At 37.7% G+C, this 249,360-nt stretch overlaps 7 protein-coding genes, 1 long non-coding RNA gene and 1 pseudogene across 16 annotated transcripts; 4 read left to right on the plus strand and 5 right to left on the minus strand.

The window, feature by feature from the left end:
* Positions 1 to 226: 226 nt before the first annotated feature.
* Positions 227 to 12,236, plus strand: LOC104590486 (uncharacterized). Of its 5 annotated transcripts, none has more exons than XM_010249174.3 (7): positions 239 to 435; positions 546 to 608; positions 4,840 to 5,302; positions 8,942 to 9,006; positions 9,162 to 10,911; positions 11,001 to 11,205; positions 11,690 to 12,236. In XM_010249174.3, exons 3-7 carry the CDS (start codon positions 4,912 to 4,914, stop codon positions 11,946 to 11,948), a joined length of 2,670 nt encoding a protein of 889 aa, XP_010247476.1. In that variant the 5' UTR covers positions 239 to 435; positions 546 to 608; positions 4,840 to 4,911; the 3' UTR covers positions 11,949 to 12,236. The 5 variants fall into 5 exon arrangements, with proteins under 5 accessions (XP_010247484.1, XP_010247476.1, XP_010247496.1 ...); XM_010249194.3 differs by having other exon boundaries at positions 240 to 435; positions 9,645 to 10,911; XM_010249187.3 differs by lacking the exon at positions 4,840 to 5,302 and adding an exon at positions 5,887 to 5,957 and having other exon boundaries at positions 241 to 435.
* A 4,090-nt stretch (positions 12,237 to 16,326) lies between these two features.
* On the minus strand, positions 16,327 to 17,196 carry LOC148790633 (uncharacterized). The gene is made up of 2 exons (XR_016077053.1): positions 16,716 to 17,196; positions 16,327 to 16,612 (listed from the first exon to the last, which is right to left on the minus strand). It is a non-coding gene; the product is annotated as an uncharacterized LOC148790633 (long non-coding RNA).
* A 13,802-nt stretch (positions 17,197 to 30,998) lies between these two features.
* LOC104591358 (ABC transporter B family member 9-like) lies at positions 30,999 to 36,464 on the plus strand (annotated as a pseudogene).
* Positions 36,465 to 37,519: 1,055 nt separating this feature from the next.
* Positions 37,520 to 39,297, minus strand: LOC104590514 (uncharacterized). Its single transcript, XM_010249212.3, has one exon. It carries the CDS (start codon positions 39,164 to 39,166, stop codon positions 37,814 to 37,816), a length of 1,353 nt encoding a protein of 450 aa, XP_010247514.1. The 5' UTR covers positions 39,167 to 39,297; the 3' UTR covers positions 37,520 to 37,813.
* Positions 39,298 to 53,253: 13,956 nt separating this feature from the next.
* Positions 53,254 to 131,053, plus strand: LOC104590533 (Tetratricopeptide repeat (TPR)-like superfamily protein). 2 transcript variants are annotated; one of them, XM_010249246.3, is made up of 28 exons: positions 53,254 to 53,597; positions 53,690 to 53,784; positions 54,484 to 54,583; positions 55,110 to 55,214; positions 55,351 to 55,513; positions 67,039 to 67,159; positions 67,279 to 67,341; positions 67,474 to 67,554; positions 67,686 to 67,780; positions 67,884 to 68,034; positions 78,569 to 78,655; positions 91,220 to 91,339; positions 91,436 to 91,567; positions 91,664 to 91,761; positions 92,147 to 92,270; positions 95,547 to 95,654; positions 105,643 to 105,784; positions 106,768 to 106,878; positions 106,960 to 107,044; positions 107,141 to 107,216; positions 108,919 to 109,104; positions 116,682 to 116,792; positions 116,960 to 117,145; positions 117,228 to 117,386; positions 118,996 to 119,223; positions 119,463 to 119,633; positions 130,035 to 130,156; positions 130,263 to 131,053. In XM_010249246.3, exons 1-28 carry the CDS (start codon positions 53,408 to 53,410, stop codon positions 130,816 to 130,818), a joined length of 3,966 nt encoding a protein of 1,321 aa, XP_010247548.1. In that variant the 5' UTR covers positions 53,254 to 53,407; the 3' UTR covers positions 130,819 to 131,053. The 2 variants fall into 2 exon arrangements, with proteins under 2 accessions (XP_010247548.1, XP_010247554.1); XM_010249252.3 differs by having other exon boundaries at positions 116,960 to 117,124.
* An 11,468-nt stretch (positions 131,054 to 142,521) lies between these two features.
* LOC104590547 (syntaxin-125) lies at positions 142,522 to 144,565 on the plus strand. Its single transcript, XM_010249265.3, has one exon. It carries the CDS (start codon positions 143,311 to 143,313, stop codon positions 144,319 to 144,321), a length of 1,011 nt encoding a protein of 336 aa, XP_010247567.1. The 5' UTR covers positions 142,522 to 143,310; the 3' UTR covers positions 144,322 to 144,565.
* Positions 144,566 to 150,607: 6,042 nt separating this feature from the next.
* Positions 150,608 to 189,325, minus strand: LOC104590555 (serine/threonine-protein phosphatase BSL3-like). The gene is made up of 21 exons (XM_010249272.3): positions 188,400 to 189,325; positions 188,044 to 188,104; positions 187,844 to 187,922; positions 187,634 to 187,713; positions 187,458 to 187,552; positions 187,243 to 187,342; positions 178,342 to 178,411; positions 171,733 to 171,834; positions 171,523 to 171,604; positions 165,812 to 165,991; positions 163,587 to 163,860; positions 163,242 to 163,485; positions 162,956 to 163,126; positions 159,701 to 159,939; positions 158,388 to 158,472; positions 158,199 to 158,297; positions 157,886 to 158,085; positions 157,720 to 157,795; positions 151,693 to 151,828; positions 151,476 to 151,615; positions 150,608 to 151,335 (listed from the first exon to the last, which is right to left on the minus strand). The coding sequence occupies exons 1-21, from the start codon at positions 188,866 to 188,868 to the stop codon at positions 151,252 to 151,254; spliced, it is 3,066 nt and encodes a 1,021-aa protein (XP_010247574.1). The 5' UTR covers positions 188,869 to 189,325; the 3' UTR covers positions 150,608 to 151,251.
* A 20,067-nt stretch (positions 189,326 to 209,392) lies between these two features.
* On the minus strand, positions 209,393 to 235,675 carry LOC104590565 (phenylalanyl-tRNA synthetase class IIc family protein). 2 transcript variants are annotated; one of them, XM_010249281.3, is made up of 10 exons: positions 235,273 to 235,675; positions 234,679 to 234,869; positions 222,395 to 222,601; positions 221,869 to 221,986; positions 221,660 to 221,736; positions 218,164 to 218,343; positions 217,965 to 218,009; positions 217,393 to 217,497; positions 209,750 to 209,863; positions 209,393 to 209,657 (listed from the first exon to the last, which is right to left on the minus strand). In XM_010249281.3, exons 1-10 carry the CDS (start codon positions 235,472 to 235,474, stop codon positions 209,607 to 209,609), a joined length of 1,290 nt encoding a protein of 429 aa, XP_010247583.1. In that variant the 5' UTR covers positions 235,475 to 235,675; the 3' UTR covers positions 209,393 to 209,606. The 2 variants fall into 2 exon arrangements, with proteins under 2 accessions (XP_010247583.1, XP_019052056.1); XM_019196511.2 differs by having other exon boundaries at positions 234,679 to 234,876; positions 235,273 to 235,412.
* Positions 235,676 to 238,537: 2,862 nt separating this feature from the next.
* On the minus strand, positions 238,538 to 246,758 carry LOC104590574 (uncharacterized). 3 transcript variants are annotated; one of them, XM_010249294.3, is made up of 5 exons: positions 246,581 to 246,758; positions 239,446 to 239,857; positions 239,223 to 239,339; positions 239,000 to 239,038; positions 238,538 to 238,778 (listed from the first exon to the last, which is right to left on the minus strand). In XM_010249294.3, exons 2-4 carry the CDS (start codon positions 239,818 to 239,820, stop codon positions 239,012 to 239,014), a joined length of 519 nt encoding a protein of 172 aa, XP_010247596.1. In that variant the 5' UTR covers positions 239,821 to 239,857; positions 246,581 to 246,758; the 3' UTR covers positions 238,538 to 238,778; positions 239,000 to 239,011. The 3 variants fall into 3 exon arrangements, with proteins under 3 accessions (XP_010247596.1, XP_010247591.1, XP_088745383.1); XM_010249289.3 differs by lacking the exon at positions 239,000 to 239,038 and having other exon boundaries at positions 246,581 to 246,755; XM_088889257.1 differs by lacking the exons at positions 239,000 to 239,038; positions 246,581 to 246,758 and adding an exon at positions 246,131 to 246,506.
* Between the last annotated feature and the right edge of the window lie 2,602 nt (positions 246,759 to 249,360).

Here is a 249,360-nt window from a genome sequence, read left to right on the forward strand (position 1 = left end):
CAAATCTCGAATATTTTGTAAGAAAGAACGTGCGGGACCCACTCCAACCGAGACAGTATTTCAGATACGTGGTTTACGATGCATTTCTAAAGTCCAAAGAAAAAAAATATCGTATCCTTGGCATTGCTCTTCCCGGAAAATTTATGTAACAAAATGACGTTACGCGATGTTGACTAGCCCGAGATACGAAACGATACGGCGCAAGTGACAAATCACACACTATTGAGCATTTGGGCTCTCGGTCAAATAAGGGAAACGAGAGAGAGAAAGAGATAAAAAAACGATAAATCAAGAAACGGTACATCACGACTTTTAGGGTTTCTATCGTTTCCTCTTTTTTCCGATACTCCACCCCGTTCTTCACAAACAACGGCCGAGACGATAAACGACGGCTTCTGTCGCCGATTACTCCGATACCTACATTTCGATCGAAAGGTACTGTTTTAAGTTCAAACCGTGAAACCGGATGAATCTGATCGAGGCTTTGCCGTTTATCTCATCTTGATTTTGTGTTCTGTGTTGATACCGTGTTTGATGGATCTCAGGTTCAGTGTTGCGGTCTGTGTTTCGGCTTGTCCGTCATTGTGTGTCGGAGGCAGCTTATACGAGTAACTACGAGTTCTTTTTTTTCTCCCTTTTTCAACGTTTTGTATTTGTTGTTTTTATGGAGAATTTCTGAGACTCTGCTTTTCCCTTTTCTTGGATGGGTAGCAAGTTCTGTTTTTTCTCCCTTTTAAGCATCGTTCTCATCATTCTTTTAGATGGGTAATTAAGTGTAAATGAGGTTCGCCACTTCACAGGACTGCTGAAAAATGTTCTTCTCTTCCTCGTTTTGTCAGTAAGCTGATTGTTGGTATACTAGGCATTGAGTGACAGAGAAGCTCCAAGCTTGAGAAATTGAGAAAATGTTTCTGATGAAGTCAAAAAATGATAATTGAATTATTGAGTTTTGTTGCCGTTGTGAAAATGCTTGTTGAGTTGCATTTTTTTTCCGTGGATCTACTGTGTGCAAGAAATTTTTGGCATGACCCTAGAGCTGGAATAGGAAGTTGTTTCTCAGTTTAATCTGACTTATTGAGTTTGACTCAGCTTGCTGTGGGGTCTTTGATAAAAGATTCAGAGGATTAATGTATGGTTTGAGGTTTGATTTAGGTCTGTTAGAAAGGATTGCAACAAGAGCGCTCTGGCTTTGTTTTACATGTGGAGCTTAGGGCCTGATTAAAGTGCCCAAATGTGGGGACTGCAAAGAGGGCATTTAACAAGCCCAACTAGAAAAATGGGATGTTTGTGTAAGAACCTATGTGGTTAACGAGCTTCTGGGAATCATGGCTAGGACAATGGAGAGTAAGCATATTCTGAAATGTTAATGCAAGGAAGATATGGAAAATAAAGTAATAAAAAGGACAATTTGTTTTTAGGTCATTGAATCATCACCTCAAGGAGGAGCTCATAATTTAAAGTTGTTGATTTGGGATTCTGGTAACGTTAAATTTCTCTGGCTTTATGTCTGACCCACCCAAAACATCAGCTCATTTCTCTGGCTTAATCAAGATAGAATTATGCCACAAAGCCCTCATCTTGTTAGTTCTATACTTAACCTAAATTTAACAATCAATAGTGCACAGATAAAATATGGGGCAGTTTGTAAAATTGATAAATACGAGGGAAGTAAGGAAACAGGTCTAATAGCCTAATAGAGGTGTAAAGAGGATAGGAAATGTATCCTACAAGTTAGGCCATGGATGAACAATTTGGAAGGGCCAGTTAAGAGACAAGGTCATAGGATTTGAAACAATGAGGAAGTCTCTAGACTCTCTGCTAGTCTGAGCTGAGAGCTATATAAGCTTAGGGCAGAAGCAATGAAGACAAGAAAGAACAATATATTAAGAGAATAAAGGGGAGCTAAAGAGAACTAGGGGGATTGGTTTGTAATGGAGAAAAGGATAAGACTAAAATGATATTAGAAGACTTAATTTGATATTAATAACAAAGATATGCAAGTAGGGTGCAGTGAATAGACAGAGTACCTGTTATTATCATAAAGATAGAGCCCAAAGGAATCAGCACTATTAGGTTTCTTTAGGAGTAAGCACCTAGAGATGAAGAAATCACCACCTTCATAAGTTGGGAATCAACACCAAACATTTCAATAGGGAAAACTCGTCATTTATTCATTCAATCAATGCTTAAGAGAGTGTTTACATGGGTTTATATAGAGATCTATGTATATATTTATTTTCTTAAACAATGAAACTAAAGAAGAAATACTTGCTAGAAAATGAATCTTCTAAATCCCCCCAAATATTTATCAAATCTTGAGTGTCTAATCAAATCATGAAAAGATTTGACTATGAGAATCTTGAGAAGATTGTTTACCGATCAAAAAAAAATCTTGAGAGGATCGGTTATGATTTAATCCTTTGCAAATTGTGTTGGTCCACTTGAGTTTTGTTCTTGATCAGTGGGGTCCATCTGAGTTGGCAAGCTCTTTAGGCTTGCTGGAGTAGACTCATATTGCAGGCCTTTGAATCAACTCAGCAATTTATTGGGCCTGGGCTTACTAGGGAATACTTTTAGGCCCATGGAATTGAATCAGGCTCACTTGAATTTTTAGGCTCATCATGAGAGCCATTGGAAGGTCCATACAGATCTAGAGGAAGTAATTGCATTTTTCAATAACAAGAGAGAAATTTTATTGCGAAGGAAAAGGTTGCATCCAGATAGATGAAGAGTTTTACCAAGAAGCAGAAAACAAACAAAAGAAAACAAAAAGTGCCAAAGGTATTACACTACAAATAATTTTTGCTTTCTTGTTACCTGTTATCCTCAGCCAAGATGGGAAGATTTCTTCTGGCTACCTGGAATAAAATATTTGCACGTTGAAGATGTCAAAGAAGAAAACCCCAAATTATTTCTATCCATTGATGAAGAAGTACTTGGCATCCTCCTCCTTATTTTTATACATCACAATGGCAACTGAAAATCTCTAGCCTTCAAATAATCATAAGTTAAAATGCTGTCAAGTGTGACAAACCATGCAAATGCCTCAACTCTAGGTGGAATGAGGTTACCCCAAATTGCCATCTGATCTGATTTCACTTCTTGGTTCCTCACAATGGCTTCTTAATAGGACTTCACTGTAAACTTTCCTTTCTACCATCCAATATCAACCTCATCAGATCAATGTTCGAAGCTTCCAACCTAGAGACCATCATAATAAATTCTTCCCATTTTCTGTCCAGCATTGCCTCCTGAAAATCAGACACACAAACCACCTGATCCCGTTGCTTTACAAAACATTAACTATGATGTCTTTAGTGTTTAGCCTGTAAAGTCTAGGACATAAGTTTTCATCTCCCCAAAATTGTGCTCTACTTGCTTTCCTAAGTAAAAGTTGTGTCTATCTTGCATATGCTGCCTAGAATATCCCTTTCCAAACACTAACCCCATATGAGGCTGAAACCTCATTAGAATCCCACTTAAATCTAGTCACCCTGTACTTGCACACCACCACCCTCCACAACACATTTATCTTAATCCCAAACCTCCAAAGTCATTTTCCTAACAAGGCTTTATTCATTTCCTTAATCCTTCTTATTGCCAACCCGTCCCACTTCAACCTACATACTTTCTCCCATTTTACCAAATTAAATTTCTTCCTAGAGGAAGGAATTAATTTCATTTGCCTCTTATCAACCTTTGGTAATATGGAACCTACAAAAAAGGACTTCATATTTGGTAATACACATCAACAGGAAAAATAGTTCATATTTTTTTAATTTCTAACATTATAAACCTACAAAAGAAGAGTTTAGAATGTTGTCTTTGTTCCTAATTAATCTTTTTTAGCAAATATGACACTCATCTTGTACACTAGCTGTTCATTTATGTCAACTATACTAGGAGAAGAAAAGAAAATGTTTCTAAGAAGTGTCCCTCAAGAATCCGTGGAGTGTCAAAATTTGACACATGTCCTGCAGACACATCATCCATATGGGAAAAGTCCAAACAACACTGGCAGCATCCCATCTTCTCTTACACTTACTTTGACGTTGAAACTTTAATTACCTCTCTGCCATTTTTGAACTAAAGGCAGAAAATGGTAATTGGAAAAAGGCCAATTAAAGACAACAGTAGAAATCCATTCTTCTATTGATCCATTTCATAAATACAACACCTTGCCGCTCTGCCTTTTCTCTCAAATAAGTATGGCATCATGCTTGTCTGTATGGTGCATGTATCTTATTGGATTTCTGTTTAATTCTTTTCTATATGTCTTTTTCTTCTCTTACCTTAGTTATTTTTCTCTAGATTTCATGTATTTTTCATATCCTTGCATTGTGAATGTTTTATCATCTAGTAATGTGTTTTTCTTTTCTTATGCTCTTTTGCTTTGGTTTTCTTTTTTATTTTGATAATTTTGCTTTGGTAATTTATGTATGCTTATTCTTGTTACTGCGCATGTTTTTTGGGTTTATTTTGATATATGCAATGCAATGTCTATGCTTTGTATATATATTATTTGTTACCCACTCTTTCTATTACCACACAAGGTAATGAAAGTGCCCTGATTTAACCATTTGTACTTACAGATGTTTTAACTATAATATTGTGTCCAATAAAAAATATATTGCTAAAATGTGGAGATCTGTTTCTATCACTCACTTCACTGTGTATGTGTTAGATCTAGTTTATGTGAAAAATTAAGAGGAGAAGAATTATTTCTTCATCTACTTCTTGAAATAATATGCAATTTATGCCTTAAAATAATGTTGCATTTTATATGCATTTAAGTGTTATTCTTTGCACACTTTATGTTTTGCTTTTTATTGTATGCAGTATTGTGGATTTCGGCTTGCATAAATTGGGATTACAATTGCATATTGGGGGTTCTGGAATTTGCTTAATAAAATGCCACGCCCCAGAGACATAGGATGGCAACATGGAAAAATGGTTGGAGGACATAGGCACCATGTACAATGTAACTATTGCCATAGGACCATGATTGGAGGTGTTACTCGCTTCAAAAAACATTTAGCAAGTAAAAAGGGGGAAATTAGGGGGTGTGAGGCAGTGCCAAAAGAAGTAAGAGATCTAATTAGAAAGCACCTAGCTGCAGTAAAATTGAGAAAAACAACAGAAAAGAAACAAAAGAAAGTAGATGGAGAAGATTTGGATGAGCCGTCATCTGAGGATAAGGACACAGAGTCAGATGATTCAGATCGAGAGATGGCAGCTGCTAGACTGGAGAGTCTGCGTACCCTGCATGAAGCAGAAGAATCCCACCAACAGATGACTAATGGTTAATCACCTTCTTCTATTCTTATAATTATTTTATATATTTCTGTACAAAGCTCTTATTACATCTGCAACATTTATTACTAAATTTTTAGCTATTAGCTTCATAAAGAGGACAATTTATAACACAAGTTACAAGATCACTAGACATGTTGAGCAGAAATGAAGTTATGCTTAGATTGTAATCAAAATATAAAAGAAAATAGATGTATTTATGTTGTAAATATAATATTTGATATTCTTTATGGCATTTATGGCTCTTTTTTATCGAAAGGTCTTTCATTTAAATGCCTATACCATTTTTTTCAGCTATATAGTATCAAATAACCTCAAGTGCACTGCACTTGGTGTACTGTGTCAACTTATTTTAGATGACCTAGGCACTTTCTGATATTCTCACCATCCCTTTTTAATATACTTGAGGGGAGAAACACTAATGCCATAAATGCCTGCTAGATTAGCATATTCTTTCTTGCTAATGAGAATTATTATGAACTACAAATCATAGATGATCATACAAAAAATAGTTTATGTATTATGTTTTTTGTAGGAATGCTAACAGTCAGGTTCTTTTCTCTTTTGTACCAGTTACAAGTGCATCTTAGACCACACCTGAAACATTGGGCAAGATCAAGCGGGTCCCCTGTATGTCAAACCAGGTAGGCCCTCAACAATGTTTCAGATGTGTGGTATAAGAATCTCTTGGACACAATGCTCAACTCAATAAAGCCTTATCCCAACCATATGGTGCTACCCATTTCCATGCTCTGCAAGAAAAGAGAAAATATCACTAGTTTGTGCATTCTTTAACATGTCAAAAGAAACTGTATATGGTTGAGGTATTGTATTAAACAAGCAGACTCCCTTGACAGGGCTGAATTATTTATCTGAACTTCTGAAGGCATCCATTTGTAGATTTAGGGAAAGCCATTTTGTTGTTTTTGTGACAATCCAGAAACTGCTTAAAAGGTAACTTATTGGATTTGATATGAACTAATGACTCTATCAATCCAAAGGACTAATCATTGTCAACATCTATCACATTAGTCCTTTGTATTCCTGTTTGTTAGACTATCAAACAGCTGGGCTCTCTTTCCTTTCTATCACCATTAGTAGAATTTTTATTTGGTTATATACACACAACATTTAAGTTTTGTTAATTAGTATTAGTATTAGTCTGTTGAAATTTTCAGTAGTTATCCCCTCTCCGACTTTGTTCAGCTTGTGGAGTCAAACTGAAGAATGTCTTTTGTTTAACGTCAAGCAAACACCTAAAGGTTCTTGATCATTCAATGGTGAAACTGAATTAAATCCCATTAAACTTGAGACTATCATTTTATATGTCTTCTTGTTAGAATTTCAAGGAATTCTAGAAACTCTAGAGAGTTATTTGTAGAATTTTCATGCGCCAAGGCTACTGGAATACCCATCTACATCTCAAAAGAGCCAGATACATGTGCAGGTATATGTGTTGCATGTGTTTCTTTAAAGTTGTGGAGGTTATCCTTCATAATCTTATATTGATGAGAAGAGAAAGTTTATATGCATCCTCTAGACATCTTTAGTTTTGGCCCCACTTTCAAATGCGAATAGAGGCAGAACCTTTTTGGTGTTTTGCATCTGATTTATTTTTTTGATCAATATGTTTTGCATCTGATTACTGCACATTTGTTAAATGAAATTTAATGGAAAATATTAGAATCAACAAAAGTAATACTTTTTTCATTCACATCAATGAAGCATATCCTCCTGTATCACAACTGGAGATTTTATTCACTAGGCTAAAACCCATTTGTTTTTTCAATTAGTTGGCAAGTTGTTGGTTGTAGCACCTCAGTAAGTTGCTTTTGGTTTGAATGCCAACTTTTGGATGGAAAGCGTTGTATGTTGTAATTATGGTGACCTAAATGACTTATCACTTACTTTTTCTTGATCAGGAAAGGGAATTTTATTGTACTAAATTTGATCATGAACAGTACAAACAAATGTTGAAAGAACTTACACAAGCCCTTGTTTTAAACAGAGTAGGTCAATTACAACTTCGCCCAAAACAATTGTTGCCTATAAACCCCCCTGCTTTGCTAATGAATCTGCCATCTTATCTGCAATCCTCCTAACCCATTTTAAGGTAGTGCCTATCTCCTTAGCTTAGCAGCCTATTTCCTTTAGGGTATGCCTGTACACCCAAGCACTTGGAGTATTAGATCTTGTCCATCATATAACTAACTTGGAGTCCCCTTCCACCTCCACCTGTTGAAGCCCAAGTTACTTCTTTATTATACAGAAAAAAGTTACTCCATTATCCATAGTCCTTGCAGCAGTGCAAATAATTCAGCTCTCAAAGAATCCCCAAAATCCATCAGTCCTGAGTACATGGCTACAACCTTACCTAAAGAATCTCTAAATCAATGTTTTAAAATGCGAAGGCGTGACATGAGGCATTCCACTACCTAAAGGCGTGAGGCGTAATTCAGAACGCAAGAGGTGTAAGCCTCCCGAACAGGCGAACACAAGGAGGCTGGGGGTTAGGAGGAGGATGAAGAGGAAGGGGGGATCTCATTTTTCCTTTATTTTTAATAAATCTTTTATATTAAGAAGAAGAAAGATGCATAACATTAGTTGAAAGGGGGGGGGTCTTGTCAAAGCGGAGGCGAGCGAGCAAAGCGAGCTCCCAGACGTGACATGAGGCATTCCACTACCTAAAGGCGTGAGGCGTAATTCAGAACGCAAGAGGTGTAAGCCTCCCGAACAGGTGAACACAAGGAGGCTGGGGGTTAGGAGGAGGATGAGAGGAAGGGGGGATCTCATTTTTCCTTTATTTTTAATAAATCTTTTATATTAAGAAGAAGAAAGATGCATAACATTAGTTGAAAGGGGGGGGGGTCTTGTCAAAGCGGAGGCGAGCGAGCAAAGCGAGCTCCCAGCCGAAGGGGAATGGGGCAAACCACTTTCTTTCCCCTTATCTTTTCTTCCCTTTTATTTTCTTTCCTTTTCTCTTTTTTTCTTCTCTTTCTTTTTCTTTCCCTTCCCTTTCTTTTCCTTTTTTTTTTCTTTTTTTCTGTCTTTTTATATAAGATGTGCATGAAGCGCATAAGGCGTACACCTCTAGCATGCCTCATGAAAAAAGCGCAAGAGGCGTACGCCTCAGAGGTGTCAGCGCCTCTAGCATACGCCTCAGGGCGTTTTGGGAGCGCCTCCAGGCGTACACCTCCCACACCTTTTAAAACATTGCTCTAAATACATTCACAATTCCTGCTGGGTCCAGATTGCCCAAAGAGCTTTCATCAACATCATCCACCAAAAATATTTGAATGGCCTCCAATGTTTTTATCCAATGTACCACTTTGACTTCTATGTTGTCCATGAGTTCTTCTTTGGATTTTCTTTTCTTGCTGAAGATCCTCCGGTTCCTTTCATCCCAAACAGTCCATTCCACTGCTGCCCTAACTGCCTTCCACATGATTTTTCACTTTCCTTTTACGCCATGAAGAAGTATCTTCTTCCATTAAAATAGTATATTTGAGAAGAGGAATTTTAAATCATTAATGAAATTTGTTCTTCAACTAATTGCAAAAACAGGAAATTTTTGCGAAGTTTGTTTTTCATCTGATTTTCTGTTATTTGTTTGTTGGTCCTTGATCAGAACATCAACAAATGGTGGGGACACGGGAGTTCTTTGATGCGTTTTCTACAGTAAAGGAAGACCAAGTGCGTAAATATCATAAGTGCATTTATTATTATCATCCGGTGTTTACTTCATTCAATTGTTTCTCTTATATAGTTATCCTTCTAATATGCATAATTTCTATTATTTCTCACATATGTACTTTGTACTTTCTCTTTCAATTTTCAATTCATTAAAGGGATTGGCACCTCCCAGAGCTACTGATCTTGGCTGGGCCCATGGAATGATGGTAAATGGGGATCGACAAAAGATTAAATGCAGATATTGCCATAAGGTTATCCTTGGGGGTGGAATTTCTAGACTGAAGCAACATTTAGCCGGGGAAAGGGGAAATATAGCTCCCTGTGAGAAAGTTCCCGATGACGTTAAAGCTCAAATGCAGCAGCATTTAGGTTTTAAGGTCTTGGAAAAGCTAAAGAGGCAAAAAGAATCACAAACTATCAAGACACCCTTGATCTCCTATATTCATGATAGGGAGGAAGGAAATTATGATGAAGGCCAGAGGAGCCCTAAGGGAACTTCTGCACGAGGAAGTATTGGCAGGAAAAGGGGAAAAGAGGGTGAGGAGGGGACTTCTGGTAGAAGAAAAAGGCACAAGAAGCAATTAACTCCTACTACTGCACCTGCTCAACCTCTTATGCACCTGAATTTTGCTTCACAGGAAAGCATGGACCAAGCAGACATGGCCGTTGCAAAATTCATGTATGATGCTGGGATACCATTCAGCGCAGCAAATTCATTCTACTTCCAATTGATGGCAGATGCAATTGCTGCAGTAGGCCCTGGATATAAAATGCCATCTTATCATTCTTTGAGAGGTAAGCTGCTGAACAAAACTGTCCAAGAGACAGGAGAACTATGCCAAGAACTAAAAAGGTCATGGGAAGTGACTGGGTGCTCTGTCTTGGTTGACAGATGGACAGATAGAACTGATCGTACGGTTCTAAATTTTTTTGCTTATTGTCCCAAGGGTACCATGTTCCTAAGATCTGTTGATGCAACAGAAACTACAAAATCTTCAGAGGCACTTCTGGATCTATTTGACAGCATTGTTCAAGACGTGGGACCCAAGAATATTGTACATTTTGTTACGGATACTACACCAAATTATAAAGCTGCAGGAAAAGCATTGATGAACAAATACAAGACATTTTTCTGGAGTGCCTGTGCAGCACACTGTATTGATCTAATGCTTGAGGAATTTGGAAAAATGGACCAGGTAAAAGAAGTTTTGGCAAGGGCAAAAAGAATAAGTCAGTTCATATATAACCATGCATGGGTCCTCAATTTAATGAGGAAAAAAACTGGTGGAAGAGATATTGTTAGGCCTGCCATTACAAGATTTGCAACTAACTTCTTAGCACTGCAAAGCATTGTGTCTTTGAAAGACCCTCTCCATGAAATGTTTACCAGTACCAGTTGGATGCAATCGGCTTTCTCTAAGCAAAGGGCAGGGATTGAAGTGGCGGAAACTGTTGTGGACCCTTCATTCTGGTCCCTCTGTGCTGAAATTTTGAAGGTTACTAAACCCCTACTTACTGTCTTGCACCTCATTGATACTGAAGAAAGGCCTTCCATGGGTTACATATACGATGCAATGGAAAAGGCAAGGAAAGGCATTATTGTGGCATTCAACAACAAAGAATCTGAATACTATCCATACCTGAAAATAATTGATCAAATCTGGGAAGAGGAACTCCATAGTCCTCTTCATGCGGCTGCTTACTATCTTAATCCATCTATATTTTATAACCCTAGCTTCTCCACCAATAAAGTGATCCAAAAGGGCCTACTTGATTGCATTGAGACTTTAGAACCTAACCTAACTGCACAAGAAATGATTACGAGACACATTACTTTCTATGAGGATGCTGTTGGGGATTTCAGTCGACCTGTGGCAGTAAGGGGTCGTGAATCCTTGGCCCCAGGTCAGCACCATTTTATCTAGTATTTTCCAAATTGTTCATTCTTATTGCATGTTTGTATGATAATTAATGCTTATTGTCTTACTCTACAGCTACATGGTGGTCTCTATATGCAGCAGACTATCCAGATCTGCAACGCTTTGCTATTAGAATTTCAAGTCAAACATGCAGTGGGACCCGATGTGAGCGGAATTGGAGCATGTTTGAGCGTATCCATTCAAAGAAGAGAAACCGGTTGGAGCATGAGAGGTTGAATGACCTTATATTTGTTCACTATAACCTGCGCCTTCAGGAGAGGTAACATTTTCTCTCCCCCTCCCTTTTTCCTACAGTAAATCCATCAGGTTAATCGTATGCAAAGAAGCTGCCCTCTCTGCATCTTCCTTGTATATACCTGTGAACCAGTCATTCAACAGAACTGCAAAGTAAATATCCTAGTCCACAATGAGGCTTTTGGTGATCCCAACCATCTATCTTCCATATTCTTTTGGACTGGAGAAAAAAGAAGCAAAAAAGGGGGCCAGAACTGTTTATAGATCATATTTTTCTTTTTCTAAAATTTTGCATATGAATCATTTTCTTTTCTTTTTCATTAGAGCGAGATTGAACCAACATCCCTGCATGGCTGCATATGTTAACATGCAGTTGATAGAGAGAGGCAGGGAGGATGATTTTCCATCCTACCCTTGAAACAGTGGCAAGAGACGGTCTATTTCCTTGAAAGTAATACCTTGTGGATTAACAGCTTATGAACTTAAGATCTGTTTCTGAATTTGACCAGGCAATCAAAACTAAATAAACCAATGGCAAGAGGAGCTTATGATCCCATATGCTTGGAGGGGATGGGTATTGATGCAGGAGATTGGGTTGACAATCCTGGAGTCCTCGAGGGGGAGGATCTTGGTTGGATGGATGTGGCAGTACCCAGTGATTCACTTAATGCAAGTGCAAAGTTAAGGAATGTTAATGATTATGATGATAGTTTAGATGACAGAGGCAGTGATGATACCAAAGGCAATGATGGAAGTCTTGATGTGTAAATTCTTGGTTATCTGGTTCATTGTACCAAATCTATGTAGTTGTAAAATTAGCAGCATCTATATGTTCACAAAATCTGTTGTTATAGTGTTTGTAAGCATAATTTTGTTTTGCTTTTTTGTGTAAATATCATAGGATTTTATGTGCTTTTGCAGTCGAAGGCATAGGTGATATGGTGAAGAACTTTTGAGAAAGACTGAAACATGATAAAGATGTATAAGATAATAGGAACTTGTAACTTCTACAATTAGCTTAATGAAGAGTGTCTCCTTCCCCCTTGTTAGCATAAATGAGAAATGTTGTAAAAAATTCAAAATCGAAAGTTATGAAATTTCTCTCCAAAATGCATCGAGAGCATTAAGGCAGCCGGATGTATCGGCCGATATGTATCATGTTGGTGGCTTCCCGATATGCCCCTACAGGGTTGTATCGGGTCAGCCACTGGTTCAGAGGGCAGCCGGAGCCTTAAACCGGTGCCTCTGAACCGATTCGAAAAAAATAAGTAAAACATTAAAAAAAAAAAAAAGAACTGACACAGACCGATATGCTGGTACTTATCGGCCCGTGTCAATATTTAGAACCCAGGTACGACATTTGTCGTCGCGTTATTGTTTTTAATAGTTTATTAGCAACCGCGAACTCTGAACTCTAAAACTTGCTGCATTTCTAAGGCTAGTGGTTGTTCGGTTAAACATCTAAATGCACCTTTGAATTCTAAAAGTTCCATTTTAAGTTTTAGAGATCGACTCATCTCCAAGTAAATTTAGCACTAAACCATTTAGAGTTCATAGGGGTTAATGAGAAAATAGCATTTAATGATAGGCAAATTTTAAATTGAAACAGATTTAAAAATTCCATGGTCGGTCCTATATGTTCATAGTATCGGCCCGTATCTGGTCTGTATTGACTGATATCGATACATGCCAATATAGGTGGAATCTGTTCCATTCCAATCATGCCACGTGTCAGTGAAAACAAGGAATTTCTTAATCAAACCGAAATTGATGTCTTAATAATTCTTAAGGATGTATTTGGAAACAATGCAAATAAGTGTGAATGCAAATATGTACAGTGTAAAACGGTTCATATAAATTGCAAATTTGAGTTAGTTTTGCACTGATAAATTTACCTTCTTTCCAATGGACTTTTAATTGTAATGGATGCAAATATGAATTCCAATAAAGCATATGTTTTTTTTTTATCAAAAGCCCACTTAAATACAAATTTATTTCTTTTTTGTTGATGTACTTTTACATCTTATTATCAATGTAAATATGCATTGGTCTGTCATTTGTCAATGCATAAATGTGATGTTGCCAAATACAGGCAAAAGTGAGTCAGTGCAAATTTACCCTGAACTGGGATTTGCACTCCATTTGCATTGTTTCCAAATGCAACCTAAAGGAAACAAACATCAAAGGAAGTAATTTTATTTTTCACTCATATTGCATTTCTTATAAACAATATTATATTCTCGAATGTTTTGTAAACAAAAAAATTTATTTTTATAATAATAAATATATTGTTATTTAGTGTAAATTAAAATGTTAATTAATAATTTATAAAGTTGTATAAAAATTTCAAGATACATGTCATGTACAAATTTATAAATTTTAAGTAATAAAATAATTATTTTATTATTAATACTTTTATTTGTATAAATTCTTGAAAGTAAAAATCATTTTTATAAAAATGTGGATTTGATAGGTTATTTAATCCATTAATAATTATAAAATACTAATGTTGAATATTATTCCTTTTAATTTTATATTAAAATTATTGAACGTAAACATATGACATTTGTTTAGATAGCATGTTAACATAAAAGTTATTTTACTTCTTTTATTATCACAAGCTATAAGCTAGCTTTGTGGCTTAAGATTGCTCAAGAAAAGGCTCTAAGCCACCAGCAAACTTAGGTTTAAATCACGCAAATTGCAATTTTTTAAGGTGTATTGTGTCAATACGCACAACTCAATGGATACATTGTAAGTCAGCGGTATCGTGTCAATATTTAAGTCCTTAGTAATAACCAATCAAGTGGTATTTATTAAAATTCAGCCAGGGGTTGATTGGTCAAAACTCTTCTAGTATCATGTATTTCTAGCATCATAGATTTTCTTTAAAAAGTATTTAATTTTTATGAATTTAGCCAAGACATCCCTAAGAAGGGTATTGTCCTTCAAAAGTGGCCAGATGTCCAAATTCCCTGTATTGGTCAATATGCACCAGTACATTTTGATATTTTGAACCTTGATCTAAACTACCAACTCGAACACTTAGTATTTTTTGGTAAAAGAAAAACTCAAAACACTTTATTATAACTAGCAAGGAAACCCATGCAATGGGTTGGCAAATCTGGGTTTTGACATCAGTGTGGTTCTTGGCCAAGGTTCATGTTTAGGGTTAGTCTTGACCCAACCTATCTAATATATACTAATGGGTTCAAAGATATTTAAGAGGAAATAAGGGACTTAATGAAGGACAAGAGATATTATAAACATTGACTATTGGAGAATGAGAGTAAGTGAGTGATTTTATTATAAGGAGTAATGATAGATTTTAATAGAAAATAAAAAAAATAAGAGGTTTTTATTGTGATTTCTTACATTTTTAATAAGTTCATGTAAAAATAAATAACCATGTGTAATAAATGAGAGGAGGAGATCCATGTGAGCATTGACGTGAGATGTCAAATTTGGTTAATTCTAAGTTGGCAAATTTGGGTTTTGTCATCAGCAAGCTCTTGCTAGGGTCCAAGTCTAGGGTTGGTCTTGCGTTAATAGGGCTGTTCATTAAATGAAATAAACCAAATCGGATTTACTCGACCCAAAGTGGTCCGTTTTCAAATAAAATTGGTTGATTTCGGTTTGATAAATATTAAAAACTAATGAATTGGTTGAGGGTTATGCCCCTGTAAACCATGTCAGCCCTAACATGTAACATCCTCTCTCTCTCTCTCGTTGTCTTTTCCACTGACCATCGATTGTATAATTGACCAGTATTTTCGGTATTTTGTTCGATTAACCGATTGATTAATGCGAAAAGAAATCAAAATCGGTTTTATGCTATTAGTAGTCGGTTTCGATTGGCCCCGTAACCAATCCGACTGTGCCGGTTTGATTAGGCCTTGAGACTGAACCAACCTATCTAATTTATACCCTTATACATTAAGAGTGAAAAGTGGTCAAAGGACATTTAAGAGGAAAGAATTGATTTAATAGAGGAAGGGAGATATTACAAGCACCAACTATTAATTGGAGAGAGTGTGTTTTAAAAATGAAGTAATGATAGAATTTATTAGAGAAAATCAGAAAATTAAGACATAGGAGGGTTTTATTGTGACTTATAATATATACTTTTTATAACTCTGTTTGAAAGTAAACCATGAGTTGGAATGTATCTCTCAAATTTGCATTTCTAATACTCTTGTGGTATTTTGAATTTTGCCTATGATACAAAATTGACGAGGAGTTGAGTGAATAAGGTTGGTATATAGGGCCATGGTTTGGTTAATTGAACCTTGGGCTCAATAGAATTTGTATTATTTTTGTTTATATAGAAAATAAAAAAGAAATAGAAAGTTGAGGGGAACTCCGTAAGTCTCTGTTTGTTTTTAGTTCAAAACTGAACTAGATGCAAATTTTGCACCTCATTCACTTGTTATCCATTTGTTTGTAATGATTATTTGAACTCAAATTTGTACTCTTTGACAGTGCAAATTTTGCATCTCAAAAACTGATGCAAGATTCGCATCATCTTCCTCCTACCTAAAGTCTCTCCCATATAAAGTGGGAACCACATCATCTGGCTTCGAATTCCAATGCTAAACAAATAACGATCCTCCTACCCGCTCTCTTTTGTATGAGACCGAATCAGCCCCTCACAATGTCCCACAGCACATCCCCACCATGTATTGGGAACATCTCTCAATGATGACATTCATCATTCTTGGTATTATCATCGGGAGATGTTCCCAATATACGGTAGGGATGTGCTGTGAGACATTGTTGTGGGGAGCTGATTTGAACTCCTTTTGTATAAGGTGGGGTCACATCACATTTTACTTCTTACAATCAAATCAAAAGCAAAAGTTACACTCAATCTATTTGCAATCCCATGCATTGGTTTACCCTAATGCAAAAGAAATTTGCACAGCAAACAAATTAAGGCTATAAAAGGTTTTCAGTTTTCTGTCTCTCTTATTTTATTTTCTATCAAACTAGATGAACCAAGTTTGGGTCTTGATATAATTGGTTCAATCCCTAGGCTTTGGATGAATTGCACAGAGCACATACACAAGCTATTTATTTTTATTATTATAATGAAGAGAAATAAAAAATGAAGGAAAAAGGAATAATTGATGCAACACATCCAACCTTTTACCATTCTGAATCTAGTGATCTTAATCCTATATTAAAATATCAAATAGAACAGTCCATACATTTGTTCATAAAAGCAATTTCAGTTTAGCTAGAGCTAGAATTTGCTTTCAATACAAAGTTCAAACCACATAGAAAGTGAAGAAAGAGATGAAATCTAAGGTGATGGGCGAATAGACCGGATGTAATCTTCAAGGGCTTGGACTTGTTCGTTTGAGGGAGGTGTCTGATTGTTCTTGATGGATCTGTGCACGTCATAGGTCGTCGAAGCCAAGAAGAAAAGCCTGTAAATTAGAAGAAGAAGAAGAAGAAACAGATTGATCGATTAAAGAAATGAAAATAAAAAGGGCACAGAATAAGACAGTAGTCGGAATCGGAAGCACTTGCCCAGATGCCGCAAGTACGATTTGTCGGGGAAATATGTGTTTGCCGAAGAGCCTCATGGCCGTAATCTCAAAACTCTCCTTCTTCACCTCTTCTTCAAGGTGCTCGTGGCTTTATACCAGCCTCTAACACCACTGCCACTGCCACTGCCACTGCCAGCCGCTGCTGTTTATAAACCTGGAATGCTATCTCAAAACACACAATATGGAAAAATCTATGATGCCGTAAAGGCTTTTGATCCATCAAAACCCACCTGATTCGTTACCACTTTTGTGATGCCGATTTTTTTTAAGCCATAAGGTAGAATTCATGTACTTTTGGCATCAGTCTATGTGATGGGTTAAAAATGCTTGCATTAGCTCCCCAAAGAATGCATCTCACAGCACATCCTAACTGTGCATAAAAAATATTTCCACTTTCCAGTATTTGTCATTGGAAAATGTTTCTAATGCACGGTTGGGTTATGCTGTGGGAAGATGTTTCAAATGCATAGTTAGGATGTGTTGTGGGGAGTCAATCCAAATTCAGGCTTCTAAAGTGAGATGGGCTTCAGTCAGTACAAGATCCGACTCAACAGTTCTTATAGACAAAACGGAATCCGATTTCCTTTAAAGCTAATGAAGACAAAGACAAAGAGATTGATTGAGTACTCAAGAGGCAACGTGTAATTTCGAGGCTTAAGCCTCAAAATATACACATGATATGTATCTGCAATATTCACATTAATTATATAGTGTAAATAAAAGTAATTTGTCATTTTATACGTAAGGTTCAAAATTTCACACAATGTAAAAAATGTATTGAGCATATCATATTGTATTGGCAAGCCCCCGAAACTCTAAATACATGGGTTTTGAGGTTTTTACCCCTTTAACACCTTATATGAAAGTTCGTGCCTCAACTGTACCCATACTTGCCTTGCTCATGTCTATACTCTATACATACAATAGATTATATAAAGAAAAAATTATAATAAATATATTTGTTTATTATAATTTTCTACAATGGATTAGAATTTGTTTTTCATATATTCAATTTATATATTTTCTTTATATATATATATATATATATATATATATATAAAGTGGACACTAAAAGTTAAATAAATGAATTACATCCTACAAGGTTTGTCCTGAACATGCGCATAGCAAAGGGGGACAACCCTTGAAAGTAAGTGTACCTTAGAACCTTGGATTTCAAAATCCATCATTAATTTGGCCCAATCACAGAGCACTGGGCCCAAGACTCTTAACCACTTTATACCCAAAACTATATCAGCTCCAGTGGGTAAAGACTAAACATCAATTGGAAACGTTATGCGCTAACAAAAGGCCTGTAGGGCTTGAAGGGAGATCTAAATTGATTTAGGTACCGGGTCCTAAGTGGGTTCTGTGTCCATCGGTACTGGACTCAGGTCATCTATCACCTCAAGAGGATCAAGCCTGTCTGTTTGTAGCATGAAAGCCTGTTGGACCTTTCATTTACGGCCCAGTCCAAATTAAGCATAACCCACGCTTTCATCAGGGTAATTTACCTAGAATACCCTCAGCCCTAGACTCCTAGTCAGTTGATTTGGTTTAATTTAAAGACCGGTCCATAACCTCAAGTCACTCACCGGAATCGATCAAGTTTTTCTTCACGTTATCTTGCTAAGCCTAAGCCTACGACGGCCAAGACTGTAGAAAGTTGGGAGGCTTTTACCTCCCGACGTATCTCGTCCTTCAGGCCGCCGATGAAGCATCCAATGAGCACTTTCTCCGACCAGTCATGCACCCACGTGGCCAAGCGCTCAAACTGGATGTAGTAGTCCCTTACAGACCCCATTTGCTTCAATCGTCACAAGGCCTCATTGACCAAGTCTGCCTCAACCTTGAGTTTTTGTTGGGAAGCATCCATGGAAAGAATAAATACAATGTGATCTTTTTTGAAAGAATCCCAGAAGTTGTTTATCTCCTTATTGGTGTGCTCTTTGTAATGTTGATGATGAGACTAGTAATCACTTATTATTCTTTTGCTTTTTCACTAAATGTATTTGGGAATGATTTACTTCTTTTGTATTTTTTTTTTTTTGGTAGAAACTAGCAAGATAAAGTGCATTAAAATAAAAAGCATTTTACAAAACAACTTCGTAAGCTAAGGTCTATTTGGGATTACTTCTTTTGTTTGGGTGCATATGGACTCCCCCTTTGAATGTGCAAAGTTTGTTTAACTCTTATTTTTAGTTGGCTATAGAATAGAAGGAGGATAATGGAGTCCGCGTTATGTGCACCCATGGGTGCACTAGACGCATGAACCTACTAATAAAAATGTTACACGTCATCATTTCAAATTGATCCTAAAGTTAATGGGATTTCATCCGTTAGCAACTCAAACCCAGTCGAATTGGACACAAAAGGAATAACTTCTTTCAGGGGATTTCATTCAAACTCCCTTTCATTTCCTCCTTTCCTTCGAGCCCTAATAATGTAAAATCCACTAGCCAGCAAGAGAGCTGGTAGTAAGCAAAAAAAATGTACTCTCACTCTTACTTATGAACTTCCTCATCTTCCAATCTTCTTCTTTCAACCTCCGTAATAAGTTTCCACATCATAGTTTCTGCAATAAGTTTTAGAGTCAACTTGTGTTGGCTGTGATGATGGATCGACTGAATTTTTACTTGCTTTAGGTTGTGGTGGGTCAGACTTCGATGGTTTTATAGGCTCAGGGGTATTTTTTGACGGTGGTCGTATAGGTTCTACAACTAGGGCTAGTTCATCTGGTGATGAAATTGCTATTTCATTGGGCTTTACAGCCTTGGGTGGAGGATCTGTTGGCAGGTGGGTTAGTCTCGGTTGGCTTCTTAGTCGCTATTTCAATCTTGACTGCATCCACTATTGTTGCCTCTGTAAAGGCAGGTGCTTCAACCTTTGGTAGCGGTTTTGGTCTTTCATAGGCGCTACGGGTAGTTGGAACTCAGAGAAACTTCTCATTTTCCCAATTCTCGTTTTCTATGTTTGATTTTACAACTCTATTTAAATGTTTAACACCAAAATGGACTCTCTTCCTTGCGTTGTATATTTCCCCTCATGCAAGGCAGAAATCACATCCTTTTGTGTGTTGTCTTCTAGTTGGTTGTACTGAAGAATAAGAAGAAGAGGAATTCTTACCGTCAGAATTCTTTCTACCGCTGGTGGGTGGTGAGTGGCCGATGGGATGCTTCTCTATGTTAGGGCTCGGAGGAGAGGAAGAAATGGGAGAGAGTTCAAATGAAATCCCTTGAAAGAAATCATTCTATGTGTTTTTTGTCATTTTGTAGGTGGTTCAACCGGACTTCTTCAGCGAACGGCTAAACATCTATTAAGTTATGAGAGTTTCGAAATGCTAACGTGTAACATTTTTATTGGTGGGTTCTAATAACTCTGTATTTTGATGCCTTAAGGGCATTATTTCATGGGTATTTTAGGCCTTAGAATAGTCAAAATGTGTCATTTTCCCAATTGAATTCAATATTGTGACCTATGAGGGTCCATGCGCAAATCCTGGGGAAAATTGGGGAAGTTTCAGGGCTGAAATGCAGTTTTTGAGAAACTTGTGTGAATTCCAACTGAGAGAGGGGTGTTTCTATGAAAAACTAAGCACAGGAGGGCGCCTCCTATCTACCAAACCCAGATAGGCACCCCTCCTACTGTATTAGTATACTCCTCTCTCCTTAGCAAACCTTAGGGCACCTCCCCACTCATTCTCTTCACTTCTAACAAACCCTAGCCGCCCTAGGCTATCAAATCTCCACCCTCCACTCTCTCCTAACCTCTAATCTCAACCATCCAAGTCTTAGCAGCCCCTCATACCCTTAGATCTCTCCCTATACAACATCCTAGCCTTACACCTCAATCCTTAAACCTAAACCAATCACTTTAGGGTGCCACATCACACCAACCAATCACATTTCTCCAACTCTAGGCGCCCAAATTTGCTCCCTCCATTCTGGGTGCCCAAATTTCAGCCCTACATAATATTGGGAGCCCTCTCATTCTCTTCTCAGCCTTAGGATCAACTTAGAACAATCCTAACCCTTCATTCTCAACCCTAGCGCACCCATATCTCTGCAAAAACCCAGTTGTCGCCCCTCTCTTCCTCTCTAGTTCCAGTTTCCACCCTTCTCTATAAAAAAAAAAACCCAAGGACCCTAGAGAGGGGTTGGTCAATTAACCTAGTTCACAAGGCTAAGGTTTCTTGAGGAGTTCAAGGGTTATAGAAAGGAAGGACGCTCAGATCTTGTTAGGAGGGGTTCTTGCAAATAGTCCAACCAACTTACAACTACTGCCACTGGATTTGATCAACCATCCATTTCTTTTCTTTATTTTCTTTTATGTTATTTTTATTCTAACAATCTTTTAGATTTAATTTCGGTTGGATTTTGCCCCCAAGTAAGACGGAAGGTTGTTCTTGAGAAGTTTAAGGGTAGAGGAAGAGGACAACACCTAGGCAAGAGGAGGGGTTCCTGCTTACAGTTCGCCTAGCCACTACTGCCACCTCTGGATCCGAATCCCAACCAATTTCCCATAGTTTTAAATTTACTTTTTATGCGTGAATTTATTTTACGTTCTTTAATTTCCAATTTTTATTTTATTTCTACAATTTATTTTTATCAAATTTAATTTTTGTCTTCCTTTTTGTAGATCTAAAATTCGGCCAGGTAAGATGGAAGGCCCAGCTCGAGGAGTTCAAGGATCAAAGGATAGATCCGGAGACTGCTACCTCTGACCGAATTGTAGATTTTTTATTTATGTTATTTATTTACTTTTCTGCAATTTTTACTTTCAGCATTGTTATAATTTTATTTTAATGGATTCTAGTTTAGTTAATTAAATTTTGTGTTTCTGCAATCTCAAGTCTTGTTATTTTATCCGGATTGAAGTACATAACATTTTTTCCCTCGCTTCCCTGTGGATACAACCCCTTTCTCACCACTAACTGCATTTTGTAGTTATTTTGAGAATCGAAAAATTTATAAATATTGAAACTGGTGTTCCAAAGTGGTTAACAACACGCTTTTGGACACACCAGGTTCACGCATCCAGTGCACCCATGGGTGCACAGAACACAAACTCAGGATAATGTGGCGATGTGTAAAGGCTGTTGTGTGCTAGACCATCTAGGAAGAAAGAAACTCAATAATCTTTTCAGGCAAGGAGAGAAGACTGGAGGCGATCTACATTAGGGTGGTATAATGGATTAAATCCTTAGATCTATTCAAAGATCTTACGGTGGATGATCTACAAAGAAAGTGGACTGACATTGAAAATTCTGCCCTGCCTAAGAAGGCCTCAATATCTATTTGGACTCTCCATCCTAATGGCTTCTTAGCTTCGTAAAATTGAATTTTGATGACAGTAGTGTTGGGAACCCAGGGCTTGCCTTGTAATCAATTATAGCAAAACAATGATTCTGTTGTAAGTATATATATATATATATATATATATATATATATATATAGAGAGAGAGAGAGAGAGAGAGAGAGAGAGGGAGAGAGAGAGAGAGAGAGAGAGAGAGATAGATAGATAGATAGATAGATAGATAGATAGATAGATAGATAGATAGATAGATAGATAGATAGATACGTAAAGCACACTATTACATACATTAGAAGGGGAGGAAAAGACAAGAATTCCATAGTCTTCTCTCTCACTCTCATTAGGAGGTTAGACACCTTAAATTGTCTTTGAGTTAGGAAGTTACCTAACAACTATAGTATCAAAGCATGCCCATGACTAGAGCTTCAACCATGGATGGCCAAGTTTATAGAGTCGAGGTTGAGCTCCACAAGGTGGTGAATCACAGGTAAGAAATCAAGGAAGCCATAGCAACGGTTACGGCTTGATGTGATCAGATGAACCAAGAATAGGGAAAAGAAGGTGATGAAGAAGGATCAAGCCACGGTAGCAATTAGAGGATGAGGGCTTACAACTAGGAATTGAAGAAACTTGACTTTCCATCGTATGTTGGGGAAGACCCAATCCCTTGGATCTTCAAGGCAGAATGTTATTTTGAGATCCAAGAGATGTTGTAGGCTGGCGATTGCAGCCATCTACCTTGAAGGGGAGGCCATCTAGTGGTACCAATGGTACCAAGGGTAACATCCCCAACCAATTTGGGTAGATTTCACCGAAGTTCTATATATTCGCTTTGCTTCATCAATCTTTGAGGATTTCGGTGAGGTCTTATCCTGATTAAGGGTGTCAATGGATTGGTTTTGGAATAGATGGATTGGACAGAGCAATAAGACATATTAGATTTGACCAATCCGGTCCAAAATATTTATTAGATTGAATTGGACCCGATCCGTCTGTAATAAATTTATATTGGATTGGATTGGACTAAGGCCCTGTTTGATGAATAAGTACTTGTAAAAGAATTAGAAGTACTTATTTTAACAACCACTTAAGGTTGTTTGGTCGCCTACATTTCACTTCACTTATTATGTTTTTAAGCACTTACTGGAGTGGGGATGTTTGGTAAACTGCTTTCCCCATAAGTGCTTATATTGACACAAATGACAATTTTAACCCAGGATAGTAGCCACCAACCCTTTGTCCCCGAACCCAGTTCACTACTACGAAATGTACCATATTAAACTATGAACAGAGAAAGCCAAGTTTGGGAGTTCTTACCAATGAGGAGATGGAGGAAAACTCTAAAGATTGAAGCAAAGACTTTCGTGATGGAGGAAGCTTGGACTCGGGAACATTGACTCGAAGATAGTGGAGCTGAGACGAGCCTCCCTTATTCTTTCTAGACGAGCAATTTTGTGGTTCAAAGGAGTGCTAGAAAGGGCAAAAAACGTGACACAAAAAAGAGGAGGGAAGAATTATTACACTGAAGTAGGAAGAAAGTATGCTGCAGAGACAAGAGAAAACAAGAAGGGCAGGTATATTGGAATTTATGAGCATTATGGCGAGGGTTTAGGGATGCCTTTTCACCTTTGGACCTTGGAAATATTTACAAGAGTTGCAAAAACTTTGCGGAGGAGAACTGGAGGCCTTCAACGTCAATAACCTGAGAGCAGCTATTATTCATGTGGCAGGAGCAAAACAAGAGCTAATCCCTCGAGTTTTAGAAGTATATACTGGTGGGGTAGAATACAAAGCTTAGATTGCAACCTCCATGGAAGCTCAGTGGTGGGAGGAAGGACGTCCTGGGGAAGACGACAATGATGTGGCAGGAAATCGACAGAGAGAAATATGGAGAGCAAGAAGTTTCACCGTTGAGGAAACTCTAAAACTAGGAGAGGAAAAGATAAAGTAGCACAATAGAATTCCTTTTTTATCAACAAATCGGATTCATGATTTCAAACTTCAACGGCCAACCTCAAATCTTTTGCCCAAGTGGTAGCGTCTAATTGGGGTGGGGATGTTCGATCTTTGTGGGCTCTAGTCCATGTTTCTAGGTTTTTCAGGAGCTCTTCAATGGCCGGTGGACCTGCAACCAAATGCCGCCGCTGCCTATTGTTGTAGGGTTTCGAATGGAAGGAGAATATGATAAACTCGAGTGGGGGTAGTTTTGTCATTAAAGAAAAAAACATGGACAGATTTGTCCCATTCGAACGAAGAAGCACTTCTTCAAAAAGTGCTGAAAAAACAAAAGTCACATTCATGTCACTTTTTTAAGGAGTACTTTTTTTAATAATAAGTACTTCTTACCCTCTTTTTTACCAAACACTCATAAGTACTTAAAAACCACTTAATGTGTAGTCCCATGTCTTAAAAGAAGTACTTGTTTAAATAAGTACTTCTTTTAAGTGTTCTCAAACACTACCTAAGCCAATATCTGGTCCATTGGTATAAGATAAGAATATAGGTGTCAATGAATCGAGTTTGGGTTGAAATCAATCTAAACCAAAACGAATTTGAACAGATGGGACAGTCCAAACATTGAATTGGAACAGTCCAAAAAAATCATTAGATTGGATTGGACCTGGTCCATTTATAATGGACTCACATTGGACTGAATCGGATTGGACCAGATCTAGTCCAATTGACACCCCCACTCCCAATCCTAGGTGGAATGAGTTTACCCCAAACTTCTTTAACAGGAAAAAACATACTAAAGTTAGCAGACAATTGAATTAAGGCTTTGAAAAATGAGGCACAAAAAAAATGATCATTCTTTATAGGGTCCAAGAATAGCCCATCAAGAATGATCAAAAGTGTCATAGTATTATTTAACTCAATGTCCCTAATGACCCTTCTAAGACCTAGATTCCAACCAGACCCAGAACTCGAGTTTGAAAGTACCAAGAAAGTGAAAATTGGCTCATTCTTAAAGTTAGAAATGACAAACAAAGAAGGGAAACCCTTCTCTTATATATTTTTGTGCTAGACAGCATTAAACCCTCCTTGTTCATCATTGTTTCCTTCATCGATAGGCCCCCAATTGATCTCCAACTTCAAATGCTATCATCACCAGATTTGTTGAAGTGCAAGCCCTACCTATCCTCAAGTTCCTCAGATTGCTTTACCTTCATACCATCCTCCGGTATACTTGCAAGTGCTACCCCCTTAAATGAATTGAAAACCAACCAATTCATCTACTTGGTGGCACTGGCAACTATGGATGTTGGAAAATGGGGTCACTGTAACTTTGGAGGAGAAGCTCTGAGGCGCATTTGAAGACACTGTCTTTAAAACGTTATTTTCCCCCACTCAGTTTCACTGAGTTTGCTATTGGGTTATAGGCAAATCCGTTCCCAAGATACAACAGAGCCTTGGGCGAGAATCTACAACCAGCAAAGTTGAAGAATCTCCGGAGAAACCTTCTGTGAAACTGTAGCAAACCGGACTGAGAAAGAAAGAGAGAGAATGGATTTCGAAAAATGTGTGTTTTTGAAGTCTGATTCATGCTCCTTAAATAGTTTATGAAGATGTATGAAGAAAAGGTAAGTGTTGGTTCAGAGAAGGCACCTTGAACCTGTTTAAAAAGTAGTTAATAGTTAATGACTGTTAACTTTGAATTGTGCCTCTTGATCACACCCGATCAAATCATGATCGTTGATCTCATCAACGGTAAACAACGATCAGCATCGCACCAAAACCAAAGCCACCCTTCGCGCCAAGCAAAGTGCGCCTCTAAAGCACCTCAATGCGCCACACACACGCGTATGCGCGCGTTGCGCGGTATCAAACCCCCATACTCTCCTCTACTATTTCTAAGGAGTGTAAATCAGGTCCTATTAAAATACTAAAAACAAAGCATATAATTTTCCAATGTGGGACAAGTTCAAAACTGGGTTTTGTAAGAGAAAAGTTAATTTTTCAATCAAGTGTGCAGATGCAATTTCTCATATAATTGACCAATCAAACCCACTGGATTTAATCTCTTATGAGATTAAAATCCAACAATGGATAGCTTTTCAACCTTAAACAATTTGACTCATGTCATAAAACAACATCATAAATAAATTAAAAATGGAAAAGTAGAGGGAAGGTAAAACAGTATCAAAAATGAAAATAAAAATAAACCATTACAAAATTTAAAAAAAAAATTGTTTTGAAGCAAGGACACAGTTGGGCATACAGAAATTACACTAAAAGTTGGCCACCTAGGACAACTCTGCTTGCTTCCTTTTAATCAACAGGACTCTCTTGGATCTGGTGGCACAAACCAGTAGGTCTAGTCTGGGCACCTTAGCAAGACCCCACCCCCACCCCACATGGGCACACATATAGGGGCAGCACTACACTGAACCAAGGTTTAAAGTATCAACACGTATCAGCCAATACGCCCCTACAGTGGGTGTATCGGAGGTCTGACCGGTTTAGGGGGTAGAGGAGACCTAAACTGACCCCACTAAACTGGTTATGAAAAAAAATTAAAAAAAAACAATAAAAATGTGTATCGATTTGCCCGATACACTTCTACCGACGTATCAAACGTATTGATATTTTGAACGAGCATGCTCAAATGACTCATTCGTTTTGGCAAAACAAAGAAAAAAAACCATTATTTATTTGCCTATTATCGTTTCATAAATAATGAAATAATATAGTATTATGCTTATTTTGAATGGTAGTACCATGGGAGCCCCACTCGTGATATAGGCTATTCTAATTTCTAAGGCACCTCAAAACTCCATGTGGTGTTAATATTAACAAACCAAGTTCTAATAGATGGTAATCCAATTAGTTAGTTTCACCAACCAAATCAGCTTCTTCACCATTTTTATTTTTTCGGTTGCTAAAAATTACATATGACCTAATAATATAGAGAAAGATACAGAGAGACAATTTTACTATAGGTCTAATTGACTCCATGTCATAATTATGCTAAGATTGCTACATTTATGAATAAGAAAAATTGTACCTGAAAATAACATGTCAGTCTGTAGCCTAAAAGGAACAGAAAAAGAAAGAATTCCCTCCTTAATTTTCTGCCCATCAAATTCAATGGCCAAATCATTATTTTTGAAAAGAAAATATAAGGAATTTTCTTTGGTAGGTTGCCGGGTTCTAGATAATTTGGATATTTATTTATCCATTGCCTTACGGTGTATGAGATATAGCTGCACTTCTTGAGAGCTTTAAGGCTGCATTTGGCATTTCTTATTTTAAGGATTTATCTTGTTTTTATGGTTAAAAATTCAGTTTTCTTATGGACATTTTAACAGCCAAAAGGAGGTGAATCCTTAAAATAAGGAATGTCAAATGCAGACTTAGTTTGGTTTGAGTACCTCCCAAGACCTTGAGACTTGAGAGAGTTTCTAGCTAGCTGGTGTTCCATGGGGTCAAGTAAAAAATGCCAAGCTATTGTGGGGTCTGATTCCTGCAATGGTGGTGTGGACTACTTGGATTGAAAGGAACAAGAGAATCTTCAAAGGCAAGCTTCAGCAGGTCTATTGAAGATTGGGTTCCTGGGTTGCAACTAAAGGGGACCTTGCTCAACAGCCAATCTTTGGTTATCTGCCGTTGTAAACCTGTGGTGTAATTAGGGGTGTCAATTTGACTGGATTTGGTCCAATCCGATCCAGTTTAATGTGAAAATGGACCGGGTCTAATTCAATCCAATTAATATCTTGGACCCATCCAATTCAATGTTTGGACCATCTAATCTGTTCAAATTTGTTTTAATTTAGATTAGTTCCAACTTAAATCTGGTCCATTGACACTTATATTCTTTTTTCCTGTCAATGGACCTGGTATTGGTTCAGTCCAACCCAATCCAATATAAATTCATTACTGATGGATCAGGTCCAATTTAATCCAATAAATACGGGTCCAGTGCAATTTGTCCAATCCATCCAAATTAATTTTGGTTTGAGTGGGGTCAAACCCAAAACTGATCCATTGACACCCCTAGACGTAATTGAGTTGTCGGCTTTGCTGGGGCTGAGTTCAATTGGTTGAGCCTATCCTTTTATGTATCAAATTTGTTATTCCTAATAAAATTATCATTTTCCACACCCAAAAAAAAAAAAACCATAGCAAATTGGGCCATCCCCCAAAAGGATTAGCTTTTTTCTGTTTAAACACATGACTTTTATCCCCTGAATCCTTTGCATTTATCGAGTTTTCTCCCCACCATAATAAGATTACTGAAGTACCATTTAGGCAACAAAGAGGTCTTAAATGGATTGGTTCAATTGATGTTTCTAGCAGACTAGAACCACTAAGCTTTCTTTGCATGCAATGGTATATAATGAAAAATATTTGAGAAGTAACCGGGCGATGCAGTTTTTGTAATAAATATAACCCTTTTCTCCAGCCAATCTATCTGTTAATACAGAACCATTAAGTTAGGTTTCTTTGTTATTAGGATAGGTGAAGCTCATCTACATTTCATCCATGCATATGTTCCAATCCACTAATTAAGCTGCTTCATAAACTCCAAAGAGCAAAAAAGAAGACCAACATGAGAATTTTCAATCTAAAGAAGATATTCTCAGCAATTTCCTAGTTTTTCCTTGCACCAAATGCAAAAATTTTTTTAACAAGCCTTGTCATCTTATGAGTTTCTCCACCATCAGAGATAACTGTTACACTTGTGTCATGCATTGGTATCAATCTCTTATGGAGTCATTTACATCACACCCAGACTCAACTGGCCTGTGATGAAGGTTAACTTTCCTTTTTCGGGAGAGTGGAATTTCATGATTTCATATCATATATCATCCAATTTGAACAGACTAGAAGAGCTAGGGTAAGGCCAAACACAAGAAAGAATATGGTTTTTTGTTTTGGTTTTAAGTAAATAATATTTTCCAAACCAATTGTTGGACTTAATTTTCAGACTTTGCAACAAAGAAAACAATTCAGGTTGGAGAGTACCCCCTTAACCATAATAAACCCATATTACCCATGCACTTTTAAACTTCTACTGTGGGGACCTTCCTTACTTTCATTTTGTAGCTTCGTTAACTTTATGAATCCCTCATCTTACAAATACACCGATTTTCTGAATTTCTCTACTTTTTTTTTGTAGTTCCTAAGGCCCTAATTGGCAACGTTCTGTGAGAACATTTCGTGAGTTCTCGATATTCTCACGGAGTAAAACGCATTTGGTACAAAAAAACAAGGTGTTCTCGTGTGAGAACACCCAGAGAATATGTTCTTTAGTAGGTGTGAAAAATTGGTGCTCCCAAAGAACGTGTTCCCAATGAACGTGCGGTTCCCACAACATTAACCCCTATTAAAAAACACGTGTTAACGATTCCCACATGAGAGAATGGGTATTTTAGGTATTTCACACCAAATAATAGAAATAAACCCTACCAAACATTTTCGTTCGACAATGAACTCCTCCAACTTGCCGCTGCAAATCTCAGAGGAATGAGGGATTTCCTTGGCTCCAACCGGATGGCGAGCAAACGCTAGAAAGCACCGACGACATTTCCGGCTAGGAACGCATCAACAAGTATGTTGTCTCATCACCACACCTGATTTTGTATCGTGTGCTCTGTTTTAAACTCACCTTTTCTCCATCCAAATTCACCTGAAATTGTTTTTTCTCCCACCGCAAAGATGAGTTTTAAACAATCTCTAACCAGTGCGATCTAAAATCATTTTTCTTATATTATTTTGTTTGCATTTGTTATATGTTTGGCCGAATGGATATAGTTTCTTCTCTAATCCCATTGATGATTATATGTTATGCCGAATGGGTGTAGTTTCTTCTCTAATCCCATCGATATATGAAGACATCACTATGACAATGACACATGTTTTTTATGATTAATTTTAGGCTTAATGTGGGTAGATTTGCAAAACTGATGTTAAAAAATAGTTTCATTATCCTAACACTATTTTTGTTCCTGTAGAACAAAAATTCGTTCTCGAAGAACAATTTGCCAAACGTATCTATTACTTTTAAAGTGCAAAAAATAAAATTCTTTTTCTGAAACAGAAATTTCTAAAAGAACAGAAACAAGTGGGAACATTGCCAAACAGGGCCTAAGACTTGAAAGTTTGTGTTCCCAACATGTTCTTCCTTCAATGACCCCTGAAAAATAACTTAAACTTCTTAATCTCTCCATTCTTAAACTCTTTGATCTTTGCTTTTGATGAATTTAACACGATCTAGATCTTTTATTTTTCCTCCTTGTCTTTGCAAGTTTGTATATGTTATTTTTCCTTCCATTTGTAGACCTCCGAGAAGTGTAAGAAAATAGAATGTGGCCAATCATGGTTGATGAATGATGGTAATGTAATTGCCACCCAGTTGAAATTAAGGTGAGTCAACTACTTCACATGGGATGTCACATAATATGATGCCTCTAATTTATGTGCATACCCTCTCTCTCCTACTCCCCATACAACTATTTCCAACTTTGCTATTGCCACTCATCCTTATCTCAGCAATGTTGTCATGACACTCTCCCTATGTAGTCGAGAAATCTTTAACAAATGACAGATTTTGCAAAAGAAAAAATTCATCAGGAATATTTCTTAAATTCCAAAATAGAAATAACAATGCAATTTCCTACCATGAACAACAGTCAGTGGACAAATACAAATACAAAACAAGACATGAAACAGTAACCAACGAATTCCAATAAATGTAAAGATAATCCTACCGGAGTAGATTGAATAAGAACACAAAAATACATAAAACTAAAGTTAATCTCCTGGTTATTAATTTCAGACGATTCATCCAATATGTTCAAACAGTAAACTTTCACCAATGAACCCATGGATGCCGTATTATGAACTTGATTTTATTAACCAGTTCTGCACCATTAAGCACAAAACAATTTAATTAGGTGTATTTCTTTTGTTCTGTTTTTCCCTTTAACGAAAACAGCAATACTTCACAAATATGGTAAAGTGGGATCCTTGGGAAATTGCAAACGTATCAGAATTAATGCTGAGAAAGATCCTACAGAAGGAAATTCAATTTGAACAAATGCTGATGTCATTAACTCTCCATAATCAGGTTAATATGAGCTAGACAATCTATCAACTAGGCTACTAATAACCAAAAAGAACTGAAGGATAAAATAAGCTCGTTTATGTTGTTGAAACATGCAGTTAAATCAAGAAAAAAAAAACTACAATCAGGCCCCTTTGTGGTTTAGCACCTGATTTTTTTTTATAGGAAATGGTAACTTTCATTAAGTTATTAACATAGAGGCTGTAGCCTTGTATTTTGAAGTACTACATCGGCAAAACTATTTGAATTTTAAACATCAGAGACACAAACTGCAATGTAGAAAATTACCTCTCCAACAATAAATTTAATGTCATTTCATCGAAACATAGCAACAACCCAGCCAGGTTGCAGGTTGCACCCCACAATATGAGATCCAGAAGCCTCCAACCAAATCACTTCCTCTGTACAGGGCATATACAATAAATTAAACCCAGGCTAGCTACCTATTTATTAGTGAAGCTCGGAAATGGTACCGAGTCCTTGGGAAACAAGGTGGCTTTGTTGGTTGGTATCAAACCAAGACGAAAATCATCTTTGAAATTGATAGAATTCATTGTATATCGGATACTGACACATCATATCTCCTTATCCTCAACCCCTTGATACATATATCATATAATAATCAAATAAAAGATTGACAAAAATAGAAGTATACACAGTGGTGTACCAGCAAAACATTTGCAATCATAACGAAATTACAGGTCCTGTCTTCTTAACATGGATACTAGTAAGTTTACAACCGACTAAAAACGTTTTCTTTCTTCCCACTGGTAAAGTCATCTAGAAGATTACAAACAGCTAACAACATACCACCATTTTGACTCCAACACCAAATATCACCAACCATGGTGCACAATACAGTCCATCTATTATAAACATCCCAAAAAACGAAAGACATGCAATATTACCAAGCTGATAACAGATCACCTCCACAAAAATAGGACAAACACAATAGCAGCTAAAAGCTGGAAAAGATACTAAATCCTAATTATTTATTCTAATAAAATTTTATTTGCTGATAAAAAATTCTGGGAGTTTCTTTGCAGTCCATATAATCCAGAACACAGCAAACAGAACACATTATTCAAAATTGCACTTATCAAACAAAATATCTAAAGACTGAATTTGCACTTGGTGGAGCACAAGATTAATAGAAACACGGCAAAAGCAGCATCAATAAGAATAATGGAAACTCATAGAAATATTGCAAAATTTTATAAACCCTTGAAAAAGAACAAACTAAGATCAAACTAATAAACATAGAGAAGCATTTGATTTCAGATTCCAGATAGATAGAACTGGTATTCTAAAGTAATAACCCGGAGATTAACTTTAATTTACTGTTTAGGCATATTGGATCAATCGCCTGAAATTAATAATCTCTAGCCTTTATAATGGAAAATGGGAAGAAATCTAAAGTAAAAGATGGGCTTCGAACAGAAGCTGCCTCAAGTGTAGCTAAAACTTCCAATCCAAACCAAATGCTGATTGAGAGAGAACCGAAGAGAAGAGAAACCAAACCCTAACTGAAGCAAAGAGGAAAAAAATCACCCCTCACAAGAGCTCAACCCAATCCAACAGAAAAAATGAGCAACAAAAACCAAAGTCTAAAATACACCATGCAAGCAAGAGAAATCAGACCCTCAAAAAACCCTCAAGTGAAAATGGGAACATACCAGGCTTGCCTTTGCTGTTACAATACATCAGTTTTGGCAGCTTTAATTCATACAAGTCATTTCAGGAAATGGAAAATGGGAAGAAATCTAAGTAAAAGATGGGCTTCAAACAGAAGCTATTTCAAGTGTAGCTAAAACTTCCAATCAAAACCTAACACTGATTGAGATAGAACCGAACTGAAGAGAAACCAAACCCTAACTGAAGCAAAGAGAAAAAAAACCACCCTTACTGGAGTTCAACCCAAAGTTGGCTATGAGAAAATCTACAAGCAGAGGTTCTAGAAGTTCTTCTAGTGGTAGGCATCCCTTCTCACTTACATTTGGTGTCCCAGGTCCCATAGGCCTTCATGAGACTGAAATTGGAGGGGAAGACATTAATGACCAAGATGATGATAATGATGATGAGAAAGAAGAAGCACGTCACAATGTGTCCATCAAACATTTAGCCTACCTGAATAAGCCTGAGGTGCCAGTTCTACTGCTAGGATCTATTGTTGCAGCAGTACATGGCATAACCTTTCCAGTTTTTGGACTACTGTTCTCAACAGCCATCAAAATTTTCTATGAACCTACTCATGAACTTCAAAAAGATTCCAAGTTTTGGGCTTTGGTGTATATAGATCTAGGTTGCATTGCTCTAATTTCTGTACCGATGCAACAATATTTATTAGGTGTTGCTGGAGGTAAATTGATACAATGTATTCAATCTATGACATTTGAGAAGGTGGTACACCAGGAAATTAGTTGGTTAGATAACCTGCATATTGAAGGTAGATTAACCAATTTCTAGCCAACACCCTAAGTTCCCTCTATACATAAATTTTCCAATATGTTATTAAGACATGAAATTTCTGGTTCCATTTCAGTGGGACTATTGGTGCAAGGTTATCTGCTGATGCTTTAAATGCGTGGAGCCTTGTAGGTGATGCCTTGGCTTTGATGGTTCAGATCATATCAGCACTCATAGCAGGGCTTATTATAGCATTTTTGGCTAATTGTAAATTGGCACTTGTTGTTTTGGTTTTGTTACCATATGTAGGTCTGCAAGGATATGCTCAAATGAAGTTTCTGGAGGGATTTAGTGCAGATACCAAGGCTATTTCCATTACTCTATTGTATAAATTGATACATTGAAGGAATTTAGATGATGGGGATGCAATAAAACACACATACTAATTTTGATTAACACTAATTATAGATTTTAGCAGCAATAGTTGTAATGATTATCAAATAATATACATTGCAAAAAATTGCTGGGCTGCTAAGAAAGTTATAAAATCTCTTGCAGTAATGTATGAAGAAGCAAGTCAAGTTGCAAATGATGCAGTAGGTAGTATTAAAACAGTTGCTTCATTTTGTGCAGAACAAAAGGTAATGGGTCTAAACCATAAAAAATGAGATGCTCCAATGAAACACAGAATCCAGCTTGGAGTCACAAGCAGTGGAGGATATGGTTGCTCCTTCATTGTGCTTTTTTGCACTAGAGCTGCATGTTTCTACTTTGGAGCTATTCTTGTGCAACATGGCCAAGCAACATTGGGACAAGTTTTCAAGGTAATGGAACTTTGGTGATTTGTTTGCTTGTTCCTATTTCATGGTGGCGTTTGTTTTGGTTTCTAATGGCCTGACTTTTGCAGGTTTTTGACAATATCAGCATGTGGAATTTCACAAACTAGTGCAATGGCTCCAGATTCCAACAAGACTAAAGATTCAACTTCTATTCTCAACATTCTAGACAGCAAAACAAAGATTGATTCAAGCAGTGAAGAAGGTATGCCCCTAGCTAGTATCAAAAGTGATATTGACCTCAAACCTAAGTTTTAACAGTGCAAGGCACCAAAAAAAAAAGGTGTAAAAGCCATATTGCACCCGAGGTGCACGCCTTTTTGAAGCAAGGCATAAAATTAAAAAAAAAATCAAAATTTGCAAAACAATGTAAAAAAAAAATGATTTTTACAACCCAACAAAATCTTTATTTCTTTCCCAATTGCATTATTTCAAATAGTTAATGTGATGCTACACCTTTCATTCCTAATTCTACAACCCATCTTTATACCAAGCTCCTTGAGGCAAGCCCAAACAAGTCCATGTTAGGATCTTAAAAATTCTTAATCCCTAAAAATAATTTTATAATTTAATTATCTTTTAAAAGTATCTTTTATTAGGATGAATGAATGAACCATTGAACCCCCTATTTTCTAATGTTGTTCATGCATTCATCCTAATAAAAGATATTTTTAAAAGATAATTAAAATTATAAAATCATTTTTTAGGGATTAAGAATTTTAAGAACCTAACATGGACATCTTTGGTGAGCTTGCCTCAAGGGGCTTGGTTGAGGGTGCGGGCCCAACCACCATGCTTAAAAAACACCAAATAGCGCAAAAAACAAAAAAAAAAAAGGCACATGCCTAGGTTGAGGTGCAAGGCGCACGCCTTTTGAAAGTGGTGCACCTGGGACCTAGGCCATGTGCCTCACCTGTGCACCTAGGCGTGCATTTTTAAATCATTGCCTCAAACATGATAGCTTCGGATACCTAACACATCCAGATGTGCAGATCTACAGAGATTTGTGTCTAAGCATCCCATATGGAAAGGTACTTACCACCTCTCTCACCTGTATTATCATTGTCAACATCTTCAGAGACTTGAAGTTTCTTCTCAAATTAATACTAATGTTCTTTACTATTTGTTGACAGTTGCTTTGGTTGGAGAGAGTGGTAGTGGGAAATCAACTGTTATCAGCTTGCTAGAAAGATTTTATGATCCTAATTCAGGTCAAATATTGTTTGAGGGAATAGAAACTCAAAAGTTCAAGCTAAGCTGGCTAAGGCAACAAATGGGATTGGTAAGCCAAGAACCAGTACTATTCAATGAAACAATTTGTAACGGCATGCTTATGGAAAGCAAGGAGGTGCATTTGAAGATGAGATTATTACAGCTACAAAAAACAGCAAATGTTCAGAACTTTGTAGCAGGACTTCCAGAAGGCTATGATACCTCCATTGGGGAGAGAGTACAATTGTCTGGTGGACAAAAGCAGCGAATAGCCATTTCTAGAGCAATATTGAAGGATCCAAAGATCCTTTTGCTCAATGAGGCCACAAGTACACTGGATGCAGAATCAGAGTGTGTGGTGCAAGAAGCATTAGAGAGAGTGATGGTGAACAGAAGCATCATGAGGTGCTCATCAGCTTATGATGATACTAGATTTGCCTATGCTTCTCTAGTAGCACTCCACATGAGCTCCTCAACATAGGCAAAATAGGAGACAAGAGTTTGTAGTAGGCCTATAGTCTATTGTGTCTCAGAGATTCTTTGTGGCCAATGGGTTCCTCTGGCAAGAAGTCTTAATATATCTTCTTTTGATTCCTTGTTCTTTCTTTCATTCAGCTAAAAAAAAGGTTCATCTGATCAATAATGCTGAAATGCACATAGATGTTTCTCATGTTCAATTAAAAAGTGTGAAAACATGAAATGAAAAAAGAACTTTCACTATGCAGTTAAAGCAGAAAACAATATAGACCATATGTTTTTCTCTCCTAGTATCTCTCCTTGTTTATCCCAGGAATTATGAAATGATTTGTAGAGAAGAAAAGCTCTCTAGAGAATCTTCACCATAGAATATCTGAGACTGATTCACAGTGGAAACATGGTTCAAAAGGAAATGAAAAAAAAAACGCACATTTAGAGTTTTTAAGAATGGATAGTCTGTTTTTCTTATTTTTTTCAGTTTGGTTAATTCACATATACATGGATTAGAATAGACATTACTGTTTAAACCCATTTAACAGCCCTAACTCTCAGCAGTAGGATTCATTGCAATATTTTGAACCTGGTGCAGAAATGATGTTCAATTGCAATTTACCTCTAATTGAAATTGAAGAGCCAGTGAGAGGGCTTGACATTCATAAAGAAGCCGCCCCATGTGCCACAACTTTTCTATTGAGGACATACATAGAAACTAGAATGGGATGGCTGGCCTTTAAACCACAAGAAATATTACATCAGTTCAACGGAGACCTCCTAGAGAACAGGTCATAAGGCTGAACTTTGATAGGTTCCATATTGGTAATCAGGGCCCATCAGGGATCAGGGGAGTCTTTAGAGGTTCCTACCAAGCCATAGATGACAGCATCTAATAGAATTTTTTTATCTTCAGGATTCCTACTGTTTCATCCGTTCTTAACGGTATACCTGCTTGTCTTTCTAGAAATTTCCCAAACCCATTTATAACAGTTCCCTCCCTGTGTAACTTGCACTCTCTGCCACTTTTTGAAACATAACATAGTCCAAGCTTAATAACTCTACATCTAGAAAATTTAACTTGTCCTTTGTAAGCCATTTTCTAAAGACAGCAGTCAGAACCATGAATACCATCTTTAATGGTACTTGTGTTTCCAATATTGTTGTGGTAGGATAGCCTCCTCTCTTAGGAGTAGTTAACTTCTTGAAAGAGCAGGCAGTGAATTCTTCATATCCTCATTTTCCTATTGAGGCTCGGACAATGAGTTACTGCAATTGTAAAAGCAGCCAACACTAACAGCTTCATGGTAGAATTTCCAGAGGACATTGGGAAACAAAAAAAAAAAAAAAACAAAGAGATGCACCAGAATAACACCTTAAAAATAAACAAGTTCTTGTACTAGAAATTTCTCAAGAAATATCAAATTGAATCGATAGCATTTTCTACAATAACCAAAGACATAACAGAAATTTAGTCCAAGAGTGTAAGAAATTAAGAAAACCAATTAATTTCCCATCCATAAGAAAGAAAGTTATAAAGGATATGCTCTGCAACAAAGATGAATCTGCCAAAAATTGAGGGACTTTAAAATACAAGTTTACTTGAAATACAAAGCCCAAGAAATGGTAAAGCTAAAAGCTCACTTCTAAAAGGTAAAAACATGCATACTTGACTACAAGAAGCCCTACAAGTTGAGAAATTCCTCCATGGAGTCCATCACAAAGTTCAAGCTTACAAGACCATCCAACCATGGAAAGAAATAATTCCTTCAAAATTAATCACTCTGTTGCTTGCATTTTCTTACTCTTCTTAACCTTAATTTTCATTTTACCTATCCCGGACTTTCCAAGCTTATTTTTCTCCTTCTTCTTCTTCTTCTCCACAGAAATGTCGCCGGTTGGTTCATCAACTACTTTTTCTCCAAGTTCTAAAGAAAAGTCGCCCTTTTTCATTTTAGCTGGTTTCTTCTGCTGTTTCTTGCCACTTATTTCATTCAAAACCTCTTGTTTGTTCAATGTGTCTCCCTTCTTTACCTTTTCTAATTTACTTGGTTGCTTCTCGCCATTTAACTCATTGAGAACCCCTTCCTTCTTGATCTCTCCCTTCTTCCGCTTTTTACCAGTCAATTCAGCTGTTTCCGACTTGCTATCTTCATTGGCTTCCTCATCATTATCCAATTTATCATCATCCAAAAACTCATCAAAATCATCATCCATGTACCTAACCTCATGAATCCTCCCCTTCTTCGAAACCTTCTTCTTCTCCAACTTCTTCTCCTTCTTTTCCACATTACCTTTCTCCCCAGATTCTACCCCTGAGCCAAGTTCCTCCTTACTCGCCTCCTCTTTCTTCTTAATCCCCTCGATTTTCATCCCCATTTGGGGCACAGTCTGATATAACGGCAAAGCCAGAGACTCCAACAGCTTCAAATGAAATGAACGAACATTCGCCCACTTCTTCGGGACAATCTCTCCAACTCCATTAATGGCAGCAACTACATTTTCGACAATCCCATCGCGGCCCATAGAAATCCGAGCGACCTTCAAAACACAACAGGTACCGGTCCTCAAGTACAGAAGGGCCGACCCAGATGCGAACTCAATCTGCTCCTTCCAGTTCTTGTGGGTCAAATCGACGGGTACCGGAATCTTCTTCCTCTTAAAGAATTGCTTCCCCAAGAGCCTGGGAAGCAGGGGAATGATCCGCTTATCTGCGAAGAAAATGTCGAACGAGTTGCAGAGCTGGCGCTTCTTCTCAAAGTTACGGTAGTCGGATCTGAGCTGGGACAGCCTGAGAACAAGATTGACGGGGATGTTATCGGCTTCAACCTTTTTAGTAGCAGCGTCGAAGGTGAGACGGGATTTGGGGCGGTCGTCAATGATGAGGCAAATTTCCTCTTCGGAGGTGTCATGGAGAGGGTGGGGAAGTGAGATCTTGTAAGGATTGGTGCGGCCTTGTTCTGGGATCTTCTTGAGGGTTAGGATGAGATAAACGAAATCGTCCTCCTCGAACAGTTGCGCGTTTTGCTGCTTTTTCTTGGCATTAATCCATTTCAGCAGAGCGTCTACAGCTTTTCCAACAGTTTCCGAGCTAACCCTAGACGACGGAGCAGAAGGGTTGTTTGAAGTCATGGAAGGTCAGCGAAGAAGATATCGATGGCTCTCAGCAAGAAACGAGGACAGAGTTGGAGGTTTTGCTTACTCTGGTGGTCTTGGCTGGTCTAAAACCCTAACAAGTTGGATGTTTTTGCTAGGGGTTAATTACAGAAATAAATAGGGAAAAGACTAAACCTCCCTCGAATTTTCACATAAATACGGAAACCTCCCCTCTACTAAAACCTTTCCTGTTAGTTAATATCATTGTAAAAAACCTTTCCTGTTTGTTAAGATTTACACGCCTGTTATATTAAAATTTTTCAAAAATCCATTTTTGCCCTTTTTATGTTGAAGCAAGAAAAAATATCAAAACAATATGATATCCTTATTTTTCTAATATTTCCGATGGATGTTGAAACCATTGAAAGATTAGATGATGCAAACAAGACTCAATCCCTTGCAAAATTGGAATTTAGGTGTTTTACAAATGGATCTTTAAACATGTAAAGATCAACTTGGACAATCTAAGATTATAACATTTCATATGAACATAAGAAAACCAATATTAGATTGTTAATGTCAAACTTGTCATCTATCAACAAATTGTGAAAATCAATTGAAAGAGAACATTTGACAAAATGGGTTCAACGGTTTAAATCTAAATTGGGTTTGAGTTTCCATGAGCATTAATTACAAATCTTTTATATTCTCAAGGAAGTGGCAGAGCCAAACTTTCCTGCAACCGCTAGATCTGAAATATGAAAAAAAAAAAAACAAATTAGAAAAATTCTCTAAAAACTTTCCAAGATCAATAAACTTGTCCTAAAGTATTGAGAAAATTGCAATAGATCCCAACATATACCTAAAACCAAGGTTCAAAAAATTGACATGTATTGGCTGATATGTATCGTATTGAGAGCACTCTAATACGTCTTTACAGAGGGTGTATCGGGGTTCTGACTGGTTCAGGGAATGGAGGAGCCTTAAATCGCCCCTTGAACCGGTTTTGAAAAATAAAATAAAATAAAAGTAAAGAAAAAACCATTACGCCCCTACATGGATAGAGTTGCCCGGTTTCAATTATCATAGCTTGAAATAGGATAGAAATTTGAAGTAGAAAGGGGAACTTTCTTTTTACTGTTTTCGAACGATTCCCATGTTTTGAAAATTTAATGATTTAATAAGGAAAAAAGAGACTTTTTAATGATTTGGTTGGATATAATTAAGGCAATGGAGTTATTAGTCCATTTTAAAAAGTGAGGGGATGTTTCATTATTTAAGAGAATTTTGAAGGGAGGTTTAAGTCTTTTACCCAAATAAATATATGCCCTTAAGTTTTACTAAGGTGGCGTTTGATAATACTTTTCAAACCTCTAAAGTCTGAAAATGTTGCTTTTCAGATGCCAGAAGTGTATCTAAAAATTATTTTTAAATTTGAAATAATAAGACATAGGCCAGGCATTGAGCGCGTTCAAATGCATTTCAAACCTAGTGAAAAGTCCAAAATACCCTTTAATTAAAGACATGCTTGTATTTCTCCCACCCCTCATTCATCTTCTCCACTTGACGTAGTGACAAACTAGCAGCGACGAGTGATTCCTCTCTCTCTCTCTCTCTCTCTTTCTCCCCTTCTTCTTCTTCTATGGTCCCACGGCTTCCATCCTTTGTTTTTTCATTTTCGATCGCCGCTTCAACTCTCAACAGCGAAGACAAAGTGGGATCGTGGGCAAGCAAAATCGGAATCATCTCATTCAACTTTCATAGTAGTAGTTTGAGGGAGTACTGACGACTATTGAGAATCCCTCTTCATTGCTGTTGTAGTTATGTTGTTCATTGTATTCATCTTTCTTCTTCATTGGACAGATTGTATTTGTATTAATTATTTTAATTTTTATTAATTATTAAATATTTTAATAGTTTTAAGATATTATTTTTCTAATTATTAAATATTTTTTTCATTGATTCATGGAATTTATTACTATTTTCATTATTATTTTAACTTTTAATATTTTATTTTTAATTTATAATTTTATATGTATTTTCAATTTTTTTCTTTTTTTAATAAATTATTTTTTATTTTTATATATTTTTTAGTATTATTTTTATGAAATAGTACAAATTGAACTCAAAATTACCAAATAGTATAATTTAGAGGTAAAATAGTAAAATTAATGAATTTCAGATGATGAAGGTTTGATCCAACACAAACAACCTTCTTTATTCAGAGCCTCAAAAAAGTCGAAAAGCAATTGTGTCTCTTTTAAGATTTCGAATACTTTTAATATCTTTTTAACTTTTCAGATTTGTCTAAATTAAACCTTTCAATTGTTAAGGATGACGGAAATATTAATAGGATAAAATGGCCCTTGGTTATTGTTTAAATTTTCAAAATTTTATATATTTGTACCAAACCAAAAAGTGAACTTCTTTTGGCTAACGAGACAGAGAAACGAGATTGAAGTATTGAGGAACCTGTCTTGGAGATGATCGAAGCAGAATTGAAAATTGAGCATCGCATAGCAATAGCATTAGTTGGAACAGAAAATAGAAGTCAAGAAAACCAAAAGTCGAGCAAACCCAATAAGACCAAGTCAAAGGCGGAGCTAGAACCGCTAAGCTCCATGTCTGATACTACTCTTGAAGAGTAAGAAGGAGTCAATGACGGAACTTGTATCGGTAAGCCATTTGTGCTTCTCAATTCTCACTCACCTAGTCAAGCCGAATTGGTGAATAGCCATTTGTGCTTCTTTAGGTTGGACGATGCAACTTTTCGATGCTTCCTCTATAGTGCAGGAATTTAAGGGTGGGCAATTTGGTAAAAAAATATCCTTTTATTTTGCTCATTGTTTTTACAATTTGTTTATAGGCTCAATTTGAAAAGAGTACAAAAGCAAATATGTACAATACAAATACATGCAAAATATAAGGATTTGCACTCTATATATTTGTATTTGTACTCCTTCCAAACTGAGCCAAATGTATCTCATTTTATCAATATATCAAATATGTTAATTTTTTGGGGGAAATTATAGTCAAAGCCGGCTGTACATTTAAATTTATATTGTAGGTTGGTACAAAAACTAGCAAAACTCTAATAGGCAGCTATACATTTCAAATTATAAAAAAACCTCCGCCATGTCATCGGAGGCTTATGTAGTTGTTGCTAACATGCAACTCTTAATCCATGTTTGACACAGCTTTATACCAAAATCAAAACACCTATCTTTCAATCTCATGCTCCCTCTGCCTCTCAATCTCCCACTCTCTTTGTCTCTCTCGCTCCCCTGTCTCTCAATCTCCCACTCTCTTTACCTCTCATACTCCCTTTGCCTCTCGATCTCCTACTCCCTTTGTCTCTCCCACTCTCTTAGCTTTGGTCTACAACCAAATCTCTCTCTCTCTCTCTCTCTCTCTCTCTCTCTCTCTCTCTCTCTCTCTCTCTCTCTCTCTCTCTATCTATCTATCTATATATATATATCTCATTCTCCCTCAGTCTTTCTCCTGCTTCCTCCCTCGTTTTTTTTTTTTTCATAAAACACTTATACGGTATTAATCAGACCGTATAAGTTATAAGTTAGTCAAGGGACCAACAACTTATACAATCAAGTTATAAATTTCTATCAAGTTGGTGTAAGTTTCATAGCCAAGTTTATTGTGAATTTTATCAAATTAGACTAAGGGAGTTAGAACCATACCAAGTTGGTCTTATGTTCTTTAATACAATCTACTAATACCATATAAGTGTGTAAGAAACTCAAAAAAAAAAAGAACAAAAGAGGGAACAGGAAAGAAACTGAGAGAATGATAGAGATTAAGGGAGAATGAGAGATCGATCGAGAGAGAGAGAGTGAAAGATCGACCAAGAGAGAAAATGAGGGAGAAAGAGAGATTAAATGAGAAATAGAATGAGAGATTGAGGGAGAACGATTAATTGACGGAGATGGAGAGAACGAGAAAGATTGACTAAGAGAATGTAAAACCTTTCATGATAGTTGAAGTGGTCCTTGTCTGAAGTACTGTTTTCTTGGACCGCATGGATACTGTGTGTAGCTCTGGTAACAGTAGTCCTTTCTCATTTATAAAACAGAAATCTACAGATCCAAGAGAAACAAGCTAAACTCACTTTATCTCAAGTTATTCAAAAGAAAAAAGAACATACAGTGATAAGAGAAAACTCACATCCAGTGGAGTCCAAGGTGACATTAATGTGGAAGGAGGTCATGGTTGCCGGAATTTGAGGACTTGCTTGGGAGCAAGACTTCTCCCATGACACAGCATACACAGACAGTGATTCTTACCCGATTTACAGAAGGGGACAAAGAGTAATATTGGATTTTAAAAAATTCATAGTTCACATGATGTCACATGTATACGGATTTTGACAGAACATTAAGGGATGCTAATGCTAGGGGTAAAGTCAGTCAATTGTTAGAAATAGCCAAATAGTTTAAAACAATAATTAAACAGTGAAGGTACAATTTGTCACTAGGAATAATTTAAAAAAATTGCCCATATTTAAACAAGCAAATAGTCTAATAAATTCCCCGTGCATATACAAACTATCATTTGTATGAGAAATGATAGGGTTAGTATTATTTATTGAACCAAACCATAAAACTAGAGATGATCAGGGGGATGGCCCACAATTTTGATGGCCTATCCCAGATTGTCAGGATGTCAGAGCATTTGATCATATTCCAACTGAATTCTTGCACTCGAGTTCGAATAACCTGTCAACAAAATACGTTCCAACATGAGATGTGTGGTGCCAGATAAAGTTGGTGCTTGGTAGGGCGTCAAAACATTTTTTATTGGTAGCGGATCCCAATTCGTATTTCAGCAACAAAAAGGAGAGGTTGCTTTATAATTAGATGACTGAATTCTTGCACCTCTCTCTCTCTGCCTGGAAAGCTTTCTCAGACTCTCAGTAATGGCTAACGTCATCCTGCCTCTCCTCTTGACACAGACCTTCCTACACCCACGAACCGCCATTGCTGCAGTGGCTTCCCCTACGCCATTTTCACCCAAAATGTCGTCCACTTGACAGCAACTCAACAACATCGTCAAAGCTCTAATCGGCACCGACAATTTTGGTGATTGGGTGGGAGTCCTCTCCACCACTGACCCTTCAACCATCACAATGACAGCAACTCAACAACATCGTCGAAGCTCTAATCGGCACCGACAATTTTGGTGATTGGGTGGGAGTCCTCTCCACCACTGACCCTTCAACCATCACAATGACAGCAACCCTCTTCATCCCCAGCGACGAAGCCCTCTCTCGCTCCCCAACTCTCTTCCTCACGACTTTTAAACACGAATGCTTCTCTACCACATCGTACCACGACAACTAAGCTTCTCAGACCTTCAACGCTTGATCATCGGGTCACGACTTTTAACACTCTTGTCCGGCAATTCGATTCTCGTCACCAACAACTCATAATCGAATTACACTATCGACGACAACCGGATCACCCACCCCAACTTGTATGCCAATGGCGCAATCTCTGTTCATGAAATCCACTCGCTTCTCAACTACTCTATCTAGGCGGCTCCAGGCTTTTCAAATACCAATTTGCAAGGTCGCCACAAGAAAGTCCGGAGCCGAGGGAGCCACTAGAAGCGTCTCATCTGCATCATTTTCCAGTTGTAGAGAATTAGGTGTTAGAACTTATAGCTTGAGATGAATCAGCAACTGGACGTAGTAATGTCTAGACCTAACTGTTGAAACGGCAAGCTATTCTAAAAGCCCACCTAAGGCTCCCACTAAGAGAGGGAGTACATGGTTTTATTTCCAATGGTTTGTAAACACAGAGGTTGATGGAGCCTCTGGTTTTACAGTTCCTTAACCATGAAGGAAAGCCCCTCTCTAGGCGGTTCGGGCTCTACATGTAGACACACTAGCCATCCATCGGTTGAGAGCAACCGTGACTAGAGAGAAGAGTCCCCATTATACTCTGTTTTTCAGATATTGCAGTTCAGCAAGGAGCAAAGTGTTTTCTAGTTCATTTTCTTACAAAGAGAGAGAGTGAGTGAGAGTGAGAGAGAGAGAAAAAAAAATAACAAAACTGCAAAAGGTGTTTCTGAAGGTCTCTACTATCGGAGTAGAGCCATGGATGCCAACTTCACATCAACAACTCAAGTTCGGTTTTACTTATTTTAGTCCATTTCTAGAGCAAATAATGCTTCTATAGTCATCATTATATCTAACATCTAGGTCATTGTCATTCTGATACGCTGTGCTCATGTACTGAATTCCCAACTATTCTTTCAGTTATCTGTGCTACACTTGTATTCAATATTCATAGGAAACCCTCTTTCCCGTTGATGAATTAATGGGTTTTTCTGGGAGACGATGAAAAGAGCTACTCGTTCGAAGAAAACTACCAGAGATGAATCTTGGATGCTCAACTTTTTTTCTTGTCTGATCATCTTTGTCTCTGTTGCCACTATATCTTGATGTTTTTTTTTTTGTTTGTTTGTTCAGTTTTTCTTGTTAGATTCTTTCCTATTTGGAAATTTCTATTGATTCTCTTTTCTTTTTTTTTTTGCATGTAATCAAGCTTTTCGATTCAAGAATGAGAGAAAAGTGAGTTATTTCTTTTCTTTCTCCGTGTTATATTCTATTCAATTGATTGAACTATGTTAGTTTTCTCCTGTTGTTCGTAAGTGGATATAGGGTTTCTAGCAGATAAGGATTCGTGTTATATATAGGGTTTATAGCAGATAAGGGCAACTTTTTTCCCTGAATATCAATAAATGATAACATTTTTATAAAATAACTAAAATAAAGTAACTTTTTTCAAAAATATCATGGAAGGGCAATGATATTGTTCATTGTCTTCCTCTGCCCTTTGTTCTTTGCTCTTTCAGTCTCTTGCACTCAAAAACCCAAACAAAAAAGAGAACAAAAAACTGGAAATCAATAACGGCAAACTAGAAATGGATGAAATAATTGTTTGACCAACCTTCTGTTTGGCGTGAGTTGTGCCGGACTGAGACAAAGCCACTAATAGTAGTGTTGCCCCTTCGTGGCTTACCATGGTTCGGTAAACCAAGTTATCCTCACAGATCTGCAAAAGAACAGTCGTCGCGACTTCTTTCTATCTCTGTGTCCTACCTCCACGATCTCTACCAATACGGGGATGCCGCCTTCATCGACCAAAGCGGTTTTCGCATCCGGTACAGAAACCAGGATGCTCAACACAAAAGCCACTTTATCTACCATACTGGATTCGAGACCTGCCATTAATTCAACAAGCGGTTTTCATGATCCCTGCTTGAATAGTTCTTAGACTTTGTTCTCCTTCACCGAACACAATGAATAAAGAGTCGTTAATGCGTTCTTTTTCCCGTGAGAACCACCGTCCTCCAATAGGTATACTAGAAGTGGGACGGTGCCATTTCACGCGAGAACCACCATTAATGCGTCCTTCAGTAAGGTTTCAAATCCTATGTATTCGGATGAATACAGAGGCAGAGGAAGGCAATGAACAATGTCATTGCCCTTCCTTGATGCCCTTATCTGCTAGAAACCCTTTGATTTAGCCAACAGTAGATCTACACTCCCAAAAAAGACTGTAAATTGTAAATTTTAAATATCTAATAAAAGCATTTATAACCATGAAAACTATTTTCGAAAATATTTGAATTCTCTAAAATAAATGACCAAGTTTGGTCATTTTACAAAATAAATTATATTTTTAAAATAATAACAACAATGAACGGGAAAGAATTTTTTAATTTTATCCTTTACCCTCAACTGAAAGATTCGGGACTTTTCCCTCTCCTCCTTCTTTACTTTCTTGGCATCTCTCTTCTATTAAGCCAAAGAATCATCCGAACACTTTTCACCTTTTTCTACCTTCCAATACCAAACCAGGCACAACGACGACCATCTTCTCTCCAATCTGTTCTCTCTCTCTCACCCACACGCACCTTTTCTCTTTCTCTTTCCTTTCCCTTCTTTTTTCTTCCCTCCTCTTCCTCTTTCTTTTTCTTTCTTCTCCTTCCTCATTGAGGTCAGAGGAAGACTTACCCCGCTGGGTATTAGGAGGAAGACAATGGACAATAACTACAATCATCTCAGATTTAAAGGGGGCAATTTAGTCAAAGAAAAAGATTTTATTGCCCCACTTACTATTTTTGTTATTATTATAACTAATTTTGTCAAATGACCCAACTTGGTCATTTATTTTGTAAAAAGTCCTCTAAAACATCTTGTTATATTTACTAATAGGGCCATTCGACATGATTTATTAAGAAAAATTCAAATAAAAGAAGTCCTATATGACTTTCATTAATTGTGTGGAATTGGTTAAAGTTCAACTCAATCATTGTTTTTATATGGACTATGTCTAATTAGTTAATTACAATCCGAATTGAACCCTAATGCGCGTGGTCAAGCTTTATATTAATTTTTATTTTAAATAGAGCATAAATGAACTTTGAATTTGTAAAAATCTATTCTATGTATCTCAAACGCAATTGTCCATGTATGCATTTCCCTCTCCCCTCTTCATCATATTTTTTTTTATAAAATACCAATGCAATATGGCTTGACCCAATTAAGAATATCATAAGACCACTTTTGCGTTAATTTATTAACTTAATTAACCTTAACATAGATTAGTTTAATTAGTATTATTAATTTATTAGATAATTAGCTAATTAACTCAAGTTAAATAAGTTAAACTAACTAATTAGCCTACTTGTGTTATGTTAATTAGTTAATAAGTAAGGCTACATATTATATTTTAAATAATTAAGGTTAATTAATTGTGCTAGGTTTATTTATGTTAACTTAAGTTAATTAAATAATGTTATATCTATTTAAGGCATACAACAAAGTTGAGTGGGACTTCTTACTATGGAGCCTTCACAAGAGGGGCTTCTTACTATGGGCTTCTTAAAGGTGCATTTGGCATTCCTTAATTTAGTCATGCATTTCAACTACTTCCTTCTCAATCTTGTTGAATGGTGATATTAGCATTTCATTCACACCTTGGAGATGACTTAGCCAGGGATGCCCCCTCTCCCCTTATCTTTTTATTCTCTACATGGGCATTATGTCTTGGCTCTTTTAGAGCTGATGAGGGCGAATTTGGCCCTCCAATGACATTATGACACCTGGCAGTCTCTTGACAATTAAGGGCAGCTTCTTGACAATTAAGTGCAGCCTCTTGATAGCTAGGCAGCTCGCCACAGGTAGCTCACGCTCATGTAGCTTGGCACCTCAGAACAACTAGGTGACACCGTGATCACTTTGGCAACAACTTGCCTTTGCTAAGATGATGGTGTCCCACAGGCACGGCCCTGGCACGACCTGGCGGCCTAGCCCAGGCACCGACCTGGCGGCCTAACACAGGCGCCAACCTGACAACCTCAAGGAGCTCACCACCATACCCCACATTTTACGGGATTGTGACTTATAACGGCTATATTAGCTCACCCACTTCCTGGTTTTGATGAGAAGGGACAGTTTTACCGTTTGATGGCATTTCACCCACCTAACACGCAAGCCAGTCCCATCACAGCTGGGATCCAAGAACTGCTTCACCTAACCCATGAGGACTCCAGTATATAAAGACCTCACCCCTAGGGGCGAAGGTAGGATGCGAAAAGGGACGGGTAACCTCTGCTCTCTAGCTTTCTCATTCTCTTATCATCTTCAAGCTCTCTACTACTATACTACGCTAACTTAGCCATCAGAGTGACCTCATCGGGTAAACACCCCCGGGTTCTCTGATTTAGTTCTCGCAGGTCCCTCAGCTCCCGCCGCTTACAAAGATGAGCAGATCATCGCCAGCAGGGAGTAGCCAGTTCAGTTCCCGTTGTTACTAGTAGCCAGATCACCTCTTGCCGGTAGCAATCGGGTTGCACTACACTAGGGAGCTCGTCATCAAGGTAGCTCACCTCCAGGCAGCTCATCAAGGTAGCTCACCTCCAAGTAGCTCATCAAAGTAGCTCATCTCCTAGCAGCTCATCAGGGTAGTTCACCACCAGGTAGTTCGCCACCAGGGAGCTCCGCTTCAGCCTCCGAGTCACAGGCCACTTGGAAGCAAACGAGATGACGATGTACTTAGCCAAAAAATTGACACATCACGAAAAAATGATATGTGACCGAAAATGATTACATCAAGAGCCATTCGGAGAGTGACTCTCTTGTGGGGTTCACATTGGCTAAGAACTGCCCTAAAATTAATCACCTTATATTTATTGATGACATTCTCATTTTTGGCATGAGCTCGGAAACTGAACTTTCACATATTAAGGACCTAATAGTGGCTTTCAACAAGTATTTGAGGCAGGAAATGAATCTCTCCAAGTCCTCTATTAACTTTAGCAATAATGTCTAATGAAGGAATAGAAAGGAATTAGCAAATCTATTCGATGTGCGGCTCATGAACGGCACAGAATTCTATTTGGGATCCCCTCTTCTCGTCATGGGAAAGACAAAAAACTGGCAATTCATTTTTGATAAATGCAAAAACAAACTCAATAGTTGGAAAGCTCATTGCTTATCACATATAGGTATGAAGGCTCTTACCAAATCCACGGATTTTTGGTGAGGATTCACTTCAGGACAGCCTCATTTATACTTGTACGTGTGGAACAAATATCTTCTATAATATAAAGAGGAATGTTGGAGGGCCAAGGCCTCTCACCACAACTCTCACATGTAGGCCTCATTGTATCTCCTTTTTACCCCTCTTTTCCCATTTGGTACACTTTGCTTAATTAGGCTCTGCTTAATATTAGTAACGGTTGCATGGTAGCTTTTAATAATCTCTTAAGAGGTCGTTTTGGTAGGTTTTAAAAATCCCTAAGAGGTCGATTTACTGATTTTCGTTTGCTCAACTCAGGTAGATTCACTCAAAATACAACACTTCCTTTCATAACCCACCTCTCTCTTCTCATTTTTTTTCAAAATTTTCTATGTATTTATTGTTTTTTAGTTGAAAAATATTGTCTTATGGGAGAGATGTTTCATTTCTCTATATCTTTGGCTTTGCAGGTTTGGATTAAACCCAATTGTTTGGTTTTCATTTTTTTGGCATGTCCTCTCTCTCTCTCTCTTCACGTCAGTTTGCCTCTCCTCTTTCTAAACCCTCTTGCTAGCTTTGTTAGAGTGTGCTGATGCACTTGCTTCCTTTCGGTTAACCGAACTGAACTGTGGGGCATTTTTCGGAACCGAATCAATCTACCGATTTTTGGAAAACCGGTAATCAGAACCAAACCAAAACCAGTCGGTTAATCAGTTGACCAATTTGGTTAACCGTCTGTTTGCTTTTTTAATTTTTACAATATATATTATAAAAAATATAAATATATAATAAAAAATTATAAATATATAAAATATTATATTTTAAATAATATATAATATATTATAAACATATATTTATATATAATGCATATTTATTAATTTATAATATATAAAAAATAAAATATATATAATATAATATACATAAATGTATATAAAAAAATATAGAAATATACGTATACCGGTCGGTTTGGTTAACCGTCGGTTTTCTATATTGGTTAATCGAAACTGAATCGGTACCTTCGGCTTTTTAAAAATACCAAACCGAAACCGGACCGACTGGTCCGGTTAACCGATTTTTTGGTTCGTTTTTTTATTTTTTTGCTCACCCCTACTTTCAAGTGTTATTGCTTTTGCTTTTGGTTTTCCTAATTTCCATACTCTTGTAATCATTTATTTTTTTTCTATCTTTGTAAGGATTTATTGATTTCACTATTTTGTTGGAGTTAAAGTTCACTGATTGTAGGAGAGGGGTGTTTCTTTTGTCCAAGTTTAACAAAATTTTTAATTTATATTTTGTGATTCAGGTCTAACAATTTTATTTCCCTACTTCTGTAGATGCTCCACCGGTGAAGGTTTCCCTTCTCTTTCTCTTTGGGGCAGGGATTGCATCTCCAACACCATACTTTCTATTTTTTTTTTTGGGTTTTCAGCTTTGGTTGATATTTCATTTTATCTATCTACATTTGCATTGTTTTATCTATTTAAGATTACTAATTTATTTTAAGAAGTAGCTTCATCAAGTGCAGTTCTTTTGCTCTTTTGGTTCTTCTTCATTTTTTTTATATCTAGGTTTAAGTTGAGGCAAGATCTCTAGAATAAAAATAATATATTAAAAAAAATACTCTCTAGGTGTATTGAAGAAGATGGTCCCTGTGAGTCAATTTACTTTTATACCAGATTTGATGTGGCATAATCCGGCTGGTCCCTGCTGGATATGATCTGGTTGCCAGCAACGATGATAACTGGGTTCTTGAAAGAAATGAGTCAGAAATCCCGGGGTGGCTCACCCGGCGAGGATACTTTGATGACTAAGTTAGAGCACAGTGATGATAGAGAGCTTGAAGACGATAACAGTGAAAGAGTTTGAGAGTGAAGATTACAACACAACAATAATAATAGAACATACCTCGCCCCTGGGGGGCGGAGTCTTTATATACTGGGGTCCATGTGGGTTGGTGGAATAGTCACTGGATCCTAGCTGTGACGGGACTTGCTTGCGTGTTAGGTGGGCGAAACGTTGTCAAACGGTAATATTGTCCCTTTATGTCAGAACTGGGGAGTTGGTGAACTAATGTGACCGTTACGAGGTATGACCCTATAGGATACAGAGTATTGTGGTGTGCTCCTTGAGGTTGCCACTCGGAGGTCTGAACGGTAGGCGAGTTGCCTGTAGGACATTGAGTTGTTCGATGGCGAGCTGACCGGTAGCGAGCTCCTCGAGCTCGTGCTCCTTAGGTCCGCCCCGACACGAATGCCAAAGTGCCCTTGGACCAAGGTGATCCGTCTATCCGGGCACGATCTGTAACAAAATTGGTTTCGTTTGTCGCGATCTGTTACCAAGACTATCTTAGCTCGAGGTGACCTTAGTTCAGAGTACCAGCTTACCCGGGCTTGCTTTGTAGCAAGCTGATTTATGCTGAGCTGTCACTTGTGTTGAGTCACGTCCATGTGTCGATCTAATTACGTCGAATTGTCACTTACGCTAAGTTACGTCCACGTGTCCCCCTGTCACGAGGTCGGGCCAAAATCTCCTTCATCAAGATTTATCTCTATCGATGTTAGATCATAATTGCTAATCACAATTTTCTTAGAAATTGGAAATATGACTATTTAGTGTTTTAGAATTTTGGACATTAAATGGGGTTTCCATCTACTAAAGGATTATTATAGGTCTTATATAATTTGTGCCATTTTATATGGGTTTTGGTTGTTTGAAGTGAATATATGCTGGAATGGTGGAACTTGGCAATAGGCTTTCATTACATCAATCCTTGTTGCACAAAGCTTACAGACAAGGTAGTAAAAACCTAAACTTTATGTATGATTTCAAACTTTTATATGATAGGTATTGGTGCTATTGGTTTAGCTTTCCAAGTAAGTTCAAGTTATCATTTTTAGACATAGCTATCTATATATTATTTTTTATTTGTTTTAGGGTTCATTGATCTCTCTCTATTGCAGTTATTAGATTGAAGTGTAATTTTCTTTTATTAAAAATAAATTATTATGAAAATGTGGTCTTAATTTCCATAAACTTCTTGGACATGTCTCCTGAACCTTTAGCAAATGCTAAAAAATAGATGTAAACAATAAAGGTTTTACACTCTACATATTTACATTTATACTCCTCCCAAACTGAGTCCAAGAAATATATAGGGCATGAGGCCCGGGTCTTGACTATGTGGAGATAGATAGATGTAAATCGAATGGAATTAAACTATATTGGATCGGATGGGGGTAGATCCATTTTTTGTTCATATTATATCATATTTATAAATTGATAATAAAATGGATCCAACTTTGGCTGTTTAGAAAACAGCTCAGGCTGTTTTGTATGATAATATTAATTTGTCTACACTCATTATGACATATCATTTACAGCAACTTCGGAAACAGCGCAGGCTGCCAAAGTTTTTCCTGTCCGTCCTACATGCTGTACGACCATTGGGGGTAAAATGAAAGAGTAGAGAAGGCGGTGAAGCTGGCAAAGCCCTGAAGAAAAAAGGATAGCCAGGCCGTGAATCTGGCAAAGCCCTGAAGCTGCCAAAGTCCTGTTGTCCTCCACGTTTGATACTGTGTACAAACTCAGTCTCAGTCCACAAAATATATAATTCTTTTAGGTTCGGGCGAGCGAGCGAGCGAGCGAGCTAGATCCGAGTAAAATATAATATAATTAAGAAACATCGCCATTAGAGCAAGTAACGAAGGTAATCGTCGTTGCAGACCTGAGAATGATGCTGGCACCATCTGAGACCAGGATGGTGGATCCGGCGAAGACTTTTCTGGGGAAAATGTTATTGGAGGAGATAACTCCCGTGGTGATGGTGCTTCGAACTCCCCTAGTCGAAGAAGCTTGTCTTAAGAATGGCTTCAACTTCGTTGAGATGCTTCACCCCTTTTGTCTCTTCAAGAACATCGACGGTTAGAATCAATCAAACTCTCTCTTTTTTTTCTTTATCTTTTTTGATTTGGTGGAAAATTAAGCTTTGATAATCTGATCTGGTTTGTTTCAGTACCTGTACGTACTGCGAGCGACCAACCCTACAGGCTGCACAAGTTCAAATTGCGCTTATTTTATGCTTCTGACGTTCGACAACCAAACGTGGAGGTACCGGACAATTTCAATGAAAAAATAAGAGAGAAAGGAAGAAGAAACTAATATATATGTGATGCTGTTCATAATTATCAAATCCTAAATCACTTGTTTTGTGCTTTTAGTCCACACTCGACACACATTTTTCTTTCTGTTTGGTGTTTTAATTTTTTCCGAATTAGTCCATTGTTTGATTGCAACATGTTGGCTTTGGGTAAATGGAAGAGCGGCAAGGGCAATGCGGAAGAAAAGAGAAAGAATAAAAACTATATTTACTGGAGAACTAAAGGAAGACAGATTTTAAGCTCCTTCTCTCTTATTAACCAGAACTCTTAGTTTCCTAGATTCCAAGCCATTGAGAACTGAAAACCTGTTCAACTGGACAATCTTTGAACACCAGAAAGACTGTGCAGATACTGTTTTCATTTAATCTCCAAATCAAAAGGGCAGGGCAGCCCTGTGCACGAGGCTCCTACCAATGCAGGGTCTGGGGAGGGACAGACATACCCAACCTTACCACCGCAGATACACAGAGAGGCTGTTTTTTCAATCTCCAAATCAAAAGAGTTGAAGAATCTATTGGGTGCACATGGAAAATTTAAAGAATTAGCTTCGTTGTAATCAACAATGTTTATCCACACGAGAATTCTTTTCATAGTGTTATGCTTATGTTTTTTTTTCCCAATTTGTTTATTTTTATCCGTTTTTTACTAGGCTGCGGAAGAACAGTTGAAACAGGTTGTTGTCCATGCTGCTGAGAGAGATGTATCTGATTTACACTCAGATCCACCTGAACTTGAAAGTGTACTTAACCGTAAGTTATAACCCTTTACCTGAATGAATTCCAATAATAGTTGTATTTCAGTTCCTTAAAAAATAGGAAAAATCTCTTCATTTGTGGACCATTTACTGATTTCAAACTTAAGAAAGCCTTATTCCAACCATTTGTGTTTGCTTTGAAATTCCTTTTATGCCATACTCTATTTGGTTTATGGGGGTTCAACTTGGGCAGGCCTGGGCTGAACATTTATTAAATTTTGAAAGGGCCTGAGCCCAATACAGTGGAAAACTTTAAATTGGGTACACAATATTTGTTTACCTAACACTACTTTTACAAAATGTGATCAGTGTGGAAATTCATCTTCTTTAACTTCATCTATTGCATTCTTAAGCATTTAATGGTAAAACTGCTTGGTTGACCTGGCTATGATTTTTCATCTTTTGCATTCTTGTCTCTATAAATAACTATTTTGATACAGGTCTTTTGTAATTTGATCTGTTTGTTGAGATGCTGGTGCTGGAGTTGCTTTGGTTTGCTAAATGATGTTTTTTCTATGCAGAAACTAAGCCAGAAGCTTTGCCGTCATGGTTTAAAATCTTCAATAAAGAACTCATACGCACATTGGCCTTCTCGGAACATGAGGCCTTTGACCATCCTGTAGCATGTAAGATTTGAATTAAATTTAGACGTTGTAATCCATTTTCACTTGTGATTAATTTTTAAGAGCCCTAGCTATGAAATTTCTCAAGATATCATTGAGGAGAATCTTATTAGTTTTCTCTTTGCAAATTGACATGCAGGTCTTTTAGTTGTTTCCTCAAAAGATGAACAACCTATCAACAAATTCGTTGACCTTTTTAATACCAATCAGCTCCCGTCTCTCCTTAATGATGGTGCAATGGATCCAAAGATTTTGAAGTATTATTTACTAGTGCATGATAATCAAGATGGCACTTCAGAGATGTAATTGAAGGACCCCTTATCATTACATTGTGTTCATTCCTTCCTTTTACACCAAAACAATTTCTGAACATGAAATTTGTTCCTTGCTGTATACTACTCCTAATCTCTTTTGCATGTTCTAAATTTAGAAGAGATCCATTGGTAATGCGAATTGTCATGCAATTGACTAATAATTTGATACTCGCCCTAGTTGATTGAGGATCGTTAGAGCAATAATCTATAGTAGGCTTTTTGTGTGGTTTATAAAAACCAAATTGGATAAATAGTCATAAGGAATGAGATTGGAACAAAGTAGGGATTTCAACTTCAAGATCATGGGATCATAAACATCTTATCCATGAAAAAACTCAAATAGTTTAGACAATGTAATCTAAAAGAAATCCCCATAAGGAGTGAATAAAAAATCAATTGTATTGGGGGATTGGCTCCAAGATAAGAGAATGTAACATGTGTTTGAGGCTATACATTTGGTTATATGTATTGGTGGCAGGGTAATTTTTTTTGTCCTTTACATCATGTAAACAGGGGTAGTTTTATAATTTTATTTCACACTATATTATTAATAAAGATGGGCAACAGTTGGAGATGTAGTTCTGTTTGATCTCCTCTGCTTTCAGCCCTAATTTCTCATTCCCTCTCTTATCTTTTTCTTCTATCTTATCTTCTTTCTGTCCAGTATAATTTTGGACTTGTTTCTATCTCTTTTTTTTTTTTTTTAATTATTTTCTGATCTGTTCAAGGCTGTTCACATGGTATGAGAGCACCTGTCATTGCCTGGACAGGTTTGGATTGTTACAACCATACATAGGAGATTTCTTTTCCTACATCTGGGAGAATTAAAAAGGGATCAAAGAGGACTGATCACATCTAGAAAGGAGGCTTTCATGCCTCAGTTTTGTTGGATTGTGTTAGTTTAGTGGTGTGTTAAGTTCTCTCTATTCAGCAGTTCGAAGAGAAGTTGGAGAATGTTTAGGTTAGTTGTTTCAGCCTTTGAAGAATGTAGCAATTGTTGTGTTTGGGTGATAGTATGTGGTGTGGCTGAAAGAGTTTTTGGTGTTCCTAAGATTAGCTATTATCACAAGAAGATTCAGGACTGTTTTTGTGTTGAAATTACTGCGGCAAGTTGGTGTTACAGCCACATTTCATGGCCATACAGATGACTTCAATGAAACTCAATGGCACCAATTATCTACCGGATGGGTGAAGTTTGTTGAGGTATTTCTAATAAAAAAAAGGAAAACTGAAGGACATTAAGGGTGCAGAACCAGGGATTGGGATTGATGGCTATAATGATTGGGTGCAAGAGAATGCACGACAATGACGTGGCTTTGGAATAGTATGGAGGCTCATAATGGTGTTAATCTCATGTTCCTGGACACTGCTAAGGCAATTTGGGAAAATGCGAAACAGTTGTGTTCAGGCCAAGATAACATGACAAAGATTTATCAGTTATATCAGGATTGCTTCCTTATTCAACAAGGAGGCAAGGGTGTTGAAGAATACTATTCAGTTCTTAAGAACCTGTGATAAAAACGGATTGAATGTTTATCAGCCTTTGTCAACTGATCTGAAGGTGTAGCAACAACAGACTGAGCACTTAGGTGTAACATGTTTTCTTTCAGGTTTGAGATTACCAACCTGTGCACAAATTCTGGGTAGTAGTGATGTTCCTACTTTATCTAAAGTATTCTCAAGGGTTAAGAGAGTTTCAAATCCATAGAATGAGAATACTTCCATGTTTGAGAAGTCTACCTTGACTCACTTGCTAAACAGGGTGTCTCTCGGGATTTTTTATTTTGGGGCTACCTTGTAATTATGTTCATCTGATTTTGTAATGCTGTGATCAATCTTAAAGGAAAGGTTGCATTTCATGCCTCTACTTGGGTTGCCTGTAACTCTTATTTTCTGATTAATAAAATACTTACTCATTTATCAAAAAAAAAAGTACGAAAAACTTCATTGTCTTCTTCTTCTTCTAGTAACATACACTTGCTAAGATAGGTGTAGCTTGCCTCACTTCTCACTCTAAGCCTTCCACCTTAGATTAAGATTTTTGGAGCCTCAAGCCATATGATTAGGTCTTCAGATTTGTTTACCCCTCTATCTTCTCCATTGTCTATTACCCTAGTTGATGGTACTACACCCTCAATCGTATTAGTAATGTGACCTTCACCCATGTCTTAATTTTCCCTTTGTTTTCTATGTTCCTAAGTTTCTCTTTGGTCTTATTTCTGTAAGTAAATTAACAAAGACCTTCAATTGTTTGTCTCATTTTTTCCTTTTGAATTTTTCAGGATGTCAAGATGTTGTTAAAATCTTATGATTTTAAATTATTTAATGAAAGAGTTTTCAAAGTTGTTTACTTTTGTCTTTCATTCTATGCTGAAATTCAAAATCAATTTCATGTTTCTATTAAAGTGTTTTGCTCTAATAATGTAAAGGAATACTTCCAAGGCCATTTTCAATCATATTCTGATTCTCGTGGGATTGTTCATCAGTCTTCTTCTTTATACATACCACAACAAAACAGTGTGGTTGAATAGAAGAATTGACATTTACTTGATACAACTCGAACTCTATTAATCTAGATGTTAGTTTCCAAAGTTTATTGGAGTGATGCTGTTCTTACCTCTTGTTTTCTTATATATCATATGCCTTCATCTATGTTGAGGGCCCGAGAATAGGATCTCGTCACGGGTCGGTCCACGGGGAAAACCTCCTGTTTTCCCTTGTTCCTTCCTGTTCGTGATGAACCTATCTTGACGCCTTTGGTGATTTGTCCAAGAGATCACCAACTCTCCTAACTCACTCGTTGACTGAATAATTTGATCATTTCATTCAATAAGGGTGTCTCCTTAAATAGGAGATTACAAGAGTCCTAATTTGAGGGAGTCTCCTTGTTGAATAGGGAGACTTCCAGTTCTATCTTGCTAAGGATAAGATAAGCTAATCCTAATCTGATAACTTACTAACAAGATAAGATAAGAGCAATAGAATAAGATAAGAACAAGCAAGATAAGCTAATCTAATCTGGATGAGACTGCTGCTGCTGTACTGGGTAGACTGAGAATCACTGAATCATTATTGCTGCCGGCGGTGGGTCAGGTTCCTGCTGCTGCCGGCGGCGATGGTATGTCTTCCCGAGGAATGCGTCCATAACAATCTACCCTTAGAAGCAAGCCTCACTTTTTGCTTTTTCTTCCCACGCCTTTGTTTTTTCTCCCTCATCTTTTTTGGTTGTGTATGTTTTATCCCTAGACTTGGTCCTGTGTTGGATAAACTTGATCATTAGGTCCTCAAGTGTGTATTTTTGAATTACTTTCGAACTCAAAAGGGTTACAAATGTCATAGTCCTACACTTTGTAAGTCCTTTGTTCTTCTTGTGTTTCCTTCTTTGAAAATGTACCCTTTTTTCTTTTAGTAGATTCTTCTTCCTTTCCTTTTCCTCTTTCTACTGCAAAGGAGTCCTTGTAGCTTCCCACTGTTGAGGAGATTGTATGACCATCTTTTCTAGAGTGTACTCCAAGTGACCACGAGAACTAGTTGATCCAACCCTAGCTTCTATTACATCATCATCACTCTTATTGTTGATGGGTGCACCTGACCATGATCTTCCTATTGCGTTTAGAAAGTTAAATGTGCTTGTACTAGTTCCTTCTCGTTATGTCTCTTTCACTCATTTGTCTCCTTTCTATCAAAAATTTGTGTCTCTACTTTGTACCTCATTTTGTCCATGAACTCATTTGATTAGAAGAGGGTGGTGGATAAAAAATTTCATGCTCTTGAATCCAACCACACCTGTGGTCACAGTTCCTTGCCTCCAAGGAAGCAATAGGTTGTATCTGGGTTTGCATAGTTCAAGTTTTAACATCAAGCTGAAACAAAGGCCAATCAAAGTGGGTTGCCAAGGGAATAAACTAAATAATTACCTGTACAAAACCCATCTTGGCAACCAGAGAGAAAGCGTCAGTGTAGTTAATGCCATATGTCTGTGTGTACCTCTTTGCAATCAATCATGCTTATACCCCTTCAACACTACCATCTGGCTAATGTTTTACACTTGCTATTTCCAAATCCAATGAGTATTGCAAACCAATTGGAAAAAGGTGTTGTTTTGTCTTTTGGGGCAGGTGTTGTTGTTTGTTGTAATGGAGTTGGGGTTTGTTGGGTGTTTTGTTTTTTCCCCTTAGGGCGATTCCTTATCTCTTTTACTTTACCTTTTCTTTTAATAAATTTTATATTTACTATAAAAAAGAAGAAATATAATAAACATCCTATAAGAAGATAGCGATGTCCTCACACTAAGATAAAGAGGAGCCCGTGTTGAACAGTAGAGGTTTTGAGGATCATCTATATCAATATTATGTGAGCTATGTACTGGCTCCCAAACCCTCACTTTTTATGTTGCAACTTTGAATGTCAACTACCAATTGAACCATCAAGAAGATTCCTTCACAAGATGACCAGAATATTCCAGAAAGTGCACTGGCTTTTAGTACTCACTTAATGCATTTTCCCCTCCCTTGATTTTAAGCATTTCTTTGAAGCAGTAGAGCCTTTGTCATGGTGTGGCAATGATTTGGTAAATTGTATTCCCCTTTAATTTGAAACCTTCAATCATCATTGGGGATAACCATGTGCAGTAATGATAATTGCTTTTTGATATATACATTAATGATTATTCAAAAACAACATTTTTTTGGTTGGTAACTGAAAACTTTTTTTTTTATCAGAAAATAAGACTTTTATTAAGATCAGAAATATATTGAATTACATGAGTTTGGTTTCAGCATTGCAATGACCCAAGCTACAAACACATACAAGCAGTTACAGTTCTGCCCAGAACAAGATAGATCTATTTGCCCCCTGTTTTGCTAGGGTATCCACCAAACCATTTGCAATCCTTTTTACCCAACCAAATAGAGAGTTGAACCTCCTTGCAAATATGTCAATTTCCCTATATATAAATTTGAGCTTCCAAGGTGCTGATGTGATTTGTTTAGCCCAAGAAATGACCAGTAATGTGTCTCCTTCAATTTCTAAATCTGTTGCTCCAATCTGCTCAGCCAGCTCTAATCCTTGTAGGAGACCCAGAGATTCAGCCTGAATTGAGTCACTGATACCTATTGGTCCTGAGAAAAGTGCCACAACTTCTCCTTGATTTCTAAGCACACCCCCTATACCTGCCCTTCCCGGGTTGCCAAAGGAACTCCCATCAAAGTTTAGTTTTAGTTTATTTAATGCAGGTGGCTTCCACTCCACTCTCACAATTTCATTGGGTACATCTGTTTCTGCCACTTCAGTCCAGTTCCTTAGAATGTCATTCGTGGAGAGGTTTTTGAATAGTTCCATGGTCATCACCCAATGTGCAGTTCTGATTTTTATGGCTTCAATGACTTCCTCCTTTGATTTGGTTTTTTCAAAGAAGATTCTTTGGTTTCTTTCCTCCCATATAGTCCATACCGCAACAGCTCTTGCTGCCTTTCATAAGCACTTTCCTCTTTTCTTCTGCTGCCTCAGGAAAGAGGGGCTGAATAGACTTACTACATCTTGTGGGGGAGTCAATCTGCATCCAAAGAGAGAACAAACAATTTCCCAAATACACACATGATGACATGTGTGTATTTGGGGTAGGGCTTCACCACAAGCCTTACAAAGAACACACACATGATGACATGAAGAGAGAGGCATTTGTTTGGCCTTCTTTTTTGTAGCACATCATAGGTGTTTACCTTCCCTAGAAATACTTCCCAACAGAAAGCTTGTACTTCAGGAGGGATTGGTTTGCACCAGATTTCTCTCACCGGGAAATTCACCCCCAAAAATTCAGAATGAGTAGACTGAAGAAAGAGGCACAAGAGAATAAGTTGTTAGAGGTTGGGGACCAGATTCTGCTATCAGCTGTATTTTGGTCTAAGTGAACCATCTCTAAGGTCGAGATCAAGAGCAATAAGGAAGCACATTCATTTTCCCTCATACCCCTTCTGAAGCCAAAGTCCCAAGAGATACCCGAGTTTGAAAGCACGCCAACCCTAACAACAGGTTTGTTTTTAAGGTTTGACAAGGAGTATAGGTAAGGGAATTCAACACTAAAGGGCAAATCCCCTACCCACAGGTCTTCCCAGAATAACACTTTATTGCCACACCCACCATCAAAGTGGATAAAGTGAAGAAAGGTTGGTAGTACCGCAAAGATTGCCCTCTAGGGGGAGTTTGGAGCTGCATTGGAGGCTAGTTTTGCATCCCAGACGTTTTCTGCTTCACCATGAATGCTTTTAATGACCTTGTGCCACAACCTATCTTCTTCACAAGGGAATCTCCACAGCCATTTCCCTAGGAGGGCTGTATTTTTCTTTAAGATGTTCCCTATACCTAGGCTACCTTGCTCCTTAGGTTTGTAGACTTGTTCCCACTTCACTAAATGATCCTCTTTTCATCACCGGGTTCCCATAAAAAATCCCTCATTATCTTTTCTAACTTCCTGGCTATTTTCACCGGGATCCTAAAGGTGGAGAGGAAATAAGTGGGCAAATTTGCTAGGGTAGATTTTATCAAGGTTATTCTTCCCCCCATGGAAATATAACTTCTCTTCCACATTGCCAACTTCTTAGTGAACCTCTCTAAAACTGGTTTCCAGAAGCTTTCAGCTTTCGGGTTTCCCACCAAGGGCATACCTAGGTATTCTAGAGGCCAGCTTTTTACTTCAGGACCTAGGAAATTTGCTATCGCTTGGATGCCACCCTCTTCTAAGTTTAATCCAGCTACAAAGCTTTTTCCCCAATTCACTTTTAGTTTTGAGGCTTGCTGAAACTTATCCACCAAAATTTTCAGATTCCTCAAACTAGGTTCATCACAACTCTTACAGAAAATGATAGTATCATCTGCAAATTGCAAGTGAGACACCATCACCTCTGATGTGCCAATCCTCCAACCTTTAAACTGATTTTCTTGGTCAGCCTTGATGATTTGTCTACTCAAAACCTCAGCAACAAAGGTAAACAAGAAGGGGGATAAGGGGTCACCTTGTCTCAGTCCTCTTTTGGCCGGTAAGAAGTCCTTTGCTACCCCATAAAGGACAGAGAAATGTGCTGAGCTAATACATCCTTTAATCCATAGCCTCCATCTTTCACCCAAACCCATCTTTTCCATGAGATTCATTAGGAAAGACCAATCCACCATATCATGGGATTTCTCTAGATCCAATTTACAAATCAAGCCTTTGCCACCTTGTTTTTTCTTAGTTGCCACACATTCATTTGCCACTAAGATTTGATCCACTATTTGTCTCCCCTCTACAAAAGCTCCTTGGTTCTGAGAAGTGACAAAGGGCAAGATAGTCTTTAGTCAACCAGCCAGAACTTTTGCAATGATCTTATACATGCTACCCACAAGACTTATCGGTTTGTAGTCCTTAAGGGTTTTGGCCTCTTTCCTTTTAGGCATTAGAGCAATAAAAGTTGCATTTGCTCTTGGAGAGATTTCCCCTTTTTGATGGAACTCAACAAAGGCATCCATTAAGTCATCTTTTATGATTTCCCAACAATTTTGGTAGAAAGCCATTGAGAAACCATCCAGACCCGGACCTTTGGATCTATCCATTGAGAAAATTGCTTCATGGACCTCCTCTACATTGAAGACTCTTTCTAACAGGGCAGCTTTGGATTCTGACACTCTATCCCAATGTAATTCTTCCAATTCCAAATTGCTTTCAACTGAGGAGGCAAGGATTGATTTGAAATGATTCACAAAGCACCTTTCAATTTCCTCCTTTGAGTTTCTTAGTCTTCCCTCCACCTCAATGCTAAAGATCTGATTTTTTCTTCTTCTCCCATTTGCTAGTGAATGGAAAACTTTGGTGTTTCCATCCCCCTCTAGAAGCCATTTACACCTTGATTTTTGTCTCCAAGAAGTTTCTTCCTTCCTCAGGATTTCCTCTAGTTGCACTTTTAAATTCCATCTTTCTGATCTATCCTCTGGCCCACACTCTTTACAGGCTTCCTTTTGGTCCAATTGATCAATTCCTCTATTTTCCTGGGCCTCCTGGCTAATTCCTCCTTTATGACCTCGAGTTTTCCAAATTCTTCTCTGTTCCACTCCTTAACCTTTTCCTTCACTCTTTCCAACTTGTTTGTGAATCTCACCCCTTTCTCTCTAGCCCTTATTCCACCTTCTGACCACCAACTTTTTGCAAAATGTTTGGGACTTTCAGCCACATATTCTCAAATCTAAAGGGTGTAGGGCCTAGGGGTGCTCACGGTTTGGTTAACCGAACCGAGGGCTAATTTTTGAAACCGAACCGGGGTTATTGGTAACAGAAACCGAATCGAAGCCAATCAGTTAACCGGTTCAGTTCTTTGTTTTTTTGGTTTTTTATTATTTACAATATTTATTATAGAAAAATATATAAATATATAATAAAATAGTAGAAATATATATAATATTATATTTTAAATAATAAATAATATATTATATATTATAAAAATATATATTTATATATAATGCATATTTATTAATTTATCATGTATAGAAAATATAAAATATATAATATAAATATACATAATATATATATATATATATATATATATGTATACCGGTCGGTTCGGTTAATTGTCGGTTTTCTATTTTGGTTAACCGAAACTGAACTGGTACTGTTGTTTTTTTTTTCAAATATTGAACCGAAACCGAACCAATCGGTTTGGTTAACCGAATTTTCGGTTCGGTTTTGATCGGTTTTTCAGTTGGTTCAGTTTTTCGGTTTTTTTTGCTCACCCCTAGTAAGACCTCTAATAAGGTTTTCTTGGAAAAGACTTAGGGGGTAGTGATCTGAGGTTACTCTAGGAAGGGCCTTCAATGTTAAGTTTCCCCACAACTCCTCCCAATCAATGGAGAAAAGGAACCTGTCCAACTTTGAGCACACTTGACTTTTTTGAAGATTTGACCAGGTGAAAGAGGCTTGTAACAAGGTGGGTTCTCTTAGTTCTTGGGGCTCAATCAAGGAGTTGAAGTGTCTCATACTTGTTGTTATGGACTGGTTGGGGTTGTTTGTCTCGCTTGTGTACCTTATCACATTAAAGTCCCCTCCCAAAGGCCCCTAATTGCGACAAGCTCTTCCCAGAAGGTATCCCTTTCTTTATACGAGTTAGGGCCATACACATTGGTCAGCATCCATTCCCTTCCATCACTCATCCTCTTGGCTTTTATTGATACCGAGTATTGTCCTATCAACTCCTCATAACAATCTACTTCCTTGTTCTTCCAAATTGTAAGGATACCACCCGAGGTGCCCCAAGATGGGGCAAAAGACCAACTTAGACCCCTACTACTCCAAATACTTCTTATCCATCTTCCATCCAAATCCAAAAGTTTTGTTTCCTGAAGCATGGCTACTTTTTTTGATAAATAAATTATCTTCCGTTAATTCAAAAATTGGTTACATGAAAATCCCTTTAGAGAGGTGCGAGGTGCCAACTCTCGAAACAGCAAATACATAAACTACAACATATATTACAAGAAAGTTAATGTTAAATCAGAGTTACAGTTGCGCCTAGAACAATGTTTCCCTATTTGTCCCTTGTTTTGCCAATACATCGGCAAAAGCATTAGCTGATCTCCCAACCCACTGTATCTTTATAGACATATTTCTTGTCAGCCACTTGAATTTCTTTAACTCATTTTTGTAGCCCCAAGTGACATCCTCCGGATTATTTAACCAATCCACCACTGTCTTAGAATCCCCTTCAATCAGAAGCTGCTCCACACCCACTTCTTTTGCAAGAAGTATTCCTGAAGAATGACTATTACTGGTCTCTCTGTTTATATCACATTCCTGATGATTCTCCTCTTCTTTGCACTCCCTAACCCTCTTACATTCCAACAAAGAATCTTCATTCCACTCTTTTGTCTAGACCCTTTCCTATTCCCAAGTCCTATTCTCCTCTGTTTTTCTCCCTCTTCCTGTTAACTATCTTCTCATAGGACACTTCGCAGGCTAGCATTTCCACCTCATTCATTTTCCTTTTTCTTTTTTTATCATCTCCAGCCTCCTTTCTAAGATAGACCTTTCCATTAGATTCTTTTTGTTCCTGCCCTTTCAAATTGGGTGGTTCTCTACACCCACCTTCTTTCCCATCTAATAGGCTGAGTTCCTTTGTGCCTACTGCAGTTCCATTTCCCCCATTTTCCTTCTCAGATTTCTCAGCTTGTTCTATCAAGGTGGCAAGGTTTTCTAGGACCATATTCAAGATTACTTCTCCCTCCCTGTCTTTTTCTTGACCCCCTTCTTTTCTTGCCACACAAGGGTCATTATCCGCAAGCAGTGAGGTTTCAACAGCTGGATCTACAAAAACCAAAACCCGAGGATTACTACAAGGAACAAGATCAACTGAGTTTTGAAAGGAAAGAGGGGAAGAAGAGTGGATGGGAATGAGGGGAAGGGGGGAAGAAACTCCCTGGTCCTGGTTCCTATCGATCGCTCCAGGTACAGTCTCTGATGGTTTGAGGTCAAGTTCAGTAACCACCCATGCAGCTGGGGTAGCTGTTCCTCAAGTGAATCCATGTTCGGTTTGAGGTGGTGACCCATCTCCTCAAAACCGCTACCCTGCCCTTGTTCTCGATTTGTTTCTACTTTCTCCTCTCTCTGAGAATCATCTAAAGGCTTCCCACTTTCTGCAGTAGAGTCACCATCCCCCGATTCCTGTTGTTCCAGAAATTCTGTATCAGCATCTTCACTAAAGAGGAGTGCAGTTCCAAAGAACTCGAGGCCTGTGAAATTACAGGCCTTTGTTGAGTCGAGGCTACCAATACTTGAAGGCTGATTCACTTCGTCCTCTTCCACATCTCTCAGATCCTCCCAGTCTGAGTCATCTTCAGAGTCCCCTTGCGAGTCCCTATTGTAAATGAATTAAGTACTATATACAAGGTACACTTTGTCACCCATGGTAGTTTAGTAACACTACCTCACCCTTCTTTTTCTTTGTTTAGATATGTATATACATTTTCATTAATCCCCCCTAGGTATGATCCCCAGAAGTATTTGTATTCTGCTGATTATAAGCTGGCTGAATCAAGAGGATAAGGTTCCGTGGTATTACAGAAATGAGCTCAGAAAATTCCCAAGATTCTCAAAAGATATGCTGGTGGTTATGCAGTGGGTCCTTAGATCAGCAAACTGCATTGCTGATTATTTGGCCAAGCAAGGGGTTAATAGAGGGAATTGCTTTTGAGCTTCTTTGTAAGATAAGAATTTTTTTCTGAGTTGTTCTGGGGTAGCCGAGGCTACTCATGATGTTGTAAATTTATCCTCTAATTAATAAATCTATGCTTTCTGTTGCTGATAAAAAAGCAATTGTATTCTGCTGATCCCTTGCTTGGCAAGACTGTCGGCCAAACAGTTATTTTCTCTTAGAACCTAGTTGAAGCTTGCTCACATTTCACTGGAAAGGTTGCTGATTTCTTTCATTATGTGTTGATATTGTCAAGGTCTGTTGCATTTGTTTTTCAGCCAGTCTTTAATTATCTATTTGCAGGGCATCTAATATTTTGACAGAAATGAGAGGTACATTTGGTTCAAACGACTGTAGATTGCTGTGCATTAACTCTGGAAAAGATGGATCGGAAGAAAAGCAAGATAACCCTTGGAGTGCTTATGTAAGTCTGCATTTGGGAAATCTGTTTTCTATAAAAGATGGTTGTTTTGATTTAGAATGTTTTTAATATTTGTTAAAAATCCTGAATGTTAAGGTTGTCTTTTTTTTTTCTTTTGGCAGAAAAATGATGTGCCACTTAGTGAAGATCTTGGTTGTTTGCTTAATGTAAATGATCTTAATGAGGTATTGTCTTATCCTTCATTGGCTGCATTGCCTCAAAACCAGTCAAGGCCTTATTTATTAGTAATAATCTTTTCAAACAATTATATAGATAGGATTCTGACAAAAATGTTAGTTTGCAAAAATTGAAAATAGATAAAGGACCTCATGCAAGATCTGTCTTCCAAACATATCATTCCTCACATGGAACAAAAGATACGCATGCTTAATCAGCAGGTACTTCTTTCTAGATCATTGGTTCTTGAGTTAAGATATGAAGGATGTAATGCTTTTTCCAGTGTTGTAGTGATTCAACCTATTTTATTTTGTCCTTGGTTCTCAACAATCTAATGTTGCATTTCTGTTAGGTTTCTGCTACAAGAAAGGGCTTTAGGAACCAAATAAGAAATTTATGGTGGAGAAAGGGAAAAGAAGATACACCTGATGCTGCGAGTGGTGCTATGTAAAATTCTATTCAATTATGTTATTTATATATATCATTATTCAATTCTTGTTCCACTGCCTTGACTATTATTCTAATCCAGACATTATAACCATTACTGAAGGTATACGTTCAGCTCAGTTGAGTCTCAGATAAGAGTCTTGGGTGACTATGCTTTCATGTTGCGGGATTATGAGCTTGCATTGTCCAATTATCGACTGCTTTCAACAGATTACAAGCTTGACAAAGCCTGGAAACGCTATGCTGGCATTCAGGTAGCTTCAATTGCTTGATATTATCCTTCCATCTGTAGGTTATGGTGGTTATTTGATGGTAAACTTGTTTACTTCTGATTATTCATTTTGATCAGTAACATTTATTTACTTCTCACTTTCTTTTGCTATTTGAATGCTTTAAGTGTCATGTTGATAAAATTTGTATCATTGTATTTGTATATCTTAATCCTTGTTAAGCTTCATGTCTCTCTACCTTTGCTTAATTCTTGCAACGATTTTCTTTTATAATTTTTTTAGAAAAAGGTAACATATAATGTATTAGATGTCAATACGTACATACATATAATGTACTAGATGTCAATACGTACATGCATATAATGTACTAGATGTCAATACATACATACATATTTTTTTTGAAGATAAATAAAAATTTATTGAAACAGGAAAAAACAGGATACAAGGAAAGGTGATAAGCAATCACCCGACTGAAATGAAAAACCCAAAGAACAACCTACTAAAGCTTAACACCTTTGTATGCCAATCCCCCCAAAATCCAATCACCCCAACAACCTAACCCCAAAACAAGCAAAAGCACCAACATGACACAGCAAAGAAACCCGGGCAAGAAAACCATACAGCACCCAAAACAAAACAGAACCCCCGCCTAAGACCAAAGCTTCCAACAGGTATCTCTTGTATGTTTAGGTTTCTTACAGTAGTCACAAATCAGATCCTTGTCCTCCATTCTTTGGGGTTTACTTAATGCCTTTGGCAAGTGAACTGCCTCATGCCGTTCCTTGCATCTGAAAGTACAAGAAGGGATAGTGCAGGCCGCATAGGTGACTAGGTGGTTTTACAGTGTCGCCTCGCCCAAACGCCTATAGTTTTGTATACTAGGCGACCGCGGGCGCCTAAATCCAGCTTCAGTGCTCTTTTTTTTTTTTTTTTTCGAAAAAACAGGGGCTTCTTCTTTTGCAGCCCAGCTTCAGTTCTTTTTTCTTCGAAAAAACAGGGGCTCTGCCCCTATACTCCTCCTCCTCCTCCTTCTTCTTCTTCTTCTTCCAGCCCAAATTCAATGCTTTTTTTTTTCCCGAAAAACAGGGGCTCCGCCCCTATTCTCCTCCCTCCTCCTCATCCTTCTTCCTGCACTTATTATTTTTAGCAGCCAAACCTACTCCCTTCCTAGTTCCTAAACTTATAAAATAGTTTAGGTCAGATTCCATCACTTAGGTACCTGGGCGCCCCATGGTCGCCTAGCCTCACCTAGTCGCCTTGGCAACTATGGCAGGCCGTTCCTATGCCTCTTTCTTTAAAGCCCTAACACAACCTTCTTTTGCTGGACTGTCCTTTCCTATTAAAGAGGTGTGGTGTCAACCTATACCTCCCAAGGTTGGGAAGCCTTCCTAGAAAGAGTTAATACATGTGATTTACTTCAAAGAAAAAGATCTAATAGCTGTTTGTCTCTTCACTGGTGTGTCCTCTGTAAATCTGATGGTGAGTTTGGATACCATTTACTAATTTCCTGTTAGTTTGCTAAAGTCATTTGGGAATGGTTTACTTCTCTGTTTGGGTGCAGGTGGACTCCCCCTTTGAATGTGAAAAGCTTATTCACTTCCATGCCTAACTGGTCAACAAAAAGGGCTAAGACTATATGGAGATGTGTTTGGGCTGCAGTTTGTTGGACTGTTTGGGAGGAGAGAAATTCACAGATTTTTTCAGATAAGGAGAGAAGCTTGGAAGTAATTTTGGAGGTTATTCATATTAGGGTGATACATTGGTTGAAAACTTTAGACTTGTTTGCAGATTTCTCAGTTGATGAGATGCTAAGGAATTGGAAGGAGATTGCAGAATCAGCTTGAGCTAAAAAGGCTTCAAGTTCCTGCTGGACCCCTCCACCTCATGGTTTTACTAAACTGAATTTCGATGGCAGCAGTATGGTCAATCCAAGGCCCTCTGGAATAGAGGGAGCAATAAGAGATGAAAAAGGGAATCTGTTAGCTATGTATTCTGGTCCAATTGGGGTGGGAGATTCTTTGAGGGCTGAGATACTAGCAGCCCTTGAAGGGTACAAAGGGTCAAGGACATGAATATTAATAAATTGATCATAGAAGGAGATTTTGAAATTGTGGTGAACTGGCTAAAAGAGGACAATTCTAGGCTCTGGAATTACAGCAATGAAAAGAGGAAACTTAAGTGGCTGACCTAGGACATTGAAATTCAATGTACATGGGTAAAGAGAAGTGCAAATTCCATGGCAGATGGTCTAGCTAGGCAAGGGGTGAACAGAAACTCTATGTTTTGGGCTGTGCTGTAATTGCTTTACATTTTGGGTGTACATTGGTTGTATTTGGGAGTTAAGATTGTTTAGCTCCTTTGCTATGTAATTTTCAATACTTTAATAAAATTCACTGTTATTGATAAAAAAATACTAGAAGGGATAGATAAACAACAAAAAAAATACTAGAAGGGATAAATAAACAGTAGAAAAGTGCAAAAGTTCTGTTTTGATATAAAATCTGTGTAAGAGAAAGAAAGAAAGAAAAGAGAAGGTTTGTGCAGAGAAGAAAAAGAGGAGAGAAGTTGAAGAGAATGGGAGAAGCCAAAATTAGGTTTGTCTGCCCTTTTCATTAGCTTATATACTCATAAATAAAAACTGAATACAAAAACAAGTATGCACTTAGTAAGTCGGCTACTTGTAAAAACTAAGTAAACACTCCTAGCTTAAACATAAACTAATGGGCCTTGGGCCCAAAACTCTTGAACTATGCTTTGTAAATAAAAACAAATGTTATCAGCCCAAAACTCAACATAAACAATAAAAAAATACTAGAAGGGATAAATAGACATGAGCTATATGGGTTTACCCACCTCTGTCCAACAACTTACCCATTGTTGTCAAGGCATTACCTGGGCGACTTGGTGCTCTGTATGGCATGGCTTATATCAAAAAGGTGTCTGTCTGGGTGACTAGATGTCTGCTTAGGTAGCAGAATCACAATGTGTACACCTTATTGTAATATTATTACTATAGCTGCACCTAATTAGTTTAATGTCACCTCATAAAATGATTGGGCATTCAGAACTTATCCATTGTAGGGGACTCTGCTAATACTATCAAATGGCTGAAGGACAAGGAGGGGGCCCTTGGAGGTTGAGCCATTATCTGGCTGAGGCAAGAGACTCATTGGAAAATATAAATGCAAACTTGCTGTGGATACCGAGGGAGTTGAATCATATTGCAGATGGCTTAGCTAAAATAGGAGCAAGACTAGAAAATCTGTACAGCAATAGGCTTCCCCCCTTGTAATTTTTCTCTTTAGCTGTTTGGGTTTTCTTTCTTCTGTGCAGTAAATCTGCTCATGTACTTCATGCTGTTTTAATGAAATCTGGTTAACCTTTTCTCAAAAAAAAAAAAAAACCATTCCTTCTCTCTTTAATTTCTCATATAGTTACTTCCTATAACCTTTATAATTACCTCCTGTTTTTCTCTCTAATAACTCCAATAATTACTCCCTCTCTTTCAATAACTCCTATATTTAATATGGAGGTCCTAGGTTGTCAAACTAGTGGTTGGCCTTTGAAATACCTTGCTTTGCCTCTAGAGTGCAACCCAAGGAGTGTGAATTTTTGGACCAGTTGTAGAAAGGTTTGAAAAAAGGCTAGCAGCTTGGAAGCAGAATTGTTTCTCATTAGGAGGTAGGTTAACCTTGATCAAATTTACTTTGGCAAACCTCCTGGTATATTAGCTCTCTATTTTTAAGATACCCAAAAAAGTCGGTACTTTGTTGGAAAAACTAATGACGGATTTTGTCTGGGAACTTGGAGAAGGAAAGAAGGATCACCTGGTGAAGTTGGAAAAAGTAAGAGAGAAGGCAGGTTAGGGGTGGAGAATGTGACTTGTAAAAATCAAGCATTTCCAAGGAAATGGTTGTGGAGATTCCCTCTGGAAAGTGAGAAATTGTGGCATAAGGTGATAGCAAGTTTACATGGACAATTGCAAAATGGTTGGGATACTGATGTCTCAGACAAAGCTACTTTGGCCTCTCCTTGGAAAGCTATTCATGCGGTAGTTCCCTTTTTCCTTGATCTAGTCAGCTATGGTTCTTATTCAGGGTCTAAAATTTGGTTTTAGGAGGACCTCTTGGTGGGTGACTCTACTCTTAAAGATGCTTTCCCCTCTCTTTACTCCTTATCTTTGCTTAAAAATGAACCTATTTCTTCCTTTTATTCTATTTCCAAGGGAGCGGCGTGGAACTTGGTTCTTAGAACAGGGTTAAGAGAGGCTGAGTGCTCCGTCATAATCAAGCTGTTGTATATCCTTGACTCAGTTTCTGTAGATCCTTCTTTTCCTGATGAAAAAAATCTGGATTCCTGACCCCAAAGGTTCCTTCGCTTATGCCTCCTTCCTTCAGTCTTTTGTTGTTCATGCTTCCAATGGGTCTTCCTTTCCAGTGAGTGAGGTGTGGTGCAAACCAGTTCCCTTAAAAATATAGACATTCTGTTGGGAGGTCTTTCTTGGAAAAATCAACACTCTAGACTTGCTACAAAAGAGAAGGAACAATATTTGTTTATCCTCTAACTGATGCTCATTTTCTAAAGCAAGTGGTGAGGCTGCTTGTCACATTCTAATTTCTTGCTCTGTTGTTACCTCTATCTGGCAGTGGTTCTTTGACCTCTTTGGGTGTAGGTAGAGTCTACCTACAAGCTTAGCTAGTTTGTTTGTAGGTGGAACTTTCAGGTGGCCAAGGAAAATAGGAAGAATCTTGTGGAGATGCACTAGGGTGCCTAGTGTTGCCTAGGCGACTGGGCGGTTTTCATGGGTTGCTTTGCCCAAACGCTAAATGATTTTCCTATTAAGCGCTCGCTTAGGTAATTAGGTACATGCCTAGGCGAGTAGGAGGGTGCTTAGATTGCCTACTATTCAGATGGTTGGCCCACACCTTGTTACATGTTATAACTTTTTTATTATGAGAATTATAATAAAACAAAAGTAAGAAAGTTTCTAGTCTTTGTCTAGGGCTTAAGCTTTGAACTGATTAGAGAAGAGACGACTGAGAAGTCTCCATTGTTTCAGTCCAAGTCGTCCTGGACCTCCAGGTAAGTCAAATCAAACGTTCTTCTACTTCTTCTTAAACAGTCAAAGTCATCCTGTTATCCCTATATTTTGTTTTCTTATATTTCTTAAGAAATATTTTTGGGAATGCAACAGGGGCTCCACCCCCTTATTTCTTCTTCTTCTTCTTCTTCTTAAATTGCCAAGTCGTCCTGTTATCCCTGTATTTTATTTTCTTATTTTTTTAAGAAATATTTTTGGTAATGAAACAGGGGTTTTGCCCCCTTATTTCTTCTTCTTCTCCATCTTTCTAAAACTCTTCCTCTATTTTTTGCATTCTTTTTAATAATGTTTTTTTGAATGAAAAAGGGGCTCTGCCCCTTCTCTCTCTCTCTCCCTCTCCCCGCTGCATTACTCCATTCTTCTTCTTCTTCTCCTCTTGGCTTTGGCTAGTGATTAGTTGCTTTTTATTTGCTTTATTGAATTGTTAGTTAAAAATTGGAATTAATATATTTAAATGATGAATATATGATGGCAGTTTATGTTTTTACATGAAATTTATACTTGAATGATTTTGTTGCTGATAGTTAATGTACAGGTTTGTTGGTTGGTATACAAAACTAATAAACCAACTTAGGAGGGATAGGGATCTATAGATTTTATGTTTTCAAATTCCATTGCCTAGGCACCTTGACAACCATGCTGCCGTGTTATGGACAGTCTAGGAAGAAAGAAATGCAAGACTATTCAAAGAAGAGAAGAGATCTGTGGAAGCATTCTTAGAATGTATTCTCTTAAGAGTGATTCATTGGGTCAAATCGTTGGACTTGTTCTTACCCTCTTCCTTTGATGATATAAGATGGAATTGGAGGGAAGTGGCTTTTTCATCTACAAGAACTAGAACAGTTCAGGTTTGGGAACCACATTCTGAGAGTTTTATAAAACTCAATATTAATGGCTGTCTCGGTAACTCAGGCCCTTCTGGTATAGGAGAGGTTTTTAGGGACAAAGATGGTACTATTTTAGCTTTATTCTAGGGCTCTATTGCTCAAGGAGATTCCACTAGAGCTGAATTATCCACTGTTCTGTGTGGGGCACAGATAGCAGAAAAACTAAACTTGAGAAGGCTGTTGGTTGAAGGGGATTTTCAAGTGGTGGTAAGCTGGCTAAAGAATGAAAAGAAAGCAGCCTGTACCTATTGAGAAGTGGTGAAGATAATCAAGTGTTTTTTAAGGGGAATGACAGGTAAGGTAAGGGGTTGTTAGGAAGCAATTATTTTGGGTTCAGTTGTATTAACCTTTTTTAGGGGTATTCATACCATATCTGTTCCTCACTGTACATTTTTGTTTATAATGATATCTGTTACCTATAAAAAAAATCAAAATCAAATTTGAATTTAAAGCATGCCAGTAAATATGCCTTAAAGCCTTAAACTAACTATAAAAAGTAGCAAGTAGGAGAATTTGAATCCTGGTTATTAGTGTGTGATGACCACAAGTCCACTGTTAAGCCAGCCATACTATAGTTGCTTGTCATAGATGTATGCATTTTGCTTCTTAAGTAAATTTTCTATTCTTAGGGGATTTTTGGCAATAAATGCTAAAATTAATTATTAAAATTTATATTCTAATAAATATTAACACGTTATTCTGATTTTATGAAAATTAAGACACACACACAGATATATATATATATATATATATAGAGCTAAAAGGTAATAGATTTCATTAATAGAGAAGTGTACATGAGAAAATGTACAAAGGAGACACTAGAAAGGACACACACACAGATTACAAGGGCATGACTCTCTCACTGTGTAAAAAGTCCCTATGAGTTCCAGCTTTAGCCAAGCTATCTGCTACAGAATTTAACTCTCTGGGAATCCAAAGCAAGAATGCATTTAAGGATTCCAGGATATCTCTAGCCTCATCCAAATAATGAGCTAATCTCCATGGTCCTCCACTCTTCTTCCCTAGCTATCTGATGGTGTTGATTGAGTCCCCTTTGGTAATTAGGGAAGAGATCCAAGATCTCTTGCGATCCGGAGCCCTGTTAGCACTGCTAAAACTTCAGCCTGTGTAGAATCTGCCAACCCTGTTGGACCACTATAAGTCCGCAGTAGATTTCCATTCTTTCCCTTAAAGAAACCTCCAATCCCTGCTAGGCCAGGATTCCCAAGGGCACTTCCATCGAAATTCAAGGTCACCTCCTCTTCTAAGCTTGAATGAAGGTTTCCTATTGCTTTTAGCGAGGAAGGAGAGGAGTAAATGATCTCTGCAGTGTTTCTTTGGAGGTCATTAAATGAAATGCCTTTGAAATCCTTTGAATTCAGAACCCATGAGTTGCACAACTGGAGTATGTGGGATAGCAGCTCACCCATAGTTGATAGTTCTAGTTTTGTTGTTGAATATTCAATTACATATAAATTTTAGTTCTTCCATCATTCTTTAATGGTTATTAATTGTTTCCCAGTATCACACAATTTATATAAACTATTAAAGTATGATTTTTTTTTATGTTTAAATAACTCATTTGTAGTTATATAAGACATATATATTGTTATTAATATATTTTTTTAAGATTCATTTGAGTTTCCTAGCATATCCATGCATATCTTGATTTTTCGCTCATATCCATGTGTGGCTAAAGCGTATCCTAATATGTCTCTTAAAATTGCCTTATCAATACATCTTGCGTTTCTGATACTTTGAACCTTGATTGGTACTCTTTTTGTAAACAGCAATCTGGTGTTTTTTTTTAATAGATTAATTTAATGCAATACCTTATTTTTTGAAAAGAAAAAGTATATGTATCGATCAAAAAAAAAGAAGAAAAAAGTATATGTGATGACACATCCTAAATATATTCTTTATTCTTTGTTTTGAGATTTTGCCTTTGAAACATAGAAGATCCAAGGGCTTTGATAAGAGAAAAAGAAAGAGAGGGATAAAAGTGGTTTCTACCTTTTTCTACAATTACTCTATTTCTCTTACATTAAATAGAAAATGGCTCTAACATGTGTTATTTTTCCATTTTCATTACTCCCTTAAATTTTTATTAGCACTAAATTATAGCCTTCTTTACAACATATCCAAAAAATGAATATGATAGAAATGCATATACTGAGATGGATTAGTGGAAAAACCAGAAAGGATAGGGTTAGAGAGGAAGTCATATGAAAGAGCTTAGGAGTAGCTCTAATAGGTGATAAAATGAGATAAAGTACCAGGAGAGGAGAAGAGGGACCATAGGGTAGGTTGGGAGGTGGTAACTAGATGCAAGAAGCTAGGTGGTTTTGGGATTGAGAATATCAAGAAAAGAAAAATGGCTTTATTGGGGAAGTGGCTATGGAGTTTTCCATTGGAAAAGGAAAAATTGTGGACAAAGATAGTGGCTAGCATTCATGGGCTGGAGGACAATGGCTGGGATCCTGGAATTCTAGCAATGACTATAGGTGCTTCTCCATGGAAAGCCATCCATGATCTTCTTCCAGTCTTCTCCCCTTGGATCAGGTATGGTTTGAATTCAGGTAACCTTATAAAGTTTTGGGGAGTAAGCTTGGGTTGGGGATTCCCCCTTGATGAAGAATGAATCCATCTCTTCTTTCCTTGTGCCTTTAGACTCATCTTTTGGGTTTGGGTGGAACTTGGGCCTGAGAAGGGCTGTTAGGGACACAAATCTCGGATGTACTTTGAATTTGTTAACCATTCTTGAAAATGTTTTCTTGGATCCCACTAAGGAAGACATTGGATTTTTGACCCCATCCTCCTCTGGTACCTTCTCTTGTGCCTCTTTCTTTGAAACCTTATCTCAGCTTCCTGCTTTTAGTGGTCTGTCTTTCCCTGTTAAAGAGGTTTGGAGCAAGCTCATTCCTCCTCGGGTTGGTAGTCTTTGTTGGGAGACATTCCTGGAAAGAATTAACATAAGCGACCTGCTTCAAAGAAAGAGACCCAATTCTTGTTTATCCCCGCATAGGTGTAATCTCTGTAAAGTTGATGGGGAAACTGGTTACCACCTATTGATTTCTTGCTTGTTTGCTAGAACTATTTGGGAGTGGGTATTCTCCCCTTTTGGGTGTAGTTGGACCCCCCCCTCTGAATGTGTAAAGCCTATTCCTATTCTCTCCTTACTTTAGCTGGCCAATGAAAAGTGGAAGGGTTATGTGGAGATGTATCAGGGCAGCAGTTTGTTGGTCTTTATGGGAAGAAAGGAACTCATGAATTTTCAGAAAAGGAGAGAACCATTGAGAATTTAATAGAATTGATACACTTAAGGGTGTCACATTGGTTGAAATCCCTAGACCTATTCATAGATTTCTCCATGAATGACTTGCGGAGAAATTGGAAAGAGATAGCTAACTCTGTCCAGGCTAAAAGGGTTCCTAGTCACTCTTGGACCTCTCCCCCCTCTGGTTTCATAAAACTGAATTTTGATGGCAGTAGCTTAAGAAACCCAAGGCTATCTGGTATAGGAGGAGTGTTCAGGAACGAGGAAGGGCTTATTCTAGCCATGTTCTCAGGCCCTATTGGGGGAGGAGACTCTCTTAGGGCTGAGATCTTTGCGGCTTTGGAAGGTGCCCAAAGAGCAAGAGGGTTGAACATCAAAAGGTTGGTTCTTGAAGGTGACTTGGAGGTGGTGGTGAGATGGCTAAAGGAAGACACCACTGGTTTGTGGAATTACAGCAATGAAAGGAAAAAAATTAAATGGCTGACTGGGGACATTGAGGTGAAATACAGTTGGGTAAAGAGAACTGCTAACTCACTTGCCGATGGGTTAGCCAAGCAAGGGGTGAATAGGGATTCTTTGTTTTGGGCTCATTTCTAATCTTGTTTCCTTTGTAATTTTCTGGTGGGGGAGTTAAGACAGTTTACGTCCCCCCTCTCTTGTAATTAAAGTTTAATAGTCTTAATAAAATTTACTATTATTGATCAAAAAAAAAAAACAGAGAGAAAGTAGGCTAAGATGGTTTAGTCACATTCATAGAAGACCATCTACAGCACCCATAAAAAGAAGCTATCAGTTACAAGTTGAAGGGGCTAGAAGGGCTAGGGCCAGACCAAAAAGAGGTGGTTGAAGTAGTAAGAAATGATTTAAGTGCTAATGTTATGAGTAAAGCACGTTGTTATTTGCTCAATTTATATTCATGCTGATTGATATATAAAATTAGACAACTAACCTAGAATTTAGGTTTTTTTCTTGGTACAATTCTGTCACCTAGGCAACTGCATGCTTCATTATTGCCTAAAATGAGCCTCACTTGTATAAGTTTGTTTCAAAATGTTGTAATCTTGCTTTTTACTTGTCATGATTGGCAGATTTTCTGATGTGTTGCCTAAAACGACCTACAAGAACATTGCTTTAATGACTTTTTTTTTTTTTGTTTTTAAAGTTTACTTGCTTATTACTGCTATGAACAATGAGACTAGCTTTTACTGTTAAAATGATGCTTCTGCAGATCTGTGTTGAAATTTTCCTACAAACAAATACAATATTCTTGATTTGTATCATTCTGGTTTGCAGGAAATGATGGGTCTTGCCTACTTTATGCTGGATCAATCAAGAAAAGATGCAGAGTATTGCATGGAAACTGCTTTTAGTACCTACTTGGTATGGTAGTTCTTTTATGATAACTAAAAAATATGGATATGTAAAATGCTGCAATACACAGCAGTCCCTAGGCAGCCCTGCAGTACACAGAATTGATCTTTCAATTCCCTTGCTAATTGCCACACTTCTGACTCCCCTTAGAACTAGCAAATGTGCACGTGATGATGGTGATAGTATTTCTGTGTATGAAAATAAATTTTTTGATACTTTTTTTTGATAATTGATATTCATCAATTATCACACTTATTTTTGTTTAATATGATGAATATATATTTTTTTTGATAATTGTTGAATATATAATATTAGAGATGTGCCCAAATGTTTATGACAAAAGTTATTTACTTTGTTTTGCTTTTTGTATTTTATCTCTCTTTTTTTTTTTAATTTTTATTATTTAATTATAGCATCAAGGGTTGACACATTTGATCCAAAAGGTTGAACTGTTGACCCATCACCAAATAGGAAAACAATTTCATTTTTGGGTCAGTTTTAAATTTTGTATTTCATTTTCATTAATTATTGTTTATCACACTTATTTTTCAAGTATTGGATATAGATCAAGTAATGGAACTTACTTTTGATAAAAAATATTAAAAAATATGGGCTTTATACTATTAACAGTATTGGATATAGATCTAGTTAATAAAATTTATTGGTGAGAAAATACCAAGTCCTACTTCCTCCCCAGGTTTACAAGGTAACCAAGGTAACTGTGTGAATTCACTTTTGGTTACTAATGATGCTAGTGATGTCTCTGCATATGCTACAGCAGGAAGCCATTGTCAAAGAGAGCCCAAGGTTGGTGAAGGTACCCAGGATGGAGAGGCAGGAAGTGTAGCTTTAGGGGGGGGGGTAGAAGAGAATGGTATTTCAGGGGAAAATAAAGAATCTATTGGGGAAAGAGGGCAGAAGCAGGTGGAGCAAATGAGGTAGAGGTGTCAAGTCCAAAGGAGGGTGAATCTGATGATGAAGTTCCGTTGTCGAAATGGGCAGAGAGGATGGGCTTAAAAATATCCAAGCTGGGTTTGGAAAGACTCAAAAGAAGAATGAGGTTGGCGGGGGAAGAGTATGTAAGAGGAAGGGCAGGGAGGTAGAAAAACTCAGAGATGGGTGGGGAAAGAGGGTGAAGGAAGGGGAGAAGAGCGGAAGGAAAGGTAGAAAGTACAAAAGGTAAGGTAGGGGCTAAGCGGTGTGGTGTTGTAATGAAGATTGTAAGTTGGAATGTAAGAGGATTAGGGAGAGCAGCAAAAAGAAGGCTCATAAAGGAAGTATTAAGGGCAGGGAGGTAGAAAAACTCAGAGATGGGTGGGGAAAGAGGGTGAAGGAAGGGGAGAAGAGTGGAAGGAAAGGTAGAAAGTACAAAAGGTAAGGTAGGGGCTAAGCGGTGTGGTGTTGTAATGAAGATTGTAAGTTGGAATGTAAGAGGATTAGGGAGAGCAGCAAAAAGAAGGCTCATAAAGGAAGTATCAAGGAGAGAAAAGCCAGATGTGGTGCTGTTACAAGAATGAAAGGCACAAAACATTGATAGGAGGTGGGTAAGAATTGTTTGGGGAGGTAGAGGTATTGGATGGGCCATGGCTCTATCTTGTGGTGCTTCAAGAGGGATAGTTACTCTATGGAACGAGGAGATCGTGGAATGTGTGGAGGATTTAATAGGAAGATTCTTAGTGTCTGTGAAACTACGAAGTGTAAGTGACAATTTTAGTTGGGTGCTAAAAATGTATATGGGCCTAACTCGTACAGGGAAAGGAATGAGATGCAGGAAGAATTGGCAGATGTGAGAGGACTATGGCAAGGCCTGTGGTTCTTGGGGGGTGATTTTAATGTGATAAGACATGTTGCTGAATCAAATAATCCAAGGCAATGGGTGACTACCGGTATGAGGAGATTAAATAATTTTATAGAAACTTTTGAGTTGAAGGAAATTGAAACTGGACAAAATAGGTACACTTGGAATAATTGCCAAGAGAATCCGTTATGCTCAAAGTTGGATAGATTTCTTGTTTCTCAAGACTAGGAGCATTGGATTGATTTGGTAGGTAGAATGTTACCCATGATCACCTTGGATCACTGGTCGACATGTCTCGGACAAGGGACAAAAGCCCTTTAGATTCGAGAACATGTGGCTTACGGTCTCGGAGTTTGTGCAAAAAATCAAGAAGTGGTGGGAGGAAGATGATCCTCAGGTTGAGTGGGAAGGACTTAGATTCCATAGGAAGCTTCGGAACCTAAAAGAGAAAATCAAGGAGTGGATCTTAATAAGTTTGGGAGATTAGAAGAGAGGAAGATAATTTTGATAAGTAGATTTGAAGAAATAAATAAAAAGGAGGAATTAGGGTTGGTGGAAGCAAGGGATAAGGAAGAGAGATTTAATTTGAGAAGAGAGTTAGAAACTACACTCCTAAGAGACAAAATGATGTGGAAGCAGAAATCAAGAGTGCGTTGCATCAAAGAAGGGGATGGGAACACAAAGTACTTTCACATGATTGCGAATGGAAGGAAAAGGAAGAATCTGATCTCTCTATTAGAATTGGAAGATGGCACATTAATTAATCAAGATGAAATTGTAAAGGCCTTGGTGGATCATTTTAAATTGATTTTCAGAAGGCCTCTATTAGGAAGATGGAAGTTAGAAGGATTAGACTGGCCAGTTTTAGAAGGTACATAGGTAGGTACTTGGAAAAAGAAGTCTGGTGCTTGCCATCCCAAGGATTCTCTATGGCTTTCTACCAGGGCCTAATGGATTCTCTATGGCTTTCTACCAGGACTGTTGGGAGTGGATTAAGGGTGATCTTATGCGTGTCTTTGAGGAATTTTATCATAGAGGGATGTTAGCAAGGGGTAAATGCTACTTTTATCGCATTGATCCCAAAGAAGTCTGGTGCTTGCCATCCCAAGGATTTCAGTCCAATTAGCTTGGTAACAAGTTAGTACAAAATCATAGCCAAGGTTCTCTCTCTTTGGTTAAAAAACGCCCTCCCGTCAATGATCTCTCAATTCCAAGGGGCTTTCATCCAAGATAGACAAATTTCAAACCAAATACTCATTGCTAATGACTATGTGGAGGATTTCAAGAAAATGGATAAGAAGGGCATTGTGTGCAAGTTGGATCTAGAAAAAGCCTATGATTTTGTGGGTTGGGAGTTCCTGATTGAGGCATTGAGAAAGTGCGGATTTGGAGTAAGATGGTGCAAATGGATTAAGGGTTGTCTAAAATTCTGCCACTTCTCAATTCTAGTAAATGGTGTAGTCAAGGATTTCTTTGTGGCCCAAAGAGGAGTGAGACAAGGGGATCCACTTTCTCCCTTCCTTTTCACAATTCTAGTAGAGGTGCTTGGTAGACTGATTTCGAGGGCGGATGAGAGGGGTCTTTTAAAAGGGTGGATAATAGGATGGGAGAGAGTGGTGGTAACTCACCTACAATTTGCGGATGACATCATTATCTTTTGTGAGAGTGGAGGCGAGTTAGATGCAAGAAACTTAAAGATGCTAGTGAATCTATTTGAAAAAGTGACAAATCTAAAGATGAACCTCAATAAAAGTGTGGTGGTGGGGATCAAGTTAGCTCAAGAGGAGATTAACTTGTGAGTTGGGGAGCTAGGCTGTTTACGGAGTGACTGGCCGCTGAGGTATCTAGGTCTTCCCCTTGGGGCAAATCCTAGAAATCTAGAGTTTTGGAACCTAGTTGTGGAAAGGTTTGAAAGGAAGTTGGTGGTGTGGAAGAGGAACTACATTTCTTTGGGGGATCGTATTACTCTCATTAAGTCAACCTTAGCAAATCTTCCGGTGTATTACCTCTCGGTGTATTGCATGCCTCAAGCTCTTGGAAAGAAGTTGGAGAGGGTAATGAGGGACTTCTTGTGGGAACCGGGTGATAAGAAGAAAGATCATTTAGTAAAATGGGAACTAGTGAATAGGAGGGAGTTTGGAGGCTTGGGATTAGGGAGAATGAAGGGAAGAAATAAGGCTTTACTAGGAAAATGGTTATGGAGATTCCCTTGCGAGACGGATAGGTTGTGGCTAGCATACATGGGCTCTCAGAGAATGGTTGGGATGTTGGAGTATCTTGTAGAGCTTCTAGCGCATAACCATGGAAAGCAATTCACAAACTCCTTCCACTGCTGCTCCATGTCAGGTTTGATCTCAATTCAGGTAACAAAATTAACTTTTGGAAAGATGTGTGGGTGGGTAACTTTCCTTTGAAGACACTGTTCCCCTCAGTTTATGCCCTTTCCTCTCTTAAGAACAAATCGGTTGCTGATTTCTTAATCCCTTCTCCCTCCCAGTCTGGTTTTGCTTGGAATTTGGGGTTTCGTAGAAATGTGAGAGATTCTGAGATGGGTTTGGTGTCCTCTCTCCTTCAGCTGCTAGATGGGGTGTTTCTTGATACCTTCAAACAAGATACTAGGCTTTGGACCCCTCACCCCTCCGGAGCCTTCAGTTGTGCTTCCTTCTTCAAAACCTTGTCCACTTCTGCTCAACCTGGGGTACTGTTTCCAGTCCATGAAGTTTGGTGTCACCCCATTCCCCTATAAGTGAGTGCTTTTTTGTTGGGAGGTCTACCATGGTGCAATTAATACCTGTGATCTGATGCTGAGGAAGAGGTCTGGCTGGTGCCTTTCTCCTAATTGATGTTGTTTGTGCGAGTCAAGTGGCAAAACTGCTTTTCATATTTTTGTCTCCTGTGCTGTTGCTAGCTGTATTTGGAACTGGTTTTTCTCTCTCTTTAGATGTAGGTGGTATACCCCAATGAGTTTGGAAAGGCTATTTGAATACTCCACTTTCAGATGGCCAAAAAGAGGTAGAATGCTATGGAGATGCACTCGGGCAGCAGTGTTTTGGGTGATATGGGAGGAAAGAAATCTGAGAATCTTTGAAGAAAAGAAAAGATGCAAGGAAGTGCTGATAGAAGGGATCATGATAAAGGTGATTTCGTGGGTAAAATCTGTGGGATTGTTCTCAGATTTTACTGTGAATGCTATCTTCAGAAATTGGCGGATAGTAGCTTCCTCTTCATCAACTAAAAGAAGGTCTTAAGAGAGTGGGATCCCCCTGATTCTGGCTTCCTCAAATTAAACTTTGATGGAAGTAGTTTTGGCAACCCAGGAATATCTGGAATTGGAGGGGTGATAAGAAATGACAAAGGGGCTGTGGTGGGGTTGTTCTCAGGCCCTATTGGAAGGGGAGACTCCACTACAGCTGAACTAAAGGCAGTGGTTTTTGGGATACAAAAGGCTATGGAGTTGGGAGTGAGAAAACTGGTTGTGGAAGGCGATTCCAAAGTGGTTATAAGCTGGTTAAAGCAAAATGAAAAGACTCCCTGGCTCTATAGAAATGAAATTAAGAAGTTTAAATGCTTTTCCAAGGACATGCAGTTGTTAATACAGTGGACTCCAAGAGCGGCAAATGGCTTTGCAGATCAGCTAGCAAAACAAGGGGTTAACAGGGAACATTGTTTCTGGGCTCAGTTATAAGGCTGGATAATTAAAAGTCAATAGTTGGCAAACTCTAAATTCTAGTGGGGTAGCTGAGGCTACTCATTTCTGTAATCTTTCTAAATTTATAATGAAATCTCTTTTACTGATAAAAAAAGAAAATACCTTATTTATAGGATTTATTGAGTTAGAATGAATTATAAAAAATGAGTTAGAATTGGAGTTAATACCTTAAATATATGATTTAATGAGAGAGAATTGAATGAGGTGAAAAGTGGTTTCAAATTACATTTTCTACCCTCACAATTAGAGAGGGACCAAATTCAAAAATAGGGGTATTTTAGTGGAAAACGTTCCACACCCTCATTCATACTTTTAATAGTAGCATAGATATGTCTAAACTTCCATGGACCATGCATTTTTCTTTTTAGTCACCCACCACAACAAGGGAATCAACTTCCACCGCTATATCCTTGAAATTCAATAATCTCCCCAATTTGAGCCCTTGTTACAAGGAAAGTAACTCTGCCTTTGTTGACTTTCCTTGTCCTATAGGTCCCAAATAGAGTGCTAGGGTCATCCTGCTGCTATATCCATTATACCTGATGCTCATGGATTCCCCACACTGCTTCTTCCATCAAGATTCAGCTTGATTTGCTGCTGCAATGGGTGTGCCCAAGTGCAACAGAGAATTAAACTTGCTTAGATGGAGTTCAAAATGATTCATCATAAAAAAGGTGGAGTTTGAAATGTGCAACCAACCCCTCAATATATCTTCTATAGGAAAATGTGCAAACATGGTTAGAACCATAACCGAATGAGCTACCTTGATCATAATATTCTCGATAATTGCTTCTTTGATACATGCTTATTCCATGAAGATCTTGCTTTCCTTCCAAATACACTGCAGGCCTACAGCTCTGGCACACCTCCAAAGTACCTTAGCCCTCTTTTTGGTTGGATTGAAGGACTCTTGGAATACCCATTCCATATTGTCAGGAGGCTTCTACTTACAATCAAATAGAGAAAGTACATATTCCCAAATACTGGAAGAAAAAAGATGGGAGAATAATAAGTTGAGAGTGTAGTTTCACCATTCACTCTACAAAGAATAAACATTTGGGGGGAGAGTTACTAGTTAAGTCTCCTCATTTGCAAAACCTTGCAAGTATTGATTTTTAGGCGACCAACCTTTGAACAAAAGGCTTTTATCTTGGGCAAAATCAGACCCTTCTAAATGGCCTTTGGGGGGAAAATTGAAGATAGAGAGATAGAAGAGAATGAAAGAAGGAAGTATAAGAGAAGCAACCAAGGGAATTCAAGGTCCAAACTCTCTCATTCAAGATAGACAAATCTACAAGCACACCTAGTATAATCTCATCTTCAAACTTTTTTTAATCCTAGGTCCCAAGACAGACCAACCTCAGAGACACAAGCCCATACGTAGCAAAGTCTCAACCTCCCTTAAACCTCTTTTGAATCCTATGGTCCCAAGATAGGCCCAAAAAAATAATATGGCCCTTTGGAAGGAAATTCTGTTGAATAGAAAGGAAGACCTAGAGAGGGATAAGGTGCTTAACGCTTTGGCAAGCAAAAAAACAGAGATCGGAGAATTTTGGTGGTTCATCATGAAATACAATTACAAGGAGATCAAATCGATTGAATTAGAAGGGGGTGGCAAGAAAGAAAATTGGGAAGACCAAGAGAAATCGATAAAAGACCCAAGTGAGGGAGAAAAGATAATAGAAATTGTAGAGGTGGATGATGACTCCAAGTGATATGAAGTTTCTTTCGACATGATGGTTTAAGAGTTGGGAGCAGAGCAAGAATTAATTAACATGATTATAGCAACTCACTAAGACTTTGGGGCGGTTGGGATTACAGTAGAGGTAAAGTTAGATGCACACAACTGTTGAGGAGGGAGAGAACATCCTATCATGAATGAGGAAGGGTGGGGACAAAATAGATGATGAAGATCCAAAGAGGTGTGCAGGTATAGGTGGAGCTTTCAGGGATGAAGAAGGTCAAATTATTGTCATGTATTCGGGGCCTATTGGATGGGGGGATTCTCAGAGGGCTGAAATACTGGCAGTCTTGGAAGGGATTAAAAGAGCACAGCAACTGAATATCAGAAAACTGGTGGTGGAAGGTGACTCTAGCTTGGTTATTAGGTGGCTACAGAAGGAAGACTTCAGTTTGTGGAAATACTTAAATGAGAAAAAGAAAATTAAACATTTGACTCAAAACATGGAAGTTCAGTTTCAGTGGACTAAAAGGTGTGCCAATTCCTTGGCAGACTCTTTGGCTAAGCAAGGGGTGAGAAGAGCTATTCTTTTCTGGGCAGCTTTGTAATATGAAGTAAACTTTCAGGGAGGGTTAAGAGATTTTACCCCTCCGTCCTGTTGTATCCTCCTTTTTAATCTCTTTATTAATAAAAGTTTCTGTTATCTATCAAAAAAAAAAAAGATCCAAAGAGGTGTGGGACAGCAGGTCAGGAAGTGGGGGGGATTTTTTTTGATCAATAACAGAATCAATTTCATTAATTAGAAACAAGTACAATGGGTGAAAAAGGGAGAGAGAAACTGTCTTAGCCCTCCCTAACAGAAATTTCAGCTACAACATAGTTCAAAATAAACTGTTCCTTCCCACACCTTGTTTGGCAAGTGTGTCAGCAAAAGCATCGGCATCTCTTCTCACCCATTTGAAGTTCACTTCTCCCCCCGTAACAACTTCGTGATTTTCCTCTTCTCATAGATATAACACCACCACCCAACCTCCTCTTCCTCCTGAGGCCACTTTATCACGAGCTTTGAGTCACTCTCTACTAAAAGCATCATGATGTTCAACTCTTTAGCCTTTTGACTGCCTTCCAAAACAGCCACAATTTTTGTCCTCAATGAATCTCCTATTCCAATTGGACTTGAATAGATCACAATGACCTTTCCTTCCTCATCCCTGAAGAATCCTCCAATGCCAGATGGACCTGGGATTTCCTTCACTGCTGCTGTCAAAGTTGAGCTTAATAAAACCACCAGAAGGAGAGGACCAAGAAGGGCTAACAACCTCTTTGATAGAAGAAGAAGATGCAACCTCCCTCCAATTCCTCATCAAACCATCTGCAGAGATATTCTTAAAAATATCCAATGTCTTCGATGATAGCATCCCTACTCCTTTTTTTATCAAGAAAAATTCTCTATTTCCTCTTGTCCTATATTGTCCTACAGACTGCTGCCCTTGTACATTTCCATAATATTCTTCCCCTCTTCAATGGCTAGCTAGAAAAGATAGAGGCAAACGGGCTGTGTACATTAGGAGGATTTTTCCACCTATATTGAAACAAAGAAAGAAACCATTCCCAAATTGAAGAAGAAAAAGGGCAGGAGATTAATAAGTGATACCAATTCTCACCTTTGGCCCTACATAGAGAACACCAGTGTTGGGAAAGACACCAATTAGGTCTTTTTCTTTGCAATAAATCACAAGTATTAATTCTTTCTTGGAACACTTCCCAACACAAACCACCCGCTTATGTGAAATAGGTTTACTCTACACCTCCTTGATCGGGAAAGACAACCCTTGACTATCACTCAGCTGAACAAGGGATGAGAAGAAGGAAGAACAAGTGAAAGAATTGGAGGGAGACAAAGTCCATATCCTCCTATCTCTCTTTTTCGTATCTAGACACACCCTCTCAAGGTTTGAATCAAACTCATGACACTTGATAATTTTACACTCATGTAGTCCTCTTCTAAACCCCGAGTCCCAGTCATACCCAATACTTTAGTTAGATGGGATCAAAAGAGAATAGATGGGTTCCTCCTTACGGTTGGAAATGGCATAGAGAGAGGGTAATTGTGTTTTGATAGGAGAATTGTCCACCCAAACATGACCCCAAAACTTAACAAGAGATCCGAACCTTGGAATTATCTGATAGAAAGGCAAGAAAAATGGAAGAATATCACAAATGGACTTCCAAGGAGAAGCTCTTGTAGCCCTAGTCGAAATTCCAATGTCCCAGCCATCAGCCACAAGCCCGTGAATACTAATAATCACCTTTGTCTACAACTTATCCCTGTCAAGAGGCATTCTCCACAACCATTTCCCCAACAAAGCAATGTTCCTCTTCTGTATATTACTGAGGCCGAATCCTCCAAACTTCCTACTTCTATGCACCACTTCCCACCTTACTCTATGATCGTGATCCTTCTTCTCCTCCCCTGGCTCCCGTAAAAAAATTCCTCATCAATTTCTCTAGCCTTTACTTACCCCATCCGAAATCTTAAGGACTAACAAAAAATAAATAGGCAGGTTGGCTAAAGTAGATTTAGTCAGAGTGATTTTTCCTCATAGGGACAAATAACTATTCTTCCACGAGGCCAATCTCTTAGTGAAGCGGTCAAGCACGAGGTTCCATAAGTTACTATTTACCTCATGAGGCCAATCTCACTGAGAAACCATACAACCCTATATTTCTGCACTTTCAGTAATCTCCCTTTCCTCCATATTCAATCCCGCCATGCAACTCTTATCAAAATTAGTTTTCAGATAGGACATTTTCTCAAATAGTTGCACAACCATCTTTAAATTCCTCACCCATCCAAGATCGCCCCCTTTCACAAAAAAAAAGGAATGTATCATCAGCAAACTGCAGGTGGGTAATCGGTACCTCTTCTCTTCCCACCCACCACCCCCTTATTAATCTTCTAGAATCCACACTATCAATGAGTCTCCCAAGTCCCAAATGCATCTGCAATCAGATCAGGATTAATGAGTAATCAAAGCATTTGAAGATTTTTAGGAAGAATTCTTTTGCAGTGAGAAGATATGGAAATCAGAGAAAACACCAAAATGTTTTGGTCTCAAAGTTTTTGTTAGATTGAAAAGGAGGTCTATTTGGAATTTATGGGTTTCTGTTTGTTTTCTCAGTGGGGTCAGTTTCATGTTTGTGAGTATTTGTTCTATGGAAGTTGATGTTTTGTGGTTGGTTGGGTTTGGTTGTTTTCTTTGGTTAGAGAGTTTGACGTTTGTTGGTTTGTTTTTCTCTTGTATGGTTGGTTTTATTGGTTTGGAGTTGTGTTTGGAAGATGTATTGTTCTTCTCTAGGGTGACTTCTGGTTACTTTCCTTGCACTCTTCTTTTTTCTTAATAATTTTTTTTTATTTTATTACAAAAAATTGTTCTTATTTAATGATATGACATAGGGAGCTCAATACTTGTACTTAAAAGGAGCTTCATCCAATTAAAGATCTTCCCAAAATTTTGCTTTGTTTCCTGAGGATGCATCGAATCTTGTGTGAGCTAAGAATAGAGGGTAAAGACAGCTGATAGATTTCCCAGGAGAAACAAGAAATGATTGTGCAGATAGGCTGGCATTCCTGCCATTAGCTTCTAAACCATGTATGCTTCTAATCACTGAATGCCAAAGTTTGTCTATGTCGAAAGCACCCAAGCTATTTCTCTGACAAAGAGATATTGTGAGCGATTAGCTTTCCCCAGGTTTCCTTAAAAAAATTCCTCATTAAAGCCTCCAATCTTTTTGCCACTTTCACTGGAATCATGAAGACTGATAGGAAGTAAACTAGATGGTTAACCAAGGTTAATTTAATAAGGGTGATACTACATCCTAGCGAATGTATCTTTTTTTTTTTGAAGAATAAAAAGGAAATTCATTAAATTGAAAAAGATGCAGTACATCTCAAAGTACTGGTTGTCTGGATGACGAACCATCTGCTTAACAGAATTACTCTGAAAATGAATCAAAATTACATGGATTCAATTCCAAAGTATTCCAGAAGTTCTCTAACAGATCTTCCTTTTGTACAACTTCCTAGCAAACTTATTTAAAACAGGGCCCCAAAAGCTCAAGTCCTAGGTTTTCCACCTAAAAGTAGGTCCAGATAGTTTAAAGGCCAGGAAGATATTGAGCAGTCCAAATACCATCATATCCATCCACCACATTCACATCCATTTTATTCCACTAGACAGCTTTTTCCAAGGTTGATTCTAAGATTTGAAATTCAAACATTTGATGAGTTGATGAAAATTCTGGACTGCTATCCCATTATCTTCAAAGAATCTGATGTTATTATTAGCCATTTGCAATTGAGTTACTCCGACCTCCTCCCTTGCCACTTTAATTCTCTTAATTAATTCCCATGAATTGGCTCTTGGGATGAGACAGCTAAGTACATCAGCCACTAGGATGAACAAGAAGGGGGAGAGAGGGTCTTCCTGTTGAAGTCTCTTCATGGCAGGAAAGAAGTCCTCAACTGATTCATTTACTAGAATGGAATAGTGGCAAGACTGCAAAAATCCTTTGGTCCATTTCCTCCATGTTACACTGAAGCCACACTTCTCCAAGACAAAATCCAGGATTGTATGCTTTTTCCAAGTCTAATGTGCACACCTAACACTTACCACTACCTTTCCAAAGATGTTGGAGACATTCATTGGCAGTGATGATCTGGCCTGCTATTTTTTTTTTGATCAACAAATAGAAGATTTATTATTATAAAAGGGAAATGAGATTAGAACACATAAAGGCAGGATTTCCAGTCCAAAAGACTAAACCCCAGATTACATAGCAGCCTAAAACTGTTGCTGTCTCATTACCCCTTGCTTAGCCAGTGAATCAGCCAAGCCATTTGCAGTCCTTGTCACCCATTTAAAGTCAGCATTAATATCCTTGTTTATCCAGTGATTTGGCCTGTTATTTGCCTATCCTGAATAAAAGCTCCTTGATGCTTGGAGGTGGTAGAAAGAAAAACTTCTCTAAGCCTAAGAGAAAATCCTTATTATTTTATAGATGCTACCTACCAAGCTGATTGGTATGATATTCTTCATTGATAGATCATAAGCGCCCCATCTTATTTTGGCTTTGAACCATGGTGTGTTTTCAAGTAACTATTCATTCCCATTGAAAAGTTTAACTCCTTCCACTAAATACATACTTTATCATTTTATGAAAGAGAGCTAGGTTTGGATAGTTTTTCATTTTATGAATTGGATTACACAATTTATGCACATGGAGTCACAAGTTTGTTAAATTACTTGTCATTTATGCATTGATTTTATGGTTACTTTTTGCATTTTATACTTAATCATATTAGAATGAATGTTATCTATGCAGAAAATAGGGTCATCTGGTCAGCGAAATGCTACAAGGTGTGGTCTTTGGTGGGCAGAAATGCTCAAGGCCAGGGATCAACATAAAGAGGCTGCTAGTGTCTACTTTCGCATTTCCAATGAGGCAATCCCTAATTCCCTGTAACTGAATCTCTGAAACACAAGCATGTTGTTTTGTGCTTTTGACATTCTTTACCTTCTGCCCTCTTCTCTTTCTTAGGAACCTTCATTACATGCTGCAGTGATGCTTGAGCAGGCATCTTACTGCTACTTGTTTTCCAATCCCCCCATGTTACGCAAGTATGGATTTCATCTTGTTCTTGCGGGTAACCGGTACTATTTATCTGACCAGGTACCTGCATTTCTACAATGAAAATTTTGTTTTTCCATATAGAAAATTTTATCAGTATTTTGAAGTAAGTTTATTTCCCGGTCTTTTTCATTCCAGAGAAAACATGCAATTCGGACATACAGAAGTTCTCTTTCTGTTTACAAGGGAAATTCGTGGAACTATATCAAAGATCATGTTCATTATCATGTTGGAAGGTAAGGTATCTGCAATCCATAGTGTTAAATTTGCATGAACCTTGTCACTGAACCACTCATTCCACTAGGTTCTGAGATATGCTAATTTGGTGGCCAGTAGACCTTCTGGGCATGGGATTTGGAGGCTTTGTATAGAGCCTTTTCTTAACCAGCATAAGAGTTAAGGGTTGTATCACTTTATGTTTAGAATTTTGATCATATTCGTTTATTCTATTGCTTCCCCCTTCTCTTGTGTGGGATTCTTTTGGGTCCCTTTTAAGCGGCCCCTGCTTTTTATCATTCTTTTTTTTTTTTCTCATTTAATGAACTCCTTTGATCTGTTGTCTCTTGAAAGAATCTTCAATTCTGATTTTCACTTCTAAATGAACTTTTCCATTTGATTCAGGTGGTATGCTATTCTTGGGATGTCTGATGTGGCAGTCAAGCATATGTTGGAAGTCCTGGCATGTAGCCATGAGTCCATCTCAACACAAGAGTTATTCCTACGGGACTTTCTTCAAATTGTCCAGGTACTCACCAGTGGGGAACTTATCTTGTCTTTCTTTTTTCTTTTCTTCTTTTGTTAAATAATTGTAAATTTATAAATTATAACAGCTAAAGTAAAAGTAGAGCGTTAGGGATGATAGTTCCTTTTTATAGGTTAGTTCAATACATCCTCAGTTGGTCATGTTATGGGATTCTAACTTTTGGAGGTGTCAGGTATGGGAGAATGGCAAATTAGAGCCACCATGACTATTCATGTGGAGAATGATGCATACAGATGTCTGTTACCCACAGTCACTTGAAGTCTTAGCAATGATGTTTTTAGTCTCTCCTTTCATCTCAAGCAACATCTGCTGTGATTTTTGTGAGTTTTTAGACTTAACAAAATGGCTTAAACTTGTTTCATTTTACTCCACATCACCTATTTCGTAGGGGTGACTTTCAAAATCAAGCCCTTGTCTTTACTGTTGGCAATTTCTGGCCCAAGCCGATCATTTACCCGGTTGATTGGTTCAGTTAACCGCTAGTTCGGTTCGTCAGTTTTTTGGTTTCCAATTTTTATAAAATATATTATAAATAAATATATAAGTATATAATAAAAATTTTAGAAATGCATATAAGTGTTATATTATAAATAATAAATAACATATTACATATTATAAATATATATTAATGCATATATATTCATTTACAATATATAGATAATATAAAATATATATAACATACACACACACACTGGTCAGTTTGGTTAACCATTGGTTTTTTAGATTGGTTAATCGAAACCGAATCAGTACCTTTGGTTTCATCGATTCGGTTCAGTTTTTTGGTTTTTCTTGATCACCCCTACATCCAACCCATCCATTGCTAACCCACCCATTTAAGGTGTGGGTTGAATTACCGATTGGGTCAAATAAAAAGGGTTGGGTTAGGTTTGATTATGGGTATCCATTTGGGTCAACAACGTGAAAGAAATTCAGTATGCTATTCTCTCCTCATTGTTACTCTCTCTCTCTCTCTCTCCCCCCAAAATTCTCTCTTCTTTTTCATCTCTCGCCTCTCTTTTCTCTCTCTTCATTATTATCCATCCTTTTTCTTTTCTCTCCTACATGTTATTTGATTATTTGTCTCTTTTCTCTCCTTACTCGTATAAATTCTCTCTTTCACTTGGGTCTATTACTAGGGGTGTCAACGGTATTCGAAAATCCAAATTCGAATTTGATATCTGATGTAATTGGTTCAAATTCGAATATTTTGAATGATGCAAACAATCGAATTCGAATATATGCTTTGTACCGATTAAATAATCGAAACGAATTCAAATACATGTCGATTCGATTTGATAATTATCCGAATTTGATTATTATAATGATATAATATAAAAGAAAGATATCTCTTAAAAGTTAGAACCTCGGTCAAGTGTCTTTAACTTTTTATATTATATTATTATATACTCTTATTTTAATATGAAAAATAAAAAAAAAGAACTAATTGCTTCTTCCATGATAAGACCACTCGGTTCAGACTTATATTTTCATTAGTTGACAGGTGATAAAAGTGCATTAATTACTTCAACCTGCTCCGTCTCATCTCCCCCATTTCCCTCCCTTGTATCTCTCATTTTTTCATTCCCCTGCATTGACTTCCTCCCTGGCATCTGGTTTTGTTGATTTTTATGGAAGAGATTTCAAAAAAAAAAAAAAAGAATAGCACATATTGAATGCAAAGATCATGTATTAATGAAACAAAAGAGAGTTTCACAGTAAATGAATAGCACAGTTGCGGCTGTCATCCATTTATTTTATGGTAAACAAAAAAATGTTGCAGTCTCTCCCTCTTCTCCTCTTTCTCTCCCTCCCTTCCTCTCTTGCTTTCTCCTTGTTCTTTGTCCATCTTCTTCGTTGTTTGTTCCAGATTTTATTAGGTTTTTTGTTTTTCTTTTCTATTTTTCCCTTGTTCGTTCGTTTTCTTCATTTACAGAAACAGTGTATATCTTTTGTTTGTTCAAAGAAAACAAGTTAAGACTTTCTCCATAATTCATTCAAAGGGAACAAGAGGGCTCATTCTTGGATTTCAAGAATTAGGATGTAATCCATCGATTTTGAATTAATCGAATATTTGATTATTCGATTATCTAGTCGAATTCGAATTCAGTTTTTAATTTTTAATATCCGTTGAATTTGAATTCGAATAATCAGTTTTATGATCGAATTTGAATTCGAATAATCAGTTTTATAATCGAATTCGAATACGACGTGATTCAATTCGAATTCGCTCTGTTACAGGCCTATCTATTACTTCTCTATTTTCTTTTTCTTTATAACTTTTTTATGAAGTCCAGTTTTCTTGTTAGAGTTGAATCAATAAGGTAGGGACATGTGTCACTATAGGAGAAACCCAAAGATTTGTTTTTTTTTTTTCCCTCAAAAGTGTTGATTGACAGTTTTAAATATTCAAATGGGTCAAGATGGATGGTTTAGGTTGGGTTGCAACCCATGTACATATTAGAAATGTGAGTTGTAAATGGGTGTGGGTAATTGATGGATGGGTTGGTCAACCTGTTGTAAGAGGATAGGGTAGTGTTGTTCTGTGAGTTTCTGAAGGATGGACAAGAATGCCTGTTCTGAAAGCTTTAAGTTAGTGGAATAACCACCTAAGGAAAAGGTCTGGTAATCTGAATGTCTGAGAGGTCTAAAGTCTCCAAAAGTGCCTGAGAAGGAGGCCAGGTTCTCTAAAGGGTGGCAATGCAGCTTGTGTACAACATCGGATTGAATTCTTGACTCTTCTTTTTGGGAATGGTTCCCAAGTTAGTTATGCCAGCTCATCATGGGCGGTACTGACTTGTGCAGTACAATTTTCTTATTCACTTTGCAATGAATAAGAAAATGGTTGATGCTATAGCATTCTGTCTTTCTTGTGACACATTGAACTTGTCCATTTGTCCTTCAGCAATTGGGTTTAGGGTTATTTTATATTCTTTGAGCTCTTGCAAGGTGGCAACTAGTTGGTTGGTAAGGCCTTCTTCTGGTTTTAGTGGAGGCTTGGTCCTGCCTGCACCAGGGTTGGGGGATGGGCTGCTCCCCATTGTGAAGCCCCATGGACCAAAAAGAAAAAAAAACAGAAGAGAGCTCTAACCTCCCTTTACACATGTTCATGCCTATAGTTGTTTTATAACATAAATACATTTTATATTAATTTCCAGATAAAGAAAATATTAACTCCATGATTTCTATTATTATTTTTTGCTATCAAACTAGTTCTTTAAAAAGTTAACATTCTTTCTTTGGTTCTTATGTCTAACTTAGAAAATGGGGAAAGAATTTGAGGTATTCAGACTTCAATTACCTATTACCAATATGCCTTCTCTGAAGATTATATTTGAAGACCATCGGACTTATGCATCTTCTACAGCTGTAAGTTGCCTTGTTATTTGCTTCTTGAGTGTCTTGATGCTTTCTGCAGTTGGATCATATACCTGATCTCTGACACGTTATAATATAATTCCACTATCTCATTAGGTGATCCTAATTCAGGAATTTGTACTATGCATTATATTGCTGCACAAAGCAATGCTGTTATCATGTAGTTTTGTCTATATCATTTCCTTATAATTTACAGCTTCACTGTATTTTCCCTTCAATACATCTTTCGTTATTACTTGATTATGCATGTATATTCTTTCTTGTAGAGGAAAAAACTACAAAAGCTCTTACTCCTTATTACTCCAGGCGAGATTGCACAAATAGGAAATAACAAAAAACAGAACCCCCTTACACATGGTTATGAAAAAAAAAGAAAAAGAAAAAGAAAACAGAGCCTCATACTATTTGTAAAGGATAATAGTTAAGTTATTGAGCATAATAACTCTTTGTTTTTCATAAGACCTTCAGAGAGCTGGAACTTTGTTTGGATTATTGGAGCCCTTGGTGGGAGATGAGGAGTTATGAGAAAAATTCTTCATATAAGTCTCTGGTACTGCATCCTAAACTGCCTTTGCTGACTTAAGGGAAAAAAGCCACTATTAATATTAATATGGTTATGTTGAGTTCAACAACAAAGACATGATCATTAATTTACTTGCCTTCCAGTTGTCATGTGTCAGTTCATCCTCATCAGGATCAGGTTCCTCGGTCTTTCTCATGAAATAGTTAAGTTTTCCTTTACCTCCAACGAACATCCTAACTAATTGGGACCAATGTAAGTAACTGGTTCTATCTTGTTTTGCACTAATAAGCTGCACTCCAATGTTCTCCAAAGTGGAAGACAGAGTGCTAACACTTGTGTGATATATCTCTACTAGAACCAGCATTGGAATTCCTACTTGATGTCATATTTTCTCAACACAACCAGCATTTGAATTCTTACTTGATGTCGTAATAACTCAACACAAAAGAAGACAACAACAGCCAATAGTCAATCCAACCACTGGTACCTCCAAGTATGCAAAGGACATAAATGGTGTCCAAAGCATAAGACAAAAGAGAGATAGGACACTTTAACTAAAAGGATCAGAGTAATCTCTCTCATGACCATGGTTGGTAAAATCTCCCAAAAATCTTTCTATTTTTCATTTGTAGACTATACATTTAAGTTTTAAAATTTTAGAATATTATTTGAAACTTTCCAATATTTATCAACATAGTTATTAAAAATCTTTCCCTGAAAGAACAAATGGGGATTTGGTGCTTGATTGTATCTTGATGGGATTTTTTTGGAAAGGTAAGGTGATTTTATTGAAACAGAAAACAGATACAACAGGGCCCTCACCAAAAGAGAACTGGCCCAGAAATAAAACAGAACACAGACTCCGCAGAGACCAACTCAAATTACAGACTCCATAGGGATTGAGAACTAAGAAGCTGAGGCACATTTAGGTGCTTAAATTCAGGATTAGCAGCCACCCAAGAGATCTGCTTACTCACAGCCCTTTGCGCTAACTCATTTGTGCTTTTAAACTTGTTACAGAAGACTCTGTTGTTTCTTTCAGACCAGATGGACTAGATAACAGCTGCTGGAATAGTTTTCCACACCAACTTTCCCTTCTTCTTGAGATCCCTCACCTTCCAACAACACATCAATGCTTTAATCATACTTGGCATAACCCAACAGATTCCTGCAGCTTGGGTTGGGAACGCTCCTCTTAAGGACAGTTTCCCGGTTATGTACTCTCTTTTGTTAAAAAAATTGAAGGTCATTTCCTCTGTTTGTGTGAGTGAGGGTTCTTGGGATCTGGGACTAAGGAGAGGGTTGAGAGACTCAGAGGTGGCCTCCGCAGATGAGCTGTTTTCTCTTTTGGGTGCAGTTTTCCTAGACCAGTCTTGCCCAGATACTAGAATTTGGTCAGAGTTCCCCTCAGGGCTTTTCTCTTGCTCTTCTTTTTTCAATGCTTTAGTTCTGATGTTGTGCCTACCCCTTTCCTTGCAAAACAAGTGTGGGTTACTCCTATTCCACCAAAGGTTAGGGCTTTCTTCTAGGAAGTGGTTCTCTAAAAGGTCAATACTTTGGATGTACTTCAAAGAAAAAGGAAAGGCTGGTGCCTTTCCCCTCATGTCTGTTGCCTTTGCCTGCAGAATGGAGAGACAGTGGCTCATCTATTTATTTCCTGTCCTTTTACTTCTTGTATTTGGGGATTGGTTTTCTTCTCTCTTTGGTTGTAGGTGGACTCCTTTATTTGTGCAGAACCTTTTCGACTCTAGCTTCTTCCTGTTACCAAAGAAGAGAGGCAGGGTGATGTGGAAAACAACAAGAGCAGTTGTATTATGGTCAGTGTGGGAGGAGAGAAATAATAGGCCTTTCCAAGGACAGGAAAGAACCAAGGAAACACTTATAGAGGGCATCACTACCAGGATCATACATTGGCTGAAAGCTTTGGAGCTTTTTAAAGACTTTTCTTTCACTGACTTCACTAGAGGATGAAGTGTCATAGTTGGTTCCTCATCATTCTCCCTATCAGTTAAGGAAAGTTGGACCCCACCACCTTGTTTTAAAGTGAAACTAAATTTTGATGGAAGCTCTATAGGCAACCCGAGCCCCTCGGGATTAGGGGGTGTTTTCAGAGATGAGAGAGGTAGAGTGCTGGCCCTATAGGGGTGGGAGACTCCCTAAAAGCAGAAGTTTTTGCTTTACTCCAAGGTCTCAGGTTGGCAAAGCATTGCGGATTGCAACAAATAGAAGTGGAGGGAGACTCCAAATTGGTAATAGGCTGGCTGCAATCTAGAAGCTTGGGCACATGGCTTTTCAGACATCAGCTAAGGGAAATCTCAAGCTTAGCAAGGGAGATTGGGGTGAGATTTATTTGGGCAAGAAGAACAGCAAATGGTATGGCCGATGCTTTAGCAAAGCAAGGAGTCAATAGGCAAGAGTTGTTTTGGGCCTGTTTTTGAGACAGTTTGTATCAAAGGGTTCTCCATCCGGCCTCGCAGATGTAATTTTTATCCATTATTATTAATGAAAGTTACCATTTCCCATAAAAAAAAGACTATGATGATCTGTAGAATCCGGCTGAGACCCACAAAGCTCGCAAGAGATATCCGGAAGCTGAAGAACTCTTCTTTCCAGATTAGATCTAGAGAGGCACTTATCTAGAGCCATTGTCCAAACCAGAAAATTAGATTTTGAAGGACTGATCAGTTTCCAGATCTGACTGAAAGGGAAGCTTGTAGAATCTGAACTGCTAAGCTTGAGGGCCAAAAATTTGATTGAGAAGCAGCCATCACCATTCCACTTCCAGCTCCACTCGCCCTCGAAGTTAGTATTTATCCCCTGCCCTTGTAAGAGCTCCAACAACTCCATAATCTTATCCAATTCCCAGTCAAACAGGTTCCTTCTAAATTGAGGGGGTCCAGGTCATCCCATTTTCAGAAACAGTGTAGGAGTCAACCACCGAAGCATCATGACTAGCAGAACATTAGAACAGGAGGGGGAATGCCTCAGCCAAGGGACCATCGTCCTTCCAAAAATTAATTCTCTCCTTTACCCACCTTAAAGCTTACTCCTTCCAAAACAATAGGCAGATTTTTCATTATGCCTTTCCACAAGGAGCAGCCCCGATTTGAAGGGGGATCTCAAGACCTCCAATTACCCCACTCCACCCCGAACTTTGCAGCTAATAGATTTCTCCACCATGCAGTTCTTTCTAAGGCAAATCTCCAGCTCCATTTGCTGAGAAGGGAAGAATTGAACAATTTCAGCTTCCTAATACCCAATCCACCTTCCTCACTAGAGAGGCATACTTGGTCCCAATTGACTAGATGAATTTTCTGCTCTTCTTCCTAACCTTTCCACAGAAAATGTCTCTGCAATTGTTCCAATCTTTTTGCCTTTTTAGTTGGGATGGGAAAGAGAGACATAAAGTATGTTGAAAGGTTGGAGAGTGTGCTTTTAATTAGTGTCACTCTACCCCCAACTGGGAGATATTTTTCTTTCCAAGAAGACTTTTTCTCCATCCTTTCTATGAATGGAAACCAAAGAGCTGAAAAGGAACATTTTTCCCCGAGAGGTAAGCCCAAGTATTTAACAGGGAGGAAGTCAATCTGGCAAGCCAACATCCTCGCACACTCCTCCAAATTAGACACTTAGCCCATTGGAATAATCAGACTTTTACTCAAATTTACTTTTAGCTCAGAGGCAACTTCAAACCAGCTCAGAATCCCCAGAAGGAACTCCAACTGATCAGGGGAGTCGTCCACAAAACAAAGAGTATCATCAGCAAATTGAAGGATGTTCACCTTTTCCTTCCCTGGAGCAATCACAAAGCCTTCCCAACAACCAGAAAGAGCAGCCCTCTTACTAAACAGCGAAAGAATTACCATGATACAGATGAACAATAGGGGAGAGAGAGGGTCTCCTTGTCTTAACCCCCCTAGAACTTTCAAAGAAACCTGCAGACTGCCCATTTGTCAACATAGAAAATTTGGGGGAAGATATGCATACTTTGATCCAATTCCTCCACTTTTGACCAAAGTTCATTTTCTCAAGCACAAAATCCAAACACCTCCAGTTTACATGATCATAAACTTTCTCAATGTTCAATTTGCACACCAAACCAAGACTTCCCTCTCTCCTTCTAGAGTCAATAAGTTCATTAGCTATAAGAACAGAGTCAAGCATTTGCCTCCCTGGAACAAAGGCAAACTGATTGTCAGAGATTACACTGCTTATCACCCCTTTCAACCTTTCAGCCAGCACTTTTGCCAAGATCTTATAGAAGCTGTTCAGGAGACTTGTAGGCCTCAAATCTTTGATGTTAACAGCCCCTTCAATTTTTGGGATGAGAGTGATAAAGGTGGCGTTCAAATTTCTTTGAAAGGAAGCGTTGGAATGGAAAGACTGAAATACATTTACGAAGTCTTGCATTGCTTTATAAAATCCCAGCACTTCACATAGAAGAGATTGGTTAAACCATTCTGGCCCAGGGGATTTGTCCCCTTCCAAGTTCCAACTTACAAATTGCTGCCTTGATCTCCTCCTCCGAGAAAGGCCTCTCAAGGAGCAACTTCTGATTCTCATTTAACTGCTTGAAAGGTAAGTCCACTGGAAGAGGTCTACAGGCCCAACTCTCCTTATAAAGATGAGAGTGATAAAGGTAAGTCCACAAAATGGCAATCAGCTTGATTTCAGTAACTGAATCCCCAACTCTGCCTTCCCATTCCAGCTTGCTAATTGAAGAAGCTCTACTCCTCGCATTTGCCATTTTGTGGAAAAATGTGTATTTCTGTCCCCCTCCTTCAGCCAAGTGGTTTTAGCTCTCTGGCTCCATTTTATCTCTTCCTTGACTGCCAACTTATCATACAAAATTTTGAGATCTTTTCAGCTTTAGAGCATCTGATAAAGGACCTAATTCTTCCGCTCTATCAATATCTTCAATTACACTAAGATAGGTTCTTTTCTCAGTTTACAATGTCAAGCTATTTTCTAGCCTTCAGAGTTTTGTTTTGTCCTTGATTGCTCCCAGCTTCTTCGCCAGAATAAAAGAGCTGGTTCCCTCCACATGGAAATCACACCAAACTGCCTTCAATAAAGGGATAAAATGGTCTTCTTCAAACCAAGCATTCTCAAATTTAAAAGGATCCTTTGCTTTCTCCTGGTTTCCACATATTAGTTGAATTGGAGTATGGTCTGAAATCAGCCTAGGGAGAGTAATCTGCCTGAATTCAGGGAAACTATCATCCCAGTTCGCAAAAACAAGAAATCTGTCGAACCTTACCAAAGTAGGAGTATCCTGGTTATTAGTCCAGGTATAATGGGCACCCACTAGAGGAAGGTCAGACAGATGATGTAACGTTGAAATCACCACCTATAACCCACAGATAGGTGAGAGAGCCTCTCAAATCTTCCAGTTCCCCCCAAAAGGCATTCTGCAGGCTTGAGTTTGTTGGACCATAAACATTTGTTACTTGGATAATATTCCCATTGACAAGCCCATAAGTAGAGATATTGAGAATTGGTCAGTTCTGGGACACTACTCTATAGACCGAAGGGTCCCACATAATCACCAAACCTCCAGCTTTTCCAATAGCCGTTTTTTCTCTCCATCGAACCTGACCTTCTCCACAAACACTATGGACCATAAAAGCATCAAGCACTTCCAATTTTGTTTCTTGCAACAAAATGATTTTTGAATTGGAACGCTTAAGAACATCACACGCCACCAATCTTCTCCTACCCGATCCTAAACCTCTGACTTTCCATGATAAAATTTTTAAATTCATTTCACTATTGACACAAAAGGAATTCTCGCCCACTTCTTACAACTTCTTTAATCCACTCACTACTCCCCACCTTATCGTTGAATTCCCAAGTGAGTCTCATCATCTCTCTGTTCTTTTTCTAAGAGGTCCCCCCATTCCTGGCTGCTAATTTCCCTCTTTCCATAAGTATTTTTTGCTCAACAAGAACACACATTTGACTTTACCTCTCTGATCCACCAAAGCAATAGACTTGCCTTTGCTGTTCGCTGGCGGAATATTCTTGCTAGAGGATAAGACAACTTCAGTTCTTGGTCCCGAGAGAATAGGCGAGCTATTCTCTTTCTGGTTGTCAATTTGAACAACTCCTTGCACTTCGTTGCCTACCACTGCAATAGGCGAAATCTCCAGCAGATCTTCCTCTAGTTGCACCAGAGGGAGTTGCTGGATCTCCATCTACAAGGGCTCCCGAGTCGATGTCGTCAATTAAAGGGGAGGGGGAGGGGACTGGACTGAGCCGCTGTTGCAGTGGCCCCTTTCCTCTATTGCCGATTGGACCCAAGTGGACTTTGAGGGTTGGCTCAAGGCACGAGCCCTTGGTTTGCTTTGAGGGTTGGCTGAGCCAAGCTGGACCCAAGTGGATGGGGCTGTTGATAACTAATCTGTGCAAGAGAGTTCTGGGCTCAATGGAAACCTTTTGAAATTGCTCAGATTGCTGATTTGAAGTCGAGTTGGGTTTCTTCACTTGCATATCCTGGATCTGATTCAATGGATCCAGGTTCAATAAAGATCCAGATCCTGTCACCTGCCCTGCCTCATTTAAATCATTCAACGGAAATTCCGCCATGGGAGCCACTTGTAATTCACGAATGCACTCCTTAATGTTTTCAACTCTTCAATACCCGAGCTTCCCCTAATAGACCAAATTTGAAATTATGTCCCCTCTCCTTGGTAACTCCCCTTGGTCTCTCATCTTGACCCTCCAAGCTCTTTAAGATTGAATGGCCTAGAGGCCTTCTATCCATCCCCTCCTTCTTGCCTCCTCTTACCACTGGCAAAGACGAATCCTTCGATAGGAACCTTTGAGACGACAGAAAGTTAGGTGAGGCACTCCTCTGAGAGCCTTTGGAGAGGCGACTGTTCCCTTCGTCTTCTATTAATACTGTTTTTAAGATGTCCGGTCCAGAAACCCCTAGCTTTTGGATCCACTCTCCAGCCCCCTTGACCTTCATCTGCTAACTGAAGGCAAGAATTCAAGCTAGAGGCGACGTTTCAATAAAGCCACTACATAAATCTCCAATGGACTTCATAACACTCGGACACTAGAGAAGTAACGGGAGGATGAAGACTCTCATCCAGAGTGAATCGTCTTGAACAATATCCTCCTTCGACTCAGGGTAGCACCCTGGACTTGTGCCCCACCAGTCTACAAGGAGGGGGTTTCTCCCCATCTGCCAAGGTCCATTTCTAAGCACCCACTCCGCTTCAGCTCTTGAAGAGAAGATAAACAGGAAGAGGTCATCATCCAACTTCTTCACTTTGACTCCCCTTACCATTCCAGTTCTCTGCTTCCTGACCCCTATCTCCCAGCGAAACCCCACTAAGCAATTTCATAGGAAATCCCTTCTCATTTCCAACCCTTGGAGTTCTGCGACAAGAACCAACTTGTGCTCAACCTTCCTCATCTCAGTGTTCCCAAACTCCGGCCAAGCCCCAACCGCCGCAGCTTTACTATAGGAAAAATTAGGTCTCGTCCTCGCATCGACCCCTGCCCTATTGTACCAGTTTTCCACCTCCCACCTCCTCTTCCAACAAAAGATCTACGAAAGACACCCCTGTGATACATTTGGTGCATCCTAGGGATGGACCACAAACGCTCCCCTTTAGTTACAAGTTCCAGACTCACTAAGTCGCTATAATTCAAAAGAAAAAGGCACCACAGAAGAAGATTCTCAATCTAATCAAGATGTATAATAAGAAAGATTCCCCTCCCTGGAAAACAATGTTTGATGGGGATGACTGATCGATGGCCACAATTTTGGGGGATGACTGATCAGTGGAAGTGGAGTTACAAGGCACACTTAATTAGTGCTTGAAGCGTGTAAGAACTAATTAAGTTAATGATTTCTTCACTTAAAACAAGTATCATTAAAACTATCCTATCTAAATTGTTTTTAGCATTTAGAACTTCATTTTTTAGATCTTTATTCATCTACTATTATCGCTACTCCACTTTTACTATTGATTTCTTTCCTATCTAAATACAAGACTGGTAAGAAAGTAAAGATATCACCTAAATCTTTTTTTTTTTTTTTTGCACTTGGTTACTTCCATTTGCATCTGTCATCAGTAAAACTCATACTCAAGTTTTGAAGTACTTGAGATTAAATCTTTTCTTGGAATATTGGCGTATTTTGGATCTGAAACATCTTTCCCATTAAATTACTCAAATTAATTCACTTCTTTTTAGCTTCTTCCACAATATTATTCTATTACAGGGAACATAAATGCTGATGTAAAGTTGTAAACCAATGTTTTCTATAATCAGGTTGGAAGTCATATTACATCTATGATCTATGACAATTTAAAAAAAAAAGGAACAATATAACTTTCTATTCTATGATAGTGGTACCATTTCTGCTGTCTCAAGTGGTATGTGTTTGCTAGAGAGCAGTTGCAGAAGAGGAAGAAGAAGAGAGAACAGATCTGAGAATGGGCGGCAATAATGTCTCAGCCGGCCCTAGAAGCTAATATAAATATTTACAATAAGAAGATACATGAAAGGACTAGATTGCCCCTGATTAGTGATGGGACACCTAGACATAATAAAGATAAATAAAACATAAAACAGGTTTAGGCCCATTAACAAAGGCCCATAAAAGACTAAGAAACTTAAACATAAGAGTTAAACTAAGCCCATTAACACTTAACCACTCGAACCAACAATATGATCATCTGTGATGTTAGTTTGGAACCTAAGGCAATGTTGCAACATGGCTACAAGCTTTGGGTCAGTGTTGTAGCTCAGGTTTTAGAACTTGTAAAAGATCAAAGCTCTTACTGTGAGATTCCAATCCTCTGGTTAAGGGCTCATAAACCAGAGAATAGGAGAGTTGGAATCTCACCACATGGAAGAAGAATGTCTCTTTTCTAAACAAACTAATTGTAGATATCAATTCTCAAATATTTCCTTAAATTGGTAAATGTGAGGCAGCACCATTTATAGGCAAGGCTAGGAAAGAAAACCCTAGCTTGCATAGTATGCTTTCTACAAACAGGCAAAATTATACAAATACCTTTCTAGAATATTCTTCTGGAGTATTCCTTTTCTGGGCATGGGGTTACTAGAGTGAGCTTCATATCTTGGACAGAGGCCAAAGATTTGGTTGTGGGTTATGGACCTTCTGTATCATGAACTGGCAGAGGAATGACAAAATTGGGTTTCTTTCCTTTCCTTTAATATAAGGGCCTTCATATGTTTGTGGGCCAAGGGAAACTTTGTGGTGTTATGTGTACATGGATCTGCTAAAGGGCTTAAGCCCATCCTGACTGCAACATCATGTAAACATAGTCTATACTTATTATGTACTTGAGTTTTTAGTCTTTCAAGCAATTGTCATTGATGATATGAGGCATTCCTTTCTTGGACAACTGTTTTAACTTGTTGCAATATATTATTAAATCTGTGATTTATGCTATTTATTCCAAAACTCAGGTTAGTGTTAGAGAAAGCTTGTGGCAGTCTTTGGAGGAGAACATGGTTCCATCCTTACCTACCTCTAGGACTAATTGGCTGGAATCTCAACCAAAGTATTCTTCAAAGAAATATAAAGACTCCAGCATTTGTGTTGCCGGAGGTATGCACTATTTTTGTATCAATTAAAGCCATATTATCTTAAGGAAATGTAAAGATTCAGATTGAACTGGTTATTCTGCTTCAACAAAAATACAATTCCTCACATTGTACTTGAAGGTAGTTGTCTATAGGTTCTATCAACCTATTTGTTGGTCATTATCTACTTGCTTCGGATTGTTTGTACAAATACAAAATCATTGCATCTTACTCATGCCTGTTTGTATGGAGAATTTATAGCATACACCATTTATTAAACAAATGGAAGTGATTGGCAAAATATATAGGTTTCCTTCACAGCTTGTTCTCCTCAACTTGAATACTATCAATCCATGGACACTTTTTGGAAATGGACTGTCATCTTTCTCATATTGTATATAAATGTCTGGCGGACATCCAGCCCAAAAACAGTGGAGATAGAGGTCTGATATACATCTTAGAACTTTCTTCCCTGAAACTTTGTTTGATTTGTCAGAAAACACGATCTAGAAAGCAGTTGCATTTCTTAGATGGTGGCTCCAAGAAAGCACTTATTTGCAGTGGTAAAAAACAACAAGAATTTAAGAAAAAGAAGGAGAAACAGGAGAAAGTTACAAAATTTCTTTCATTCATTATACAAATTATCCCCCAAACCCATCTGGTGAAGGAGTCTGCCAATTCCCGGTCTGGGCTTCCTATGGAATTAGGTTTCACACCCCATGGTCTTAGGCATTTTTATCCTGTTAGCTTGCTACACTCTTTGGTTGAGATTCAGAACAGTAATTTATAGAACTACTTTCACTGTTTAGATTGCAAGAAACATTGTGGGGGAACAGACAATTTCATCTATCTATCCTTGTTAATTTATACAAAATTCTTTCAGCTCACTTCTAGAAGATAAAAAGCAAAATTTGTCCAATGTAATTCAGAAGTTTGGTCAGGGAAAATCTATGCCACATTATTCTGTTGATAAAATTTCCTAACAATTTATGTTTTATTTGCTTGCAGAGGCAATAAAGGTGGGTATTGAGTTTAGAAACCCTCTTCAAATTCCCATTTCAGTTTCTGGTGCTTCTCTTATTTGTGAGCTCTCTGCTAGATCTGAAGCAGCAGCTTCAGGTAAGCAAGTTCGTTTGTTTTTGCGTTTTCATATGCTTCTTATTTGTCAGTCCATGATTTATGTGCTTTGAATTTCATCAGAGATAGGTGGTCAATATAGAGATTCACTTGTATCTGTTTCAAGGCAACAGAATGATACAGAATTCAGAAAGTTGGTCAGCAGTTGGTACGTCTGTCTACTTTTTCTCGGATTCATTTCTTACTCAAAACATCTTTTATTTTGTTATTCACTCTAAAGGGAGTGGTGACTTCATTACTGCAGGGAACAGAATTCCAGCAATTCTTTGTTTACATTATCAGAAGTTAATTTTTCGTTGGGGGGAGGTGAGACAATCATGGTGAGTTTTAGTGCAGAAACAAACTCTGTATGAAATTTTTTGTCCTTCCACATCCTACTATAAGACATAAGTTCTAGTGTTTCATCTAGATTAGCCATATATTTAAATGAGTGGAGGTAATCTACTTTCCTATAATAAAGCTTCTTTATATTTTGATTTTTGTACTTGGAGCTTATGCAATTTATCAATGCTTATTGACAAAATCATTTCAATTGTTTGGTGTCCAAATATCTGAGGGAAATGAAAAGACTTTTTTCCCATTCTGTGGGTCTATTTAATTTCTTTCCTAGAACTCAGGTGGAAACAAACATCCTGGCCTGCCAGGTGCAAATCCAGCTGTACACCCAGTGAAGTCTAGACAGAGCTGGACTAAGCATAAGTATGTATGTAGGTATTTAAATATGTATTTGTGTATGTAGAGGTTCTAATTGGGTCAAGTAGGAAATTCCCCACACAACCCTGTCGTATTTTTGCCACGTGGAGGAATGTAGTGGCAGATCAAGACTGTCCACACATAGGGGCCCCTCTGGATTAGCCAGGTTTTCAATCCTCAATTCTACATTATCCATATATGACTATACCCAACTTGAATTGGTTTGTTTCTTTAAAAATATTAGAAGTTCAAAGTTATTTTTCTTTAATACATGTCCATCTAGGCTTTCGCCTTGACAATTATGATCCAAGGGCTTGATTCATTGCCCCCCTCCATCCACCCAATTATTTTTGAGATTTTAATCTGTTGAATTAGCGGTGTGTGTGTGTGTGTGGGGGGGGGGGTACAGGTTTAATTTAATCTTGAATTAAATTATATCACTTTTTTAACGTTGTCAGTGTAAATCTTGAATTTCCTACTTGGTTTTGATATACTATCTTTCCATGATTCTTCAGGAGTGAAACTACCTTCTTGGATAAATTTTTGTTTGGACAACTAGCCTCTGTTTAAATCCTTTTGTCTCCATTTCTACCAGTCAAGACCATGATTCCCACTTTCAATATGATGGACATTTTGTCATGTAGAGGTGGGGAAATTTCTGGGATATTTTGCTATTTTCTCTAAGATATTTGGAAAATCTAATAAAATCAAGGAAATTTTCTAAAACATGGAATTTGTTAATAAACCTTAAAGGAAATGTTAGAGGAAGTATAAATGCTTATTGAAGGCTAAAATACCATAGTAAACAACTGTATGAATCAAATATAGAAGATTAAGAGACTTAAATAGGTCTGTCTCCCTTTTAGTCTTTTATCTATCTTCTCTTTATTGCGTATGTTGTTTACTTTCCATTTTAGGTTTGTCTTTTTTGTCTCTATATGATTTCCTCTGTTGTAGTTGTGTTCTTTTTCTTTTGAACCATACCAATTTACTATGTCAATCGTAACAAAATAGTAAACCATTCATTCAATCACTGAATCCCCATTTGTTCTTTTAGGAAAAGACTTTAAAAACTATGATCATTTAATGAAATATCAGAAAGTTTCTAATCATATTCTAAAAGTTTAAACCTTAAATTTATAGTCAATCAATGACTTTTGAAATATTTCCGACATATCAATGATAAACATGGTCAAGACCATAGCTAAACCTTATCCATTGCTCAAGCATTTTCCCCCTTGAAATTTATTCATGCTTTTGATGTTACTTGTTTTATTAGTTACTAATATCATCAAGAATTCTCTGAACCATTGACTTTTCCATTTTCAGGTACAACTATCTGTTACTCCCAAAGTGGAAGGTGTACTAAAAATAGTTGGGATGAGGTGGAAATTGTCAGGTACTGTAGTTAGTTATCAAAATTTTGACTCTGATGATGCAAAGAGAAAAAATGTTAAGGGAAGAAGGAAAGGAAAGCAATCTTCAAGCAAGAACCTGGAGTTCGTTGTGATAAAGGTTTTACTCTTTGATCTTTACAATTTTCCTCTATTTCCTCTTTTCTTGTTGCATGTGCAATCCATTGAGGAGGTAGAAAAAAATGAAGGGCTATAAGTGGAGAGTGAGAGTAGGGAAAGGGTAGACAACAGGGATAAAGGTTGGAAAGAGAGATGGGGATATTATTGGAAATATGAATAATGAAAAAAAGTTTTGTAAGTGGAAATCAAAAGTTTGAGACTTGACAGAAGGGGGCAAGTGAAACTCTCTATTATATATAGATGCATAACGTTAGTTAGCTTTTCCTAATATTAAAGAGCTAAAAGGCTGTAAGTGGAGAATGGTAGAAGGGAAAGGGTTGACAATAGGGATAAAGGGTAGAAAGAGAGATGGGGAAATAAGAGAGGGTTCAGACTGGAAGAAAGGATCGAGTGGTTTGGGCAGTGATGACAATGACCTTGGCTTCTTTCTTCTCTTGATCTCTTCTTCAGAAAGGAAAAAAATTCCAAAAAGAGCTGAAGAGTGAAGGAAGAGGGAGAACGAGTTGAAGGAAGCATGGGAGAGGAGAGAAAATTCAAGCCGGCGGGGAAATGGCGATTGGAGATTATCATTGAAGCCAAAGACTTCCTGTTCGAGCAGGGAAGGACAAAGGGGAAGGTTCACCTGAAAATCAGAGAAGGTAGTAGGGCGACGATTCTTCTACCAGAGGAGGCGTGTTTGTGGTTGAAAGGTTTTGTTGACGGAACTGTTAACACCTTACGGGAAGAAGGATGGAGAAACTCGATGATCTGTGGGGGTAAGAGATTCGAATCAGTTCTAAAGAGGAATGGAAATGGGTGGTTTATCATGGTAACAGAGCATTTTGGCAATAACAAAAGGCAAGTGTTGTGTATGCCGGAAGGCCAGAAGCGGAGAGGGTGGGCTTCTTTTGCTTTTAATCTTCAGGCTTTTCTCTTGAAGGTCGAAGGGAGAGTGGCAGAAGAACCTGATAGGAGCTCTAAGGAATGTAACCCAGCCATTCTGTGCGCCCCGGAGCCTTGCAAAGTGCAAAGCCCTGAAGGTATGGTATCTAGTTCAACTGAACATCGGAGAATAGCTCTTGAAGAAGGGAGAGGTAGCTGGGAGAATAGGATGGTTTTAATGGCAGACAGGGCGATAGAAGACTGGACGAAGGTCTTAGAAGCAGTTGCAGAGAGACTGGGCCTAGAAGAAGATGCAGTCTTATTGCCCTTCGCTGAAAAGAAAGCTATTTTAGATATTAGCGACAAGAAACTGAATTTCAGCACAGTCCAATCAGAGGGAAGAATGATACAGGTTCAGAACTGGGTTCCAGTTTGCAACGAAGTAGAGCCAAGAAATGGCAGCTTCTTGATCAAACTTCTAGAACTTCCATTCAATCTCTGGAACGAACAAACCTTAAGGACAATCGTCAGAGCTCTGGGTGGAGTTCTGCTGGAGGTTAACATGAGAAACCTGCAAGCCGTGGAACTTAAGGTTGCAGGGATTAAGCCAGAAAACCTGCCGCGAGCTTTCGAAGTTCACTCAGAAGATGCCTGGTACAAGGTCTGGTTAGCCTAAGCTGAGGCATCGCTCTGGGGAAGACGAACAGAGGTTGAAAAGGCATCGCGTTGGTGTACACGTGGCCTTCAGGACTGGCTGGAAAGCCAGTAGCGCGTGGAAAAGTGAAAACAGTCGCAGTTCGCAGGGGTGCTCCAAGTCTCGAAGCCTTCCTAGGCTATTAATTCAAATTTTTTTGAAGTAGGGATGTGCAAAGAGGGTGGCCCGTTCTATGTTGACGTGGCTAGAAGGGGAAAGGCTCGGGCGATCTCTCTTAATAAGACCTTGTCTGAACCGGCCATAAGGAAGACCGAGCCGGCTGGTTTATCGGGTGAGCAAATAAGGGCACCGGGTGGTTTTTTAAGAGGCCCACGTGACAACTTAAGTCATCACGTGGGGCGGGGAAGGGTTAGGCCAATGATATATGAAATTTCTCATCTATCATCGTCTAAATCTCGCATGGCCGACTGTGAAGGGTTTCAGAAGGCGAGAACGGCAGGGGGAAACTGACCTCTGAGCTGGGTAAGACGGCTGGCTGGTGACGAACAGAAATGACACGATTCTGATCACCCGAACCCGCGCTACTTGAGAAACAGAACTGAAGAGAGGAAAGAGGCTGACCAAGGATGGATAAGCTGCGGCTCAGAGTCTGATTGCGATGAAAACTCGGAAGGTTGTGAGAGTTTAGGCAGTGCGGCAGATGAAGATCTTTCAGAAGATTAGAACAGGGATATGTTCAACCTGGAACACCTGTTCATTGGGGATATGGTGGGGGAACAAAAGGAGGAGGGGGAGGTGCGGGTGAATGAAACTTCTTTTTGTAACAGAGGAGATGTTAACCGAAAATCGGATGAGCCCCTCCCAAGTTCTAGTGCTTTGCAAGAGGCCGAAAAGGAGTTAGCTCGGGCTTTCTCAGAGCTGAACAAGAGTACAACACAGAGAGGTACACACTTGGGTATAGGAAGAGGTCTTTGTGTAGATCTAGTGACAAGGAATAATTTCCCCTAAACCGGGGAGACAGTGTGCTCCAAGTCCTCAAAAAAGGAAGTGACAACCAATTATTCTCTTTTGCTTACTCCTCACAACCCTCAGTTGGCCTCAGGTAAATCCCTCAACTCTGTCAATTCAGTTTTTGATACTGATGAGTGCTCTGTGTCCCTTGTTCCAGATTCTCCCCTCAACCAAGTGTCGGAGGCCCATGGTCAGAGAGCTACAGTGAGTCTACAAGGGGAGGAAGTGGTTGAGAAAACTTGTAGAGAGACAAAGATTTGGGAAATCATTGAGAGTTTAATGGGTGAAGCGGAGGGGAAGGAACTGCAGAGAGGGATTATAGAGGGGATAGAAAGGGCTATTGGTGGAGGTAATGAAAAAAGGAATGAGAAGATTCTTAGGAGCGAGAAGAGTGGAACAATAGAGAAAGAGGAAACTAGTGGGGAAGAGTCAGTTGCAGAGTTTGTGAAAAAGTTGGGGTGCAAGCTGAAGAATCCAAATGACTTAAAAGCCTATATGCAAAAAAAAAGAGGACAGCAAGCTCAAGAAGAGAAAGTTGTGTGAAGTGGAGAGATTGAAAAGAGATATTGAGGGGGACAAGAAGTTTGAGGTGAGAGGGGATAGAAGGAAAGGGTTTAAATAGATTTTGGAGGAGTTAGGGTTGAGGTTAAGAAGTTAAAATGAGAATCCTAAGTTGGAATGTGAGGGGTTTGGGCAGTATTAGGAAGAGAGCAACAATTAAAGAGGTGATTAAGAAGTTTAATCCGGATGTGGTAATGCTTCAGGAGTCCAAAAGAATGGTTTTTGATTGCAGATGGGCAAGGAGTGTGTGGAGATCTAGGGGGATAAAGTGGGTGGCTGCTCCCTCGTGGGGATCCTTAGGTGGGATTGTAACATTGTGGAAAGAAGAATTACTATTAGGTGTGGAGGAGTTAATAGGAGATCATTCTGTTTCCCTAAAGTTCAGACAGGTGGATGATGGGTGTGAATGGGTACTAACAAATGTATATGGCCCCAATGACTATAGGCAGAGGGAGAAATTATGGGAAGAATTGAGATATTAGAGGCCTCTGGGAAGGACCTTGGTGTGTGGGAGGGGATTTTAATGTAGCGCGATTTATAGAGGAAACTAACAACCCTAGACAGAGAGTGACAACAAGTATGAGGACCAACCTTCAATCTAGGCCAATATGCTCTAAGATGGACAGATTTTTGTACTCAACAGATTGGGAGGAACATTGGGGTAATCTAACTTCTAGGGCTCTTCCAAGACTTACTTCAGACCATTGTCCTATAGTGTTGGGTAAGGAGGAATTGAGAGGTGATGGACCTACCCCATTCAAGTTTGAAAACATGTGGTTGACTCATCCGGTTTCATTGAGAAGATTAGAGAGTGGTGGGAACAATCTAATCCGATAGTAGAATGGGAGGGAATGAGGTTCCACAAGAAACTTCAATTCCTAAAATCACAAATAAAGGAGTGGAATAGGTTGGAGTTTGGAAGAATAGAAGAGAGAAAACAAGTTTTGATGGAGTAGATTGAGGAATTGGACCTGAAGGAAGAGAGAGGTTCCTTTGGAGAGGAAGAAAGGAAGATGAGATGGGATTTTAGGAGGCAGATGGAGGATATCCTAGTTAAGGAGGAAATTAGTTGGAGGCAAAAATCCAGGTGTAAGTGGCTAAAGGAGGGAGATAGAAACATCGAGTTTTTCCATTCAGTGGCAAATGGGAGGAGAAAAAAGAATTTCATCTCTAAATTAGAAGTTGAAGGAGTAGTTTTGTCCCACCCGGTAGAAATTGCTGAGGTCCTAGTAAACCATTTCAAATCTATATTTAGAAGGCCTTTGAATGGGAGGGTGTGGTTGGAGGGATTGGAATGGCCGACTCTAAGTGCAGAGAAGAGAGAGTGATTAGAAAAGAGTTTTGATCTGGAGGAGATAAAGGAAGTAGTATTCTCAATGGATAGGACAAAAGCTCTGGGTCCAAATGACTTCACAATGGCTTTCTATCAGGATTGTTGGGATGTTTTGGAGAATGATCTTAGATAAGTTTTTGAGTTCCACAGAAGGGGAATAATAAATCCGGGTTTGAACTCAACTTTCATTGCTTTGGTCCCAAAGAAGAAAGAGGCATTACAACCAAAGGATTTTAGACCTATTAGTCTGGTGACTAGCTTGTACAAATTTATTGCAAAAGTGTTGTCTCTTAGGATAAAGAGGGTGCTTCCCTCTATTATTGCACCCAACCAAGGTGCTTTTGTGGAGGGAAGATAGATCATTGATCAGATCCTCATTGCAAATGAGAGCTTGGAGAGCTTTAGGAAATCGAAGTAGAAGGGAGTGGTTTGCAAATTGGATTTGGAGAAGGCATATGACCTAGTTGATTGGTCCTTCTTGTTGGAGGTTTTGAGAAGTTTTGGCTTTGGAGACAGGTGGTGTAATTGGATTTGGGGCTGTGTCAGGACTTGTCATTATTCTGTTTTAGTGAACGGAACTGTGGTTGACTTCTTTCCTGCTTTGAGAGGTCTAAGACAAGGAGATCCACTCTCCCCTTTTCTTTTCACCTTGATTGCTGATGTACTTGGGAGATTGATCCATAGAGCATACTCGAGGAATCTGATAAAAGGGTGGAGAGTAGGAAGGGAGGAAGTTCGTTTGACACATCTACAGTTTGCAGATGACACAATCTTGTTCTGTGAAGGAGGGGACATTAATTGGATCTGAAATTTAAAGTTGGCAATACAACTGTTTGAGCAGATATCTAACCTCAAGGTGAACTTTGGTAAGAGTTGTGTGGTGGGAGTGAATGTGGATGAAAGGGAGCTAAGGGAATTTGTAGGAGAGCTAGGTTGTGCAATCTCGGATTGGCCCTTGACATACTTGGGCTTCCCTTTAGGAGATAATCCTAAGAATGTAAGCTTCTGGAATCCAGTAGTGGAGAGGTTTGAGAAGAGGCTGGCGGCTTAGAAGAGAAATTATCTTTCTTTAGGTGGGAGAGTCACTCTGATTAGGTCTACCCTAGCTAACCTACTTGTCTACTATCTGTCAATGTTTAAGATCCCTTCTAAGGTCTCCAATCTCTTGGAAAAATTAATAAGGAATTTTTTGTGGGAGCCTGGAGAGGAGAAGAGAGATCATAGGGTGAGTTGAGAGGTGGTAACTAGGTGTAAAAAACTAGGAAGTCTTGAGATTGGTAACATCAAGAAAAGGAATATGTCTTTGCTGGGAAAATGGTTGTGGAGGTTTACAATTTTAAGGGATAAATTGTGGACTGAGGTTGTGGCTAGCATACATGGGCTGGAAGACAATGGCTGGGATCCTGGAATCATGGCAAGGGCTACAACCGCTTCTCCTTGGAAATCGATTCACAATCTGCTTCTAGTTTTTTCCCCTTGGATCAGGTATGGTCTAAACTCTGGTAATCGAATAAAATTCTAGGAACAACTTTGGGTCGGGGATTCACCTCTGAAGGATCAGTTTCCCTCCCTGTATGCTCTGTCTGACTTGAAAAATGAACCTATTTCTTCTTTCTTGGTTCCTTTAGACTCCACTTCTGGTTTTGGGTGAAACCTAGGCCTGCGTAGGTCAATTAGGGATATAGACTTGGACAACATGTTACCTTTGCTAGCCATCCTTGAGAATGTCTTCCTAAATCCTGATAAGGAATACACCAGATTTTGGACCTCTTCCACCTCTGGTACTTTCTCTTGTGCTTCGTTATTTGAAACCTTAACTCAGCCTTCTGTCCCTATTGGGTTGCCCTTTCCGGTTAAGGAAATATGGAGCAAGCCTATTCCTCCTCGAGTTGGCTTTTTTTTTGTTGGGAAATTTTCTTGGAAAGAATAAACACAATTGACTTACTTCAGAGAAAGAGACCCAACTATTGTCTACTTCCTAATAGATGTTCTCTTTGTAAAGCTGATGGGGAATCCGACTACCACCTCATGGTCTCTTGTAAGGTCACTGAAACTGTATGGGAGTGGGTTTTTTCCCGCTTTGGGTGTTCTTGGAATCCTCCTGAGAGTGTCCAAAGTTTGTTTTCTCCTTTTTTTTTTAGATGGCCTAAGAAGCGAGGGAAGATTATGTGGAGGAGTATTAGGGCAGCTGTGTGCTGGTCACTATGGGAAGAAAGAAATTCACATATTTTTTTAGACAAGGAAAGAACCTTGGAAGAACTGTTAGACCTAATTCTATTAAGGGCTGTTCACTAGCTAAAATCTTTGGAGTTGTTTTCAGACTTTCCTGTGGATGACTTGCTAAGAAATTGGAAAGAGGTTGCTACTACTTCTCGGTGCAAGAGAACTCTTACTCCCTCTCGGTCCCCTCCCCGCTCTGGATTCATAAAATTGAATTTTGATGGTAGTAGTGTAAGGAATCCAGGGCCCTCTGGGACTGGAGGAGTTTTCAGGAATAAGGAAGGGATTGTTATTGCTTTGTTCTCTGGCCCTATTGGAGAAGGTGACTCTCTTGGGGCTGAGATCCTTGCAGCACTGGAAGGAATTCGAAGAGCAAAGGAATTAAATATCAGCCGGTTGATCCTGGAAGGTGATTCAAAGGTGGTGGTTAGCTGGTTGAAGAAAGAGGACAGTGGATTGTGGAGCTATAACAATGAAAAGAAATAGTTCTTATGGTTGTGTAGGGACATTGAGATACAATACAACTGGGTGAAGAGGAGTGCCAACTCATTTGCGGATGGGTTGGCCAAGCAAGGGGTGAATAGGGAGTCGATCTTTTGGGCTAATTTTTTAATTTTTTCTCTTTGTATTCTGTTAATGGGGAGCTGAGATATTTTATCTCCCCTTGTATCCATAGTATCACTTTTCTCTTATTATTAATAAAGATGTTGTTATTGATAAAAAACATGGAAATAAGAAAAATGAAAAAAAAAGTGTTGTGAGTGGAAATCAAAAGTTTGAGACTTGACAAAAGGGGAAAGTGAAACTCTCTATTATATATGGTAATAGATGCAGAATGCTAGTTAGTTTTTTCTAATATTAAAAATTTAATTTCTCTTTCCTGTTCATTTTCTAATATTACATCTTTGATGTCCAGAGTCTACCCAAGCTTGGGGGCTGTATTCATCACCTACCTAAAAGAGTATATGCAGGGGATCTGCGCCGTCTTGTATTGGAGTTGACAAATGACTCTGAATCGTCTGTGAAGGTGAAATCATTTAACTGTCATTGTAACAGCTAGATTTCACTGAGAGCTATGAAATTATACAAATTTGTACATACAAATTATATGCTTGCACTTTTTAATGTGCACCATGAATTTCCATTATGTTTGTTTGTTTGATCAATAATGTATTTCTGACATGTTACCGACAGACTCTGAAGATGAAGATCAGTCATCCAAGATTTCTAATCCCAGGGAGTCTGGAAGACATGAATGTAGAATTTCCTTCTTGTCTAGAAAGGCAGGCAAATTGTCGAAACAGTCACGTTCAAGCTAATACTGTTAAAGGGTCCAACAGCTGTTTCTCATTTCCAGAGGTCTGTACACAACATGTTTTGGTAGGGCATGTCCTGTTGCAATTGACATCAATTTGGAAATTCACCATATTCTCATATAATGTTATTTCTTTTCTGTTTGCAGGATGTAGACATTCAAGGAGGAAAGACCTTGTTGTGGCCACTTTGGCTTCATGCTGCAGTTCCTGGAAGCATTTGCTTATATATAACAATATATTATGAAATGGAAAATGTATTGAGTGAGATGAAATACCGTACTCTTCGCATGCACTACGATCTGGAGGTAGGCAATCATTTTAGAAGCAATAATCAGAAACTTCATTAATGCAGCAATGGTAGTATTGCCCCAACATTCTAAAATGTTTTGCAATGATGGGACATGGGACCAGTACAACAAGATACATCATGGCCTTTCAGATTAGCCCCTGGACCTGATGCCTCCAAAACTAGGATCATTCCTTGTCACCTCTTGCAGCTAGAGCATTTGCAAGACTATTTACTATTTTCCAACCTTGGGGTCTTCCTCAACAAGTAGTTCAGGCTAGCTGACAAAGATTTTGCTTCTCTACTATAAAATCTGAGGGACCAAGGGCTGTATAGTCTTAAAGAAAGCCAACCAACCATTACTTACGTACAAATCCCCTTCTGCTATCAGTTGGTTCCAGTCTGAAGAGTATTCCAGTTTTAATTCTTAAGGAGGGTAAGCAATTTGACCCTTTGATATATTCCTTCACCAGCTGATAAATAGCTAAGCATGATATTTACAGTCCGATATCTAAAGATATCTCCTACCCCTTGGGAGTCTGGATTGCCCAGGCAGCATCCAAACTTGTCTTACCTGTTATCTTATAGGAGTAAAATCAGCTAAGCACCTAGCCACAAGGATGAAGAGAAGTTCTGATTATATTTTCTGACAGCATGAATTTGAAATATTTTCAGTTATAACAGAATATAATCTAAGAAAAATGTGCTCCAGGTTGGACTTTGATGTCCTTTGGTCCAACTTCCGTTTATATTTGGAGTAATCTATCATAAATGCTGCAGCCCTGCAGGTATAAACTTTTAAGGCCCATAAGCATACACATCTTTGGCAATCTTCTTAGAGCAAGGAGTGCATGATTGACTTGTGTTAAAATGAATATCCAGAAAGTAATTTGTTAATGGAAGGTGTACTTTATTAAACTAATGTTGCATTAATTTCAAATTTGCATTCAGTCACTTGTTACAAGCTTTAGCATCTGACAAACATGGTGTTTCAGATTCCTGTTGAATAGGACGATAGACTCACCGGTATATTTTAATAAGATGGATATTGTTTTCATATATTATATATTAGCAACTAATGGGATGTTCAACAGAAATATAAAAATGTTATTGTTGTCATCATCATCATCATCATCATCATTATTATTATTATTATTATTATTATTATTATTATTATTATTATTATTATTATTATTAGTGTCAAAATAGAAAATATGTAGATCGGTACATTCATTTAAAAATCCATGCAATATAGCTACTGAATATAATTCCTTTTGGACTCTTTTATAGCCAGACCTCATGGTGATTCATAGAACCATAGTTTTTTCCTATATATGTAACAAAGATGGTTCATAAAAAGTCAACCTTTATATCTTCTTGATGAGAAATTAGGTTGTACATCTGCTTATAATATCATAAATTTTATTCAGACTGGTTCAACTTCGCTTGGTCCTAGTTAGCTCAGTCTGCTGTTTGACAATCATCACAATCTTTTCATTAGTTTTTGGTTTGTAGGTTTTAATTAATACTAGCATGTTGATTTGATCATATCATTACTTCTTTCTCACTAACTTATCAGTGGGAACTGTAATGCAATCACTGGAGTGGCTTAATTTATCCTTTAACAGGTGCTACCATCATTGGAAATGTCGGTCCAAATCAGCCCCTGTCCATCAAAACTGCAAGAGTTCCTGGTGCGCATGGATGTTGTCAACAAGACCAGTTCAGAGAATTTGCAACTTCATCAATTGTCATCTGTTGGATGGGAAATTTCATCATTAGAACCTGATGGCACCATTTGTCCCTCAGAATTGTTAATGGATGGTCAAGCATTATCTTTCTTTTTTAAGCTCAAGGTTTGTTCATGAAAATCCTATTTTCAACAACAATTGCATGTTTAACTTTTGTTTAATATTAGAAAGGGGCAGAAAACATTTGTTCTAATCTCTACTAGGGCTATTGCCTACAGTGCAGGTGCAGCACCCCATGCACTAAGTGCTGGTTATATTGAAATTTATTAAAATTTAATTTTCCATTTGAAGTTCTGAGTTAATTAAGTTATTCTTCAAGCTCATGAAAGTTTTTATACTTCTAGAATTGTAGGAAACCATTGACAGAAGGCTCGATTACTTCTGCCCGCCTTCTCCAGGGAAGTGATGTAAGCTTGGATCCTCAAGGAAGCAATGAAGTGTTGTTTGATATATCTAGTTCAGTTTTGGAAGATTTCTACCATTATGAGAGATTGCACCTTGGAAAGTCAATTCAGGTTGACCCATTTCTTTCTTTATCTGATTATGAACATTATGCGCATGGATCCTGCATTGTCATTTTGTGTTTTGTGCTCGAACAGAATGGAATAGAAAAACAGGATTCAAGTCACCGGGTCCATATAGTTGGGACAAGGCTTAGATGATGATGATGTATTGAAATACCATATATGACACACAATTTTTGTCCAAATCTCATCCTAATTCAGGATCATTTGTAAACCCATCATTTCCATATCTGGATTATCTGCTAATGCAGACAACCACACACCAAAACAAATATAAAATACATGTACACATATATGGGATAAATTTGCAAATCCTTAAATAGACAAGATTTTTTATACAATTTCCAATTTGTTATCCCTCAACTCTGTACCCCAGGAGATTTGGCTTGCCTGGTAAGTTGTCCATAATGTTATCCAGACAAATCTAGGGTGGCAGCCCAGGAAGGCTGTCAAAACACATAAATAAACCTTGCTATTCATGTAACATGTTTAGGCTAATAGCCACTTGTCACATGCCAAAAGAAAGCCTTTTTGTTAGCACTTTAAGGAAGCTTAGTATAATTTGCAGTTCAGATTGGCTACATTATTGCACATGTTGCTGAAATAGGAAATATTGATTAGTGATTTTTTTTGTTCTTTAAGGAAGAAATGCACACTAAAAAGGCTTTTCTAGAAAACAACTTGATGAGAACAGCTCACTGGTTAGTAAAATATGGCTACTTCTACATAAAGAGCAGAACAATCCATTCTATTGGTTCCCTTCATACTTGCACCAAGTAAAACTAAGTTTTAATGGGTGCAGTCTGATTAACCCAGGGAATTTAGTCATAGGTGGAGCCTTCAGGGATCGTAATAGACTGATTATGGCATTATAGTATTATACCCTGGACCTATTGGCCAATGAGACTCAATGGGGTCTGAATTGCTAGCATTAAATCATTGGATTGAAGTTGAGAAGTTGTTAACTATAGAAAAATCACGGTGAAAGAAGTTCTTGAGTTGTAGTGGGCTTATAAGTAGTGACCCAGGTTCATGGCAGTACATAGATATATATTGAAATAAGTGTGACAATTGGTACATGAATTTATGTAGGCACAAAGATCAGCTAACAGTTTGGTGGATGCATTGGTCAAATAAGGGGTACAGGGACCAATTGTATTGGTGGATGACTACCACAGAATCTGATCTTGTGTTGTAGATAAAATTATGGGGATTGGTGGGTATGGGAGCAGATGCTACCTAGGGATAATAGGGACTGATTGTATTGGAGGATGATTGCTATGGAATATGATCCTTAGTGTTGTACATAGAATTATGGGGATTGATGGGTAAGTTGGTAGAGGCTACCTGGGGAAAATATGAGTGATTGACACATCTTCCTTGTATATAGATTTTATTCTGTTTCTTTTTTCTTTTTTTTTTTCAGTTGTGTGTACAACTTTTATCATTAGTTAACAAAAGTTGATTTTTTTTTTTTTCTGGATTAGTTATCGATTAGAAACCTTTATTAATTGAAGAGAATGAATCAGTGGAAGTAAAGAGAGAAAAGGGCACATCAAGTGAGGCCTGCCCCCTCCTATACTTGAATCAGTGCAACTCAATTCAGCCTTAATCCCAACTATTTGGTTGGCTACATGAATAGTGTCTTGCCTTAATCCCAACTATTTTTTTATTTGTCAGGGTTCAATCAACATACATGTTGGTGTTTGCTGATTGTGGCAAGAGTGCCAAACACGACACTCTTTTTTATTACATTCTTAATTATAAAAGTCCAAGGATTTCATGTTCTCATGAGGTAAGTTCTAACCTTATAGACCCTTGCTAGTGGCAAGAGAAAACCTCCATGGTGCTCTGAAATCTGAGTCCAATGGAGAGAGGCCGAAGTGTAGGATTGTTTCAGAAGGTAAACAGGTGGAAATCTGAGTTGAAGGTAGAGGCCAACCGATTTTTGTTTGATCTTGGAAGGGCTGGAGGTAGAAACCAGCTGAAAATTAGAGAAGACAGAAGGGCGACAGTAATTCTAAATGATGCAGCAGTTCTTGGTTGAAAGGTTTTATTAGATGGAGTTACTTATTCTGTAAGGAAGGTTGGAGGAACTCCCTAGAAATCCATAGGAAGAGATTTGAAGTAGAACTGAGAAGGAATGGAAAAGGCTGGTTAATTAGTGTCACTGAACTCTTTGATAAAAGGAGACAGTTGGTGTGCTTTCCAGAAGGGAAGGAGGGACAGGGCTGGTTGGAGGTTGCTAATAACAGGAATTTTTGTTGCATACTACTGATGGACTGTTAAAGGTGCAGGATGCAATTTTGGAGGTGTCCAGTGAGCATAAGCCCAAGACTCAGATAACAGTGGACAGAAATGAGGGAGTACTAGAAGTTCCAAAACAGAGGTCATCCTCTGGTGGAGAGATATTCGGCAGTTCGATGGAGGTTAAAAGATTCCTGTTTGAGGCGGAGAAAACTATTTGGGAGAGGAGAATGGTAATATCAGCTACAAAAGAGGTGAAGAACTGGAGGAAACTGCTGGACACAGTGGCCTGTAACTTAGGCACTTCGGCTAATTTAGCTTTGAAGCCATTCTCTGACAGGAAAGCTGTAATTGATGTTGGTGAAGAAGATTGGGACTTCACTATCTTTGAATCCGAACTGGGTTTGCTTCAGTTCCAGAAGTGGAAACCGTTCTGTAATGAAATGGAACAGCACTCGGGAAGCCTTTCACTTAAGTTATTTGGCCTTCCATTTCACTTGTGGAGTGAGCAAACTTGAAGAAACTGGTTACGTTGCTGGGAGGAACTGTGGTGGAGTTTAACCTTCAAGATCTTGTAGCTGCCGAGGTCAAGGTTGCGGGAGTGAAACCAGAAATGATACCCAGATCTGTTGAAGTGTTTTCAGAAGGTTGCTGGTATCAGGTGTGGCTAGTTTTGGAAGTGGAAGCGTCTCTTTGGGGAAGAGGTTCCAAGGTTGTAGATGCTGATGTGGCGGGCTGGTACACACGTGGCGTACACTCGGTGGTGAATAACAGGGGTGCGCAGAGAAGTCCCCATGGGGAAGCTGAAAAGTTAACTAAGGAAAACCAAATGTCAAGTAATCTTATTAAGGAAAAACTTTCAAAAAATTTCAAATTAACTGGTGAGAAGGTGGGCCGGTTTTCCTTTGCTGACGTGGCCAAAAGAAGGGGTGGGTCGGTCAATTAAAAGGGGTGCATGGGTGACTCCGAACCAAACAAGGTTAGACCCGGTTCTTTTGTGAAGGTTATAGCCGGCCCACGTGACTATTTAAGTGATCACGTGGGTAGGGGCTTGTCTCGTGTGACACTTGACCGAAAGAATGGTCTAGCTTCTTCCCTATCGAAGCCTGTTAGGGCTGGTTTTGACTAGACGTTGAAGATTGGCTCCAGATGCCAGTTGCAGTGGTCCGTGCGCTCAGAGGATGTTTTGCAAGGTGAAGAGCATTCTGTCTCAGGCTGGCGAACTCCAAGGAGTGCTCAAGCTAGTGCGTTTGCTGGGAAGGAAGCGGTTTTTGATCGGGTGGCTTGCAGTGTGGAGGGGGTTGATGAAGAAGATGAATTGGATGGCTCTACCAGTCTAGATAGTGTAAGGAAAGAGATCTGGCAGCTAGAAGAAGTGGAAGACACACTATACCTAGGGCGCCTCTTTTCGGAAGAAGCTCGAAATGAAGTCCTTGGTGAGAAGCCCCTAACCGTTGGAGAAGAGGAGGTCAAGTTAGCAGATTGAAAACAAGTGCATGGGGAAGGAAATCTGCTCTCAAAGACAGAAGCGCCTTTGCCGAACCAGTTTGCTAGGCAGGATGTATGTAAGGAAGGAATTGAGGCTTCCCAGTGGCAAAACAGGAATGCTTCAGCAAGGAGTAAACGGTTGGGTACAGAGAGTAGTCCATGTGATTTACAACAGAGAGGAAATTTACCAGCCCAGTTCCATTTCGAGGGTTTAGGACACACTCACAAACCAATACAGGGAGTGCCGAATTCCACTCTCAAACCCTGTAATACAGTTGTGTTACTAATGACTGTCTCTTGTTTGTAGTGCCAGATTCCATTCCCATTCCAGAGGATGAAGCTCGTGGTGGAGTAGAGGAAACAAAGGAGAGGAGTAGAAGTGGTGAGGGTAGGGGTAAAGGTGAAGGGGCAGAGGAAGGTAGAGATAGAGATACAAGACTTTGGGAAATTTTTAGGAGGTTGGTGGATAAGCTTGGGGAAAATAACACACGAAAGGAGAGGGCAGAAGTTTTAATTTCTGGGGTAGGAGGAGGTAAAGAAATAAATGAGGATGGGGGCTCTGAAGGGCGAGAGGTTACGAAGGTGGATAGTGAGGATACTGTGACAAATTTTGTGCGGAAATTGGGGTGCAAATTAAAAGACCGAAATGATCTCAAATTTATTTTGGAAAAAAAGGAGGGGGGTAAGGTGAGGAAGAAAAAATTGAATGAGGTTGAAAAATTGATGAGAGATTTTGGAGGGGACAAGAATGTTGGTATCAAGGGGGATAGAAGGAAAGGGGCAAAGTGTTGAGGCTTTGGGTTTGAAGGGAAAAGAATAACTCAGTAAAATGAAAATTGTCAGCTGGAATGTTAGAGGGTTGGGTAGTGCTTGGAAGAGGGCAGTAATTAAAGATGCAATAAAAAAGGTTAACCTGGATATAATTATGATTCAGGAGTCCAAGAGAGCAGAGTTTGATGCTAGGTGGGCTAGGAGTATATGGAGAACTAGGGGGGTTAGTTGGGCTATGGCACCTTCATGGGGATCTGCTGGGGGAATAATAACTTTATGGAAGAGTGAGGTGTGTATAGCAATGGAGGAATTAATAGGCCAATTCTCAGCTTTGAAATTTAAGCAGGTGGAGGATGGATATGAATGGGTGTTAACAAATGTCTATGGACCTAATGATTATAGAGAGAGGAGGAATCTTTGGGAAGAATTGGGGGATGTAAGGGGATTGTGGGATGGTCCGTGGTGTTTAGGAGGCGATTTTAATGTAATTAGGTTTTCGGAAGAAACAAATAATCCTTGACTAAGGGTGACCACAAGCATGAGGAAGTTTAATCAAATTGTGGAAAGCTTTGAACTTAAAGAAATCCTTTTGGCCCATAGTAGTTACACTTGGTCCAACTTACAAGTGAATCCCATTTGCTCTAAGTTGGATAGGTTCCTTTTTTCGGTGGATTGGGAGGAACATTGGGTAGCTTGGCCTCTAGAGCACTTCCAAGAGTAACTTCAGACCATTGGCCATCATGATTGGTGTGGAAGAGATGGGAAGCACAAGGCTTGCACCTTTCAGATTTGAGAATATGTGGCTTCTTCACCCGGATTTTATTAATAAAATCAAGGAGTGGTGGTTAGAGAGTGACCCTGTAGTCAAATGGAAAGGAATGAGGTTCCATAAGAAATTACAACTATTGAAGGGTAAAATCAAGGAATGGAACAACATAGAATTTGGGCGGTTGGAAGAGAGAAAGCAAACGGTAATTGATCAATTGGAAGATTTGGATGGGAAGGAGGGGAGGGGAGAGCTAACACAGGAGGACAAAGAACAGAGGTGGAATCTGCGGAAACAACTGGAGGATGAATTGTTCAAGGAGGAAATCAGTTAGAAACAAAAGCCAAAGGTGTAGATGGTTGAAGGAGGAAGATAGGAATACAAAATTTTTTCATTGTTTGGCAAGTGGGAGAAGGAAGAATTTTATTTCAAACTTGGAAATAGAGGGGATAGCCTTATCTGATTAGGGGGAGATTGCTATGGAGTTTGCTAACCACTTTAGGTCTATATACAGAAAACCCTTAAGTAATAGGGTTTGGATTGAGGGGATGGAATGGCCGAGGTTGTGATCAGAAGATAAGGAGTGGTTGGAGAGAAAATTTGAGGTGGAGAAGGTCAAGGAGGCATTATTCTCCATGGATAGATCAAATGCTCCGGGCCCAGATGGTTTTACAATGGCATTTTACTAGGATTGTTGGGAGGTCTTGAGGGAAGAGCTAATGTTAGTATTTGAAGAGTTCCACAGAAGAGGAGTGATTAACCCAGGGTTGAATTCCACATTTATTGCTTTGGTTCCCAAGAAGAGAGAGGCAACACATCCAAGGGATTATAGACCTATTAGCCTAGTGAACAGTCTATATAAGATCATTGTGAAGGTGTTGTCCCTTAGGATTAGACAGGTGCTCATTACCATCATCTCAAATAACCAAGGAGCTTTTGTGAGGGGCAGGCGAATCACTGATCAAATTCTTGTAGCAAATGAGAGTGTGGAGGACTTCAAGAGATGTAAGAAGAAGGGGGTAGTCTGTAAGCTAGATTTGGAAAAAGCTTATGACTTGGTAGACTAGTCCTTTTTGTTGGAGGTGATGACTAATTTTGGGTTCGGTGATAGATGGTGCAGATGGGTGTTGGGGTGTATTAGGTCTTGCCACTACTCTATTTTGGTGAACGGAACGGTGGTAGACTTCTTCCCAGCATTCAGGGGAATAAGACAATGAGACCCCCTTTCTCCTTTCTTGTTCACCTTGATTGCGGAAGTATTAGGGAGTCTAATCTCAAGGCAGATTCTAGAGGGCTAATTAAGGGTTGGAGAGTTGGCAAGGAGAGTATACCACTAACACACTTGTAGTTTGCAGATGATACGATTTTGTTTTGTGAGGGGGGGACATGAATTGGATTAGAAATGTGAAACTTACATTTCAACTATTTGAGCAAATGTCCAATCTGAAAGTTAATTTTGATAAAAGTTGTGTTGTAGGTGTGAATATGGGGGAAGTGAGATCCTTGAGTGTGCAAATATTTTGGGTTGTGGACTTTCGAATTGGCCTTTGATTTACCTCGGTCTTCCTCTAGGAGATAATCCTCAAAAAGGAAGTTTTTGGACTCCTGTAGTGGAGAGGTTTGAAAAGAGACTTGCTTCTTGGAAGAAAAACTACCTATCTCTTGGGGGAAGAATTACCTTAATCAGTTCTACCCTAGCTAATCTGCCCATCTATTATCTCTCAGTCTTTAAGGTACCTGCAGGGGTTGCTAGTAAGTTGGAAAAATTAATGAGGAACTTCTTGTGGGAACCGGGGGAAGAATAAAAGGATCATAGGGTTAGATGGGAGATGGTGTGTAGGAATAAGCAGGATGGAGGGCTAGGCATTGGGAATATTAGGAAGAGGAATTGGCTTTGCTAGGGAAATGGCTGTGGAGGTTTTCTATGGAGAGGGAGAAACTGTGGACGAAGATAATTTGTAGTATTCATGGGCTTGCAGAGAATGGTTGGGACTTTGGGATTCTAGCTATAGCTACAAGAGCATCACCTTGGAAATCCATCCAAGATGTTTTGCCTCTCTTCTCTCCTTGGATCAGGTATGATTTACACTCGGGTAATCTCATAAAGTTCTGGGAACATGTTTGGGTTGGGGAGACCCCTTTGAAAGAACAATTTCCGGCTCTATTTGCAATCTCCACCCTCAAAAATGAACCAATTTCCAGTTTCCTCGTTTCCTCAAACCCAAATTCCGAGTTTGCTTGGAACTTGGGTTTGAGAAGAGCACTCAGGGACACAGAACTGGTTAATCTTTCATCTCTTTTGTCCATTCTTGAGGGGATCTTCTTGGAACCCACAAAGACAGATAGTAAGATCTGGTCTTTGTCTCCCTTTGGATCCTTCACTTGTGCATCCTTCGTTAAAGTCCTGATACAGCCAGAAATTCCTTTTGGTCTGTCATTCTCTGTCAAGGAAGTGTGGTGTAAACCTATACCTCCGAGGGTTAGGAGCTTTTGTTGGGAAGTTTTCCTTGAAAGAATCAACGCAGGTGACCTACTTCAAGAAAAAGACCCAATAGCTGTTTATCTCCACACTGGTGTGTTTTATGCAAAGCTGCTGGTGAGTCTGGGTATCACTTACTAATATCTTGTGTTTTGGCAAAAAATATTTGGGATTGGTTTGCTTCTTTATTTGGGTGCAGGTGGACACCTCCAAATAGTCTGCAAAGCTTGTTTTCCTCTTCACCAATTGAATGCTCAACGAAAACATCAAGAATTATGTGGAGATGCGTGAGAGCTGCTGTTTGTTGGACACTATGGGAGGAAAGAAATGGAAGAATCTTCTTGGAAAAGGAGAGAGGCTTGGAAACTTTGGTAGAGTTTATTCATATAAGAGTAATACACTGGCTGAAGACAATGAAGGAGTTTACAGATTTTTCAACAAATGATATGCTAAGAAAGTGGAAAGAAGTTGCTAGCTAGGAAGAAGACTTTGAATCTCATGTGGAACCCTCCACCTCATGGTTTTGTCAAACTAAATTTTGATGGCAGTAGCATGGGGAATCCAGGGCCTTCGGGTATTGGGGGGGTCCCAAGGGATGAGAGAGGTAATGTAATAGCTATGTTCTCATGTCCAATTGGAGTGGGAGACTCCTTGAGGGCTGAGGTGTTAGCAGTGTTGGAAGGGGTACAAAGGGCCAAAGAAATTCAAGTCAAGAAACTGCTTATAGAAGGAGATTCTGTGATTGTTGTGAATTGGCTGAAAGAAGACACTTCCAAGATGTGGAGCTACAGCAATGAGAAAAGAAAATTCAAGTGGCTGATTAAGGATATGGAAGTCCAATGTACTTGGGTTAGGAGAAATGCTAACTCCTTTGCTGATGGATTGGCTAGGCAAGGAGTTTTTAGAAATTCTGGGTTTTGGGCTCAATTGTGAGGGTCTGAGTGTTTAAATCAGTTATACTTCTTTTCTGGGGAGTTAAGTATCTTAAGCTCCCCTTCCCTGTAACTTTTTTTCCTATTTTAATGAATTATGTGGTTATTGATCAAAAAAAAAGAGAGAGAGAAAACCTCCATGGTTTATCAAGAATTTAGGTGTCGTTTGGCAATTCTTTTTAGGAAGATCTTCCAACAGATTAGATGGCTAAAAGATGAATGAGCAAGGTTTTAAAAACTGACCTGGAAATGGAACTGTTTTGGCGGTCGGTTTCCGGGTCAGCAGTTCAACTGTCCGGGTCAAATGGTTCAAACGTTTTAACAATATATTTCATGCTACCCTTTGGATTGGAATATTAGGCTAAGATGGTAGATGAATATAAATGATGTTATGAGAAGGGGGATGAGAATGAAAGTGGGGAGAGAGCTCTGTCAGCTCAGAGAAGGAAAAAAAAAAAGAAGGCTGAGAGAAAGAAAGAGAATGGAAGAAAGGAGGAAAAGGCAGAGGTGTGGTGTCATGTACCGGTGATGACGACAGTGACCTGCAGCAGCAACAGTTCTCTCTCTTGCAGATCTGTCATCTTGTCTCTGAGATCTCTCTCAAAGATCTCATCTCTGAGATATCTCTGTCTCTCTCATATATGATATATCCCTTGGATCTCTCTCTCTCTCTCTCTCTCTCTCTCTCTTAGATCTCAGATCTGAGATCGATCTCGCTTCCCTCTATTTTATCTCTTTTTTTGTTTTTTTTTTTTAATTTTAAACAAGGTATATTAGACCGCAAACTGTTGTCTGGGTCGAACGGTTTAGCATTCAGACTGTCCAGGTCAATGGTTCATTGACCAATTCAACGGTTTTTAATAAAATAGCAGTTCATCACTAAAACGGAACCAGTACCTTGATCGGTTTCCGGACCGAACGGTCTGACCATCTGGGTCAGTGGCAGTTTTAAAACCATGTGAATGAGTTTAAAGATCTAGACGGTTTGGTAAGTATCCTGGTCTACCATGATCCACAGCTGTTTAAATGAAAGATTTTAAGTGCAGAAAGATAGGAACCTTCATATATTTTTGGCCATTTTGGGCTCTCATGAGCTTTTTAGGGTGCATAGGTCCTTTTGGCTTCATATCTTTCATTGCCAAACAGAGAGACCAAATTTTGGTTTTCCAAACTTTGAAAAGCCCGAATGACCACACAAAAAGACTTGTCAATGCCTTCCTAATTGCTTGTATTCTAACGGAAAATTGTGATATATGGTAGGGTACAACATTGATGTTGCTCATACATAGAACGCATTACCAATCCTGAACCTGCCTTATCTGATGCTCTGATAGACATTTTTAAATTCAGCCACACCATCCTTTCACATGGCTCACCTACGTAGCATATGTATGAATAAGAGAAGAGCATAGAGACTTTCTACTTGCAGCATAAATTGTCTTGAAGACCTGATGATGACTAAAATCCACCAAATATCTATGGGTCACTGAGAGAACAAAATGCAGTGAAGTTCTAGCCAGATTTTTCTATAGAATCCTTTGGAAAAAAGAAAAGAAAAATAAAATATGAAAGGGATGCTCATGACTATCCAATTGAGCCAAGCTTCAGTCATCATTGCTAAGAAAGCGAAGCTTGCTGATTATGATGCTTAGTACCATTTCTTTTTTGTATTTTATTTATTTATTTATTTTTGTATTTTCTTGATTCAGGGGCATCAGACTACTGTTGATTTCATCTTGATCTCCCAGTCACAAGTAAATAGTGTGAATCATGAGCCTGGATGGCAGTCAGATTCTACACAACTGTTTTCTCATTATGCATGCCTCTGCAGGTAAGACTTTGTATTGATGAATACTTTGGTTTTGGTTACAAAATTCTAAATTGAGCCTACATGCTGACTAATACTTCTTGATGTGTGTTTATCGTTTTTGGTCTAGCATTGCAAGCACAAGTCCTGTATGGTTTCTAATGGATGGGCCGAGGATTGTAAGCCATGACTTCTCCATCTCTTTTTGTGAAATTAGACTACGAATGACCATTCACAACTCATCAAATGCCGCTGTGTCTGTCCGGATTGACACTTCAGATGCTACATCAAGTACTGTTCGATTAAGTGATGTAGCTGCAGCATCTCAATATTCTGTTTCTTCTGGAAACCAAACAGGGTGGCGTGATGTATCTCTAGTGAATGACATTAAAATCACATCTGATGTCTCAAGTTCCCTAATTAGCAAGGCATCATCACCTGATGGCATAACTCCATTTGTTTGGTGTGCATCAAGCTCTACTCGTGTTGAACTTGAGTCCATGTCCACTACTGAAATTCCCCTACAGATTTGTGTTTTCTCTCCTGGGACATACAATCTGTCAAACTACCGAGTACACTGGGATCTTCGATTTCCTGAGGATAAAGCACTTGGAGACGGTTCACAACAATCCTCAGGGATAAGTCCAGGACATCCATTTTATCTTAACGTACTACAGTCCCCTTAGATACACCAATCTTACCAGCATATCTTAAATGCAATAGTTAATGTCAATGTTGTCGTCTTGTAAATTGTAATATTTGTTGGAAATTGTTGTGGGTTTTGTTGTTTTAACAGAATCAAACAACCCACGTTGAGTTCAATATAGACAGGATAGTTGAAGTCCATATTCTTTCTGTATTCTCGGACAATAAAATTAATCATGATAAATATGAAGTTTTCCCACAATTTGATAAGCATCATACAACTTGTATAGAATTTCAGAAGATGGTCTATTGATTCCATTTTAGAAAACAGATGATCAAGTTGGTATTTGTTTTGAGGGGAATTTACAAATATGTGTTTTTTCAACGTTTACCCATCCAGCCCAGATGGTTGAACCACTCCCAGAACCGGAGGAATAAGTGGTTCCCTTTCCAGGTTGGTTTTACTTGGATCTTATCCATATAGAGCAAGGTTTTAAAAACCAACCTGGAAACGGAACCACTTATTCCTCCGGTTCTGGGAATGGTTCAACCATCTGGGCTGGATGGGTCAAAATGGGTGAGCTCAATTTATATTGTATATTGCATAAAGTCCAAGCCATTAGATTGGAATTTTAGGTTAGGTTAGGAGAATATATAAGTCACATATTAGAGAGGAAAGAGCAAGGGGAAGAAAAAGAAAGGATAAGCTCTCTCACAGATTTCTCTATCCCCCTCCACCATCTTTATGTATCAATATGAGAGAGCACTGAAATATCTTGGCCATCCATAACATCAAAAATGATCTTCTAATAGCAGTTAATTAATCTCATCCATCCAAATGATGCGCCAATATTTTGTTTAATCTAACCTTCTAAATCATGTACCGTATCAACTCAAACATCTAAAGCTATTATCAGTGAATTATTAATCTCAACCATCCAAGTGATGGACTGATTTTAACAACAATGAATGTGTGGGACGATGGATCCTGCTCTGAAGAGTTGCAGAACCCTAAGGCTGTGTTTGCTTTGAAGGAAAAGGAAGTTGTGTCCCTCCACGCGTGTAAGGCGGTGAGAGTTCTGAGGTTCCTCTCTTAGATGTCTGAATCTCCTGATAGTCTGTAACGAAGAGAATGTTTAGAGTGAGATCTCAGTTATTTTTCTCCATGAAAGTTTAACCCTATTTTATGGTTGTTCTACTCTTCCGTACGTTCTTCGGGTGTCACATGAAAGAAGACACGATTAGAACGGAAATATCTTGCATCAGAAAGTATATTAGTTAGTTATGCCAAGTCAATATAGACAGTTATGGGAAAACAGGCACGAGAGAAAGAATTCAGATCTGTTTCTTACAGAGCATTCCTCGTACCAACCTCATAATCATAATATGTCTCAGCCTTGCGTCAGGAATATCTCTTGTATTTGTATGTTACTATTCGTAGGGAGATGTTTTCAATGCACGGTGAGATGTACTGTAAGGTCAGTGCTAGGAACGCTCTGTGAAGAGCTAATCCTGATTCCAAGTGAACTTGGTACTGAACTAGATATCTTTAGCAAGTCTTCATGCATCTAAAAGACTAAAACCGACAATCAAGGCCTTGGGTTTATTGCTTTTACCCCATCAAAATGTCATTTCATCTAATTCAAGGTGAGGCCCCGAGTCTCCTGAGACAGAGAGTTTGTGTGCAACAGAGAGTTTTCCAGTCAATTCAAAACCCCTCCCTGTCTGGGAGGGGTCTCTCTCTTGCATTGCCTGATGCAAGTTTCCCTCTTGCATCGCTTGATGCGAGTTTTTCCTCTGTTACGACAGGTTTTTGAAAGATAGGGTGTTTTTTTTGTTGTTTTATTTTTTTATTTTATTTTTTTTGTGTTTTCTTTTGTTGGTCGATTGTTGTCTTGTTCCTTTGGTTTCTCCCTGTAGGATTTACATACGGTGGTTTGATCTTTGTTCTGAGAAGTGGTTCATCCTCTTCGATTTGTTCTTCATTGGCTTTATTTTCATGAAGGCTGAAGATGTTGTTGTTACTAAAATCACTCTGAATGGTGACATCTGTTCTAGAAAGAAATTTGTGGATGCTTTACTGTCGACATTATGTTTGGGAGTATCCTCTTACTTGGGATGCTTTCTGGTGTGGTGTATTCCACTGAGTTGTTCTTCGGTGAGGAGGATTATTCTTTGTTCTGTCGTTTTTTTTTTCCGGTGCAGCCCAATCGTTTCCGTTCAGTCTCTGGCACTGTCCAGCATTTCAGTTATTGGAGGAACTCTTTTTTGGCACTTTTTTTGGACCATCTTCTTTTAGCGGGGACGTGGCATGTTTCTTGCTTCATGCCTAAGGACGGTTTTCCTTGGAAGGAGTTTACTTTTGCAAGATAATTGTTACGTCCAAGCCTGGGTGAGACAATAGTTGGCTCTCTTCTTTTCAAATATGAAGTTTTAGTTGCGATTTCCATAGAAGGGGTGACTTTGGCAATTTTTCTGTGTATCCCCATTTTCAGGAGCTTCTTGTGGAGTTTTACTCTGTTGGAGGTCGGTTCTCCTTTGTTATTTCCATCTTTTTGCATCGTTTGCAGAGTGTTTATAAGAATTTCTCCTGGTGCTCAGGATTTGTTGCAATTTGTATTGTATTTATCTTTTCTCCTTTATTTGCTGATTGTACATGGATTGTATTTGAGATTCTGAGCATTCTTAATGAATTTAGCCATTGCATTTAAAAAAAAAAATCAAGGTAAAGGCCACATCAATACATCAGACGCTTTGATAGCCTGGGTGACGTGCCACCGTCTACATTTCTATATCAAGGCATCCAATATCATAAGACGTTTGGCCAAGTTTTAGTGGCCTGGGTGGCTGTTTTGCACACCCATTAATGCTTGCTGATAGTGGTGGATATGTCCATGCCCTAATAAAATGGTCCATGGATATATCCATAGTCAATCTATGTCCATCAACTGATCTAACCAAGGTTTCAACTAATCCTATCCATTTAAGTATTGTCAAATTTTCTAAATAAAACCTACGCCATGTACCATTTCATTGTTATTATAAACAAAACAACAGACCAACCATTTAATCTTCTTTACCCATCACAGCTTTTCTATATTTATTTATATACAATTAAGATGATTACAAACTAGAAAGGATCAAGATTAAGTGGACTGTCTTCAATCTTCACCTACGTATGCAAGTCGCTGTTTCTTTGACAAGATTATTTAGGATTCTTATCCTCAACAGCATATCAATGGAATAAACTATTAGAATGACAACTTTTTCGTAATAACCTTAAGATATCTAAATAGATTAAACAATTCATACAAGTCACTAAACTAATTCTAATATTTCTTTTCTAGTTTGTTCTATATGGAAGTTTCAGGAAAGACAATTAATACCTATAAACTACATGAAATGCCAATGGGGCGATCACTGTGACGTCCGTGTAGTTCCTTTGGTTTCCAGCTTCTTAGATTTGGTATCCATGTCAGGGTTAATCTGATCTGATGAGAGGTCATTAGAAGAGCTTTGTCAAGTGTCAATGGTTGTTGCACCAAGGTGGCTCAGTGGCAATACTAGAGTCCCAAAGGTTACAGATTAGGTTGTGACTTGTGACCTTCGTGTGGCTGAAGAAGGATTCCTGTTTGAACAAACCAAGAAAAAAGAACTCTAATTGGGAAAGGGGTGAATGTATTCTGGGAGTTGTGGGTTCAAAGTTGAGAATTGTCCATCATTCTTGTTTTCTCTTTTATATGTGAATCAGTAGAAGTAGGAATGCAAATGGATCAGATCGGATTCGAATTGGGTATATCTGAATCTAATTAATCTGATCGATCTCACAAAGGTCAATTTGAATTCAAATCCATTAAGGATGTTAGATATATCCAATCCAATTTAATTTTTTGTAAACTTTTAACAAATTATTAAAAGGGAAAACATAACCTATATAAAGAAAAAGAAAAAAAATACAAGCATATTAATTTGATCCCAATTTTAATTGGCTCCTATTATTAGGGGATATCCAGATCCGATAAAATAGGTTTGGATACAAATTCGGATCTGATCATCGATCCGATCCATTTGCACCCCTATGTCGAAGAGGAAGGTGCTCGGAGGTGCTCTATTTTCTTATCTGATTCTTAATTTAATTATAAGTTTCTTACATGGTTTATTTTTCTTTCAGAAATTCTGAAGAAGTTTGAACTGAAACAAGGTTAAAGGGACCTGGTTATTTACGAACAAAATGAAGGATTACTTAAGGATAAATGAAAGAATTTGATCAGACTCGTATTTTGTGTTAGAATTTTGACAAACAATTTCCCGGAATTGTTGGTAGGCTTCTATTATTATTATCAAGAGTTCGGTAGGTTTCTATAGTTGGAGATTCTCCAGTTTATTCAACAATATTAATTTTTCTTTCTTCTAGATGGTCTTACATCAGAATTCACAAGGTCCACCTTCCATGGCCCACCCTTGAGTTGCCGGTCAGGCCTAAATTTTCCTCTTGGTTTTGTTTCCTTCATTTTTCTTTTAATCCTTTTGGGGGTGTTCTCACAACAGAAGCGGTGCAATGTCTGATATGATACCAGAAGAGTTTTGACCAGTCAAAATCCATCCATGAATTTTGATAAGCACCATCAATTGGTTAACATATTTATAATACTGGTTGATTGGTTACAAGTTTTTCAGATATCATGCCTTTCTGGTATTATAGTCGAACCCTTCTCTTAAATTTATCCTGACTTTTCAAAACCTCCAGAAACCTCACTTATAGAGATTAACTATATATTTTGTAAATTTAGTATACTATTCCTCATTCTGAGTTTGGTATCTCTTCATCCAAATGGTTGTGGGACCTTTTGGTTTTAAGAGCTCAGAAAAAGGAAAATTTGTAATCTGTTTTTTAATAATTTATAATAGAGGATCAAGGTTAATTTTATCATTAAAAATAATGAATGACCTAACTAGACAGCTTATGTTAATTGTCAATAATGGTAACACAAGAGAAGGTAAGTTTTAGATAACAAAAAAAAATCTCTAACAGGGGTGACGGGAAGTTTTAAAGGCCAGGGTAAAAGTTTAATGAAAAAAAAAAAAAAAAAGAGTGAAGGGGAGGTTTTAGAATAACCGATATATTTTTAAAAAGGCCAAGTTTGTTTTGTTGTAGAATGGAATACTTTCACTGGGATATTTCAAATATTATTATTATTATCAATATTTCAACCTGAAAAAAATATCCATACAGCCTGAAAATATTATGATATTAATGGAGAGAGAGACCTAATTAACAAATAATTTAGATTTCTTATGGAAAACCATCAGATTTTTCTAAGGGCACTCCCTATGTGCCATGAAGGATTGTTGACATCAGGTTGGGCTGGATGATCCTAATTCAACTCAACATCCTGTAAACCCACAATGGGTTTGTGCCCAGTACTGAAGGCCCCAGGCTGGCTTCGACTTGCAGAGAGGATAATGGCATATCTATCTTGCAATTGTTTAAATTGAATGACATTAGAAAGTTTTACTTACATCATTCTTCTAATTAGATATTATCTTACATAATTTACATCTAAACTAAATAATTAGTTCTATGCAAGTTACAATATATATATATATATGTCTGTGGGCCAGTTAGCACCAGCAACCCAGTAGGCTCTCGGCTGGGTCATAAATCTCTCTCAACCCAGACCAAACTTACTTAACCCTTGGTTCAATGAATTGTAGCCTCGAATAAACCTCCCAATCAGGTTGGGTTGGATCAGCACTTTCGGATCATTGCCCCTAACCTTAACCATTCAGGTTAGGGTAAATCCATGGGTCAGAATGTCAGATGGTTCAATGGTTCAATCGTTTAGGTCTGCATAACGGTGACAACTAGGCACCATTAAGTGCCATTATGGTTTATTCAATGTTTGTATTTTATTTACTTGCAAAACCGAGAAAGGTAATAATGACAATTAGGTGCCACTAAGTTCCACATCAGTGTAATAGTAGAAAAAATGTTTGACCGTTTGTGAAAGCTTTAAAAAATAACTTCCCCAAACGGTAGGCATGCACAAAAATCGAAGTCCATTTTTGTTATTCTCAATACGTATAAAAGAACAAGAGAGAGAACCTGCTGCAGTGGCACCTATGTGGCAGCATTTATTGAATAAACGCCCACAGAACCAAACACCCTGAATCAGTGTTTTTTTTTTATCAAAAATATGGATTGAACAGTCTGATTTAAATGATTTGAATGGTTCAACTGTCTAGGTCAATACCAATTTAATAACATTGGTTTGAAAATAGATGACCCAAAACCCAACCCAACCGGGTCATTCCACCTTCTAGCTTGGGTCACTAGATGGTCTGGAACTACCTTAATTAGGTTTAGGTCTGTGCTGGGTTTGGGTTGGTGGGACCAACCGAAGTTGCATCCTATCAAAATCCAGTCACCTAGCAATAAGAATTGGCCTAACGCAAACCCAAGCACAGGGCGACCAAAACAAAGTGCCTTATCTGAGAAATTCGATGTTGTCGCCGGCAAGTTACCGGTGATGCTAGTAATACATCGCTTACTGTTTTTAGGCTGCGCTTCGGCCCAGCTGAAATGGGGGTTGAATTTTGTCATGTCCACACTGACGGATTGGAAGCATGAGATCACCACAACAATGCGAAAGATTGTTGAATTCCGGGGTTTCTGCAGTTTTTGAATGAAATGGAGAGATTGGGTATCTCGCATGGTTTTTAAAATTGAACCAGATCGGATGGTCAGACCGGAAAAATCAGAAACCGGTTAGGTGATTAATTCCATTTTACCCCAGAATCATTATTTTGCCAAAAACCATTGATTTGGTCAGTAAACCGTTGACCTGGGCAATCGAATCATTCAATGGTTTTGGCTATTTTTTTATTTTTTGTCAGAACGGACCATCTATTTGGTTCAAACGGCCGGACCATTTGACCCAGGAACCAGACCCCTGGCCGGTTCATTGTCCGATTCGGTTTTAAAAAACCTTGGTATCTCATACTTCATCCATAAGAGAGGGTATTCCTATATCCACCTAAGTATTCTTGACCCTAAATCCGTTTAAATTTTCCTTTCAATTTTCCAAATCCATCCCATTCTAAACCTGTTAAAACCTATTATGACCTCTCTCTCTCTCTCTTCACTCGATTAAACTTGCCAGAAAATGGTTATTTTAATTAAGATTTCAAATTTTGAAATTTTATATAATGCTTTCAGAAATTTATATGTTGAATTCTTAGTTCATTAAAATTTTAAATATTTTATAGTATAATTTTCTTTATATAATTTAATTTATAGGTTATATACAAAAAAAAGCAAAATATTTTACAAAATATATGGTGAAATCCCAAATTTTCCAGGAAGATTTCAAATTTTTATTTGAAGTAAATTCATTCAATTTTTTGTTTTTGTTTTGGATTTTGTGTTATCATACATCAAATCAAAATTGATCAGTTCCTTTTTTTTCTTTTTTGAAATTTTCTCAAAATATAAAATCATGATTCTGATGTAGTGGCAAGGGTTTATTTGTCTCAAATTTGGAATGAGGAAAGTGAGATGGGAGCATGCATCTTTTCTCAGGCCAAACCAATTTGCCATGGGATACAAGGGTACATTATTTCTTATGAAACAGGATTCAGCAGCGCAAAGTCCATTCGAACAGTCATCATAGTCTTGCATTGAGAAGATCTCTCCATGAAATAAAACATAGAAGTACGGAAATGCAAGGCTATAAAGGTTGTTCGAACAATAATCAAATGGATTTTGCTCTGACTGAAGCTGATCTCATTTCTTATAAAATATAGATGTACCTATCCCAAAATGAATACTATTAGGGTTGGGATAGGTCGGATACCCAAAAATTTCTTGCAAAAGTGTCATCCCTACTTAAAAACTTATAAATCAAAATCCAACTTAATCATTGGCTTTTAGGTTTTCAAAATGTGTCATAAAAATACAATTGAAAGGCTACGGGTTGGGTTGAATTGGTACCTGGTTGAACCCTATTGTGTTAAGGAGGGTTTGGAAACTACATGTTGTTGAGCCAAGTGAGGTTTAGGTTAAGATAGAGGCAAACCCATAATGAACCTGGCCTGTTGACATCCCTAGATTTTCCTTTCTTTTCATGGAGTTCAGCTTCAGTCAGGGCAAACTCTGTTCGGGCAGCCTTTACTGCCTTGCATTGAGAATATTTCCATACTTATATGCTTTATTTCATGGGGAGATATTCCCAATGCAAGGTTGGGAAAGGCTGTTAGAACGGTGTGGGCATGGATTTGCCCTGACTGAAGCCGGTCTCCTTTTCATGTAACCATTTCTAGAGACATTCACTAACGAATAGTGAAGTAAAGCAGGTACAAACTGAGGGGTGCCTTAATAAGAGTCCAGGTCTGCTTCTCACAAAGCGTTCCTCACACCGACCTCACAGCATGTCTCTTCCGCACATTGGGAATATCTCCCATACTTGTATATCATTATTCAGGGGAGAAGTTCCCAATACATGGTGGGATGTGGTTGTGAGGAGCACTCTGTGAGGTCGGTATTTTATAGGGTGTCCAAGAATGACCCTATAAAATATTATAGACATGCCCAATTTTTCTACATTTTTATATTTTTGATTTTTATTTATTTAATTTATAACATCTCATGTTGATCAATTTAACAAACAATTGAAGACTTGCTACTTGGATTGAAAAGCAATTCCCTTTCTAAGGTGGTGTTTGGCATTGATGTCATTGCTCCAGAAAACGGTGACACATCAGCGCCACGTTGGAAAAATTGGTGCTCCAAAAAACGGTAACATGTTTGGAACCGTTTTTCCATAAAAAACGGTGCTTCAAACCACACCTTGGAAATAGAAAAAGTGTAGTCTGGGAAAACGGAATTCGACATTTTCTCAATTTGGAGCTCGTTGCTGCCAACGAGGACATGATGTGGCAGTGATGTAAACTTCTTATAAAGAGTACCAATGCTGAAAATAGATACGGAGCACTGGTACCAAACAAAAGGTGTTGTTGTTGCCCCAGGAAACGTCCTACCTGGCAGCAACATTTCCAAACAAACAAAAAAAAACACCATTTTCTCAAAAAAACATGCTTCCAACCCACACAGCAGCATCGATGCCAAATATATACCAAGCCACTTTTTGAAACACGTGACAGACTAAGGGCTTATTTGGTTACATTGACATCTAACACCTAGAGAGAGAAAAAACTCTGACCAAAGGACCTTGAAAAATTATGATTTTATGCTTATGCTAACATCTAATTGCAAAAATTATTGTTCTCAAATCTGAATGTTGAGCTCTATGAAATTATTGTTTTCAAATTTGGTTTGGTTTGGTTCCAAGGCAGAATCTACAACCTACCATGTAGGGTTCAAATCTAGATTTTTTTTTTGCCTTGTGTAGTTTTAGGATCGGTTCTAGAGCCTATCCATGGAACTTATTCTTTCTTTACCCCCCTCCAAAAAAAAAGGAACATGTTCTTTAAAAATTTGATTTCAATAAGAACAACAACAATAACAATAATACAGTTCAAAACTTATCATTATAATATAAACTTTGTAAATATTACCTTTTACATTACTTATTATACACATCCAAATACTAAATTGAAGAAAAATGATAAAATCACTTAAGTGTCTAAATGGTCAAGTGAGACCACCGTCTTTGTAACCACGAGTTCTCAAGTTCAAATATTTGCATCCAAAGTATTTTTGGGATTTATTTCAAGGCAAGCTTGATTAACAAGGCCAATTCCACATGGCCAATCAAGGATAGTTCTCCGAATTGGTTCAAATAGGATAAACCCTTAGACCTTAGAACTAGCCTAGGTGGGGATTGGTTCCAAGAATTTGGAACCAAACCCTACCTGATTACAAATTGGGTTTGGCTGGTTCAAGGTCGATTTAGGGTTGGTTACATTTGGTTTTTCGTAGAACCTACCCATTTACCCACCCCTACACTCAACCATTTTAATTAATTATCTAAATAAATATTAAATATTTAAATAATAACCTAATTATTAAATATATTATTGTAAATATTAATTAATTAATTATAAAATATTAATTTTTATAATGGTTTTCAAAATCGATCGGACCAGAAAAATCGGTAACCGGTCAGCCCCCTGGGCCCGGTTATACTATAAACCGGAAATTCTTTAAAAACGTTGAAAAATTCAGAAAACCACTAACCCGGGTGGTCGGACCGCTAAACCATTCGACCCGGGTAGTGGTTCACAGATTATCCTTTTTATTTTCATTGTTTTAAATAAAATAAAAACCAAAAAATAAAATGACCTTCATATCCCAATCCCAAAATCGAATGTTTAGGGTTAGAACCCCATTTTCGTTCTAAACCAGTAATCCTTCCCTCCTCTTAGCCCTCACACCCAACCGACCACCTGCATTGGCCAGCACCTACGACATCCGGCGGTGACACACAACCTTCGATAGAGATTAATGGCAACTGGTGACGGCGGCCAACTTCATCTATGGCGGCAAGCATTTATTTTGCAACACTCTCCACCAGTAATAGTTGTGACAGGAAAGTTTGTAGCGGTAGGTGGCGAGTTTGCAGCGGTGGGTGGAGAGTTGCAGTGGTAGTAACACCACCATTGGCGATTCTACAAGTTGTAGCAGCACTTGTAGCGACAATCACCTATGACCAAGCCTGAGCCCATTGTCACACCACCATTACCGGCAGTGAAACCTTGAAGGACCTGAAGGTATACTTTTTTTTTTCTGAATTTTTTTGTGAGTTTAACTGATTCTTTGAATTTTTGGTTTAATTCTTTGTTTAATACTTTAACTAATCTTGTTTAATTATTTTTTTAATTCTTTGCTTAATTAATTATAGAGATTCACATACTCACATTGGCTTAATTAATTTTATTTTATTATTATTTTTCAACTCCTTGCTTATTTTTCTTTTTTTGTATTTTTTCTCTATTTATTTACAATTTTCTATTTTTCTGTATTTTTTCAGAATTTTCTGTACTTTTTTGTATTTTCTATTTTTATGTACTTTGTTATTTTTGTATTTAGATGGTTTTTTTTTTCTATTTTTTATTTAATTTTATGCTATTTTTTATCATTTATAAATATATTTTTATTTTTAATTTATTTATGATGTCACGGGTCAAACCGTTCGACTTGGACGGTTGAATCGCTTAACCGGAACCAATCCCCTGACTAGTTCTGTTTCAGGTTAGTTTTTGAAAATCATGATTTTTATTATATAATTAAATAAATAATAGCTATTGTTTTAATTATTTAACTAATAACTAATTAAGTTTAATTAAATAAGTAATGATTAATTAGTTATTTACCTATTAAAACATTTGGCGAAGGACATTTTTGACAAAAGCAAAGTTTTAAAAAGTTATTGAGTATGGTCAATGAGAGAGGGTGAAGGGTCTTTGGTGATCTTACCAAACACCCCTGACATCTGAAAATTTTTTAACTTCCTAGAGGTCAGAGCTCGGTAAAAAATAAGAGGATCTGTTTGTCTCAGCAAAATACACAAACCACTGTGAATCCCATCCTAATCTGTCCTAAAACTAAAAGCTGTATAAGCTGCATCTCTCCCTTCATCTACTTCCTCCCTCCGTCCAAGTCCATATTATTTCTAACCTGACCTCGTGGAACTGGTATTTGGGTTGGGTTCGCCTACGCTAGAAATTACTTTTGGAAGACGAAACACTATCTATCTCAATTCTCAGACATAAGTAGTCATAACGCGTTTTGTTAGTGCCCTAAGACTACGTCTTCTCTCTCTCTCCTCCCTAATTTCCTCGTTCCTTCCCCAACACTTTCCCATGCCGCCCCCATAGACGATAGATAGATAAAAACTTAAACTTTCTCTGCACCGTGAGACTGGAACGACTCCACTCTGGCCACCTGCGCAATCCAAGTAGTCCTCTTAAACTGGCATAAGTCAATGGTTTAGACACGTGGACGTGGTCCTACATAGGTTGCCACCACGTAAGCCGCCGAGAGGAAGATATCCTCTGGTTCTATTCTATTATTGTGTGTATATACGAATGAAAATATTCAATTTTAAGGGTCACCCAGAAAAGTTCTTACTTCTCTTTCACGGCTGATAAGCTGATTCAAGCAGTTGACTTGAGGAGGCTGAGCCTGGTCTTTTTCCATTCCATGATCCATCCATCCTTCTATTCTATATCCTCTGTAGCTGTTCAAGAAGAACAGAGGAAAGGGAAATTCATCGATTCAGTCATTTTATTGAATATTCTAAAGATGAGGAGGCTTGGAGTGGGATTTGTTTGACAAGTCGCACCAGTCAGGCCGCGCCACCACCAGACCAATCAACAAATCCCGCGGTTTCAACGACCCCCACCTCAAACACTTTCTTTTTCTGTTTAAGCCAATTTCTGCAAGCAGCCCAGCTACCCACCTCTCTCAGTTGTTGCACAGGAAGACGAAAGTTTTCATCTTCCATAGTTTAGTATTGGTACCCGCGGGATAGATCTGATCTCTTGTCGATTTCGGTAGCTAGAGAGAGAAGATGAACGATCTATTCTCAGGCTCCTTCTCCCGATTCAGAAGCAACGACGTAGATCATGAACCGCCGTACTCCGGCGGAGGCGGCGGTGGTGGAGCTGTGCAGATGGGAACCGTGGGAGTGAACCTCGACAAGTTCTTCGAGGACGTGGAAGGGATCAAAGACGAACTCAAAGAGGAAGAGAGGCTCCACCAGCGTCTCCAAGATTCCCATGAAGAGAGCAAGACCCTCCACAACGCCAGGTCAATCAAGGACCTCCGAGCCCGGATGGATGCCGACGTCGCCCTTGCGCTCAAGAAGGCCAAGATGATCAAGGTCCGCCTCGAGGCACTGGAACGCGCCAACGCCGCTAACCGCAGCATCCCCGGCTGCGGACCGGGCAGCTCCTCGGACCGAACGCGGACGTCCGTGGTCAGCGGGCTGAGGAAGAAGCTCAAGGACCAAATGGAGAGCTTCAACACGCTGAGGGAGAGAATCTCGACGGAGTACAAAGAGACCGTGGAGCGGAGGTACTTCACTGTAACGGGGGAGAAGCCCGATGACCGGACGGTGGATGCTTTGATATCAACGGGGCAGAGCGAGAACTTGTTCCAGAAGGTGATACAGGAGCAAGGGAGAGGGACAGTGATGGACATCGTGTCGGAGATACAGGAGAGGCACGACGCGGTGAAGGAGATAGAGAAGAACTTGAGGGAGCTGCATCAGGTGTTCTTGGACATGGCGGTGCTGGTGCAGACACAGGGAGAGCAGCTGGACGACATCGAGAGCCAAGTGGCCCGGGCGAATTCCTTCATCAGGGGAGGAACCGAGAAGCTTGTTACAGCCAGGAAGCTTCAGAAGAATACTAGGAAATGGGCTTGCTTTGGGATCACCCTCCTGCTCATCGTCGTCCTCATAATTATTCTGTCACTCAAACCTTGGAATTGGGGGGGCAGCTCAGGCGGTGGTTCACCGGCAGCCCCGGTAACTTCAGCACCATCAACGCCAACACCGCCATCACCCCCACAGCAGTGAGTTCTCTGATCTGAATCTACTTTTATTTTACCCCCTTTTTTTTGTTTTTTACTTTTTTGCTTTTATTTGGGTTGCTTGATGCGTTGATGTATGTAATCTGATGATTTTCTCAGATTTTTTTTCCTTGCTGTTATTATTATTATTATCTTTATTTTTGGAATGAGGATGATCAGTGGAGCCAAAATTTGGATGTATTTTTAATGGTGAAATGGGCAGAAAAGGACGTTGACTTATCATCTTAAAAGGGAATTCTTTGGAGTTGGTCAATATTCAATTTTCTTGTCTTGGATATCCAATCCAATGGTGGAGGTTTAAGTGGGCCCAGGTGGCTGTTTCCTACCTGCCCACCTAACTTGTTTATATCATCAAAGTGGTAGATACTTAGATATTGATATTCCACTCTCTCAACCTGGTTCCCAAAATGCCCATGAAAGGGAAAATTATAAAAACCTAAACTGTGTTTTTTTTAATATCCTATAAACCTCTCTTGGGTTTTGATGTTAATAATAATGAACTTTCCTAATGTTTAAAAAAATAAAAGGATAGGAGGATCAAATGGAGTATGAGAAGGCAACTTGGCTGCGAATTTGCTTGCTAACTTGAGTGATGTCTAATGCCTTCATCGTTAGAGTACTAGGTTTTATTTCTTTTTCTTGTTCTTGGGACATGTTCTCTCGATCTATCAAACAAAAAAGTTCAAATTCCTCTTTCTTAGTTTCCTAGATTTCAAGTCATTTGGACAAAGTTTGTTGGAAAATTGATATGTTATTTTTAAAAACTTAATGCATTACATCAATGTTTTTCATCTAGAAAACTAATCCAAGGGAGGTATTTATCACCCTTTTTTCAGATTTTTTTTGTTAGGGTAAAAACACAAAGGTTTATAAGGATTGTTGAAAAATACAAGTAGGGGTGTAAACTGATCGAATTTGAATCGGATTAAATAATATCCAAATCTGAATTCGATAACGGAATTCGATTTAATATCCGACGGATATTGAAAATTAAGATCCGAATTTGAATCCGATTAAATATTCAAATATCCGATTTGGTTTAAATTCATTAATTAATTATTTTAGATAATTAATAAATATATAAAATAAATATTTTATTGATATAAAATATATAAATATATAAATTATTTATATAACTTAATTATTATGTATATAAAATATTTTATATATTATATATAAGAATTAAATAATCGGTCAAATTTGGATATTTATCGAATCGAATCAGGTCATATCCAAATTTAAATCTAATTAACTATTTGGTATGAATAGGATATTCGAATTCGACTTATTAGATATTCGAATTATCCGAATTCGATTCGATTACATCGAATATCGAATTCGAAATTGGATTTCCAAGTACTGTTTACACCCCTAAATACAAGCGAGGTTTTGTAGTTTTCTCATAAAAAGAGAAAAGTGGTTAAAAATAAAAAGACAAAAAAGCAACTTGATGGTACCGATTAGATGGCATTAACTAATGCTTTAATGCTTTTACTTTTATGAAGTTAAGGGGCTGTACAATCTTGTGAAGAATCAACCAAACAAGGCCAAATGATTATAAATAGAAAAGCATCCACTTGTGGAGCCTATAGTGCTTTATCCAGAGTTTTCTTTCTTTCTAGAGGTTCTTTCTTTTCTATTTAATCTTGTATTACTTACCTTATTTGACGAAGGGGTTAAATATAAAACCTCGTTTATTGCCATTAAGGTCTTGTTTGTTTGCAACTTTATAATTTATCAAGGTAAGTGCACTTATCCGTGTTCTTTTGATTTTTAAGATTTTCAGGTAAATATTAGAATAACATTTTTATCCATAAAAAACTAATATAAAAATGGGCAAAGTTGTCTCATTTTACTTTATAAAATTTCCTCAAATTTATTTATCCACCTGGGAGATGGATAAGTTTTACCCGAGAAGTAGAGCTTATTTTATTGTCGAATGAATCCATTAATAAATGCAAAAAGAATATTGTAAAATTGATCAAAAGTAAAAAGATACCCATTAACCAGCTTTCTCAAGCTTATTTACCGTAAACAAACATGGCCTAAGAGAAGAAGATAAGTCAGTAAGTACAATGGATGATAGGAATTTAGTAGTAGAAGCTACTCCATGGGTGAGCTTGTTTCGTTCTCTCCCAATGTGCCGCACAGAACTGTCCTGAAAGGCAGAAAGAGGATTTTCATGTCTTCTCAAGATTGGGAGCCTTGGGAGGGATACCCCAACGACTAGTTTCTTGGGTGGGCCACGCTCGGCCTGCTTCAGGGCTGCAGGTGGTATGACACATACAATCGTGTTGTGTCGTGCTGGTTCATGGACATGAAACCCCCAGCCTGACACGGCCTGCATGATCATGCTGTGCCCAGCATAGTCCGCATTTTATCGTGCCAGGTCAGCCAAAAATCATGCCAAACAGCACGACCAGTTTTACAGCCCTATTCAAGAATCAACGCTACCGGAGATAAATCCAAAGTAGGGCACAGAGCCCGTTCGCCATAGTCTTGTTGTTCAACTCCACCAAGATAATGGAAGAAGAAATGCTTTGCACAGCTTTTGAAAATCAAGTCAAACCGTACTGTTAGACCGGTTGATCTGGGAACGGTCATGGCTCTGGGTCTGGTTTTGGACCCTAAAACTATCTGGTTGGACTTCGGACCAGATGGTTAGAGCATTTGACCTGAGAACTGGTGATCAAAATAATTTTGTTTTCAGTCCGGTTTTAAAAACCGGCTTTACAACTCCAAAAATGCCAAACCGCAAAGGCCAGGGCTTCAGCTGAGAGGAAGCTTTAGATTTCAAGACTTTGCACAAAAGACACTCTCGGCTCTCGTCTGGAGTTCCGAACCACGCAACCTAAGCCACAGATACCAGTCTCCGACTCAGAAGCTGCATTCACAATTAATTCCCCCCAGAACAAATAACTCCTAGCAAGGATTGACATTAGGGGTCAGCACAATAACTCCAAGATACATACATTCATTTGTTAACTTTCTAACTGAATTTGTATTCCAAAATTGATGATGTTCATCAATTCTTAGCTGAATCAATAAGCACAAAATAAATTTGGATTCGACTATACCGGAAAGACACGATACCAGTAACCAGAAAAACTTTCAATCAATCAACCTGTATAGTGACCAATGAGATGGTATTATCAAAATTTAAGGGGTACTTTGATTGGTCAAAACTCTTCTAATACGGTAGTATCATATCTTTCAAGTATTATAGATTTAAGATATCCCTAATTGTTGAATGAAATTTATTGAAAAATAAACAAACTATGATATGAGTATGTTGTGGGTTTTCATCGGATAGGCAGCAACTGTACAATTCCATGTTGCATTTTTCTCTTGGAAAAGTAAGACAAGACAACAAGGCATGGATTGCCAGTTTGGCACTTAGTGAGAGAGAAGGCTATGAGTATGAAATTTATACACACAAACCTATTGTTCACTTGTTTATGAAGATTATAAGTCAAATCAACACAAATTATCATAGTTTTCAAAACCAGACCGGAAAAACCGGGAACCAGTTAGGTGACCGGTTCGGTTTTTCCCAAAACTAGAATTTCTTCAAAAATCGTTGATTTTAGTTAGCAAACTGCTGACCCGGGCGATTAATCATTCGAATGATTTTGACCATTTTTTATTTTTTTGTCAGAATGGGCCAACCGTTCGGTTCGAACGATCGGATCATTCAGTTCAAACGATCGGACCATTCAACCCGATAACCAGACCCCTGACCGGTTCGATCTCCGAACCGGTTTCAAAAACCATGCAAATTATATACATACCAACTTACAACTTGTATGATAAATAGGGTTGATCACTTCTACCTTCTACCAGGCCCGCGTTGCCCGGTCTGGCCCATCCCAAAAATTTATAGGCAAGGGCAAAACTTTTTCTTTATAACTAGTAGAATGGCCCGGGGTATTTGAACCAATGGTTGATTAACCACAATAAGCATTGGGGTCCTCATTCATCCCCAACACCTCAATGTATCAAGTTGATTGGTTCGTTTGAAGATTTGTTATTGTCTAATTGATTGTCATCTGGCAATATCTATACTTGTAAGAGTTTGTATAGTGTAGACTATTCCTCGTAAACAATTGAACCAGTGCTAGTAACTGTGCAAAGTACAATAATAAGCAAATATATATGTGAATAATTCAAAATTTTGATAGGTTAAAGGATTGCATCGGGCAGAGATCAGTATGTGGGTATCTTTTCTAGTTTTCTTAGCAAAAACCTATGCAAAGACTACAAGGCTGAAAATAAAATGTAAAATTTTCTTAAGCAATCACTTTGTGCTAAAAGAGAAGTACTAATAAAGTTCCTACAACGAATTGACAGTTGATTGGACCTAACATTGAGTAGTTTCATATGGGTTTGGCCATATCTAGATATTTTAGACAATATAAACGAAGGTGCAGATGATATCAACTGCAGATGATATAATCATAATGAAATATAAACGAAGGTGCAGATATTTTAGAAAATATGAATTCATACTGCATAAATTTCAAAAAAAAAATCAAATCTTGTTGCAATAGATATAAGAAATAATGGAATATAGTAAGAAATTTATGGGGAGATACAAATGAATAGTGAATTCCTTGGGGAGTCTAAATTAAGAAAGTTTGTAACCAAAATACAAAGACAGCATTAATGTATCACATAAAAAATAAAACAATATTTTTCAGATATATGCTAAATAGGATAAAATATACCTGGATTTCTACTTGAAATCACTAATTTGAAAGTCTATTTATTCCATACTTTTATTACTTGTATCAGGATTTCATTGAATTGAAAACAGAACTGGGGCAAGAAATCCACCTAAAAAGACATGTTTCAGACTATTTGGAATTTGCAAAAAAAAAAAAGTAAAAAAAAAAAACTTGATGAACTCCTACAAAGAATTGACAGCTAATTGGACATAAGATTGATGAGTTTGGGTATATGTAGTTAGTTTCATTAATTAATAATAAATGCTGACATATTTTAATAAATATTTAGAGAAAAGTTGTACTCGAATTGTTGACATGGCCATCTTTGTTGGGGGATGGTAGAAATAATTCTCTAAATCTTACTTACATATCTTAATAAATAGTTCTCTAAATGTTTCATGTTTCCAAGAATAGCTATGTGAATTAGTAGATGTTGCATTGGAGTGGTGAACAAGATATTTGTGTTTTTTTTTAAGTGTAGCTCAAAGCAGTTGATCTATTCAACTCTGATGAATAGAAAAACAGTCTAACTTGCTTACTTTTAAATATAGCTCAAAGAACTTTTTTTCCTGTTTTATGATAAATAGAAAAGTTGAGGTGCTAATTCCAAGGCTATTTTTATCTTATTTCTATTTTTTTCTATGTCCATTCCACATCACCTATGATGAATAGAACAATGCTACTTTCCTCTTGTTCGTTGTTTAGCACAAAAAAAAAAAAAAAAAAATCATTCATCCAATGGAGAAGAGAAACTTCTGTTCGCCAATGCTAATATCAGGGTGCTCATCCAAACGGACAACCCGGCATTTGCAACCTTGCAGGGGAGAGAATGGGATAAAAACGCATTTGTTATTTGGCCCCCCCTCTCATATCCAATTTCCAGGGGTAATATTGGAATTGTATAGCAGTGTTAGACCATTGTACTTGCCCCACTTTGATAAACAACGTACGGCCTTATGGTAGTTAAATATTGGGAAAACGAAAAATATAGAGGGTAAAAGGGAAAAGTAAAATCAGGTTTTTTGATGGGACAATTATTCACATCCTCATTTTTATAAATGGTACAGAAAAGTATCATAGCCCATGCCAACATCAAGCCCACACAATGCGACTGCGAAACCAAACCCAGGCCTAAATTGAGAACCAAAAGTATGTCTTCTGTGATTATAAATAATACTCTTACACTTAAATTTACAATTTTTAAATGATTTTATTCTCTTCCTTTTTTTTTTTCTTTTCAGTTTATTAATTATTACAAACAGAATGCAGGTTATATCACATGTCCCAATCCTACTCCCACTCCCACTCAATTAAAAACATCTGAATTTCGGCATTTCGTTGTTCCATTGCAAGTGAAACAAAAGGAAAGAACAAATAAACTAAGAAATCAAGTTGTCCGGACAATTCTCTTCATCAGAAAAGAGGGGAAGAGAAAATAGAAATGAAGAGTGTAGGCAAAAAAAAAAAAGGGAAAGAAAACCCCTGTCCCAAGGGTTTTGTCAAAATCTCTTTTAACCCGAAAAAACAAAAGAAAAAAACCTCTTCTCTTCACAAAAAAAAAAAAAACGTTACATTGTATAAACAACAAAAGAAATTACAAGGCACTGTAAATGTACCCAACAACACCACTATTATACATGGATGCCCAGAGTCTATATATATATATGTATGTATCATTCATATATCATATTTTCTCACCATCACATCTTGAGACCCAAAGTCCACTTGGGGAAAAAAAGGTTAAAATGTGGAGGAAAAGAACACCAAAAAGAATAATTAACTAATGAGACAAACGCATTACTACCACTCCCGCGGGAGAAACGACTGTAACTTAAATGGCTACCTGCCTATGGACTCAATATACAAGGAGGCGACCCTCAGGGGAACGCGTGCAGCAGTTAACTTTGATAGGAAGAATCGCTAACCAATCCCACCACCTGCAATTTGGCCTTTCTTTTCTAAGTTGTAGCCTTGATGAACCCCGACCCTCCAGTCTCTTGTGTCAGGAAACCATGGGTTCTTGTGTTGTGTGGAAATCTTCAAACGTGATTCAGGGACAATATCACATGCTTGAGAATTCCTGTTAAACCGCCAGGTTTTGTACAAGACAATCACCAGAAACCCCAGCTGATGACACAAGTCTTGGGGGCCTACGCCCTTCAAAGAATATAAAAAATCTGAAGCTTATCTTAAATCCAGGCAAGAGAACCCCGATCGCTTGCAACTTGAGGACGGCCTCTGGTTGGTGTTGGTGGTCTGTTAGCATTAAGCTCCTGAACTCACACCAAGTAAATGAACTGAGTTAATACACACACCATGCAAGAATATACAATAAAGAAAATTAATCAATATAAGCACTACATCCCCAGTCAGAACAAGCGAGCACAAAATATATATATATATATATATATACCTGCATCCATGTATCCTCTATATGGTGTTCTGGTGATGTTTGTGGTGTTGCGATTGCTGGTGGTAATGGGTGGATGAGTTTTGGTACTACCACAAGGTCTCTTCCTAAAACTAAGATGGCCCCTGCATTATTTGCAGTACCTGTAGAAGCAGGTAAGAATCTGAGTTAGAAGACTGAATCCTAGGATGTATTGAAAGGAAGATACCAATACACTTACCACAATAATTGGTAGCTGAAAAAAGAGTAATCAAATGCCCTTGGGCAAAACGCTCAAAGCCATCCATCACACATTCATGTGCACGTACAATCAACTGGAGGTCATTGTTGTTGCAGAACTCCATTACACGATCAGGCTGCAAAACCAAATCCCTTTAGAGAGAACAAGGTTTTCCCAATATGGCATATGCATTTTCCAAACAGAAGCAAGAAATTTGAGTGCAATCACAAGGATCCTTTGGCTATGGCAATACAATGCCCAACAACAGTACCAAGTTTCCAGCAGATATTCAGATTCAATCGACAACATAGCAGCCAAGGTTTAAAATATTGATACACCCCGATGCACCAGAATGTGCATATTAGGGGTTTGACCAACATCTGTGCTATTATTTTTTCATTTATTTTTAAATTTTTACATGGGGGACGGTCTTAGCAAGGCTTACCCCTGAAAACATTAAAATTTTAAAATACTTAAATATTTCACATACTGGGGCAGGGCCAATACGATACGATACACCTGATGTGCCCCGATATGTGACAAAAATTTGAACCTTGATAGAAGCACAGACAAAATGAAGTCTGAAGAAGACACAATAGTTCACCGTTTAGAAAAAGTTCCTATGCAAGAACCAGACAATATTTAGCCGTATAGAAAAGACCCCAAGCAGGAACCATAACCTGAACTAAATATTCAAACCAGAACCAAAGTTGATTTCAAGTCCTGGAACCAGCTTTGCATCCAGAAGAATTTCCTATTTACATAAGATAACATCGGAGAAAACTACAGCTTACATAGCAAAACATGAAATGCTTACTACAGAAATAGCTTTATATATTAGATGAAGTAAATTGACACATAAAGACATTGAAAACTAAAAATTTAGGTTCTGTACTGCCCAAGAACTTTATTCTTGCTCCTTCATAAGTTTGGTAATGTTTTGTGAAACATACAAAATAGAACAACAATCAGAAGAAAAACATCATCCTGTTTCTGCATTCATTATTAACTGGAGCTTACCTACCTTTAAATACAAGCCTTTAAAAGCCTCAATCTCTGATGCAGCATGGTCAGAAACCCCAGGTATGCAACCTGAGAAAGGTTGGATGTGGAGTAGGATTTAGTAGGGAAAAGTGGGTTGAGTCATAGCCTTGAATTAGAGTCATTGGCATCTTACCTTAGAACTCTAATTCTAGATTGGAATCACACCTAAAAATCAAAGGAGTCAGACCTCCTAAGAAAAGGATGGAATCACATCACCAAGGCACACAGTACTTAAAACTTTACTCAACTCTCTCTCTCTTTCCAGAAAACAAACTAGAAAATTCCTTTATATAGGAAAAGCTTGCTCGCTAATGAAGGGAATTAGCTTTGAAATTTACTTTTCTATTTCATAACTAATTTTCCTAGAAGATGACAATTTTAAATTCCCATACATTTCTTAGTTGATAAATACTTGACATCCTTATCTCCAATATGTATGTTGTCATTTTCCATTTTTCCTTCAGTTCCAATAAATACTAACACCAAGGTTTATTTGGCATGCATTATTTCCTTGTTCATGTTTTAAGTTACTGGGTTGGTTAGTCATGGATCTAGGTTTTGGTTTTAGGTTATAGGTTTGTATACGAGTAATAGATATATTAAATGGGTCATAAAACTAGAATGGGCTTGGGTCTAGTAATGGATTTAGGTCTGACTAAGGATGTGAACTTGGTTATGGGCATAAACTTTGGTATACCTTGAAAAGGGCTTGAGTTTGGGCCAAATCTTGGATGAGATTGTAGCAGTATTAGAAGCCCAATGTAAAGTCCAATTATTGGCTTGTTTACTGTTTAGGGATTGACCTGTACCTTTGTGAGTCTAAACCCAACTTTTTAGTGTTAAGGTGCTAGTATTTTCCTACATCAATCTTTTCTCACTTTCTCAATTATGCCCATCATGGGTCATCAGTTTTGTGCATTCAATATTAACATATTGGATCAAATCATCCCTTTCATCACCAGTTCCACCATTAATCTTTAGTACATGAATAAACCATGTCATGCAACGTTATCAAACATCAGGCAACTCTGTTATTCTCTTCAATGCATTTAATTCTAAGTTAATACATTCTGATCTAGTAACTCATCCATATCAACATCATTATCCTGGGCATGCTCACACCAACCCTGAACCAAAAGCTCACCCTAAACCACAGCATTTTTTTCCTTTAATAATCCACGTACATAAACAAAGCTATTTCATTCACTTTAATATTCAAAAGTATTTTTGATGACCACCTCTTGTCTACCACCAACCTAGATGCCAGTGCAGGAAATAAGGAATTGAGATTATACAAAACACTCTCTATACTTCCAAGGAAAAACTAAAAAGAGATATATAATGGTTGAGATAAAAATGAGAAAAAGAAAAAGAAATCAAACACCAAAAGGCATGATTAACATGTTGCAGGAAGAGAATACCACATAAACTTTCAAGCTTTCCAGTCAAAATAAACATCTAAGACCACAAGTAATGGCTATGATTAGAGAGATTAAAGAAGAACCAAGAGAACAAATATGCCAAGTTCTCTCTGGAAAAAATGCATTATCTTTATTAATTTATTCTGTTGTACATTATTTCAGAAAAGCAACATTTAATCTATTAGACCTCGGAACCTTGAATCTTCTCAAGTTAGCTGATGATGGTGACATCAGACTTGTGTTTCAAATCATGCACATAAATAAAGTTAAACAAGCTTTCCTTTATATTGTTCTGCCACATGGCACAATGTGTTCTCTTCTAATGTTAAAATGGTACACCTTAATATCTTCTCCAAACAACAGCATACTAAGACGAGGCATGTCAAGATCCAATAGCAGCTATGTCCACTAACAACTAAGTACATCACCCTCTCTTCTTATGTCGTCCCCATAACAATAGACTACAGAACTTCATCTATTCTCAAAACCAGGTTACAAAAAGCAACAGAATTTTGATTCCATAAAGTACATGAAATATATTGGAGATACTAATTCATTAACCCATATTGCTTGAAACAAAAAGAAAACAGGTTACCAATAAGTTATTCATTGGAACCAAAATGTCATGTTTGGCACCAGCTGACCTAATTGTGTAATAGAGAGAAGAAGGCTATCACCCAATGTTGGTCCCAGCTATCTGGGGTTTTGGGAGGGAGAGGCTAGATATGGTCCTAACCTCTTTTTTTTTGGTAATAAATAAAAAAGAAAAAAGATTAAAAGAAAAAGAAGAGAGTACAATAGAGGTTATAAGAAATCACCCACTAAAATAGAAAAGCCCTCCACAAACCTCTCCCTCAAAATCAAAGGAAACAAACCACGCCGGCAACATGTGTAAAACTCCCAACATAAAATGAAGCAAACCAACTCACCAGACAAAACTCACTCAACCAACTTCACTACTAACACTTAATGAATTTAACACCTCCCTACAGCTTAAAAAAAGGTTACCTTCACCACAAACCACCTAGAAAGAATACCCAAACTAAACATCTCATCCATAGGCTTGAGCAGAAGAGATTTTAAATCTCTTACTCGATCTCTGTTTTTTTTTTCACCTTCTTAACAGGCCCATGCCCAAATAATCCCATCCTCAATCTGGAAAAAAAATTTTGACATCTGAACTATTTGATGGTTGTTTTGGCTCTTGAACTTTCTTATTACTGCATTTGGAATCTTCTCAAGAACTTCAAGAATCTTAATTGTGTAATAAATGTAATCTACTAATCTCTGGCATTGCCATTATACCAAGTAATGGCCCCTTAATTGTGTAATAAATGCATAAAAAAAATAAAATAAAGAAAATGTGTCATAAGGACAAGATTTTAAACATCACATAGTAGGAAATAAACCAACTCTGGAGTCTGAACATAGCATGAAGCATATTGTACAAGAAGAGGACAGTATACAAAAACTTGACAATGGAAGGAGAATCACAATATAAATTAAAGCTACAGAAAAGTGCCCATAAAGGATGTAAACAAAACAAGCACCTGATATGAAGAAAATGAAAAAAAAAAAGAAAAGAAAAAGGAAAGTTTCTGTCATATAATCATGCTATGAAAATTTTGATGAATGAAAAAATAAATTTCAAAAGGAGTATATATAATACAGCTTTCAATGGAAACAGTAGGCATAAAATCATTTCAAATAATCCTTTTACTGAGCAATCTAATCTTAGCAACATGGCCCATTATCTTATCAGAATCATGAGTCTGGAAGATCCAACAGAACCGAAACAAACAGACCAAATTAGTGTCTGGGTCTGCATTACATGTCCTGGTTATAATTGGATCAGGATTAGTTTTGGTGGTTCTGAACTACATATATAAAATTATATTTGTATATTAGCATGTTACAAAGGTACTCCCAGTCTAATACCTATCTTTCTCATGCTAAATTTGTAATACTATCATGTTATTATATCCAAATTCCAAATGTGTCAATTTAACAAATGAGTAGGGTTTATTGTCAAGTATCAATTTACATATCAAAAGTACAACTGTCAATCATAATAGGGCCTTATCAGGTCAGACCCTATAGTCCTGAATCCCAATTTGTATATTAGCATGTTACAAAGGTACTCCCAGTCTAATACCTATCTTTCTCATGCTAAATTTGTAATACTATCATGTTATTATATCCAAATTCCAAATGTGTCAATTTAACAAATGAGTAGGGTTTATTGTCAAGTATCAATTTACATATCAAAAGTACAACTGTCAATCATTTGGTTTGAGACCAGATACCCTCATCCGGACCAGACCTGACCAATTGATAGAACTAGTTAGAGACTCCATCTCAAAGGGCCAGTACCCAATGTTTGTCTCGGCTATCTGGGTCTTGGGAGGGGTGGACTGGATATGAACCTATAACCTTTGGTATTTCTCCACAAAGTGGCCACTTTAACACTTGAATCCCATTTTCTCATGCTTGTCAGCCTGAGATTTACCATTGCATCAAGAAATAACCCTTTAATCAGTGTTTGTATCAAGACACGCCAAATCAAGGAGTTATAGGAGAAATCTGAAATGTGACCAACCAATTTAATAGCTTCAATAAAGTCTGGATGTCACCAGAGGAAAATAGAACTAGTAATGGAGAAGGATAAAAGCAATTATGAATCTCTACTTTGAACTCACCTGCTATTTAACATGTTGGAGCTTCAGAACAACTAAAACTAGAACCACTTATAAAACAAAATATGCGAAATAGGTTGTCCACTAGGAGCAAATTTTAAAACGCAAAAAAAAAAAAGGAACCAGTGTTGCAGATCCACCTGATAAATAGGTAATTCATTCAAACTCAAGTGGCCAGAAGGCCAACCTACACATTTTCTTTCCAAAAGCAGAATAAAAAAATGGCTATTTAATTGAAGTCAATATAAAGTGGTTTGAAGTGATTTGATCAGATAAAGAGACCAATTTCACCTGATTCATCTAGCCAGTTACTACAATTGGGTTTTCTTGAGCAAGGTGAGGTAAGTGTTGTCAGGTTGGCCTGTCAGCTCAGGTTCCAACAGTATGCCACAATGATTAAATCTTACATACATAACTCAACTGTCCCAGCTTTTAGAGTTGAAGACAGTGTAGTCAAGGCAATTAGGAAGTGCCTAGTCATTTTGATTTTCCTAGGAAAGGTGTAAACCGGTCAATTCTTAGCAGTTACTAGTTGACTTGTTAGATCAGCTTGGCTGGTGCTTTCCCCTTGGATCACAGCAACACCTCCTCTGCTACCCATCACCATTTCAAAGAAAAGTAAATGTTATAATGTTCTCTTAGAAGTCAATTTTTTCTCTTTCCTTCACCTGAAGGAAAGACAAATAGAAAGAGCCTACCTGAAGTCAGTGGACTAAGCAGTTGCTTGACCTTAGCCATCTCCTAACAAGGCCAGTGACTAAGTTATAACTAGACATTTAGTGTACAACACACACACACATTTACACACATAAGGTCAATAGTTATGGATACTTAATAATTAAGTTGGTAAAGAAAAATGCACCAACCCCAAAAGTAACCAAGCCTGGACCTCTAGCATTCGGTCGTAATCCTTCAACGCTATCATTTTCTGTTGGGTCTGACCTGTAAACAGGAAATCACGATTAGTAGCGTAATAGATAGGATATACATAAGACATGAAAGCTATCAAAAAGAGTAAGGGGGAGCACCAACCATAGCAGATCCATAAGAACAACTGAGCCTGCTTCCATTGTGATTGGGCGCTGAAGGTTTTCAATTTGTTCTATATGATTTATAGACCGGCCAATGCCACCATGCATACAAATAATTTTCTTTTCAATGAGGGCTGCTAGAGGAAGCCAATTAAATAACCGATTTATGCGATGCCAAGCCCAGATGCCATCCCGCTCACCCTGTTAGCATATGGATGAAATTAATGGATGCAACAAATTAATACACAAACTAAGGCAAGCATGTGCATGTGCACATAAACAGCATCAGAGGGAGAGAGAACAAAAATCTATACCATTCGTTCAATGCACTCAATACGAAAGCCAAATAGAGCATTTATATCAGCAGCCTCATGATTCCCACGGATTAGATGTACCTGATGGGGATGCTCAACCTGTAATAAACGATCACCTAAATTCAGCATAGAAAAAAAATTGAACGTCTAAAAAATTTACAGTGCAGAATAGACGGCAGAACATGATACCTTCAATGCAAGCAGAAGAGTTATAGTTTCCAAGCTGTGTTGGCCCCGGTCAACATAATCTCCCAAAAAGAGATAGTCAATATAACTGTAATCATGAGCATAACATTAGCATGGACAAGATAAGTATGTTATTGCAAAAATAATATCATCTTCTATATTTACACAGAGATGCTTATGAGAAGAGACATCAAACATCTGTAATTTTTCTAGCACACACACAGATCAGGGACCTTGACAGATGGGTTCCATCATAACATGTGGCTAAATGAGCAATGATACAGATAATTGTAATGCTAAGCCACCTCTAGATGAGCAAAGAACAAAACAAGCTTCAACATCATCCAGCAAGTAGCTTAGCTATGTACTTGGTTCTATGATCAAGAAACTATGAGTACAAGCAGGTAATTTAGGTAAACCAATGAACCATGGATTGTAAATGGATTCTAAAGATGCACAATCTATTCTCTCCAATAGTCGAGTTGTGAACCATGGAAATCCATATCTGAATTAATAACCCAGGATGGCAAAACTCTCACCTAAGGATGCACAGCTGAAGAAATCAATAGTTACCAATGATGCTCCTTCTGTTCAGAAAGATTTTTCTTACAGTCATAACCATTCAAAATGGTGTCACATTCAAGTTGTGGATCCAAGTGGTCACCTAGAAATAAGTTGTAATATTATGTAAGGTTTTTAAAATGTTGGTTTTGGTGGAAATATCGGTCATCCAAATATAGGAAACATGTCAGAAAGGTCAAAAATGTCGAATGGAAACATTGTAAAAATTATAGACATGGTGGAACCCAAGACATAACTCAATGTGACCTTTTTCAGTACCTTGGTTTGATAATTCATAACAAGGGAGAGATTGAGAAGGATGTCACCCATAGAGTTAGAGCAGGATGGGAAAAAAGGAGGGATGCATCTGGAGTTTTATGTGATAGGCAGATATCACTTACATTAGATGGAAGTGTACTATAATGTTAAGGCTAACTTCTATTTTACATTTGGATGAAATGCATCCATTGCCATACGATGGTCCATCAAAGGCATGTAGAGATAAAGTGACAGAGAAGATAATGTAATAAAGCCACTATAATTAAACAATGCCAGAATGCTTTGACCAGGACTGATCCTATTTTCAGTTTTTGGAAGCACAGTCATGATCACAATGGCAAAAACATCTTCCAATAGTTCACCAGTACAACCCTTAAAAATAACACCATAAAGATATCACCATATACAAGAGAAGAGAAATAACCATTTAAAACAGAAAGACATGTAAAGATAACTGAATTTATAAAATTACTTACGCTATATCTCCTGCAGTTGAAGGAGCACCATATTCATCAAAAAGGCGCATTAGATCCCCAAATTGCCCATGCAAATCACCAAAAATCTTGACAGGAGCCTTAATTTGCAGCACACTAGGTTCATTAGAAAAAATTCGTTCTGCACTATCACAAAGATCTGCTATCTCATTGCAATCTAAGAAAAATTGCCTACGGACAGGAGGCTTCCAACCACGAGGCTTCAATAGATGTTCTATCACCTGAAAATTGAGAAGGTGATTAGTCACCAATGTTAACAAAAAGATTACACACAGGAGAAACTCTCCATCTAAAAAAATAAGCAGTATAGTTTAACTTCATAAAAATACAAACAGGACATATAAGGGTATAACCAACAAACCCACCCTAAGCACACAGCTGAGATGATGCAAACTTATAACTTAACAAGAACCAACTTGGAAAAAATGAAAAAATTTCATGCAGCATGCACGAAACTGATGCAGAGACTTAAAGTGTTGCCTAGGTTTCTTGGAGTATCACCACCTACAAAATCAATGTGGTGAGAAGCACAAATATAAACACTTTGGTGGTGGGGGGGGAGGAATAATTTCTTATTTAATGTATTGATATGAGTGTGTAACCCATTTTGGGTGCTAGAAACATTGAAGCCACTTGGCCCTCACTACATGTGAATGCAATAAAATTGAACTTTGATGGTTGCAGCTAGGGCAACCCAGGAAATTCAGCTGTTGGGGGAGTGTTCAGAAATTATGATATGGGAATCATGGCAATCTACTCTGGACCCATAGGCCAAGGAAATGCAATTAGAGATGAGATACTTGTCATACTTTGGGGATTGAGACTTGGAAGATCTCTTAACTACATTGATCTGATAGTGGAAGAAAACTCCAGGGAAATACTTGGGTGGCTCAAGAACAAAAGTCTAGGTCCATAGCAGTACAGACAAACCTTGAGAGAAATAATATAATTAGCCAGGGAACTGACAACCACATTCATATGGACAAAAAGATGAGCAAATTGATTGGCAGATGCAATAACCAAAAAAGGTGTAACATGAATCATTTGCATTGAATGATTATGCCTAGGGAAAGACAATGGCATGTAATCAAAAGAAAGGGATGCTAATGGTTAAGGTGGCTGGGCCAGCCTAATTATTAGTGTGCTTGGAACACCTTATCTGTATATTTTACTCATTTTTTTTATTACAAATCAAAAAGATGTAATAAGTTATTTAAAATTTTCTCATTCTTTTTTTCTCAAAATGAGATATAAGCAACCATTTAGGGTTTTGCTCATTTAACTTGTAGTTCAATAGTTCATAATTAAAATGTATCTAGATAATACTAATTACGATTATATATATATATACCTAACCATCCACTTCCTTGCCATACAAGAAAACTAGGCATTGCCTGGTAACTTTAAATACACTGAATGAAATTTTAATTTTCATGCAAGTATTAAGTGCATCCAATGTAATTGAAAATAATTAACAAAAAAAACTCAAAAAGAGTGAGCAGAGAATATAAACTTTCATTTTCTTGTCCAGAAAACATTCTCATGATGAGACCCTATAAAGCATTTATTGAATTTGAAAGTAGTTGAATCAGAAAAACTAACATATATCTGATACCAGCATCTTTAGATGCTGAGAAGTGGAGCAAGGTATTTTACTTGCTTTAAGGCATAAGGAATAAAACCTTAAGGCATGGAGTGTAGAGCCCACAAGCACACATATTTTTTACAAAATAAATAAATGGTAACATTATCTTGTCATATCATTTCACCAAACAATTAAAATACTTCCTTTGGACTCTATGATTTAACCTAACTTAGCATCTCCATCCCACCCTAGAATGGTAGCAACTTGGGTGGGCCCAACCCGAGCTTTTGCACATGTTGGGCTTGAGTTTTCGGGCTGTGGGATGGACCTGGACAGAAAACTCTGGCCTGACATAAACTTGGGTTAAGGCCTTGGGTAGCCCAAGCCCGGCCCAACCTTACTCAAGCCTGCCTAACATTGTACGATATAAGTCTATAACCAATGGTTTAAAAGTGCAAGGAGCTTTCTGCGCCTTAGGCATAAGGCAAGGCATGCGCCTTTCTGAACAAAGACAAAATCTAAAAAAAAAAAAAATGCAAGAAAAATAAAATAAAAAACTTTTAAAAATAGTATTTAAAAAATACATATATTTTAAACTAAATGTTTTAAAAAGCCTATTAACTCAAATTTAAAATATAAACGTAACATATAACACATTCAAAGTGAAAATATAAAAAAAAAAATTAAATATAACATATAAAACATATTCATGCACTCAACAATTCAAGCAAATGGAACTTTTGATCTCTTTCTCTCTTTCCCAATCACATTACCCTAATTCTAGGGGCCACTTTATACTGAACCCCTTGAGGCAAGGTCAAACAAATCCATGCTAGTGTCCTAAATCCTCAATTCATGCACAAAAGTTTGATTTGTAAGTTTAATTATAATTCCTCATCTTTTAAATCACTGGATATAACGCCTATGTATATATATATATAATGCATGTATGTATGTATGTATGTATGTATGTATGTGCCTTACATTTCATGCTATCATGTAAACCCTACAGTTTATTTAGTTACTTACAATATGTATATGATTGGCCAAAAGAAACACCCATGCACAAACATGTACATATACACATTATGCAATTTATATAATGTATATGTATAAAATATGTATATATGCTATTAATGGAATTTGTGCATATTTTCATTCCATTCTACACTTAAGGTGGATATGCAAATTCAAAAATTATTTCAAACCTCACCAACTCATCCAGGCATGACCAAGCCCAAGCCCAGCCCAAGTTGTATTGGGTTAAGCTTGGGTTGGATCCAGATTGGTAGACTCAGGCTTGACCTCAGGTTAGCCAGCCCCAAGCCTGAGGTGTAAAATCTTGGGGTTGGGCCTGCACTGACCCCTAACCCACCCAAGTTGCATCGCATCTCTACTTTCCAGTGTGGAAGCATATCAATATGTACACTTCACTCAGAAGTATTTGCTTCATACACCCCCCTTCAACCAATGAAACATACGCCATCCACAATTTGATCACCTCATTGGTGCACCTTGGAGAACTTTGAGGATACCCCATCTAGAGGAGCACATCGAAGGCTCAAAGCATGCATCACGGATGCATCTAATCTAAGATCATTGTTCCAGACAGCCAGATAAAACACTCAATTATATTTACAACATTAACTTACCTTCTTAGGCACACTATTGATAGACATCTGCCTATCTAATAATTTTCTAGCTGCAGTTGCATTCTCGGGAGTGCCATAACTAACTCGCCTGCCTTCATTCTCAAACTGATCAATTGAAAGTTGCCTGACCATACCACCTAAAGCACCTCCAGTCTCAGCAGCTACAACCACCTGCAATTAAAGGAAATAGTCAAAATGAAAGACAGCCAAAAAGAGAGCATTTTCATGCCAGAGACTATAGAGCAGAACAATGAATAGTCAAGACAAATGGAGTTGTAATACGGACAGCTCTATGATGTAGTCGAACTCCAGGAACAGGTATATTATTTGATAAAGCAGCATCAGGCATTTTAATCAGTGTAGATATCTGTTTTCCACTCGGTGTCTCTTCTGCCTCCTGATCCGTGTCTGGCATTTGCTCAACTTCTCCATTAACTTGACGTGCTTTGGCAGCAGCTAATGCAGCACTAATAGCTTCAGCTTCTGCTGCTGAGGCCTCAACCAAGTACTCAACACCTTTGCTCAGTCTCCTGAAGAATTATCTACATTAAGATCCTAAGGCCAAATGGTAAAATTTCACAGTTTGCATCAAGTGCTATCTATTTATACTTTTGTGTATATAGTGCCTTACCTTGGTCCCTGAAGCATAGCATTTTCCGTGCTTATATCTGTATACATATCCCCATTTACAGGAGGAGCAACAGGAGTACCCAATACAACTGCACCATCAGGAACTGTTTCAGGAATGGCTTGTCTTGTTCTATCATCAACAAATGAATACCTTCCAGTTACTCTCCCTGCTTGTACATTGGCCGCAGCAGCTGCTGCTGCAGCATGTGAAGCTGCACTTGTTGTCTCAGCAGCAGCCAGATCTTCAGCAACAAGCAGATCGTCTAGCAATACCCCTATAGTAGAATCCAAGTTTCAGTAAATATGCAACAACGCCATCAATTTGTCAGTATTGTCACTCATTAATTAGTCTTAATTCAACCCCCACATAAAGACATGTACACACATGCAAGCAATGCCCAAGTCCATATTCCGATATAAAGAAAGCCATCAAAGACTTCAGAAGCTGGTTACAAGCTTTCAAAGATTCTTCTAGAAAGATATTTTCATCCTATGACTATCAGGTTGCAACATGAAGACTATTTTGCTTGCCAAGAAATAAAAAGCATTGTTTGTGAAGAGATGAAATAGCATTTTATATCCCTTGACCAAATAAAGGGAGTATATGAGAGAAACAAAATGCTGTTTTAGATAATAGTGTTTCACCATTTTCCTTTTTATTGATAACTCTAAATTGTATTTTTTTTACTAGTAATAAGAACATTAGTTAAAGATAGAAGACAAGAAAATACTACATATCACAAAAAATACAAATAACCCACGCACCCTTCATGGGTGACCTACATCAGTTGGTCATCAATAGAGCACTCCAGGATACAAAAGAAAACAAAAATATAGACAAGTATCTCAATCTGTGCAAACAAGGTGCCAACAAAAAACACTCAATTCCATAAAATATATAAATTCCATAAAAGAATTTATAAGTATAGATGATGTGAAAACCAGTTTTCACATTGTAAGATGATCAACCCCAAGGCAAATTTGTTACAACAAAAAAAAGGCCTAATTGGTGCCTTTCTACTCACAAATGCTTTTTATGTGATGCAATTGGGGAAGTTGCTTTCCATCTACTAATCTCCTAAGCTCTTAGTATTTGTGACTAGTTCATAGCTCTCTGTGGTTGTAGGTGGCCCCCACATGGTGATGTGAGCAGCATATTTTCAGTTTCATTTTTTAACCCAACCAAAAGGGAGAGATTTGTACAGATTTACGAGGGTGTCCATCCTTTAGACCATTTGGAAGAAAGAAATGCAAGAATCTTTAAAGAGAAGAAGATAAGGAAGCAATTATAGAGTGGTGAATTGGGTAAAAACCTTGGAGATTGTTGCACCCTTCTCAAAGGATGATATCCTTGGAGGATGGCAGGTGGTGGCTGATTCTTCTACTACAAGGACTATCATAGCAAGAGAGTGGATCCCCTCCCCTAGGGCTTTGGATCAGATTTTGGGTAATCCAGGCATCTTGGGCACTGATGGCATCATTATAGATAGCCATGAAAATGTACTATACTATTCTATGTACCTGTTAGTGTGGGGGACTCTATGATAGACGAGCTGCAAATAATCTTGTATGGATTGAGGATGGTAACAAGGCTGAATATGAGGCATATAGTCATTGAAGGAAATTCACAGATGGTAATTGGCTGGCTGCAAGATAAAACTCAAAAAACATGGCAGTACAGACATAAAATGAGAGAAATCAAGCAAAAAATGAGGGGATTATCTCAATTTTGTGGTTATATAGATCAGCAAACTGATTCGCTAATTCACTTGCTAAACAAGGGGCAAATAGGAAATAGGCATATTCAAGGGTAACTAATGAAAGCGGCAAATGGACTGAGGCACTAGGCACACCATGTGCACAACTGAAAGGGGCTGCACTTGGATTCAGGTGCCATGTGTCTCACTTGTCCACCTAAGCACCTGAGGTACACCTTTTAAAACACTGCTTACAACCACAACCAGAATCAAGATTAATAGACTAATGACAATTGAAGCCAGAAATCAATCCAGTCTAAAGGGAAGCCCAGTGCACGAGGCTCCCACCAATGTGGGGTCTGGGGAGGGACAGATGTTAGCATCCTTACCTCTGCAGATACACAGAGGTTGTTTCCAAGAATTGAACCCTGGTCACCCAGGTTGCAATGGAGTAATCCACTGTCTCATTTTGGATATTTCCACAAAGTACAAACAATCAAACCAATATCATACTATTTTCAAGTCTTACCACCACGTAGACCTCCGTAAATAAAAATCAAGTCACCAACAGCAGCAGCTGCATGCCTACAACGCCTCGTCAATTCAACTGCAGCATCTCCACCAGCTGCATCAGCACTATATCTACCTGTCCTAGGACTTGTAACAACAGATTTTGTGTCACACCAGACTCCTGCTGCAGTATCCAACACTACACAATGAAAGCCAGTATCTGTAAGTTGATTGTTTAAAGTATGATCAAATGTAAAAGGCTAAAATAAAAGAAAGGTTGTAACATTCTGTGTAGATTTTTTTCCTGATTAACAAACTGTGTAGAGATTATTCATCAAAAAAAAAAAAAAAACTGTGTAGAGATTAATCAATTATAAAAAGTTAAGTAGCATAGAAGATGTGATAAAATTCATTATATTTTGTATGCAATGTAACAGAGATGTTTTGATCCATTAACTATTTGACAACATAATACATTCAACAACATGGCTACCCAAGCAAGGAATACAAGGAACAGAATGCAGTCTCGAGGAATGGAGAGTAAGGTCACATAGAGTTGGTCCTCACACCGTACTCACAACACTTGCAACCGTGCATTGGGAACATCTCTGTACTTGTACATTTCCATTCATGGGGAGATGTTCCCAATGCCTGGCTGGGAGGGTTGTGAAGACTAAATCCGGATTCATGAATGGACATAATCTTACGAGACTCCCAAATTGCTGCTGCTGGTAAGAAAGTATGCCATAGGGCCATATGATGTTATAATGTTATCAAATTAGAGAGGTCTATCTTCCAGAGTGAACCCTCAAGCAAAAGGGCTCTGAGATCCCCTAGTTCAGTTTTTTGACAGATTATCCAGAAGGGGAGTGACAAGAGTGGAAGCTTTGTTTTCTCGTCCTAACATGCTGATATAAATGTACTTTCCCAATTCCCCGTACATGTACAGAAGAGACCCTCGTTGTGGTAGGGCTACCTTTTCCTGGTACTCTAGGGCTGCCCACCACCCTTCATTCCCCTCAGAACAAAAAGGAGGAAAAAGTAAAAGAAAAGAAAAAAAATATGCCAGTCAATCTCAGAGGAAAGTGCATGCATGACCAAATATCCATTGATAAAAAAAAAATGAACATTTAAACCCCTGCTCTTCAAATCCCAACTCCTAATAAAAAACAACCAGTCAACAATGTGGCTTATATTCCTGGCTGGGCTTTTCAAGACTAGACCACAGTTTCCTAAAGAAATATAATCTTCCACCATGACAGCTTACATCAATCTTCCCAAAAAGAGATAATCATGCTTCCCAGAATCTAAATCCCATTTTAAAAAGAGAAAACAAATCCAGGCCCGTCGGGTATAGGGAGGGAGAGTCTTCAGGGATGGAGAAGGTCGAATTATTGCATTGTATTCTGGTTCTATTGGATGGGGGGACTCTCTTAGAGCTAAAATATTGGCTGTTATGGAAGGGTTAAAAAGAGCCCAAGAGTTAAATATCAGAAAACTGATGGTGGAAGGTGATTCTAAGTTGGCTATCAATTGGCTGATGAAGGACGATTTTAGTTTGTGGAAATTTCTAAATGAGAAAAAGAAAGTTAGACAGCTCACTCAAAACATGGAAGTCAAGTTTCAATGGACTAAGAGGAGTGCCAATCCCTTGGCAGATTCATTGGCCAAACAAGGGGTGGGAAGAGTCAATTTTTTCTGGGCATTATTGTAAACTGAACTGTACTTATTGGGAGGGCTAAGAGTTTTTAACCCTCCTCTTGTATCTTTCTCTATTAATACCTACTATTAAAATTTTTTGTTATTTATCAAAAAAAAGAGAAAACAAATCATCACTGAAATGGGCTATTACTTGGTGCCTGCAGGCTGACAAGAGTTGGAACATAGGTTCAAGTCTGAGAGCGGTCATTTTGTGCAAAAACTGCCTAAAGTTAGGTTTACATGCTGTCCACCCCTCCTAATTCCTAAGTTAGACAATCTTCATGAGCTAGGACTGCTCATACAAAGTACTCATTGCACATTGCTTCACAACCCTGTTTACCATGGCAATGGACCTCTCACATAAAGTTTACAAAACTCATCCACCACAGCTTGGTCCCACTCCCATGCCTTATCAAGTCAGGACTGGAGACTAAGACTTCAAAATTTTTCTATCCATGAAGTCATTTCCATCAGTGCTGTAGTGGATAAAATCTTTGGAGCTGTTTGAAGGTATATCTATAGATCATTGCTTGGGAATTGGAAGGAAGAGGCTGATTTCAACTCCATTTAAGGCAGAAACCAGGCCTCTTTGGTACCCAATAGTGGAAGGTCTCATTAAGCTGAATTTTGATGGAAGTAGCAAGGGTAATCTGAGTCCTTCAGGGACTGGAGGTGTATTCAGAAATGAAGAAGGAAAAGTTGTTGCGTTATTCTCAGGGCCAATAGGTACAGGTGATTCACTCATAGCAGAGATTATGGCTGTTTTGGAAGGAGTGCAAAGGGAAAAGGAGCTAAATATTAGAAAGCTAGTAGTCGATGCCTTGAGGGTGACTCCAAGCTGGTGATTAATTGACTGCAACAAGAGAAAAATGGTTTCTGGAGTTATATTAATGAAAAAAGAAGATTTAGATGGCTGACACAGAATATGGAAGTGAGGCTTCAATGGGTAAAGTGAAGTGTCAACCCCAAAACAAGAACCTAAAAAGTAGACACAAATAACACCCACTACCACCATGACCAGAGCATCATTTAAGACACCATCATGCCCAAGAAAACAAAGAAACCTTTAGCTGACAAAATTCCAGAGACCCCCTAACAATCATACCCTAATCCTCCCCTTCAAACACTTCCTCCTACCCTAAATCATCCTCATTCCAGCTTTCTCCACCTTCTCCTGCTAAGATATTCCTTGCCCTCTCTTTCCTCATTCTTTTTTCAAATTCCTCAAAGGCTTTTCTAGCAAACTCCTCTCCTCCCCAGAAAAAACGCACCGTGCCCCTTACCCACCTCAACATCTCCAGTCTCTTATGTATCAATATAATTCATTTAAATTACATCACAAATTTGCATCCATTCATCCATCTTACCTCAATCACATGCATTCTCAATTTAGATTCAGAGACTTCAAAATTTTCCATTCATTTCATATGATTGTCTAATCAGTTCATATGCTAAGAATGAGAAAGGATTAATCAACAATATCAATTAGAACCTAAACTTTTTCAAACTGCATTCCCAAGTTCGTTGTGGAGGGAGGATACTTTCAAGGAAAATTTTCCAAGTCTGTATTCTTTATTATCCCACAAGAAAACAAACCTGTCTCCCATCTGATTTCATGGTCTCAGACTAGGGTGCCATAGGATTTTGGTTTTAGAAGGGGTGTGAGGGAATTTGAATTTCCTCAAGTATGTGAGTTTCTCCAGTCTGAAAGCGGCCACTTTGTGCCAAAAATGCCAAAAGGTTAGGACCGTATTCAATCTATCCCTCCCAAGATCCCAGATAGTTGGGACCAACATTGGGTACCTTTCTTTATCTGAGCTTCTCAAAATACTGGAAGCTGTGTACACTGTACACTGTTCCCAACCTTGAAAACTGTTAAATTTGGAGTCAAAACCCCTCTGGTACATTCACTTGGGATTCCTAGTTCAAGCTACTTGTGTCCTCTCCAGGTTCTTCATAGACTTTTCCATTTGGAGTAACCCAATCCCACCTAAAATAAAGGCTTTCTTCTGGGAGGTGTTTCATGGGAGAACCAATTCCTCTGAGTAGATTCAGAAAAGGAAAAAAAAAAAGAAAAAAAAACAAATTGGGCTCTTTCCCTGCACATATGTGCTCCTTCCTTGGGTAATGGTGAGTCTACCTACCATTTTCTAACCTCCTGCCCTTGCTAGTATTTGGGAATGAGTCTGTTCTCACCATCTTTTTTCCAACCAAGAAAGAGAAGAGAAAGAAGCCTATGGACAGCATGGGACAAAGGAAACGATAGAATATTAGGGAGAGGAAATGAAAGAGAGTTGTGATTATTAACAGCATAACCATCAAGACAGTTAATTGGATCGACTTTAAGAATGTTAGAGAGGGTGGGCCTTGGCTTAAAGGTTGGGTTGCTCCATTGCAACCTGGGTGACCTGGGTTCAAATCTTGGAAAATCCTTGCTGTATGTGTTTGTAAGGCTGCATAGATCTGTCCCTCCCCAGACCCCGCATTGGCGGGAGCCTCATGCACTAGGCCACCCTTTTTTTATGTTCTCTATGAAGGATATCACAAGTTATTGTTTATTGATAGCCAATTCATCTAGTAGCAGACAGCACACCATAATGCATTGGAGGCTTAATCTGTGCAAAACAGACCTCAAAATACCAGAAAATAAAAGAAGTCCCAGTAGCAGATCTGATCAGAGAAGAAGATAAGAGAACAGATAAAGGGAAGAAGAAATAAGAAACTAGGGACGAGAGAAAAGGAGATTGAACATTAGTTGATTCACCAACTTCCGCCTTTTTTTATTAATCATATAATAAGAGATGCAATTACAAAACTACCCCTGATTAAGTAATAAAGAGAAAAAAGGCATTTTTAACCTGCCACTAATATATATAACAGAACAAATAACTTCTAACAGAGACCACCTGAAGAACATCAAATTAAGGTAAGATGGCAGCAGCATGGGCAACCCAAGTCCTTCCAGTTATGGGGGTATTTTGAGACAAACAATGGTGCAGGCAGAGCCATGTATTCAGGTCCAATTGGCTATGGGGATTCAACTACAGCAGAACTAACAGCAGTAGTGCAAGGACTAAGATTAGCAAGATCATTAAGTCTCTCTAACCAGATTGTAGGAGATACAAACTACAATAGTGAGCCTTGAGAAACAGAAAACAAATTCCTTGGCATCATCTAAATATGATGAAATAAATTCAGGAGTTGAGGAGGGATAGAATTTCAGAATGTCTGAGTACGGGAGATCTGCCAATAATATGGTGGATGCTTTGGCAGACAGGCTGTAATCAGAGAACAGATGTTTTTTGAATCATGTAATGATATGGAAGGCTTTGTATGACTAAAAAGATGGGATTAGGTGGCTAGGCCACCTAGTCAGAGGGTTTATTTGTATCTTTACACTCAATTCTTTCATTCTTCAAATAAAATGCATTGTTGTTCATCACAAGGAAAAAAAAAAAAAACAAACTTTTCAGAATTACATGGTTGAGGTAAAATAGAAGGATCATAAGTAGAAGCCAGTTCCTAGAGTAGCGAAAACAGAACCAAGAAAATCCCCATTTGCCCAAAAAATAGAAGCATGACTAAATGAGATTGATTTTAAAAAGTGTTTAACAATTATCAAATATGCTTTAAAGGTCTTGTAATAACAGTAGACTGATCCACATAATCCAACCTACATTAACAAGCCCTCTTCAAAGGCACAAGTATTTCTAAGCAGAAAAGTCCAACCATTAGAAAAAACCCATTGGAACATCTTGTATAGACTATAATTACCAATATGAAGAATTTGGTACTATGACTGGCTAAAAGTGAAGGCAAGAGTTTGTTTTTTCTCTTTATTGGTAAGAATTTTAAACCAACATTAGAAATCGGGAAACTTCTATGAAATTAAACAGATATTGCAGGCTGACTACATTAAACAGGAAAGAAAGGACCAGGAGAGACAATAAGAAAAATGTAACTCCAGAATATTAGTACTTCTCTATCCTAGGATCCTAAAGATTGAAATCTGTGAAGAAAAGAAAATACCTGCTACACTTGATGAGTCTTCTACCATGCGGCCACCACCAAGTGCCCCTCCAGATACATGAAGCCGCGCATTAACAAAAACCTAGAAAAAAGTGGGATGGAGGTGAAAACAGAGATAAATGAAACAAAGAGAAACAGTATAAAAAAGAAAGAGAAATAAAAAAGCAAGAATGCTCTGTTGCAAAAAGGGGAAAGGAAACTGAAACTCACTGCTGCATGTTGATATCTAGGTGATGGTGAGACACCCGGTGCTATGGCCCATTCCCAACGACCATCCCTGTGTTTGGCAAGACCATATGCTTGAGCTAATGGCTACAAGAACAATAAACATAAAGTTAAAAGAGAGGAAAGATAAAGGTTCAATAATTTGTTGTAATCATAAAGAAATATGCTCATAAAACCAGTAAAAGAGGAAAAAATCAGAATGTCACTTCAATTGGCAATTAAGGTTTAAGACATTGTGTAATGTAATAAGATAAATCTATGATAAGCTAATCTAAGGCATTATATTCATAACCCATAAACATTACCTAGTACACTTTCATAATATAAAGAATCGGATGGAAAGAGTGCCAATAAAAGCCCCATGAAAGAATTAAAAAACTACTTCAAATAGTGTTACTAATGTGGTAAAGGCAATTCATTTTGTCCTCCCTAACTGATGCAATGACAAGTAGGTGGCCAGGAACTGACTGCTCAATCAAGGATACGTTTTAAAATATAATATATCGACACAATCTCATATATGTAGACACACAAACACATAAATTAGTTTACAATCTTTGCTTAGCAAAGCAAATATAGATAAGGCTAGATGGGATTGGATAGGGAGCTACAGCTTTTGTATTTCAAACAAAATTTGCAACCTTGATTATTCAATGTTTATGGCAACTTCATGACAAAACACCAATTATTAGAAGAAAACTTATTAAAAAAAACTTTTCTTCTTTTATTATACCATCAACTAATCAGGTACCACCACAAATGCTTAAAGCAACTAGACTGAATGCACAAAAATAAGTATATATAGAACTATTTTAAAAAATTATGAAGTCAATATGAATGTCAGTTAACTAGTTGAAGCTTTGATAACCTAAACTTCATGTTAACAGTTTTCATGAAAAGCAGAAAAGCAGCTACATTGGACTACTACATTATGTCACCATAACAATTTCCTACCAAAAGCTGTCTCTCCAATCTCTCCAACCCTTCTATTTACTCGTACCTTAAATTACAGTAGAGGCTTTTGGCTACTATATCCTATATATGAATTATGCATGTTTAGTCTTTCCAAAATATTAGAAGTCAACTACAAGGCAGCCTAGTCAAAGGCAGTATTAAGACTAGACAAATGTCTTTGACAATGACCATAACCAAACTCTGTCAGAAAAGAAAATTAAATTTCTGAGTCAATTATTCCAAACAAGGATATGTACCTTCACTATTATTGCCAAACAATGTACAATACAATTATAAAGAAAATCCAATTAACCAAAACCAGAATGAAGTTAAAAAACTACATAAAGACAACACGGAAGCCACCTAGGTCCTGCCAAAAAGAAAAAAAAACTTTTCCGAAGTAATGCAGGAGCTAAAGAACCAAACTTGGAATTTTCTGAAATTTTATGTATTTCTGTATTTTTGGATAGGTGTATTTTCATCATTTTGACCATTCTCATGTGGACCTGGGCTATAGTATCTTGTTCCTGTAGTTTAGTAGGGCTTCTCTTTCAATGTTCAGTTTATTTGCATTAGTAGGTAGAAAGTTATTGTGTTTCTTGATGAACAAGATAAGGAGTGGCATTTTTGTAATTATGGTGAACGGTATTCCGGACCACAAGTCACTCTATAATAGATGCATTCTCTTCCTTTATAAGCTAATGAATGAATGAAGATTTCTTGAGAGCTCTTTTGCAAGATTTTTTTTATGGGGTGACTCCTACAAACCTTACAGTGGTTGTAAGACCCTTGCAGTGATTCCTTGGGGTTTCTCTCTCTTTTCTCTTTCTCTACCCTTTTTCCTCTCTCTATGTTTCTCTCTTTCCAACTAGTGTCAGTTTATTCTAGCCCTACTTCACAAAGCATAACCATAACTTGATCCTCTTCTTTTTTATCAACATGATCCTGATTCTTTTTCATCAGCAGCACAATCAAAGAAGAGAATTTTATAAGTAAAAATAATAAGAATGGGAATCTTTCTGGACCTTCAAAGACCTAATGAAGATGGAATAAAGCCAATCATCAAGTTCTGATTTGCCAGGAATGAGAGAAGATGGTGAATGAGAGTAAGCAGATGCTGGAAGACTTTCGACCTGCAACAAAATGGAGGGAGCAGTTCAAGTTTGAGGTTAAATCATTTATCCTTGAAGAAGTCTGGCTACGAGGAGGAGCAGTACTGAAAATCAGAGAAACAAAGAAGGCAATGGTGATGTTGCCAGGATAGCTTGCATTATGGCTTCAAGGATACTTGCAAGCCGCTATACAAATGTCCACTCAGGAGACTGGAAATAGCTGCAAATGAAGGGCAGAGAAGATTTCTTGCTGAAAGGAAAAAGAACAACAAAGGGTGGTTTGTTGTTTTAACAGAACTTTTTGGGAATGGAAAAAAAGCAGTTCATCTGTTTCCCTGAAGGAAGGAGAGTGAGTAAATGGCAATCACAAACTAAAGAATGTAATAAGCAGGAGAAGGCTGCAGATCAAGGAATAAAGGAGCAGGAAGAAGATGGGGTGGGGTGGAGACTCCAAAAGAAGGAAATCACTGACCTTCAAATATGAGTAGAGTGGGGTGACCACAAATGATGCAAAATGGCACTAAAGTAGAATGAGAACGCAGGCTCGTTTCAAAAAATATATCAAGTGCTATCAAACTTGCTTCTAATCCTGTTTTTCACAAGAAGATTAAACACATTGAGGTAGATTGTCACTTCATCCAAGACCTGTTTCTTGCTGGCTTTATCACTCTTCCACATGTAGCCTCAAACATGAAGATTGCTGACATCTTCACAAAGGCTATGACTAGATCTAGACATCTTTCTTGTTGGCAAATTGATACTTATGTCTGCACCTCAATCAATTTGAGGGGGAGCGTGGAGATTTTAGGACTTAATAACACTTTGTGTACTGTATGCTGTAGTCCCTGTTGTATCTTTATCTCTTTATTCTTTATTTCTTTCTCTTCAGCCTTGTAAGGACATTCTTGTAATTGTACATATATTGATCAATAAATAAATATAAGAGAGACTCTTTGGGGTGGGAGTCTATTCATTCTAGACACTCTTAATTCTGTTTTGTGCTCTCTTACTGTTACAACTAGAAAGGTTGTCAGGCACATGAGTCAATTCATGAATATGTATATGTTAAAATTTTTATATTTTATATAAAATAAATATATTTGCATATACATATATATAGAGCATAAAATATATATAATACTGAGTATATATAATTTATTATAAATAATACTTAATACATAATATAATATTACTATAATATAATATAAAACATTATGTTTACTATATTGCAGGCTGGCCTGAGCCCCAGCCAGGCCTGAAGTACTGGGCCCAAGCCCAGCCCAGAATTTTGTGAGCTTGGTGTGGAACCAGCCAGGCCCAGACCTGTGCACAAAAACCTGGGCCCGGGCCCAGAAATTTTTAGGCTGGGCCAGTCCAGGACAAGAATGTCACCCCTAACCCATAGACAGCCACAGTAATGTCAATTCAAAAAACAGATTCACAAACACCAATCAAATTTCTGATTGACACAGCATGGCAATTCTAAGTCACTCCAAAGTTGAAGGAGTATTCAAAATTTGGGAAAGAAATTCTGTTAGCTCTTTACTCTAGACCAGTTAGGTATGGTGATTCAACAAGGACAGAAATTTGAGCAGTATTACAAGGAATAAGGATGTCAAAATCTCTAAACTTCAGAAATATTCTGGTTTAAGGAGATACAATTTTTTTTTTTTTTTTGAAAAAAATGTAAGGTAACTATTATTGAAGAAGAAACAGCATACAAATTACAAAGGGCCTTTCCACTAAAGCCCAAAACCAAGAGTACAAAGAAAATTAGATCTCCCCAGCCAGCAGCTGGGCTCCTAAAGTCCTTGGTTGAAGTCCTTTCACAGCAGCATTCCAGGATATTAGCTTTCCAAACGTATAGGAAAAAAGTTGATCCACTTCACTACGTTTGTTTTGGAAAATTCTGTTATTCCTTTCGGCCCAAATAGTACTTAATACCGCAGCTGGGATGAAAGACCATATACTCTTTGTGATCTTGGACTGTCCCTTAAGCTCCCAACACCACAAAAGATCACACACAATCGCTGGCATGACCCAGTGGAGCTGCCAAAGAGACAAGAAATGGCTCCAGATTGCATAAGACACAGAGCAGTGCAGGAAAAAGGTGGTTATTCTCCTCTTCCACTTGATTACAGAGCACACAATACAGGTTCTGGAGCTGGATTCCTCTCCTCACCAGATTCTTTTTTGGTGAGATTTGTTTAAAGCCACAGCCCAGAGTAGAGCATTTAGCTTTGAAGGGACTACCTGGTTCCAGACTTTCTCTGCAGGAAACTCAGCTTGAGGGCCAGTTGCTAATTTTCTAGCAAAGGAACTAACAGAGAAAACTCCATCACTACTCCAACTCCAGTTCCATGTATCCTCCTCCAGTAAATCCAGATTGTGATTTGACAACAGCTCCAATAGATTAGAAACCAATTCTATTTCCCAGTCCTGAAAATGTCTCCTGAAAGAAGGGCACCAAATCTGTAAATTGTCTTGAACCTCACAGCAGTTAGCCACCAGGACCTCTTGATTCACTGAAATCTGAAAAATCTGAGGGAGTAACTCTGCTAAAGGCAAGTTTCTGCGCCATATATCTTCCCAGAAACTTACCCTTTGTCCATTTCCCAATTTCACCAAAAGGCTCCTACTTATCAGAGGGAATATCTCCATGATTTTCTTCCAAATAGAGCATCCCAATGAGGTAACAGAAGTGGTTGTCACCCAGTCACCCCTATCAGTGTTGTATTTGGCTGCAATCAAGCTTCTCCACCAGCTATCTCTCTCTTTGCCAAATCTCCAGATCCACTTCCCCAGGAGAGCTTTATTAAAGACTCTCATTTTCCTGACCCCTAGGCCACCCTTTTGTTTAGGGGCACAAACCTGGCTACTTCCTGTCTCTTTTCCCAATGCCAAAGATACAAATTGTGGTTGTGTGATGGATAAGCAACTGTGCAGGATCATGGAAATATCGACATATTTTAAGGGAAACCAAAATACTGGCTCATATTTGAGAACACTCTTTGGATGGACATCAATATCAGCCAATACCATGGCTTTTGGTTTGACAAAACAAGGGGAACAGAAATCAGATGCATCAGCGCTTAGTCCCCCAGGATAAGAACTTGTAAGCAGTTAAAATTTTGAAATATAGAAAGCTAGCCAAGGAAGGTAGATTGTAAACAGTTACCTGTTTAGGATTAGGGGTGATACACACACTGCTATACACTACTATGGTTTGGCCACATGCAAAGAAGACAACCAACAGCACCCGTAAGAAGCAGCAATAAGTTGCAAGTTGAAGGGGCTAGAAGGGCTAGGGGTAGATCAAAAAGGACATGGGTCAAAGTAGTTAGAAATGATTTAAGTGCCCATAATTTAACAATGGATATGGCGTTAAACAGAACAGAATGGTGAAACAGGATTCATGTAGCCAACCCCATATAGTTGGGATAAGGCTTGAATGATGACAATGATGATGATGATGCACACTGCTGTACACTACTGGTTAAAAACAGATAATTTTCATGGGAGGTTATAATTTAATGGTTACAAGTTACAACACAATGTGGTTGCTAGGCAATGAGCTTTTGTATATCCATTTAATCATTTTATCTTTACATCTCAAGTTGTCAATTCTATAAATTGAGTCACATCCTTTTGTGACTGACCTACCTTATTTGTTTCCTTCTGAAAAGTGAGAACATCCCTTTACCATGGAACAATAGAGAACAAGAAGCCACAAGCCAGCCCTACCACAGCCAAGTATCAACCCTATCAACAAATAACTATATTCCCTACTTTCCATTTTTATCTCCAACTAGACATAGCCCACTTAATTATCAACAGACTCACTCAAAGATAGTGTTGCATAGATTCTCCTAAATGGATGGTGTAAACAGTTAGTCTACAACATCAATCCATCTTATGTGTCAAACTTAGTAAGGCAACATTTTTGTAGGTATATAATGTTAGGGTTAAAAAATATGAATTATTTTAATAGTATATATTTTTCCATAGATGTTCCACGAGTCCATTTTCGCATCCTGCCGAGTCAGACTCTTGAACGCGTGTCAAATTCCAACTCCCATGTTTGTGTCCATGCAACATTGCTCAAAGAGAAGTTCAAATGCAATATTGATTCATTTATTTGTACAAGGCATGAAAAAAGTTTATCAAAAGGGTTAGGAAGCAAAACTACAACTACTTCCTAAAATCTCCACCGTCAGACCAATCTCTTGAGATGATTCACAAATTTAAGGTGGATGGCTTAAGCATATGTCACTTCAATGAGTACCACAATATCTGAATATATATCACATCCAGAATGGTTTTCCATATTTTGTGTCGAAAAGTAGTCTATAAAATTGTATTTGGTGCAATGTGACATGGCAAAATGCTTATTTAAAAATGTCTTCTAAATCAAGTCAAGTATTAAAGATGAACAGGCTACAACTTAAGTGTTAAAAGTCCATAAATGTATTTATCCCAGGCATCTGTAAGTATCAAACATCATTCAAGTGGATTTAGTTTTGCTCACCACACTGTTTGCATCTCTCCCACCACAGAGCAGAAGAAGGCCATCAGAGCGTGCACTTGCTGTTGCATACCTGCTCAAGAATTAAAGGTATGGTGAGCTTGAGTTAGAATTTTATATATGAATATGGTAAAGAATATATAGTACAGAAAAGATAATGGCAAATAAAATAAAAATAGAATAATATACTACATAATAATAGAAAATTATATTGAATCTAAATAAAATAGAAATACAAGAAATACTATACAAACTAAAAAAGAATTAGCATTCATGAAATATATGTTAACAATAATAGATATCATTATTTCATTAAAAGAAAATTGGTAAAATCTCAGGCTGGTAAGTATGAGAATGCAGGTTCGAGTCTGAGAGAAGCCACCTTGCAAAAAAAATGCCATAAATTAGGAACCCATCCAGTCTACCCCTCCCAATACCACAAATAGGCAAATAGCTAGGACCAACATTGGGTGGTGGCCTTTATTCATTAATAGAATATAAATAGATTTAGATAAATATTAAAAGATATCAATCAATTTTAATGAATAGAATTGTAAATAAATAGAATGTATAAACAAATCAAGTCCTAGATGATGACGAAATAGGAACATGAATGTTTTGGTCATACCATTTCCAAAAGTTTGAAAAATGAAGCTAAAAGTACATTAATATCAATCATAAAAGCTCAAAGTAAATTAATGCATAACTAGCCATCAGCAACTGCAAAGAACATTTGAGTTGCCAATTGTATGCAAAGCAGCAGATGTTTTTTCTACAGCAACAGCCAAGACCACCAGATTATAAATGGCAGATCAATTGTATGCAAAGCAGCAAATGTTTTTTCTACAGCAACAGCCAAGAGATGGAAGATAGCACTATCGCCAAACATAGATGCATTTCATTACTCCCACTCAATAAGGAAGATACTGCACTTATCAAACACCTTTCTACAAGAATAACAGGAAATGTTTATGAACCATACCAATTCAATTGCATTAGTCTAATCTGCAAGGCTAAAAGGACAATCATTTTATCAACTCATTTATTCACCTTTATTTTCCACTTAAGATTCAGAAGCACTTGGTTAGGATGCTAGTGTTAAATAGCTGACTAGAAGGATAGGATCAACTAGATAAAGAATCGATGCCATGCACCCATGGAAAAGGGATCAGCTGTTGTGGAAGTGTATGCTCCTCTTTTTTTTCTCTTTTTTTTTCTTTTTTTGATTGCTGGACTCCTTTCTGTTTTGCTGAGAATTTTAGCAGACAAAAATTCCAATCTCTTCCCAGGCATCAGGATGCTTACATAAGATCACTATAAGGATAGCCTGTTAGATCTATATTGTAACCTAATCAGAAGCTTTCCAGTGCATAGTACTGCAAGACATAGTTTATCACAGCAAGGATTGACTATTATTCTCTATCGTCTCTCACCCTGACCCAAACAACATTATGCACAAAAATGGCGGGCATTTTCTTGGAGTGTTTCAAAACCAGGAAAGCTTTAAAAATGTTTTTATGTATTATTACCCAGTAACCATGCCACAAAAAGGGCCTTGGCACAATGGTTGGGTTGCTCCATTGCGACCTGGGTGACCAGAGTTCAAATCTTGGAAACAGTCTCTCTGTATGTGCAGAGGTAAGGCTGCATACATCTATCCCTCCCCAGACCCCACATTGGCAGGCCTTTTGAAATGGGGTGCCCTTAACCATGCCACCAAAAAACTAGGCCTTTTGATAGAAAGTGGTCCACATGAAGATCAATAAATTGAATCACAAGTCAAAAAAATTTCTGAATCGCAATTCAATATTTATGACTCAGGTTCAAGCATGTCTCTGCTCTGAAACCATGAGCTTTGCATTACAAATGGACAGTTACTTTATGAACTTGTCTCACTCAATTGAAAAGAAGGTCCCTTGAGGTTGGATGTGGGGAGAAAAATAAGTTCCATCAAAAATGATCTTCTTCATGTGGATGGCCCTTAAAGGCAGGATTTTAACAATAGATGTGCTGAGGTCTAAGGGAATGGTGCTTGTGAATTATTGATGTCTCTGTGGTGTGCCAGAAGAGAATATTCAGCATATTTTAATTCATTGCAGATTCAGATATGCAATTTGGACTCATGTGCTAAAGCTGTTTGGTGTTAATTGGATTGAACCTCCAGATGTTGGAATTTTAGCATCTTCATGGCAGATGTAAGGCCTTAGTAAGAGGTGAAACAACTAATCATCTTTTCATACATTGCAAGTACACTTTTTAAGACATGGAATAATTTTATTCCTTTCTTTGTGGCTTCATAGGAATCCCTTGTTAATGAGTTGAGAAGTGTTGTTGAGGAGAGAGGAAATCTGTCTGAGGCAGAAGTCAAGAGTAGGGGTGATAATTTCTAGGACAGGCTTGGACCCAACAATTGATGCCTGACCAGGGCCCAGCCTGGCCCACAATATATTTATTTATTACATATATAGACTTTATATATGCATATATGTTTTATTTTGTATTTTATGAAATATTATATATAAATATTACAAATTGGCACATATAATATATTATATACTATTTTAAATTTATATAAATTATTTCTTTGAAGATGATAAAGTATTATATTTATATAAGTTATAACATTATCTTTTATACATATTTCATAATATATAATGCCAATACTTGTCTTGATTTTCATGCAGGTCATAAAAATTAAATCAGAGTTTTGTATCGAATAAGGTCAATACTTATATCTTTACCCTTACCCTTACTTGCACACGGGCTAGCACATGCCCTTACACTAGTTAAATATAGTATATCTAATGAGGTAGGCCCAAAGTTACCCTAATCTTTACTTGCACACGGGCTAGCACATGCCCTTACACCAGTTAAATATAGTATATCTATGACATAGGCCCAAAGTTTGGACTATAAGTGCATGGGCAAATAGACATTGGATGTCGGTATTATGTATCCATTAGGCTGTAACTTGGATTGGGCCAACTTGAGCATAATCCTAATAACAAAAATATACATTGGATTAGGTGGGGGTGAAAATTGAGTTACTTTTTTCTTGGAGCAAAAGGTAAGGTATTGTATTCATTCCACCAATCAGATTTACATATACAAGTCATATACAGAAAGGAACCATACATATGAGGTGTCAAATGCCTACACCATAGTCCCTAGGCATTCAAGACCCACAACCTAAATTGCAACATTCAATTAATGCTCCTATCCATTAAGCACCTAAACAAACAAGGAACTATAAAAAAGAAAAAAGAAAAAGAAAATGACTGATGAGGAATTCTACTGAACAGATCATGGGCTGACAACCATGAGTGAACTGTGGCCATAGCCCTCTGCACCACATCTTCCACCAACCTCGCCTTATTCTCAAAAACTCTATGCTTCCTCTACTTCCATATGACCCAGGTCACCACAAGAGGAATCATGCTCCATAAGATCCAGCCTGCTTGACTCAAACCTGCCAGATTCCAGGAAGTTCTCTCCTACACTCCTTGGATGACACCAGCTGTAGTTGACTAACTTGCAGAAATGATTGTATATGTACCTTACAAAAAACACAACTAACAAACAGGCAGCTGTCTCCCCATCCTTTTTTTTTTTTTTGATCAGCAGCTTTCTCCCCATCCTGACCACACAGCACACAGACTGGTGCCCCTGAAGACATCCCCCTCCTACTTAGGTCATCCCTTCTTAGACATTTGCCTAGTACAATAATCCAAGTCAGGAAGCCAACCTTGGTAGGGATGAATTAGGTGCAACTCAAACCCAATATATATTTTATTTATACATACACTTTTTATTGGTAAAAACCACTTCATTAATGATGAAAAGTGTAGTATTTACAATGATTGGTAAGAATCTCTTCAGGGCTGGTCCCCCACCCTCTATTCAAATTACAGATATTACAGATAGCTTTTATTTGTTACCCCACAATACATTTGCTCCCTACTCATTCCTTGTTTTGCAAGTGAATTTCCAATCTAGGTAGTAGGTGCTGAACCTATTGAGATAGAACCATCTCCCCTGCTTGATACTTGATTTTCCTCAAAGTATATTGATAGTGCCAAGTTCCTTGACCATCTGTAAGAGGATAGATTTTCATAAGTCCGTAGTACAGAATGGCTTATGAGAAACCCACATCTCCGCCCTAGGGTGAGTGCAGAATTCAGACATTTGCTCATGTAAAATTCGGTTATCTTTGGGAAACTTGGTTATTCAGACATTTCCAAAGAAAGGCAAAGTAGAAATCAAATAACTTAGTCTTGGACATGTGTACGCACAGAAAAGGACAGCCAAGTGTCCCTATAGTTAACCTCAGAATATGACATGGTGTAACCAACTTAGAAACATGATCCCAGGCACACAAGTCCTCTGGCAGAATGATAAAATAACTCGAAGGAAAAGACAAAAGCAGAGAATAACAATAAATAAAACTTTTCATCAATCAGAAAATTCCAGAACTTATAAAAAATAACCCAACAGAAAGGGACAATCATTAGACATTCTCAGACAAAGCATTAGTTTTCAGTTTTGGAGTTCAGAAAAGTAAGAGTATTCCTCAGGAGAGAAACCCTAAGTTTCCTCAGCTCTTACTACTCAAGCTCATTGCCATTCTCAGTACAAGTTCAAGGGAAATCTTGCAGCTTCTTCATTTCCATTCCCCAACCTTCAAACCGCGACGACCAAGCCTATCCCACCTTCCCACACCATCATTTCTCAACCAACACACTATTGTCTTATAATAACTTTCCACCACTAGGTTTCTCATATTCATCCCCTTGTCAATCCTAATTCCATAAAGAACTTCTAGCATCCCATATCTTATAGAATCCCCAAAATCAACAACACCAGAGTATAATACTACCATAGCTCTATGACATCTCTGAAGACTCCACCTATCCCAAATGCTCCTTTTTAAATGTTCTTCTGGTATTAAACAAAAAATAAAATTTTGTTAGTCAAAAAAAAAACCAAAGTCAGTGATGAGGGATCATCCCAAAACAAAAGAAAAGGAAAAAGTACAAGATTTTCATCTCCCAAGATCAAGATCTCAAACAGACCAAAATTACAAACAAAATCTTCATTTGTAATTCCCTCGAATTCTGGAAAAAGCAAAAGCCAATCCCTGAACCTCTTTCCACATTAAGAAGACAACTTGATCTCTGCATTTTGACTGGCCACCAAAAATTCTTCTGTTTCTTTCCTTCCAAATTTCCCAAGAAATAGCAAAAAGGGATGCAACTCCAAACTATCTTTGCGTTTCTACTTCCCCCTCAACACAGGCCATCTACCAAAGATTTCTTGAGGCAACCTTGGTCTCCATAAGTCAAGGACGAAATGGCTGAAGTAACATCGCCAAACATACTTTGAAAAACAACAGTCAATAAACAAATGCATCACACTCTGCTCTTCAGATAGGCAAAGGTAGCATCTCCCAGCCAACTGAATTCATATTCCTTTAACATGACCAGTAGACACACAAAATCCTCCACTCTAGGAGGTACAGGATTTCCCTGAGCCCTGATGACATTGGATTTCAACACCTGGTTCCTCGCCAAAGCATTATAAAAAGATGTAACTGAAGAAACATCACTCCTACTCTCTTTCCACCACCCCACATCACTTATGGATTGACAACCCCAAATAATATCGTCATTTGAGAAAGGTGTAAAGATGTCCAAGGTCTTTCTTGGATAAATGGTAAAAGGAATTGCATTACTATAAAGAGAGTGAGAAGCCCTCAATCTGTACAAAATGAGTAATTACAGACATCCACATAAAGTATAACTATATAGCATAATCCTTTACACTCAGATCAAAAAATGATGGAAGCCCACTTATTCTTGAATACATGATAACAAATTCAATGCCTGGGGCCACCTCACAAGTGTCCATTTAATCTTTCCAATGGTAGCTTTCAAAGAGGCTTCTTTACCATCAAAAATTCTGATAATCCTCTCCTTCCATACAACTCAGCAGATGGAAAAAGGCAAGGGATTACAAAGAACTTTCCCTTTGGCTGAAAAGATGTTCAAGGCTTTGGTTCATTGCACCACTTAACTAGTAAGCTTTCTTGCCAAATAGACCAAAGGATGACAGCTCAACAACACCTCCATATAATCTTCCCTCTTCTGTTTGTTTCTTCTTTTATAAAAAGTTACCTTTGCTTCAAAAAAAAATCTTCCCTCTTCTCCTTGGGGGGTTAAAAAATGAAGGCAAGAAAATATTTCTCACATCACCAGATGGGGACCAACCACAACAAAAAGGGCTAAAAACCAATTCCAAATACCAGAGATAAAGGAGCAGGAGGATAGGAGATTAGTATATAAAATGTTGCTTCCCCAATTGCATCACATAGAAAGCATTTGTGGGGCAAAAAATACCAATTGAGCCTCTTTCTCTACAAAGCTTATTGATCTTCATATGGTAGCTTCAAACAAAAAGAATTTTGGGGAAGATCAACCCAAGTAGTGTTTTAAAAGCGAAAGGCGCAAAAAAGGCGCAAGGCGAGGCGTGTGCCTTTTTGAGGCAAGGCGCACAATTAAAAAAAAGCTAAAAAATAAAAAAAAAGTAAAAAAATTCAAAAAAATATGCCAAAAATGCAAAAAAAAATATATAAAACATAATATTAATAGAAATATAAACTTAATTTTTAAAATAAATGTTTTGAAAAATCTATTATCTAAAATTAAAATACATAAACATAATATGTAAAGAATATTCAAATGAGAATTTAAAAATGAAATCAAACATATAAAACATTTTCAAGCATATAAAACCCACAATCTCTTTTTTTCTCAATTACACTACTTCAAGTAGCTAATGTGACAAATTGCATTCCTAATTCTAAGAGCCGCCTTTGTGCCATGCCCCTCGAGGCCACCGGAGCTTCAAGAACCCCCTATTTGGTAATGCTATCCATCCATTCATCCTAATAAAATATCTTCTTAAAAGCAATTAAAACTATAAAATCATTATTTTTTGTGTGAAAACTAAGAATTTAAGACCCTAAAATGGACTTGTTTGGGCTGACCTTGAGGGGTGTGGCACGGGGGTCCAGGGGCGGAGCCCCCGGCCCAGCCGCTAGACTCAAAAAAAGGAAAAAGGCATCAAATTTTCAAAAGGCGCATGCCTAGGCTAAGGCACAAGGCGCACCAAGCGCACGCCTGGGTGCACCGGGTATGCACCTTTTGAATGGGCTGCGCCTAGGACTTGGGCGAGGCGCCTACCCTAAAATGCACCTCGCCTATGCGCCTAGGTGTGCCTGAGACGCGCCTTTTAAATCACTGAACCCAAGGCTAATGGATTTTTAAGGGGAAAGTCAGAGAAGATGAGAGAATTGAGACCAATCGGTTCCAAAAATGAAGCACAAGTGAATAAACACGAGAGGTTAAGGGTCCAAACTCTAGAATCAAGCTGAGAAGCATCCAAGAAAACTCCCTTCAAACTATTTAGAATGGTAATAATTTGTTCATATCTGAATCCCATAAACCACTCCTGAGAAAAAATCCCCAAGATAACCAACATCAGAGGAGGCCAAAAAAGAGTTAGGTTTAAGTTATGAGAACAGAAGGGGTAAACCAACGGGAGCTGATTTTTAAGGGTCTCTCTCCCCACCATAAGTCCTCCCAAAACAACACTTTGTTGCCCACAATAACATCATAGTGAATGTGCTGGAAAAAAAAAAAAAGCAAAACAGAGAAGATATAGATGAAATAGCTTTCTAGGGGGAGGCAGGGAGACATAACATAAGTGACTCTGTTTTCCATCCACAGAAACAGAAACAGTCAAGTCTATGCATGCATGTAGCCATGTACATACATATGGATGGATGGATGGATGAATGAATGTGTTTATATATGCATGTATGGATGGATATGGATGGATGGATGCATTTTTCCATCTATGTATGTATATGCATATGTATATGTATGTATGAATGCATGCATGAATGCAACTATTAGAATATCATGCAGGTTGTTTTAGTAAAGTATTAGTACTATATTATGTCCATGTATTATGTGCACATTCTCTATGTGATCTTAAGTGTCTGTTGATTTCTGAATTTGGTCACTAATGACCAACTAACCCTCACTTCTTATTTGGGCTAACTTGGCCTTGGAATTAGGGTCAAGATTGAGAAACGTTTAACCTTAATCAAACGCAAGATGGTTGATAGCCCCAATTGTCCTCCTAGTCCTTGTACCTAGAAACCAACAAAAAAAGAACATAGCTAAAAAAAAAAAAAAATACAGGCATCCTAGGGTACTCATTAAATAACCATTCCATAAATATGGACAATATTCAGATTAAACCACACAAATAGATATAGATTTGAGCATGGTAATTAAACAAAATGTTTGGTTGTAGCAAGGGAAGTGTGCTTCTTGTGAAGGAACAAATAAGAGAAATGTGACCCATTAATGGTGCTATATGCATCCCAAGTACTTTCTCCTTATTAACTAAAATGGGAAGTGAAAACTCAGGGAAATTTCCTAGCCTCAACTTATCAAACATTCACAAACATGTATGCACAAACGAAGAAATAAGGATACTGGTAACCTACTCCTTACAAAAAATTTGAAAAATGCTACAAGATAACCACTTCACATAGGACTCCCCTAAGAAAAAAACACAGATTTTGTATCAATTTCCAGTGAACAACATATCAATAGATATGATCACTCACTATCACAGCGAACACCAGGAAAACATCACATATATAAATTGTTCAAAACATATTGGTATAATTATATAATATTAATGTTTTTTTTTTATAGGTAACCAGTAGCTTATCTTAATTTACAACTTTAAGAATTTAAGTGACTTGGCATAATGTTAATGTTGCATGTGGACAGATATTGCAGGAAAAGTCAGAGGAAATAAACTTACATGCACGGAGGTGGACCTTCCCCTTCTGGTTCCAGTTTCCGCCACTCATAAGGCTTCGCAGCTGTGTCTAGGGCCCAAACATCAGCTAAAGGTCGTTTTCCTGTTTAACATGCACCAAACTTTTTAATATCTTTATATCTAAAATGACAACCCAATGTCCATTCAGTGTTTAGAGGGTAGTAAAAAATATCAGTGAAAAGAATGAAGTGGCTTACCATCATTTCCACCAATCGCCAGGAGAAACCTTTGCCCAACAAGAGCCATAACATGTCCATAACGTGGCCCAGGGCCAGGGCCTTGGACGACAACTCTATAAAAAAACGAATTTCACTGTAACAAATAAAATCTACCTCAAATTATAAGAAATATGCAATCGGTTCTATATAAAAACCTGTGCCATCTAGGTCGTTGCTGTGTAAGGTCTAGAACATGAAGATCCTCTGCAGACAGACCAGCTGGACCAATGCCACCCTGAGCCAAATCATAGTTAGTAAAGAAGGAAAAGATGAGTAATGACTACATATAGGAATAAATGATTTTCAATTAAACTAACCAATAATATATGTAACAATACGTATCTAGCTTCACACATCACACCAACCTGAATTACTACCATTGTACCCACAGCAGTTGCTACATGTGCCGCCCTTGGTGAGGGTGGTTCTCCAAGAGGAGTAAGCCTGCAAAGAAAGTCGTTAAGAAACATGATACAGAGCCACATTACAATCATTTAAGACATGTGAATCATCCACAACGATTTGCAAGGTAATAATAAAAAAGAATCCCCATTGCAAAATTTACCTAGACCATTTGTTCGAGATAACATCATAACAGTGAACATCAGCAGTAGCACCGGCTAGTCCTGCAATTCAAGAATCCCATGGTCACAAAAGGACTTGGAAACAATGTTATTTTTCTAACACGAACTTCAGTTTTCTCAGAAAATTGAGTGTGGGTAAGAAGAGATTTGTAGGTGGATGGAATTGAATTACATTGAAACTGAATTCAGACTTAAAAGTGAAATTGCTCAATCAAGATAAGATTAGGGTTCTATTACATAAATCAAAGAGGAGCCATAGCAAACCAAAATTCAGGACAAAAAATAATAATTGTAATAACTATAACAATGATAAGGCATAATGGTTCAATGAACATACGGATGCCAGCACTTCCAGCAGAAGACGGAGGTCCAGAAGCTGCAGCGTTGCCTTCCAGAGCAGTGGCACCACCGAATAAGATAAGCCGAGGTCCGATGTATCCAGGTGTCCCTTCTTCCCCAACGGCAGCAATTGCGGTCAACGTGTGACCGCACCTAGACCCTGGCCCGTCTTCCTTCTTCTCAATGATCGCCTCGACAACCGAGTACGTTGGAGCAGGCCTCGGCCCGGCAACCGAAGCTTGCTGCACCTGAGGCGACTGCGGCTGGGGCTGGGGCTGAGACTGCTGCTGCTGCTGCACCTGAGACTGCTGCGTCTGCGCAAGTGGAGTCACAGGAGCCGCAGACTCCTCGGGCCCACCCAGCTGTTCTCCGTGTCTGCTGCCATCCATAGAAGAGATCGCTCCAGGGTCGTGATTCTGCCCATGATCATGATCGGTCTCTGGCACCATCGACGAATCAACCTCCATCCTTTCCCGCCTTCGATTCTGCTATCTTCCCCGTTCCAGAGATCGGTGTTACGATTCTGCGAGATTAGCATTTCTTCTTTGCCCCATCCACATATCGAATCACCGCAGAATTCAACCCCACCTTCCCCGATTCACGCCCGAGGTCATCAACAAGAGCAATGAAACCCTCTATTGGATCACCGATTCGTCCAGAACAAATTGAAAACCCGACAATTCAGAATCCGACGACCTCCGGGGAAAAATCAAATTTAGGTCCTCTCTCTCTCTCTCTCTCTCTCTCTCTCTCTCTCTCTCTCTCTCTCTCCTTTCGATTCCTCGCAGCGGTCGAAAGAAATAAAAATCGGGTGTGGGTGGGGGAGGAAGGAGGAGAAAATCACGAAGACAGCAAACGAATGCCCATCTCTCCTCCACTTTTCTTTTCTCTCTTTCTCTCTCTTTCTCTCTCCTCCCTTACCTTAATCATCCGGTGGCGATATGTACGGCACATAACTCCGACGAATCCGTGGAACGCCGTCAGAAGGGCGACGGCGGAAAAAAAAATTTTGGTTTACCGTTTACCGGCTAAACCAGTACATCGGGTTCCATTAATAACCATGATTATCAGATTCCGTACTTCAAATGGGATCTTTCGCAAATATGGAAGTGAGGGAACACATTATACATCTGTCGCTGCCAGTTATCATAGGAATCACGTATCATCGATCACAGGTGATCATTCTCTCCTTCTCCCAACTCCCCATGTACTAGGCATGCAGCAAAGCAGATGGAAAGCCCCCTTGTGGGTCCCAATCAAAAAAATTTGTGGGGACAAAGTGATGCAATGTCATCCGTTTGATCTAAGTAAACCCAGCTGGGCGGCATGGACCATATGACTCATGATACACGTCCACATCTCGTAGTTAAATTCCTCGTAATTCTATTTTTTATTTATCCATTTTAAGCTGCTTTCATTGATTTGATTGATTTCTTAACATGGTTTACCCAAACCCAAGCGGGACCCACATGCATCAATCATGGTCGTTTATGTTCTGAATCCAAGTTGCCTAGTGGGCGGGACCCACAAAAGAATGAACCCAATCAGGACGGTTGATTGAAAGTGCCCCTAGGTAGCCTTCATGTGAGAGTGCCTCATGGAATCATTTTCCACCAAATAGGTTGACGTGTGTCAACGGACAGGATGCAGTTGTCCTTTTGTCCATGCTTTTTTACTTCGTCACTCCGAGGCGAGTCGCTGCTTTGACTTTTCATTAGGCGAGGCAGGAGTCAGGAGACGAACAGACTGCCGTTTGTTTGTTCGAATTTCGAAGATGGAGTGTGAACTGAGTTTGGCTCGGTCTCTTAACTCGGCCAATCTGAGCCATCCATTCCACCGCTACAATTAGACAGCGAAGCCTTTTGATTTAGCACATGTTGAATCCTTCAATCCACGTCAGCCCTTTGGCCCACCTTATACTGATTGGTTTCCTGAGTGGTGTTTAGACACCCAGGGTTAATTTGTGTTATTTATTACATGGAAAGTGTTTGGGGCTGAAATTTGCGCATAAATGTAGGGTGGAGAATGGTCCTCGTGGTTGTACGTGTAGAGGTGCCTATTAATGTTTTAAAATCCGGCCGGGAGGCTGAATCGTTTTTGCCTCCGGGTCGTGGCTCACTGGTTCAACCATCCATTTTCCAAATTGAATGGAACACTATGCCATGTGCCATGTATATATATATATATATATATATATATATATATATATATATATATATATAATTGCAATTTAAGGTTAAAAACGGATTTTTAACAAAAAAAAATTATCCAAGATAAATAAATCACTCAATCAAACATTTCCACAAAAGTTATCCAACATAAAAAAGAAAAAAAGATCACTCAATCAAACACTAGAGCACAAAGATATGACTTCTAGAAGTTCCATACACGTTTTAATGTGCAACCATTAAAAGGGTTTTGTAAATTCTAGACCCTACTTGTCTCTCTAAACCTCTCAACTCGTATCCACCCCAAAACCCGTAGCGGGTTGGATTTTGAGAATCCAAACCCTCTCTGCATTCAAGGGTAGAGATGGGTTGGGTTTAAAACCTGCATATAATTTCTTATTATTTCTTGTTAGGTATAAGCAATAAATAAGTAAAATAACACAAATAAACATCAAGATTTCTAATCATTTGATTAAAAATGTAAAAAATACATAAACCATTAATTATCTTTCACACAAAATTCAAAATAAAGTTTATATGTTTTCCAATAATATGCGGGTTAGGGAGGGTCAGGTTTAGCATAATACCGTACCCTACCCATACCCATACCCATATGGATTATAGAATCACAAAACCCATCATTTAAGGAAAAAAAAACTCCCCGTTGGGGAGGGTAGGGGGGTAGGGTAGAAATTGCCATCCCTAGTCGAATTGATCAATGGCCAATCGCTTGGGTCAAACGATTTTTTACTAGGTCAACAATTTTGACCAATCCTTGGGTTTTAATAGGATCTTATAAAAATTATGAACGAGTAACGATTTGTGAACAGTTCAACCGACTAGGTCAACAGCAAGTTGAAAACACTTTATGGCAATTGAATGCATTGATTTGGAAGTTGGAACACAACCAGACCTCTTAAGAATCCATTCAAAAAGGTGTGGGTCTAACCTCGAAGTAGCAAACAAGGATGAGATGATCCAAGTTTGGTCTAGCCTGGCCACAAAACCTAAATGACAAGCTTATCCCATAAGTTGGGTGGGCTAGATTTAGGTCTTGTACCTAAAAGCTAGTGGCTAGGCTAAAACAATTTAGGGTCATTTACTATAAAAACACCCATGTAGTTTCATGGATCCCCTAAAACCTATCCTATAGTTTGCATTTTACTAAAACACACCCTATAGTTTGCAACCAATTTACTTAATCAACCTTCCATGAAATGGAAGAGAAAATTGGCAATTTTGACCTTAACATCACTTCAAGCAAATTTAATCTATATAAGCAAAAATGAAAATGTCATTCTTGTCCCTAGTAAAACATGGGCAACAGCTCTACTCGGTAAAATTTGTTGTTTGTTTGAAGAAGGAAGACAAATCATTGCTACCAAAGAACTTTGGATACCATTGTTCTGTCTTTTTCATTATACTAAAGCCAAACATCTTTTGATACATAAGAAAATCAAACCTTCTCTCTTTCTAGAATCTTGATATGAAGCTTTAGGGGTACTTTTAGAATAAAAAGGCATAGGCTCATGCCTTTAAACAATTTTCACCTTGTTTATATGACCACATTACCATTTTTAGATAGAAATACAAAGTATATTAGGGATGTTTTAATAAAGTGTAAACTATAGGATAGGTTTTAGTTAATTTGTGAAACTACAATGGGTGTTTTAGTAAATGGCCCAACAATTTATGATAAATATTAGGCAAGACTTATGGTGCATCCAATGCAGTAAGCAGCATGTGGAATAATGATATCTTTAATTCATGTCTTATTAAACATCAAACTATGCCATATTAAATGTAAAAGTACACTATCAATTAGGGGTGAGCAAAACAAACCGAAAAACTGAACCAACCAAAAAAATCGACTGAAATCAAACCGAAAAATCGGTTAATCAAATCGGTCTGTTCGGTTTCGGTTTGGCATTTTTGGAAAATCGAAGGTATCAGTTCGATTTTGGTTAACCAATATAAAAACCAGCGGTTAACCAAATCGACCGGTATATACATATATTTCTATATACTTTATATATATTTATGTATATTGTTTATTTTTTATATATTATAAAGTAATAAAGATGCATTATATATATTTATAATGTATTATATATTATTATCATTTAAAATATAATACTTCATATATTTATCATTTTTTATTATATATTTATATATATTTTTATAATATTAATTGTAAAAAAAACCAAAAAAATCGACAAACCGAACCCACGGTTAACTGAACCAGTCAGCCGGTTAATCGACTAGTTTCGATTCAATTCTGGTTACTGGTTTTCTATAAACCGGTACCACCAGTTTGGTTCAAAAAAATGCCCCAATCGAACCGTGAACACCCCTACTATCAAATGCGAATCAATGAAATGTAAGACGTCTTGAACATGATTGGTTAAGATCTAGATTTTATGTGCAATCAAATGTCATTGAGTGCACCATGGTTGAACTCCAAATATTATTTTATGAGGTGCAATTAGAGATGTTAATGGATCAACTTCGGTATAAGGCACATGTTTGTCTTCACCCTAACCTATCCCTCCGATGTTTATACCTAAACTCAATGTAACCTGATTTAATAACATGTAGTTTCTAAACCCACCTCAACTCCCTGTATGGTTCAATCCACAACAAATCCATTCAACTCTAAATCTTTTAATTGTATTTTTTATTAAAAGAAAGAGAATTGAAAACCCAAAGTTTAAGTTAGAATTTGCTTCATGAATTCCAAGGTGCCAGTTTCAAACAAATATAAAAGAAAGGGTTCCACTAGGGTGTTAAGATACAATGGTAAGAAAAACCTCAGCTTATCACTTCATGGAAGCTTAGGATCTGTTTGGTTCACAGTTGAAATTATAATCGAAATCAGAATCAAGATCCCTCCAAATTGGAATTGGAATGGTTTATTCTCATAGTTTATTATTTTGTTCGGTTTTGATCGAAATGGGAATGAGAAATGGAATCAGTTGGAATAAGATTTCATTCCCAAAGGAGGGAGAGGGAATGATCATTCCCTTCTATTGGGAAATGCCATTTTATCAGGAATTGAAATAAGATTCTGATTATGTCCAACCAAACAGTTGGTTCATTCCAATTTCAATTCCAAACCTCTATTCCCATGAACCAAACAAGCCCTTATATCATAAAGTAGGAAGCATCGCCAATTCATGGTGACCGGATTCAGTTGTGAGGATTGAATCTGGATTACAATTCACGATGGTGATATGTGGCTCACAGTTATTTTCATATCATATGAAAAAAAAAAATCGCAACACATTAGCATTTGCCAAAAGAAATCCTAAACTTGATTAAGGGGTTGAAAATTACAAGAATACACTCTACATATGTAGGGGTATCATGACTTGACAGGCCAGAATAGCAAACTTCAACCGACCTGATTCAGGTTTAAGCAACTAAATTCTAACCTGACCCCCTACACCTATATTTGGCATCTCTATATGTAATTAGGGCAGGTATTAAATTTTATAGAATGCAAAAACTTTGTATTTTATATTATTTTGTATGTATTTGTACTTCACATATTTGTATTTGTACTCATTCTAAACATACAAAATAATACAAAATACAAGGTTTTGCGCTTTACATATTTGTATTTGTACTGGCTCCATTTGGAAGGAGTACAAATATAAATATGTACAATACAAATATAAGGTTGTACAATATCATATATAAGGTTTAGGGGTTCGACTATGATATGGAAAGATACGATATCTGAAATTTTTTGACCAATCAACCGGTATCATATATAAGGTTTATGGGTTGGTTTTGATTGGTCAAAACTCTTCCCATATCATAGATTTTCTCAAGGTTTAGACTATACATATTTGTATTTGCATTATTTTATTTCATTTTTGCGCTCTTCCTAAAGGATTTCTTGCCAATACAAATACAAAGGGTTTCTTGCACTGTACATATTTATATTTTCACTCTGCCCTAACTAAGCCTTAAAAGGATATAGTATACATGAAAATACAACAAAGGGAAGGAATTAGAACATTAATTATGAAAATGAAAATATTAAGGCTGTGTTTAGAAATGATGCAAATAAGTGTGAATGCAAATATGTAGAGTGTAAAACGGTTCATATAAATTACAAAATTGGGTTAGTTTTGCACTGACAAATTTAACTTCTTACCAAAACAGACTTTTAGCTGTAATGGATGCAAATATAAATTCCAATAAAGCATATGTTTTTTTTTTTTATGAAAAGCCCACTTGAATGCAAATTTACTTCTTTTTTATTGATATACTTTTACATCTTATTATCAATGTAAATATGCATTGGTCTGTCATTTATCAATGTATAAATGTAATGTTGCCAAACACAAACAAAAATGAACCAAAGTACAAATTTACTCTGAACCGGGATTTATACTCCATTTATAGTTGAGCCTCCACCTACAAGAAATTGCCATATAGGCATTTTGGCTTTACCCAACCATAACCATTTTTGATTGAACAAAATCAAAATGTAAATGCTTGTACGCATAAATTATGTGTAAGTCACTTTTGGAAAAAACACCCATCAATATTTCTTTCTTCATGATGGGGGCATTTCTATCTCTAGTGTCTTATGTAGCGCCTAGTGGTGTTGATGTCTGATGCGTTTGAAACTACAATAAAACAATTATGCCTTGAATTATGTACAAAACACCTACCACAGCACCAAACATGCTCTAAATAAAAGTATAAAACGCCATCCAATTGTTTGTACGACTTGGCCGGGCCTTGATATCATAGGCGCCCCTACAGGACCAAGACAATGCCGGGCTCCAGTGATTTCGGGCCCTGCTATAAAAAAAATAAAAAAAAACCGAGCTTAGGTAGCATCTCCATATTTGGAGCCCCCCTTGCCACCCATAATCCGACCAAAACCCAAAACCTACAAAACCACTTTAATGATAATTCCAACATAAGCAAAGACCCCTTCATCTATGCATTTTGTGGCTAATAATAATAGTATACCTATAAATATGATTCCTTCATTGGAAAATTGACCCGGCCGGGTAATAATTTCTGAACCATTTTAGGCTTGTAAGTGGGTTGTGGGTCTGAGCCGGGTCAGGCTGGACCCATCTCAAAAGAAAACTCACACAGTTAAACCTAAACCATGTAAGTATTAGACAAGAACCGAGGTCTTATTTGATAAAGACCCAATCATGCTTGACATGCATTTAGCTTGGTCTTTTTGACAATAAATCTACTATAATCATTTGTTTTTTCAGTTTTTGGTTCGCTGCAATAGAGTTTGGAATTGGAATTGGAATTAGAATCCAGCTGTTTGATTGGACGGAATTGAAATCTTATTTCTATTCTTGGTGGAATGGCATTCTTCCATTTGAAAAAATGGTCATTCCCTCTCCCTCCCTTGGAAATGAAATCCCATTATAACTGATTCCAATTCTTATTTCAATTTTAGTCAGAACCAATCAGACTATGGGAATAGACCATTCTAATTCTAATTCTGACTGGAAAGTATCCTTTATAAAATGATAATTTTAAACATCTTATCTTATCTGAGAAATGTATATAAAATATTGGGGGTATTTTTGTCATATGCTAATATATATCATATATCTCCTATAAGATGATAATTTTATAACCATTATTGATTGGAGTGTCAATCAGGTCAGAAAACCAATCCCATTCCGATTGTAATTGGAACTCAAGATGCAGATCCAAATGCTGTGCAATGAGGTATGATTGGCATCATTGACAGCCCTAGCTTCCAGCCATTACCTTTGAATCGATACAAATATTTGATGCTTATTTATACGAGAGAACTTGAGATCCTATTAAATTGTAGGTACAATTAGGGATGATAATTATTTGGTTAAAATCGAAAAGCTGAACTGAAAATTTTAGTTTCGATTTTTTTGGTTTGGTTTTTTCAGGTTTTGGTTAATTTGATTTGGTTAGTTCCATTTATAAATATTTGAGTTTCGGTTTCAGTTTTTAGAATTATAATATATAATATTATAATATCTATATTATTTATAAAAGAACAAGTAGTCTCACTTTCTGGAATTTTCATTGGACACATTCTACTCCCACCTGTCTATGTATAAAGAGAACATATATATCCTTTACTCCGGCTGTAATAGAAACCGAAAAAAACAGTTGTATCTCCCACAATCTCTTCCCTGTCTCCCACAAACTCTTCCCTCCAACCGTAAAACCAACGGTTTTATCTCTCATAAAATCTTTCTTGCAAACCGTTTTATCTCTCACAAACTATTTCCTGCAACTGAATCCCCACAGTAATCAAAACCTCCAATTAATGAACATAACAAAATTTACAACTTTATACTGTCTGGGAGGGTGGAACTGTGGCAAAATTCGAATATATGAGAGAGGATTCGGGAGGCGGTGTTATTCATAAGATGGACTCATCAGTTCTCTTCATATGGAGAAGAACCCTCTATTGTTAGCTCTGAATTTTGTGACTCTGGTGATGAATAATATGCTCCTGAGAACTTATTTGCGGATTCGGAGTCTGATTAGACAGCTCCATGTGATTTACCCTCATCATCACAAGGCCACCATGTAAGAGAATGTGAGAGTAGAGTCGCAGATATCATAAGAAGGTTAACTTCTGGGAATTGGACCCAGAGTTCAACCACATATTGGAGCGATGAAAATGATGGGGAGCATTCATACATCATTGAACCGCCACCATCTCATGAACACTCTGTTGCATTGGAAGGAAGAGAACAATTGAGATTTCCATGTGCCGGAAATTGTCCTCGGGTGAGAGGGCGCAAAGCCATTGTTGATATGCTCATGCATATGGAGAACGAGAGGCAAAGGGAGCTTACTAGGCTGGCTGAGTGTCGCGCAGTATCAAGGTTCCCACAACGAGGCCACATTCAGGTGAACACAAAACTAATTAGGGTCTGCTTGGTTTAGTTGGAGTTTAAATTCTTTGAATGGAGTGATCTATTCTCATAGTCTGTTTGGTTCAAACAGGAATTGGAATTGAAATCAGATGAAATGGCATTTCTTTTCAAGGGAGGGATAGGGAATGGCCATTCATTGAAATGGGGGAATGAGAATGGCATTCTAATTCCACCCAACCAAACAGTTGGAATTCCGCCAATTCCAATTTCGACTCCAGACCCCTATTCCTGTGAATCAAATGGGCCCTCACTTCTCCTTTTGACAATCGTTCTTCTTCCCTTTGCACATTATATTGACTTCTTGTATGTCGATACATGTTTAGTCATTGCTCAGACTCAGATGCCTATGTGAAGTAGCGGGTGAAGATCAAAGGCATTCAGATGCTGAACGGAACCAAATTGAGTGAAGAACTTCCATCAGGTTTCTAAGGTACAATTAATGTTATTTTAACTTTTATTTCAACAAGATGTTCATGAAAACCACTCAATTTACATTTGTTTGAGTTATATTTTGTGTCCAACTTGTGTCTACCCAAAGCTTTCCAGGGCTAAAAATAAGATAAATCAGATAAAGAAGCCATTCCAACTATGGAATGGTCCCAATTAGGGTGTCTAATTGTTATGCCAAGTTCTAAGCTCAAAGATTAGTGGGAACGTAAGCAAGGTTTATTTGAGAAATATACAGGTTTAATGGAGTGGTTCATGAAGTCCTCCAACCTTGAACTCCAAACAACAGCAATTTCTGAAATGAGAGGAAGGAGCCGGAGGTGCTGATCCACTAAATTGTAGTCAGACTTGCTTCTTGACTTTTTGCCATCCTTGTGTTTTTGTAATCAGAATATGTTTGTGATGCTTAATTCTGTCAATCTGTGAGAGCTTTGATCAGTCCCTTTGGGGATTTATGTTTCATGATCCTCCCCTTTCTTGTATAATTTCTTCATCATGAATAAAATCCACCTTACCTTTTTTCTTTTTTCAGAAAATAAAAATTGTAGGAGTTTCTTTAAAAGAAATGGGGATGACCGGTTGCCAAAATTTAAAAACTATCCAAGAATTAATATCAACCATTTTACTTATTTATAAATATACTTAAATTTGTTAGAATTGAGATAGGCGAGCAATAAATAATGTTCTAATAATGAGTTGGATGAAATATATTGGATTTAATAACTTGCGACTACAAGATGTTAGAGGCCCTAATTAAGCTGATTTTTCAATAAGAGTTAGAAAGGCAAGTGAAATAAGATAGCAAGAGAGCTAGAATGTTAGAGTAGAAGGAGCTTTACCTTAGATGGTGTGCCTTTAAATACCTATTGGGGAGTGTTGTTGTATTCTTTGAGGTTGTGTCGTAAGGTCATCCTCAACCAACGTTCCAACGTTCCGTAAGCTTTACCTTAGAATGTTGCTTTATTTCTATAATTTTCTTTTTAATTTTTCATACTTTATTCATTATCATGACAATCTATCACGTTCAAATGCACTTGTCCACTCATTAAGTATAATATAGTGTATATATTATTGAAATTCAGTTTTAATTGAAATAACCAAAAATCAAACAAAAAATTACAGTTTCGGTTATTTTGGTTTTTTTTATAATTTGGTTTCGGTTCAGTTTTTATCTTTTTTTAAGTTTGATTTTTTAAATTTTGGTTTATTCATTTTAATTTTTAACCAAATTCTCACCCCTATGTACAATCATCATTGAGCATTCAAAAATTTTGACAAAAATAGGGGAGGCCTAGATTTATCATCCACTGTTAAAAGCACTTATACCCAATGTTTTAAAAACCAATCCAGACCCAGAACCGTTTTGGCCACCAGTTTCTAGGTCAACAGTTCAACCGTTTAATTCAAACTGATGGCCCATTTTGACAAAAAAAAAATGAAAATAAAAAGCGACCAAAAACTATGAAACGGGTCAAACAAGTTGACGGTTTGCCCACTTGGGTCAATGGTCGTTAACCAGTTCAAAGGTTTTTGGATAGGGACTGGGTTTGGGATAAAACCAATGTTTAGAGAACTGGACCAGGCATAGAACTGGAGAAGAGAGATGTTTGACCGAAGATTGAACCGTGATGATGTGACACGTACATATATATACTACGGGTCATATAAATACTATATATAATGTATTTTATAACTTTTAATGTACTTAAATATGATGGATGGATGGTAAGTTTCTTAACTTTTAAAACAAATGACTAGGGCTCAAGTCTTTTAACTTACATTTTCTTTAAAACTAGTAAGTAAACACATGCGTTGCACGTGAAAAATTTTTCTTCATATTAATTAATTGAATTTTAGATATATCATAGTTAAGATAGAAATTTAAATGCTTGTAACAAATAACAATTGTTGTTATTATTATTATTAAATTTTGTATTTCATTTCTATCATAAAGAAAAATAGATTTTATTTTAACAATTATTTTTATTTAATATGATGAATATATAACATTAGAAATGCTCTCAAATGTTTTCAACAAAATTCTATACATTTTCATTTTTTGTGCTCTATCTTTTTTTAGATATTTATTATTCAATTATGACATCACAGGTTTCTTTAAAAAGTTGGATCATTGGCCCACCATCTAGATAAGAAAATAGCTTAATTGTACAAGTGGTATAAGTGTGTAAGAAAAATAAAAAGATGGACGATTAATACCGATTTTTTATCAAATTGGTATCATTACACCAATTTGATAAAAATTCACAAGAAACTCTTGGCTGTGAAATTTACACCAACTTGATAGAATTTTATAACTTGATTATACATGTGGTTGGTCCCTTTAGTTTTTTTATACGGTATGATTAATATTATATAAGCTTGTAAGAAAAATAAAAAGAAAAGAACGAGAGAGGGAGCAGGAGAAAGATTGAGGGAGAACAGTAGAGATTGAGAGAGAATGAGATATTGATCGAGAGGAAGAGTGAGGGAGAAGAATTAGAGAGAGAGAGAGAGAGAGGTTTTGATTTGGCTACAGACGAAAGTTAAGAGAGTGGGAGAGACAAAGGGAGCGGCAGATCGAGACATGACTATGAGAGTGAGAGAGAAGGGAGGGGGATCGAGATCGATATATATATATATATATATATATATATATATATATAGATAGAGAGAGAGAGAGAGAGAGAGAGAGAGAGAGAGAGAGAGAGAGAGAGAGAGAGAGAAAAGAGAGAGAGAGAGAGAGAGTGGGAGAGAAACTGAAAACCTATTTTCGATATAGGCTTTTTACTATGTCCAACATGGATTAAGAGTTCCATATTGGCAACAACCACGTCAACCTCTGATGACATGGTGGGGGTTTTTATAATTTAAAATGTAGAGTCGGTTATTAGAGTTTTGTTGGCTTTTGGGTCATCCTACAACTTAATTTTGAATGTACAATTGGCTTTTACTATAATTTTCCCTTTAAACTATATATTTCATGTACATTATATAAATAATTTTTACTTATTACACTTAATTTTTGTTTGCCTATGATATCATTTGACCCAAACCTCTAACCACCACCTAAAAAGAAAAATAGTTTGATTTCTAGGTAGACATTAAATTTTGTATTACATTTGCATCATTGTTAAAATTATTTTCTATGTATAATACTTATTTTTGCTGAATATAATGAATGCATAATATTAGAGATGTACCCAATATTTTATTTTTTATAAATATATAACATTAGATATGTGCCCAAAATTTTCCCTATTTTTTTATTTTTGTATTTCCTATTTTTAAAAATTTTATTATTTGACTATGACATTATTTCATTTCTAGGTAGATTTTAAATTTGGTATTCCATTTTCATCATTAATAAAAATACTTTTTACATTTCATACTTATTTATTTTAATTTTTTATTATTTGATTATGACATTGTTTATTAATTCATTTGACCCCAAATGGTCAAATTGCTTGCCCACCATCAAAAGGGAAGAAAATGTTTTTGTTTTCAAAATATTTATTTTATACTATTAAAAATAATATTATGGATTTAATTACAATAATTTAATGATGAGAAAAATATATCTTAAATACAGGATTTAATGAAAGACAATAGGAAAATATTTTTATTTCTAATTGGTTTTAAATTTTACATTCCATTTTCATCATTAATAAAAACATTTCTTATTTATCATACTTATTATTGTTTAATATGTATGTTAAAAATGTTCCCAATTTTTTTTCATTTTATTATTTAATCGTGGCAACATGGATTGACCCATTTGACCCAAAATGGTTCAATTTTTTACCCCCACCTAGATGAAAATACTATTTTTTTAGGTAGATTTTAAAAGTATAAGCTTTTATGTTATTGGAATTATTAATTTATTAAGTATTAATTTAATTAATTGAAATTAATGATGAGAAGAAACAAAAATGAGTTAAGTATATGATTCAATGAACATGAATGCAATTTAATAATTTCAATTCTTAAGTGTTGGATTTAATGAGGAGGAATTGTAAAAAGATGATTACAATGTTGATATTCACAAACATCCACATTAGAAAAAAGCATGTTAAGCATTTCAGAAAGAAATTTAACGTAAACATTTTGTCCTTGTGCTTCACCTTTGGTTGCTATAAGGTCCAACCCAAAGCTCCCGGCCGGCGAAGTACTTAAACCAGCTAGTGAGTAGTATTCCTAATTTGGATGCTTGAATAATCCATGACCGCCGCCTAGCAGGTAGTTGCATGGAGGAAGTGGTAGAGGCCGGTATATCACAAATACACTTTCAATCGTAGGTGAATCGTTATGGAGGCGGTGCTCTGCTATAAGATAGCAGCGATCTGCTGCGTTAAATTTAATTGATGCCAAAATAAAGATGGGAGTACATGATGTGCACTACTTAATTACGAACTCAAGTCTTCAAATTTTAGGTTGTGGTGGGGGATGGAGGCGGAGTTTCCATTTTTGTTCTCACTGGTTCATTTCCTTTGGGCGGTGGTGGCGGAGACAACCTCCCCCTTAGGATTTGATGCCGGAGACATTTTGGCTTTTACATGCAACAACATCGCCATGGTTGCCTGGAACCAACTTTCTTGGATTTCCTTTACAGCGAGAAGAACACCATGTCGCCCCTTCATCAACTTTCAAGGAAATAGCAACAATTCAACTCAAGAGATCGAAGAAGAAGAAGAAAAAGAAAACACCATATGAAATTGAAATAAAGCTCGCCAGAGAAGTAGTTAGAAGGAGAAAGAGTACTACTGCCAGTACGGGGAAGAATGACCTTGGCCGGAGACTGCCCATGCTAAAATCCTGATTCCATATCTAAACTATGCAGTATTGGACTAACAAATTGTGCTGAGAATTTATTATATGTATGCCCGAGAGATCGAGCCTATTCAAGCAATTATCTTGACTTTGGTTTTGATTTTGACTTTTCAGAATTAATTTGTCTTGTGTGGCACGAAAAGGTAATAATAATATTCCCTCGTACAAGAATATTATTATTTTACTTCTGGTGGAGGATTATCAAAATATTTTACCCGCCGAGTTGTTTTGTCACATATATATGGGTCAAAGACTTAGACCTCCTTTTAGAGGTTTCTGCTACTATATATCGAAACTTCCTCTTACTTTCAAATTGGATTAAGACCTCGCTTGGACTAAGCAATTCGTCAAGGTCTATTTGCACGTATTGTTGAAATATTTTAAAACCTCAAATTTGCCCTTTTAATTATGATCCTTCGGTTTTAAATCAGAAAACGATCCAAAACTTGGACTTAATTTGGGCTTGAGAGAAAATGTGAGATGTGTTAAATATATGTCCAAAAACCCCAATATCATGTGAAAATTTCTAGAAAATTTGCCTATTTCAAACAGTGAAAATTTTAAATTACAATAACAATTATTATTACTATTGTTGTTGTTGTTATTATTATTATTACTAAATTTTGTATCATTAATTTTTGCCATAAATAAAAATAAATTTTATTTATTATGATGAATATATAACATTATAAATCTTCCCAAATGCGACATAATTTTGTGTTTTATATTTTTTAAATATTTATTATTCAATTATGACATCATGAGTTTCTTTTAAAAGTTGGATCATTGACCCACCATCTAGGTAAGAAAATAGCTTTACTTTTGGATTTATTTTTAAATTATATAGAATCTACATTATATAAATAATTTTTAATTATTATACTTAATTTTTGTTTGTCATAATTAATATATATTTTTTTTATATATTCTTTTGATTACTTGTAATTTTTATTTTTTAAAGATTTAAATTATTTAACTATTATATCATCGGATAATCCATTTGACCCAAACCACTAACCCACAACCCAAAAAGGAAAATAATTTGATTTCTAGGTTGACACTAAATTTTATATTACATTTCTATCATTGATAATGAATGTATAATATTAGAGATATACCCAATATTTATTTTTATAAATATGTAACATTAGACATGTGCCCAATTTTTTCTATTTTTTATTATTATTTATATTTTCTATTTTTTAAAATTTTATTATTTGACTATGACATCATTTCATTTATAGGTTGATTTTAACTTTTCCATTCAATTTCCATCATTGATAAAATTACTTTACATTTCATATGTATTTTTATTTAGTATAGTGAATATGCAATATTAGAGATATGCCCAATTCTTTTTATTTTTTGTAGTATATATTTTAATTTTTTATTATTAAATATGACATTATTTATTAACCCATTTGACCAAAAATAGTTGAATTACTTACCCACCATTTGGAGGGAAGAAAATAATTTTATTTTCAAAATATTTATTTTTATAATATTAAAATTAATTTTGTGGATTTAGTGAGAGAATATAACTTAATATGAGATTTAATGAGAGAGAATAGGAAAATAGTTTTATTTCTAATTGGTTTTAAATTTTACATTCCATTTCCATCATTAATAAAATCATTTCTTATTTATCATATTTATTATTGTTTAATATGTCGAATATATGATGTTAAAAATGTTTCCATTTTTTTAATTTCTATATTTTTTTGCATTTATCTATTTTTGAATTTTATTATTTAATTGTGGCGACATGGTTGGTCGATTTGACCCGAAATGGTTTAATTTCTTACCACTGCCTAGATGAAAACACCATTTTTTTCAAGTAGATTTTAAAAGTATGTTTTTATGTTATTGGAATTATTAATTTATTATGTATATATTTAATTAATAGAAATTAATGATGAGAAGAAATAAAAATGCCTTAAATATATGATTCAATGAAGATGAATGCAAATTAATACCATATAGTAAAATTTTCTTCATTTTCTCATGGCCCCAAACAACATGACAAATGGTTACAAAGCTTGGTAGTTTGATCTCTAGGTTTTATTATGGGAAAATTTTAAAAAATGCTCTTATGGTTTCCAATAAATACTCATTGTTCCATCTCAATTTGGAACAAATACAAATGTGTATAGTATAAATACATAAAAAATACAAGGTTTTACACTCTACATATTTGTATTTGTATTCCTTCCAAATTGAACCAGCAGAAAAGGGGTAAAGCAAGTTGTCCTATTTTGCTGCTATACATGATTAACCTTGAGTCTCAATCTCTCTTATTCTTATCAGACAACATGTTGAGATATTTGTAGAAATATATACTTATTCACCCAAATGTGATTGCACCTTTTTTTACAGTGTTGCACTTAATTGATTCAACTCAAATCAAACTATATTTTGTCCTAGTTAGTGCTGCAACTTGGGCGGGCCTAACCTCACCCAATCCTAATTTTTGCATGGATTGGGACTGAGTTTTTGGGCTGCGGGTTGTATCTAGGCCAGAAAACTTGGGTCTGATCTAAATTTGGGTTGGACTTTTTGCATATTTTTAATCAATTCAATTCTTAAATTGAACTATAAAGCTCAACAAAAGATGGCTATACAAAAATAAATTCATATTTTTTATAAACTTAACCAATCTGTTTAAGCTCAACTAAGTCAGACTCAACTCAATTCTAACTTCGAAGTCACTATCCTAAATTTCATAAAATAAATATTCAAAATTGAGGTTGGTAGATAGGCACTCAAACGTAGGAAGTTTTGGGCTCTGATGTCTGTTCATAGTACAAATCCAGCCCATTTTTGAACAGCCACACTAAGTTGTATAGATCCCCACTCATTAGCTAGTGATCACCTAGATTATTATTAGTAGATTAATGAGGCAAGTAGATGTTACTTAAAAAATGAAAGAAGACAGGAATCAAATTGGAAATGATGGATGAAAATGCATACGGAATGGATGAAATTGTCATTTTCAATATAGGTATAGGTATTTATGTTGATAAATATATGGATATGGAATTGGGAAGAATGAATTTATGGGAGTAAAGAGTGGAAAGGTAAAAAAAAATTGATCATTAAGAAAACGTGAAACTGTTAATTTTAATATAGGTGATAAGCATTAAATGAGAAAGAAAAATCATTTCCTAATAAGCATTAAATGGAACGGCAAAATCACATATTTACCATTGATCCTTCTCCGATTCAAAACTTAGAAATGAGGCATTTACGTCTAATAAAAATTCCAAAAGCCAATTACATCTATTCATACTTTTATAAATATTATACATAGATATGTGCATAATTATGTAATATGTACAATAAATAGTCATTAATTAGCATAAGGAAAGAGGTGATTTAGTGGTAATTAAGTAATCTGTGGAAATAAGAGGTTTTGGGCAAATCCAGTTATTGGGGTGTGACCGAATCGGTCAGGTCCCCGGTCATTATTCAACCGATTTGACTGGCCCATCCGGTCTGGTTTTCTAAACACTGAATAAAATAGAACTGATTGTCTGGATGGTTTCCAGGCTGAGCGGTCCTACCGTTCGGGCCAACGACGGTTACAAAATCATTTCTTAAAAGGAGTGAAAGTTTTTTTTTCCCAACAGCGGATCATTAATAGTTAAGATTAGATTTTTCGTAATACCACTATTACCCATAGATTTATCGAATTCGAACAGAACTGGTTTCTTCATTGTTGATTCTCACCATTATGAATAAGGATTCCGGTGAATTGGTGGTGCGTTGTCAGGTTCAAATATTTCTCCGATGATGGCTGATCATATTTCCCAGAAATCAGATTAGCACCGACAACGGTGGAGCCACCATACTTTCAAAGTCATCTATGAAGGAGAAATTGGATTAGGACCAATGACCGAAGAATGTAATGTTGATGATGCTGGAAAAGGAATTCAGGTCCCAACTGTTGGGTAGAATCTGAATTTCATTGTCATTGAGGGAATGGTCATTCCGTCCCTTTTCTTTGGAAATGAAATCCCATTTTACTTTATTCCAATTCTGATTTTGGGCTGATGGTTTTAAATGTCAATCCGGAATTAGAACTGCTTTGGCCACCGGTTTTTAGGTTGATGGTTTAAATGGATGGTCCGTTTCAACTTAAAAAATAAAAATGGCCAAAAACTATTAAACAAGTTGAACAAATCAATGGTCTAGGTCATGTTTGGTCCATTGCTGTGGACCTCATTCTCTTAATTCTTGCTTCTAGGCAAAAATGGACAAGAGTGAATAACATTAGAGTGTTTGGTTACAAAATTCTTGCCAAGGGTCACATTCTTTTTAAAATGAAAAATCAGCACTATAACACAAAAGTTGACTAGCCTGCAGCATGAAAAATAATCATACCCCATCTTACTCATTTCATTCCGAGGAAACTCTACCTATAAAACTGTTGTCATAGATGTTTACTTTTACGAAAGCATTTTTATAAAAGTACTTTTACACGAAAAAACTTTTGTACTTTTATGAAAGTACTTTTATAAAAGCACTTTTATGGAAGTACTTTCATGAAAGCACTTTTTACAGAAGTACTTTTATAAAAACACTTTCACGAAAGTACTTTTATGAAAGTACTTTTATGGAAGTACTTATATGAAAGCACTTTTACAAAAATACTTTTATGAAAGCACTTCTATGAAAGTACAAAAGCACTTTTGCAAAAATACTTTTATGAAAGCACTTTTATAAAAGCACTTTACGAAAGTACTTTTACAAAACATCTACACCAATTGGTGGTAAACATTGACTATTGGAGACCTAGGCTGGTGGTTTGTAAACACTCACACAAATGAGAAAGAATTCATTTTAGAAAAAAAGTGTTTGGTTCATAGCAATATTTTCTCATTCTACCTATTTTTATCCATTATTTTCCATTTTAGAATTTTATCTTGGGTAAGAATGAGAATTGAACCAAATATGGCCTTAATTGCCCGAGTCAGCGGGTCGCTGATTAAATCAATTGTTTTTGGCCAAGGACCGGATTAAAGGTGAAATAGAACTGATTGCCTGAATGATTCCTGGGTCAAATGGTTCAACTATCCGGGTCAACAGCAGTTTGAAAACACTGATCTGAACTAAAAAAATTATAAGAAAAGATCATTCCGATTTCAATTCCAAGAGATTTTGATTCCAATTCCACTGCAAGCCAAATGGACCCTTAAGTTTCAGAGTTTGGTGAAAATCATGGGTAACTTGTCATCACCGTTGCTTAGGTCTCTGTTTCTTCTGCAGTTTCTCACCTTAAATTTAATGGCAGGATGTTCACCGTCATCTCACCGCAAAACGACATGCAGAGGAATCTAGAGTGGCACCAGTTAGTTCAACAATTGACTCTAAAGTCAACCACTCCATTGATCTCTTTTTCCCAACCACTTTCACTTACTTTTGACGACATGGGCATGGCGTTAAAACTTAAACATCTCATTGGTAAGAAGCCAATTAGCCAAAGGTCATGTCTGTCCATTGATGATCTATTCAACTAGCTCGGCCGTCCATCTCCCGTGGAATTTTGTAAAATCTTAAATTCCGTTTGTCTCCTTTTTTTTCCGGTTGTGTTTTTTGTATTTTTTACTTGCTGCTTCATGGCAATGGCAGCTTCAGTTTCAGAGCATGGCCTTGGCCTCAACTCTCAAGTGGGGCATGTTTGAAAAATTGATAAACAGTTGAGGACGTTTAGTTCTTTTTGTTAGACTTGACATTTGAAAGGTCAACAATATATATACACACACACCAGAGGAAGACTTATTCATGGGCCGGGCCTGGATTTTACTTTTGTCAAATTTTGAAAGGACCCCAAGCTTGAAGCAGTGAAAATGTTCAAGGGCTGGGCCAGAATCCAGGCATGTGAATAGATTGTCAAGTTATACTCATTTTTGTTTATTGTATATGTACAATCTGGACAAGGCTTAGATGATGAAACACTTTTGGAAAAAAAAAAAAAAGATTACTTATAAGACATGAATCTTGAGCAATGGAAACCAACAAAGAATGTCACCTGATAACTAGGCTATGTTTGGTTTGACAGAAAATAAGGACTTTCCCTCAACTTCAACGTTCTCTCTTACTTTTTTATCAATCCAAACAGGCAAACACAGCTTTATGTTAACAGTCTGAATCCCGGTAGTTATCAAACCAAACAGGCAAACAGGCAAACACAGCTTTATGGATTACTACTTACTAGATCAACAAAATGATTGGACTGTTTGATTCATGACCCCGGTAGTCTTTCCTGCTTTTAACGGTCTGAATCCCGCGAATAATATGTTTGAGCAACTTCTCCATGACATAGTAAATACCACTGTTCAAAAAATTGGCCAGACTGGTCAGTCAGACCGTTTGAACCATAATTTTGTGCTCGGATGTCCGATTGGGTATTTTTTTTTTTTTTGGGTTAACTCTTCAAGATCTACATTTTCCAAGGTACCAAAGGCATCATCCTTAAGTAGAAAAGGAGAAAATATTAAAATAATTTATATAGCCCAGCTGCGATGGAGAAACATGATTTGTGTAGCTACTCACCATGATGGACCAAGGCCTCGTTGATTTCTACATAAAAGCACAGGACTTGATTTAAGAATAAACAATTAGATATTATCCTTATCGGCTAAAATCCCTTTAAATAATTAATTCTCTTCAAAGGCACCATCTACAACAATTTATTATTGACTTGTAAGTAATAGTCGTGATAAATTAAGTTGGGGAAAAGGCTAATCAAGGAAATATGGCCTGCAAATTAAAGCACAGATGAATAAAATATACATGACAAAACTACAGCTTCATGGACTTGGGACAGAAATCTCATCTCAGAACAACATTCAACTTGTTCTGCACTTCTTCTCTCACATTCCACTGCATCAAAAGCAATAAAAGTATCAGGGTTATTGGTCATTCCATTTGTAAAACATTTATGCAGGCTAAACCCTTTATTCATTTACTTTCACCTGGAACTGATTTATCTCCTCATCAGTAAGTGAGCGTTCCATTGATCGATATGCAATTCTATAACAATGGCTGGTCATTCCTTTCTTGTTTGTGAAATTGTCAATCAGTCGTACCTGAGAGATCAAATTGTCTATTGGACCATTTGCTTGGACAGAAACACATTATATTGAGATTATGAAAGAGTGTGAGTGTAAACAACAAGCCCCTGTACAACAAAGTCTCATACAGTTTGTGAAACCTAGCAGTAGGCCGCCAAGAAACAAGGCTAAAAACTAAGATCTATATTCAAGGGTTCAAAAGAAAAATATGGGAAGGACTTCCCTGAACTCATTATGAGCCAAGAGGATACCATATCCACAAACTTATGCAAACAGCTTCAATGGGAAATGCCCTGATGTAAAAAATTCTAGCATTTCTTTCCCCCTAAATTACCCCATAATGACTAATTGGATGACAATCCATAAGGTCTTGCTTTTCTTGCTAATTTTTTAATGGGATAAATTATAATTACTTATATATGCCCTGAAATTTGAAAAAACTACTTATATGTACCCTGTAGTTTTAAAAACTACTTATATGTAGTTTTAGAAACTACTTAATGGGAAAGCTTGTTGGGGTGTGGTTCCCTTAGCAGTGTTGTGGGCAATTTGGTCTGAAAGGAATAGTAGAATTTTTTAGCAGAAGTCGAATCCAGAGGAGGTGGTTATCAATTCTGCAGTTGGCATGTTGAGAGCATGGCTGTCTACTCTTACATGTTTCAGTCCCGATGATCTCTCATCCTTTTTTTTTTTGATAGGAAACGGTAACTTTCATCAGATAAAACCATAAGAAACAACTGTCACCTTCCAAAGTAAAAGGTGACCCCTGAATAACAAAAATCTTACAGCACTGCACAAAACAAAAACTCCCGATTCACCCCCTGTTTTGCTAGGTAGTCAGCTAAAGCATTTGCTGACCTCCTAGACCAATACACTTTTGCATCCAGCTCCCTTGTGAGGCTCAATAATTCCCTTACCTGTTGTCTAAGGGACCACGTTCCCAAACTGTTTGATTGCAGCCATCCTACTACTAATTTTGAATCCCCCTCCACTTCCAATTGTTGGAAACCCAATTGCTTGGCCCATCTGAGCCCCTGGAGGAGCGCCAAAACTTCAGCTCTAAGCGAGTCCCCCACACCTATTGGGCCTTAAATTTTCTTGAGTGCAAATTTTTTTGGAGGTCCTTAAAGGTGTTTTTGTACAAAATACTCTTGTACAGAGGACCATACTTGTACATTTTTCTCAGTTAATATAAATTATACTTTACTTTTCTCAAAAAAAGATGGCCCAACATAACGCAAATAAGCCATCCGTTAGAAAACGTTCAGGGCTGTTTGCATGTGAAATCACATGCCTATTATATTTTATCATAATTCCAACTGTACCCTTCAATCATTGAAAGTAGAAAATACCCTTCATCACTGGTTTCACATCAAAGTAAGAAATATTTTTTTTCACTCAATGTCACCATGTTCAACCTGGAAACCAGCAATTCTGAAGCTAGAACCTATTGGAACAGTGGAGTGACTTGGAAAATGAACATCCAAATAAATAAACCTTCAGAAAACCCAGATGGAAAATATCAGTTCCGATCGTTTCTCACAGGGAAAACTGGAAAACCAATGTTGGCTTTGTTTGTTTGTTGTGCATATCCAAATTGGACAGGGACAACAAGAAGACTTGGGAACAGGACTGGCAGCAAGCCCGTGATGAGGAAGAGGGGTCTTGTGGGACCACGGTGTTGACCTCAAGTGCTTTCACTTCTTCCACAGTTCAACCTCTACCTCAATCCTAATATCCCTCAGTTCTATCTTGCTTTCTTGTAGGATTCCCTCTGCTATGAGTCACAACAGAGTATCTTTGAAGAAGCCATTAATGGAGTTGCAGGAGCTTTTATACTTGATTACAATTATCTTTGTTTTTTTTATCAATTACAATTATCTTTGTTTTTCCTCCACCAATCCAATTCTGGAGTTTATGGTAAAATGCAGAGTTCTAGTAAAGAGACTTTGGAGATGAAGATAGACAGTGAACTTTGAAATGTGCAAAAGCATCGTTATAAGGTTGTCTATGTAAATGGTTGACTCATATCATGCAATAGTCAAAGATGAGAGTTTGAAGGGGTTTATTGGCTGCAAGCACAGACATGTAAATGATGGACAGTGAACTTTGAAATGTGCAAAAGCATCGTTATAAGGTTGTCTATGTATATGATTGACTTGTATCATGCAATAGTGAATAGTCAAAGATTAGAATTTGAAGGGGTTTATTGGCTGCAAGCACAGACGTGTAAATGATGGACAGTGAACTTTGAAATGGGCAAAAGCATCGTTATAAGGTTGTCTATGTATATGATTGACTCATATCATGCAATAGTCAAAGATGAGAGTTTGAAGGGGTTTATTGGCTGCCAACACAGACATGTAAATGATGGACAGTGAACTTTGGAATGTGCAAAAGCATCGTTATAAGGTTGTCTATATAAATGATTGGGCTCGAGTATCACAGAATAATCGAAGTTTGTAAATGATTGGACTGCTGTTCTTATTGGATTCCTGCTACTGCTGCCCTTGACAAGTTTGAAAGTGCAAGGGTGAGATTGGCCTCAATATGATTATCAAAACAAAAAAGAAAAAAAAAAAAAAGCCAAAAGATTGGAGTAGAGGGGTATATATATATATCAATAACTGTGGATTGAATTAATATTAAAAAAATGAGAAAATTACAGGGCAAGGGGGCTAAACAATCTTAGCTCCCAAGAACAACCATTACACATCAAAAGAACAAAAATTACAAGACAGCCCAAAAAATAGAATGTCTGTTCACCCCTTGTCTAGCTAGACCATCTGCCAAAGAGTTCACACTTCTTTTTACCCATTTGTATTGGATTTCCATGTCCTTAGTCAGCCACTTGAATTTCCTCTTTTCATTACTGTAATTCCAAAGTCTAAGACTATCCTCTTTCAGCCAGTTTACCACCACTTCAGAATCTCCTTCCATGATCAGCTTGTTAATATGCATATCATTGATTCTTTGTACCCCTTCAAGAGCTGCAAGAATCTCAGCTCTCAAAGAATCTACCACCCCAATTGGTCCAGAATAAATAGCTAACAGATTCCCTTGTTCATCTCTTATTACTCCTATTCCGGATGGCCCTGGATTGCCCAAGCTGCTGCCATCAAAGTTCAGTTTAACAAAGTCATGGGGTGGGAGGATCCAACAAACATTTGAGGCCTTCCTCATTGGAACAAATTCTGCTATCTCCTTCCACTTTCTTTGCAACTCATCAACTGAGAATTCTGCGAACAGAGCCAAGGTTTTCAGCCAGTGTATAACCCTAATGTAGATGACCTCCAGCATTGCTTCCAAATCCAAACTTCTCTCCTTATCAGTAAATATTCGTGAATTTCTCTCCTCCCAAATAGTCCAACAGACTGCAGCTCTCATACACCTCCACATAAACTTGGCCCTTTTTGTTGGCCGAAACGGCAGAAATGTGAATAGGCTTTGCACATTCGAAGGGGGGGTCCACCTGCACCCAAACAAAGAAGTACACCACTCCCAAATGATGTTAGTGAACCGACAGGAGATTAGTAAGTGATATCCAGACTCACCATCAGCTTTATAGAGGACACACCAGTGAGGACAAAAACAACTATTGGGTCTTTATGTTTGAAGTAAATCTGCTGTGTTAACTCTTTCCAGAAAGGCTTCCCAACAGAAACTCCCAACCTTAGGAGGTATAGGATGACACCACACCTCTTTAACAGGGAAAGACAAGCTAGAAGAAGAAAAATGTGTGAGAGCATTAAAGAAAGAGGCAAAAGTGAAAGAACCAGAGGGGGTGAGAGTCCAAATTCTACTATCTGCCTTTGTTGGCTCTAGGAACACCTCTTCAAGAATGGATAACAGTGATGAGATACCATCAAGCTCTGCGTCCCTGATATCTCTTCGCAGGCTCAAGTTCCAGCCAACCCCAGAAATAGAATTAGAAGGAATAATGAATGAAGACACCGGTTCATTTTTAAAAGTGGAAAGGGCAAAAAGGCTTGGGAATTGGTCTTTTAGGGTGGAGTCCCCAATCCAAACATGTTCCCAAAAATTAATGAGATTGCTTGAGTGCAAGTCATACCTGATCCATGGAGAAAACAAGGGTAGAATAGCTTGAATAGCTTTCCAAGGAGATGCTCTTGTACTCCTTGCCAGAATCCCAGAGTCCCATCAATTTGCTGCAAACCCATGAATACTTCCCACTATCTTCACCCAAAGTTTGTCCTTCTCCAATGAGAACCTCCAAAGCCATTTCCCCAGAAGAGCCAAGTTCCTATTCCTTATGTTCCCGATACCCAAACCTCCCTCCCTCTTACTCCTACAAACCATCTCCCACCCCACCCTATGGTCCTTCTTCTCCTCCCTCGGCTCCTAGAGAAAGTCTCTCATTAGTTTTTCTAATCTACTAGCCACCTTTGTTGGAATCTTGAAGATTGACAAAAAGTAAACAAGAAGATTAGCTAAAGTAGACCTGATTAGAGTGGTTCTCCCTCCAAGAGACAAATAATCTTTCTTCCAATTTGCTAATTTCCTTTCAAACCTCTCCATAACCGGAACCCAAAACTCACCTTTCTGAGGGTTATCACCCAATGGCAAACCGAGGTAATTAAGGGGGCAATTTGCTATTGCACATTCTAAGATATCTGCAACCTCAGAGATCTCCCCCTTCGCCCATATTTACCCCAACTATACAACTCTTCTCAAAATTCACCTTAAGGTTTGACATTTGCTCAAAAAGTCGTATAGTGAGCTTCAAATTTCTAATCCTGTTAGGGTCCCCTGTTTCACAAAAGAGTATGGTGTCATCTGCAAATTGCAAATGTGTTAGTGGCACAAGCTCCCTCCCAACTCTCCAACCTCTGATTAAGCCCCTGGAATCTGCTCTATAAATTAGTCTCCCCAGAACTTCAGCTACCAAAGTAAATAAAAAGGGGGAGAGGGGGTCTCCTTACCTAATCCCTCTCAAGGCTGGGAAGAAATCGACCACTGTCCCATTTACCAATATGGAGTAATGGTAGTTCCTGATACAACCTAAGACCCATTTGCATCAATTATCCCCAAAACCAAAATTGGTCATCACCTCCATCAAGAAAGACCAATCCACCAAATCATAAGCCTTTTCCAAATCCAGTTTACAAATCACCCATTTTTTCTTGGATCTCTTAAACTCCTCCAAGCTCTCATTTGCTATCAGAATCTAATATGTTATTTGTCTCCCCTTCACAAAAGCTCCTTGATTATCTGCTATAATTGTTGGGAGCACTTTCCTTATTCTGATGGACAGCACCTTGGCGATAACCTTATAAAGGTTGTTGACTAGGCTGATCAGCCTGAAATCCTTTGGGTGACATGCATTCCTCTTGTTAGGAACCAATGCAATAAAATTGGAGTTCAGCCCTGAGTTGATCACCCCTCTAGAGTGGAATTCATCAAACACAGTCCATAGATCTTCCTTTAATATCTCCCAACAATCTTGATAAAAGGCCATTGTAAAACCATTTAGGCCCAGTGCCTTTGATTTATCCATAGAGAACACTGCCTCCCTTATCTCTTCCACTTCAAATTTCCTTTCCAACCAATCCCTATCCTCTATCTGCAAAGTTGGCCACTCCATACCCTCAATCCACACCCTACTATTTAGGGGTTTTCTAAAGATAGACCTAAAGTGATTTGCAAAAGCCCCTGCTATTTCTCTTTGGGTGGATATTGTAACCCCTTCAATCTCCAGACTTGATATAAAATTCCTTCTTCTTCCACTTGCCACCACATGAAAAAATTTGGTATTCCTATCCCCCTCCTTCAGCCATTTGCACCTTGATTTTTGTCTCCAACTTATTTCCTCCTGAAGAAGATAATCCTCTAACTGTTTACGCAATTTCTATCTTAGCTCCTTATCTTCTTCTGTAAGACAACCCCTTTCTTCCTTGCCATCTAGGTCCTCAATTTGTGCAGTCACTATTTGCTTTCTTTCCTCTAATCTCCCAAACTCTAATAGATTCCACTCCTTGATTTTTCCTTTCAAATACTGGAGCTTCTTATGAAACCTCATTCCACTCCATTTCACTGTTGGATTGCTTTCTAGCCACCACTCTTTGACTTTCTTTATGAACCCCAGGTGTCCTAGCCACATGTTTTCAAACCTAAAGGGAGCAGGACCAACACTTCTCACTTCCTCCCTACAGATTACAATATGCCAATGGTCAGAAGTCACCCTTGGATATGCTCTAGAGCTTAGATTCCCCCAATGTTCTTCCTAGTAATTTGAGAATAGAAATCTATCCAGCTTAAAGCAAATCGGGTTCACTTGGAGATTGGACCAAGTAAAATAGTTGTGTGATAATGGGATCTCTTTAAGCTCGTAAACATCCACAAATTGATTGAATTTCCTCATACTCAAGGTCGATCTCCGCCTTAGACTATTTGTCTCTTCCAGGAATCTTATAACATTAAAGTCACCTCCAAGATACCAAGGCCCTTCCCATAGTCCCCTTATATTGGTCAGTTCTTTCCACAACTTCCTTCTCTCTCTGTAATCATTTGAACCATATACATTGGTAAGCACCCATTCAAACCCATCCTCCACTTGTTTAAACTTCAAGGCAATGGTCCCTATATAAGAACAAAGGTTATATACAAATTACAAAGTTGCAATAATTACAGAGATACTGTGATTATTCAACTAGAGCTTAAGTTTTAGCAGTGCTAATGATAGAGATTGAGAAGATGATTACAGAGATAGTGTGGTAGAAAGGGAATCTTGGGTAGTGGTAGAAGGGCTCAAAAAGAAAGATTGAAGATCTTTGTAGTACAAACATATATTGAGATAAGTTAGATGCTTGGCCAGGGATCTAAGAAGTGAGAACATCCTTTACATGGACCCATCGATATTGCCCAGTCAATGCATCTAATGAACTGAAATCAATTGTATTGAGCATTATCCACCTGGAGGATATGAATGTCTTAATGTAAGCAAAAGCATCAGGAAAATCAAGGGTTAGGTATCAGGGGCTAAACCTTAAAAGAGGTGCTTGAAAAGTGAACACTCTCTAAACATGTTTCTCTTTCCCATTCTTTTTCACAACAAATAAAATTGCAATAACTTAGTGATTAAAAAAATCTTAAACCCTTCAGCATTGACTCTTTAAAACCAAAAGAAAGTTTAAAAGAAAAAGTAAAGAGTTGAAGCATCAGCTCTAGTTTGGTAACCTAATATTTCATATGAAGTAAATTTTATAGCATTTCATAATTTGAATAGCAGAAAGAATGAAACAACTACAATCAGAAAAATGAATAACTTACAAACCAGAAGAAAAAATAAATGGAAAAAATCTTAAACCCTTCAGCATTGACTCTTTAAAACCAAAAGAAAGTTTAAAAGAAAAAGTAAAGAGTTGAAGCATCAGCTCTAGTTTGGTAACCTAATATTTCATATGAAGTAAATTTTATAGCATTTCATAATTTGAATAGCAGAAAGAATGAAACAACTACAATCAGAAAAATGAATAACTTACAAACCAGAAGAAAAAATAAATGGAAAAAATATCTTTACATACCTCCTCCACAAGATCCCCAGCAATTCCCCTAACAACTTCACATAAATTGTTCTCGGTGAATGAGTCACTGATCCAAAAACTCATGTCTTTGTAACAAGGAGGAAACTGTAAAAGACAGTACTCTCAATTTTTAGAGCATAAAGGTAAAGTAATCTCAGATACCAGGGCATTAGGAAGCTCAGATAACGAGTATAATGCCACAATGTCTGTAAACAAGCCTAACCATGCACTGTAACCATCTTAACCCTTTTCTGTATGTCATGTAAAGGACATAGCTCTGATCGGAATTATGATAGAGCACAACAGCGGGACAGGATTTGTATATGGGAACCCAAATAGTTAGGGTTAAGATTGAGTTGAACTCTGATCAGAATTAGAATAACTGACCCGATGGAATAAAAGTGATACTTCTATAATTTTGTCTGCATAAACTACAAGGGTTGAGTTAACTATACAACTTTGTCAGTATAAGCCAGTGATGGCAGAGCAATGAGCAAGTGGAACTGCAGAAATATATAGTATTACAAGTATAACTATGGCATTGTCCAAAGACAAGGGCTAAGGTGCTTAACCTTTGAAAATGGCTTGAACTTGACCCCGAGTTGACCTTCAGAAAACTGCATACACGAAGTTCCATATCAGGTATATTAATAGATACTAAAGCTTTTAAGAATTTTAATTGTCTGCTGAATTCGTTTAAAGCAAACAAATGCATAGAAGAACAGAATAAGGCAAAATTATATAGAGATCATGTGATGAATTAGGAAATACCTGAGAGGTAAACCGCTCATCAGTTGACCAGAAAAGCCTAATATCCGGTATCTCAAATAGAACCATTGCAAGCCGCTCCAAACCAAGTCCAAAAGCCCAAGCAACATTATTAGTTTTACCACTTCTCTTTAATATTTCCTGCTCCGTCACTCCACATCCTAAGACCTCCAACCATTTCTCCTATAAGATTTGGCAGATAGTTGATAATAAGGCTCATAAAGTACTACAAAAACAATGCAACAATATCAAAGTGACAACATGTAAATATATTTTTGGATGAATGGCCAAAAAGTAAATATGCTACTTTGATTTGATATATAACCAACTAGTTGAACTCAGGCTGACAAGTGTTAGAATGTGGGCTTGTGTCTGAGAGCAGCCACTGTGTGCAAAATATGCCGAAGTATTGAATCTAGTCCACCCCTCCACCCCCAAAGATCCCACATAGCCAGGACCAACTCACCAACATTGGGTAATGACCAATTTATATGCTATCCGGTAATGATGTTGCTGAGAGTTATTTCGGTGTTTTATTTCTTCCCTTTTTATGTCCTTTTATAGGCTGTTTATGTGTTATTTGGGCAGAAAGTAACTTAATCTTTTCTCTTCTTTGATTTAGGACACTCCTGTCTTTATTTTATACCAAGCAGGATTGTCATTGCAATTAGACATCGTTATTGATTAATATATATACCCAGCCACCTGCTAGGTATATATATACTAAGCAGGATTGTCTTTGCAATTGGATTTTTGAAGTCTGTTGACAGCCCTAGTTAAGAGTGTATGTAAGTATGTCCCATAAGGGCATTTATGTTGCTTCATCTTAAGTTGTTTAAGTTATGTTTTAAGTTCTGTCCCCAAAACTTATTAGGGACAAACAGTCATTGTACTTGGTTAAAGCCTATAAATATCAATCATCTAGTAAGAGTCTCATAAGCTCTAATCATTCTGTTCGTTCTCTTTTTCTTCTTTCAGACTCTCCACTCTCTCCTCTCTCTTTCTAATTACATATAAAGCAAACTGATATCAGAATACTTCTTAAATAAAAGAATCATCCTGATTAAAAACAAATAAATAAAGGACTTTTTTTATCAGCAACACAGAAATGATTTCATTAATAAAAAGAGAGCATAGTTACAACAAGAGGTCATGAAAAAAGAAAAAACACAGCTTTAGAAAAGCTGACCCAACCCAAGATTACAATTGAGCCCAATACAGATGACTTCTTTGTACCCTTTGCTTAGCTAGACCACCTGCCAAGCTGTTGGCAGTTCTCCTCAGTCCTCACCCATTTAACTTGGATTGCCATGCCCTCTGAGAGCCATTTAAATTGCCTGAATTCATTTCTAAGATGCTATGACTCCTCCCCCTTCTTCAGCCAGTTCACTACAGTTCTCAAGTCACCCTCAATGATCAATCTATCAATACTCAAATCTTTAGCCTTCTCAACCCCATATACTGCAGCCAATAGTTCTGATCTTGCCACATCACCTTGCTCAGCAGGTCTGAGTATAAAGCTAAGATGTTTCCTTCCTCAGCCCTAATGGCCCCCCATGCCTGAGGGGCCCGGATTACCTACACAACTCCATCAAAACTCAATTTTCTTCCAGCTGCATATTGGGGGTGACCACTTCTCAACAGATTTCTGTCTTCTAGATGACGAGGCAGCAATAACACCCCAGGCCCTAATCTAAAAAATGTCTCCAACCTTAAAATCTGAAAATAAATTTCAGACTTTTTGCCCAATATTCCACTCTGAGATATTCATCAAAAAAAAGTATGCCACTCTGACAATATGAAGGACTTTTCTCATTCTCACCTGTGTAAGTATCCAAGTTGAGATCAAATCACCCAAAAAATAGTAATCAATAGAATAGGGGATTGGCCCTGTTATTCTTCTTTTACAGAAAACTTAATCCTCTTCATCAGTCTTCCTCTTGGCTTTTCCTTGTGGCCATTTTTATTTTCACGTGTGTGTTTGTAGCTGTAGAGATTCTTGTTGTAATGTAGCATGGAGTTTGGCCTTGCCAACTTAAGTAGCTTCTCTAAGCTAGTTTGGAATTCTTAAGCTTTCTGCTAGATGGCATCTTAGTGATTCTACTAACCTAGATTGTCATGTTCTGTCAGGTGCAGATTTGGTTCTTCATAGTTCTTGCATCTGAACTTTTATGGATTTTTTAAATTTTTCAAAAGAATTATAGAAGGATGGGCAAAAATGAAGGGCTGCATCTGGACTTTTATGTGATAGGTGAATACCACTTAGACTAAAAGGAAAATTCTATAGAACAGTTATAAGGCCAGCTATGTTGTATGGAGCAGAGTTGGGCAGTCAACTAGAAGGTAAAGGGGTAACCTAAAAAGGACATGGGTAGAAGTAGAAAGAAATGATTTAAGCACCACTAATTTAACAATGGAATGGATTGGAAAAACAGGATTCATGTAGCCGACCCTTATAGTTGGGATAAGGCTTGGACAATGATAACGATGATGATTTCTTGCACTTTTTTTCCCTGGACAGAGCCTTCCTACCCCTGCTTTTTCTGCATCTACTATCATTTTCTCAGGCAAACCTTCCTATTTTTTTTTGTTTTTTTGGCCCGGGGGGGTGTTAACAACAGGATTAATATCAGGCAGTGTGAACTACATCCATTTAATTTACCAGCTGAGCCAGCTGGCACCTTTCTTTTACATACATCGAGTCACATATTAGAAACCATATTTTAGAATATGAAGCATGTGTAAGCATCTATAAATGACAAAACACAATCCTCCATACAAGCAGCATATTAGATATTCCTTATTATCCCAAAAAGATTACATTCAAATCTGTTTGATAAAAGCAGCTTTATGTGGAATACAATCCCAGCTTCTGTGTTGTGGTCCATTTGGACTGAAAGAAATGGTAGAATTTTCTGTAATAGGTCAAAGGATTTGGATGATGTAATTCAGAAAGCTGTGGGTAAGCTGATTTCTTGGATTTCCATTTCTGGGGAGTTCAGGAATATTATCTTGCCTGTATTATTTCAATCTTGTTCCTGGTGGAAGTTGTAATCTCGGCTGCTTTTTTTTTTTTGATAATTGTAATCTCGGCTGCTTTTTAGACTGCCTTTTTGGGTCTGAATTGCAGTTTGTTTGTGTTGAATAAATTTACTTTACCTTTTCCAAAAAAAGAAAAAAATCCACAAACAGGGCAACTGCACAAACCCAAAAAGTACATAAATAAAAGAAAGGTCAAAGCTACATTACCAAAAATATACAACAAATGAGTCGTATGCAGCACATGAATGGAAACCCCTGTCCTCCCTGACTGGAAGAAAGGGCATAAGGAAAACCCTGTTCTCCCTGACTAGGACAAACCCAGTTCTTCAGCACAGGAGATAGGAGATGTACCAATACTCCTCCCCCCTCCCCCCAAATCAAGGAAGAAGAAAGGTTAATAGAAGTTCAAACTGACAATGCAACACTACTTCACATGCTTTCAGGTTCAACAACTAACCTGAAAATATATCTCAAGTTCAAAAGATGGATTGGTAAAGGGAAAATAAGTATCAACCCAGCGCATTTCCACAGCACCTGTAAATTTCAAAAGACTTGGTTTAAGATACTTCAAGAGGCAAATAAATATATCTTAAAAATACTACTTTAAAGACCAAGAAAATACCAATTGATATCAAGTTTATAGACAAGACAAGGTTTCAGGTTTACCAAATAAGTGTCTCGCTAAACCCTCAAGACATTTCTTTAGATCTCCAGCAGCATATGATGTGGCATCCACACCAGATTCCTCCCATTCATTTGGATTAAAAACTCGCACTCCTTCCATCTGCATAGTTATAACACAAACACATCAAGGTAACAAAGAGGAAATTTGGAGAAGCAAACCAATAAAAATTTATGATTATTATAATCAATTGGTAATTGGGTGGATGCAATCAGGGCAGCTCGGAATTTGGCAGTATAGACAACTGATAAGGGAAATACTTAGCATAACAAGGGAGGTGCGGGTGTTTGTTTCAAGTGGGTAAGGAGATCAGCAAATGGTTTTGCTGACGCCCTAGCAAAACAAGGGACTGTAAGGGAGAGACTTTACTGGGCAGTGCTGTAATGTTTGATGTTTATTGGATCAACCTTTTCTAATAAGGGTTGACTTCTGCATTTCAGTTTTAATTTATCTCTAATGAAAGTTACCGTTTCTGATAACAAAATTATTGTAATCAAATGGAAGTAACACCTGATGGAACACTGGGTAATGAGTTGAATCAATAGAATCCCTACGATAAACATCTCCAGTTACAAGGAATTGAGTGTGTCCCCTCCTCAATAGTTCTGCTTGATGAGCACTTGTATGGCACCTCAAGACAGTTTGTGCATCAACATAGTATGTATCGTTGTAGCTCCTGCTTACATGGTCAGCAGGAACCAAAACATCATCAAAGTTCTGCAAGAAGTAAACCTCTCATCACAAGAAGAAATATGACCTCCAGATCATGTCAGCCATTAAGGGCAACAATTTAGGAATTCAAACAGAATTATAAAGGATCAACAGCAACAAAGGAGGATAAATGGTATGACACAGTAACAAGAAAAAAACAATTTTTAATATCATGCTGAGACCAAACTCAGAAAGACACAAGACACATGCTTATGCACGTGATATCTTGGAAACAAAATGCAATTAAAACTAAATGAATACAAAAAAAAAAAAATCATAAATGATGGAAGATCAACATGATGAGCCCTCTTAGTCACTGCACCTCATAATATGCCTTGTAAATCTAACAAAGTTTGATCCTTTCTGTACAAATAGTTCAGGAATTTTCTATGCAGTAAAACCAGATTCAGAGTTTGTAGTCAAACAAATCTCAATTGTTCTAATACCAAAAAAGAATGAATAGGAAACTTGTATTGAACCAAAGAAAAAAAATAAAATAGAGGGGCAATTATCAGAAATGCATTCAAGGATTCAATAGGATTTGATTAGGTCATGGTAGTGGTACAAATTCTATTATGCAAAGAAACAAAAAGCACTTTTCCCTAGGACTCCACTTTTGAAGTCATACTAACCTTTTTTTTGTGGTAATAAAAGCCACACTAATCAAAGCTGGTACATACCAGTAATCAAAAGCTGTAGAACACAAGGTGGTACAGACTAGTAAATATTAGTAGGCATCATTGGCTCCAAAAGATTTTTGGACCCCCCCCCCCCCCTTATCAACTAGTGCTATGCATCTTTATTCTTCTTAAAATAAAAGATTTTTATTAAAAATAAAGAAAAAATGAGATCCCCCCTTCCTCTTCTTCCTCCTCCTTCTTTCTCCTGACCCCCCACCTCTTAAGGAGCCGTCCCTAGCCTCCTTGTGTTTGGGAGGCTTACGCCTCACGCCTCTAGGTAGTAGAACACCTTGCATCATGCCTCCGCGTTTTAAAGCATTGCTTAGAACCTCTGCCACCAAAATGAAAAGGAAAGGGGAGAGGGGGTCTCCTTGAAAGCTAAATTATTGTAGCCGAAGTAGCAGAAAAGAGAAGAAGAAGAAGAAGAGATGCTGGAATGTCGAACTGCACTACTCAGTCGACAATACTATTATTTATATTATGATGTAGTACAATGATACAGGAAGTTACTAGAATGCTCCTGATTAGTGATGGGATACCCAGACAACTTAAAACAATAAACAGGATTAGGCCCATTAACAAAGGCCCAGTACAGGACAACTTAAACTTAAGTATAGGCTAATAAGAACTCTTATCAGCCGAATACTCATACATACAAAGACTTCAATCCAACACTCCCCCTCAAGCTAAGCATGGGTATCAATCATGTTTAGCTTGCCAAGCATGTCCCTAAACTTTGCTGTTGCCAGCCCTTTACATCTGCAATTTGAATCTCAGATGGAGTATAAGGCACACAGAGTTCACCCGAGACAATTCTTTCTCTAACAAAGTGCCGATCAATCTCAATATGTTTTGTCCTGTCATGCTGCACGGGATTGTTGGCAATGTTGATGGCAGCTTTATTGTCACAATACAGCCTGAGAGGACCTTCAGCCTTAATGCCAAGTTCATTAAGAAGAGTTCTGAGCCATAAGAGTTCAGTAACCCCATGGGCCATAGCTCGATACTCTGCTTCTGCACTTGATCTAGCCACTACATTTTGCTTCTTACTGCGCCATGTGACCAGGTTTCCTCCCACAAATGTACAGTAACCCGATGTTGACTTCTTGTCTCCAACAGACCCAGCCCAATCTGCATCAGTGTAGGCTTCAATTTCAATTCTATTGTTTTTCCTGAAGAGAATTCCCTTCCCTGGGCAAGTCTTCAAGTACCTGAGAATCCTTTCAACTGCTTTCATATGAGGGATCTTTGGAGAGTGCATAAATTGACTGACAACATGCACAGCATAAGCAATATCTAGCCGAGTGAGGGATAAGTATATCGGCTTCCCTACCAATTTTTGGTATCTTTCTTTATCACAGTAGTCCTCCCCTACTGCTTCCTGTAGGCCATGATTCTGTTCCATTGGAGTATCTGCTGGCCTGCACCCCATCATGCCTGTTTCCTCTAGGAGGTCAAGAACATACTTCCGCTGACATATGTAGATTCCCTCTCTTGACCTAGCAACTTCAATTCCAAGAAAATATCTCAAATGACCCAAGTCTTTGATCTCAAATTCAGAAGCTAGAAACTCCTTCAGTCTTTTTATCTCTTCCAAGTCATTCCCGGTAATTACCATATCATCCACATAAACAATGAGTGCAGTAAGTTTGCTATCCTGTCTCCTTATGAACAAGGTATGGTCTGCACCACTCTGAGTGTACCCCACTTTCTTCATGGCCCCACAGAGCCTCTCAAACCATGCACAGGGAGATTGCTTCAACCCATATAATGCTTTCCTCAGTTTGCACACCTTTCTACTAAAGTCATAGCCTGGTGGAGGTTCCATAAATACCTCTTCATGAAGGTCACCATTTAAGAAGGCATTCTTCACATCCAGCTGATGAAGTTCCCATGAAAAATTTGCTGCTAGTGACAATAGAACCTGAATTGTGTTGAGCTTTGCTACTGGGGCAAAGGTTTCTTTGTAGTCAATCCCTTCTTTCTGAGTAAACCCCTTTACCACAAGTCTGGCTTTGTACCTGTGCTTTACAGTAAACACCCACTTGCACCCAACAGTGGTCTTCCCCTCTGGCAGATCCACTAATTCCCAAGTTCTTGCTTTCATTAGGGCTTTCATCTCTTCATTCATAGCTTCTTTCCACCTTGGATCAGACACAGCCTCTGAGTACCTAGAAGGAACACGCACAGAGGAAAGAGCAGACACAAAGGAGTGATAGGCAGGAGATAAATGTGAGTAAGAAACAAAATCAGCAATGGGGTGCCGGGTGGTGCAAGAGCGGATATAGGCTTACGGAGAGCAATAGGAAGATCCAAATCAGAAGTATGAGAGTTGAAATTACCTTGGATTGTAGAGACAGATTGATCCGAGTCCAACTGGTTGCTGTCATGAGGTTGAGGACCCCTTTTTCTTCTGTTGTATGTAAGTATCTCTTTTTGTTGCCTACCGAAGCCTTCAGGAACATCTGCAGCATCAGGAGAGGTAACCGGCACAGTGGGAGCCTCACTGGGTTGACCCGGAATGTCACAACAAGGAGTAGGAGGAGAGGATGGAAGGCCCGAGGCAGATAGGAGAACAAAAAAGGAGGGAGAATGAGAATCCTCTTCCATCCCACTAGTCTCCCCCTGAAGAGGATTCTGAGAAGACTAAAAATAGGGTTGAGACTCAAAGAAGACCACATCTCTGGTGACATACTTTCTCTTGGAGACAGGGCCATAACACTTGTAACCCTTTTGTGTAGGAGAGTACCCCAAGAATATTCCCTTTGTAGCCTTAGGATCCAGCTTGGTCTTCTTTGGATCATTCACATGTATGAAACATATACAGCCAAAGACCCGAGGAGGAAGGGGAAAGTCTGGAAGAGTGGGGCACAAAACAGAGAAAGGGGTTTTCATACCCAACACCTTAGATGGCATCCGGTTTATCAAATATGATGCAGAAAGTACAGCTTGAGACCAGTATTGCTTGGGGACTTTGTGCTGGAATAGTAAGGCTTGAGCTGTCTCCAATAGATGTCTATTCTTGCGCTCAACAACCCCATTCTGTTGAGGAGTATAAGCACAGGATGGATGTAGTATGCCAGCATCTTCCATGAATAAGTTCAAGGATTTTTCAAAATATTCAGCAGCAATGTCTGACTTGAATTGCTTAATCTTCTTATTAAACTGTGTTTCAATCATCTTGCAAAATGCCATGATTATCCGTGGTACTTCATCCCGTCCTTTTAACAGGTAGATCCATGTACAATGAGAATAGTGGTCAATAAAACTGATAAAGTACCGGAAGCCATCAAAGGAAACAATGGGTGAAGGGCCCCAGACATCAGAATGAACCAAATCAAAAGGAGCACAAATTTCATTGCTAGAAATTGGATACACAGTTCTACATTGTTTTGACATTTGACATACTTCACAGGTTAGACTCTGACTTGGAATGCCCTTAAACAATTCGGGAAACAACATTTCTAATGAGGAGAAAGACACATGACCTAGCCTAACATGCCAAAGATGCAGCTTAGCTATTGACTCCACACTTTCCGGATTACTAGCAGCAGATGCTTGTAAGGCTGAGCCGATGTCTGCATCAAGGTAGTAGAGGCCTCCATACTCATGACCGCACCCAATCATTCTCCTTGTCAATCTGTCCTGGAAGACACAATGAGTAGGAAAAAAGGTTATACTACAGTTCAAATTTTTGGTAAGTTTTGAAACAGACAAAAGATTTGAGGTAAGACTGGGAACATGTAAAACTGATTTAAGAGAGAGGTCCTTGCTTAGGTCAACAATTCCCTTTCCAGAGATAGTGGAGAAAGACCCGTCAGCAACTCTCATCCTATCCTGACCAGACAACAAATGATATGAAGAGAATAGGGAAGACATATGTGTCATATGGTCAGTAGCACCGGAATCAATAACCCAAGAAGTAGAGTCAATAGAGCCAGTGGCACTGAAGGCAAAGGCTGTACCTGATCTAGCAAGAGATGTAGAAGCAAAAGAATTATTTCTTAGACGGGCTAATGCCCTGCTAAGGACCTCAACCTCACTAGCAGTGAAGCCCAAAGTACCAGTTCCAAAGGAATCAGCAACCTGTCCCATAGGAGAAGAAGACACTGTTGGTGTATTTTGTGAGTTGTCATCATTGTTGCTGGTGACAAAATTCCCACTTGCCGCAAGCCTGTTATCTCTAGAAGAAACATCTCTGGGTATTGAAGACATCTTGACTGCAGCCACTGTGTAGGTGACACTGATTAAGACTAGTCGATGCAGTTCTGAAGGTTCTGAACCAGTTCTGGAGCAGATCTGATTAGCTGAAATGATCACAGCAGGTTCTGACAGCACTCGACACAGTTTCAGACTTGCCAAGACTGTCACAATTCTGTTACAATAGCAAGCAAGGAGTTCTAGGCTGGTAACCAACCTGAAGCTAAGGGTTCTCAACTATTGTGCTATGCAGACTCCACTTGAACTTCGAGTACTGCAACTGTAAAGAGAGTGCCCTTCCTTGCGGCCAATACTAGGACTGCTGACATCAGTCCTCAACTAGGGTTCACAGTGCTGAACAATCTGGAGCTGTTTGCCACATTGCTATGCTGGTAGAAGTGTTCACAGTGCTGGTAGAACACTAGATAGACTTCACTTGGGCTGAACCAAAAACTGCAACAGTTTGGGTACAGTAGCGAGTGAACAGTTCGAGACTGCAACAGTTCAGGAAAGAAGCTAAGTCTGTGCGAGTCTTGCTGGAGCACTGAAGCTGCAACTGTAGAAGTAGCTAAGCCCCTTTCGGCTAGTGCTAGGACTGCTGAAATCAGTCCTCAACTAGGTTTGTCCTACACAGACCTCTCTTAGTAGCCAAATAGCTACTATTTGCTAGAAATAACCTAGTAGGACATCTACTTCTGGGTCTTACTTCCCTTGAGTCCTACAACCAAGAGAAACCCTAGGTTCGAACTTGCTTTACTCTCTTACACCCCTAGGTCTTCACCGCAGCAACCCAGAAAAGGAAGAGAGAAGATGAAAAGACAGCAAGAGAAGAGAGTCTGTGCCGGCTGAAACCAGGAAGAAGCTAATGCTTTGATACCATGAAAGCTAAATTACTATAGCCGAAGTAGCAGAAAAGAGAAGAAGAAGAAGAGATGCTGGAATGTCGAACTGCACTACTCAGTCGACAGTACTATTATTTATATTATGATGTAGTACAATGATACAGGAAGTTACTAGAATGCCCCTGATTAGTGATGGGACACCCAGACAACTTAAAACATTAAACAGGATTAAGCCCATTAACAAAGGCCTAGTACAGGACAACTTAAACTTAAGTATAGGCTAATAAGAACTCTTATCAGCCAAATACTCATACATACAAAGACTTCAATCCAACACTCCTTATCTAAGCCCTATAATAGCTTCAAAAAACTCCTCCACTGAACTGTTCACAATCACTGAAAAATGACTAGTTTGCAAGCAGCCTTTGATCCCACTTGCACCACAAATCTCCAAAACCATAAGTCCTCATAATGCTAATTAGAAATTCCCAATCCACCAAATCATAAGCTTTCTCCAACTCCAGTTTAATTGCCACCCCTTTTTTCTTAGTTCTTTTTTGGGCATTGGCCTCCACACATTCATTAGCAATAAGAATTCGGTCCATAATCTGTCTACCCTGAATAAAAGCCCCTTGGCAATTATTTTGTAAATGCTAGTAACCAAGCTGATTGACCTAAAATCCTTCGGATGATTTGCATTGGAGTTTTTTGGCACCAAGGTAATAAAGGTTGAATTCATTCCTGGACTAATTATACCCCTCCTATGGAACTCTTTAAATACTCTAAGAATATCTGGATTAATGATCTCCCAACAATCTTGATAAAAGGCCATTGTGAAACCATCCAGGCCCAGACCCTTGGCTTTGTCCATGGCAAATATTGCTTCCTTGATCTCATCTTCCTTAAACCTCATTTCTAAAAGTTGGTTCTGGGAGGCATCAATAAATTCCCAATTCAACCCTTCAATTGTCCATCTTTCTCTCGGAGGCCTTAAATAAATTGATTTAAAGTGAACCACAAAGGCCTTAGCTATCTCTATTTGATCTGTGATCCTTAATTTCTAAACAAGAGATAAGATTTTTCCTTCTTCTATCATTAGCAATTGCATGAAAATACTTGGTGTTACCACCTTTTGATCCTATCGTTTCTAGTATTTGAATCCTTGACTTGGTTGAATCTAGAATATAGGCAAAATATCTTAGCAAAAGATGATGTGATCTTGTCCCAAGCTTATGCTATGGTTAGTAGTGAGGAAAGCAAAAGGCAGGTTCAAATTCAAGGGACAGTTACAGCTGATCATTTTGCTAATGTGGGGTGAAACATAAGATAGCAAGTGAAGATAAGAAAGATATCATTTGTGAGTATTGCAAGAAACCGAAACATACAAAAGACACTTGCTAGAAGCTACACCCACACCTCTTGCCAGCCAATTCAAAAATCCCAACAATAATAAGAAGGTTGGAAATGGGAAGAGTGGGAATGCTAATGCAGCCATGGCTCCAAATGGTGAAAAGGGTTCTAGTGATGAGAAGACAGCATAGCAGTTAGCAACAATGAAGGCTGAATTTGATAAGTATGGGAAATCACCTTGAGAACACAATTACAGCTTCCAATTCTTCAAGCAATTCATTGTCCACTGCCTTTGCACATTCAGGTACTCGTGTCATTGCTAACCATGCATCTAACTCAAGTAACCATAGGATCCCTTAATAATTTCCCCGAATCAAGGTGCCTTTGTGAAGAATAGGCAAATTGTGGATCAAATCCTAATTGCAAATAAGAGTGTGGAAGACTTCAAAAGAAGTGGGAAGAAAGGGTTAGTGTGCAAATTGGATCTCGGAAAGGCATACAATTTGGTGGATTGGTCGGTCTTATTGGAAGTCCTAGAGTCTTTTGGATTTGGGCAGAAGTGGTGCAGCTGGGTGAAAGGATGTATTAGGACATGGCACTATTCTATTTTGGTGAATGGTAAGGTGGTAGATCACTTCCCGGCTACTAGGGATATTAGGCAAGGGGACCCCCTTTCTCCTTTCCTTTTTACACTAATTGTTGAAGTCTTAGGGAAGCTCATTGAGAGGGCAGATTCTAGAAACTTGGTGAAAGGTTGGAAGATAGGGAGGGATAGGGTCCTAGTAACCCATCTACAATTTGCTGACAACATAATTCTTTTCTGTGGTGGGGATGAGGTAAGTTGGGTTAGTAATTTAAAGCTAGTGATCAATGTGTTCGAACAAGTGACTGATCTCAAAGTGAATTTAGATAAGAGTTGTGTGATTGGCATTAATTTGAGTGATAGTGAAGTGGAGGAAAGGACCCAAATTTTGGGTTGTGAGATTGCCCAATGGCCATTGATCTATTTGGGGCTGCCACTAGGGAATAACCCAAGTAAAAAGAGCTTTTGGAATCCAGTGATTGATAGGTTAACTAAGAGGTTAGATTCTTAGAAGAAAAATTACCTTTCCATGGGAGGTAGGATAACTTTGATTAAGTCAACATTGGCTAACCTGCCTGTTTACTTTCTGTCTGTGTTTAAAATGCATGAGGGAGCATGTGGGACTTTGGAAAAGTTAATGAGAGATTTCTTATGGGAACCAGGAGAGGAGAAAAGAGATCATAGAGTCAGGTGGGATATAGTTACCAAAACCAAAAGTGATGGTGGGCTTGCTTTAGGTAATTTGCAGAAAAAGAATGAAGCTCTATAGGGGAAATGGCTTTGGAGATTGACTTTGGAGAGGGATAAATTGTGGGCTCAAGTTGTCTTAAGTATTCATGGGCAAGCGGCAGATGGTTGGGACACAGGAGTATCATCTAGGGCTACAAGAGCTTCTCCTTGGAAATCCATTCACGCCATACTTCCTTCTTTCCTTCCTCTAATCAGGTATGACCTTTGCTCTGGTAACCTTGTGAAATTTCGGGATCATATTTGGGTGGGAAACACACCATTGAAAGAGTTATTCCCTTCTTTGTGTTCCCTTTCACGGTTTAAAAATAAGCCAGTCTCCACTTTCCTGACCACTTCTAATTCAACTATTGATTGGAACTTGGGTTTTAGAAGGGCCCTTAAAGACTCTGAATTGAACCTTATTTCTGACCTACTCAAAATCCTAGATGAGGTGGGTATTGACCCCTCTAGGAGGGATAGTAAGATTTGGGTCCCTTCTCCTTTGGGTGTCTTCTCATGCTCTTCCTTTTTCAAAGAATTGGCTCATTCCCCACCTATTTTTGGACTCCCCTTCCCGGTTTTGGATGTTTGGGGTAGACCAATCCCTCCCAGAATTAGTGCTTTTTGCCGGGAAGTCTTCTTAGAAAAGTGTAACACTTGCGACCTACTTCAAAGAAAAAGGCCTAATTGGTGTTTATCCCCGCACTGGTGCATCCTTTGTAAGGAGAATGGTGAGACTTGTCATCACTTACTGATATCTTGCCCATTTATTTTAGAGATATGGTGTTGGTTTTTCTCTCTTTTTGGTTGCAGGTGGATCCCTCTCTCAAATGTACAAAGCTTGTTCCATTCTACTTCAGTTAGGGGGTTGAAGAAGAGAGGAAAATTCTATGGAGATGTGTAAGAACAGCTATATGTTGGACAGTCTGGGAGGAAAGGAATCAAAGGACCTTTCATGGGAAAGAAAGAAATAAGGGTTCCATCATTGAACTAATTTCTATAAGGGTGGCTCATTGTCTAAGACTATGAAGCTCTTCGAAAATTATTCAGAAGGAGACGTCATTAGAAAATGGAAAGAAGTGGCTTGGTCAGCTCCAATAAAGATTTCATCTAACCCAATTTGGTCTCCTCCAACTTTGGGGTTCACAAAACTAAACTTCGATGGTAGCAGCAAGGGAAATCCAGGCCCGTCAGGTATAGGGGGAGTTTTCATGGATGAAGAAGGTCGAATTATTGCCATATATTCCGGTTTTATTGGATGGGGGATTCCCTTAGAGCTGAAACACTGGCTGTTCTAGAAGGGGTAAAAAGAGCCCGAGAGTTGAATATCAGAAAATTGATGATGGAAGGTGATTCTAAACCGGCTATCAATTGGCTGCAGAAGGACAATTTTAGTTTGTGGAAATTTCTGAATGAGAAAAAGAAAGTTAGACAATTCACTCAAAACATGGAAGTCAAGTTTCAATGGACTAAGAGGAGTGCCAATTCCTTGGCAGATTCATTGGCCAAACAAGGGGTGGGAAGAGTCAACTTTTTCTGGGCAATATTGTAAACTGAAATGTACTTATTGGGAGGGTTAAGAGTTTTTACCCCTCCTCTTGTATCTTTTTCTCTTAATATCTATTAATAAAAGTTTCTGTTATTTATCAAAAAAAAATCATAAGATCCCTTGGATTATTGATTTTAGAGCTTTTGATCACATGGCTGGTGTCTCTACCCTCTCCAGTTCTTATAAGTTGCTTTTTGGACAAGATAAAATAACCCTAGTTGATGGCTCTCTTTCCCCTATCTCAGGCAAGGGAGACATCAAGATCAAAAATGGCTTTACCCTCAACTTTGTCCTTCATGTCCCTAAACTTAACACCAACCTTTTATTTGTTAGTAGCTTAGTTAAATCTTTAAATTATTGTATAACCTTCTTTCCTTCTCATTGTGTCTTTTAGGATCTATAGTCTTGAAAGGTGATTGGGAGTGGCCATGAGGCGAACGGTATATACTTGCCAAATATTCCTGAGAAAGCCAAGAACCACCTTTGAAAGTTGCCTTTGGTTCCACTTCTTCAAAGTTTGCCACTCGTATCATGCTTTGCCATTTTCTTTTGGGTCATTTGTCTTTTTTTACATTTGAGTCATTTGTTTTCAAAATTATTTAAAGAAATAAGTCCATCGAGTCTACATTGTGAGTCTTGTGAGTTGTCAAAGCATTGTAAGAATAGTTATCCAATGACTAATAAAAGATCCACTTTTCCTTTATGTTATGTGCACTCTAAAATGTGCGTTGTCAATCAGTTCATGCATGCTCCTAGGGATATACACATGGTTGTAGCAAAGAGGATCTTGTGCTACTTGAAGGGTACACCAGGTAAGGGGGTTTTGTTTAGGAAGCATGCCCACACAAAACAGGAAGCCTACATAGATGCAGATAGGGCATGTTTGTTAATGGCAAGCAGTCTACATCTGGATATCGCACCATGGTAGGGAGAAATTTGGTTTCTTAGAGAAACAAGAAAGCAATTAGTGGTGGCTAGGTCTTTAGCTGAAGTAGAGTTCAAGAGTCTATGGCTATGGCCCATGGTGTGTCAAAACTATTATGATTGTGGTCTCTAATGAAGGAAATGGACATTAGTTACGCTAAACCACTCATGTTGTATTCTGAAAATCAAGCTACCATCGATATAGCATATAACCTTATACAACATGATTGGACCAAGCATATTGAGGTGGATAGACACTTCATCAGGGAAAGAGCGGCATCTAGAGAAGTGTGACTGACTTTCATTGCTTCTGAAGAGTAGTTGGATGATATACTTACAATGGGAGTTCCAAAAACAAAATGACAATAGTATGTAAGCAAGTTGGGCATGATTGACATCTAAGCTCAACTTGAGGGGGAGTGTAGCAATGATGGGTCGGATGGGCCATAGGAAGACAGCATTAGTTTTATTTTTTTATTTTAGGTTAATGGCCTCACACATATGGGCCTGTTAACAACTTTTATTTCTTTTCTTTAGCAGCCACCTTCTTAAGGGCATTCTTGTAGTTACTTCAAGTTTGTGATTAGAATTAATAAAAGTTAATTAGGAGAGGAAATGAGAGCTGATCGAACTTCACATATCCATCCTCCTTTTTTCCCATTCTTCTCCTCTCTCTTATTCCGATTTCTTCTTCTTATTTCTTCCTTCTTTCTCTTTGATTATTTCCATTTTTCTATTGCTGGTTTTTCTACCAAGTGAAATCATTTGCCCATCAAAAAGATACAATAGAATGAGATAGAACAACTTAGAGAAAGATAACAAAATGAAAAAGAAGAAAAAGGAAGCAAAGTCATTCCACATTCTACAAGAGTCATGTTTAATAAAGAAGTGTATATTTCATCCATAAAAATGGCATTCCTAGATAAACCCACATTCTGTAATTTCTTTTTTCTTTCTTTTTTGGGAGAGATAAGAGAGGTTATCTCTCCTTGTTGTACTAATGCTTAATCTGCTTCTATATCAATGAATCATTTCTGCTATTGATCAAGAAAGAAACAATTTTTCAGCACAAGCACTGCCAAAATAGTTGTATATTTCATTCAGTAGAAAATGCAAAGCCACAACTTCTCCACATTTTCAGAAACATAATGCAATATTAAAACAACATCCGAAGAAGTCTGCAGTTTATTTAAAGATATAATAGTATTCCAAATCCATAGTTGTACCTCTTTTACAGAAACAATGGGGCAAAGATCATCAAACTTATCAAACTTTTCTGCATAAGTTTTGTCAAAGTAGTCGTATATTGCATTCTTTAAAATACCGATAGGGTGTTGATCCCTCCGATGAAGCTGCATACCAAGCTTCGAGAATACTGTATCTGGAACATTGTTTGTGGGGTCGTCCCTCACCACATCTACAAGCTCAATCATCCAAAACCATCAAAACAGTTGAAAGAACTTCGAAGTCTCAGAGAACAAAAGCACCAAGAAAGAACAGCACACAACACAGAATAACTAGAATATGAATATTTAAATCACAAAACGCAATTTCACAAGATGGGTATGTACCATCTCTGCGAACCTACCCACCCAGAACAAAACAAAGACACAAATTGAAAAAATCCGAAATGCCCAGACCATAAAACGCAATTTAGTGAGGTGGGTATTTTTAACCATTTTTTGCCTATCTACGGAACAACAAACCATCAAACCAGTCGAAAGAACTCGAAAGAGACAGCAAAAAGGAAATACATCACTAGAATTGAAGAACTTCAACAGAACAAAAACATAAAATGGAATTGAACGAAGGAATTTTACCATCTCTTCCAATCTTGACTCCACCGATCTCTAGCACAGAAACAACTGGCTGTCGCCATTTGTGGCTCCGAACCTTATTTGCAGACAGAGCTGAAGATGTTGCATAAGTGGAAGAGAACGGAACAGTGAAGTTTCTGAAGCAGTATCTTTGGAACAAAGACGAGGGTCTGCAGACAATGGAGTGTGTGAGTGAGATAGCCATCGAAAATCCTCCGTTCACCTCACACGCTTGTTCGGAACCACGGATAAGTGTTTTACGCAGCAACTAATTGCCGGCGTTATGCCCCGTATGTGCGGCTGTCGATTATTTACGACTAGGGGACTAGGGGTGGATGGATTGAAGCGAGCCGACCCCTATTCGAACTCGGCTCGACGGAAGACTATAAGGCTTGGGTTCGAGTTCGAGTTCGAGCTCATTCGAGTTAGAGATTTAAGCTCAAATTTGGCTTAATTGGCTTGATTCAAAACTCAAAAACTCGAACCTCGCTTAACTCAAAAGCTCACAAGTTTTGAGTTTGGTTTAAATTCGACTGTGAACTATAAGCTTTCTATATAAATAAAAAGTTATATATATATAAATTATTTTTTATTTTTATGTATAAAAATTAAAAATATTATATATAATATTTCTATTATATATATAACATTTCCATATTTATTTTTTATACATATGATGAGACATGTAATTTATAATATTCTAAAATTTTAAACCAGAGCGTATGTAAATGAAAATTTTGCTGTTAAAAGAAAACTAATACCAGAAATTAAAAAAATAAGGACTGATAATACCAGAAAACTAATATCAAATAAGGATTTGGACGACGAGGGGCGCGACGCGTAAAAAAGGAATGGTAATTGTTTCCGGTTGTCAAAACAGTTCTGAGATTCTTATTGAAAAATTTAGTTAAATATGAAGGAACATTGATGACTGCAAGTGCTCACATGTTTACTACTGTTATTGGATCTGGAGTTCTCTCCCTAGCTTGGGTTGTAGCTCAGTTGGATTGGAGAGTAGGACCTGCTGCTCTCATACTCTTCGCTGTCATCACTTGGTTCACATCAGTTCTACTTGCTGACTGTTACAGGTCTCCTAACCCTGTTACAGTCTATTCATGAAAAGCCAAACTAGGTTAAAAATAATAATAATAATAAAAAAGAAAAGGTTCCTGAAACCAGTCTATTCTTGGTGAGATTTTTAAGAGAAATTAAACAAACCCTTCAGAATTCAAGTTCAAAACATTGATAAACCGGTCTTTCTTGAATGTCTGGAATCCTAATGGGGTTTCTAATTTTCCCTTTTCTTTTCTCATGAGGAATAATGATTCAGCTCGGTGGATTAGCTCAATATAGTAGCTTTGTAGGGGCTACCATCGGATACATATAAGTAATTTAATCCGATGCCTTCTTAGCTTTAAATGCTGTTCTTAACTTCTTTTCATTCAATTTTGGCTTTAATTGTTTGTAGATAATGTCTGGTTTTGATTTCGTATTGCTTTTCTCAATTAGGGCAGTTCAAATGTCCAACTGCTTCCACAAGAACAGCCACCATGCCAATGCGACACATCACACTATCCCTTCATGATCATCTTTGCATGCATTCAAATAATTCTCTCTCGAAAACCCAATTTTCACGAGCTCTCTTTGATTATCCATCATAGCAGCTATTATGTCATTTTCTTATTCTCTAATAGGAATTGGCTTCTTCGTAGCCAAAGTTGCAGGTTTTCAGTAAGTGATTCATAAAACTCTGAAACAAGATGGATAGATCAAGGTTCTAAATATCGATATGTCCGATACACTAGTAGGGGCATATTGGGTGATATCGATAGTGTTTTTTTACTTTTCTTTTATATTTTTTTTCAAAACCAGTTCAGTGGGCAGTTTAAGGCTCTTTCACCCCCTGAACCGGTCAGAACCCTGATACACCCTCTGTAGGGGCGTATCGGGGAGCTTCCAAAACAATATGTATCGGCCAATATGTGTCAATACTTTAAACCTTGGGATAGATACCCAAAAAGGATTATTCATTTTTCTTGGATGGGTTTCATTTTTCAGAGAAAAACCGTATTGTAAGGACTAGTTTGAGAGGGGTCGAAGTTGGATTGGATGTCACTGCAACTGAGGAAATGTGGAGGATCTTTCAGGCCATCAGAGACACTGCCTTTGCTTACACCTTCGCTCCTGTCCTCATTGAGATAAATTACCAGACCTTTTTATGTGTCATTTGTGTCATTTTCATAAAGGACATTATAAAGAAAATTAGATGACCTTTAGAGGGCATTTGCATCATTCCACATGCCACTTAACGTCTGTTAACAGTTTTAGACTAAATTGACAGTTTTCCAAAGTTTGGATATTACAGTGACACATTTTGAAGTTTGGGTACTAACTCAACACTATCCAAGTTTAAGTTACTAAACTGAAATGTCCCTATATATATATGCCTCACAAGTCGAGCTTTATTAGACTTGAGTTCAGTTTGTGAAAAGTTGGATTCGTATCCACCCCTATTCATGGCCTCTCTGAAAAGTCTGAATGACTAGCAAGAATCCTCGGAATGTAGATTTGGTGGGAAGAATTCTCGTAGAAGACCTTTGTTTCTTTCCTCTGGGATATAGAAGAGGTTGAGAATGACGCCATAACCATCACAGATGTTCTTTCCGGCAATGTGCTGTTCTTCAGTTATACGATCAATACTTCTCTTGTCTTGAGGGTATAAACCTCTTTCTAACAGGGGCCTAAGCCTCAAATTTGTGCGCCTCGACTCAAAGATAAGCCTTTTAAACCAATGCTTCCAAAGGCCAAAATATATTTCCTTTTACATTTTATTTAATTAATCATTTACCCAATTGGGTTTTGACAACGACAAAAAACCAAATTTTTTGTAATAACGGGGAAAAATGATACAACTTTTATTTTTGTTTTGAGCTGATGAAGTAACAAAAAATGGGGTTTATGTAACGTTTAAGACTTGATGGGCATACCTTTAAAAGTAGGGAATTAAAATCTATACCTTTTTGGGGGTGAGGGTGCTAGATTTGGTTTCCAAAGCAAACAGCCCATTCCTTCGATCTAGGGATGAGCAAATTCTTCGGCAGAAGCGACTAAGAGCTCGCAGGTCGCAGCCTGGGGTTTCTGTTGTACTTTGCTTACAGTGGATTGCTGGGGGTTATATCAGCTTAACACTTTATCCAGTCTCTAGTCTCTAAACTTTTTCCTCTCGATCTTATACAAGTTTTCCCGTTGCAAACAAGAGAGAGAGAGAGAGAGAAAGAGAGAGTTATTTTTCCTGGCTTAATGCTACATTACCTAGAGTGGCACCAAATACAATGGAAAAAATGGTTATACAACCTCTTTTCAAAGGGCATATACATACTAATTACAATTGGTTGAATACAGCAGCTCATGCAGCAATATGCAACCATGTTCTAGAGATAACCATCTCTACGGTCTTGTTCCTCGGCGGCCTTGTTAGCAGCTTGAACAGCTTTGAACCACAAGAATGCCTGTATAAGAGATGTGGATTAGATAAAGGGCTAAAATCTGATGAATCTTATACATTTATAAATGGTATAACTCTCCCTTATCCTTCTGATAGTTGAGCTAGACTTTAAAATACGGATTAGCTTAAGAGTATATGCAGAGATTTGATTTTCTTCCAATTCAGTGATCCTGAGCACCCAAAATTTGGTCCATATCTAATAGTTGTCCAAAGAGAGCAGCTAACCAATGCATAGATTTACCAAATTGGTTTACTTTTCTTGCCCTATCACATTCCAAGAGGCTAAAATTAGTGGCTTGATAAATGTAAAACATTTTTTATCAATTTAAATGTAAAGCATATATAATTGTATTAGATTAACAAGGCCTTATTGCTTGCTTGAAACTCCAGGTGTTGTAATATTATAAGAAAAGGATAGAACATGGAAAAGAAGGGTCAAATAGCTTACAGAAGTTGGAACACCAGTAAAGGCAAAGAACCCAAGCAAGGGTGCATAAAACACGCTATCTGAATTCAGCAACCCAAAAACAGGCTTCTGGTTCACATACTCAAAAACAGAACCAATCTGCATTGAAATTCAAAACAATTTCAACTATTTATTTCACAAGTTCTAAGAATTAAAAAAAAAAAGCAAAAAGAAAAAGGAAGTGAGGGAAGAAAGGAGAGAGTACCGCAGCTATTGCAGTTATAGTCGAGGCAAGCAAATAAACATAGAAGGGGATCTCAAAGGATTGTTGAGAAGCGATCTCTTTTCCTTCATCCTGGGCCCAAGGGGGTGGTACATCTGAGTCTGGTTTAGCCCAGGAGGGAATTGTCTCTTCTGAGTCATTAGATTTTGCTGAATCTTTGGTGATAGCTAAAACAACAAACCTATGAGACAACTTCTTTGTCTCACAATTCTGATGGCTTTTGCTAACTCTAAAGATAATAGACAGACCAAGGGGTTTATCATTTACTACTGAGCTTGGTTTGGAGAACGTTGGGTTGCATCTTCTTGAACTGTATGATAGATTGGAAATGCATAGTGGCACTGATGCAGATGCCATCCCAATGTCTACTTTTGTTTCTCTCTATTGTAGATACCTGATATAGAATCATAAGTTTTAACATCCCAAATTCAAAGTAGAATCATAAGCTGCTAAACAAACACATCATCAGAATTTTTTCAAGTAAAAACATTTTATCAAAATAGAAATAAAAAAGATATCATATCATGTATGTATCAATAGATTATGGACCAGTTTATACAGAACCAAATTTAAACAACAGTCATCTAGCATCCAAACCAAAAACATGTTTTGCAGTTTTAGTAGAAATAATTGTGACAATTAAGATTGAAGATAAGGAGAAATCCCAAATTGACCACTTCCGTTAACTTGGATCAACTACCCATAATGAGAGAGAAATTGAAGAGAAAGCTGCCCTTAGAATTAGGGTATGGTGGATGAAGTGAAGGAATGCATCTGGTGTGCTGTCTGACTGATGCTTAACAATGAAAATAAAAATAAAATTTATAAAATGACTATAAGACCAACAATGTAATTCAGAAGAAAATGCTAGACAATGAACAAATAACATGTCTAGAAAATGAATTAGCTGATATGAAGATGTTGAGGTGGATGAATGGCAAGACTAGAAATTATAGAATTTAGAAATGAGCATGTTCAAGAGGACTTGGGAGTAGCTCCAGTAGAGGGCAGGATGAGGTAAAGTCAACCAAGATAGTTTAACCATGTGTTTAGATGACAAATGACTACAACAGAGTGAATTGGTGCAAGTAGAAGGGTCTAAAAGAACAAGGGGAAAACCAAAGAAACAATGGGTTGAAAAGGTAAGAAATTATCTGAGAAACATAAAGAATGACTCTTGATTCATAATGACAAGACATGATTTGTGTAGCTGATCTGAAATATTTGGGGTTAAGGCTGAATTGTTTTTTTTTTTTTTTTTTGATCAATAACAGTGAAACTTTATTAATGATATACAAAATCAGAATTACAAGGGAGGGAGCTAAAAATTCTTAACTCCCAGCTACCCAAAAAACATCCTGACCATGCAGTGATTACAAAACAGCCCAAAATATAGTGTCTCTGTTTACCCCTTGCCTAGCTAGACCATCAGCCAATGCATTTGCACTTCCGTTGCATCAATTATAATGGAATCCCAATCATAAAACAATTTAGATGTCTATATATCCTTAAATTCCCCCAAGGTAGATTCCCATTGCATACTCAAAATCAACCACTCTCTGTTACAGTTCTTCTAACAATGTAGTCTTATCGTAAACAATGGGTGATTTCCATTCTTTCCAACTGCACTAGCAGACTGAAAAAGGGGTCATGCACAAAAGATTCACACATTTCTCACTCTTATGATCCATGGTTCAAATGCATAATGAAAACACCCTTCAGAAAACCAGATTCCTTTAGAAAAACCAAGAAACTTCCAACACAGCTTCTAGGGAGGAGGAAAAAAAAAGGGAACCCATCTTCCCTACCAGAAGGTGATCCATGGTAAGAATTCTATCCACAACAGAACTCCAGATAAAGGAAAATATTTTAGAAAGACGAGTAACTTCCAAGTTGATTTAGCTGGAATGTCCAAACTGAATAATCACCCCCTCATTAAGATCTGTCTCCTCTCCAGAACAAATCATCTCAACTTTTCAATTATTGTACTTCTTTATCCAAATCTTGGATCTGTCCCAAGATCTGATACCTATGAAATAAATAAACAAGCCTCTTTGTTTGAGAAAGATCGAAGGTCCGGGTGTTCATGTATCCGAGCAACATTCAAGTCCAACTTGCCCCCTCGATTAACGATGAAGATGTCGATTAAGATGTTAAAAGAATTTTGTATGAAGGAGCTCTAGTTATTTTGGAACTTATTTTGGTGGTTTTAAATGGAGAATAGTTTATTTTTAAACGACTCAAAAAAATGTCAAATGAAGATACAAAATGTCTTGACTAAATGCTAATTCAGATGAATCCTCTAGATTCACAGATAGGTAGGGAGGGAGGGAGAAAGAAAGAACTAAATGAACCTAATTCTTAACAATGGAGTCGGAATGCTAGAAAATATCTCACTTCCATATTCCACAGAGAAATATATATAATGTGGACCTCTTATCTTTACTGACTACTATAAATACCACATGCAAAGCACATGCCTTACAATCAGTACTTTCAAACAAAATACATTTAACTCTCTTTAATTTCTCCGGCAATTTTTCCTCCACAAACTGAAGAGCAACAACCAGCATTATCATCATAAAAATATTTGTAGTCCAGCAATTTGATCTGTAGCAGGTACAAAAGATAAAAAGAGGAAGAAATAGGGTAGAAAATAGATAGATGGAGAGAAAAGGAGAGGAAATCATGGGATCAAAGAAAGTTATCCCATCAACCCCAGCCTCTCATATATATACTGATTGTCTTTTTTTGTTCAGAAACACAGAAAGTTTTATTAATAACTTAAATTAGAAAAAGTTACAACAAGAGGTTGTGAAAACAGAGAAACGCATTACAGCAACAAACACCCCATCACCCTGTTACAATTGAACTGAATACATTTGTCGTTTATGAACACCTTGCTTAGCCAAACCATCTGCCAAATAATTAGCTGGCCTTCTTACCCATCTTACTTGAATGTTCAATGCCCTTGAAATCCACTTTAAATATCTGATTCATTTCAATAATGCCAACCCACCCCCTTACCTTTCTTCAACCACCCCACTACTATCTTCAAATCCCCTTCAATAACCAACCTTACAATCCCCATCCCTTTAGCTTTTTGTACCCCAAAAATTGCTACCATAAGCTCTGCTCTGACTGAATCACCCCATTCTATTGGACCTAAATACAATGCACAAATATTACTACCTTTCATTCCTTATAATAACTCCGATTCCTGAGGGCCCAGGATTGTCTAAACTGCTACCATCAAAGTTTAATTTCATCCAACCACCAATTGGGCAACTGGGGATGACCGGACCTCAAGAAGTTTTTGCTTTCTAGAGGAAGAGTTAGCTATTGCCCCTCAATTCCTAAAGAAATTGACCACTGTAAAGTATGAGTTTAGTGTCTTCACCTAATGTTCAACTATTAAGGTTACAAGTTCAATAACTGTCTCCTTACTCTTTTCTTTTTTCCCAAAAATTCTGGTGTCCCTCTCTTCCCTAACTATCCAAGCACCACTGCTCTTGTACATCTCCACTAAATTCTACCCATTCTTTTTTGTGCTCCTCAGGATAGATGGGCAAAACAACCCATACAAACTGACAAGGGGGTTCCACCTATAACCAAAAAGAGAACAAAACCATTCCCAAATACAGCAAATGAAAGGATAGGAGATTTAGAGATGGTAGGCAATCTCACCATTCAACTTACACAGAAAGCGCCAATTAGGGGACAAGGACCAAGTTGGTCTTTTCTTTTGCAACTTACAAGGAATTATTGTAGCATCCCTAATTAATCAATTTCCAATAATGACAACTTTACCCCCATTTACACATCATACTTTCTTCAGAAATAGTTTGTGAGTTTTACGTAAGGTCCGTGAACAAATTAGAAATTAATATATCGCTACTAGTTGGGTGGCACAAGCGAAGAGGGGAGAGAGGTACAAGGCATAAACCTCCACTACCTAGAGCCATGAGGTTGAGGCATGATTCAAAATGTAAGAGGCGTAAGCCTCCCGAACACAAGGAGGTTTAAGCCTCCTTAAGAGGAGGGGGATGAGGAGGAACTCGTCTTTTCTTTTTTCTTTTTTTTTTTTTTATGAAAGATGTCTTACATTAAGAAGAATGAAGATGCATACCTAATACAAAAAAAGGGCTGCATTGAAAAGGTGTTGGGGGCGAAGCCCCCAGCCCAAACTTTCTTTTCCCTTCTCTTTCCTTCCTTTCCCTTTCCTTTCCTTTTCTTTCTTTTATCTCTTTTTCTTTCCCTTTTCTTTTTTTGTCTTTTTGTATGATGTGTGCATGAGGCGAAAAGCATACGAGGCATACACCTCTTGCACTTGAGGCATATGCCTCAGGGCATTTTGGAGGCGCCTCGCCTGGAGGCACACCTCTAGGCATACACCTCCCATGCCTTTTAAAACTCTGAGGAAAAAAATAAACTAAAATTTTTTAATGGTTATTTTGACATGGAGCCAAGGCAATTATCCGAAATTCAGCATTTAGTATAGATAAACTACCATTAAGGGTCAACATGAGGATGGTGATTGAATTGGATAAACATATTCAGGATGTGGTCCCATGGTGCAGGTTGTGTGCATTTGGATTATATGCAAAATCAGATTTAAGAACAAATACCTTAGAAACATTAGGTTTTAAAACAAATTGGACAAAAACATAATATATGCAATGTAAATTTAATAATAAGAATTGAAATCAAGGTAGGCTTACCAACTGATGCTGGCTCAGTTGGTAATTTCTCTTGCTTGTTGTAGCAGAGAATTGGGATCAAATCTCGTCGCCACCAAACTTAGGATCAATGTGGCTTCTTCCATTGCCTTAGTTTGATAATCCATGACAAGGGGGAGATTGAGGAGGCTGTCACACATAGAATTAGGGTACGATGGGAAAAATGGAGAGGTACATCCAAAGTCCTATGTCATGGGAGAATACAATTTAGGCTAAAAGAAAAATTTTATAGAACAGTTACAAGGCCAGCAATGTGTACTTGTACAGAGCATAGTGTTGGGTAGTCAAGAAACAACATATCCAAAAATGAGTGTTGTAGAAATGTGAATGTTGAGATGGATAAGTGGGGAAATTAGAAAGCAAAGGATCAAAATATAAATTCATTCAAAGGAACCTAGAAGTAGTTCCAATAGGTGATAAAATGAGGGTAAGAAAATTAAGATGGTTTCAACAAAATGTAGAGAAGGCCACCAACAACATCAGTAAGAATAATTGATCTCTTACAAGTTGAAGGGGCTAGAAGAGCTACAAGCATACCAAAAAGGGCATAGGTTGAAGTATGAAGAAATTAATTAGGAATCCTTGGTTTAACAATGGATGTGGCACCAAGTAGAACTGAATGCCAAACAGAATTCGTTTAGCTGAACCCATATAGTTGAGACAAGGCTTAGATGATGACAAGGATGGTGATTGAAGATTATGTCCAGTGCATTTTCCAATGAAATAGCAACATCTTTACATCATAATGTTCTAGTACTAGATATACCTGCCCTATGTAAGGGCAATTACTACAATCAAGCATAGAAAGAGCAATAACAGTGATGTATTGAACCATATTACAAATCAAAGATGCCTGAGGCATCCATCCACTATCCTTCCAAGTAGAGTGTTTCAAATCTTAGCAGTAAAATGCTTCAAATCTCTACACTTTGATCAAAACAGCAGTCAAACTAGAGATATGCATTGAGTTATTTAGGAACAAATTCTTCATTCAGCTCTGTACAAGGATCAATTTCTGTTGCTTAACCCACGCAATTGGACATTTATATGAGGCACTAACAGATTGTGAAAGGAGTTACGATTTCAAATTTCAGTCCATTGACATCCATCATGAGCAATCTGAAAAGAGTTTAATTTTTAGCCCTACTGACTCTTGTCTGAATCACATTGGAAGAAGGAATTTAAAGAGGCAAATGGCAGTTAATACTAACAGAAAGAGATAGCAGGCATATACACTAAACACCAATGAAAAGGATGACCAAATATTAAACAAATAAAACAAGAAAACTGTTTATTTATGCAGCTAGTGCATTATCGGGTAAATCTAATCAGAGATTCAGAACAATTATATTTTGGACAGCTTGAGCAACTAGTCTAAGAGCATTCACTTGGAAAGCATGATATCACAGATCAAGGAACAACAAAAAACAAGATTTGGAAGCATTAAGAAACAGTCTAAAGAAGACAAAGCTGCAAAAAAACAAATATAACAGATTTCCTTTGTTTATGGAACAAAAGAAAAAAAAATTAAAAAAAAAAAATCCAAGTGATGCACTTCAAACTCAAGTTACCAAACAAAGTCAAAAGTGTATAGCAGATCTCCTGTCAAAATATGCAATGAACTTGAAAGTTAGCAAATATACAACCGCAGTAGTAATATTCAAGTATTTTAGATAACTTTTCTAAATTCCTTTACTACATGCACCCCTTAATCCATAGAAGAATTATGTAATCAATCCAGACCATACATCTGAAGTACAGAGTGGTAAATTGGTCAGTCCCATTCAATTCAGACCATGCACCCCATTCACATCAACCATGCATCCTACCATTCATTGTGTTCTTATTTTAATAATTTTTATTAAGGGGATGAAGCAAAGATGTAGAACCTCTTCAAAAAAGAAGAAGAAAAAAAACAGATGTGGAACCTTTTTCCGGTCACCGACTAAGCTTTCAATCCAATGTAAAACAGTGTAAGGGGATGATGCCTGCTAATGTTCCAAAGTAGAGCAATTTTAACACATCAGCTTCTTAATAGAACGAACTTTAGGACCTTTCAAGCATTCTCTTGATAGGAAGGGAAGCAACTGAGACATGACAAGGTGGAAATTACGTTTGAGCATGGCAGATACCAAGCATAATCGATTTTTTAATCAAGCACTGCGTCTAGCTGATGGAATGGGAACGAGAGTGAATGTGTCAAACCTAAATAATTATGAAACCAGGAGCATACAATCCCCTCTTTCTCAACAAGAAGATGGACGACAACTATAAGACAAAGCTTACACTTGCTTCAACCAAACTCCAACAGAAACCCTAGACTACTCCGAAAGAAGAATTTAAAGGGAAGAAGCGCCAGATTGTGGCGCATGTGATACCTGTAGCGAGGAAGAAGCCGAAGAAAAACTGCTTAAAGTGATGGCTGCTGCTCGCCGTTCGTGAAGGATGCTCGACTGCTAGCAGCAGAGTTCGATGAGACGAAAACAAATGGGACAGAATGTGTCAAAACCCCAATTCTGTGAGGTTATTTTTGAACAATAAAAAAATTATCTAAAGAATCGCTGACCACACATCGAGAGAGGTTGCTTACTTGCTTCTAACAGCATTTTAGCTTTCTTTGGTTGGTGACCAATCAGTTGGTACACATCAAATTTTTTGATTTTTTTTATAATCAAATTTTCGAGTCATCGGTTCAACCGTCCGAGTCGAACGATTCAACATATGACGTTTTTGTTCTGGAGGTGTAATGTGATCCATGGCCAGCACGGGCACGGCCCACTTTTGTAGGCTGTGCCGGGCCAGCATGACCCACTTTTGCGGGCCACCCACATTGTAATGGGCCATGCTAGGTTGGCACATAGGCCTAGGCGGGTCATTCCTGCCTGGCCCAGAACCCCTCAAAATGGAAGCCTAGCACAAGCCCAGGAAGGCCTGAGACGAGTCATGGGTGATTATTTTTTTAGAAAAACTAAAAAATAAAAAAAAAAAATGTTAAAATAAATTATCAATGTAGACAAAAGATAAAAAAAAATCTTAAAATTTTATTCTATTTTAATTTTGATGTATGTAATTGCTTTATGTGAAATAATAAAATAAATTTAAAAAGAATACAATAAAATTAGAATAAAATAGTATAATAAAAATTAAAAATACAAATTCATATACATATATATATATGTATTTATTAATATATTATTATATTATTATATTATTATATATGTATATATACATATTATTAAATATATAATTAGTACTAAATCTGTTCTTGAAAAAAAAAGAAAATATAAATCATAATATAATCAAAAGAATAGTAATTCTCTCTTGTGAGAAATTCAAGGAATTCTCTTCAATACAGAGCTATAAAGTTAATTGAAAAGATTACTTTACCCTGTTCGCTTTTTTATAAGTTACTTACCCGGGTAAATGCAATTACCTGGGTAATACTCGGGTAAGTGTATTTACCCATGTTCTTTTATTTCCTGGGTAAATAAGGCAATGACCATTTTAGCCATAAAAATCCATTATTAAAATGGAAGCCTAGCACAAGCCCAGGAAGGCCTGAGACGAGTCATGGGTGATTATTTTTTTAGAAAAACTAAAAAATAAAAAAAATGTTAAAATAAATTATCAATGTAGACAAAAGATAAAAAAAATCTTAAAATTTTATTCTATTTTAATTTTGATGTATGTAATTGTTTTATGTGAAATAATAAAATAAATTTAAAAAAATCCAATAAAATTAGAATAAAATAGTATAATAAAAATTAAAAATACAAATTCATATACATATATATATATGTATTTATTAATATATTATTATATTATTATATATGTATATATACATATTATTAAATATATAATTAGTACTAAATCTATTCTTGAAAAAAAAAAGAAAATATAAATCATAATATAATCAAAAGAATAGTAATTCTCTCTTGTGAGAAATTCAAGGAATTCTCTTCAATACAGAGCTATAAAGTTAATTGAAAAGATTACTTTACCCTGTTCGCTTTTTTATAAGTTACTTACCCGGGTAAATGCAATTACCTAGGTAATACTCGGGTAAGTGTATTTACCCATGTTCTTTTATTTCCTGGGTAAATAAGGCAATGACCATTTTAGCCATAAAAATCCATTATTAAAAGGGGCATTCTTGTCTCACTCAAGTGCCTGCAACTTTCCCATATGTGGGAAAGTTATTTACCCACCTAGGAAATGGGTATCACTTACCCAAGAAAATAATCTTTCCTTGGTCCCCACCCACATAATCTGAAAAAAGAACATAGATTCTTGGTCAATGGGAACCAAAATCCCATTGACCAACTTTCCCCCTCTCAAAATCCAAAAAAAGGAATGCCCCCTATAAGAAATCTATACATAAAGAGTATAGAGAAAACCCTTCTCTTTAAAAGCGAAAAGGCAAGAGTGACAAAAAGAAATAGAATCTCAAAAGGCTTTTCGGACCTTTCAGCTTCACCACTTCGACCTATCCTAGTGTTACACAAAAGTAGAGCTAATTTTCTCCAAGTAATGCCTTATGACCTTCTTCTGACTTCTTTTAACAGTCCATATCTTACGGTTCAGTTAATCGAACTATAGACTATTTTTTTTAACCGAACTGATAAGTGATACCACAACTCGAAACCAAATTGAACCAATCAATTAATCGGAAAGTTTTACAAATATTGTTTTGATGTCCATTTGATAAATAATTAATTTATGTATCGAGGTTATAGTTAAGAGTACTATAACAATTCTATTTACCAGAGAAAAAAAATATCAAAATAATCTTCACCTTCTCTTTATTTGTATCCCTTAGCAACTAGCCTTGCCTTGAATTTATCAATTGTACCATTAATTTTAAGTTTTTCTTAAAAATCCATTTTTGAAAGTTAAACAAAAAAAATCCATTTATAACCAATTTTTTTAACCCTTTAGGCAAACCAACTAATTTCCAAGTATGGTTTGACATGATAGACTTTAATTCATTGTAAATAGCTTCTTTCCAAAAGACCGAATCTTATAAAGTTACATAGTTATGATTTCTTTATTAGGATCTTCATCTACCAAGTATGTGAACATACCATCACCCAACTTAGTTTCATTTCTTGCTTTTTTACCCCTTCTTTAGTTTTTGGTTCTAATATATTGTTTTCAG

The sequence above is a fragment of the Nelumbo nucifera genome, chromosome 6, assembly GCF_055504915.1.
Source record: "Nelumbo nucifera cultivar China Antique chromosome 6, China Antique-T2T, whole genome shotgun sequence".
NCBI classification, from domain to species: Eukaryota; Viridiplantae; Streptophyta; class Magnoliopsida; order Proteales; family Nelumbonaceae; genus Nelumbo; species Nelumbo nucifera.

Bases quoted from the DNA above. Each gene is read 5' to 3' on its own strand.
- LOC104590574 (XM_010249289.3), bottom strand. From the start codon at position 239,820: ATGGCATCTGCATCAGTGCCACTATGCATTTCCAATCTATCATACAGT. The intron at 239,340-239,445 runs GTACTCTCTCCT...ATTTCAATGCAG, and splicing joins CTATAACTGCAATAGCTGCG to ATTGGTTCTGTTTTTGAGTA. The intron at 238,779-239,222 runs GTAAGCTATTTG...TCTCTTATACAG, and splicing joins TTACTGGTGTTCCAACTTCT to GCATTCTTGTGGTTCAAAGC.
- LOC104590486 (XM_010249174.3), top strand. From the start codon at position 4,912: ATGCCACGCCCCAGAGACATAGGATGGCAACATGGAAAAATGGTTGGA. The intron at 5,303-8,941 runs GTTAATCACCTT...GTCCTTGATCAG, and splicing joins CCACCAACAGATGACTAATG to AACATCAACAAATGGTGGGG. The intron at 11,206-11,689 runs GTAACATTTTCT...GAATTTGACCAG, and splicing joins AACCTGCGCCTTCAGGAGAG to GCAATCAAAACTAAATAAAC.
- LOC104590514 (XM_010249212.3), bottom strand. From the start codon at position 39,166: ATGACTTCAAACAACCCTTCTGCTCCGTCGTCTAGGGTTAGCTCGGAA.
- LOC104590565 (XM_010249281.3), bottom strand. From the start codon at position 235,474: ATGGCTATCTCACTCACACACTCCATTGTCTGCAGACCCTCGTCTTTG. The intron at 221,737-221,868 runs GTAAACCTGAAA...TGAAATTTACAG, and splicing joins TTTAGCGAGACACTTATTTG to GTGCTGTGGAAATGCGCTGG. The intron at 209,864-217,392 runs GTATGTAAAGAT...TTGATCTCTCAG, and splicing joins CTGGGGATCTTGTGGAGGAG to GTACGACTGATTGACAATTT.
- LOC104590533 (XM_010249246.3), top strand. From the start codon at position 53,408: ATGATGCTGGCACCATCTGAGACCAGGATGGTGGATCCGGCGAAGACT. The intron at 55,514-67,038 runs GTAATTGAAGGA...ATCTATTTGCAG, and splicing joins CAAGATGGCACTTCAGAGAT to GGCATCTAATATTTTGACAG. The intron at 106,879-106,959 runs GTAAGCAAGTTC...GAATTTCATCAG, and splicing joins ATCTGAAGCAGCAGCTTCAG to AGATAGGTGGTCAATATAGA.
- LOC104590547 (XM_010249265.3), top strand. From the start codon at position 143,311: ATGAACGATCTATTCTCAGGCTCCTTCTCCCGATTCAGAAGCAACGAC.
- LOC104590555 (XM_010249272.3), bottom strand. From the start codon at position 188,868: ATGGAGGTTGATTCGTCGATGGTGCCAGAGACCGATCATGATCATGGG. The intron at 178,412-187,242 runs GTAAGTTTATTT...ATTCTTGAGCAG, and splicing joins GAAGGTCCACCTCCGTGCAT to GTATGCAACAGCAAGTGCAC. The intron at 151,336-151,475 runs GTATATATATAT...GTGTGAGTTCAG, and splicing joins TAGAGGATACATGGATGCAG to GAGCTTAATGCTAACAGACC.